Genomic DNA, 278,566 nt, shown 5'->3' on the forward strand with positions numbered 1-278,566 from the left:
GCACCCTAAAACAATTACGATAGTAACTTCAAAGTTCACAAATCACAGATCACTATAATGGATATAATAATAATGAAAATGTTTGAAATATTGAATTACTAAAATGTAACACAGAAACATGAAGTGAGCACACGCTGCTGGGAAAATGGCACCAATAGATTTGCTGGATGTAGGGTTGCCACAAACCTTCAGTTTGTAAGAATACGATATCTGCACAGCACAATAAAGTGAAGTGCATAAAACGAGGTGTGCCAGTATAAGCAGTAGAGACCTCAGTCTATGGGAAATATGTGGATTCACAAAATTTTATTTCCATGCCTGTGATGACAGCAGGAAATGCGTACCCGTGGCCATGCAGACACAGAATCCTGAAACTGAAAGTAAATGGAATTATAAGTTTGGAAATTGGTGCTAAGGACAGGGAAAATTGATTTGGGTAAATACTGATTCTAACAAGAATTGAATTTCTGAGAACCCTACATCCAACACAAGAAGATACTTTGGAATGTGATGGCCTTCCTGCAAAGACTCAGAACTTCTCCTTGCCAATGTAGGTAGAGAGTGTCATTTAATTATGTGACAGAGGTACTTGTCTAAGGCAGCTATACACCCTGGATTTGCTGGGGCAAACACAATGACAGATATTCTACCCAGGTGGCTCCATAGGACACTTTTTAGATCAGATTTGGATAGCACAAGACATTCATTGATAAAAAGAGCTGTGAGTCTAGCCCTAGAGTAAGGAAGCCCAGCAGCTGGGGCTAGCTGTCTTGCCACAGCATTGACACTACTTGTCAGCATGACCCTGAGCAAGTTACTCAGCCTGTCTGTGCCTTGGATTACTCATCAGTATATGAGGCATACTAACGGGATGTGCTTCAAAAGATCGTTTTAAAGATTAGATGAGATCGCATAGTGCTTCTCCATTCATCTGTGGTGAAAGAACATATTTCTAAAATTTTCAATCTGTTGTGGACGAATACTCATACAAATACAAAAAAAAAATACCAGTTACATAGCAGTGACAAATACAAGTTTCTAAATACATACTCTCAGTTTTTCTACTTATCATGTCTTAAATTGGTAACAAACTGTTGTCAGTCGGCACTAGTTCCTGGACCACACTTTGAGCAATACAGCAATCACATATTTAAAGGGCTTATCATGGTTTCTGGCATACAGTAAGAGCTCAGTAAATGTTGGCTTTTATAATTATTACTGCCTGGTGTGTCCATTTTATGGTAAAAGCTTTTATCGATGAGAACTGCGTTGTCAGGACCTGTCTCAGGCTGAGCTAACTGGAACTGAATTGCCAGAGCAGCAAGTTAAAAGCAATGCGCCAAAATGAAAGCAAGAGTGAAGCCTTTATCCATGTATTGCGATAATAAAAGCAAGAGGCTAAAACCAGAGAAAGCTGTCGTCTCTTCCATTTTCCATTTCCCCGTGGAACAGTGCACCTGTTGAGGATCAGATGGTCCCCTGGGGGCGGGGTGGGGACGGTGTCTCATTGAGTAAGAAGCCCGGAACAAAAGGCTTTTGCAGTTTTATGGACCTGGGACCCAGAGGAGAGGGGAGGGCTAGAAGTGGAAAAGTTACTGGACACTGAGTCAGTCAGAGTGGAGAAAATATCTTCAAGGTTTATGGATAAGGAGGCACCTTTTCCAGTGGAGGTGCCTGGCTAGGAAGTCACTGTGCATAAGAGCATGACCAGCCAGTGGGCAGGACTCCTTGTCTCTTGCAGTGAAGAGACTGCAGGTCTCCTCAAAGACCACAGTGCACTGGCTATGCACCAAGGCTGTGTGGGGAAGGCAGATTTCCCCAGAAGACTGCCAGGGAAAGCCTTTGTCGTTGCCTATGAAAAGGTCGGAACATTCACACATAGATTTTTTTTTTTCCCCAGGAACTGGTCTTCCAACATGTAGCCAAAGCAACTTCCTAAGAAAGGGCAAAATTCAAATGACAAACACTTGCCCTTCCCTGTGGCCTTTTTTAGAGAAATATTCTGACTCAATGAATGACCTCATTTGAGAAAATCTTTTGTAACTCAGGTGTTTGCAGATGAACAAATAGTACCATTTAGGAAATCCAACTCAAAAACAGATGCAAAGTCTACGAATAATTTGAACAAAATGAAGGATCTTTTTTTAAAATGTATAAGAAGACAAGTGACATAGCAAAACCCAACTTTTTCTTCCTTTCTAAGGAATATTGCTTAAAAACCATTCCATGAACCATAGACTTAGTTGTAACTTTTTCACATAATATTTCAAATTACTTGAGTAGGAAAATATATACACAGTCACAGAATTCTCATTAGCTCTGACTAGTAGATTTACTAGAGCTGATTATATCAATGCTCACTTCTTTTAGTCTCCTCTTATGATCAACACATTTTATTTTTTTCTTTTTCTTTTCTTTTTTTTTTTTTTTTTTGAGATATAGTCTTGCTCTGTCACCCAGATTATAGTGCAGTGGCGCAATCTCAGCTCACTGCAACCAACCTCCCCCACGACAAGCCTCGCCCCAGGTTTAAGTGATTCTCGTGACTCAGCCACCCAAGTAGTTGGGAATATAGGCATGTGCCACCATGCTCAGCTAATTTTTGTGTTTTTAGTAGACATGGGGTTTTGCCATGTTGGCCAGGCTGGTCTCGAACTCCTGGCCTCAAGTGATCTGCCTGCCTCAGCCTCCCAAAATGCTGGGATTACAGGCGTGAACTACCACTCCTGAGACATTACTTTTAAGGATTTTGCCACACTGGACAGGACTCAAAGGTATGTGATGAGGATAGTAAGGAACAAAACTTGGGAATCTTTTGTTGTGAAAAGAGACTCATAAGGGTGGGTAGGCAATAACATAATTGTCTTCAATATTCCCTAGATTAGACATAATCAGAGCTAAATTAACAGGAACCAATGAATAAAGCAACAAGAAAGTATATCTGATCTATACACATACACACATACACAGACGAATATTTTAACACAAAAACATTCAAGAAATTTTAACAATAGAGCATGTCTTAGTTCAAGCTGCTAATACCAAAAATACCATAGACTGGAGCGGTTTAAACAATAAACATTTATTTCTCACATTTATGGAGGTTTGGAAGTCTAAGAAAAACGTGCCAGCAGATTTGGTGAATGGTGAGGGCCCATTTTCCGGCTTGTAGACAGCCATCTCTTCTCACTGTAGCCTCACGTGGCCAAGATAGAAATCATTTCTCTCATATCCTTTCTTATGAGAGCACTAATGCCATTCATGAAAGTCTGCACCCTCATGTCCTAATAACCTATCAAAGGCCCCACCTCCAAACACTATCATACTGAAGATTAGGGCTTCAACACATGAATTTGGGGGAGATACAAAAATTCAATCCATAGCAGCCTACCTGATTAGAAAACCAAATATCCTGCCGGGCACGGTGGCTCACGCCTATAATCCCAGCACTTTGGGAGGCTGAGGCAGGTGGATCACGAAATCAGGAGATCAAGACCATCCTGGCTAACTCAGTGAAACCCCGTCTCTACTAAAAATACACACACACAAAAAAAAATAGCCAGGCGTGGTGGCGGGTGCCTGTAGTCCCAGCTACTCAGAAGGCTGAGGCAGGAGAATGGTGTGAACCCGGGAGGTGGAGCTTGCCGTGAGCCGAGATCGTGCCATTGCACTCCAGCCTGGGCAACAGAGAGAGTCCATCAAAGAAAAAAGAAAGAAGAGAGAAAGACAGAAAGAGAGAAAAGAAAGGAAGAGAGAGAGAGAAAGAAAAGAAAGAAAGAAAGAAAGAAAGAAAGAAAGAAAGAAAGAAAGAAAGAAAGAAGAAAGAAAGAAAGATAGAAAGAAAGAAAGAAAGCCAAATATCTGTAGTTCTATAGATTTTTTAATGCTAAAAATGGCAATGGATGGGTTAAAGCCTGAATACAAAAGCAACACACACAAAAAAAGTTTAATCAACTTTATTCATTCAGAGTGCATAATATTGATCAAGTCAATGAAACTAGTGGCAATAACAGGAATAAACTGGTCTCAAAAAGACTGAGATCTATTCAATAAGCATATGTTTACATTCTGACTCCAGATTTATTTCACAGACAGTAACTCTTAACATGTTTCTCAATTTGTATTTAATTTTTATTTCAACACCTTTCTGAAAAAGAAAATATTTTCAGAAAGTTAGGTAGAAGCAAAAGTTGCCTAAACTTTAGGCACATAAATTTCATAACATAAATTTCATAACAGTTCTGGAAGTAATATACTGAATTTTAACATGACACAGAATTCTGCATCACCTTGGAAGTCTTCATTATCCTTCAGCTCAATCAAGTCCCCTCAAAACTAAGCCAAACTAATAGGATATATTCTTGAGAGTTCATCACATCCTGAGGTTTGCACTTGAAAGGCTGCTGCAAAGGCATAATGTATAATTCACACTCCTCAAATATCTGTGAGTTTCTTCTGAAATTGTGTATTCATTTCTACAAAATTCATTTTTGGAATGCCACAAAACATGGGATACGATTGAGTTTAGGACAGTTCAGACATTTCAGGAACAGGAAACTGGACTCAAGCTGGCTCAGACATTGAAATAATTTACAGGCCCACATAATTTAAAGTTCAAAGCTAGCACAGAGTTTAGGCATGGTTTGTTCAGAACTCCAGCTCAATCTCTCTGCATTTCTCTTGACTTTATTTCTTTTTAATTTTATTTCAATAGTTTTTGGGGAGCAGCTGGTTTTGGTTACATGGATAAGTTCTTTAGTGGTGATTTCTGAAATTTTGGTGCACTCATCATGTGGTCAGTGTACACTGTACCCAATGCATAGTCCTTTAACCCTCATGCCCCACCCGCCCTTTCGCCTGAATCCTCAAAGTCCATTACATCATGTTTATGCCTTTGTGTCCTCATAGCTTAGTTCCCACTTATAAGTGAGAATACACAACATTCCATTCCTGAGTTACTTCACCTAGAATCATGGTCTCCGACTCCATGCAGGTTGCTGCAAATGTCATTATTTTGTTTCGATTTATGGCTGATTAGTTTTCCAAGGTGCATATACACCACATTTTCTTTATTCACTAATTGTTTGATGGGCATTTAGGCTGGTTCCACATTTTTGCAACTGCAAATTGTGCTGCTATAAACATGTGTGTGCCCGTGTCTTTTTCATATAATGACTTCCTTTCCGTTGTGTGAAGAATACCCAGTACTGGGATTACTGGATTGAATGGTGGTTCTACTTTTAGTTATTTAAGGAATCTCGACTGTTTTCCACAGTGGTTGTACTGGTTTACATTTCCACCAGCAGTGTAAAAATGTTCCTTTTTCACCACATCCATGCCAACATCTATTTTTTTTTAATTTTTAAATTATGGCCACTTTTGCAGGAGTAAGGTGGTATCACATGTGGTTTTTATTTGCATTGCCCTGATAATGAGTGATGCTGAGCATTTTTTTTATATACTTTAAGTTCTAGGGTACATGTGCACAACATGCAGGTTTGTTACATATGTATACATGTGCCATGTTGGTGTGCTGCACTCATTAACTCGTCATTTACATTTGGTGTGTCTCCTAATGCCATCCCTCCCCCCTCCCCCCACCCCACAACTGGCCCCTGTGTGTGATGTTCCGCTTCCTGTGTCCATGTGTTCTCATTGTTCAATTCCCACCTATGAGTGAAAACATGCGGTGTTTGGTTTTTTGTCCTTGCAATAGTTTGCTGAGAATGATGGTTTCCAGCTTTATCCATGTAATTTTTTTATTTGTTTTTTGGCCATTTGTTTATCTTCTTTTAAGAATTGTCTGTTCATGTCTTTTGCCCACTTTTCGATGGGATTATTTCTTTTTCCTTGCTGATTTGTTTGAGTTCCTGTATATTAGTCATTTGTTAAATGCATAGTTCACAAATATTTTCTCCCACTCTGTGGGTTGTCTGTTTACTCTGCTGATTATTTCTTTTGCTGTGCAGAAGCTTGCTAGTTTAATTAGTTCCCATTTATTTATTTTTGTTTTTGTTGCATTTGCTTTTGGGTTCTTGGTCATAAAGTCTTTGCACAAACTCATGTCTAGAGAGTATTTCTGATGTTTTCTTCTAGAATTTTTACAGTTTCAGTCTTAGATTTAAGTCTTTGTTCAATCTTGAATCAATGTTTGTATAAAGTGAGAGATGAGGATCCAGTTTTATTCTTCTAAATGTGGCTTGCCAATTATCCCAGCACCATTTGTTGAATAGGGTGATCTTTCCCTAATTTGTGTTTTGTTGTGTTGTGTTTGAGACGGAATTTCACTCTTGTCACCCAGGCTGGAGTGCAACAGCACAATCTGGGCTTGCTGCATCCTCAGCCTCCCAGGTTCAAGCATTCTCCTGCCTCAGCCTCCCAAGTAGCTGGGATTACAGACACCCGCCACCATGCCCAGCTAATTTTTGTATTTTTAGTAGAGATGAGGTTTCACCAGGTTGGCCAGGTTTGTCTCAAACTCCTGACCTCAGTGATCCGCCCACCTTGGCCTCCCAAAATGCTGGGATAATAGGCATGAGCCACAGCGCCCAGCCCGCAATTTATGTTTTTGTTTCTTTGTCGAAGATCAGTGAGCTGTAAGTATTTGGATTTATTTTTGGGTTCTCTATTCTGTTCCATTGGTCTACATGCCAATTTTCACACCAGCCCCATGCTGTTTTGGTAACTGTAGCCTTGTATTATAGCTTAAAGTCAGGTAATGTGATGCCTCCAAATTTGTTCTTTTTGCTTAGTCTTGCTTTGACTATGTGGGCTCCTTTTTGATTCCGTATGAACTGTAGAATTTTTTTTGTAGTTCTAGTGAAAAGTGATGATACTATTTTGATGGGAAGTATACTGAATCTGTAGATTTTGGCAGTATGGTCATTTTGACAATATTGATTCTACCCATCCATGAGCATGGGATGTGTTTCCACTTATTTGTGTCATCTATGATTTCCTTCAGCAGTGTTTTGTAGTTTTCCTTGTAGAAATCTTTAACCTCCTTGGTTAAGTACATTCCTAGGTTTTTGGGGGGTTTTTGTTTTTGTTTTTGTTTTTGTTTGCAGCTGCTGTAAAAGGGATTGAGTTATTTATTTGATTCTCAGTTTGGTTGTTGTTGGTGTATAGCCATATTACTGGTTTGTGTACATGAATTTTGTACCTGAAACTTTATTTAATTCATTTATCAGTTCTTTGAGTTTTATGGAAGAGTCTTCAGGGTTTTCTAGGTATATGATCATATCATCAGTGAACAGCAACAGTTTGACTTTCTCTTTACTGATTTGGATGCCCTTTACTTCTTTCTCTTGTCTGATTGCTCCGGCTAGGACTTCCAGTACTATGTTGGGTAGAAGTGGTGAAAGTTGGCATCCTTGTCTTGTTCCAGTTCTCAGGGGCAACGCTTTCAACTTTTCCCTGTTCAGTATTATGTTGCTCCTGACTTTAATTCTGTGTGAGTTGTTTCTTCAGGATAGCTTTTCTTTGTAACACAATGGCAGCAGCAAGTTCAGGCTGTAAATCCATATTCTTTGTCATCCAAAAAGAAAGAGATTTCCTGTGTCCCACAACTCCCAAAAAATTTTTCAAAGCATCACATTGATTAGACAACCTCTAAAGCAATCCCTTGAACTAAGGGAATGTCATGTACTGAATGGCTTAGTATTCGATTACCTGGAGCAGTAAACATGGACTCAGGGCAAGATGTGGATTTGCAGCATTTGCCAACTTCCATGGTGTAAATACTCCCACGATAGCCAATAAAGTGTGTGAGAGAGAGGAAAAATGGAAACACTATGAAAAATGCCAGAAATATTGTCAAGTGACAGGGAATGAAGAAATAACAGAACATATCTTAAGGCATTGAGGGAAAAATAATACCTTTTGCTGATTTAAGTCTACTTAATAAAATGTTTAGACACATAAATACTAGAATAATAGACACCAAACTATGAACAGTTATTATTTCTTGGTGGTAGCCATATGAGTAAACTTCCTTGTATTTTTAAATATATATATATATGAATAAACTACATATTTCTTTTACAAGAGGAAAAAATGGTATTTTCATAATACTATTTGCCAAAACACATCTAGAATAGATGTCAGAATTCAGCACTCCTAATGCAGGGTTCTCTACTTAATTATGTATAATCACTCAACAAACATTCTACTCATGCAAAGAAGTAGAATGAAATTGTTAGTAAAGGAAATGGCTGATTTTACACATTATAAACTCACTCCTTCTGCAGTGTCATTCAAATATTTATTGATCACCCTCTACCTACCATAATCATTTTCCATGAATTGTTCCCAAAACAATTTTATTGATATTCATCTTTATAATAATATTCCAAACTTTTAATTGCAATAAAAATCATCAAAATAAATGCATGTTTTACTGATTTATCATCTTATTTAGCTATTACTGTGGTGCTTACTTCATGCTACAAGACATGAAAAAATTGAAAAAATGATGAAGCTGATAGACCAGAAAAACTATCTATTAATTATGTGAGGAACTTAAATTATCAAAAACTAAGTGGTTTTCCTTGCTTTAAAGAAATTATAATGTCTGAGTGGCACATGAAATGAAATAAGACAGAAATTCATCTTTCTTCCTCTGCCCCCATTCATAAACCTTTTTGTTCATTTCAAAATGGAAAGCAAGAAGAATTAATGAGATTTTTGCCTGAAGCATATCCCTCTAAACCCACATCTATTTAAATTAAAAATTCACCAAAATAGTGTCTGCATTTTCAGTAATTCTTGAAAAATAATTGTATAGCCTCCAAATGACAATCTCAAAAGATAAAGAAATAATACAAATATATTTAAAAAACAACTGTCTGAATCTATATATTTTTCCTCTTGAGTCTTTTTTCAAATTGAAGTCTTCAGATGAAATGTTTTATAAGCCTATTCAAGCGTCTACACTTATTTCTATACCTAGCATAAGATCATATCATTTTATCGTGTTAGAAAAGCAGCACTTACAGGACAACTGCTCTGAAATTCATATGCCACAGCATATAACTGAAGGATTTTCAGTGGAGTGGTCTTGAGAGTAGATGATTTTTCTCCCCAGGGGTCTGCCTTCCATATTAGATTAGGAACTCCTCAAGGCAAGGGATTTTCTTTATGTCATAGGCACCTTTGCATATTGGTGGACATATAATTGGTTTCAGTGAATATTTATTAAATAAATGAATCAGTAATTGAATGAAGCTCTGCTTTGCCCAGTGGCTCAAATTCATGAATCCAGAAACAACCTTAAATTTAAATAAACAGAGATGTAAAATTGGATGTAGGACGTAGTAACATGGTGGCTTCTCAAGTCATCACAGTCCATCCGTTCTCAAAACCTCAAAAGCTCCTTGAGCCTTCTGACCACTTTCTAAGGCAAAGAAATTATGGCATCTCCATCTTATTCATTGAAAGGTGTTGCCCAATTTAGGTTTCAAGGGGTCCTTCTAGCAAGCTGTTAAAATAAGCACCCAGTGTGTGACTGGAACACTGAATCCTGAGTTATGGGTGCCCCTCTGTCACAGAATTCTCCCCTATCCAGGCTATACTCCTCCGTCTCAGGACTAACATTTTTAAGATCCACCTCTGATGTACTGCCTCATTTCCTCTGGGCACTTCTTACCCAGATTCTCCAACTCTTTTATAGGGACCACTTCACCCTAAAGAAGGGCTCTACTTCCCCATTCAGGCTGAGCTGAGACCTGAATCTGGTTATCGGCCTGAAGACAATGAGGGTGGTGGACTTGAGCTTGAGGAGAACCAGCAAGTCGACTGCCTTGCCCTCACCTGAGGCTTCTCAAAGTATTCAGACAATGGGAAGAAAGAGGGCATGTTTTCCTCTGGAAAGGGTGATGGAGCTGCTGCTGCCAATGAGGAGGATCCAGAGGAATTAGGACACTTACAGTTACCCTCCTGTGTCTCAAAGTCCCCATCTTTTCCTCTCAGGGTGCTAAATTTGTCAGAGGAACCTTGTTGAGATGGTGCACATAATATGTCTTGCATTTCTGCCACCCTTATAATTAAATCCAGAGCTGGATTTTCAGCACAGGCTTCATGGTAGCTGTGAGAAATGAGTCCTTTAAATCTGCCTTAGGAACACTCTGGCTGACAAAGCATGGCTTAAATGTGTCTGTGATTCTTTTTTTATAAAGCTACTAATTCCATCAAAAGAAGATACCTCATGCCACAATCCTTATAAATTTTGTTCCTCCCATAACAACCAGCTGCATCAGTCACGCATCTACCAATGCCTTGTCTTATAACTACACTTCTCAATAAACCACAAGTGAAAACTTCAGTAATTTTTATGAGTAATCAGCAGAAGAATTCTCCCTGCAGAGATATCTACTTTCCAGAAGCTGTGAATATGCCACTTTACATATAGACAAAAGGGACTTTGTGGATGTGATTGAGGTTAGGAAGTTTGAGATGGGGAGATTATCCTGGATTATCAAATGGGCTCAATCTAATCATTCGAGTTTTTAAAGACAGAGATACTTTCCTAACTGGGTAAGAAGTGACCATAGAATAAGGGTCAGGGAGATGCTACTGCATTGCTGGCCTTTGAAGACAGAAAAAGGGGCCACAAGCCAAGAAATGACCTCTAGAAGCTAGAGAAGACAAGGAGCCAGCTTCTCCTTCAGAGCCTCTGGAAAAGAACACAGCCCTACCGACACTTTGATTTTAGCCCAATGAGACCTCTATCAGACTTCCACCCTACAGATTTTGAGATAATAAATTAGGCCAGGCTCACATCTGTAATCTGAGCACTTTAAAAGACTGAGGTAGGTGCATCACTTGAGGTCAGTAGTTCAAGACCAGCTTGGCTAACATGGTGAAAATTCTTTCTCTACTAAAAATATAAAAGTTAGATGGGCATGGTCGCAGGTGCCTATAGCCCCAGCTACTTGGGAGGCTGAGGCAGGAGAATTGCTTGAACCCAGGAGGCAGAGGCTGCGGTGAGCCAAGATCACACCACTATACTCCAGCCTGGGCAACAGTGTGAGACTCCATCTCAAAAAAAATTTTTTTAATTTAATTTTTAAAAAAATAATGAATGCCTTGTGTTGTTTTAAGCCACTAAGATTATGGTAATTTGTCACGACAGCAATAGAAAGCTAATTCAGGATGCTGCTGTATGCCAGAATTGTTAACATTTCATTGTCCACAAGCAATAAAGTTCCTAATGCTTTCAGACAGATAGGCAACTCAACCCAAAATCCAGTCTTGAGGGTCTGCTTTCTAGACTCACTCCTCTACCTGTGTTTCCTAGGAAACAAAACCTGTGGCAGTTACCTATGTACTGAGGCTTTATAAAAAAGGACAATCCCAGGACAGCAAGAGTGTGGAGGGAAGTAGATCAAGTCAGCAAATATAAAGTCCACCTCATTTATCCACTTATCTAGCCACAGCTTATAAGACAACACAGCCAGTTGCTTGGCCATGTGGCCCATCTTCCAGACAGATCATGGAAAACCATTTCCCCTCAGAAGAGTCCATCAGGGGAAGAAAGGGAAATGAATGGAACCTTTGAGCATATCTCCTGTCTTCATTAGTCAGAATGTTCCCTCCACACTTTCAAGGTCTTCACCCAGTAGGGCGACCCACTAGGGAACCCAGGTCCCGCAGCCTGTAGCGCAGAAGTGGAGCAAAGGGCCAAGACTCCCCCCGATCCTTAGGTGATGGCTGAGTGCAAGGTTGATGCGGCTCCTGCCAAGACATGCACCACAGACACCATGGAGAGCCCAACCATCGCCAAGTGGGAGGGGGAGGACTGAGACCCAGAGGTAGAAGATAAGGGGCTTTCCATTGAACGGGCTGCTCAGGACCTGGGGGATAGGGTGAGCAATGAGAATCTGTGGAGGCACATGAACGAGGTCTCATACAGCAGCTTAGAAAATTCCATAATGCAAGACCTCTAAAATTAGAAACCTAAGACAAATAGCAGAGGCAAAAATTTCCACTTTTAAAAGTTTTGTGATCACAAAATTTCATCAGCACACACACATACACACATGCGCTCAATCACCTAATTCATAATAACTACATGTTGATATACAAATTTTTGAGTTGACCAGTCATGTTCAATGGACTTTTTGGACTGCCTTGGAAAAGTTCCACTTTTCTGAGTCTAATGTTTCTATACTAGATTAGCACTTCTTTTGTTGGTCAATGGGGAAATGGGACAAGACCAGACAATCTCACCTAGGTCTTATTGGAAGGGCTGGACCTACTATCTTTTGGTACCCTTTGATTCCAGGATGTCTTCTTAGCAGCTAATCATGCCACTGTCTTAGGTCAGGTCTGGTGTAGCTTTTTTTTCTCCCCCCCACACAGTGTCTCGTTCTGTCACTTAGGCTGGAGTGCAATAGAGCAGTTATGGTTCTTCCTGGGCTCAAACAATCCTCCCACCTCAGCCTCCTGAGTATCTGGGAACACAGGTACACACCAGCATGCCCAACTAATTTTTTCAATTTTTTGTAGAGACATGGTCTTGTCATATTGCCCAGGCTAGTCTCAAACTCCTATGCTCAAGTGAGTCTCCTGCCTTGCTCCCAAAGCCCTGGGATTACAGGTATAAGCCACCCTGCCAGCCCTGATGTAGCTGGGTTTTTTTGTTTGTTTTTTTGGTTTTTATTTTTTGAAACAGGGTCTAACTCTCACCCAGGCTGGAGTGCAGTGTGTAGTAATGGCTCACTGCAGCCTCAACCTCCCAGGCCCAGGTGATCCTCCCACTTCAGCCTCCCGAGTGTCTGGGACTACATGCGTGCGCCACCACGTCCAGCTAATTTTTTGTATTTTTCTGTAGAAACAAGGTCTTGCTATATTATCCAGGCTGGTCTCAAACCCATGGGCTTAAGTGATCCACCCACCTCAGGCTCCCAAAGTGCTGAGATTACAGGCATGAGCCACCGCGCAGGGCCTGGTGTAGTTTCGTTCATGGAGCAATGTTCCTCAGCAAATGTCTGTTGATATTCTTTTTCAATGCTTTCTACCTGCCTGGTTTCTTATACATATACCCCTTTCTTTATCGGCTTTTTAACTCTAAACTATTTTTGTATCACAGTTATAGCTATTACAGTTGACCTAGGATTCACAGTTATTAAAATCAAAATTAGTTACAATTAAATTCATAGCACACCACCCTAGGATTTTTTTCTCACTGGGTGTGAATTTCAAAAAAAGAAGCCTAGGGTAGACCAAAGAAATAACTTGCTGATTCAGAGGCTTCCAAATGCTGGTACTGGGCTGGGGAACGTTATAGATCACCCTTCCTGTAAATATCCAAACTGCTTAGAAATAGACTGTTCCCTACACAGTACAGTATGAGAGTCACTGCAAGTTCTCTAAATTTAAAAAAAAAATCATTGGATTAGCTGACCATATGTCCTTATAAATTTAGTATACTGGAGACAACTTATGGTCTCTTTGTGCTTCAAGTTTAAATCCATAAAGCAGTACAGCAGCAGTTTTCTTCATGAACAGCTTTTTATCAGCTCTCTGGGCAGTGTCCAGGTAATGAAGCCCAGGGACCTCAGAGAGCTGGCCCTGTGAAATTAATTCCATGGCTATGGGAACATTCATTAAAATAATGGGTGACCACAGAAGTATGTTTTTATAAGAGCTACAGTTGTAGTTGTTGTGAAATGTACTCAAGTATTCAAAGTAGTTTCAGTACTTGGCATTTTAAATAAAATACAGTTAGTGGATTGAAATGGTAATAGCCTGTCAGGATTCTTAAAATAAATGGGGCCTGGTAAGATAAATTACTTTATATGGAAATTACCTCCGAGTCTACTCTGATACATTACTGTTTTTGCACATGTTGAGCAAGATTTAATAAAGCTAACTCTAATAGAGTCTGATAGCCTATGTTTTCTTAGTGGTTCTTAAGGTTTAGTCAGCTTAAGAATCATCTGGCTACTTGTTAAGTATGCCTAGCTTAGTTCCTATCCCCAGAGACTTTTGAATCAATAGATCTGAGGTGGGACCCAGAAATCTACATTTTAAGGAGCATTTCCTCTCTTTAGGTGATTCTGACACAGGTAGTTTACAAAGCACTCTCTTAAGATAACCAGTGTGGGAGTCTATGGCTCGATCCGCTATCCCAAAACCTCAGTGGGCACACCAGCCAGGAATACCACAGAGAAGTTGGTAAGTCATAAGCACTGTGTGCAAGGATGGCTCCTACAGCACTCTTCAGATCCTCCCAGGCCTCACTTGTCACCAGTAACTTTGAACTAGCAGCTAATAGCCTGTTCTGCATGAACTATGACCAGATTGTGGGTCTGGGACATATGGTCAGTTAATCCATTGATTTTTTTTTTTTTTAATTTAGAGAACTTGCAGTGACTCTCATACTGTACTGTGTAGGGAACAGTCTATTTCTAAGAAGTTTGGATATTTACAGGAAGGGTGATCTATAACGTTCCCCAGCCCAGTACCAGCGTTTGGAAGCCTCTGAATCAGCAAGTTATTTCTTTGGTCTACCCTGGGCTTCTTTTTTTGGAAATTCACACCTAGTGAGAAAAAAATCCTAGGGTGGTGTGCAGTGAGATTAATCGTAACTACTTTTGATTTTAATAACTGTAAATACTAGGTCAACTGTAATAGCCATACCCGTGATACAAAAATAGTTTAGAGTTAAAAAGCAAATAAAGAAAGGGGTATATGTATAAGAAACCAGGCAGGTAGAAAGCATTGAAAAAGAATATCAACAGACAGTTGCTGAAGACGTTGTGACCAGGGATCACAATCCATCAGGATTTCATCTCATGCCTGTGCCTCCCATTCTCACTTCCTGCCCTATGGTTGCACTGTTGGCACAGAGGCATGAGACATCGTGGGTCTCAGTGGCACCCATATATATGCAACCTGGAAGTCCTTGGGGAATTAATGTCCCATGATGAAAATCTTGGATCCAGGGAAATGGAGACAGCAGATGATTTTTTAATAATCCTCCCTCAGTGGACGATCAAAAGAGGAAGTCCATTCTATGACCTCCCGAAACATGGTTCCACTGAGATCAAGCGATGATCACACTGGATACCTCAAATGGCTCTCTATCTCTGTCATTCCCTGTCTCACTCCTCTTGTTCCTCATGTGCTCTGGGGAATTGCACTCCTTGATAGCATAAGAGCACATAATCTTTGCCTTAGGCTCTGCTTTCTGGGGAACCCAAGCTAAGATACATTCTAGAATTTAGTTATTTAACTGTAGTGCAGCAAATAATTATAAATTCACAAGCTCCTCTGACTAGACCCATTCTTGCTTCACTGCACATGGCTGAGACCTCTGAATTTTGGACAGAACATTTCCACAAGGGACAAAGAAGATATTGAGAAGCCACATCCACCAATACCAGCATGTAGCCTTCATCTTGTGTGTATCTTTGCACTGCTAGCTAGCTAAAGAACCTTCGCCAAGTCTAATCTAAGTTGTCACTCTCACCATTCCCCAGACCTGGACTGACCAAGCTTTATAGTCTAGCATGGCTCAACTGGGTTACATCAACTTCAACTAGATTAAAAGATTTGTCTGTTCAGCTAGAATGTGATTTGAGTTAGAGATCCAGAACTATTATTCCAACAAAACTTAGTTCCATTTCTCGGCTGTATCCTTTTTATGACCTAGATTAGGACATCACTCCCACCACATTCTGTTAGTTAGAAGTGAGTCACCAAGTACAGCTTATGTTCACACTCACATGAAGGGAAATTAGACTTCACCTTTTGTACGTAGGATTATCAAGGAACAGAAAGCCACCATCTGGCTTCGTGCTGGACAGGCTTACCAACATATTCACATTTCAGAAGCCCTAGTTAAACTTCCACTTCTCGAGGACAGAATTGTGACCACTTTTCAGTACAAAGCTGTACATACAGTAGACCACAAATATTTGCTAAATAAATAATCAAAAAAGAAAAGGACTTTATCTTCATGGTCCCCTGCCCTTCCATTATTTCAATCATCACTAGAACTAGGCATTTATTCACATTATAGCTATCAGTTCACATCTTTCACATCTTAACTGACCTGCCAAGTAGAAAATTGAAGCAGTTAGCTAAATAACTCAGGCTAAAAGTGTTTTCACTTCAATTACATGCAAAGATGATGCAGGAATTTTTGCCCATAGTGAGATTTTTTTTTTTCCCACCAGAGGCAGCATACTTTCTCCTAAAGATTTTTCCTCCTTGAAGTCAACCTCAAATTTCTTCCAGATGGTTCTGAGAAACTCATAGCAGCAATTTGTCATCATTCCTTTCATTGAAGATGTAACACACTGCTGCGGTTTTAACTAGTCCGAGATCAGCAGTAACATATCAAGCACTAATGCCTTCATTGGCTTCTTATAGGCTATTGCTTCTGGAATTTCCAGGGACTGAGAACTACAGTGTTTCAACCAAAGAATCGCAACCCCTTTAGAATCTGCAAGGAGATGTGTGGTGTGCATCACGTATAAGAGGCCAAATGTATATGCTTTAAATCTATAGTACCTGAGGCCAAAAGCAGTTTTTAAAAATTATTCCATAGCTTTTTCAAGTACATTTATGATTTTATTGTTTAAGTTTAAATATTTTTAAAGTATTATATGAAATGCAGAAGCAGAAAAGATATTGTTGATATATTTAAACAAATGAAAGTATAACATTTCTGCAAGGCAAAAATCCTCCATAATTAAAATCAAAAGACAAATAACAAATAAGAAAAAAATCTACAACTCATTTAAGTGACTAAACATTGATTTTCTTAATATATGAAGAGCTTCTATAATTTAATAAAAAAAAACAAGCCAATGAAAAAGTGGACAAAAGATATGAACTGACAGCTTAATGTCAAGGAAGTGGAAGTGGCTCAAACATATAAACAGATGCCCAACCTTATACCTAATAAGAGAATGCAAGTTGAAAGAACACTAGGGCATCATTTTTACCTATTAAATTTGAAAATACGAAAAAAAAGTTTGATAACATTCTGTTAGGGAAGGCGTAGGAAACAGGCACTCTTATATAGCTTGATGGTGGGAGTAAAAACTCCATGGAGACCAATGTGCTCACACTGATCTCTATTACAAATGTATGTGCCTTTTGGCCTTCATGAACCACTTCTAGGACTATGTCCTAGAGTTACTCCCATGCGAGTATCAAATGACAGATATATGAGCCTTCATTACAGCATGGTATAGAATATTAAAACCACTTAAATGTCTACCAAGAGCAGATGGGTTAAACAAAATAGTGCAAATGTGTGCAATGGAACACAGCTACTAAAAAACGAAGTAGATCTTTATATACCAATATGGAGTAAGTTTCAAAACATATTGTTAAGAAAAAATTAAAAATAAAGTGCAGAACAATTTACATAGTATGTTATGTTTCTACCTTAAGAATATATATCAAAGCTATATTGAAACAGGGTTGCTGGGAGACAGAGATGGAAAGGAGATCTATTTTTTCATTTTGTTGCACTTAAACCTTTTATATTTTATATTATGAGAATGAATTACTAATTTAATTAATAAATAAAAATTTTAAAATCATGCACTGCCAGAATGTGGTTCTATAATGGGACAAAGCATAGACTTTTCAATTGACCCACCCCCCAATACGGCAAAAGCAGTGCTAAGAGGAAAGTTTATAGCATTACATGCCTACATCAGAAAAGTAGAAAGATTACAAATTAACAATCTAGCAACCCACCTCAAATAACTAAAAAAGCAAGAACAAACCAAACCCAAAATTAGCAGAAAAAAAAGAAATAACAAAGATTAGAGCAGAACTAAATGAAATAGGACCAAAAAACAATACAAAGGATTAATGAAACAAAAACTTGGTTCTTCTAAAAGATAAACAAAACTCATAAACCACTAGCTAGAAGAGAGAAGACCCAAATAAACAAAATCAGAAATGAAAAAGGAAACACTACAACTGATACCAGAAATACAAAAGATTATCAAAGACTATCATGAAGCATTGTACACTCACAAACGTGAAACCTAGAGGAAATGGATAAATTCCTGGAAACATAAATCCTCCCAAGATTGAGCCAAGAAGAAATAGAAAACCTGAACAGACAAATAACAAGCTGAGATTGAATCACTAATAAAAAATCTACCAACAACAACAAAAAGCCCAGGACCAGATGAAGTCACAGCTGAATTCTACCAAACATACACAGCAGAACTAATACCAATCCTCCTAAAACTGTTCTAAAACATTGAGGAGAATGGAATTCTCCCTAATTCATTTTATGAGACCAGTATCAGCAAAACAAGACAAAGGCACAACTAAAAAAGAAAGACACACCAATACTCCTGATGAACATAGAAACAAAAATCATCATCAAAATGCTAGCAAACAAAATCCAACAGGACATTAAAAACGTAATACACTATGATCAAATGGGCTTTATACCAGGGACATGAGGATGGTTTGACATATGCAAATCAATAAATGGGATTCATCACATAAACAGAATGAAGCACAAAAGCCATATAGTCATCTCAATAGACACAGGAAAAGCATGTGATAGAATTTAGCATTCCTTCATGATAAAAACCCCCAAAAAACTAGGCACAAAGGGAACATACCTCAAAATAATAAAAGCCATATATGAAAATCCACAGTCAACATCATAGTGAACAGGGAAAAATTGAAAGCCTTTCTCCTCTAAGAACTGGAACAAGATAAGTATATCCACTTTCACCACTGTTCTGGCTAGGACTTCCAGTACATTCAACATAGTGCTGGAAGTCCTAGCCAGAGCAATCAGGCAAGAGAAAGAAAGAAAGGGCATGCAAATTGAAAAACAAGTCATATTACTCTGTTTGCTAACAATCTTACATCTAGAAAAACCTAAAGACTCCACCAAAAAACTCTTAGATTTGATATATGAATTTAGTGAAGTTGCAGGTTACAAAATCAACATACAAAAATCAGAAATGCTTCTTACTTTTGTATGTTGATTTTGTATCCTGCAACTTTACTAAATAATAACAGTCCAATAATGATCCATTAATGCCTCAATAATGATCTAGCTAAAAAGGAAATCAAGAAGGCAATTCCCTTTATAATAGCTGCAAAAAATAAAATACCTAGGAATAAATTTAACCAGGGAGGTGAAAGATCTGTACAAGGAGAACTACAAAACACTGATGAAAGAAATCATAAATGACATAAACAAATGGGAAAATATCCAATGCTTGTGGATTAAAATAACTAATATTGTTAAAATGACCATACTGACCAAAGCAATATATGAACTCAGTGCAACCCGTATCAAAATACCAACATCGTTTTTCACATAATTAGAAAAAACAATCCTACAATTCAAATGGACCCCAAAAAGTATCTGATAGCCAAATCAATCCTAAGCAAAAAGAACAAAGCTTGAGTCACATTGCCTGACTTCAAATTATATGACAAGGCTTTAGTAGCCAAAACAGCATGGTACTAGTATAAAACACATAGCCCAATGGAACAGAAGAGAGAACCCAAAAATAAAACCACATATTTACAGCCAACTGATCTTTGACAAAGCTGAAAAGAATATACATTAGAGAAGTGACACTGTTTTCTTTTTTATTATTATTATACTTCATGTTCTGGGGTACGTGTACAGAATATGCAGGTTTGTTACATATGTATATACGTGCCATGGTGGTTTGCTGCACCCATCAACACGTCATCTACATTAGGTATTTCTCCTAATGCTATCCCTACCCTAGTCCCCCACCCCCTGACAGGCACCAGTGTGTGATGTTCGCCTCCCTGTGAGAAATGACACTGTTTTCAATAAATGGTGCTGTGAAAATTGGATTGCCATATGCATAAGAATGAAACTAGACCCCTGTCTCTCACTATACATAACAATCAACTCAGGATGAAATGTAAGACCCAAAACTATAAAATTACTAGAGGAAAATCTCAGGAAAACTCTTCTGAACATTGGCCAATGCAAAGAAGTTATGACTAAGACCTCAAAAGCACAGGCAACAAAAAAATAGACAAATGAGATTTAATTAAGCTAATACACTTCTGCACATAAAAAGAATCAGCAGAAGGACAGACAACTTGCAGAATGGAAAAATATTTGCAAACTATCCAACAGGGAACTAATATTCATAATCTACAAGGAACTCAAACAACCCAACAACAACCAAAAAAACGCTATTAAAACTTGGGCAAATGACATGAATAGACATTTTTTAAAAGATGACATGCAAATGGCCAAGAGGTGTATTTTTAAAAATGTTCAACCTCAGCCAGGCGCGGTGGCTCGCGCTTGTAATCCCAGCACTTTGGGAGGCTGAGGCAGGCGGATCACGATGTCAGGAGATCAAGACCATCCTGGCTAACATGATGAAACCCCGTCTCTACTAAAAATACAAAAAAAATTAGCCGGGCATGGTGGCGGGCACTTGTAGTCCCAGCTATTGGGGAGGCTGAGGCAGGAGAACGGCGTGAACCTGGGAGGCGGAGCTTGCAGTGAGCCGAGATGACGCCACTGCACTCCAGCCTGGGTGACAGAGCGAGACTCTGTCTCGGAAAAAGCAAACAAACAAACAAACAATCAAAAAAACAAAAAACAAAAAGCTCAACCTCACTATTCATCAGAGAAATGGAAATAAAAACCACAACAAGATATCATCTTACCCCAGTCATAATGGCTATTATTTAAAAGACAAAAAATAACAGATATTGGAGAGGATGTGGAGAAAAGGAAATGCTTATACACTGTTAGTGGGAATGTAAACTGTGGAAACTATGGAAAACAGTATGGAGATTTCTCAAAGAACTAAAAATAATGGCCGGTGGCTCACACCTGTAATCCCAGCACTTTGGGAGGCCAAGGTAGGTGGATCACCTGAGGTCAGGAGTTCCAGACCAGCCTGGCCAACATGGTGAAACCCCGTCTCTACTAAAAATACAAAAATTAGCCAGGTGTGGTGGCGTGTGCCTGTAATCGCAGCTACTCAAGAGACTGAGGCAGGATAATTACTTGAACCTGAGGAGGCGGAGGTTGCAGTGAGCCAAGATCACACCACTGCACTCCAGCCTGGGTGACAGAATGAGAGTCCATCTCAAAAAAAAAAAAAAAAAATTAAAAAAGAACTAAAAACAGAATTACCATTTTATCCAGCAAACCCTCTACTGGATATCTACCCAAAGGAAAAGAAGTCAATATATCAAAAACAGTACTTGTATGTTTATCACAGCACTATTTACAATAGCAAAGATATAGAATTAACCTAAGTGTGAATCAATGGATGATTCAATAAATAAAATGTAGTACATATACACAATGGAATATTATTCAGCCATAAAAAAGATTAAAATCAGCTGGACGTGGTGGCTCACGCCTGTAATCCCAGCACTTTGGGAGGCTGAGGCAGGTGGATCATGAGGTCAGGAGTTCAAGACCAGCCTGGCCAACATGGTGAAACCCCGTCTCTACTAATAATACAAAAATTAGCTGGGCATGGTGGCACATGCCTGTAATCCCAGCTACTTGGGAGGCTGAGGCAGGAGAATTGCTTGAACCTGGGAGGCAGAGGTTGCAGTGAGCCAAGATCGTGCCATTGCACTCCAGCCTGGGCAACAAGTGCGAAACTCCATCTCAAAAAAAAAAGAATAAAATCATATCTTTTGTGATGACATGAATAGAACTCGAAATTATTATTTTAAGTGAAACAAGCCAGACACAGACAAATATTGCATGTTCTCACTCATAAGTGGGTACTAAAATATGTATACACGTGGCCACAGAGAGTGGAATGATAGAAAACAGAGACTCAGAAAGGTGAGAGGGCAGGAGGCAATGGAGGATAAGAAATTGGTTAATGGGTACAATGTGCGTTATTCAGGTGATAGATACTCCAAAAGCCCCGACTTAACCACTATGCAATCTATGCATGTAACAAAATTGCAGTTGTACCCCATAAATTTATACAAATAAAATAAATAAATAACAAAAAAATTGGCCCACCCCCCATATGTACCTGGCTATACCCTGGGTCAGGCACTGGATGTCTTCATAGCCCCTTCCCCTTATTTTGCAGCTTGTTTCTGGTGATATCCTGGGGTCACTTACACTTACACTACACAGTACCATTGCATGTAATAGCTTCTACATTCAGAAGATGCTGCCTCTGACAGTGAGAGATACTAGGATCCAAAGAGAGTTTTTCTGGATAAAGGGGGCTTTTCTTTCTCCTAAGAACCTCTTCATGCAGCTAGATGGAATTGGTTTTGTGGTGATAGGAATAGAGAGCTGAACCTTATGACTCTTTCTGATAAATTTTTTTGTCAAGGTACCTGTTATTCATGCATTACAATTGGCTTTTTTGGCTTTGACCCTTCCTTCCCTCCCTCCCTCCCTCCCTCATTCCTTCCTTCTCTCCCTTTGTTCCTTCTTGTATAAATCCATCTAGAAGCAGGTCATAGTTGGAAGTTCTATTTGCCTGTGATTGCAAAATCACAGTCCCCTTTTGGCAACACAGGAATTACCTGAGAAAAGATTCTGCAGCTTCAAACTTTAACTGCATCGCCACTTTTTTTTTTTTTTTTTTTGCTAATTCCTTTTCTAAACAATAAAACTATGTTAATGATCACAAGAAAATCATCACATCAACTGAGTTAGAAATTAAGAGAGCAACTGGATGTCAATAAAATATTGACCACAGCTCTGAGAAAGCCAGTTTCATTTGGCAGGAGGTGTGATTCTCAGTGGAAGCATTTATCTGTGTGTCAGATCCTGGGGGCCAGAGGTGCCATGGTGGGAGTTTACAGGTGGTGGTAGAGGAGAGGAGGCATTGGCCAGATCTTAATTTTGAAGAGCTTATCTAGGGTAAATTTCTGCATTGAGGTCTTATGGCTGAAGGTGATACTCCTGACTGATTGGGCATCTTGGGTCAAGACAGGCTATCTCCCATCTACAGATGGTGACTGTTCAATAGACTTCCTAAGAACTCATGACTTTCTGACGGGCTTAGCTACATCCTAGTTTTGGCACTTACATAAGTCAGATTTTGCAAAACATGATGTAAATCTTTCTTATTTCATATAGTTGAAATATTATTTCCTTAACAATTTTAATAATTTCATGTGGGAATCTTGCCTATAGAATTGGATTAGAAATTGCAATCTCTCCTTTCTCTCTCTTTATTTACCTTCCTCTCCCTCCAGAAGTGGTTCTAAAGAAAAGTTCTGCTATAGTTGATAACTGACAAGCCAAAAGAACTATCTGATTTTTGCATAAGCTGAGAATTATACCAATACTCTTGCTTTCATAATTTGATTGAAACACAACATAGAAAAGCAGAAATAAACAAAATGTGCATAAAAATCAATTTGGCAATGAAAAGGCAACCTGAGATTGTCAAAGTGAAACTATCTGGATTGGAGAAAGTATTAGATCTTTTTTTTTTTTTTTTTTTGAGACGGAGTCTCACTCTGTTGCCCAGGCTGTGGTGCAGTGGTGCGATCTTGGCTCACTGCAAGGTCCACCTCCCAGGTTCACACCATTCTCCTGCCTCAGCCTTCCCAGTAGCCAGGACCACCACGCCCAGCTAATTTATTTGTATTTTTTTTAGTAAAGACAGGGTTTCACTGTGTTAGCCAGGATGGTCTCAATCTCCTGACCTCGTGATCTGCCCACCTTGGCCTCCCAAATTGCTGGGATTACAGGCGTGAACCACCGCACCAGGCTGAAAGTATTACATATTTAGCAATGCAAAATAAAAACTGAATTAGACCTTTTATTGAATGTATTATTAATATATTGCTGAACCTTTCTAGAATTCTAGACCTATGAAGTTCAAGAATTGAAGCTTTCAATACTATCTATATGTGTCCCTTCTGTCTTGAGCTTCATAATGGCCCACAGGGTGAAATGCAACTCCCATTGGACTTGGGGCACTGCCAGCTCATAGTTCTTTTTAGGGTTTTTTGTTTTTCTTTTTGTTTTTTATATTTGACTGGCTAGCACACGCCCTAGTAGACCATGGATCTTCTGTGCAATTTACTGCTCTGAGTATGCAATTATTAGGAAACAGTTAATCATTTAAATTGAAGTTGAATGTTATTGATGGTATGATGTTGAGCTTTTAAAGTTTGTATCAACCATATCAAACTGAAACATGGTGAAAAAATTACCAAACTGCTTCTCAACGTTTTTGCATTCAGCGACTATTTTTGAATATGTGCTATGTTTTTAGCTATATTCTTGAAAGAATTAAGATTTGAATATCCACTTGAAGGATGGATTTGGTGAAAAACAACTTTGTATGGTTATCACTGCATTCCTCTAGGTGCAAGCCCCTTTGTTCTACGGTGGCTCACCTGTGAAAAGCTGTGCTTTTCTGAGTGAGAACCACTGGATTTTTTACAAAAGGAAACTAGGCAAGGCTTATACTTGGAAGATGCTTGAGACCCTTTTGACTATTACCAGTGGACAATTCATGGAGCCTATTAGCAAGTGGATTTCTTTTTTATTACTTTATTTTATTTTTTGAGACAAGGTCTCACTCTGTCACCCAAGCCTGAGTGCAGTGAGACTGCATAGGAGCTGAGTCAAGCTGGAAGGCTCTTGCCTGAGAGATTCTCGATGGAAATGCTGTGAAGGGGAGCTGAGAGGTAAAAGATAAAGGGAAATTAAGAGTATGAATGGAGAGTAGGAAGCAACTGGATAATTGAGCATGTTGAGTAGAAGGAGTAAGGGCTCAAGTGCAGAGTGGATAAATATTAGAGCTTAGAGGTCTAATATTAAAATTATGAGCATCCTTTCTATGCAAGGCTTGTACATCATTGCTATATTGATGGTAAGCTAAAGAAGAACTAGCCTGGACAAATATTACCTTTCATATCCAAGTTCTCTGGAATGTCACAGAAGGTTTCCAGAGTTTACCTTTAGCTCTCTTGTCCAGACTCATCTCCCAACTTATTCTCCCTCTCTCTCCAAGACCCGTCACTGCCCACCAGGCACTGGCTATACTGTACTGCTTATTGATATGTGCTCTTATTGAAATTTTATTCATTTTCAGCCCATATTCTTCCTCCTCCTTTAAGCCATATTTAATCCTATTAATATTGCCTTCTTCCTCTATACTGATTTAGCATGTCAATTCCATGTCTAGGCTCATTCTGCCACCCAGGCATGATCTCAGCTCACTGCAACCTCCGCCCCCCAGGTTCAAATGATTCTCATGCCTCAGCCTCCCGAGTAGCTGGGACTACAGGTGTGCACCACCACAACTGGTAATTTTTGTACTTTTAGTAAAGACACGATTTCACCATGTTGCCCAGGCTGGTCTCAAACTCCCAGCCTCAAGTGATCCACTCACCTCAGCCTCCCAAAGTGCTGGGATTACAGGTATGAACCACCACACCCAGCCTCAATTCCATTTCTTAACATGTTTTATCACCAGTGCACAGGTCTATCTCTCCCAGGAGTTTAGGGTTCTATTAAGGTCAGGCTCCTGTCTTATAAATCTTTGGCTCTCCATGGTATGTTACAGTGTTATTATATGTAGTTGGAGCCCAACAAATGTTGCTTAAAATGATGTATAACAAAATAATGGTAAAACTTCATATTCATATACAGATACTATAACTTCAAAATACATTCATAGACTCCCTCTTCTGACCATAATGAAATAATAAGGGCTGGATTTTCTTCCTCGTCTCCCCACCACCATAAATAATCAGAAAACTGGAAAAATATAAGAGATCTCTTTTCAGACAACAAATGACACAGGGCTGTGATCCTTGAGAAAAGGGAAACAGGTGAGATGGGCCCTATGATCACTTCAGATTTCTGCCTGGCGGTACTCCATATCAAGGAGCTGAGTGATAGCATGTTGATCAGAAGCAGACAATGATTATTTTACTGAGTTTAAGAGACAGTGATCAGAGTTGAGAGAGGCTGAGGCAGCTAAAAGTTGTAGAGAATGATGCAGAATAATAACTGTATTGGTCCATTTTCACACTGCTGATAAAGACATAGCTGAGACTGGGTAAATTGTAAAGGAGAAAAAGGTTTAATGGACTTATAGTTCCATGTGGCTGGAGAGGCCTCACAATCATGGCAGAAGGCAAAAGGCATGTCTTACATGGCAGCAGGTGAGAGAGAGAATGAGAGCCAATCGAAAGCAGAAATCCCTTATAAAACCATCAGATCTCATAAGACTTTTTCACTACGATGAGAACAGTATGGGGGAAACTGCTGCCATGATTCAATTATCTCCTACTGGGTCCCTCCCACAACATGTGAGAATTTTGAGAGCTACAACTCAAGATAAAATTGGGGTGGGGACAGAGCCACACCATATCATTCCACCCCTGACCCATCCCAGATTTCAGGTCCTCACATTTCAAAACCAATCAGTTCCCCAAAGTCTTAACTCATTTCAGCATTAATTCAAAAGTCCACAGTCCAAAGTCTCATCCAAGACAAGTCCCTTCTGACTATAAGCCTGAAAAATCAAGTTAGTTACTTCCTAAATACAATGGGGGTACAAGCATTGGGTAAATATACCCATTCCAAATGGGGGAAATTGGCCAAAACAAATATACCCATTCCAAATGGGGGAAATTGCATGGGCTACAGGCCCATGCAAGTTTGAAATCCGGCAGGGAAGTCAAATCTTAAAGCTCCAAAATGATCTCCTTTGATTCCATGTCTCACATCCAGGTCATGCTGATGGAAGAGGTGGGTTCCCATGGTCTTGGGCAGCTCTGCCCCTGTGGTCTTGCATAGTACAGCCTCCCTCCCAGCTGCTTCCACAGGCTGGCATTGAGTGTCTGTGGCTTTTCCAGGTGCATGGTGCAAGCTGTCAGTGGATCTACCATTCTGGGGTCTGGAGGATAGTGGCCCACTTCTCACAGCTCCACTAGGCAGTGCCCCAGTAGGGACCCTGTGTGACGGCTCTGACCCCACATTTCCCTCCCACACTGCCCTAGCAAAGGTTTTTCATGACGCCCCCTCCCCTACAGCAAACTTCTGTCTGGGCATCCAGGTATTACCATATATCCTCTGAAATCTAGGCAGAGGTTCCCAAACCCCAGTTCTTGACTTCTGTGCACTCGCAGGCTTAACACCATGTGGAAGCCACCAAGGCTTAGGGCTTGCACCCTCTGAAGCCACAGCCTGAGCTCTACATTGGCCCCTTTCAGCCATGGCTGGAGCAGCTGGGACGCAGGACACCAAGTCCCTAGGCTGCACACAACACAGGGACCCTGTGCCCATCCCATGAAACCATGTTTTCCTCCTAAGCTTCCAGGCCTGTGATGGGAGGGGATGCTGTGATGACCTCTGACATGGCCTGGAGACATTTCCCCCATTGTCTTGGTGATTAACATTTGGCTCCTCGTTACTTATGCAAATTTCTGCAGCCAGCTTGACTTTCTCCTCAGAATATGGGATTTTCTTTTCTATCACATTGTCAGTCTGCAAATTTTTCAAACTTTTATGCTCTGTTTCCCTTATAAAACTGGATGCCTTTAACAGCACCCAAGTCACCTCTTGAATGCTTTTCTGCTTAAAAATTTCTTCCATCAGATGCCTTAAATCATCTCTATCAAGTTCAAAGTTCCACATATCTCTAGCACCAGGGAAAAATGCCACCAGCATCTTTGCTAAAACATAACAAGTGTCACCTTTGCTCCAGTTCCCAACAAGTTCCTAATCTCCATCTGAGACTACCTCAGCCTGGACTTTATTGTCCATATCACTATCAGCATTTTGGGCAAAGCTATTTTAACAAGTCTCCAGGAAGTTCCAAACTGTCCTACATTTTCCTGTCTTCTTCTGAGCCCTCCAAACTGTTCCAAACCCTGCTCATTACCCAATTTCAAAGTCACTTCAAAGTCACTTCCAAATTTTCAGGTATCTTTTCAGCAGCACCTCACTCCTGGTACCAATTTACTGTATTAGTCCATTTTCATGCTGCTGATAAAGACATACCTGAGACTGGGTAAGTTATAAGAAAAAAAAAAGTTTAATGGACTTACGGTTCCACGTGGCTGGGGAGACCTCACAATCATGATGAAAGGCACATCTTACATGGCAGCAGGCAAGACAGAGAATGAAAGCCAATTGGAAGCAGAAATCCCTTATGAAACCATCAGATGTCATGAGACTTATTCACTACCATGAGAACAGTATGGAGGAAACCACCTCCATCATTCAATTATCTCCCACTGGATCTCTCACACAACATGTGGGAATTGTGGGAGCTACAATTCAAGATGAGATTGGGGTGGGGACACAGCCAACCTCCAGAAATTTGCATAGGTCCCTTTGTGTCTTTACTGAATACATGAGGGTATAGCATGAAACTCCATGAAGCAGAGCACAGAAAGACAAGGGAGCAGTGATCCAAACAACTGCCTAACCTCACACAGGGCTTTTGAGACATTTGAGTTAACTAGCCAGTTTGAAGAATTATTGTGATCACTGGAGGCATTCAGTAGACTCCAGAAGAGCCATGCCTTAGTAGTGTGGTAAACTATCATTAAAGAGCAATCTCTGTTTACTGTAATACATCTTACAAACAAGTCTCTAAAAGGCCAAACTGTGCTGCAGTTAACTTAACTGACTGCTAGAACAAAGACCGATACTCTTTAAAGGAAGAGAACAGAGTATAGATTTTCAACAATGTAAAAATCACAATGTGTATTATTCAACAAAAAATTATTATACATATCAAGAAGCAAGAAAACATGGTACAAAACCAGAAGGAAACTCTATCAATAGAAATGGACCCAGAAAATTAACAGAATTAGCAGACAGAAGGAAAAAAGCTGTTATAACTATGATCAATTATATTTTCTAAAAACAAGAATATAGTGAAGAGAGACATCGAAGATAAAAAGGAGAGCCTTCTGGGGATACGAAATATAGCATCTAAGATGAAAAATTCACTGGTTGGGACTAACAACAGGTTAGATATTGTATTAGTCCATTCTCGTACTGCCATAAATGAATACTTGAAACTAAGTAATTTATAAGGAAAAAAGGTTTAATTGGCTCACATTTCTGTAGGCTGTACCAGACGCATGGCTGGGGAGGCCTTAAGAAACTTTAAGTCATAGCAAAAGGGAAAGCAGGCACATCTTACATGGCCAGAGCAGGAGGAAGAGAGTGAAGGGGGAGGTGCTACACACTTTTAAACAACCAGATCTCATGAGAACTCACTCACTATCATAAGAACAGCAAGAGGGAAATCCATCCCCATGATCCAGTCATCTCCCACCAGGCCCCTCCTCCAAAACTGGGGTTACAATTTGACAAGAGATTTGGATGGGGACACAAACCCAAACCATATCTGACACTATATAAAACAATATTAGTAAGTTTCGACACGGAGCAATCAAAAATATCCAAAGTGAAGCACAGAGAGAAAGACTAAAAAGGAAGGAAAAAAAAGAATAAACAGAGCTTCAGTGACTTAGAAAAAAGTCTACAGTTGTCTCACATTTATGAAACTGAAATCTCAGAAAGAGGGGTGGGGATGGGAGGGGGGCAAAAAAAGATTTGAAGAACTAACAAATGAAAAATCTCTACAAATTTTATGAAAACTATAAATTCATAGATCCAAGAAGTTTAAAATACCACATGCAAGATAAACAAAAAAGAAAAACACACCAAGGCACATTCAAATTGAATTCCTGAACCTGGTGATAATGCCTGGGTTTAAATCCCTGGGCTGTGTCCTCTTTTGCAGACTGCTTAATTGATGGGCCTGTCTCAGGAGACATGCAAGGTTAGCTTTGGTAATATCCTTGTGTTCCTGACTCTCCTGTGATGGGAATCTTATCTCAAGATTAAAATCCTTCCATGTTTCACATGCCCTAATTGTTGTAAGTTACAGAGGGAAGGCAAAAGTAGATTAAGTCTGTGTGATTTCTCATGAGGGTGGTGAGGCACATGGGATAGTCATTGTTTAGGCTGTTGTTTTTAACCCCTGAACTAGTGAAAGGGCCTTTGCTATCATGCAGGGTTTCAGATTTGCAAAGCAAGCACCTGGTCCACTTGTTGCTATCTTCCTATGCTTTCTCTCTACAAATCAAAGCAGAACTGTGTGGGATCAAGGATTTCTTCAGAGAGTGGTTAACTAAGCATAGGTTAGCTCCTGGATAACCAAACTAAAATTTTGTTATAAAAATAATGCCATGCATAGTCATGTACAGTCAATCCTCATTATTTGTGTATGCCATAATTTGTGAATTTGTCTACTTACAGGATTTGTTTGTAACCCCAAAATTAATGGTGCTTTCATGGTCATTAGTGGACATATGCAGAGTAGTGAAAAATTTGATTCACCCAATGTGCACAGTCATGGCTGAGGTCAAACAAGGTGACACTCTGCCTTCTTGTTCCAGCTCTCATACTGTAAACAAGAGTCCTTCTTGTGGTCTATTCGGTACCTTGCTTTTTGCATTATTATGCTTTCTGTGGATGATTTTGCTCTTTACAATGGCCTCCCCAAGCACAGAGCTGAAGGGCTGTCTAGTGTTCCTAAGTGCAAGGCAAGTGTTTGACAAGCTTCCTTCAAGCAGGAGTGATAGTGCCATTGGCCATGAGTTCAGTGTTAATGAATCAACAATACATATTAAATAAGATTGACGTAAGACCTTGCATAAAGATCCAGAAAATGTCCATGAGTCCAAGTCCCATCCCAACATCCCTTGTGATGCCTTGTGGGACCCACGGCATCTTGGTATTGGGAGGCAGGGCAACAGGAAGTATCCTCCGTCCTGGTACATAGCTGGTGTCAGTAAAAACCCCAATCTCACAGGGAACGGCAAAGAGCAAACCCATTACCAACTCTCTAAGTGCCAAAAGCAGACAAAACTCAAGAATCAGAGCCATCACTTTAGTACTCATAGCAGAGTAACCAGCAGGAACATTAGCAAAGTGGGACCAGTTCCACCACCCTTGTGGGGCATGATGGCTCGGGATGGGTGTTACATGTCATGGGTTACATCACAGTCGAGGAACCCAGGGCCAAAGTCCTCATACCTTTTACAGCAAGCAGTAAACACTGCAGCAAGAAACAAGCCAATCCCCCTCCTCAGGGAAACAAGCAGTTACATGGTGGTTATACTGTCACTGCCTTGGTCGTTCAGTATCAGGAAATGGACGAGCCTTGTGGCCTGGCACAGTTGGCAAGAACATGCAAGATGCTCGGGGCCCATGGTGGGTGGCATCTCCCAATGGGAAGTGTTTATAACTGTTTGTTGAATGAATAAAACGAGCAGAATAGTGGGCTCTGTTTAGAGTGAAAGGTCTTTGTCAGGTTTCATTTGGTGGTTTGGAATGAAAGACTTGTTTCTATCAGTGTATAGTTTTAACTATGCAGTTTTAGCTATAACTTGTTCTCACTATACTTGGGGCCTTGGGGAGTGCTAGAAAGAAATATGGGTGCGTAGGAGGGCAGGACATTGGCAGATGAAATGCAAATTTTGCTGGGAAAATAGAGAGGCATTTTGGGAAACAGGTTGATGAGACTTAGAATTATTTGCAAAACTGCTAGAAATTCCCACATAGTGCTGTGCTGTGATTGGCTATTAAGTTGCAGCTGCAACTTGAAACAAGTTGCTATCCAAGTTTTAAATAATTCTTTGAAATGTGCAATTCTCCATGGAATGGTAGATTAAAATTCATATTCTTTTTAATACTTCTTAAAATCTTCCTTTTAAAATCCACTTCTATTTGGACAGGGGAAAGCGAAAGATACCAAAGGGAGTTTGTAAAACAACCAAGGTAGCAATACCTGAAAGGAGCTAACTAGAGAGTGTTTTATCTGAGGTTAAGAATTAATAATGTCATCTTTTGAAGATTAAGGACTGCTTGAACTGTTTTAACTGAGAGATTAAATTAGATCAAGTATCAGAGCCCAGGATTAGACTGAATTATTCACTGATAAAATTATGGCTAGCGTATTTTGAATCTACTCTTAAGAACTATGATGCAGCAATTTGATTACCTTCAGCAATCAATGAATGAATGATGAAATGAAGCTTTCAGCCAGGTGCGATGGTTCATGCCTGTAATCCCAGCACTTTGGGAGGCCTAGCTGGGCAGATAACTTGAGGTCAGGAGTTTGAGACCAGCCTGGGCAACATGGTGAAACCCCATCTCTATTAAAAATACAAAAACTAGCCAGCGTGGTGGCACACATCTGTAATCCCAACTGCCCAGGAGGCTGAGGCATGAGAATCTCTGGAACCCAGGAGGTGGAGGTTGCAGTGAGCTAAGATTGTGCTACTGCACTACAGCCTGGGCAACAGAGCAAGACCCCATCTTGAAAAAAAGTAAAGAAAAGAAAAAGAAAAAATGAAGCCTTCAGGTCCCACGCGGACAGTGGCAGAGGATTCACTGGTGTGTGCACATACCAGCCCTTCTCTACTCTGGTGCCATTTTCTCCTCACTCTTTCTACTTCTCTTTCTCCCCTCACTCTTACTTATTTTCCAGGGTCTAACTTAGGTCCTGAGATGTCTTCACTGACCACTTCAGCCCCTAGAGCTCTCACCTTGGAGGTGCAAAACCTTATTTTCTATGTCACTGGTTCTCAAATTTTAGCATGCATCAGAATCACCCAGAGAGCTTGTAAAAACACAGATTCCTGGGTCCCACCCCCAGAGAATTCAGGAGATCTGGGATGGTGCGAGCAATTTTGCACTTCTTTAAGAAGTTCCCAGGAGCTGCCGATGCTCTTTCTAGTACCATACTTTGAGAACCACTGATCTATATTCCTGGTGTTTTTCACTTAGTTGTATATGTTTTGAGATAAGAGACTTTTCTTTCCATATTGCTATTGAAATTTTCATAAGAATATGCCTGGTCTGGAACATAGAAGGTACTCAACAAATGTTAGTTCTATTCACCATCCATACTTCCTTATTTAAATTATAAATTCTTTGAAGAAAGGGGTATTTAATATACGCAGCTATGTACTTAGGAAGTACTCAATATATATTTACTAAATAAATGGATAAATAGAAGGTTCCTGATTCCGGTGAAGATTTTTTCCTAAGACCTCTAGCTTATTTTGTTCTGTTATGAATACCTTCAGTTTTCCTCAAGACATAGTTCAGTAGTATAGAAATATATTTTATTAGTTGTGTGTTGTGGAAAGAACTGACAAATTAAAATGTCTCACTTCAATATAGTTCCCAGTTGGACAGGTAGTTTTCTCTTTCTTGGATCTTTCACACTGCTGAATTGAGTGACACGGTCGTGGGTCTTTCTGGCTGATGTCTCCATAGTCTCTTGACACAGGGCTGCCACCGGGGTTTGGTTCAACTGATGGAGATACAATTTTTCTTTGTCTGAAAGGCATTGTTTACCTTGACCTTGACAGGGTGGCAGCAGGACTGAGGCTGCCTGATACCTGTGATTTTGTTTCTCTGTTATCAATGGGACTTAACTCTTGCATCTATGTCCAATTTGGGAAGAGCGCTTGGGTGGAGAGATATTAAACTCTTACTTTTCGCATGCCATTGGCAAGTACAGGAGCTCCATTCCCACAGGGCAGGCATCCAGGAGCACAGAGGCAAGTTTCAAACACAACTCAGAACTTGAAAAAATCCCCTAAAGAGTCCAACAATTTGGGAAATAATAAAAATTACCCCTTAATTGATTTTTTAAATTATTTTCATGTCCAGTGTTATGGATTAGTCCATTTGCTATTTGACATCTAAGATAATGGGGTCTTATTAGCTGTAATTATTACAGTAACAATTTTTTCTGCCTACAACTATTCCTGTGAGTAAAGTGAAAAGAACACAGATTTGAAAAGTATCTGTTTCTGGCTTCCGGCTGAAGACTGTGCTTCCCAGCCTGTCAGAACAGCCACCCTGAAGGCTGTTAAATAAAAAATAAAATAACGTAATATAGATTTGAGGTCACATAGACTAGAGCTCAACTCTTAGCTTTGCCTCTGCATTAGTTCTGGTCTGTTAAGAAGCAGAGAGTAAGAAGGGATTAGACAGAACTTCAGATCACATGCAGGTCTGACACCTGGAGAAAGAGAGAGGGAAGGAGAATGGGGTGGGAGGTCTCAAACTGTAGTGCCGAAAGGACAGTTAGGCCAGGTTTCTGGGGACTCATCAAGTGAAAGGTGCCCATGAGAGGAATCCTGTGTCTCACTGGGATGACCCTGCACTAGTCCTCACTTAGTGACCCGACTGTGCTCAATCACTGACTGGGAGAAGCTGGGAGATGTGTGGCTCAGGAGGAAAGTATGGTGCATCCAGAGGGCAACAGCAGGGGCTGCCAGTCAACTCTGTCCTTGCAGCAGGAGATCTGAGGCTCATTCCCATGGCCACCATGGCCTCTAAGCACACACTCTGTTTTTACTGCCCCATGGAAACTGTCTCATGGGGATGTCAGTTAGGATGCTACACTTTTCCTTAACCGAACACATCTATGAATGATTTCTTCCTAGAAGTGGTATCTTGGGTGGAGGGACAAAGAAATTAGAAACAACAAAGCTGATTCATCTTAGCAACCACTGCCTTGGTTCATGAGTGAAATTTCTGAATCTGATTCCCAAACGTTCCTTTCATTTCTTAAATTATTCGCCATCTTCCTGCTCAAACGTCATTATTGTTGCTTGGAACCAAAGAACCCTGACTGATCTGATAACTCTGATTTTGGGGTTCACTCAATCTTTTAGCTCCACTTGTGAATCGTGGGAATCTGGGAGGATTAAATAAGATAGAATAGGTAATAAGATAGAATAGGTAAAACATTTGGTACATAGATCTTGCCCAACAATTTTTCCTCCTTCAACATTGATTTCAGCCAGGTGCAATTGCTCGTGCCTGTAATCCCAACACTTTGGGAGGCAAAGGTGGGAGCATCGCTTGAGACCATGGTTCAAGATTAGCCTGGGCAACAAAGTGAGACTGTCTCTCCAAAAAATTTTTTTTCATTGATTGCGTATTTTAACAACATCTATCTCTGATATTTGAATTTGAATTAGATTGCATGAGGTTGTAAATGTTCATTTTTTGCAAACATCACACCACCACTATTTATTGACTATTGCAGGGGCAGCAAAACTGTACCTCCATCTTCTTAAAGTCCTGGCTGGGCCTGAGAATTAAATTGACATAAGAGAGATTAACAGGAGAAAAGCAGCATACAAATTCATTTAATACAAGTTTTACGTGGCCTGGGGAGCCCTCATAAGGAAAATAAGACCCAAAAAACCAGTTACAGTCAGTTACTTACATACTGCATTGGACAAAAGAATACTAAGTTGTGAAGAAGCCACTAAATTATGTGGAGAGACTTCAAAATATGAGTTATCCTAACAAGGTCTGTAAAGAATTCTTTCAGCCTTGACTTCTTGTCCTTAAGGATACAGATGTTGCTTTTCCTTCTAGTATAGGAAGGGTGTCTTTCACATGGGAATTTCATCTTCTGCTTTTAAGAAACAGAAAAGAGCTCAGAATGATCTTCTTGCAACTTCTTTCAAATGCCTTTAATTCAAAACAGTCAATATGTGAAAGCGGTATGTTTTTAACCCCTTCAGTGTGAACTATGTATGAAGTAAAATTCCACAAAAGATACTCAAGACATGGTTCCCAGTCTTGGAAGGAAACAATCTCAACTCCCTATTGTCTAGAATAAATTTCAAAATACCTTTCTTATCATTTAAGGCCACTCAGCATCTGATCCTGTCTTTCCTCTCTAGCCTTATTTCCCAGTCTTGCCCATCACCTTCCCAGAGCACTCACCCAGATGCAACCCACCTTGCTCTTCTGGGCCTGGGGCTCTTCTTATGACACTCCCTCTGCCCCTTTGTCTGTGCCACTTGTCCTGCACTGTGTTCTGCTGTCAAATTCCACCTGTCCTCATGGCTGACCTCAAGTGTCCTCTACATGATCCCTTCCATGGTCTGGACAAGCCCCCATGCCTTCTTCCTGCTCTTGTGTCCTTCCTCACAGGTTTGGCCCTGCATGTGGCAGCCTCCATCTCACAGGGTGGTCATGGTGTCCATACTTGAACTCCCCACTGAGCTAAGAGTGAGGCTTGCATTGCACTGATCTTTATTTCCCTGAGAGTTCCTAGCATGGTGCTTCTGACACAAATGCTCCCCAAGCCATGATGAAAATCACAGGGGAGAAGGACAGATGGAAGGAATCAACGTGATGGTAGGAAGCAGGCAGGAAGTGGCTCAGTGCACTATGAGAGGCACAGATACAACCCAACTTAAATTTTACCTTGAAATTTCAAACTTAGAGAAATATTGTAGCTACAATTTAAAAAACTCCTGTACATCTTTTATCCTGATTTGCCAATTGCTAATATTTTGCCCCATATGCTTTATCATTTTCTCACTCTATGTTATTTTTCTGAACCATTTGAGAATAAGTTGCAGAAATCATGCCACTTGCTCCTAAACACTTCAGTGTGTATTTACTAAGAATAAGGATATTCTCTTACACAGCTGTATTACGCTTATCAAAATCAGGAAATTTAACATTGATATAGGATTAATCTACACCTTCATTAAATTTCTCCAATTGACTCAATATCTATTATATCTTTTTTTTTCTGGTTCAGGAGCCAACCTATGATCATATATTAAATCGTGTATTCATGACAGATAAAGTTTTAAGGACAAAAATGGCATTGTTTTGGGGTCCAGATCCTACTCAAATTCAAGATGCATGTTTCTGCTCATCCCAGCAAATTACGATAGCAAAGCCGGGAGTTGTGTGATCTTACACAGCAATGCTATGCTGCCCGTTGTTTTTGATTTGCAGACCCATCAGAGTTTCTGCGCAGATTGAGGCCTCGGGGTGCTCTCCCCAACTGGTGGTGAAAAAGGCTTCCAGGGAATGAGATGATGCCTGTCTGCTTGCAACTTCTCACATTTCCCAGAGATTGGCAAGGAAGTGGACTCCTGTTAGACTCAACATGGCAGGAAACAATCACTCTGAAGTGTTTTTTGTGAAGCAAAATTACTAATGTTAATTATTAATCATATTCGTTTCAAGATTCTAAATTAACACAATTATCCACGTCTTATGGATTACAGAAATATAAAATATTACACTTTTGACTTACGTATAAATACTAATTTTAGGCTTTCATGATTTGAAAGGCAAATCACCCCAAACATTACCAGCTGGAGATGCTAAGGGAGAAAAGAGGCCATCTCTTTTGTTCCTTTGGCATGATTCTGACACTTTTAGTATTTGAGAGTCCCAGGTTTTGCTGTTATTTTAAATCAGATCACTTTCAGAAAGGTAAGTGATCTTGCTTGACTCCCACTCCTTTGCAGAAAGACAGAAGATCTTCATTAGGGACTTTTTACCCTGAATGACTTGTCTATACCTTAATTAAATTTCTCCAATTCTCTGATTGTTCCAATATCTATTATATCATTTTTTTCTGGCTCAGGATCTAAGATCATATAGTAAAGCGTGCATTCATGACAGATAATGTTTTAAAGAAAAAAAATGGCAACATTTTGGGGCCCAATTTCTACTCAAATTCAAGATGTGTGTTTCTGTTCATACCAGAAAATTATGACAGCAAAGAAAAGAATTGTGTGATCTTACACAGGGATTCTATGTTTCCTGTTGCTTTTTATTTACAGATCCATCAGAGGTCCTGCATGCCAGCTCTTCTTCCTGGATTGTCCATTCAGGCCTCATTGGAATCTCTATTCCATAGTTAAGATCTAGTTCAGTGGCCACCTCCTCCATGAAGTCCATCAACCCTTCAACAGTTATTTGTCCTCCCTTCCACACATCTTCAGCATTTATTCATTGTTGTAGTAACATCCTGTGCTGTGCAATGATGTGATGGTCCTTGAGATTACAAATGAATTTCATCTTCATCTTCTCATACCCAACAAGTTTCCTGGAATATGGCCAGTGAGCAAGGAATGAATGAATCCCTGACAGTCTCATACTGACACTCTAAGACTCCCTGAATCCTCATCACTTTACTTTGGAAGCTGCTAGTTCTAATTCTTTGTGCTTTCCTTCTCTCCGATGCCCTCTGGTTACTTTACTTTGCACTTGGATGAAATCCATACAGCAGCTTTATTGCAGTTGGGAAGCCTTTTAGATTACAAAGCAGATGTGGTGGTTTGGGGTCGGGGGTAATTCCATGTGAAGGCTATTGGAAAGCAGAAACTTGGAGGGCTCTGCAAGTTCATCTTGTCATTTCTACTCCTCTTTGACTGATGGGTATTTTTCTCATTCTCAGTGACCTCTGGGGACAGCAATTTTGTATGGCCCCCATTGGAAACCTTTACAGCGGCAGCATGGTGAAGCAGGTGTGAGAGTTTAGATGCATAAAGATGGGTATTCTCAGATGCCCCGGCACAGAATACAGCTTCTCCAAGGCTGTCAGGGCTGGGTTGAAAAGAGGTCTGGCCACACCAAGAATGGTTATCAGTGTGAATTTACCTGATCTCACAGATATGTTCTCTAGTCCCACTGTCCTTTCCTTCCACCTTGCCAATTCAGCAGGTCTGGCCCAGCCCAGACCATTGGCCCTTCCCATCCTTGGCAGCTACTACTATTAAGTGCATATCTTATCTAATACCACCCTTGCTTCACTCTTGCTTTACCTCCCAGACCTTGAAATTCTATTCATATCTGATCTCAGCCTCCCAGCACCAGCACCTATATATTCTATTAGTGCTGTAATGGCTAGCATATAAAGTGTGGCTTAAAAGAGCCAGGGTATCCATTTGCCAGTAGAGCAAAATTTCGGCATCTTTTTTTTTTTTTTTTTTGAGACGGAGTCTCGCTCTGTCCCCCAGGGTGGAGTGCAGCGGCGCCATCTCGGCTCACTGCAATCTCCGCCTCCAGGGTTCATGACATTCTCCTGCCTCAGCCTCCCGAGTAGCTGGGACTACAGGTGCCCGCCAACACTCCCAGCTAATTTTTTGTATTTTTAGTTGAGATGGGGTTTCACCGTGTTAGCCAGGATGGTCTCAATCTGCTGACTTCGTGATCCGCCCGTCTCAGCCTCCCAAAGTGCTGGGATTACAGGCGTGAGCCACCGCGCCCGGCCTATTTTGGCATCTTATGTAATGATGCCTCTTATATTCAGCAAGTAAATTCCATAATGTGTCACCCACCCATTTTAAATGCTAATAAAAGAAATGAGTGCATCTCTCGTAACTATCACAGTAGTGGGAGTTGTAAGGGGAAAAAAAGGCCAGAGGCATTTTGCTTTCTTTCTTAGTTACCACTAACATCTTTGCTCTATATTTGTGTCTCAGTGATGTTCCCTTCTTGCTGCTAAGCCTGGTCTATTGTTGGCATGGCACATGTGGGCTGCATGGGTAATTTGTGTCCTGGGAGGTTTCAGTTTACAAAAATAGGCAAAGCTTGACTTTTCACAATCACTTCCTCTGTAATTAAAATGGCATATTTCTTAAGTTAGGAAAAGATGAGTTTATGGTAAGGGGAATAACAGTCTCTTCAAAGAGACTGAATTTATATTCTTGAACCATTGCCATATATAATAAAAGGCCTAGCAGTTACTTGAAAGTCAATTTAAACATTGGATATAACAAAATAGTGCAAACTGGATAAATTAAGCTTCAGGTTCTTTTCTATTGAAGGACATATTGACTTTTTTGTTTTATTTTTTTGTTTGATCCTGGGGAAGTGGAGTCAATGGAAGCATTTTGGCACACATTTCTTTTAAAAAAAATGTAGTTAGGAATATGCACATCTTCCTCTGTAAGGGTGGGGAGAATCTGTTTTGTTTTTCAATATTTGCTCCATCGTGAATTTATTTTTGGTGTAATGGTGCGTCCCAACACCATTTGTTGACTGATTCATCTTTTCTCCACTGATTAGAAACACAACATTTTCCTACTATAAAAAGAAATAATGTTTTGTTAATTTTATATTTCAGGACTAAAACAACTATATTTACATGTGTTAAGATATTTCCTTATTAAATTTAAACATGTAAGCCACACAAGTTTTAATATCCTGTCTTGGCATTTCTTCACTTTTAAAGATGTGCTAAGAAACAAACAGGAAACTGGCCAAGACTTCTGTTAACTGTTGAGAAGCTCCTAGAAATATGACCCGCTACCTCACGGCTCTTGCCTCTAGCAAGATTCCCCTAAGTCTTGGCCCTAGAGACTTTTAAACAAAGACCAAGACATTCAGGTCACAGGGGCGGTGGCTGCGATGATCTCAGAGCCAATGATGGCAAACTGCTCAGCTCTGGCTCAGCACAGGTGAGGGCTGCAATGGCATGGAGGAGATGGGGCACCAACCAGAGTCTAACCTGCTTGCTGCTGTGTCCACTGCTAAGAGTCCTCAGAAGTCACTGACAGCAGAACAGAGAGGAGAAGGTGCTGATGAGCAAAAGATAGCCCCAGACTCTCACTGGAAGGGGCCAAGTCAGAGTCCCACTGTATGCTCACTGCCTCGGAGAAGGGCACCAGGTGTGTGTGTGTGTGTGTGTGTGTGTGTGTGTGTGTAGCAGGGGAGGGAGCTGGTTGGGGAGGCCTCACAATCATGGTGGCAGGCAAAAGAGAAGCAAAGTCCCGTCTTGCATGGCAGAGGCAAGAAAGAGAGCACGAGCAGGGGAACTCCCCTTTATAAAACTATCAGATTTCATGAGACTTATTCACTGTCACAAGAACAGCATGGGAAAGACCTACCCTCATGATTCAGTTACCTCCCACCGGGTCCCTCCCATGACACGTGGGAATTATGGGAGCTACAATTTGAGATTTGGGTAGGGACACAGCAAAACCATATCAGTTGCTTATGATTTGGAGCAGATTTTTTGGTTTGGTATTGGTTTTTGCTCTTTGTCCCACAAAATGGCTTCTGAGCCTGAATGTCCTTCTTGTTGCCTGAGTTGTTTTGACTGGATCCCAAAAGGCTTTCCCCAGGGGATGTTTGGAGAAGGAGCTCAGAATAGTTCAAATGGATCTAGTCCTCCTGGCTACTAAGAGACATAGAAAAGAATCATATAAGCTTGCTTTGTTTTTGGTTCTTTGGCAGCTTTTTTTTTTTCTCTCTCTCTCTCTTGACTCGGAAACAAGTTTACTGAAGGAAATGGATGCAGATAAAAATATATTCAAGAGATTAGGACTTGGAATACTCTACAGAAAAGGTAGGCTATTTAATGTCAGAAAGCAAAACAAGAAGATTGGTTTTTTTATAATGAATGTTGAGCTGAATTATGTCCATCCCCTATGGGGTAGGGTTGGCAAAGGGGTAGTATGAACCCCACCCCAAGGGAAGTTATAGTCTAAGACTAGTAGGACAGAGGCAGGAAGCAGAAATGTCACTTTTCACAACACAACAACTACTGAGAACATTAGAAAGTACCCATATGAAGGCCCTCATTTTTATAGATAAGGAAACAGAAACCATTTCCAAATAGTTAAGGAGAATGATGAGGCTTCAGGTTGAGTGCTTTGTGCACTCGACACGAGCACTCATTTACTCTTCACCATGGCTACATGGGGTAGACAATGTAGTTACAGCCATTTTCAAAAAGTTTCATTCACTAGGTTCTCAATAAATAACTGATGAAGGAATGAATTAACAACCCTAATGCATTTATTCTTTTACGGGGGATGTTCTTTCTTCAGGCATCCTCTTGATAAGTTCCCCCACCAAGCCTGTTTCTCTTCCAAGATTCCCTGTCTCTATGAACTGCCCACCTTGCAACCATTTGCACAAGCCAGAAACCTGTCTCCTTCATACCTCCCTCTCTGACACACGCTTAGAGAATTCATCATCCAGTCCTGACGGCTTTGCCGCCTAGAATTCTCCTGAATCCATCCATAGATCTCTGCCTCCGCCACCACTACCCTCATCCAAATTGCCATCATCTCTCACCTGATGACTGTGGCCACCTCCTGACTGGGTCCACATATCAATTCTGAGCTCCCTCAAATCTGCTTCCCACACTGTAGCAAGAGTAGCCTTTTCAAAAGACAAATCCCCTCTTTCTATTTTTTCTTTTCCTTTCCTTCCTGAACAATTCAGACCCAAAGCCACTAGGTAGGACAAAGCAAGGCAGGCATTCCAGCCTGAGATGTAAGAAGTTGCCTTAAAAGAGCCCTCCAGGATACTACACACCCTAATGTAGGTACATAGGACCCAAATCAACCCTACTCTGGGATTGGGGGTCAAATATCAAGGATTCCAGGAATAACAGTATCTGGTGACAAGGCTGAAGTGGGAGAAGAGACCACAGAACACAGCAACAATGCAAAATCTATCCAGATAACAGTTTTCTCAGCCTCTTGACTCTGATGTACATGGAGATCCCATCTTGTTTTTTCACTCCTTTCCCCTTCCTATTGAGCTTTTTACACAGACCCTCGCCATTGCCTTTTAACTCATCAGGAAAAAGACAGAGCTTCACAGTGGCCGCAGCACCTGTTCCCTGCCCAGCCCCAAGCACAGATATTGGAAAATTATTCAATTATTAATTAACAATTGCAGCCCACAGTTTACATTCTCAAGTCTTAAGTGAGGGCTAGTGAATGAGGCAATCATATACTGTTTTACATTTTCAAAAATTAAAAAATACTACCACACACCTATTGGAATGGCCAAAATCCAGAATGCTGACCACGCAAATGCCAATAATAATGTGAATCAACAGGAGCTCTCATTTATTCCTCATGGGAATGCAAAATGGTACAGCTACTTTGGAAAAGAATTTGGCAGTTTCTCATAAAACTAAACATACTCTTACCATATGGCCCAGCAGTCACGATCCTTGGTAGTCAAAGGAGCTGAAAAGTTATGTCCACACAAAAATCTGCACATGTATACTTACACCAGCTCTATTCATAAATGCCAAAACTTAGAAGTGACTAAGATGTCCTTCAGTAGGTGAATGGATAAACTGTGGTATATCCATACAATGGAATATTAATTCAGTGCCAAAAAGAAATGAGCTATCAGCCGGGCACGGTGGATCACGCCTGTAATCCCAGCATTTTGGGAGGCTGGGGCAGGTGGATCACAAGGTCAGGAGTTCAAGACCAGCCTGGCCAATATGGTGAAACCTCATCTCTACTAAAAATACAAAAATTAGTTGGGCATGGTGGCGGGCACCTGTAGTCCCAGCTACTCAGGAGGCTGAGGCAGGAGAATCACTTGAACCCGGGAGGCGGAGGTTGCAGTGAGCTGAGATCGTGCCACTGCACTCCATCCTGGGCAACAGAGTGAGACTATATCCCAAAAAAGAAAAAAAGAAAGAAAAGAAATGAGCCATCAAACCACAAAAACATGGAGGAGGCCAGGTGCATTGGCTCAAGCCTATAATCCCAGCACTTTGGGAAGCCAAAGTGGGCTGATCACTTGAGGTTAGGAGTTCAAGACAGCCTGGCCAGCATGGTGAAACCCCATCCCTACTAAAAATACAAAAGTTAGCTGGAAATGATGACGCACGCCTGTAATCCCAGCTACTCGAGAGGCTGAGGCATGAGAATCGCTTGAACCCAGGAGGCAGAGGTTGCAGTAAGTGGAGACTGCACCACTGCACTCCAGCCTAGGTGACAGAGTGAGACTCCATCTCAAAACAAAAAAAAAGTGGTGATGATTATATTAATACAACCTTAATGCCATTGAATTATACATTTAAGGATGGTTAAAATGATAAATACTATGTTATGTATATTTTACGACAATACTAAGAAGAATTACCAATGCCCCCCCCACTCATTTTCCACTGTATACTCTTTGAATATTTATATCACGGGCTTGTATTACCTATTTAAAGCAGATGTTGGCCGGGCGCGGTGGCTCACACTTGTAATCCCAGCACTTTGGGAGGCCGAGGCGGGCGGATCATGAGGTCAAGAGATCGAGACCACGGTGAAACCCCGTCTCTACTAAAAATACAAAAAAAAAAAAATTAGCCCGGCGTGGTGGCGGGCGCCTGTAGTCCCAGCTACTTGGAGAGGCTGAGGCAGGAGAATGGCGTGAACCCGGGAGGCGGAGCTTGCAGTGAGCCGAGATTGCACCACTGCACTCCAGCCCGGGCGACAGAGCGAGACTCCGTCTCAAAAATAAATAAATAAATAAATAAAAATAAAAAATAAAATAAAGCAAATGTTTTTAACCAAAAGATTTAACTTTATACATTTATAGGATGTTCTTTCAACTGCATAAAAGTGTCTCTACTGTATCCTAGAAATGAAAAATTATGGAAAAAACTGCAAAGGGTTAAAACTGCATCTGAGGTAAGTAAATTCACCAATTGCTGCTGTCCCTCCACAGAAAGAATGTACAGCCTCCTCCTTTCTTCCTCTCCTCATAGCCCCACCCCAGCTTCCTGTCATGCACACTGAGAATTTCATCATTCTAGAAACCTCATATCCAAAAAAGGTCCCTGGCACAAGATTTAGCACTCCCCAAAATTATCATGAAAAATTATATATTTTTTTTATTTTTTTTGTGAGCCAAAGATTTATTTCTTCATTTCTTGCATTTGAAATACTCTTCGATGACAACCTTGACCTGAGACTCCTTGCCATAGTCCTTAACTACTACACAACTGCAACCAACCACTTTACGGGGTTTCCCCTCTCTGTCAGTTTTACAGAGGCCTGCCCATTCGCCTAGTTTCTTGTTGTCATCAACCTTAATTAGGTTGATTTGGTGTTCAGCACAAAGGGCCTCCACCAACTTGACATACACAGGCTCATCACAGTTGGATGCAAGCACACAAAGATGGACCTGGCGCTTTTCTAAGGTTTTGGCAGCTTCGCGAATTCCATGTGCTAGGCCACCGTGGATGAGGGCGGTCTTCAGCACCTCTTGTAAAGCAGTATTAACATCCATTACACCTCCAGCAGCAATGCCTTCCTGGGCCATGGCGGTGGGTTACGGGTGAAGCTGAATCTTGAACGCACCCAAGCCTCTGCCTCTGTGCGACTCAGCGGTAGCAGGGAAAGAAAATTATATTTTAATACCTGGCATATTAATGCAAGAATGTAAGCAATAATTGCAGGACTGTCATGAAAAGATTTTCAGTCTTTTTTTTTCTTTCTGGAATTGAGAACAGTGGTAGATATGGAAGCTGTGACTAGCCTGAAGAGTGCAGACAACCAAAATGAGTTGCCAGTAACATTAAGGCAAACCACAACAGAACAGGTAAGTCAGCCTTTATTTCTCAGGTGACACTTTGCACTGTGATACCACGGTGTTAACAAAAGGTATTAGAAGTATACAAGCCAAGTTAACCTATTTAAGAACTTTTCAGAGGCTACCGTATGCCCAGCACTGTAACTTCAAGTCTCTATTCTACCAAATCCATGTCAAGTGGAAAAGACAAATTTTCCCGCTCTGCAGTGTCCCAGGCAGAACTCTTTGAGAGGAGGGAACATGCTTTGTTCCTGTCTGCTGCGCAACACAGAGTAGGTGCTTACAAGATGCATGAAGTTCTAATGTTCCATAGCACTGCAGGATGACTACAGTAAACAATAATATATGGATTCAAATACCTAGAAGGAGGATAATGAATGTTCCCAACACAAAGAAATAATAAATGTTCAATTTGATGGATAAGCTAATTATCCTGATCTGACCACTATACATTATATATCGAAACATCACTCTGTAATCCATAAATATATACAATTACTATATGTCAATTTTACAAATAAAAGAAAAAAAGATGTTTGAAGTAATGAATGAGTAACAAAATGAAGTGGATGGCTACGCACAGTGGCTCACACCTATAATCCCAACACTTTGAGAGGCCGAGGTGAGAGGATTACTTGAGGTCAGGAGTTCGAGACAAGCCTGGCCAACATGGTGAAACCCTGTCTCTACTAAGAATACAAAAATTAGCCAGGCATGGTGGCACATGCCTGTAATCCCAGCTACTCAGGAGGCTGAGGCAGGAGAATCGCTTAAACCCAGGAGGCAGAGGTTGCAGTGAGCTGAGATCACGCCACCGCATTCCAGCCTGGGCAACAGAGCAAAAATGTCTCAAAAAAAAAAAAAAAAAATGAAGTGGAGATATGGAGCACCTACCCCATCAGCTTGCATGGCAATAATCAGTGACCTCTTCTTCAACACTCAGAGTGAACACAAGCTGTTAATCATCCCAAACCAAGCTGTGACCATGCTGAGTGGTGGCCAGGAAATTAGGAATAACATTCATTCCATAAGCATATATTGAATGTCTACTATGCTCCAAATAAATGCAGGGTGCAGAGGACAAGGGAATGCTGTCCCTGCTCTTTTGCTGCTGTATTAATCATAGCTTTTTGTTTTATATGTATATGATGCTCTGGCATCTGGGGCTTTGCTGACCTTGGAGAGACTGCCCTTCCCAGGGCTAGCCAATTCCTAGAGATAGTAAATAAACTGCCTGCAAGTGCACCTTCCGAGCAATCCAGAGCCCATGCCCCCACCACCTCCTCTATCAGACTCTGACAGGCAGAGCTTTTATTTCCCTGCCCTAATCAGCTCCAGGCAGGTACCAGACAACTCAGAACAATCCCTATGTCCCAAAACCCACTGAAATCATTTGAACTAGCCAATCCTAAGATGCTTACCCTTCCTCCCCAGCTCTTTCCCACAGAAACCATGATAAAGGCTCCTGCCCACATTTCCCTCTCCCTCCCCTGCCTCCTGACTGACCCTGGTGCCTCCGCAGGTGGCCCAGCATGGTGTGGCATGCCCCTCCTCTTGGGAACTGTGAGCAACAAACTATCTTTTCAGTGGCAATCATCTCTTAATCTGTTGGCCTCACCATACCTGGATAATAATAAAACCCACATTTAAAAAGAGTTGCTTACAGTCTAGGAGGGGAGACCAACATATCTCCCTACAATTACAGGGCTGGATGAGAAGTTCTACAAAGGAGACATGAGCAGAGGGCTGTGGGGGTGCGGGGGGGTGGGTAGTAGCTGATGTAGGCACTGCTGGAGATTCCAGCAAGAACCCTAAAACGAGCTGGGGTTGGTTCGTTTGTTGCTAAGGCAGAGAATGCAAACATGAGAAAAGGCTGAGGGTTGGAAAGGCTTCACCTGGAGCTGGGACAAGCCCTCTTTACAAAGAAAGGAGATGGGCACCACTGCCCTCCTGCCTCTGGGACACAGCTGCTAACCTGTGGAAGGTTCTGGCTGACTGTCTTCTGTACCCGCACAGAGGAGGGTAGGTAGTAACTTCAGCCTGGACCAGAGTTAAAAGACGTTGGCCTTGTGGTGGAAGAAAGTTGCGATTCTCTATTTTCTTTTAGCCCAGATATTAAAAATATGAACATTAAAGAGTTTCTGGCCAGGCGCAGTGGCTCACACCTGTAATCCCAGCACTTTGGGAAGCTGAGGCGGGTGGATCACCTGAGGTCAGGAGTTCAAGACTAGCCTGGCCAAATGACGGAACCCCGTCTCTACTAAAAATATAAAAATTAGCGGGGCGTGGTGGTGGGCACCTGTAATCCCAGCTACTTGGGAGGCTGAGGTATGGAGAATCGCTTGAACCTGGGAGGCGGAGGTTGCAGTGAGCCAAGATCATGCCATTGCACTCCAGCATGGGCAACAGAGCGAGACTCCATCTCAAAAAAAAAAAAAAAAAAAAAAAAAAAGAGTTTCCATTCTCTCTCTTAAATTCAGCTTCCTCATCTGTAAAGTGAGTGAGGAGGACCAGGCATCTGAAGTCCACTCCAGTCCTTGACTTGGTATCTATTCCAGGTACACAGAATAACACAGTGTTACAGGCCGAATCATGTCACTCTAAAATTAATTTGTTAAAGCCCTTGCCACCAGTACCTCAAGGCGTGATCTTATTTGGATATGAGCATTACCAGCATGAGGTCATGTGGGTGGGCTCTAATCCAGTTTGACCAGTATCCTTTTAAGAAGAAGAAATCTGTATACAAAAACAGAAACACCAGTGATGCGTGCACACAGAGGAAAGACCGTGTGAGGACACGTGAGGCAGCAGCCATCTGCAGTCCAAGGAGAGGGGCCTCAGGAGAAACAACTCTGCTCACACCTTGATCTTAAAGTTCCAGCCTCCAGAACTGGGAAAAAATTAATTTCTGTTTTTTAAGCTACCTAGTCTGTGACAGCAGCCCTAGCAGACTACATGGTAACAGATCAATTGTTAAAAACTTAAAGTGTCTAGGAAAAGGACTTCCTCAACAGGAAGCCACAAAATGCTCTTTGGTTATTTTGATGTTCAGCCAATTCACCTAAAGCTCTGTGCCATGACTAATAAGATGCAATTTAATATAACAAACATTGACCGTATGCCAGTCACAATGAGAGGCACTGGCAAACACATCTAATTCTCCAAGGTCATGAGGATTCAGACAGGGGGAAGAAAGAACAGATTCTTCAAAAATCTCACTTTAGCCAAATAAACAAAACTTCTCCCTCTTTTCCATGTGACCTGAGTCTCAAATAACTGATGGATTCACCCCCATCAGGACTGCCTCAGTCTCTCCCAGAGGTGAGACAATCAAGCGTGACAAGGAAGAAAAGTAAAATATAGAAATCCACATGTGTGGACTGGCCATTCTTACAGAGGAGAAGCTGTGGCTGTTCCCTGTGAGAAATTCTCCAACTCAAAAGGAGACAATTGAGAAAGGAACAAGAACCATAAAAACTTTCCAGAGTTTGTCATCAGAACAACCTCCTTCACCAGGGCCATAATCAGCAGAATGGAAAAGAACAGGTTGCACAACACTTAGATAATATTCTTGAATACGCCCAGAAAAGTAGGGAGATGGGAAAACTCAAACCTAAGCTCTGTCTTTGGATAAAAATATAACAAAACAAGGGGATAGGGAAAACAGGGAAATGGCTAAAAGGAAAGAAGGGTCTGGCAATTGGTATATTTTTATCATTAATACCCAGGGATGAACATCTTTAGAAGCCATTCCACTATCACGAATCTTTAAGACATCAACAATGTTAAAATAGAAAAGCAGAGACTAAATATTCTACCTTAACGCCTTAAGAATCAAAGTCCCACAAATCCACCCACTGGGAAGCTAAGCATTCCCAGACATCTCAGGAAGAAAACCTTCCATCAGGAGAGCCCAGAGTCCTTATTTTTCAAGTGGCAAAGATCTAAACTTGATTCTAGAGCATGGTCCTAGCAGGATAGCATACCACAAAGATTTTATTTTCTTAATATTCCTTTTGAAACTCTTTCTATATCCTTTCCCAGCAGAGAAAGCCAGTGAGTTTATCCTTCCAGGGCCCTCTCCTCTTCTTTCTCAAAAGAAAGCTAGCAGTTGCTTCCAGGAATGGGCTCTGCACCTCCCATAAGTCATTCTTGCCCCACAATCAGGGCCAGGACTGTGTTGAATCAGAGCAACCCAAGACCAAATTGCAGCCCGTCAGCTAAGGGTACAGCAGGTGGGTGTTGAGTCTCTAAGGACAATCCTCACAGAGAATCAGAGCCTGAGATTTGCATTAATGTGATGCTGGTGTTTGGACCTAAAAGAAACCCAATTCTGAAAGGAACCATGAGCAGGAAAACCTCCGGACAGAGTCCAAGATCTGGCTCTATCTTTGCTGTGTGACTTTAAGCAAGTCACATAACTCCTCTGGACCACTGTGTTTTTTCACTGGAAGAAAGCAAATATCAGGTGAATTGCTAAGGTTCTTTCCAGCTGTAAAAGTGTCATGGCTTCAGTTTCTTCAATTCATTCTGGTTAATATTCATATAAAATAATTTTTAGAAAATAATTAATAGAAAATAATTTTTAAATTATTTAAAATAATTTTAATAGTCACATAAGACTGTGAGTATTATCAACAATAAGCTGTTAAAGCATCACAGATTGGAAATACTATTTTCTGAATTTATACTTGATATTTCTCATTCTTTTTTACTTTTCTCTGCATTTAAAGAGTCTCTTGGGCACGTACGGTGCCCGTAATTCCAACACTTTCGGAGGCCAAGGTGGGTGGATCACATGAGGTCAGGTGTTTGAGACCAACCTGGCCATCTCTACTAAAAAATACAAAAATTAGCCAGGCGTGGTGGTGCTCACCTGTAATCCCAGCTACTCAGGAGGCTGAGGCAGGAGAATCACTTGAACCTGGGAGGCAACGGTTGCAGTGAGAGAAGATCGTGCCACTGCACTCCCGCCTGGGTGAAAGAGCGAGACTCATTCTCAAGAAAAAATAAAAACATTAAAAAAAAAAGTCTCCCACCCATAGGAGGTATTATGAGTTGAATTATGTCCCCTCAAAAATCATATATTAATGTCTAACTGCCCATATCTCAGAATGTGACCTGATCTGGAAATAGGGTGACTAATTAGTCAAGATAAGGTTGTAGTGGAGTAGGATGGGCCCCTAATCCCCTGGGACTGGTGTCCTTATAAAAAGGAAGTTGGAGACAATCATATCCACAGGGAGAATACATGAAGGCTGGCGTTGTGCTGCCTCAAGCCAGGGAACTACCAAAAACTGGAGAGAGGCCTGGCACAGATCCTTTTCCAGTTCCTTCAGAGGAAGCACAGCCCTGCCGACACATTGATCTTGGACTTGGACTTTCCAGACCCGTGAGGCAGGAAGTTCTGCTAGTTAAGCCACTCAGCGTGTGGTGCTTTGCTACAGCCTTAGCAAACTCATACAGAAGGTTAAACCTACCTCTCACTATAAAGCAAGAAAGGTAGCTCTTCACTTTCTTAGCATTCCCTGTGGTTGCAGCCAGGATACGTGGCCTGGGATCTGCCCATCAGACATACCTGCCACAGCTCTGAAGCAGAGAAGCAGAGACTTCTCTTCAGATGACATGCGGCAGAGCAGCAGCCACTCCATGCAGCGCCAGGAGGTGGCTGCAACAGAAGCCCCTGCAGCAGCAGCCAGCGTGACCCATCCACAGTGTGTGTAGTGCCAGCAGGACCTGCTCCTGATGGCAAGGGCGACTCATCTCCACAAGACTCGTTCTGCAGCCTCTGAGCCTGGTCCTTCTGGAGATTCCATAAGTTACTCCATACTTTCTCATCAATTTCCTTTCTGCTTTAACAGGGAAGGCTTCTATTGCTTGCCTAGAACAGTTCCTGACACAGTAGGTTCTTAGTATTTGTCAATGTCTAATAAACCCTAAACTGACATAAGTGGTATTATATAAATCACATAACTTTCTAAAATAATTTCAATTTAATACACATATATTTTTGTAAATATCAAAAAAAAAAAAAACAACAACAGTTACTTGTTACCTCACAACAGCACCTTGGGAAGACCTTTCTAGTATCCTGACTTTCACAGATGGGGAAATCCCTGTTTGGAGACTTGCCCAAGGTCCAGAGCTAGCAGATGGCAAATACAGGGTTTGAACCGAGGCATTCTGCCATAGTAAATGTGAACAGAGCTCTCTGGAATAGTACTGAAATTTTTTTTTTTTTTACATATTACTAGTCAAAGGTTCAAAGTCTCTGATTCTGAACTAGTTATACAACAAAATTTGAAATTTGCCGGGGCGTCAATTTGTCTGGAAAAAGTGACATGTGTCTTGACCTGAAGGAAGAGAACTAGAATAGAAACACTCTGTTTTTTGGGTGATGGTCCAAAGGAGAATGATGTCAATAGCTCTTGTAACTTGGGGCACAAATTATTCAGGCAGCAGCAAAGTTGGGGACTTAATTTGTCCGACAAATTGTGTTGTGTCAGCTTGACTTATAAAACCAAATTCATTTTTAAAAGTGTTAGCCATTACAAATTCTGAGATACTTTTTAAAGCTTCGGTTTGGCAAATGAGAACAGTTGGGAAAATAAACATGTGCAGTGAAAAGAGTTAAAATATCTTGTTCAAAAAAGAAATTATGATAACTGTGAAAACTAAGTATCAGAACAAATGTCCATTCTCAAGTTAGGCAGAGATGTCACCCTCAGAATCAAAGCATCATTTTTGGAAAAATGTTGGAAAGAAGCCCATGGTGTAGGTGACAGTAACAAATTTTCTGTTGCAGTTTCTAAGGTGAGGATGAATCAGGTCAGCTGGGACCTGCCTCCCCAGTCTCAGGTAGGAATCCTCCCTTGTAGAACTTACTGCTGAAAGCAGGTACTTACTTCCCTGCATGTGGATCCAGAATCATAGCAAGTTCTGTTGATTCATCGCTTCCCACGCTGAGCCTGGAAGGCAGCCATTCCACCTCTTTCCTGGCCTGTCCTAAATGGAATTCGTGGCTTCTCTGGGCTCTGGCTTTCTCACGAAGTGAAGGGGCCACCTGCCTTATCCTGTCTGACCTTTGATGCCTGATAGTGGAGGCTGGGGTTGCACCTGAAATTTCTGCAAGGTACTAGAGACCTTCCAGCTAAGCTGCCACTTAGCTCCCACATATCCTGTCCCCAATCTCTGGGCTCAGAAATACTGCATTATGAGGAAGCTGGGGGGCTCACCAAGGCAAAGGCTTCAAGTTCAAGGTTCAAATGAGGCTCAGGGAAACTATCTGATCAAATCTACTAAAACTAAATATGTGCCTACCCCATGACCCAGCAATTCTACTACAGAGCATATGCCCAAGAAACTGTGTATGCCTCTTTCAGAAGACATGTGCTCATCATAGACAAAAACTAGACACTATCCAAATGTACATCCACAGTACAATGGGCAAACAAACTGTGGCATGTTCATATTTTATTATATAACAACAAAAAGAATAAACCCCTTTTATATTCAACAATATGGATAGACATAACACTGAGTGAAAGAAGCTAGACACCAAAAGTACCTACTGTATAATTCCATTAAGTTCAAGAACCAGAAACACAAATCTGTGGTGAAAGAGGTCAGACTAGGGGTTATCTCTGGGGAAGAGGGTGAGTATTGACTGGGAAGGGACATAAAAGAACTTTCTGGGATGCTGGAAGTATCCTAGATATTTGTCCTAATGGTGATTACAGGGATATATACACAGGTAAAATTTTAAAAGATGTGTGTTCATTTACCTATGTAACAAACCTGCACATTAAGTTCCCGTACCCCGGAACTTAAAATAAAAGTTGGAAAAAAAAAAGATGGTGTTTTCCGCATGTTCTCACTCATAGGTGGGAATTGAACAATGAGAACTCATGGACACAGGAAGGGGAACATCACACTCCGGAGTCTGTTGTGGGGTGGGGGGAGTGGGGAGGGACAGCATTAGGAGATATACCTAATGCTAAATGACGAGTTAATGGGTGCAGCAAACCAACATGGCACATGGATACATATGTAACAAACCTGCACATTGTGCACATGTACCCTAAAATCTAAAGTATAATAATAAAATAAAAATAATAAAAAAATAAAAAATAAAAAAAGATGGTGTTTTTCTGCAGGTATATTACATTCTTTTAGGTTGTTGTTGTTGATATGGAGTCTCGCTCTGTTGCCCAGGCTGGAGTGCCGTGGTGCAATCCCAGCTCACTGCAAGCTCTGCCTCCCAGGTTCACGACATTCTCCTGCCTCAGCCTCCCAAGTAGCTGGGACTATAGGCGCCCGCCACCATGCCCAGCTAATTTTTTGTATTTTTAGTAGAGATGGTGTTTCACCATGTTAGCCAGGATGGTCTCAATTTCCTGACCTCGTGATCCGCCCGTCTCGGCCTCCCAAAGTGCTGGGATTACAGGCGTGAGCCACTGTGTCTGGCCTACATTCTTTTAAAAAATTTGAAAGCATGGGCTATGGGAGCTCAAGACGTCAGTGTTAAAATAGTGATGAGTAAGGGAGATTCCAATTAGGTTGCTCAGGTCAGAGCTATCAGGCTTCAGTTCTCAGTATCAAGATAGCTCAGAATTCAGAGCTCATAATCAAAATATCTGCAATGAAACAATAATAATTGCTACCATCTGTTAATCACTTTCTAGGTGCCAGGCTCTAGACAACGCATTTTACGATCAAGACCTCATTTTGTGCCTGCAACAACTTTATAAGGCAGGTGCTGGTAATATTTCCATTTTACAGAATAATGACATGTCTTGCTCAAGGTCATGCTGCTGGTAAGTGGCAGTCAGGAAGCTAAAGAGGATCTATCCAGGACAAAGGGATTGAATGGCATCAAGGGGTGTGGGGGAGCAAATTTTCCAGGTTCCTCTGCTCTGGACACTTTATTTCTTAGTAAGAGATTAATCAGCAAGACAAGGATGCCCTCTCTCACCACTTCTATTCAACATAGTGTTGGAAGTTCTGGCCAGGGCAATCAGACAAGAGAAAGAAATAAAGGATATTCAAATAGGAAGAGAGGAAGTCAAATTGTCTCTGTTTGCAGATGACATGATTGTATATTTAGAAAACTCCATCGTCTCAGCCCAAAATCTCCTTAAGCTGATGAGCAACTTCAGCAAAGTCTCAGGATACAAAACCAATGTGCAAAAATCACAAGCATTCCTACACACCAATAACAGAAAAACGGAGAGCCAAATCATGAGTGAACTCCCATTCACAATTGCTACAAAGAGAATAAAATACCTAGGAATACAACTTACAAGGGAAGTGAAAGACCTCTTCAAAGAGAATTACAAACCACTGCTCAAAGAAATAAGAGAAGATACAAACAAATGGAAAAACATTCCATGCTCATGGGTAGGAAGAATCAATATCATGAAAATTGGCCATACTGCCCAAAGTAATTTATAGATTCAATGCTATCCCCCATCAAGCTACCAATGACTGTCTTCACAAAATTGGAAAAAAACTACTTTAAAGTTCATATGGAACCAAAAAAGAGCCCACATAGCCAAAACAATCCTGGGCAAGAAGAACAAAGCTGAAGGCATCATGCTACCTGACTTGAAACTATACTACAAGGCTACAGTAACCAAAACAGAATGGTACTGGTACCAAAATAGATATATAGACCAATGGAACAGAACAGAGACCTCAGAAGTAACACCACACATCTACAACCATCTGATCTTTGACAAACCTGACAAAAACAAGCAGTGGGGAAAAGATTCCATATTTAATAAATGGTGTTGGGAAAACTGGCTAGCCACATGCGGAAAACTGAAACTGGACCCCTTCCTTAAACCTTATACAAAAATCAACTCAAGATGGATCAAAGACTTAAACATAAGACCCAGGACCATAAAAATCCTAGAAGAAAACCTGGGCAATACCACTCAGGGTGTAGGCATGGGCAAAGACTTCACATCTAAAACAACAAAAGCAATGGCAACAAAAGCCAAAATAGACAAATGGGATCTAATTAAACTAAAGAGCTTCTGCACAGCAAAAGAAACTATTATCAGAGTGAACAGGCAACCTACAGAATGGGAGAAAATTTTTGCAATCTACCCATCTGACAAAGGGCTAATATCCAGAATCTACAAAGAACTTAAACAAATTTACAAGAAAAAAACAAACAACCCCTTAAAAAGTGGGCAAAGGATATGAACAGACACTTCTCAAAAGAAGATATTTATGCAGCCAATAGACATATGAAAAAAAAAGCTCATCATTACTGGTCATTAGAGAAACGCGTATCAAAACCACAATGAGACACCATCTCATGCCAGTTAGAATGGCGATCATTAAAAAGTCAGGAAACAATAGATGCTGGAGAGGATGTGGAGAAATAGGAATGCTTTTACATTGTTGGTGGGAGTGTAAATTAGTTTAACCATTGTGGAAGACAGTGTGGCAATTCCTCAAGGATCTAGAACTAGAAATACCATTTGACCTAGCAATCTCATTACTGGGTATATACCCAAAGGATTATAAATCATTCAATTATAAAGAGACATGCACACGCATGTTTATTGCAGCACTATTCACAATAGCAAAGACTTGCAACCAACCCAAATGTCCACAATAATAGACTAAAGAAAATGTGGCACATTTACACCATGGAATACTATGCAGCCATAAAAAAGGATGAGTTCTTGTCCTTTGCAGGGACATGGATGAAGCTGGAAACCATCATTCTCAGCAAACATCACAAGGACAGAAAACCAAACACTGCATGTTCTCACTCATAAGTGGTAGCTGAATAACAAGAACACATGGACACAGGGAGGGAAACATCACACACCAGGGCCTGTTTGGGGGTGCAGGGCTAGGGGAGGAATAACATTAGGAGAAATACCTAATGTAGGTGATGGGTTGATGGGTGCAGCAAACCACCATGGCACATGTATACCTGTGTAACAAACCTGCACGTTCTGCACATGTACCCCAGAACTTAAAGTATAATAAAAAAAAAAAAAAGAGAGATTAATCAAAACTTCAGAAACAGAAATTCCTCTCTTTCCCTAGGCAACCAAGCCATCAATACACTGATGTGAGGGAAATCAGAAGGGAGCAAATCAGGTCCAGGAGTGAAATGGCTTCTGACTTTGTCAGCCAGTAGATTTTCTCCCTTGTAAAGAAATCACCACAGGAATGAACAGTGCCCCAGCAGAGGCTTATCATTCTCTTCCTTGAGAGTGTAAAGCTCCAGTGCTGACTCACATATGTGGAAGGGGCCAGAACCAAGTCAGGGCACAAGGGCCAGAAGCTCATGTAGCTCTGGCCTCCAGGCCACCTGCCCACAGCCTTTCCCACACTTGTGACACTTTTATTTCCCTTTTGTGAATTGCCCGCAGAGTCTTTTCAATAAATCCTGTGTTACTCATAGTTAGGGCTCTTGGTTACAGTGAAAACCTAATTTGAACCAGGTTAACTGAACAGAGGAATTCACTGGAAAGATCCAGGGTATCTCACAAACTTCAAAGACAGGGATGCAGCCAGCCTCAGGAATGGAACCATGGCTGGAGCCCTGTAGAGAACCTGGAGGCATCTCTCTGCAACACCCCATCTGTTTCTCCCTCTATGTCTGCTCTATTCTTCCCTGTTACTACAAACCAGCCTCCTCTGCTTCTCCATCTACGTGGTGGGACCTGGACACCACTGCTCCCAGGATTTCTGCACTCTCGGTCATGCACCCAACAAGAAGCCTATCTCCAGCTCTTATTCCCCAACCTAAAATCACAGGGAAGTGACTGATTGGCCCAAGTTGGATCAAATGCCCCAGACCAGACAAATGTGGCAGAAAGTCAAGGTCCTGTAGAAACACGGCAACTCCTACCACAATTGTGGGAATGGATGGGGGAAGAAGGAACCAGTAGGAAAGAGAGGGCAGACAACAATCTTATGGGCATCCATCACATGGCCTACCTTAACAAATCTTTTGACAGTGGGGAAAATATCAGCCTTGGAGAAACAAGGACTAGCTCTATCATTCATCAGTTGTGTGATCATGGGAAAGCTGCTTGACTTTCCCAAGCCTTTGTTCCCTCATCTGCAAAGTAAGGACAGCAACACCTACTTCTTGGTGTCACTGAGAAGATTAAGCAAGAAAGAATCTGTGCAGCACCTAGTACAGTGCATGACACACCTAAATGCTAAATAATCCTAACCTTATTTTGAACATCAAAACAGTCATGGGAGGACTGAGGGTGCTTTGAGTATAATGAATTGTTTTGCTGAAGAGGTTTTCTTATGCTATGAAGCCTGCCAACTTATGGCATTTCACCAGGGCATCACATGCTTTCAAAAACGTGTTTTTAAAAAAATGGATATAAATTATCTTTAGTGTTTGTCACAAGAAACGTGAGAGGCCAAGACTGTAACATACTGCAGGTAACCAAACTAAATCCTCCCTATGAAGCAGATAGCAGTAAACTTTGTCCTTGGGATGTTTGGATTTGTTGAATGATAAGCAGTAAGTGTGGACATTTATCAGAGATAAGTTATAAATAAGAAAGTTCTGAAGAGGCTGAAAAGCTTATCAGACTACATCGGGAGGAGAGTTCTAGTTGTCAAAAAGACAGGCGGAAGTTTTCCTTTTTCTCTCTTTTTATAGACTAAAGAGAACAATTTTTTATTTTAGGAAATCCTGGACTATCTCAGACACCTCTTTCTAGGTCTGATTTAACACCTTGAATAAGTTGGCTTCATGTCACCCATATCAAGATGGCATTTCAGAAAACAAAGACAACAGATACTGACTTTGAACACAGCATGTTGAAATGTTGAGAAAGTATCTTGTTAAGAGAAAGCGGCAGACTCTTGAAGTTTATCAGTTTGACATATCTTGGCTTAGGATTCCCAGAACTTCTCACTTACAACAGGATCTGTAATAACTTCCATTCTCTGAAGCTGAATGAAGAAGGCCAGAGAAATTGCTCCATCTACAGTGCTTGCTGGAAATTAGTGCATGTGTGTCTAATATTCAGAGTAGAGCAGCATTTTGTTTGTGAATATTTATAAGCGACAACCCACATATAATTAACATTTTATATTGAAAAACTGTTTCTCAAGTAGAAAAAATTCATCCGCAACCTAAAATTTTAGCGCACATTTTATGATGTGAAAAGACTCAAGGATTCTTTTTTTTTTTTTTTTTTTTTTTGAGACAGAGTCTCCCTCTGTCACCCAGGCTAGAGTGCAGTGGCATGATCTCTGCTCACTGCAAGCTCCACCTCCCAGGTTCCCGCCATTCTCCTGCCTCAGTCCCCCGAATAGCTGGGACTACAGGCGCCTGCCACCACACCTGGCTAATTTTTCGTATTTTTAGTAGAGACGGGGTTTCACCATGTTAGCCAGGATGGTCTCAATCTCCTGACCTTGTGATCCGCCCGCCTCGACCTCCCAAAGTCCTGGGATTACAGGCGTAAGCCACTGCGCCCGGCCCAGAATTCTTTAAATTAATCCATTTTAAATTAACAAAGCAAGTATTTCCTCTTTAGCGTCATGAAAAACAGAGCATGCTCATATGAGAATCATAGAAATCCACCCAGCACAGGAAATCCCTTTAAAATAGTCCTACAAATAATCGTTGACTTTCTTGCTTAATACTCTCAAATGATGGGGAGTGACTCACTAATTTATGAGGTGTCCTTGCCATCATTTGCTTTCACTTTCTACCGATCGGTACTTAGTATGTCTCGGAAGCAAAACAGAACAAGCCAGCCTTTAAATACCCTCTCAAAGATGTGACAATGGCCACAGGCATCCGTCTGTCCTATCTCCTTTATATCAAACTGAACTTTTGCTATACTCCTGCTACGTTGTTTCACCTAAAGCTGCCTCCTCGTGTATTTTAAGTTCAGCCTCAAGGTTTCTGGGTACATAGTGAACTGAAACCTGACTGGATGTGGAAACAGACCAGAATCTGCTCTTGGAACAAGTAGCTAAGTCTCAGCTAATCCCAGCAGCCAGACTTGGACCACTCACAGGCAGCCAACCTCTCAAACCGTGCTATGAAGGCAAACGTGAGCTGTAAGCAACCCAACAGTTTCCGTACCTCACTTCCGTCTTCTGTACCTCACATCCGTCTTCTGTACCTCACTTCCGTCTTCTGTACCTCACTTCCGTTTTTTGTACCTCACTTCGATTTTCTGTACATCATTTTCCTTTATCTGTCCATATATCCTTTTGAACTCCTGGCAGTGCCTGAGTAACTCCGAACCTATTCAGGTTGGGAGGTGGGGGGTAGCTACTCAATTCACAAATCGTTCTTTACTCAGTTAAAATCTGTTCAATTTAATTTGTCTAAAGTTTTTTTTTTTTTTAAACACTCCCAACAAGATATTTTTTCTAGGCCCTTTATCATCTTGAATACCTTCCTCTAATCCATGACAATCTCTCCTGAAACGCCGTATTGGGAACTGAACTGGATCCAGCCCACGTTGTGGAGGAGCTTTCTGGTGGTGGGATGTGGTTTGAGCTTTCTTTAGAAACCACTTCACACCATTGGCTACTACTTTAAAAATAGCAGAAAAACGAACTATATTCTCCAAGATGTTATCACATCTCAATATTACACATTATTTCCATTTTTCTTTGAAGTTACACTTATTTAAGTAGTTCTATTATAGGCCAGCACTGACCTTAAATGGGTTCCATTGTAAAGGAGCTGACTGCTGGTGCTGATCAGGAAATGATTCTTTTGTTTGCAAGCAGAAAGGTCATGAGAGGGTTTTCATAGAAGACTAAAGAAAATGTCTTCCAAATTGGACATTTCCTTTTAGATGAAGGGAGGATAAGAAATAATGTGAACATCAATTTCTTACATTGGAGGAAAATAATGAGCCATGAAAAGAGGTAAAGTCACATAAAATTACATTTGTTGTGTTAATTAGGTGACACACCATGCCAAAGACTGAATAAAATAAAAGGAAGGAAAAGCAACATACCATTTCTGATGCTAACTTCCTGATTCAAAGGCGAGGGACAGCTCAACCACCTGCTCACCCAGAAGATGGGCTTCAAAGAAAGATGCAGTTAGAGAGATTGGTTTTATAATTAATCTTTGGACAATGCGGTTGACATAACCTGCAAAAGACTTATAATGAGAAGCATGTTCCTGGGAGCTGGTCTGCTCTATATATATATAGAGAGAGAGAGCAGACCAGCTCCCAGGAACTATACACACACACACACACACACACACAATATATTTTAATTCAGGCCAGGTGCCATGGCTCATGCCTGTAATCCCAGCAATTTGGGAGGCCAAGGCAGGAGGATCACGTGAGGCCAGGAGTTAGAGACCAGCTTGGGCAAAATAGTGAGACCTCATCTTTACAAAAAAAAAATCTAGGCACAGTGGGGCATGCCTGCATTCCCATCTACTCGGGAGACTGAGGTGGGAGGATCATGAGCTCAAGAGATCAAGGTTACAGTGAACTATGACCATGCGACTTCACTCCAGCCTGGGTGAAAAAGTGACACACTGACCCCCCCCAAAAAAAAATTAAAACATTCTCATTCCTTCCTTCTAGTTATTGAATATATCTCAGCTACAACTGGTGAAACTGTAGGTAAAAGTACAAAAACTACTCTTCAAAGACAGATAACTGACAAAACACAAGTGTGCAGCATGAAAATTAGAATGATTATTGTATCAGTTCTCGGTCTTTCAGCTAAAACCAAGTGCAGAATGATTGCTGTTACTTGGTCAAATAGTGTGGACTTTCCATTGATGATAACCTAGTGTGCTGTGAAAATGTTCCAGAAGAGAACTGGAAGACACCACACCCACACCCCTCACAAACAAATAGTTTCTTCTATCCAGAGAGTAGCTCCTGGTTAATGTAACTTCAGTTGAATTCTCTTAAGTTACTATTTGAGGAAATATCCTTGCCCTCTCCCCGCATACATGCAAAACCACCTTTTAGCACTCCTGGGTATCTCTGAACTTTGACAAAAACATCTGCACCCTCAGTGATTTCAACTATAATTAATAGAGCACGCTTTTTGACATAGATAGTAACATGAAGTTTATGCTCTATGTCCACTCTGAGAATTCCTAGGCCATCCTGGTAGTCAGCATCTTCTCTTTCTCACAATTTTCCATTCCAAGTATCACCATTCTGTCACTTTCCACTAGCTCTCAGTCACCTTCACTCTCTTCTAGACTAGTATTTCTGGCTGTATGCGTGTACCACAACTCATTACATAAAATTTCCTGTGTCCTGGCAAACTTCATTAAAGTTAAACAAGGATTTTCCTGGTTACATCTCTGAAGCCACAAATTCTAATCCCAGCTGCACATTAGAATCACTTGGAGAGCTTTTTAAAAATGTCATTGCCAAGGCCTCACCCTCAGAGATTCTAATTTAATTCAGGGATGCCCAGCACTAATTCTCTTTTTTTCTTTTCTTTCTTTTTTTTTTTTAGAGACAGGGTTTTGCCATGTTGCCCAGGCTGGTCTTGAAGTCCTGGGCTCAAGCAATCCACCCACCTTGGGCCTCCCAAAGTGCTGGGATTACAGGCATGAGCCACCATGCCTGGCCAGCATTGATAAATCCTAAAAGCTTTTCAGGTGATTCTAATCTACAGCCAACGTTAAGATTTAGTGTGCTAATACCCAAAATACCTGAAATGTGTGATGTATGCCATTAGTAACTGGTTCTCGTCACTGCAACTGTTTTCATGAGGCAGAGACAGAAAGATTCCTATAGACAGACAGCTTCTAACACTGAGTCCCAGAACACCTGCAGGAATGAATACAATCAAGAATTAAATGTCAACGCTGGGCACAGTGGCTCACACCTGTAATCCCAACACTTTGGGAGGCTAAGGTGGGTGAATCTCCTGAGCTCAGGAATTCAAGACCAGCCTGGGAAACATGACGAAACCCTGTCTCTACCAAAAATACAAAAAAATAGCCAGGTGTTGTTGCATGCACCTGTGGTCCCAACTATTCAGGAGGCTGAGGAGGGAGTATCATTTGAGCCTGGGAAGCAGAGCCTGGGAAGCAGAGGTTGCAGTAAGCTGAGATTACACCACTGCACTCCAGCCTGGGTGATGGAGTGAGACTTTGTATCAAAAATAAATAAATAAATAAATAATAACAAGAAAAGAATTAAATATCATATAAGAGATAATGCTTAAGTTCACATGGAAAAATAAACACACTGGAGAGTTAAGAAAACACTGACAAGGAGCTGGGCACAGTGGCTCATGCTTGTAATCCCAGCACTTCAGGAGGTCAAGGCGGGTGGATTGCTTGAGGTCAGGAGTTCGAGAACAGCTTGGCCAATGTGGTGAAACCCCATCTCTACTAAAAATACAAAAATTAGCCAGGCATGGTGGCGTATGCCTGTAGTCCCAGCTACTTGGGAGGCTGAGGCAGGAAAATCACTTGAACCCAGGAGGTGGAGGTTGCAGTGAGCCAAGATTGTGCCATTGCACTCTAGCCTGGGTGACAGAGCAAGATTCCATCTCAAAAAAAAAGAAAACACTGATGACAAGGAAGGGCTCTGAAGAAAGCAAGTCCAATCAGATATTAAAAATACTACACTACACAGCTCTTGAGGCTTCCAAGATGGCTGAATAGGAACAGCTCCAGTCTGCAGCTCCCAGTGAGATCAATGCAGAAGACAGGTGATTTCTGCATTTCCAACTGAGGTACCTGGTTCATCTCATTGGTACTGGTTGGACAGTGGGTGCAGCTCACAGAGGGCAAGCCGAAGAAGGGCAGGGTGTCGCCTCACCCAGGAAGCACAAGGGGTCGAGAGATTCTCTTTCCCAGCCAAGGGAAGCTGAGACAGTCTGTACCTAGAGGAACAGTACACTCCCGCCAAAATACTGTTTTTTTCCCATAGTCTTCGCAACTGGCAGACCAGAAAATTCCCTCCTGTGCCTGACTCAGCAGGTCCCACACCCACAGAACCTTCCTCACTGCTAGCGCAGCAGTCTGAGATCGACCTGTGATGCTGCAGCTTGGCAGGGGGAGGGGAGTCCACCATTGCTCAGGCTTGAGTAGATAGTTTTGTGCTCACACTATAAACAAAGAGGCCAGGAAGCTTGAACTGGGTGGAGCCCACCGCAGCTCAGCAAGGTCTACTGCCTTACTATAGATTCCACCTCTGTGGGCAGAGCATATCAGAACAAAAGGCAGCAGACAGTTTCAGCAGAACTAAATGTCCCTATCAGACAGCTCTGAATAGAGCAGTGGTTCTCCCAGCATGGCGTTCAAACTCTGAGAACAGATAGACGGCCTCCTCAAATGGATCCCTGAACCCCGTGTAGCCTGATGGGAGACACCTCCCAGTAGGGTCCAACAGATACCTCATACAGGCAGATGCCCCTCTGGGATGAAGCTTCCAGAGGAAGGACCAGGCAGCAATATTTGCTGCTCTGCAGCCTCTGCTGGTGATACCCAGGCAAACAGCGTCTGCAGTGGACCTTTGGCAAACTCCAACAGACCTGCAGCTGAGGGTCCCAACTGTTAGAAGGAAAACTAACAGGAAGGAATATCATCAACGTCAACAAAAAGCACATCCACACCAAAACCCCATCTGTAGGTCAGCATCATCAAAGACCAAAGGTAGATAAAACCACAAAGATGGGGAGAAACCAGAGGAGAAAAGCTGAAAATTCTAAAAACCAGAGCGCCTATTCTCCTCCAAAAGATCGCAGCTCCTCACCAGCAAAGGAACAAAACTGGATGGAGAATGAGTTTGACGAGTTGACAGAAGTAGGCTTCAGAAGGTCGGTAATAACAAACTTCTCCAAGCTAAAGGAGGATGTTCGAACCCATCTCAAGGAAGCTATAAACCTTGAAAAAAGGTTAGATGAATGGCTAACTAGAATAAACAGTGTAGAGAAAACCTTAAATGACCTGATAGAGCAGAAAAACACAGCACGAGAACTTCATGATGCATGCACAAGCTTCAAGAGCCAGTTTGATCAAGTGGAAGAAAGGATATCAGTGATTGAAGACCAAATGAATGACATAAAGTGAGAAGACAAAATTAGAGAAAAAAGAGTGAAAATAAATGAACAAAGCCTCCAAGAAATATGGCAGTATGTGAAAAGACCAAATCTATGTGTGATAGGTGTTCCTGAACGTGATGGGGAGAATGGAACCAAGTTAGAAAACACTCCAGGATATTAACTAGGAGAACTTCCCCAACCTCGCAAGGCAGGCCAACATTCAAATTCAGAAAATGCAGAGAACACCACAAAGATACTCCTGGAGAAGAGCAACTCCAAGACACATAGTTGTCAGATTCTCCAAGGTTGAAATGAAGGAAAAAATGTTAAGGGCAGCCAGAGAGAAAGGTCAGGTCACCCACAAAGGGAAGCCCATTAGACTAACAGCAAATCTCTTGGCAGAAACCCTACAAGCCAGAAGAGAGTGGAGGCCAATATTCAACATTCGTAAAGAAAAGAATTTTCAACCCAGAATTTCATATCAAGCCAAACTAAGCTTCATACGCAAAGGAGAAATAAAATCCTTTACAGACAAGAAAATGCTGAGAGATTTTGTCACCACCAGGCCTGCCTTACAAGAGCTCCTGAAGGAAGCACTAAACATGGAAAGGAAAAACTGGGACCAGCCACTGCAAAAACATGCAAAATTGTAAAGACCGTCAATGCTAGGAAGAAACTGCATCAATTAACGGACAAAATAACCAGCTAACATCATAATGACAGGATCAAATTCACACATAACAATATTAACCTTAAATGTAAATGGGCTAAATGCCCCAATTAAAAGACACAGACTGGCAAATTGGATAAAGAGACAAAACTCCTCAGTGTGCTGTATTCAGGAGACCCATCTCATGTGCAAAGACACACATAGGCTCAAAATAAAGGGATGGAGGAAGATACACCAAGCAAATGGAAAGCAAAAAAAAAGCAGGGGTTGCAATCCTAGTCTCTGATAAAACAGACTTTAAACCAACAAAGATCAAAAAGGACAAAGAAGGGCATTACATATGGTAAAAGGATCAATTCAACAAGAAGAGCTAACTATCCTAAATATACATGCACCCAATACAGGAGCACCCAGATTCATAAGGCAAGTCCTTAGAGACCTACAAAGAGACTTAGACTCCCACACAATAATAACAGAAGATTTTAACACCCCACTGTCAATATTAGACAGATCAACGAGACAGAAGGTTAAAAAGGATATCCAGGACTTGAACTTAGTTCTGGACCAAGCAGACCTAATAGACATCTACAGAACTCTCCACCCCAAATCAGCAGAATATGCATTCTTCTCAGCACCATATTGCACTTATTCTAAAATTGACCACATAATTGGAAGTAAAACACTCCTCAGCAAATGCAAAAGAAGAGAAATCACAACAAACTGTCTCTCAGACCACAGTGCAATCAAACTAGAACTCAGGATTAAGAAACTCACTGAAAACCACATAACTACATGGTAACTGAATATCCTGGGCCTGAATGACTACTGGTTGAATAACAAAATGAAGGAAGAAATAAATATGTTCTTTGAAACCAATGAGAACAAAGACACAATGTACCAGAATCTCTGGGGCCCATTTAAAGCAGTGTATAGAGGGAAATTTATAGCACTAAATGCCCACAAGAGGAAGTAGGAAAGATCCAAAATTGACACCCTAACATCACAATAAACAAAACTAGAGAAGCAAGTGCAAACAAATTCAAAAGCTAGCAGAAGACAAGAAATAACTAAGATCAGAGTAGAACTGAAGGAGATAGAGACACGAAAAACCCTTCAAAAAATCAATGAATCCAGGAGCTGGTTTTTTGAAAAAATCAACAAATAGACCGCTAGCAAGACTAATAAAGAAGAAACAAGAGAAGAATCAAATAGATGCAATAAAAAATAATAAAGGGGATGTCACCACTGATCCCACAGAAATACAAACTACCATCAGAGAATACTCTAAACTCCTCTACAAAAATAAACTAGAAAATCTAGAAGAAACAGATAAATTCCTGGACATATACACCCTCCCAAGACTAAACCAGGAAGAAGTTGAATCTCTGAATAGACCAATAACAGGCTCTGAAATTGAGGCAATAATTAATAGCCTACCAACCAAAAAAAGGCTAGTACCAGATAGACTCACACCCGAATTCTAACAGAGGTACAAACAGGAGCTGGTACCATTCCTTCTGAAACTATTCCAATCAACAGAAAAAGAGGGAATCCTCCCTAACTCATTTTATGAGGCCAGCATCATCCTGATACCAAAGCCTGGCAGAGACACAACAAAAAAAAGAGAATTTTAGGCCAATATCCCTGATGAACATCGATGCAAAAATCCTCAATAAAATACTGGCAAATTGAATCCAGCAGCACATCAAAAAGCTTATCCACCACAATCAAGTCAGCTTCATCCCTGGGATGCAAGGCTCATTCAACATATGCAAATCAATAAACGTAATCCATCACATAAATAGAAACAATGACAAAAGCCACATGATTATCTCAATAGATGCAGAAAAGGCCTTTGACAATATTCAACAGCACCTCATGCTAAAAACTCTCAATAAATTAGGTATTGATGGAACATATCTCAAACTAATAAAGGCTATTTATGACAAACCCACAGCCAACATTATACTGAATGGGCAAAAACTGGAAGCATTCCCTTTGAAAACCAGCACAAGACAAGGATGCCCTCTCTCACCACTCCTATTCAACATAGTGTTGGAAGTTCTGGCCAGGGCAATCAGACAAGAGAAAGAAATAAAGAGCACTCAATTAAGAAAAGAGGAAGTCAAATTGTCTGTGTTTGCAGATGACATGATTGTATATTTAGAAAGCCCCATCGTCTCAGCCCAAAATCTCCTTAAGCTGATGAGCAACGTCAGCAGTCTCAGGATATAAAATCAACGTACAAAAATCACAAGCATTCCTATACACCAATAACAGACAAAGAGAGAGCAAATCATGAGTGAACCCCCATTCACAATTGCTTCACAGAGAATAAAATACCTAGGAATCCAACTTACGAGGGATGTGAAGGACCTCCTCAAGGAGAACTACAAACCACTGCTCAATGACATAAGAGAGGACACAAATAAATGGAAGAACATTCCATGCTCATGGATAGGAAGAATTGATATTGTGAAAATGGCCATACTGCCCAAGGTAATTTATAGATTCAATGCCATCCCCATCAAGCTACCATTGACTTTCTTCACAGAATTGGAAAAAACTACTTTAAAGTTAATATGGAACCAAAAAAGAGCCTGCATAGCCAAGGCAATCCTAAGCAAACCGAACAAAGCTGAAGGCATCACACTACCTGACTTCAAACTATACTACAAGGCTACAGTAACCAAAACAGCATGGAACTGGTACCAAAATAGATATATAGACCAATGGAACAGAACAGAGGCCTCAGAAATAACACCACACATCTACAGCCATCTGATCTTTGACAAATCTGACAAAAACTAGCAATAAGGAAAGGATTCCCTATTTAATAAATGGTGCTGGGAAAACTGGCTAGCCGTATGTAGAAAGCTGAAACTGGATCCCTTCCTTACACCTTATACAAAAATTAACTCAAGATGGATTAAAGACTTAAATGTAAGACCTAAAACCATAAAAACCCTAGAAGAAAACCTAGGCAATACCGTTCAGGACATAGGCATGGGCGAAGACTTCATGAATAAAACACCAAAAGCAATGGCAGCAAAAGCCAAAATAGACAAATGGGATCTAATTAAACTAAAGAGCTTCTGCACAGCAAAAGAAACTATCATCACAGTGAACAGGCAACCTACACAATGGGAGAAAATGTTTGCAATCTACCCATCTGACAAAGGGCTAATATCCAGAATCTACAAAGAACTCAAACAAATTTACAAGAAAAAAACAAACAACTCCATCAAAAAGTGGGCAAAAGATATGAACAGACACTTCTCAAAAGAAGACATTTATGCAGCCAACAGGCATATGAAAAAATGCTCATCATCACTGGTCATCAGAGAAATTCAAATCAAAACCACAATGAGATACCATCTCATACCAGTTAGAATGGTGATCATTAAAAAGTCAGGAAACAATAGATGCTGGAGAGCATGGGGAGAAATAGGAATGCTTTTACGCTGTTGGTAGGAGTGTAAATTAGTTCAACTACTGTGGAAGACAGTGTGGCGATTCCTCAAGGATCTAGAAGTAGTAATACCATTTGACCCAGCAATCCCATTGCTGGGTATATACCCAAAGGATTATAAATCATGCTATTATAAAGATACATGCACATGTATGTTTACTGCAGCACTATTCACAATAGCAAAGACTTGGAATCAACCCAAATGTCCATCAACAATAGACTGATTAAGAGAATGTTGCAAATAAATACTATGCGGCCATAAAAAGGGATGAGTTCATGTCCTTTGTGGGGACATGGATGAAGCTGGAAACCATCATTCTCAGCAAACTATCACAAGGACAGAAAACCAAATACTGCAGGTTCTTACTCATAAGTGGGAGTTGAACAATGAGAACACATGGACACAGGGAGGGGAATATCACACACCAGGATCTGCTGGGGGGCTGGGGGCTGGGGGAGGGATAGCATTAGGAGAAATACCTAATATAAATGGTGAGTTGACGGGTACAGCAAACCAACACGGCACATGTATACCTATGTAACAAACCTACACGTTGTGCACATGTACCCTAGAACTTAAAGTACAATAAAATAAATAAATAAAAATAAAAATACACTACACAGCCTCCATAATTAAAACAGTATAGTATGGTCATATGACTGGGCAAATAGATCAAAGAAATAGGAAGTTCAGAAACAGACTCAACTATTTATAAAGATCAAGCATATAATAAAGGTGATATATCAAAACACTGGAACAAATGTAGTCATGTGCAGTAAATGGTGTTGGTACAACTAGACAGCCATCTAGAAAAAATACAAAATTAGATTCATTCCTTAAAGCAGAGAAAAGAAAAAATCTCAAATGGATCAGAGGTCCAAATGCAGAAAAGGAAAATAAACAAGTACATGAGGAAAATATGAGTGTATTCTCCTTTAACTCTGGAGTAGAAAAAGTCTTTCTAATCATGGCTCAAAATTCAGAGGCAATAAAAGAAAAGACTGATAAATTTGAAAACATTTAAAAAGATTAAAACTTTTGGCTGGGCATTATGGCTCACTCTTGTAATCCCAGCATTTTGGGAGGCCAAGGCAAGAGGATCACTTGAGCCCAGAAGCTGAAGACCAGCCTGGACAACATAGTGAGACGCCATCTCTACAAAAACAAATGGAATTAGCCAGGTGTGGTGGTGCACGCATGTAGTCCAAGCTACTCAAGAGGCTGAGGTGGGAGGATAGCTTGATTCTGGGAAGTAGAGGCTGCAGTGAGCCAAGATCATACCACTGTATTCCAGCCTGAGCAACAGAATGAGACACTGTCTCAAACTTTTGCATGATTAAAAATACCATAAGCAAAGCTGAAAGACAAAAAACTGGGAATAAATATTTGCATCATGTATAATAGCTAATGGGCTAATATCCCAATTCACTTTTTAAACTTTAAAATTGAGGGAAAATGATCAAAAATCGTATGTTAAATAGGCAGTAGACATCAACAGATAATTCACAAAAAGGATAGAGTATACAAATGGATTTTAAGCAAATGAAAAGATGTTTAATTTCACTCATAATAAATGCAAATTAAAACTTTACTGAGCATTCATCACTTATCAGAAAAAATAACAAGTCAGATCAAAAAACTCAAAAAGTTTCAATACACTTCGTTGGCAACACTGTGGGCAAATGGGCACACTCATACATTGTTGGAAGGAACTGCAAAATGGAATAGCCCCTATGGAGGACAATTTGGCAATATCTAAAAAAACTACACGTACATTTACTCTTCAAATCAGTAAACCCACATCTAGGAATTCACCCTAAAAAAGATACATCTTCAATAACATCAAAATACATGACCACATACATTAAAGCATTAATTATAACTGAAAAATATTGGAAACCACCTGTATGTCCAAGCAAAGGGGATTGGTTGCATAAAATATGGAAAATACACACACAAGAGTACCACGCAGCTAAAAAGAATGAGGAAAATCTCTATGAACTAATAGTAGATTTCCAGGAGATACTGCCCAGTAAAAAAAAAAGAAAAAAGATAGCTTTTAGGTAAATTTATTAAAAATAAGAAAAAAAATCCTACTTTCTTATTATTCCAAAAAAAACCCCATAATAACAAACTGGTAAACAATGTAATTCATTACCTACAAAGGATGAGGAGGGAGGGAAAAATGGGAAAGTGATGCTTCTCTGAATATATCTTTTTGTATAGTTTTGACTTTTGAAAGCATATTTATATCTTACCTGTTCAAAATGATAAAGTTGAATCAATAAGATTAGAAAGTGGGGGATATAAACCCAAATTGAAAGCAATTTCAAACAAATGAGCCTAACTGTATTTCAAATAAATAACATAACCACACCAAAGGGAAAAACAATAAAAAGAAAAAACTAGTGCAAGTAACTTATGAATACAATATAGCAAAGTATTTGACCATATATCCTCAGTCTGGGGAGGGTAGAATATGGGACAAAGGAAAGAAGCAAAAACAAATCCTAAACCCTTCTTAATAGGCTTTGTTTTATACTGATATGGCAAAACGGTTCTGAAACTACTGTGGATGTATTATTGAACTGAGCAAAAGAGTCAATATGTTGATACTGTATATATATAGGATTTCATCATGGAATAAATATCAAATGGGAGACAGCAAGAAAAAACCCTGTTGATACAGACTGAAATTAGAGTATTAGTGTGAGTTCATGATTTCTAAAGTAAGTATACACACACACAGGGTGTATATACATCTGCATGTGCATACACGTGTGTGAATATTATACATGCATTAATTTACTAGTTCTGTCTGCTAAAGGGCCAAGAAGCAGTGACATCCCAGTAGAAATGAGTACACTTACAGCCCAGATCTTGGTCTGTAGTACTACTTTCCATTAAAGGAACCAGGAATCCTGGAAGAAACTTCTGATTCCATGGATAGGACAAAGTAAGCCTAAGAAGAAAGTGCTTTAAAAAAAAAAGATGAGGCATATCATGAAGACACAGAAGCCAGCTTGAAGGGGTTTCCATTGGCCAAATCTGGTGTAAATTAGCACCAAAATAGTTTAAAATAGTAAGGAGGTAGGGAAAAATGGTGGATAGGAGGCAGGACTAATTTGCAGCTCCCACTTGGATGAAAACAGCAGCATGTGGAGACTCACATTGTGAATTTTTACTGCAAGAAATACTGCAGAAATATACCAGGAAAACCAAGAGAATCCACAGACCCTTTGAAGGAAGTGGCTTGCTTCTGCAGGCTCTATGAGACAGCCAAAAAACTGTGAGTCCTCAGAGTGTGAAGGGAGAATGTCCACCCCTGAACACATATCCTCACTGGAGAACCTGAAAGTCCAGATCACGGGAGAAAGATTAGGCCTAACTTGGAGCACTGAAGCTCCCAAATTTATAAAAAGTTACTATGAGACCTAAGAAATGAGATAGATGGCAACACAATAATAGTGTGGGTCTTCAATACTTCACTAACAGCACTAGACATGTCATCAAGACAGAAAGTCAACAAAGAAACAATGAACTTAACTATACCCTAGAACAAATGGACTTAACAGATATTTACAGTACATTCTACCCAACAACAGCAGAATATACAGTCTATTCCTCAGCACACGGAACATTCTCCGAGATAGACCATATGATAGGCCACTTTTCAAGTCTCAACAAATTGAAGAAAATCAAAATTATATCAAGTACTCTCTCAGACCACAGTGGAATAAAATTGAAAACCAACTCCAAAAGGAACCCTCAAAACCATGCAAATCCATGGAAATTAAACAACCTGCTCCTGAATGATCATTGGGTTAACAATGAAATCAAGAAGGAAATTTAAAAATTCTTTGAACTGGACAATAATAGTGACACAACCTGTCAAAACCTCTGGGATACAGAAAAGCAGTGCTAAGAGGAAAGTTCATAGCATTAAATACCTACATAAAACAATCTGAAAGAGCACAAATAGATAATCAAAGGTCACACCTCAAGGAACTAGAGAAACGAGAAAAAACCAAACTCAAACCCAGCAGCAGAAAAGAAATAACAAAGATCAAAGCATAACTAAATTAAATGGAAACAAACAAACAAAAAATAATGCCAAAGATACATGAAACAAAAAGCTAGTTCTTTGAAAAGAAACTAGAAAACCTAAAGGAGATGGATAAATTCCTGGAAATATACAACCCTCTTCGATTAAACCATGAAACTCTGAACAGACCAAGAACAAGCAGCAAGATTGAAATGGTAATTTTAAAATTGCCAACAACTAAAGAACAAATCTGGAGGCAGACATCACATTGCCCAACTTCAAACTAGACTGTAAGGCTATAGTCACCAAAAGAGCGTGGTACTGGTATAAAAATAGGCACATAGACCAATAAAACAGAATAGAGTACCCAGAAATAAAGCCAAATACTTACAGACAACTCATCTTTGACAAAGCAAACAAAAACATAAAGTATTCAACAAATGGTGGTGGGATAATTGGCCAGCCACATATAGAAGAATAAAACTGGATCCCCATCTCTCACCTTATACAAAAATCAACTCAAGATAGATGAAAGGCTTAAATGTAAGGCCTGAAACCATAAAAATTCTAGAAGATAACATTGGAAAAATCCTTCTAGACATTGGCTTAGGCAAAGACTTCATGACCAAGAACCCAAAAGCAAATGCAACAAAAACAAGGATAAATAGGTGGGACTTAATTAAACTAAAAAGCTTCTGCACAACAATAGAAATAATCAACAGACTAAACAGACAACCCACAGAGTGGGAGAAAATATTCACAAAGTATGCATCCAACAAAGGACTAGACTGGCCAACGTGGCGAAACCTGGTCTCTACTAAAAATAAAAAAAATTAAAAAAATAAAAAATCAGCCAGGCATAGTGGTGCATGCCTGTAATCCCAGCTACTGGGGACACTGAAGCAGGAGAATCACCTGAACTCAGGAGGCGGAGGTTGCAGTGAGCCAAGATCGCACCACTGCACTCCAGCCTGGGTGACAGAGTGAGACTCAGAAAAACAAAGAATCATATCCAGAATCTACAAGGAACTCAAATCAGCAAGAAAAAAGAACAGTTCCATCAAAAACTGGGCTAAGGACATGAGCAGGCAATTCTCAACAGAGGATATACAAATGGCCAACAAACATATGAAAAAATGCTAACATCACTAATTATCAGGGAAATTCAAATCAAAACCACAATGTGATACCACCTTACTCCTGCAAGAAAGGCCTTAATTTAAAAATCCAAAAATAATAGATGGTGGGGTGGATCTGGTGAAAGGGGAATACTTTTACATTGTTGGTGGGAATGTAAACTAGTACAACCACTGTGGAAAACAGTTTGGAGATTCCTTAAAGAACTAAAAGTAGATCTACCATTTGATGCAGCAGTCCCACTCCCGGGTGCCTACCCAGAGGAAAAGAAATCGTTATATGAAAAAGATACTTGCACACACATGTTTGACACTCACAATTTGCACTTGCAAAAACACAGAACCAGCCCAAATGCCCATCAATCAATGAGTAGATAAAGAAAGTGTGGTACAAATATGCCATGGAACACTACTCAGCCATAAAGGAATGAAATAATGGCATTCGCAGCAACCTGGATGGAATTGGAGACTATTATTCTAAGTGAAGTAACTCAGGAATGGGAACCGAAACATCGTACGTTCTGACTCATATGTGGGAGCTAAGCTATGAGGACACAAAGACCTAAGAATGACACAATGGACTTTGGGGACTTGGCGGAAAGGTTGGGAGGGGAGCGAGGGATAGATCCAATGGACTTTGGGGACACGGAATGGTTGCGAGGCGAGTGAGGGATAAAGGACTACATATTGGCTACAGTGTACACTGCTTGGGTTATGGGTGCACCAAAATCTCAGAAATCACCACTAAAGAACTTACCCATGTAACCAAACACCACCTGTTCCCCCAACCAAAAAAAAAAAAACATTAAAATTAAAAAAAAAATTTTAAGACAGATGGGAAAAAACAAAAAAAGTAAAAAATAAAATAGTAGTGAATTGTAAACCACTGAAAAACAGGAATTCATGAGTCCAAGCAAGAGATGGCTCCTGCTTGTAGTATTAGATTGGTGCAAAACTAATTGCGGTTGGCCAGGCGTGGTGGCTCACGCCTGTAATCCCAGCACTCTGGGAGGCCGAGGCGGGCAGATCATGAGGTCAGGAGATTGAGATCATCCTGGCTAACATGGTGAAACCCTGTCTCTACTAAAAATACAAAAAATTAGCCGGGCATGGTGGTGTGTCCGGAATTGGTGGGTTCTTGGTCTCACTGACTTCAAGAATGAAGCCGCGGACCCTCACGGCGAGGTTACAGCTCTTAAGGTGGCACGTCTGGAGTTTGTTCCTTTTGATGTTCAGATGTGTTCAGAGTTTCTTCCTTCTGGTGGGCTCGTGGTCTCGCTGGCTTCAGGAGTGAAGCTGCCAACCTTCGCGGTGAGTGTTACAGCTCTTAAGGCAGTGCGTCTAGAGTTGTTCGTTCCTCCGGGTGGGCTCGTGGTCTCGCTGGCTTCAGGAGTGAAGCTGCAGACCTTCGCGGTGAGTGTTACAGCTCATAAAAGCAGTGTGGACCCAAAGAGTGAGCAGTAGCAAGATTTATTGCAAAGAGCAAAAGAACAAATCTTCCACACTGTGGAAGGGGATCCTAGTGGGTTGCCACTGCCGGCTCAGGGCAGCCTGCTTTTATTCTCTTATCTGGCCCCACCCACGTCCTGCTGATTGGTAGAGCCGAGTGGTCTGTTTTGACAGGGTACTGATTGGTGCGTTTACAATCCCTGAGCTAGACATAAAGGTTCTCCACGTCCCCATCAGATTAGTTAGATACAGAGTATGGACACAAAGGTTCTCCAAGGCCCCACCAGAGCAACTAAATACAGAGTGTCGATTGGCGCATTCACAAACCCTGAGCTAGACACAGGGTGCTGATTGGTGTGTTTACAAACCTTGAGCTAGATACAGAGTGCCGATTGGTGTATTTACAATCCCTGAGCTAGACAAAAAGGTTCTCCAAGGCCCCACCAGAGTAGCTAGATACAGAGTGCCCCTTGGTGCACTCACAAACCCTGAGCTAGACACACGGTGCTGATTGGTGTGTTTACAAACCTTGAGCTAGATACAGAGTGCCGATTGGTGTATTTACAATCCCTGAGCTAGACTTAAAGGCTCTCCACATCTCCACCAGACGCAGGAGCCCAGCTGGCTTCGCCCAGTGGATCCCGCACTGGCTGCAGGTGGAGCTACCTGCCAGTCCCACGCCATGCGCTGGCACTCCTCAGCCCTTGGGTGATCGATGGAACTGGGCGCCGTGGAGCAGGGGCCGGCACTCGTCGGGGAGGCTCGGGCTGCACAGGAGCCCACCGAGGCGGGGGAAGGCTCAGGCATGGCGGGCTGCAGTCCCGAGGCCTGCTACGCGGGAAGGCAGCTAAGGCCGGGCGAGAAATCAAGCACAGCGCCCGTGGGCTGGCACTGCTGGGGGACCCAGTACACCCTCTGCAGCCGCTGGCCCGGGTGCTAACTCCCTCAATGCCCGGGACCGACAGGGCCAGCCGGCTGCTCCAAGTGCGGGCCACCAAGCCCACGCCCACTCGGAACTCCAGCCGGCCCGCAAGCGCAGCACACAGCCCCGGTTCCTGCTCGCACCTCTCCCTCCACACCTCCCTGCAAGCTGAGGCAGTGGGCTCCGGCCTTGGCCAGCCCAGAAAGGGGCTCCCACAGTGCAGCGGTGGGCTGAAGGGCTCCTCAAGTGCCGCCAAAGTGGGAGCCCAGGCAGAGGAGGCGCCGAGAGCAAGCGAGGGCTGTGAGGACTGCCAGCACGCTGTCACCTCTCAGTGGCAGGCGCCTGTAGTCCCAGCTACGCAGGAGGCTGAGGCAGGAGAATGGTGTGAACCCGGGAGGTGGAGCCAGCAGTGAGCCCAGATTGTGCCACTGCACTCCAGCCTGGGCGATGGAGAGAGACTCCATCTCAAAAAAAAAAAAAAAAAAAAAATATATATATATATATATATATATAGTAATTGTGGTTTTTACCATTACTTTCAATGGCAATTACTTTTGCACCAACCTAATAGAATGCTGAGGGGTGACTAGTCAATGCAGAACAAATTGGAAAAAATCATCATTTGGGAGCTATCACTGTGATGTCTGGATAAAGCAAGAAACATCAATGGATGCAAAACCAAGGGGGAATTTTTAATGAAGAGCACAATATATGGCTGGTCTTAAAAGTGTCTCCCTGCAGAATGCATATTAATTACAAGGAAAAAAGAAGAGTGGTAATTGTAATGTGTAATTGTAAGTGTAAACGTATTACAGTAGAGAAACGGAGGAAAACTCTGACAAAGCAATTGAAATGATCACCAGTGAGGGCCAGACGGACACCATGCACTTGTCAATACACTGAGAGCACAAAATCAATGACACAGTGTTCCTTCAAGCCAAGAATGCAGAATCTGCATCTAATCATAAGAAAAAACTCATCAATACAAAATTTAAAACATTAAATTTTGTTAAAGGCTGTGGAAATGTTTCAGGTTAAAAAAAGGCTGAGACATGACAACTACATGCAATATCTAATCCTAGACTGAATCCTGCACTGGAGGGGGAAATGCCACAAAAGACATTATGAGGTCAACTGACAAAATTGGAATATAGATGGTAAAGAATTCTATCAATGTGTATGTATCACACCGACAACAGTACTAATGTTATATAAATGAATATTCTATTATTTGAGCAGCTTATAAATAGTTTGTTCTATTCACATTATGCAGAATTTCAGTATCATCCACAATGTGAGTACAGTAACTGAAACACAAAGGAGAAAGCAAGGCAGTGGGGTCAGGGTAAGCTTCAATGCGTGGCCTGACAAGGCCCAAGAGTTCTCTCCTTTAGTATGCGTCTCCTACAGGCAAATAATATCAGTTGTTCATTGTTTGAAGGAGAGTAGGCTATGCAGGATTCATTTATTGTTCAGGTGTCTTTTCCAAAGTATGATAAAACAGGAGTAAGTTCAATAATGAATATCTGCAATCCAAACCAGTTTAGCTATAATCAAGGATATCTTTCTTATCTATTATCCCAAACATCCCTGTTGCCTCCATCTGTCTTAAAAAAGTTTTTCAAAAGTAAAGACACAATTAATTATACCTTATAAATTTCCTCTAAAGCAAATAAAAAAATGTGTGTACCACTCAGCACACAAAAGTTACACATTAAACGTGCATATATATACATATATATCTCTTTCTTAATTGGCCCAGTCATGAAATTCACGTTATTTACATTTGGCCATCCTTACTTTTAACATGTACAGAATTCTTCATGTAAATGTAGGTGACCATACATTTAAAAAAAAAAATTACTTCCATACAGTACATGCTTCCTTCGTGAAATCCTAACCTCAGTTCTCAATATTGTAAACTTGGATAAACCCACAGTTTGTTGGACAGCTAACATACAAGCATCACAAATTTTACCAAAAATTTGGGCCAACTCATTGTACATTTGCCCCCTGAAATGAAAAATACACTAGAATTGAAGCAGTATATTGCCATAACTGACTATAAGGGTAAGGAGATTCTCCTATATTTACAGACTAAGACTGGAGACATGACTGGTAATCTCCAATACAAGTGCTTTTAAAGATAATCTAATTTTAAGCTTTGAGGTAGCATAGGACGAACCCTATAAAATTCATTTTTCTTTTCTCAAAATAATGGAAGAGCCTTTTAAAACCTAATATCTCATCAATATTACCACATTATAGAGCTAATGCAATCCTGATAGCTTGGTCAAAAAGACAAAATACAATAAAAAAATTAAGGTATTATATGAAGGAGAGAAGACATTGAAGATAATTTAATGCCTTGAGGTGAATTAATCAGTTTAATTTAAAGCTGAAGAATAAATCATAAATTATCCACCTGAAATGCAAGCACTATGCTTTTTCAGCTTCTGTTCTGTGGACAAAACAATAGAAGAGAATATTCTTATCCTTAAGAAATACTTAAAGCATTTAGGGAGAAAGAGCTATGATATATGTAGCTTACTCTCAATTGGTTCAAAAACATCACGAAGAAAGAAAGAGAAAGAGAGAGCAAAAGATTAAGCAAATGGAGTGAAATGTTAAGAATAGGCAAATTTGGGTAAAGGATACATGACTATTCCTTGTACTATTTTTATTTTAGCAACTTCTAGTAAGTTTGGAATTATTTCCAAATAAATTTTTAAGTCTTTTAATACTAATATTCCAGGCCGGATTAAACAAAAGGTTCAACCAATGAAATACTAACCAATAATTCCTTTGTGCTGTCAAATTGAAAATGTACAGTTTGTTGGGCCACTTGTGGTTTTCATAGGTCATTTCCCATGTATTTGGCAGCTAGTGGATTTATTTGCCACCATTAGATGTAGAAAATCTAAAGTACCTTTGAAAGACAAGGCTGAAGCTCAGAAGAAATGATTAAGACTCCAAGTCCCACAACAAATAGTTACAAAACAAATTTAAATTCACCTTACAGGTGTGAGGTGTAGAAGTAAATGTCCTTTCTCTATCATGCTGTCATTCAAGAATAACTACTCATAAAGATCCTTTGAGCCCTGGGCCCTACTGGCTGCCTGGAAGCTCAGAAATGAATGGAGGAACACCATTACCTTCATATTTCATCACCTAGTCCTCCTCCCTGCTTCTATCCTAATGTTCCATTTCTAGGCTAGTGTCCCTGGGCACGTGGTACCTGCTCACAAGCCACAGTATCTCACCACTCCACGTGTGCTCAGTCCCTCCAGCCTACCTGTCCCCACCTGGTAGATTCCTACTCCCGCTTCAAGATCTGGCTTTGAAAGCCTTCCCTCTCTCCACACCATCTCTTCTCCCTCAGCACCCTGAACATACCATTGTGAAAGCTACAGTCTAGTAAAAGGGCAGCATGTTTTTCCTGTATTTCCCTCGAAGCTCCTTAAAGGGCAGAGATCATGCCTCAGTCATCTTTGCACTCCCCATTTCCAACTAAGTGTCTACTTTGTTTAACCAAATGGAACTGCAAGTCTTTTGCTGTAGCCACCAAAAATCCTTTTGTTGAAAGAAGAATATAAATAAAACTGAAATATGAAATACAGTGAGTTACAGAGGAAAGCAGTAGCTCTACCTCTCAAGAAACGATCCCTCCTGCAAACGCCCTTTTGCTGGATCTTAGGTGTGTCACCATAGAAAATAAGGAAAGAATCTTTAACTCATAAAGAACTATTTGGTTTAAGTTGAGGAAAATAAATATCTGATGCTGTCTTTCAGGGTGATAGAGATTTCCGTATGAGAAAAAACAGCTAATTCCTGGGCACTTAATGATAGCACTATCATGTCTAAAAACGGCGAAAGCAGTATCCTGGGCAATGCTGACCCAAGGTGACAGCTTATAGTAAAATGAAAGCAAACTGTAAGCACAAATCTTACTCTGCATAAGTTATTTACTACGCAGATATGTATTCTTTGCTGATTAAAGGTACAGCATCAGTGAACTACTGGAGTTATTTTTAGCCAGAGACAGAAGAGATTTTTTAATCCTTGAAAATTAAGAGGCAAGATGTTCCTTACACTATGCTGCCTCTAGGAAGTTCATGTCTCATTCCTTCTCATAAGGTCTGGTATTCTTTCTACTCCCACGCAACATTAACAGCTTTTCTGGGATATGGTTATAACAGCACTATCTTAGTCCATTTGTGTCGCTATAAAGGAATACCTGAGACTGGGTGATTTATAAAGAAAAGAGGTTTATCTGGCTCATGGTTTTGCAGGCTATACAAGAAGCATGGAGCCAGCATCTGCTTTTGGTGAGGGCCTCAGGCTGCTTCCGCTCATGCTGGAAGGTGAATAGGGGCTGCATATGCAGAAAGCACATGGCAAGAATGAAGCCAAAAGAGAGAAGGGAGGTGCCAGACATTTTTTAACAACAAACTCTCAGGCTCTCACAGGAACTAATTGAGTGGGAACTCATTCATTACCTCAAGGATAGTACCAAGTCATTCATGAGAGATTCCTCCAAGACCCAAATACTTCCCACTAGGCCCCACCTCCAACCCTGAAGATCAAATTTCAACTTGAGGTTTAGAGGGTCAGATATCCAAGCTATAGCAGCACCATCCCATTATACATTTGGTATCTATGTCCTTAACCAAAGCTCCCTCTGGCTTTGCTGTAGTTTACTAAGTTGTATATTATACTTTATGTGGGATTTTCTCACTGCCCCCTAACATGGAGCATAGAATCTATTGCTGGAGCAATTTCCTCCAAATACTTTTCAGTTTGGTAGCTTAACGGCTATGCTTATTGCACCTCCTCTGCAGACTCAGAGGTACTTGGAGTCTGGCCACTGCTCACGCCAATGACAAAGAATGCTTTAGCTCTGAAGTCAGAGCTCAGACCATGAGAGTAAAACCTATGTATCAGCAGAAGAGAAAAGCAAAAAGAAAAACAAAGAACAGAAAAGAAAGGCAGGGAAATGAAGGGAAGCAGGGAAGAGAAATAAGTGAAACGAATCCCAGGAGTGGTAAGGCACAGTGGGCGCCACCAGGAACTGCCCTCTGATCTCGTTCTCCTAACATGCAGAAAAGGATCCTTTGTAGATTGAGTTCACTGTTCTTCCAGCGACAACTATCAGATGACAAAAATTCTAAAGCCTAACATCACTTCCACTTTAAGACCAGCAAGGTGTGGAGGAGGTGGGTAGTAATAGAGTGTGAAGAACATGAGGCTGGGCACTGTGGCTCACACCTGTAATCCCAACACTTTGGGATGCTGAGACAGGAGGATGGCTTGAACTCAGGAGTTCTAGACCAGCCTGGGCAATATAGCAAGATCCTATCTCTACAAAAAAATACAAAAAAAAAAAAAAGAAAGAAACAAAAAACATAAAATTTGAAGGCAGAAGGCCTGGTTCAGGTCATAGGCTATGACACACAGGGTAAGCCACTTCTTAACCTTTTCATCTCAGCGTCCTTATCTGTTAAATGGTGATAATAAGACCTGGCATACAGGATTGTTGTGAGCATCAAATGACTGCACATGAAAGCGTAAGTTTCTGTTTCAACCGTGATGGAGAGATGGTTAACATGCCTGCACTTCACAGATTCTGAGAACTAAAGGACAAATATACCCAACAAGCAAAATTTGAGGTGCAATTGCTTTATTAGATGATATCCAAGTACTCGTGTATCTACACATATTTCTCTATATCAGCTAACAAAATGGGGATCCTTAAAAGAAACACAAGTATTTTTTTCAATTATTTGAAGGGTTCCCAGAAAGAAGGATTAGCTATTTCCAAACAGGTTCAAATATAGAACCTTAGTCAGACTGGCAGGTAAATGCTACAGGGAAAAGGATTTGGGATCAGTATAATAAAGAGCTTTCCAATATTTCAAACTGTTTAAAAATGAGACAACTTCCCATAAGGAAATGAGCTCCCTGATAGTGAAGATGTTTAAATTGAAAGGAATGACCGACTGTCAGGATATGTTAAACGTTGGGTGAGGTGCAAGTTGCATGAGGGCGGGAGTGGTGTGTCTGTTTTGTTCACTGCTATCACCCTGTGCCTAGAACAGTGCCCAGCATGTGGAAGACACCCAGATATGATAAATAAATGAGCAAACTGGGCATGGTGGTGCATGCCTGTAGTCCCAGCTACTTAAGAGGCTGAGACAGGGGCATTGCTTGAGCCCAGAGGTTTGAGTCTAGCCTGGGCAACATGGGGAGACCCTGAGAAAGAAGAAAGCAAAGCAAAGCAAAAAAAAAAGGAAAGGAAAGAGAGAGAGAGAAAGAGAAAAGAGAGAAGGAAGGAAGAAAGGGAAGGAAGGAAGGAAGGAAGGAAGGAAGGAAGGAAGGAAGGAAGGAAGGAAGGAAGGAAGAGAGGGAGGGAGGGGAAGGGAAAGGAAGAAATGAGCATATCCTGTGATCACTTTGAATCTAAGACTATAATTTTATGATAGATTTTCAACAATTCTTAGTTCTGCTGAGTCTGTGTCAGCTCAGCAGCTCAGCTGGGCATCTCAAAGGCCAAACCATTTAAATATTTTCTCTGAGTCAAATTCACAAACACAAGAGTTGATTCTACATCTGCAGACAAACAGGTACCAGACAGCCCTACCTCACTGTTACACACTAAGATTGTGGAATGAACAGCAGGTGAAATAGCCAAACCTACACAAATCAACCAACAAAATCAAATGGGAGTTGAGGAGAGGGGTAGGTGTTACTCAGGTATAGTGCCAAGTGGATCTGAGGACAAGAATGTTCTCCTATGCATCTCTGTATCCCTAATACTGAGCACAGTGCTTGGCACAAAATAGATGCTCAAAAACCCTTTGCTAAATTCAATTGAACTGAAATTTATGTCTGACAATTATTAACTATTTGCCTTTTCATTTCGTATGAGGTTCACAATTCATTGTTACATATTTATTCATACATTGACTTGGATTTAATTGCTTATATCTCCCCCACTACATTACAAACACCATAAGGGACCATGTCTCCTATTGATCATTGTATACCATGTAGCCCTGGTACATTATGTGGCACATAGGAGGTGTGCACTTAATATTTGTTGAATGAAGTGAATAAATACTGGAAGCGGATCTCTAAAATAACTGTGTACTTGAAAGAATTCTAGAATCATAGAATCTTTCTAATCCTTTTAGTTATTATTTGTTTATTATCAAGTCTTCCCATTTAGACTGAACCATTTAAGAAATGAAGCAATTTAATCTAGATAAAGTAATGCTAATGCAATAGTAATATCAGAATATTTCTTCTAAATTGATGGTCAAAAATGCTCATGAGAGTCCCCAGAAAGACTCAGCTTCAAGTTTTTTTTTTTTTCTTTTTTTTTGAGACGGAGTCTCGCTCTGTTACCCAGGCTGGAGTGCAGTGGCGCGATCTGGGCTCACTGCAAGCTCCGCCTCCCGGGTTCACGCCATTCTCCTGCCTCAGCCTCCCGAGTAGCTGGAACTACAGGCGCCTGCCCCATGCCCGGCTAATTTTTTGTATTTTTAGTAGAGACAGGGTTTCACCGTGTTAGCCAGGATGGTCTCGATCTCCTGACCTCGTGATCCACCCGCTTCAGCCTCCCAAAGTGCTGGGATTACAGGCGTGAGCCACCGTGCCCGGCCTCAGCTTCAAGTTTTTTAGGGAAACATTTTACTGGCCAAAACCCCCATTTTCAAACAGACTTCATAGTCAGTCCAGAGGCTGCAGATAACTAACTTAATCCTCTTCTTTGGGCTATATAACTGGGTAGTGAACAGTTAGTATTTGGTGACTCCAGTGTTGTCTTTCTGGACCTTTTTCCACCCAGTCATGGAGATATCCCTCCACCCAAAGCTGCTCCATTCATACGTAAGGCTCAAATGTCTGTGAAGACAGTGTTTGTTACCAGTCTGCAATAAGATAACTTACATCAGAATATAAATGAAACTACTGAAGCTTCCTGCATTGGAAAAGTCTTGCTACCTTGCTACCAAGATAAAAATATATTTCAGATGAACTAAATAGTGTGCTTCATGACATAATCGACTTAAATCCTGGCAAAAGATCCTTACCTGGTTGCAAGTCAGGAACAAATAGCTTCAGAGACTGGTGCTTTGAGCAGCTTTGTGCTAAGCCATAAAAAGATATCTCCTCCTGGGTATCTGCATTTTAAAGGACAATAAGAAGCTTCAAACCGAAGGAATCATTCCCTAAGCACAGGTTCTCACAAACATAGGGATATTATGTCTCGAACAGGTGGACATGGTATTTGGGGTTTAGAAGGGAATCACTGAAATGAGGCATCCTGCCATAACCAGATCTAGTACATAACACATGCATAAAACGGTATCAATTCCTTTTCTCCTACATCCTGAGCCAATCCAATTTTTTTTTTTTCAAAGGAACACATGCATTAGAATCACCTAAGAAATTTATTAAACATGCCTGTTGCCAGGCCAGCTGAATTAGAATAGCTGGGTATGGGCCTAGGAATCTGTATGCTTAACAGGCATCCAAAAGATTTATGTACACTGAAATCTGGGAACCACTGGATTAGATCAGCTGAGGCTACAGAAAAGATCTTTGCAACTGTAAAGGAAACAAAACTAAAAGTCCAAAGCGAGCACCAAATAGGAACTTTTTTGTCCCTGCCACATATATTTCAGAAAGTACATGAATACAGCATAGCCAATCAACTGATGAAAGCACCCCCTACACCATAAATAGGCTTTGCCCTATAGCATTTGCCAGTTACTGTTTAAGCAAACCATTGTTTAACTACCATTAACCTCATAGGATTATTGACACTGGGTATCCATTTCTCAAAGAGATATCAGATAGTTGACTAGGTTAAATTGAGAAACACTGGATTCTTTGGCTTGGTTTGGCTTTGTTAATGGAACTTCCTCACCTCAGAAACAGCCTGTAAGCCAATTAGCCTTTTTCTAACTAAGCAAACAATGGACTTTATTCGCATGGTATTTCACTCACAAGTCCCCTAAATTACTGGCTTGCCAAACCTTGCTCAAGTAAGCAGGCTGAGTGACAATAACAAAAGCTAAATCATTTGGCATTTCAGTGACAATGTGTAACAGTGTATAAATTTTTTAAATCCCCTTACTGTTCTGCCTTCTCAGCAATGACACATCTACCAAATGGGCACTAGGCCAAGTACCCTACCACAAAACAAAATCGTTCGCTGCCTGTTGTGGTATTAATGCTCAGTGAAGCAACTGGTCTCAGTACACAGTCAAGTACACCAGAACAGGCATCAAAGGGTAGAACCTAACTGTTAACCCAAAGTATCTGAGACAGGTCTCAGTCAATTTAGAAAGTTTTTTTTTGTTTTTTTTTTTTTGCCAAAATTAAGGAGGCACCCATGACACAGCCTCAGGAGGCCCTGACAACATGTGCCCCAGGTGGCTGGGGTACAGCTTGGTTTATACATTTTAGGGAGACATGAGACATTAATCAACATGTGTAAGATGTACATTGGTTTGGTCTGATAAGGCGGGACAACTCAACGTGGGGGCTTCCAGGTTAGAAGTAGATAAAAGACATAAGGGTGCATTCTTTTGAGTCCTGATCAGCCTTCCACTCAACACACAACTTAGTCTGACTCAGTGAATCTGCATTTTTACATAAACAATAGGGCAAAGGAAGCAATCAGATATGCATTTGTCTCAGGTGAGTCTCAGAGGGAAGACTTTGAGTTCTGTCTGTCCTTTGTCCACGGGAATTTCCTTGTGGACGAGGATCTGTGGCAAATTGTGAGGGAGGGTATGTAGCTATGTTATTTAGGAATAAAATGGGAGTCAGGTTTGCCTGACATAGCTCCCAGTTCGACTTTTCCCTTGGCTTAGTGATTTATTTTCCTTTCACATAACCACAGAGAATGCCATGGAGAGGGGCAATAATAGGCACTGAACATCAGGAATGCTGGCAGTCGAGTCAGATGTGGCTCTAAGTCTGTTCAGTGGTCTCCACAAGGCTTCCACAAAGGCCAAAGGTTTCACACTGACTTATGATACCAAACACAAGAGAACCAACAGCCTGGGCAAATGAAGTCTATGGTTTTTTATGAGTTAGCCCATAATGAAAAGTCTCTCACAGACTGAAAAAATGGTCCATATCAATCGATTCACAATATTTAAGAAAGCCATGACCAATTTGCTTAAGACTACTCCTTCAGCTGCCCCTCTTCAGCATCCCTCCCAGAGGAAGAAAAAGCATTAGACAAAAAGAAGATTCAGATCAACACTGCCACCCTTCAAGAGAGTCATGGCACACCAGACACAAAGCAGTGAATCACCTGTCATTTGTTTCCAGTTCTTCCTCATCAGCCCACAGTCATACATCTGGCATCAAATAGTATAGCTTTTATTTTTTTCCTAGTAGAATCAGAGTCATTCAATTGGAAGTTGAAAGTTAGGAAAATGGAAAGTTCAATTTTTCTACAAATAAGCAAGGATAACTTTGACAGGTGAATGACTGAAGGAGAAGACAATGCTTTATCTGCAGCACTCTCTGTCATGGTTTCAACAGATCTCTTTCCTACCTCCTACTTTAAGTAAAAGTTAAATAAAGAGTCTCCCTGTATGTGCCAGTTTCATATACATGCAAGAACATACAGGAAGTTAGTATATGATAAAGATGACATTTTAAAATTGATGGAAAATAGATCAAATAGGGAAAAGTAAATCCTTTAAGGGATAAGTAAATGGTGTTTGGGAAACAGATTAGCCATTTGAGAGGGGAAATTTGCATTCATAACTCAAGTTCAGACTTTATAACAAAACAATTAAGCCTTCCAAAACATATCATGAAAACTGGAAACCACAAAGACTAATACATTTCATTATATTTAAAATGACATATGACATATATATAAAATACATAATAGGTAAAAATGGTTAATCTCAAATATACAAAAAGTTATTAATACTAGGAAGAATGAACACTCAATAGAAAAACAGTCAAAGAACATGAAAAGGGCTGGGCGTGGTGGCTCACACCTGTAATCCCAGCACTTTGGGAGGCTGAGGCGGGCGGATCACGAGGTCAGGAGATCGAGACCATCCTGGCTAACACGGTGAAACCCTGTCTCTACTAAAAATACAAACAAGTAGCCGGGCATGGTGGCGGGTGCCTGTAGTCCCAGCTACTCGGGAGGCTGAGGCAGGAGAATGGTGTGAACCCGGGAGGCGGAGCTTGCAGTGAGCCAAGATCACGCCACTGCACTCCAGCCTGGGTGACAGAGTGAGACTCCGTCTCAAAAAAAAAAAAAAAAAAAAAAAACCATGAAAAGGAAGTCACACGCTGACACACACAAACACACACACACATACACTTCCACAAATGCCCAGTCAACAGAAGAAAGCTCAATCAACATTAAACAGGACATGATTTTTGCCCATTGGAATTAGCAATACGGTGTTATCAAGTATGGAAATATTATTGTGCATTATGAATGGAAGAGTAACCAAAAGAGACTTTCTGGAAAGCGGTTCATGCTTTTACACAGCTATTCCACTTACAGGTTTTTACCCTAAGAAGAAATTACCCATGTGCTGAAAGACATATGCACCAGAGTGTTCACCTGTTATTTATAATGTTAAAGACATATAAACCAAATGTTAATAAATGCAAGACTAGGTTAAATAAGCCATGATATATATATTCTCTTGTATGTGCAGCTATTAAAAATTATGTAGTCCTATATTTGATGCCATGGAAAGATCCTTATTTGGCTGAAGAAATGCAGATTATAGAACATTATGTATATGATCCTATTTATATAAAAGTGTATTCGTATCTATCCACATACGCTTATATGTAGAGACGACCAGAAGATTGTTTACAAAACTGTTAACATTAGTTATTTCTGGGTTCTGGCACTGCAGGTGATTTTTACTTGTCTGCACTTTCTTGTATCATTTCCAGTTTTGAAGGGGTTTATTTTTTCAATGAGTATGTGTCATTTTTACTAAAACAAAGATCTTTTTTCTAAAACGATGCTAGTTTCATCAAACAAGGATATCAAAAACAAATAAAAAGATGCTTCTCTGCTTTAGGAACAAATCACAGGAATAATCATAAAGTAGTTGAGGCTTTTCTCCAGTTTCCTTCTTATTACATGCTCAGCTGGTCACTCTGGAATTGTCACTCTCAACTGATGAACTGCAGGGTCTCAACTGGTGGTCAATAAATTCCTATTGAAGACATTAATAGATGTTAGTGTTTTGTTGGTGATATGGTTTGACTGTGTTCCCACCCAAATCTCATCTTGAATTATAGTTCCCACAATTCCCATGTGTTGTGGGAGGAGCCTGGTGGGAGGTAATTGAATCAGAGGTGGGTCTTCCCTGTGCTGTTCTCGTGACAGTGAATAAGTCTTGTGAGAGCTGATGGTTTTTTGGTTTTTGGTTTTTAGGTTTTTTTTTTTTTTTTTTTTTTTGAGATGCAGTCTTGCTCTGTCACCAGGCTGGAGTGCAATGGCACAATCTCGGCTCAGTGCAACTTCCACCTCCTGGGTTCAAGCAATTCTCCTACCTCAGCTTCCTGAGTAGCTGGGATTACAGGCACACACCACCATGCCTGGCTAATTTTTGTTATTTTTTTTTTTTTCAGTAGAAACAGGGTTTCACCATGTTGGCCAGGCTGGTCTTGAGCTCCTGACATCAGGTGATCTGCCCACATCGGCCTCCCAAAGTGCTAGGATTACAGCTCGTGAGCCACTGGTTTTATAAGGGGGAGTTTCCCTGCACAAGCTCTCGCTTTGCTTGCTGCCATCCAGGTAAGACATGACTTGCTCCTTCTTGCCTTCCACCATGATTGTGAGGTCTCCCCAGCCATGTGGAACCATGAGTCCATTAAAACTCTTTCCTCTATAAATTACCCAGTCTCAGGTATGTCTTTATTAGCGGTGTGAAAATGGACTAATACAATTAGCAACAAATGAACCAGGAAGCTTAGGCCACTCCTGGCCCTTTCAATACCTCTCCCAACTTGCTAAACTTAGTGATTTCTGTGTTACTGTATTAGTGCTGACTAGACTTTAGGGCACCCAGCAGTCATGACTTCTTTAGTTAATGGCAATTGTTTTCACAGATTTACATAGCTATGAGTACCATAATGTTAACCACAACTACTCAATGCTGAGTCTCTTATCCCTAGACATTTGTTTATAGCCTACTTCCAATTTGTGTTTATATCTTCACAAATTGGATGTGATGGAGCTTTTTTCAGTCCTACTTAAAATATTATCTGTGGACTGATGCCAGTCCACAAACACAGATCACAAATCTGCAAGCGATAAACAGATATTTTAAAATATTTAGAAACTTTTATAGAAGTTTGAAAGAGCAATTTTATCCTGTAGAATCAAAAATAAATGAATAAAAGAATTGAGGCTTTTCTGTGCTTTTTGAATATTTCACTTTTCTAGTAATTGTTTTTTATAAAAGAATCAGTCCATTACAGAATTTTAATTTCCAATTTTAAAAAAATGGCCCTTATTTTTAAAAACTCATCTTTCAGTTTAAGAGCTGGCTTATTATAACTTATGCACAGAAGCATAAACATGATAGTATATTAAATTTCCTATCTCTGCCATCAAAAATTAGCAGCAATTTCACAGCCTAAAACACAAACGTATTATCTCATAGTTCTGTAGGTCAAGCATCTGGATGGGTTTGGCTGGTTTCTCTGCTTAATTTCACAAAACCAAAATCATGAAGTCAGTGAGCTGTGCTCTCATCAGGAGGCTGTGAGAAGAACCTACCTCAGAATGCATTCAGATGGCTAGCAAAATCCAGCTCCTTGCACTTGTAGGACTGAGACCCCCACATCCTTGCTCGCTGTCAGCTAACAGCCACACTGAGCTTAAAGGTCTCTCTCCAGTCCTTGCACACAAACCCTACATCTCAGAGGCAGCAATGGGGCATTGAATTGTTGCCTCCAGCTGTGGATTATTCTTTGCTTTTAAGGGTTCATGTGATTAGATTGGGCCTGCAGGGAAATCCAGGATAATCTCCCCTATTTTACGCCACCACGCCTGGGTTTTTGTATTTTTAGTAGAGATGGGGTTTCACCATGTTGGCCAGGCTGGTCTTGAACTCCTGACCTCAGGTGATCCACCTGCCTCAGCCTCCCAAAGTGCTGGGATTACAGGTGTGCTCCACTGCGCCCAGCCTACTTTTTTCCTCATTTTATACTGCAAACCTCTAAATCTTTTTTACCACTACACGTTAAATTATAGAAATCTAAAACCCACAGGACTTTCATCACATTTTGACAGGACAAAAGAGCATGACTAACTATAGACCTCTACCCTTGACCCACCATCCAACATTTACATCCACCATTTTGCAACTTCTTTATTTTTTTGAGACAGAGTCTTGCTCTGTCGCCCAGGCTGGAGTACAGTGGCACGATCTCGGCTCACTGCAACCTCCACCTTCTGGGTTCATGCCATCTCCTGCCTCAGCCTCACAAGTAGCTGGGACTACAGGTGCCCGCCACCATGCTTGGCTAATTTTTTGTATTTTTAGAAACCTAACACGGGTTTCACCGTGTTAGGCCAGGATGGTCTCGATCTCCTGACCTCATGATCTGCCCACCCCGGCTTCCCAAAATATTGGGATTACAAGCGTGAGCCACCGCGCCTGGCCTTGCAACCTCTTTAAATAGAATTCTTTGCCAGATGGAAACAACTCACCAAAATATTAACAGCTTCATTGCCCTCTGCTGGAGTTTTGAGAGTTGGTTTCTGTTTTTTGGTTTTTACCTGCTTATTTTCCCCCTTCATGGGCATCTGCTACCAAGTGCCAGAATCAAGCTGGCTTAGTCTAGGCTTTGCAACTGCAAGGTTAATAGTCAAAACTGGTTATACTCTTGCTACAAACCATAGTAGTCTAGTATCTACTCAACTATACCTTAAAGAACTCAAATGTTAAAATAGGCTTTTTTCATATGAAGCCGGTAAGGCCACAAGGAAGCAAGTATCAGCACTGCATAAAGAATACTCAAGGTTGTATGTGTTTTAGGAAATGAGGTGTGAAGGTGTATAAGTAGCTACCAGCTGGTTGTTTCAAGTCTCCATTCTCCACAATCATTCTCCATAATCATTCTTGTGAAGACTAGTTACAGTTTCAATTCCACTGGTTACTTTTTAGTCCTTACTATACTTGACTTCTGAGCTGCATTAGACACCATTGATGACTCTGTCCTTGAAATATTTTTCCCTTGCCTTCCCTAATACTTTGTTAGTTTTCCCCTTCAGCCACTTAAGAAACACTTTGAAGCCATGTACTCTTCTTTTTGCATTCCAAGCATCAGAAGTCTTCCAAACTCCTAGCAGATTCGAAGTACCACCTCTGTCCTAGCAGCTACTAAACTCTGAGTTAACTCAACATCCACTGTTTGTTCTTTCAGTCTCCAAGCATGAATTGTGATGGTTTTGAAAAATGTTAACAAAATCTTTGATGCTTCTCCCTTCAAAAAGTGGAGCTTAATTTCCCTCCCCTTTGCGGGCTGGATTTTCTAATAAACAGTGCAGCAGAAGTGACAATGAGACTAGAACACAAAGGCACTGTGGCTTGGGGGGCAGGCAGCAAAGAGCCAGCTGCCATGCCACAAGGACACAAGTAGCCCTGTGGATAGGTCCACATGGTAAGAAACTGAGGCCTCTGGCCAACAGCCATACAAGTTAAAGGTGGAAGTAGGTCGTCCAGGCTCAGAAACACCTTTGAATAACTGCAGCACCAGAACTAATCCCAGCTAAACTGATCCCAAACCCACAGATATGAGATATAAATGAGATAGTAAATGTTGTTTGAAACTCATTAAGTGTTTGGGGTAATCTGTTATGCAAGAATAGATAACTAAAACACTAGTATTACCAATAATCTGTATTATATCCTCTCTGATATACCAAGCATTGTTTTTAACTCCTAAATAGACCTTGAATAATACAAATAATGCCAATCTTAGTTAATCACTGGCTGGTATTCTTTGGAATGAATCTTTAAAAAGTAAAAACTAAACGACTGGGCTTTTAATTATCACAGTTTTTTGGGTTTTTTTTTAAGATGGAGTTTCGCTCTTTGTTGCCCAGGCTGGAGTGCAGTGGCATGATCTTGGCTCACTTCAACCTCCGCCTGCCTCCCAGGTTCAAGCGATTCTCTTCTCTCAGCCTCCCGAGTAGCTGGGATTACAGGCGCCCACCACCAGGTCTGGCTAATTTTTGTATTTTTAGTAGAGACGGGGTTTAACCATGTTGGCCAGGCTCGTCTCAACTCCTCTGACTTCAGGTGATCCACCCACCTCAGCCTCCCAAGGTGCCGGGATTACAGATGTGAGCCACCGTGCCCGGCTACAATTTTAAATGGTTTATGGCTCTGATACTCTGTCATATATATGTAACTACCAAATATATATTTGGCTAAAAATACATATTGTGTTTTCTACATATAAAGTCTCTCACATATTTCTGTTCTCTTCCCTTACTAAATAAACTTCACTGATAAGAAAAGAGCTAAGTAAACTGAGGGACACTACCATTAAAACTTATTCTAAGGCAGAAAGACTGCTTGATGCCAGCCTGGGCAATGTAGCAGGACCCCATCTCTATAAAAAATAAATTAGCTGGGCATGTTGGCAGGCACATGTAGTCCCAGCTACAAAAGGAGGCTGAGGCAGGACGATCACTTGAACCCAGGAGATTGAAGCTGCAGTGAGTCACGATTGTGCCACTGCACTCCGGCCTGGTTGACAGAGATCCTGTCTCAAAAAAACAAAAAACAAAAGAAGCCCTCATATAGCTAGTAAGTAGTGGATCCAGATTCAAAGCAGACAGTCTACTTTCAAAGTCTGTGCTCATCATCACTACGTTATGCTGCCTCTCATAGTACATACATCTGATCACATTTTAAGAACATCACGCTGTTTTGGTTACTGTAGCCTTGTAGTATAGTTTGAAGTCAGGTAGCGTGATGCCTCCAGCTTTGTTCTTTTGGCTTAGGATTGACTTGGTGATGCGGGCTCTTTTTTGGTTCCATATGAACTTTCAAGTAGTTTTTTCCAATTCTGTGAAGAAAGTCATTGGTAGCTTGAGGGGGATGGCATTGAATCTATAAATTACCTTGGGCAGTATGGCCATTTTCACGATATTGATTCTTCCAACCCATGAGCATGGACTGTTCTTCCATTTGTTTGTATCCTCTTTTATTTCATTGAGCAGTGGTTTGTAGTTCTCCTTGAAGAGGTCCTTCACATCCCTTGTAAGTTGGATTCCTAGGTATTTTATTCTCTGTGAAGCAATTGTGAATGGGAGTTCACTCATGATTTGGCTCTCTGTTTGTCTGTGATTGGTGTACAAGAATGCTTGTGATTTTTGTACATTGATTTTGTATCCTGAGACTTTGCCGAAGTTGCTAATCAGCTTAAGGAGATTTTGGGCTGAGATGATGGGGTTTTCTAGATATACAATCATGTCATCTGCAAACTGGTACCACAACAGAGACACAGATCAATGGAACAGAACAGAGCCCTCAGAAATGATGCCGCATATCTACAACTATCTGATCTTTGACAAACCTGACAAAAACAAGAAATGGGGAAAGGATTCCCTATCTAATAAATGGTGCTGGGAAAACTGGCTAGCCATATGTAGAAAGCTGAAACTGGATCCCTTCCTTACACCTTATACAAAAATTAATTCAAGATGGATTAAAGACTTAAATGTTAGACCTAAAACCATTAAAATCCTACAAGAAAACCTAGGCAATACCATTCAGGACATAGGCGTGGGCAAGGACTTCATGTCTAAAACACCAAAAGCAATGGCAACAAAAGCCAAAATTGACAAATGGGATCTCATTAAACTAAAGAGCTTCTGCACAGCAAAAGAAACTACCATCAGAGTGAACAGGCAACCTACAGAATGGGAGAAAATTTTTGCAACCTACTCATCTGACAAAGGGCTAATATCCAGAATCTACAATGAACTCAAACAAATTTACAAGAAAAAAACAAACAACCCCATCAAAAAGTGGGCGAAGGAGATGAACAGACACTTCTCAAAAGAAGACATTTATGCAGCCAAAAAACACATGAAGAAATGCTCATCATCACTGGCCATCAGAGAAATGAAAATCAAAACCACAGTGAGATACCATCTCACACCAGTTAGAATGGCCATCATTAAAAACTCAGGAAACAACAGGTGCTGGAGAGGATGTGGAGAAATAGGAACACTTCTACACTGTTGGTGGGACTGTAAACTAGTTCAACCATTGTGGAAGTCAGTGTGGCGATTCCTCAGGGATCTAGAACTAGAAATACCATTTGACCCAGCCATCCCATTACTGGGTATATACCCAAAGGACTATAAATCATGCTGCTATAAAGACGCATGCACACGTATGTTTATTGCGGCACTATTCACAATAGCAAAGACTTGGAACCAACCCAAATGTCCAACAACAATAGACTGGATTAAGAAAATGTGGCACATATACACCATGGAATACTATGCAGCCATAAAAAATGATGAGTTCGTGTCCTTTGTAGGGACATGGATGAAACTGGAAAACATCATTCTCAGTAAACTATCGCAAGGACAAAAAACCAAACACCGCATGTTCTCACTCATAGGTGGGAATTGAACAATGAGAACTCATGGACACAGGAAGGGGAACATCACACTCCGGGGACTGTTGTGGGGTGGGGAGAGGGGGGAGGGACAGCATTAGGAGATACACCTAATGCTAAATGACGAGTTAATGGGTGCAGGAAATCAACATGGCACATGGATACATATGTAACAAACCTGCACATTGTGCACATGTACCCTAAAACCTAAAGTATAATAAGAAAAAAAAAAAAAGAACATCACAATAGGTAGAAGTTCTCAAATCCATCAGTATGGTTAAATAGTCTACTGCTTGATCAATATTTCCTTCCACGGTTTTATGCAGTGAGCAAAAGGTCAATATGTATATATACACACACACACATATATATACATATATGGACAAAAAGAATAATGTGACTACAATCTGTCTAAAAATATCCACCTGTTACCATATAAAACATCATACAGACTTTGGGAGGCCAAGGCAGGCAGATCACGAGGTCAGGAGATCGAGACCATCCTGGCTAACTAGGTAAAACCCTGCCTCTACTAAAACTACAAAAAATGAGCCAGGCGTGGTGGCAGGCACCTGTAGTCCCAGCTACTCGGGAGGCTGAGGCAGGAGAATGGTGTGAACCCGGGAGGCGGAGCTTGCAGTAAGCTGAGATCATGCAATGGCACTCCAGCCTGGGCAACAGAGTGAGACTCTGTCTCAAAACAAAAACAAAAACATCATACAAATTTAGACATGTCCAAGACCAAAAAATAAATCAGCTTCTCTCTTCCCCAGTAAAATAGTTAAGAAAAGGCTTTGAAGTTAGGCATCTTGGATTCAATTCTCCCCTCTGTTTCCTTTAGAGAATATACTAGATGGCATACACATAAATAGCAGACTTCCAGTGAACTATCTATCTATAAGTAGCTGTATAATATGTATGGTTGGCTGGGTGCAGTAGTTCATACATGTAATCTCAACATTTTGGGAGGCAAAGGCAGGAGGACTGCTTGAGCCCAGGAATAAGAAACCAGCCTAAGCGACATAGTGATACCCTGTCTCTACCAAAAAAAAAAAAAACAAACAAACAAAACACATATGGTGGTGCGTGCCTGTAGTCCCTGCTACTTAGGAGGCTCAGGTGGGAGGATCACTTGAGCCCAAGAGGCAGAGGCTGCAGTAAGCATGATCATACCACTGCACTCCAGGTTGGGTGACAGAGTGAGACCCTGACTGAAAAACAAAAACAAACAAACCACTGTCATGGCAAGTATATGATCTACGAATTGGTGCTTAGACCTCTATAGTGCAATAATGAACACATCAACTTCTACTGTGTTTACTTCAAAACAAGCAAACAAAAGCCATGAACCCAAATCATATTGGGAGATTTTTATTAACTTAAATTGACATTCTTAATTTTGTCTACAAGTCCTTGGTAAATATGCCTTTATTTGAAACAAACCTACAGGTGCTTCTTAATATGACAGAATCATGAAGACTTGCAGTTAATCAGTGTTTCCTAATGATTAAAACAATGTTCAAATAATTACAAAGTTATTTCATCAAAATACTTAGAAGAATATTCTGAGGAGTGTTTGAAAGCTCTGTTTATAAATAGTGACTGATACATTTATTATGTATTTGGTGCTGAAGATAAACACTTTTTACATAAAACATTGTTTTAATATACTGCTCTACTAATGAGGATAGTTATTAGATATACTGTATTTTAACACTAAAGAATAAAGCTTTATCTTCATATTTATCTTATTTATAGGACTCTTATCAATGAAGAACCTTGTATCCAACAACAATAAACTGGCAAATTGCAAGTTACGTTTTGTAGGAGAAGCAAAAAAGACTGGCTGCAACAAAAGAAAGAAGATAACTGCATTATACATGCTTCGTACAAACAGTCCATTCTGAATGGTACAATTAAATGCAGACCAAATCCTTTTAAATGTTTGTGTGCCTAGATGGCAATTACAATCTCCACACACTAAAAAGAAAAAGAACAATAACACAGAACACAGTATTCTTAATGATTATAGCACATTTAACACCTTCAGCCATCCACTGGGTTTTCAGATCATATTGGCAACTGAAATTTCACATCCACATGTGCTTGCTTCGCTAAGGTCACTATTTCAGACAGCTTTACAACCTAAAAGAAAAGAACGAAGAATTTTCACAAAAAGGTAAATTCAGAACTACAGGTCAGTGCAAAATTAATGTACACTCAATTTTTTCCATTTAAAACATCTGGGCTATTCTGACATCGCTATAAATAACACTACGTTCTTATAAGCAAATGACACTCTCAAAGGATAATCAAGTCTGACACTCTTCATAGCCCAAACTTCAATTAAATACTTTCTGATTAAGATGTTGGTATACCACCTGCTAGGATTATACATATTATATAAGATTATATATGTGTGTATAAAATGTGTGTGTGTGTGTGTGTGTATATATATATATAATATTCTAAATTTTATCTTAAAGACAGAAACAGTGAGTGTCTTTGTTGGATACTCTGCAACTCAAAGCACATCTAAATAAAAATTTGTTTTGAAATAAGTATGCAATCTTGACTTAAAATATTGGGATAGAAGTTTGGGTCTAGTAGTTAGTATTTTACTTTTTTGTCAGTAAGTTAACAATTGCTAATCTGAGTTCCAATTCCCTCTACAATCCGTCTAAAAATATCCACCTGCTACCATACAAAACATCATACAAATTTAGACATGTCTAAGACCAAAAAAACAAACTCAGCTTCTCTCTTCCTCAGTAAATTAGTTAAGAAAAGGCTTTGAAGTTAGATATCTTGGATTCAAATCTCCCCTCTGATGCTTATGACATATGATCTTGAATAAGTTAACTTATCTAGCCTGTTTCTTCATCTATAAAAATGGAAATTTTATCACCAAACTCATATTAAATGAGATAATCCTTGAAGAAAACAGCCTAGCATTGCATGCACAGTAAATACTCAATAAACGGTAGTAACTGCTAATATCATCATCTCATTCAATATTATTATTGTTATGACTTCTATAATCTCCCAGTCAATAAAAACACTGTAGTCACAACTTAAATCAACTGTTCACTTTTACCTCTCATGATCTATGTGATCAAGGTCCTACTGGTTCTTCTCCTTCTTTTCATGTCCTCCAAGCTTTTCTTAATTCAAGCTTTCATTCCAAAAAAGTGCACTTTCAGAGACAAGTTATAAGCTATTTATTACCTTCACCTTTTCTCATATCTAAGTATTGCACTAGATGGACTCCTACTATCTCTCCTCTTTTCCCTTCAATATATCCCACATCTCAAAGTCAAAACAGGCTTTCTGAAATACTTTCTCCTACTATTCCCTTGCTCAAAATCTTTAATTTTAACTCAGGTTTAAGTTTAAATTCTTCTGTCTCTAAACTAGAGTTAAATTTTATTTATTAGTAAGTACTTTCCCAAAGAAGGACATAAGACTGTTATTATTTTTGTGAAATGACATCACATTAACTCAGCAAATTCAAGAGTCTGGCCAAGTGTGGGGGCTCATGCTTGTAATCCCAGCACTTTGGAAGGCCGAGGGCAGACCATATGAGGTCAGGAGTTCAAGACCAGCCTGGTCAACATGGCAAAACCCTATCTCTACTAAAAATACAAGGCCGGGTGCAGTGGCTCACACCTGAATCCCAGCACTTTGGGAGGCCAAGGCAGGTGGATCACAAAATCAGGAGTTCGAGACCAGCCTGACCAACATGGTGAAACCACATCTCTACTAAAAATACATAATTAGCCAGGCATGGTGGTACATGCCTGTAATCCCAGCTACTTGGGAGGCTGAGGCAGGAGAATCGCTTGAACCTGGGAGATAGAGGTTGCAGTGAGCCGAGATCACACCACTGCACTCCAGCCAGGGCAACAAGACCAAAACTCTGTCTAAAAAAAAAAAAAATTAGCTGGGCGTGGTGGTACACACCTGTAGTCTCAGCTACTCAGGAGGCTGAGACACAAGAACTGCTTAAACCCAGGAGGCAAAGGTTACAGTGAGCTGAGATCACGCCACTGTACTCCAGCCTAGGTGACAGAGCAACTCAGTCTCAAAAAAAAAAAAAAAAAAAAAATCAAGAGTCTACTATTGATTAAGCTATAGAGCCTAAAGAGTGTTCGAGTGTTCAATGAAATGTCTATAAACATAATGGAAGGGAAGACAAAAAATTCTCATCTCTCTGTATCTACTATGAAGTGTTCTCTGATACACATTATTGTTAAGTAAAAGAAACAAAGTATAGATTACCATTAATCTAAAGTGGGAAAAGGGAGACACACACACACACACACACACACACACACACACACACACACACACAGTCCCCTCCTTATCCAATTTCACTTTCTACAGTTTCAGTTACCTGCAGTCAACTGTGGTCCAAAAATTTTAAATGAGAAATTCCAGAAATAAAAAAGTCGTTAAGTTTTAAACTGTGTGTTGTTCTGAGAAGTGTGATGAAATCTTGCACCATCCTGCTCCAAGTGGAATGTGAACCATCTCTTTGCCCAGTGTATCCACACTGTATAAACTACTCTTCCATTAGTCATCAACATTATCTGCTCTTGACATCCAGCCATCAACATCATAGCTCAATGATCCAGGATGAACCAAAGCAGATGATTCTCCTTCTGTTACATCATTAGGTCAGTAGTAGCCTAACACTATGTCACAATGCCTTCATCATTCACCTCACTTCATCTCACCAAGTAAGCATTTTACCATCTCATTATCACCACCAAAAGTGAGTATAGAACAATAAGATATTTTGAGAGACCACATTCACATTTATCATGGTATATTGTTATAATTGTTCTACTTTATTATTAGATGTTGTTAATCTGTTACTATGTCTAATACATAAACTTTATCAAAGGTATATATGTATAGGAAGAAGCATAGTATATACAGGTTTGGAACTATCTGTGATTCAGGCACCCACTGGGGGTCTTACAACACATTCCCTGCAGATAAGGGGGGACTACTGTACACATACATATAGTTATATACATACAATTAGCTTATGTTTTTAAGAAGTGGAAAGATAAATCAAAACTTTCTTAAAAAACAAAAAAAAAGTAAAAAGGTTGCCTGTTGGGGAAGAAAGAAAGAGAGAAATATATAAAAGCCAGATTCCCTGATAATACCTTGTTCTATACTTTCCACTTTGGAATCATGTAAATATAAAATAAAAAACAAAAGGTTGCATTTTTTTTTTTTTTAAAAAAGCAATCCCTTTAAAAACAATGAAACTATATCAAGCTGAGACAAAACACACAGAGAATTATTTCACATGAATTTTAAAATCCACTAAGTTGTGGGACATACCCTAAAGGACAGAAAGAAATGCAGATATAATTGCTTTCAGTAATCAGACTGTTGGTATTCTTATTATAAAATTGTCTTATCTGTACTAAGGGACAAAGCAAATGAACAATTATGATAGTATGGCATGAACGAAGGCACAAACAGATGTCAGATAAGAAAAAAAATCTATACTCCTGGACTTGCATTGAAAATATCAGTATGAACTCAAGTATTACCTCTTTAAAAAATACATGTTTTCTCAGACTTGCCACTTAAAAAGCTCAGAAACAATAATCAACCCAGTATCTATGAATACTCATAAGGCCCAAATTGTGCTCTCTAAATACCATTTGGCCCATTCAAGTTCTGATTCAAGAAACGTAAAGATGAGCCTGAAACATTTTATCATACCAGATAGAGGGCTTCTCAGAAGGATGCAACAGTTAACCTGAAGAGAGGTTCCGAAAGACCAAAGGTTGGACAATTTCAATCACAACTTATATGAACTAAACTACATCAAATGTTTAAGTCATAAGTTCAAAACAGTATGCCAGTGGAACACACGTGTATACATGTGTATGCATACACACACACACACACACACCCCTGAAAACAAAAAGTAAACAAAATACAAAAAAAAAAAAAAGCCTAGGTCACCTTTATTGGACATAATAGAACAAACATTATTTTGAAAATTGGTCAATAAAGGCAAACAATCAGGTAATTATCCTACTTTTCCTATGCAAAATGTACTCCGTGGTAACAAATGGTTGACACGTGGAAGTTTTACTTTTTAGAAGCATTACATATAATAAGTGAAGAATGACAGAATTACAATAGCACCACTTTGCAACACAAACAAAATACTGGATCTAAGCTATGATGTCAATGGCTAGTAATACCACAAAAAGATTAACATTGTATATGTTTTGATGAAATTAAACAACACCTACTATGAAATATTCTTGTTCCCTGCTCCCCAAAATCAAATATGAACATGGTCAAGCCTATAGATTGAACTCCCAGTTTACAGGAAATATACAGGGCAGAGAACATAGAGACGGCAGAGAACACAGTAAATGAACGACACCCTAAAGATGCAACCATTAAAATCCAGACTATGAGAAACTTAACAGGACCATCAACCTGGATTTTTCAACAAATAAATCACAAAAAGTACTTTTCTTTTTAAAAGGGGAAACCAACAGATTAAGAAAATTAATAACATATTAACCAACTACAATGCAGAGACTTATTCTGATCCTAACAAAGAACTTAAACAAAAGATATGAGAGACTCAGAAATTTCAACAATGACTATATTATTTTTTATAAAACATAACCATAATACCATTACCCCACCTAAAACAAGTAACAGTAATTCTTTTATACCATTATCAATACCTTTCTCTTTTACAGATGCATGATGAAATGTATGAAATGATATAATGTCTGGGATTTGCTTGAAAATAATCACACTTGTGGGAGGAAGTAAGAATACAGATAAAACAAGAAACAAGATTGGGCAGGAGCTGACGGTTGTTTAAGATGATCACAGGTATAAGATGTTCTGACAAAGATTCTCTCCTTGACCAAACTCTCTTTTGTTTTTTCAATATATATTTATCGAATATATAGATAGATACACACACATACATATATATATATATGCGTGTGTGTGTGTGTGTGTGTGTGTGTGTGAAGATAGGGTCTCCCTATGTTGCCCAGGCTAGTCTCAAACTCCTGGACTGAAGCAATCCTCCTGCCTCAGCCTCCCAAAGGCTACTCTGAACTCTCTTCTCAACTTGGCTCTAACTTTTGGACTTCTGTATTTGTCCCTGCATAGTCCAATTTTAGCAAGAATCTTGCTTAAGTCAGTTTAGCCAGGATCCTCCCTTACCCATAATGTATCCTTTTAGTAATTTTTCATCCACTGCCCCCACCCTCTTCCTTGGTTATAAATTCCCACTTTTCCTTGCTGTATTTGGAGTTGGGCCCAATCTTTCTCCCCTACTGCAAAACTCCACTGCAGTAGTCTCTATGCTTATTCCAACAGTCCCTCTGAATAAAGTCTGCCTTAACATCTTTCAGCAAGAGTCATGAATAATCGTTTTCTCTAACCATTCATTACACTCATAATATTTAGCTGAAACACAAATTATTAGCTGTATTAATAATTAGGTTCATTTTAGGATCTGTGTTTATAAATCCTCCTTAGATTAACATGGCCAATTTACCATTCTAGCAGCTTCATCCAAGTCATCACAAGCAAGTATTTTAAGTCCACTGTCCGCTATCAGTGCCTTAGCATCATCGACTCGTGTACCTGTAAATGATTTATGCAAATATAAATGTTTTAAATACACACGCAAAAGCATTTTAAAATGTTTGCCAAAACACAGTACGAGAATGAAACTTCAACAGAGGAGACTTCCATTATTTAGTATAAACGCTTCTAAACCAAAGAAAACACTGTAAAAGCCCAGGTTATCTTACAAAATATTTTGCCTTAAATAATTCTGACTTGCTTAGTAATTCAGGCAAGTCAGAATTCAAGACAAATCACAACAAATAAAAAGTGTATCAAATTATACCAAGCAAAAGTATAAACATTTTGCCCCAATGTTAAAATTTTTTAAAAACTATAGTTTTAATTTCATATTGTATAATGCTTTCAAAGACACAGCTATTTAAAAACTGTTTTAATGAACTGAACTCCATGGAAATGTGAACTTTTAAAGAATTAAAAACAATTGCAAGATACCTTTTACACTCACCTTGTAACCGTACCACAACAGGTATTTTAATTTCCAAGTCTTTTACTGCCATGACTATACCTTGTGCAATAACATCACAGCGCATGATTCCTCCAAAAATGTTGACCAGAATAGCCAGTACCTATGAATAAAGTGTTCTGATAGATTAAAATTTAAAAGAAATTTAAGTTCTTTTCCCCAAAAAATACTAGTATATGTGCTTCATGATAAACATTAATTTGATAGAAGGATTTTCAGACCAAACCACCATACCCTCCTCTAGCTCTCTTTATTGAAGTCTATGTAGTCCACCGCCCACCAGAACTTACTTCCATCTCCTTGGGTAATTTCAACACCTAGTTCACATTTCCTTCTCTACTATATCCCATATGAACAAGACCATCTAATTCCATTTACTTTCTCCTGTTAAACTTGGCCATTCACCAACATGACTACCCCCAGATCATACCGTAATATAGTCTCATGTGCAAGATCTCCAATTTAGTGTTTGTCACCTATCATTTCCTCATCTATCCCTGTAGGAAAAGGGCATGTTGTGTGGCAAGAGTAACACCATCTTGAAGCAAAACTGTCATAATGACCAATGTTTGACTCCTGCAGAGCAAGGCCTTCTGCAGCAAGGTCAAGAAACACTGCCTGTAACATAGATAACCCTTATAAAGAAACAATGCCTGTAGCATAAATGACAACTCATAAAGATGTTTACCTAACTTCCTCAATGGTCACAAGTTTGACAAGAGGGTCTGAGACGTGACTAGCTGCACAAGTGTTACCAAGAAAAAAAGCTCACTATATAAAGGATAATTTCTGGAGGGCGAGTGTGGGGATCCACCATCCTGCAGCCACCCAAGCCATAGCTTCTGTTTGTAAGTCCCTATATAAATTTAGTTTCTTTCTGAGAACTGGATTTGCCAGCCTCTTTCTTTGGCCTCTCAGATCCCTTGGCCTCTGGGGGTACATGTGCATAGACCTGCTCACTGCAAAATAATCCCCATCACTGTAATCAACTTTTTACACAAACTAGGCCCTAAGAATCACCCAACTTCTCCTGTATGGCCCTCTCTTGGCTACATTTCACATCCAAATCTCAGAACCTGTTTGGGTCAGCATTCTTTCAGCATCACAATGATAGTTCTGAATCAGTGTTCTCCTATCCTTTCCAAATAATCACTCTTTTTTAAAAAAAAGAGGTTTAGTTCACTCAGCTACACCAGGGTTTCTCAAACAGTGAGATTAAAACGGGTTGTAGATACACCAATATATCGTTCCCCTCAATTCTTGGGGGAGCTAGGAATGTTCTGGGGCAGCAGGAGCCTCAGGGCCAGTGGACTCTGACTACAAGCAATCTTTTCCATCTACCTCCAAGGCCCCATTGAAATATCTTCTGTGAATGCCAGGACATGAAAAGAGGTGAGACACACTGAGCTATACTACACATTCTTTACCTTACCACTATTATTTCCAGACCTTTAAGAAATGAAGCTCTGGAATTAATAATAGACTAGAACTCATAGTAGCCTTTGGCATCTCTCATCTCTCTCCCTCTCACCTCATTCTGGATAGTTTCCATATTCACCACCAGGCACCATCTAACACTCCAGCCTTAAAGTCCTTGGATCTTTACTCTACCAAGCCACTTTCACCTGTAGTCAATTTAAACGAATTACTACCATGGATAAATCCTGGAATAGGCCAGAATGAGTGTCTCTACAATATGAAATGTATAAATCTCATTCTCTGCTCAACCTCCTTCCCCTTTCACTTTAACGCCTTTTTCCTCTAGCTCTACCAAACACAATATTTTCCTCTTAAAAGCCTCTAGTCCCCCTCTCACCCCCAAAAAAAGCCTCTAGTCCCTCAGTCCCTCTCTAATCTTCTACTCTATTAGCTCTCAATGGATCTGACTTTCTTCACTATAGAACGTGGGACATATGGCTAAGCAATTCAGTGTCACTGCCACCTGCATGCTCAATTCTGTCATACCTATTCCTCTGCCATCCTACTTCAAACAATGCATCTTTGGATGATTCCAGCCATAGCTTATTCAGGGAAAAGTAAAAAAGTAAAAACTGAAAACAAAACTGGAAACACTAGCATAACCTGAAGAGCAATTAGATAATGATTCATCAGCAATCCTCAACTTAGTAGTCTGCCTCATATCTTTAACTCTCTTCATAAGCCTTCTATCCCATGCAAGCTCTCTAACTTTTAGCATACAACCTTCCTTTCTCTAGTAGCACCTCAGGAAAGGAGTAACCACCTTTCCAAAGCTAACCTGGCGAGATAATTATCTCCATCTATTTACTATATTGTATTTCCTCCAGGTCTTCACCCCTTCTAGCTACATTCACTCTCTTTATTTTCAAATCTCTTCTCTTCCTCCAACTAGAAAGAGCTCATCTTCTTGATCTTCTAAACAAGCAAGAAAACATACACCACAAAACTCTCCTCAGTCCTACTGCCTTTGACTGAGAGCACTGCATCCCTTCCATGCCTTTGTTTAAAAAAAAAAAAAAAAAAAAAAAGTCCTGGAAGAGTAATCTCTCCTGGATATCTCTATTCCCTCAATTCCTCGTCAAATCAATCCATTACAATCTGGCCTATGCCCCCATCTCTTCTACTATTCTTACTAAGGTTCCCACTCACCTTTTTCAGTTCTTACTCTGAATAGTCCTACATTTGACATTGTTTCCTAATGCCTTACTTCTCAAAACTCTTCACCTTGGTCCTTCGACGTCACCACTCTCTCCCAATCTGTTCCTATCTCTGTCATTTGTTCTCTGTTTTTCATTTGGGTTTTCCTTCTCTATTCAACTCTTCAACAAAAATAGAGGGGCCAGGTTCCATTCTTGGTTCCTCATCTCACTTGTACGGATCACCTCACCAACTCCTAAGACTTCAACTTTTCTCCACTATAGGAAGTACAGTATCTTTTCAACCAACTGTCTACTAGATATAGTCACCACAATCCAAACTTGACACTCATTCTGAAATACGTATTCCTCGACTTTGCCTCTGACAGCATGAAAGGCATCACCACCCAATGATTCTCCCCAGCCCAAACTCCTAATGTTAACTTAACCAACCCTTCTACGAGGCTCCCAGAAAAGAAGAAAAAAAAATGAATTTAATGACCCTATCTCAGAAATGCCTCTAATTTATTCTTACTGATATTGCCTTTGTCAGGGATCTCTTCCATGACAAGAGAATTCATAATGAATGAATTCTCTTTGAAATTGATCTCTCCTGTCAGTCAGTGTCTCCCTACTCTTCATTTCACTCTCTACTAATCTTCTTTTAAAATTTTCTTTAAAATAAAAAACAAAAAGGCAGGGGATAGATATATGCATTTGTGTATGTGCTGGGGTAGGGAGTTAAAATCCAAACTCCTTAACTACAGGTAATAGGGATCTTCACAAATGTGGTCACAATTTGCCAACATTATCTCTTATCATTTATCCCAATAATGCCATATTCTTACACATAAGCATCTTACCACCCCATGAACATAATGGCCCTCTCTAGATTCTATGTCTTTGTACATTGTCTTCCTCTTCCCTCATTTAATCTTCAAGACAGCTCAAGGTATCATCCATTCAGTGAAGGCCACCCTGATTCTCCCAGTTTTTGCCTCTGTCTTCTGTTCTTCCACAGCACTACTTTCTGTCAATCACCCCAGTAAAACTGTAAGTAACTTAAGAGAAGGGCCCATGTATTTTCAAGTCCAAGCATAGTGACCATCACAAAATATATGGCCACTTCAATGCTATCCACATTGACACCCTGGGTTCCCGTTCTGTTTCCAACTCTGATGCCCATCATGTCAGTCCCCTACACTGTAACTCTTCATATACTTTTCTCCATTCTTGCACCTGGGCCCTAAAAGCCATGCTTAGAAAAATAAACAACTAGAATTCTAATTCTAGTTGTAAGTACTCAACTCAATTCTAGTAGTAAGTACTTGGCAGTTAGATAATCAGATTGTCTTTAATACCCTGCTTCTCGAGTTTAAGTCAAAAGAAGCTACAGAAATATAATTCCAATAAAATGTTTACTTGTTTTAGTAATTACTAAACAAGGGAAATAACCCACATTTTACATCTCATTTTAGTTTAATCCTCTTTGCAAAATTAATAAATATGGAAAATAAGGCTGTAGGCTCAAAGAAAAAGGCATTGAAATAAATTTATATTTTAAACAATTCTACAGTCGAACACCACAAATAAAAATATACATTGTCAGCAGCATCATCAATAATAAATATTGATTAATGAGCTACGTATGTACTGGGCATTATACCAGACACTAGGAGAAGCAACAATTAGTAAAATATGATCCCTATCAATGAAGAATTCTCAGTCTAAATCCAGTAAGAATAGTTCCACAGAGATTATTATCTTTTCTGTAAGCCTTACAAAATCTACATTGACCACATAATAGATACACTCCTTAACAAATACCTAGTGATTAATAATATATATGTCTTTTGAATTATGATACTTCACATCCCTTATACTTTGATAATCATTAATAAACACATAATTCTAAATTATGGCACATCTATCATGACAGATTACACAAACATTAAAATGAGTGTTTCAGAAGAGTCTCTTGGTGAATTGCAAAAATCTTCAAGATATGATAGCAAAAAAAGACTCAAAATATATATTAAAAGACACATAAATTCTAAAATATAAAAATATACATTTTTATATGTGTTTATTTTATATATTTACATGATATTAAAATGTATCAAGCCCTGCCCTTACCTTTTTATCTGAAGTGATAAGCTTAAACGCTTCTGTTACTTGATGGACTGTAGCACCACCACCAACATCAAGGAAGTTGGCTGGAGTCCCTCCATGAAGTTTTATTATATCCATTGTGGCCATAGCCAAACCAGCACCATTTACTACATAGGGGAAAATGATTTGTATAAGCAACAAACATAGAGAAAATAAATTAAACTTAGTAAATCCAAATTAAACTTAGTGAATCCAGTTCTAACATAAAAACACATGGTACCTAGGCAGCCTATATTTCCATCGAGGCCAATGTAGTTGAGATTTGCCTTAGCAGCATCTTTGTCCCTTTCATCTTCCTGGGTCCAGTCCTGTAGATCAAAGATTTTCTTTTGGCGATAGGCTGAATTAGAGTCAAAATTGATCTTTGCATCCATACACAATACTTTGAAGGGAAAAAGAGAAAAGTGACCTTAATTTCAAGACAGATACAATAAAGTATCAAATAATCAAATGGTCTTTCATTTAGGGAAAAGACACATTTTAATTTTGTTATTTAATGAAAATATTTCAATTTATGTTCACCATGAATTCAAACTGTTCTTTAAAACAGAGTATTTGGGAATTAAAACTGCCCCATCAAAGTTATTGGGTCTACATCCATGCTATGCACTACATAAAGAAAAAGAAAACCTCAAAAATATTTTAAATTATTTAAAAATTGTCAAAAATTAACTATCCTTGTTCCTAGCTAGCCCCATCACTTGGGCCCCATATCCCATCCCCTCTCATCTACTCAAAAATAATGTTCCAGCAATTCCGTCTCCCCTACATTATAAATCTGCCTCTCCTCCCCTTACCTTTCTATTGGCTAAATCTTGCCGACTTGCTAAAACAGTTTTATTTCCTCACCTTAATAAAGAGAAAAAAAAATCTTTTAACTCCTATTTCCCCCTTAGTCTTTACTACACAGCAACTCCTTGAAGATTTGTCTAATTAAAAGAGAGGTCTCAGAACAAGGGTTTCTGGGGAAAAAAAAGAAATAGAGGGGTGGGCAAACTATGGCCAGATTTGGCCTGTGCCTGTTTTTATTTTTATTTTTTTGAGACAGGGTCTTGTTCTCACACCCAGACTAAAGTGCAGTGGCGTGATCTCAGCTCACTTCAACCTCCACCTCCCAGGTTCAAGCAATTCTCATGCCTCAGTCTTCCGAGTAGCTGGGAATACAGGTATGCACCACAACACCCAGCTAATTTTTGTAGTTTTAGTCGAGATAGGGTTTTGCCATGTTGGCCAGGCTGGTCTTGAACTGCTGACCTCAAGTAATCCACCCGCCTCAGCTTCTCAAAATGCTGAGATTAAAAGTGTGAGCAACTGAGCCCAACCTGTGCCTGTTTTCAAATGGCCTGTAAGCTAAGAATGGATTTTACACTTTTAAAGGATTATGAAGACAAAAGGAGAAAAGAAAAAGAAGAAGCAAAACAGCAGCACCGAAAACTGTATGTGATCCATAAAGCCTAAAATACTTATTAACTGCCAACCCCTGTGCTTAAACTCCTTGTACCAAATTTTTTTCCTGCCATTCTCTCTTACACCCACTCTAATCAGGCTTTTACTTCCAGCACTCTACCAAAATGGCTCTTAACAAAGGTCACCTCTCTGACTTCACCTTTAAGTACTCTACCCCTTCCTCACTCCAATCTAACCATAACATTCTCCTTGCAGCTCCTGAAAAGATACAGGGTTGAAAGAAGTGAGCAATTTCAGCTGCTGCCCAACACAGGAGAAAAAGTTTGGAGCCCAGCTAAGTACCATTAATACCAAAAGTCAATATTCTTTCAGAGGAAGATAACAGAATTCAGTCTTTACACCATAGCTCCCAAAATGTATAGTATATGAGTCAAACTTACTAGATCCATAACGAAACAGGGAAATGTGACCACTAGTAAAGAGAAAAAACAGTCAACTGAAACCAAACCCACAGTAACCCAAATTTAGAATAATCAGAAGACTATTATAAACTTTTTAAAACATGTTTAAGGATTTAAGAGAAAATATGGCCATAATAAATGAACACACAGGTAATCTAAGCAGAGAATAAAACAAGAGAACAAAATGGAAAATCTAGAACTAAAAAGTATAATATCTGAAATAAAAAATTCACTGGATGAACTTAACAGCAGACTGGTGATGGGTCAGTGAACCTGAAGACAAAGAGAAACTATCCAATCTGCAGGAGAAAAAAAAAGAAAAAAGATTTTAATGGTTTTAGGTCTAACATATAAGTATTTAATCCATCTTGAATTAATTTTTGTATAAGGTGTAAGGAAGGGATCCAGTTGCAGCTTTCTACATATGGCTAGCCAGTTTTCCCAGACCTAAAACCATTAAAATCCTACAAGAAAACCTAGGCAATACCATTCAGGACATAGGCGTGGGCAAGGACTTCATGTCTAAAACACCAAAAGCAATGGCAACAAAAGCCAAAATCGACAAATGGGATCTCATTAAACTAAAGAGCTTCTGCACAGCAAAAGAAACTATCAGAGTGAACAGGCAACCTACACAATGGGAGAAAATTTTTGCAACCTACTCATCTGACAAAGGGCTAATATCCAGAATCTACAATGAACTCAAACAAATTTACAAGAAAAAAACAAACAACCCCATCAAAAAGTGGGCAGAGGACATGAACAGACACTTCTCAAAAGAAGACATTTATGCAGCCAAAAAACACATGAAGAAATGCTCATCATCACTGGCCATCAGAGAAATGCAAATCAAAACCACAGTGAGATACCATCTCACACCAGTTAGAATGGCCATCATTAAAAAATCAGGAAACAACAGGTGTTGGAGAGGATGTGGAGAAATAGGAACACTTTTACACTGTTGGTGGGACTGTAAACTAGTTCAACCATTGTGGAAGTCAGTGTGGCGATTCCTCAGGGATCTAGAACTAGAAATACCATTTGACCCAGCCATCCCATTACTGGGTATATACCCAAAGGACTATAAATCATGCTGCTATAAAGACACATGCACACGTATGTTTATTGCGGCACTATTCACAATAGCAAAGAGTTGGAACCAACCCAAATGTCCAACAACGATAGACTGGATTAAGAAAATGTGGCACATATACACCATGGAATACTATGCAGCCATAAAAAATGATGAGTTCGTGTCCTTTGTAGGGACATGGATGAAACTGGAAAACATCATTCTCAGTAAACTATCGCAAGGACAAAAAACCAAACATCGCATGTTCTCACTCATAGGTGGGAATTGAACAATGAGAACTCATGGACACAGGAAGGGGAACATCACGCTCCGGGGACTGTTGTGGGGTGGGGGGAAGGGGGAGGGACAGCATTAGGAGATACACCTAATGCTAAATGACGAGTTAATGGGTGCAGGAAATCAACATGGCACATGGATACATATGTAACAAACCTGCACATTGTGCACATGTACCCTAAAACCCTAAAGTATAATAAAAAAAAAAAGAAACTGCACCTCAGTGACCTCTTGGACAATATAAAGAAGTCTAATGTGAAACTGAAAGGAGAATGGGACAGGAAAAAAGTGATGAAAGAAAAATATATCAAGCCAAGATTCTATAACCAGTGAAAATATACTTCAAAAGAAGGACAGAATAAAGACATTTATAGAATAATGGCAACAATATTCATCACTAGCAGACCTGTGCTAAGAGAAATGCTACAGAAAGTTCTTCAGGCTCAAGGGATGTAACGTGGAAATCTGAATCTAAAGTAGTAAATGTCAAGAAGGGGCAGTTTTGTCCCACAGGGGACATCAGGAAATGTCTGGGGGCATTTTTGTTTGTCACAAATGGAGGCTGCTACTGGCACCTGAATGCTACTGGATAAACATCCTGTTAAACACCCGACCAAGCACAGGACAGCCTCCCATAACAACAACAAAAAAATCAACCTACCCTAAAATGTCAATAGTGCCAATGTTGGTAAATCTTCATCTATGGGTAGGAAAGAACAACAAAAATATATGAGCAAATTGAAACCAACCCAATAGTCCCACAGACTGTTCTTTTGGATAAACAGTGAAATTGATCTTTCTGGTCTTAAAGCTTGAAGCTTACATTTGTTTTATCTGAGTTCCTTCCTCAGGAAGGGACCTTCAGGGCTCTCAAAAAAATGTATCAAAGAACTGAAACTCACCAGATCACCACATCCAGACAATGAGACTAGACTCTGGACCCCTCATTCATCATGATTGCTTCCTTGACCCTCCCTAGTTCCTATTTTCTTACACATTGTTACATTTTTTTCCCTGCTATATAAACCCTAGTTTTAGCCAGTCAGGGAGATGGATTTGAGACTGAGCTCCTATCTCCTCAGCTGCAACACCCGATTAAAGCCTTCTTCCTTGGCAATACTTGTCTCAGTAATTGGCTTTCTGTGTGGCGAGCAGCAGGACCTAGAACAAACCCCTAGTGATTCTGTAACAGATTTTGGTTAGTTGACAGGGAACATGTTGCTTGTGACTCAGCTGATGTGGACGGGGAGTCTCAGAAGCCATCCTAAGCAGCTGCCCACCCAATTTTGGCTGAAGGTGAGTGTCAGTCTCTCTCTGGCCCCACCACGGCCAGCCCCAACCACATTCCTGATTGCCTCATTAGAACTGCCTTTGAAACTTGACATTGCATAGATATAGGTAAGTGTCCTTCATGGGCCTAGACATAAGGATTTGCTCCTCTCAATTTGGGAAATCTTTAAAAGAATTTTCATTTGTAGGTTGAACAAGCCCAAATGACTGAGAGAGAGAAGCACCCTAACTGTTTCAGTAAGAACATTCTTGGAGTTTTTTCTGTAATTGCGTGTTGTGTCCAGGCAGGTGAGTGTCCTTTGTGGGTACTGGACAGTTGGATCAGCTCCTCTCAATTTGGGTAATTCCTAAGGAATTTTTGTTTGCAGTTGACCAAGCCCAACTAATGGAGAGAGGAAGCACCTTAAGTGTTTCAGTTTGGACACTCTTGGGGCCTGTTTGTTGCTGTAGCAGTTGGATTGTGTTTGGGTGATTGTGTGTTTTATATAGTCATGAGAAATTAGAATTTGGTAAAATGATACACTTTTGCAATACTGTTTGGTCCCAGTGTTGTTTGGAATCTGGAGTTTGCTGCTGAATGAAAAAGTGGGATGGAGTTGTGTGTTACCCAGACTTTTGTGCTGCTATCCTAAGCAGGGTTGAGCCTGATTACTATGTGATGTTCTCCTTTGCTGATGTTTGGCCCCAGTGTTCTTTGGAGTCTGGGGAGGTTTGGCCTTTAAAAAATCAAACTGCCATGAAAACTGCTTTACCCAAAGTTTTGGTTCACAGCTTTCAGTGGATTACCTATTGGAGTAAACAAAGTGTAACCATGTAAAATCAGTGAGTTTGTATTGCTATCTCATGGCTAGAGTTCCAAGGTAAACATTACTGGATTTTCATTTGTGTGTGTGCACACTGTTAGGTAACAGGTGTACCTTAATGGCGCTGGTTCCGGGTTCTTCTTCCTCCTCGATACAGACCCGCCAAAGAAAAACCAATCAGAAAGAGGCGCCTTCCTGCCTTGGTCTGAGCCCAGCCCCCCAGCCAACCATTGACCTCCACGTAATGTCTCAGAATATAAAAAGCCGAAGCCCCGAAGCCCTCTCTCTCTGCTTCCTCTTCGGCTCCCTACCTGACACCTCCAATAAAGATCTCTTGACCGTAACTGGTGTAGCGTGGTCTTAGCCTGAGTCTGTAGAGTCACTCTTTCACATACATACATGTCTAGATGTGTTTATTTGTATGTACACTTGTTATATGTTGTGTCTACCAAACTGGCTTATAAGTAAAAGAGTACTCATAAATTAAGTCCAAGCAATTTTTAAGTTCATGTGAGTTAAGTAAATCTTTACTAAACAAGCTAGCTTTAAAATTGTTAGTAAAATGAAAATAGCGATGTCTTCAGAATTGTCAGCATACATTTTTGCCTGCATTTTATATTTGTCTCTGGTAGATATTTTGAGGTGTCAGGGTTTGGCATAGAAGGTTATAAAACTATAAACCCAGGCAAAACAAAATGATCTTTGTGCAAATTTTTTGATAAGACTAATTAAGTTATTGGTTTAATGAAAATAGTTATTGGTGAAAATGCCTATGTAGTTAACTTTAGAGTTCTTATTTCAGTGAATGACTGATATTCATAGATTATAAAATGGTTAATAAGGAAGTAACTTTAAATGATGGCATCTAATATATGTTTTCAGAAGTAATCTAGATAAACTTTAAAATGAAAGAACTGAATACATGTAATTGGGATAAATGTTTTAGGTGAACTTCTTGTGTAATTTAAAATTTTGAAATTATTTTTGATGCTCATTGGATATCTGGGTCATTTCCAGTCAAGAAAGGGTTGTGATACAGGAAATACGTTTCTAAAAATTGTGGAACTGTTCTCATCTATAAAATGCTAATATAGTTCAGGATTGCTTCCTAGGGTTTCACTAACATTTAAGGTTATTAAGGACAAGAAATAATATATAATTCTGTTTAAAAAATGTGCCCAAAAAATGTGTTCTAAGAAAAATAATAATTTTGTTTAATTCAGAAGTTATCTAAAAGTTAATTCAAATTATGGGCTTGAAAAAGTTTTTTATGAAACAAGGTAGTAAGGAAACAAGTGGGGGAGAAAGGTGTGAAAAAAATTATGTATATGAAGATCACGTATTTTTGGTAAGGAAGGTTATAAAGAAAAGATAATAATTTTGTATGTGAAAGGATCTTGTATGGTAAATTGCTGTCCTGGAGTAAAACAATGTTATTTAAAGAAAAAAGAAAGAAGAAGGGAGAGGGAGGAGGAGGAAGAGGGGGAAGAGGAGGAAGGGCGGAGGGGGGGGGGAGGAGGAGGAGGGAAATCTGGGACTGATCAGAAAGCCCAGGAGAAGGAGGAGGAGGAGGAGGAAGAGGAAAAAATTCTGGGACTGATTGGAAAGCCCAGGCATGTCATGGGTGGTCTGTGTAAGTCATATGCAGCTTTTCTGGTTTTCCGGTGTGTCTATCTTCATGCACATAAAGAGAAAACAGAACACAGAAGAGTTTAGATAATAGATTCTTTACAACCTGAGAATGAGAGAAACTTGGCTAATTAACATTTCATAGTTAAAGCTCTTAGTCTTGATGAAGGTAAAATAAGAAATATTGTAAAGAAATGCATTGGCAATTTAGCAATTCTTAATAGTTAAGCATGAAGCCAGATCTAGTATGGACCCATATTTCACATACATGCTTGCATTGCTTCACACTATGTTAGTTGTTTTGCATGGATACTGCTGGCACTGGAGTATGTACTGGTCATGTGCCTAGAGTGAGTTTCTTGATTGCACAAGATGTATGGTGATATTGGTGGACTTAAGGTTATTGAATTGTGTACCAGGAATAAAATATTCATCATGTGGTTTTTTGGGAGGTTCTGGGTAACACTGTAGTCTCCAGGGTAGACTGAATAGGGGAAAGATTGAGGGCTGGGTTTCCTGTTTGTTTTTGCTTCTGATTTTCATTTGTTTGCTGTTGTTCTCCTGTGGGTTTTGCTTGTGTATGCATATATATAAAACCATAAACTTTTTAAGTCTGTAATGGAAAGCTTTTATTTGGTTCTACAATTTGCCCTATTTATCTAAAGTTCCTAAGCTACTTTGGTCAAGCCTTTAAAAACTGATAGAGGACACCATCCATTTAAAATTTGGTGGGTTTTGCTTACCTCTAATGATCTAAAGAACTACAAGAGTTTTAAGGTTTCCGGCACACACACAAAAATAATAATAAAAGACAAATTCTGAACAGTACATTATATATTCTGTTATTTGGAAAAAGTAGGTGAGAATAAAAATGTTTAAATGTTTATATCCAAATAATTCAATTCAATCAATAATTTAATGAAGAAAAACTGTGATGTGGGTACAAAGTTTTAATGTTCAGAAAAGACTGGCCCTGTCATTAAGGAAATTATATTGATTAGGATTTCTCCTCAAACTAATTTAGTTGTGTTGACCATTATTAAAATTAAGTGACATTCATTTGAATTAAGTAGTTAAAAAAAAAAGAGAGACTTTCTAGTGACTTTTGATCCCAAGACGTTTATCAATGATGGGCTTTCGTGTGTACCTGTAAACAGAATATGTGCAGTTGTTGCACTGGTTTGAAGATTAACACTCATAATGAACTGCTTTTCTGAGACACAGGGCCAGAAGTTAAAACTATTCCATCCCTCTAGGCCCAGGGATCACAGCGGAAGAGGCAGCCATGTAAGATTGTAAAGGCTGATTTTGAGGGATAAGATCAGAGTTTTTCTATAAATTAAACATTAATACCAAAAGCACACTGATGCAAGGCCAGCATCTGGGTCTATGTGTTAGAAGAATATGGTTTTCTTAGAGCACTGATACACTCTTTAAAAAGAAAATTGGGACCAGTTATTAAAAGTTTATGGAAATCTTACCTTATGGTCAAATTGATTAAAATTGGATAGATTTGTTTATACAGTTTTATTAACTTTAACATTAATAATATATCATAAAGGAAAATTTTGGTTTTTGCTTTTGAACAAAATGTTTGTGTAATATTAAGAGATAAAAGATTTTGTTTACCTTCTGAGTAAGTTGCAGGGAGAAAATGGGGCGGGCAGACAAGTTTAGTTGGCATGCTATCTTTATTACATCTTATTGCTTAGGAAAATGAGTCTCCTCTCTATCAAAGAGTAAAAGCTTTTGTATAATTTTGGCTAAATGAATGACATTTTACCGTGACTTTGTGATTCTATTTTGTGATAACAAGTGTCTTAAAACTTTGACATTTGGCAAACTTTTTATAAGCAAAATTTCAAGATCTAAATTCAGTCTTTTTGACTTCAAACTATTTTTTTTGTGTATTAGGTTCCCTGACATCCAAAGGAGATATATTAGGCTTATTAGGCTTGTTATGTTAGAATTATACAGGAAGCATTATCAAATGTGAGGTAGTATTTAACTGTCTTTGGGTTATATTTATATAGATATGTTGTTAATATGCGTTCAAGGATTGTATGACATTCCTGAAATTCTGATGTGTCTTAATATATGTTGTCAGTAGTAATTAAGATTATGTTAAATTGTTGTATGCCACACAAGTAACCAAATTTCCTTATCAACTGTGTCTTTATGACTGTCTTATGACTTTTGACATCCACAATTGATATATTGCTTTGAATCTCCTCAAAAAGTGACTTATAATCACCTATGGTCCAAGGCTTGCTTCTTTGGAGGAGTTCATGAAAAGGACTCTTTAATGCAGGTTTCTAAAAACTTTGGAGTTTGTGCCCCTGGATTAGAGAGACCTTCCAGGACTCTAATTAAAGAGCTGATATGTTTATAAAGATTGCTAACCCAATATGAAGCAGAGCAGGAGTTCATTGCATGGACTGAAATAATGAAGACTGAAATATTTTTTATGGCTTTGTTTGAAATATTGATGATTCTTTTGTCTGTTTTTTGTTTTTCAGAGTCTGGAGAATATGTTCCTTTTGAGCTATATATAGACTTGATATATACTTTAAGTGTATTGAGTAGAGAATACTTTTGTAAGTAGAATTTGAGGCATATTTCTCTCTCTGCCTAATTTCTCCAGAATTTGGAAACTATCTGCGAATATTCTTAATTCATGGAAAATGTGTTTGTTTGCATACATTTAATAAGAACCTGTTTTCTTTTGTAATGGGACACAGCTGGAGGAACTGGCTATTTTCCTAGGACTTTGACTGAAATGACCTTGTGAGATGTTCCTGCAAAGCCAATTTGGAAGAATCTATGGGCAATGATTCTTGTCACACTGTGTGTGGGTAATCAGGCCAAGTATATGGGACTGAAGCTTATTTTGCAGGTAGACTGGTAGAAGCTTATTTTGCAGGTAGATCCTGCTGTGATTTGTCTTTGGTGGAAGTGGTACGCCAGAGAGAGGAATATTATGTGTCAGAAGAAACTCTCTATTAGATGAACCTTTGATTCCTGGGTGGCTACATGGTCACCTATGGTATGGAGCTGCCTATGACACCCTTCCTCAGCATGAAGCAGCCAGAAAGACCAATGACTGGATTCCTCATGATTGAGGAACTGATAAATAGAAAGGGAAGACTGAAACTGACACAACAGTCCCATAGACTGTTCTTCTGGATAAACACGGAAATTGACCTTTCTGGTCTTAAAGCTTAAAACTTACGAGTTTTTCCTCAGGAAGGGACCTTAGGACCTCTCAAAAAAATGTATCAGAGAACTGAAACTCATCAGATCACCACATCCAGACAATGAGACTCTTACCACTTATTCATGATGACTGCTTCCTTGCCCCTCCCTAGTTCTTGTTGTCTTACACATTGTTACATTTCTTCCCTGCTATATAAACTCCTGGTTTTAGTCAGTCAGGGAGATAGATTTGAGACTGAGATCCCATCTCCTCAGCTGCAGCACCCAATTAAACCCCTCTTCTTTGGCAATACTTCTCAGTGATTGGCTTTCTGTGCAGCAGGACCTAGACCAAACCCCTGGTGTTTTGGTAACAAAATGAATAACTATACTGAAGCTAATAAAAGCCATTTGTGTAAATGTTGAATAAGAAAATAATGAACCTTGAAGAACTCAAGTGGAATTAGTCATCAGAATAAATTTGGAGATTTTTTAAAATACAGATAGAAGGCTGGGCACGGTGGCTCTCACCTGTAATCCCAGCACTTCAGGAGGCTGAAGAGGGTGGATCACCTGAGGTCAGGAGTTTGAGACCAGCCTGGCTAACATGGAGAAACTCCATCTCTACTAAAAATACAAAAAAGTTGCCAGGCATGGTGGCACGTGCCTGTAATCCCAGCTACTCGGGGGGCTGAGACAAGAAAATCACCTGAACCCGGGAGGCGGAGGTTGCAGTGAGCTGAGATCACGCCACTGCACTCCAGCCTGGGCAACAGAACGAGACTCTGTCCCAAAACAATAAAACAAACAAAAAAAAACAGACATAAACATAGGTGTGTTTTTATGTATGTGTACAAACATATACATACACATACACACACACATACTTCTTGGCTCTGTCTGCTGAAAAGGCCTAGAAGCAATGACACAATATTAGCAATATGTATTAAGTAGTATGTCTATCTTGGTACCTATTAATAAATATCGTTTTCCACAAAAAGAAGCCAGGGTCCTTTGGAGAAAAGGTGGATTGCCGAACTGTGACAAGGAAAACAGAAGATAATCCTGGAATATCTTGTTCCACAAAATGTAAAGGCTTGCTCAAATAATAATATGGGCATATCAAAAGGACAAAGGGAGGACTTATAGTCACACAAACCTTGCAAATGTTTGTAGCAGCTTGTTGGTAATAGCAAACTACTGCAAATAACCCAAATATCCTTCAAAGTGTAAATGGCTGAATGAAATCAGGTACTTCTATACAGTGGAATGCTACTCAGCAATGAAAAAGAAACTATTGGTAGATGCAACAACCTGGACAGACCTCAAAGGCATTATGTATAGTAAAAAGGTCAACCTCAAAAGGTTATATATTATATGACTGCACTTATATAACATTTTCAAAATTAAAAAAAACTATACAGGATGAAGAATAGACTAGTGATTTCCAGGGCACAGGGACGGGGTAGTAAAGAACTGGTAGAGGATGTGAATGCAAAGAGGTCTCCTGTGCTGACGAACAGTCTGTATCTTGATTGTGGTAGTGGCTACTCAAATCTATGTATGGAATAAATTAAATAAAATTATACATATACACACAAACAACTGCAGGTTTAAAATGTTAAAAAAATGGTGAAAACTAAGTAAAATATTTAGTCTAGCTAACAGTAATGAACCAATGTCAACTAACTGTTTGGGTATATACAGCTAAATAAGATGTCATCATTGGGTGAAGGGCATGCAAGACTATTATTTTAACAACTTCCTGAAAGTCTGTATTTGTTTCAATATTGTAAGTTAAATTATAATTTTATTTATAATTTTTCATTTATTTAAAAAAAAAAAAAAAAGAGGCCACAGGAGCAAGCCTGAAAGTGGCCTCTGCTGGCCAAATCTGGGACAGTCTGCGTAACAAAATAAGGATTAAAATGGATAACTCATTGATTAAAGAATGGATGAGCCCATCCTGATACAAACGAATGGGGCAGAAGAGAAAGCTCTTCTGTATAATACAAAGCCAACTAGTAAATATAGAGCGAATGATGTAGTTAGAAAATCATCAGCAGAGGCCGGGCGCGGTGGCTCACGCTTGTAATCCCAGCACTTTGGGAGGCCGAGGCGGGCGGATCACGAGGTCAGGAGATCGAGACCACGGTGAAACCCCGTCTCTACTAAAAATACAAAAAAAAATTAGCCGGGCGTGATGGCGGGCGCCTGTAGTCCCAGCTACTTGGAGAGGCTGAGGCAGGAGAATGGCGTGAACCCGGGAGGCGGAGCTTGCAGTGAGCCGAGATTGCGCCACTGCACTCCAGCCTGGGTGACAGAGCGAGACTCTGTCTCAAAAAAAAAAAAAAAAGAAAATCATCAGCAGATGCCAAAACTAATGGGTAAAAGTTTGACAACAAATATAATATTTTCCCACAAATTTCATAGTAATTACAATGGGAAAAAAAAATGATTCTATAATGAAAAAACCTTCTGGAAACTATCTTAAACAAGTGAGCCAAGTTAACATTATCAATACTGGAAAAAAATCAACATAATGTACCTCCTGACATCGTGCACTATGAAGCAAAAAAACACCATGAGGGAACATCAAACAGAGAAACACAAACTGAAGGGCATTCTATGAAATAAATGACCCCTTCTTTAAAAAACAAACAAACAAAAAAACAGGAACAACAAAAAATAAGGTCAAGAAATAAATCGAACTTCCAGATCTGTTCCAGGTCAAATAGATGTGACAACTCAATTCAATGTGTGATCCTGGTCCTGGGGGAAAATAGTATAAAGGACATCACTAGGACAGCTGGCTACATTTGAATATGTATTATGAATTAGATAATATTTTCTCAGTATTAAATTTCTTGGTTTTAATAAATGTAGTCAGGTTATATAAGAGAATGTTCTTGGCTTGTGCCTGCAATCCCAGGACTTTCAGAGGCCAAGGCAGGCAGATCACGAAGTCAGGAGATCAAGACCATCCTGGCTAACATGGTGAAACCCCATCTCTACTAAAAATACAAACAATTAGCCGGACACGGTGGCAAGCACCTGTAGTCCCAGCTACTCGGGAGGCTGAGGCAGAAGAATGGTGAGAACCCAGGAGGCGGAGCTTGCAGTCAGGCGAGATTGCACCACTGCACTCCAGCCTGGGCGACAGAGCAAGACTCTGTTTCAAAAAAGAAAAGAATATTCTTGTTTTTAGACACTAGAAGAACAATGTCTCCAACTTACTCTTAATGGTTCCAAATATATTTATATTTTTATACACACAAATGCATGTGTACGCAGACAGCAGAAAGAGAATAAAACACAGGGTGAAATGTAAACAACTGGCAATGTTGAGTAAAGTGTATTTGGGAGTTCCTTATACTATTTATTTCTGTATCAAAATTTAAAAGTAAAAAGCACACACGGTACCATATTCACAGGAATGATTTAGTTCAGCAAAACATCACCCATTAAATTAAATTAATGCTGTTGAACAGGAAAAAAATTGGCAATTCTTATCATTTTACTTTCCATATAAATTGCATAAGGATCCACTCTTGGATGGTTCTTGGACAGTTTTTAGTTAATCCTTAGATAATTACATTTAAGTTATATAGGCTGGTGCAAAAGTAATTGCCATTTAAAAAAAAAAAAAAAAAAATGGCAAAAACTGCAATTACTTTTGCACCAACCTAAATATTAAGAAACTGACCCCTTTGATAATGAGTATTCCTCACAATTCCTACATTCCTTGCTGTTGCTCAGTTTGAAATATTTGAAGTATTTTCTTTAAATAAAAAAAAATAAGCTGGGTGTGATGGCTCACACCTTTAATCCCAGCACTTCAGGAGGCTGAGGTAAGAGGATGGCTCGAGAACACAAGTTGGATGAGCCTAGGCAACATATTGACGGCCCGTCTCTACAAAAAATTGTAAAAAGAATTAGCCAGGCATGGTGGTGGCATGGGCCTGTAGTCCCAGCTACTCAAGAGGCTGAAGAGGGAGGATCGCTTGAGCCCAGAAGTTTAAGGCTACAGTCAGCTGTGATTGTGTCAGTGTACTCCAGCCTGGGCAACAAAGCAAGACTGTGTCTCAAAAAATTTAAAAATATATTTTATATTAATTTCCAATGTTATTGCTTTGTGTTACAGATCATTATCTGTGTTATGAATTCTTGGATATCTGCTGAAAGTTTTTAATTTGTGACTCAGTATTAAGGTTTTTTAAATCAGTATTTGGATTAAAAAAGTGTTTTTCTAAATGTTGGGTAGCCCAGTAAATTAAAAAAAAGCAGGGGGCAGGGGGCATAAGGAACACCTAGTGAAGGCAATTTAATCTAACTTTAGCTTTACTAGAAAGCTGAAAAAAAGAAAATAAAGTTCTCACTGCAGAACCTTTAGCGTTACTAAAAGTAGAATAAGATACTCTAAAAAACTAAAACTAAAGCTAAAGTAAAATATTAATTGATTAAAGACTTAAAAGTAAAAAAATGAAACAATTTAAAAAATAGAACATCTCTGACTAACCTGACCCAAAAGAAAAAAAAGAACACACTGAGGATGAACATTTACTGATCTTAAGATGGAGAATAAAAAAATCTCTCAGCCTAAAAGTAATGGAACTCAGCTGGGCGCAGTGACTCATGCCTGTAATCCCAGCACTTTGGGAGGCAGAGGCAGGCAGATTACCTAAGGTCAGGAGGTCAAGATCAGTGTGGCCAACATGGTGAAACCTCATCTCTACTAAAAACACAAAAAAATTATCCAGGCGCGGTGGTGCATGCCTGTAGTCCAAGCTACTCGGGAGGCTGAGGCAGAAGAATTACTTGAACCCAAGAGGTGGAGATGGCTGTGAACCCAGATCACGCCCATTGTACTCCAGTGTGGGCGACAAAGCAAAGCAAGACTCAGTCTCAAAAAAAAAAAGAAAAAAGTAATGAGATTTGAGTACATGCAAAAACAAAAATATTTCCCCAAAAATCAAATAACATCAAACAATAAAGGACAATCTCAGAAAAAGATTCACGCCAAATGTCAGAAAAAAGATTGACATCCCTAATATATAAAGACCCCATATACATAGAGTTCCCCAGGATATGTTATTAAGTGAATAAAGAAAGATGCAAAATGTATATAGTATGCAATCTATATATCCAGATAGCTAATTCCATAAAATTACAGCTCAATCACCACCACACTGCATACACTATCCCAGCATTGCTCAATAAAACCTTCTGCAATGATGGGAATGTTCTGTGTGTGTGCTCTCTTAATATGGTAACCACATTTGGCTATTGAGTATTTGAACCATGACTAGTGCAACTAAGTAAATGAATTTTGAAATCTTATGTAACTTTAATTAATTTTAATAACTACGTGTGGCTGATAGTCACTGTACTGGACAGTGCAGTTCCTACCCCTCTGTGCACGTCTCTATAAGGTGTTTGTTTTATTTTTGTTTGTTTTAATGGGTTTAATAGCGTGTTTTGTTTTAATGGGTTTAATATTTGTTCATATTCACTCTGTTTGTTATTTTTTAAAAAAAGCTTCTACAGGGCCGGGCACAGTGGCTCACGCCTGTAATCCCAGCACTTTGGGAGGCCGAGGCAGGCGGATCACGAGGTCAGGAGATCGAGACCATCCTGGCTAACACGGTGAAACCCCGTCTCTATTTAAAAAAATACAAAAAATTAGCTGGGCGAGGTGGCGGGCGCCTGTAGTCCCAGCTACGCAGGAGGCTGAGGCAGGAGAATGGCGTGAGCCCCAGGGAGCGGAGCCTGCAGTGAGCCAAGATTGCACCACTGCACTCCAGCCTGGGTGAAAGGGCGAGACTCCATCTCAAAAAAAAAAAAAAAGCTTCTACATAGGTAGAAGTTTAACTTCTTAAACTTCTATAAGTTTAACTTCCTTAGGGAAGCATATTAGAGAAATAAATGCATAATCATGTTAGACAAAAGAAGATACTTTACCAGCTCCATCTGAATCTTCCACCATTGGATTTATTTCTATCATGGTTGCATCATATTTCAGAAAAAGGCTGTAAAGCTTGACCATGTTTTCTGCTGCTGATTCCACAATATTAGGTGGAAATCCCATCTTCTGTGCAAGCTGAAATCAATATGTCTTTTTATTATAGGTAGTTTGCATATGTCTAATCAACATTACTGTAAATAAAAAGCCTTGTAGTTTATCACTTAAATGATAAACATGAGTCATTTATAGTCAAACATTAATTACTGAAATAGCAGCTACCATTACTAAATGGTTAAACAAAACTTTATTCAAAATCTTCAAAAGGTAGATATTCTTCCCATTTTATAGATAAGAAAGAGGTTCAGAGAGATCAAGTAACTTGCCATTCATTGGCCTAGATTCCAGTTCCATAGTTTCCATACTGCCTAAGCTTTATTGCCAACCTAAGCTGAAAGAAGAGGTTTATATTTCATTAAAACTACATATAAAATGTGAACCAGGAACAGTGGCTCACGCCTGTAATGCCTGCAATTTGAAAGGCTGAGGGGACCGGAACACTTGATGCCAGGAGTTAGGGACTAGCCTGGCCACCACAGTGAAACCCCGTCTCTACTAAAAATATAAAATGTGGACTGACAACCCTTATGGTCCAAAGAAAAGCCAAAATATTAGAAGGCCCTATTTTACCTTTTGTGTAATTTATAAAGTGTCTACCAAGCAATAAGAATATACGTCATACAGTCAAATGAGTGTTATCCCATTCATTCAAAAATCTACCAAGCACCTAATACATTCCAGGCACTGTGCTAGGCCCAAAAGATAAAGATGTTTAACTTTATAATTTAATAAAAGAGTTTACAGTCTTGAGGGATTCCCAAATAGAGATACCCATAGAGCTTTTAAACAATACAATATCAAGGTCCCAACTCAGAAGTTCTGGTTGACAAGTTCTATACTGGATCAAACATCTATCATGTTTCAAGTTCCATGAGGAATTCTGAACCACTGGTACAGAGGATACATGTCTATATGTTTATTCTAACAGTGCTGCCACTGCTCAGGAACACTATAGAGAATTCTTTCCTCTTTTTCAGTTGCTATCTAAGGTTGTAACACATTGTTTTGATTTTCAATAACAAAAAATCTTAAATTCTTTGAAGATGAAGATATTTGCAAAGAGTCAACTGCCAATAAATAAAGTGAATGATCAAGCTAAACAATGTAGGCTGGGCGCAGTGGCTCATGTCTGTAATACCAGCACTTTGGGAAGACAAAGAGGACGGATCACTTGAAGCCAGGAGTTTGAGACCAGCCTGGGCAACATGGTGAAACACTGTCTCTACTAAACATACAAAAATTAGCCAGGTGTGGTGGCGCACGCCTGTAATCCCAGCTACTCGAGAGGCTGAGACACAAAAATTGCTTGAACTCAGGAGATGGAGGTTGCAATGAGCTGAGATCACACCACTGCACTCCTGCCTGGGTGACAGAGTGAAACTCTGTCTCCCAAAAAAAAAAAAAAAGCACTAAGGAATGTAATCTTTTGTTTTGACCTATTTCAAATAAAGAATAATATGAGGCCAGGCGCGGTGGCTCACGCCTGTAATCCCAGCACTTTGGGAGGCTGAGGTGTGTGGATCACCTGCGGTTAGGAGTTCGAGACCAGCTTGACCAACATGGTGAAACTCCATCTCTACTAAAAATACAAAAAATTAGCCAGGTGTGGTGGCTCATGTCTGTAATCCCAGCTACTCGGGAGGCTGAGACGGGAGAATTGCTTGAACCCAGGAGTCGAAGGTTGCAGTGAGCCAAGCTCGTGCCACTGCACTCCAGCCTGGGCAACAGGCAAGACTCTGTCTCAAAAATAATAATAATAATAACAATAATAATAATAATAATAATATGAAAGTATCATTTTATTATGAAAGTTTTTCACTATGTCACAACTCACCTAAAAAAACAAAAACTAAAACCAAATGTTTAGGCTTAAACATTTGAAAACTACAAAGTAATTCTGATCAATCCATTATGACATCAATTTTCTAATGCTAGGCTTTATTTCCACTCATCACCATCATGCAAAATGCTATAATCTTAGATTATTCCTCCATGTATTCTTGTAAATCAAGTATTTTCTTCTTCATCTAAATTTCACTCTCCAGTCATCATCTTCACGTAACTACCTAAGAAATCAAATCCGTGCCTTTTAAACATTTATATCATTCATTTGCCAAAATTAATTTGCTTTACTCTCCATCAGAAACATTTATCTATCTCCTTAAAACTTTGTGCCGGTCAAAATTCTTGCACTTGGCTGGGCACAGTGACTCACGCCTGTAATCCCAGCACTTTGGAAGGCCGAGGTGGGCGGATCATGAAGTTAGGAGTTCGAGATCAGCCTGGCCAACATGGTGAAAACCCATCTCTATTAAAAATACAAAAATTAGCTAGGCATGGTGGCAGGCGCCTGTAATCCCAGCTACCTGGGAAGCTGAGGCAGGGGAATTGCTTGAACCCAGGAGGCAGAGGTTTCAGTGAGCCAAGATCATGCCACTGCACTCCAGTCTGGGCAACAGAGCAAGACTCTGTCTCAAAAAAAAAATAATTCTTGCAGTTGCTGTACTTCAATACCATAAACTTATTCTGACATAGTTTTCTCATTAAGAAATGTTTAAGGAGAATGGTGTGAAACCGGGAGGCAGAGCTTGCAGTGAGCCAGGATCGCACCACTGCACTCCAGCCTGGGCGACAGAGCGAGACTCCATCTCAAAATAAATAAATAAATAAATAAATAAAAGTAAATAATAAAAAAAAGAAATGTTTAACTTCAAAGTCCAATATAGGAATTCTTCTTTTAAGATGAGTCATTAGGCCAGGCGCGGCGGCTCACACCTGTAATCCCAGCACTTTGGGAGGCCCAGGCAGGCAGATCACTTGAGGTCAGGAGTTCTGGAGCAGCCTGCCAATATGGTGAAACCCTGTCTCCACTAAAAATACAAAAAAAAGTTAGCTGGGCATGGTGGTGCATGCCTGTAATCCTAGCTACTCAGGAGACTGAGGTGGGAGGATTGCTTGAACCCAGGAGGCGGAGGTTGCAGTGAGCCGAGATTGCGCCACTGCACACTCCACCCTGGGCAACAGAGCAAGAATCTCATCTCAAAAACAAACAAACGAACGAAAAGATGAGTCACTTATTTTTATATCCAAAGCAAACAATTTAATTCAATAGCAGCATTACAAATATTACCAAGCAACTCTCACAGGCCTTAATACTAAACTCAATGGGGGCTTTTTTTTAGTGGGGGGAAGAATGGAGGGGAAGCAGCACACAAGGACAATAGAGAAAACCAGTAAAACTGTAGGCAAAATTTTATTGTGAACATATACAAATTGAAAGAAGGACCACAGCATTCATCGAATTCTTAAAATCATTCATAAACCACAGCTCTATTATGGAGATATATAAGACAGTGTCCCATCCATTCTATACAATTTATAGAAAATAAAGGGGACACAGGAATATTTTAAATGCTTAACCACTTAAACCATGGAGATATAAAATCCAGACTACGAAAAACAATGAATGATAATCACCTCAGTTTCTCCAACTAAACTGAAAGAAAAAAGATGACAGCAAAAAAGAGAAACCTGCAAGTTATAAAAGACCTGTGAGACTTATCAGTCAACAACAATGAAGGGACCGGACGCGGTGGCTCACACCTGTAATCCTAGCACTTTGAGAGGCCAGTGAGGGTGGATCACCTGATGTCAGGAGTTCAAGACCAGCATGGCCAACACAGCAAAACCCCATCTCTACTAAAACAAAATACAAAAATTAGCTGGGCATGGTGACGCACGCCTGCAGTCCCATCTAGTCGGTAAGCTGAGGCAGGAGAATAGCTTGAACCCAGAAGACAGAGGTTGTGGTGAGCCAAGGTGGCAACACTGCACTCCAGCCTAGGTAACAGAGCAAGACTCCATCTCAAAGAAAATGAATAAAATAACAATGAAGGACCTTATTTGGATCCTGAGTCAAACAAATTGTAGATGAAAAATTGATTTGAAACAACTAGAGAAATTTGGATGACTAAGTGATGATACTAAGAAATTATTGTTGGCTGGGCACGCTGGCTCATGCCTATAATCCTAGCACTTTGAGAGGCCAAGGCGGGTGGATAACCTGAGGTCAGGAGTTCGAGACCAACAAGACCAACAGGGTGAAACCCCATCTCTACTAAAAACAAAAAAATTAGCTGGGTGTGGTGGCAGGTGCCTGTAGTCCCAGCTACTTGGGAGGCTGAAACAGGAGAATTGCTTGATCCTGGGAGGTGGAGGTTGTGGTGAGCCAAGATGGCACCACTACACTCCAGCCTGGGCGGCAGAGCAAGACTCCATCTTAAAAAAAAAAAAAAGAGAGAAAAAAAGAAAAGAAAAGAAATTATTGTTAATTTTACTATATGGGGTAATGGTATAGTGACTCTTTTTTTTTTTTTTTTTTTTTTTTTTTGAGACAGAGTCTCACTCTGTTGCCCAGGCTGGAGTGCAGTGGCACAATCTCGGCTCACTGCAACCTCCGCCTCCTGGGTTCAAGTGATTCTCACCTCAGCCTCCCAAGTAGCTAGGACTACAGGCACGCACCACCATGCCCGGTTAATTTTTTTTGTATTTTTAGTAGAGATGGGGGTTTCACCATATTGGCCAGGCTGGTCTCAAACTCCTGACCTTGTGATCCGCCCACCTTGGCCTCCCAAAGTGCTGGGATTACAGGCGTGAGCCACCGTGCCCGGCCAGTGACTCTTTTAAAAGAATCCACATTGAAATATTTATAGAGATATGAAAAAATTGTAAATAATTCCAAAATGAGCTATTTCAAACAAGCTATTAACTTGCCTGACACTCAAAATGTTTAAATAAGTTTTGACAATTACTTCAGTTGTACAGTTATCTTTAAGTATCATAATTCTCTAATCATAAGCTAGAAATTTTTCAGGAATACAACATACCTGGAGAGCTTGTTCCTTTTTGATGCCTTCTTCAATATCAATAGGTTCTTTAATTATTGCTTCAGGAGTCTCAGCAGCAACATCTTCAATGTTGACACCACCATGTGAACTTCCTATTAATACAGGACCCTGGCAAGGGAAGGAAACAACCAAAACTCTAGATTTATTTTAGACTCATCAATGAAACTTTAAAACCTACCTGTGCATAATATCAGATGTAAGCATCTATTACTCTCTACCCACATTTTAAAATTTTCTTGAGAATTTATCCTCACATCTCCAGCATAGTGCCCTCTTATAAATATTCAATTAAAGCAATGGAAAAAAAAAGTTAAAAAAGAAGAAAATAATGGCTTGCCTGCAAGAAAAATATATTTAAAATATACACAAAAACTTACACCACAATAGCAACAACTTGGAACCAACCCAAATGCCCACCAATGATACACTGGATAAAGAAAATGTGGCACATATACCATGGAATACTATGCAGCCATAAAAAAAGAATGTGTTCATGTCCTTTGCAGGGACATGGATGAAGCTGGAAACTATCATTCTCAACAAACTAACACAGGAACAGAAAACCAAACACCACATGTTCTCACTCATAAGTGGGAACTGAACAATGAGAACACATGGACACAGGGAGGGGAACATCACATACCAGGGCCTGTCAGGGCGTTGGGGCAAGGGGAGGGATAGCATTAGGAGAAATACCTAATGTAGATGACAGGTTGATGGGTGCAGCAAACCACCATGGCACATGTACACCTATGTAACAAACCAGCACTTTCTGCACATGTATCCCAGAACTTAAAGTATAATTTAAAAAAAAAAAAAGATAAGAAAAAAAAACTTAACACCAAATATGTAAACATATGTATGTGAAATATAACCTACACATTTTTCATAAAAACTGAGGGGACATTAAAAGTATTGCTTAAAGCATAAACACTAGAAAATCCTGAAAACAGATATTTGAAAGAAAAAGCCTAAGAAAAGAGAAAGTCTAAGCTCTAGCCCTACTGCAAGACAATAAAAAAGAAAGCTGGCCAGGCACAGTGGTTCACACCTGTAATCACAGCACTTTGGGAGGCCAAGGCAGGAGGACTGCTTGAGTTCAGGAGTCAAGACCAGCCTGGGCAACATCGTAAGACTCCATTTCTACAAAAAATACAAAGAAATTAGCCAGGCATGGTGGCATGCCCCTTTAGTCCCAGCTACACAGCAGGCTGAAAGGGACGATGGCTTGAGACTGGGAGATCAAGGCTACAGTGAGCTGTGATCACACCATGACACTCCAGCATGGGGACAGAGCAAGACCGTGTCTCAAAAAAAAAGTAAAATAAAATAAATAAAAGAGAAAGCTAACTAGTTTGAAAGAATAGCTCTGGCTATTATCATGAACAATATGAGAAGGTAAGGTATCAATACTAATAATTATTAACCTTTAAGTCCTTGAACATCAATCAAGAAAAAATCATAAATTGTCTAATAGATCTATTAATTTATGCATTAAACTAGAAATAATGTTAACATGAAAAAAAGAGAAACAGTAAAACTGTATTTAAAGATTATTTACTGACAGGAAAATACTGATCTATAGTGGGTAATGTAGTGTATGTTTACATGTAGTGTTATGTATGAAAAAAATGATACAAAGCCCTAGGTCGTTTTCTCAATTGTATTTTTTTTTAACATAAAGTGCGTTTCAATGTGCTCCATATTGACAGAAACAATAAAAGAGTGGGAAATAAAACATTAAAAGACTTTTGCTATTTTAAATGCAACTATTTTCCAAATAAAATTTTTTTTTACAATGAACATACTACTCTTACATCCAGAAAACAAAACAGGCATGACAACTTTTTTTTTTTTTAATCAAAAGACTAATTCCACTTTTCTTTTTTTCTTTTTTTTTTTTTTTTTTATATGGAGTGTCTTTCTGTCACCCAGGCTAGAGTGAAATGGTGGGATCTCAGCTCACTGCAACCTCCACTCCCAAGGTTCAAGGGATTCTCCTGTCTCAGCCTCCCAAGTAGTTGGGATTACAGGCATGCACCACCATGCCCAGCTAATTTTTGTATTTTCAGTAGAGACAGGGTTTCACCATCTTGGCCAAGCTGGTCTGGAACTCCTGACCTCAGGTGATTCACCTCCCAAAGTGCTGGGATTATAGGCGTGACCCACTGCACCCAGCCTAATTCCAATTTTCTATCCTAGCATTTAGTGTTTTAGTAACATACTCATTTAAGGTATAAATTAAAGGAATAGTATTGCATTCATTACTGTTTAGAGAATGAAACAGTCCTTCAAATACTTAAAATAGGGCAATAACAAAAATTAAAAAGAAGAATCTATCACTTTTTTAAGAGTGTTAAACTTTTATTTAGGAAAAAATGATTTTGTACCATGTATTCGATTTCTGTATACATTTGTAACAAGGAATTTGGATGACTTTTGTCCCCAGGGTCTTGGAAGTAACTTCTAAACCCTCCAACCACATCCGATAGTTGATGCTACCAAGCAGCCTCATGGTGGACCCCTAGACAGTTTACACTAAGGAGATGACTCAGGTGGGCAATAGCCATGCCAGAAAGATTGATAATGTGATTAGAGGTTTGGGGCTTTCAGCCAAATTATATCAACCCACTCTGCATAGAAGAAATGGGCTAAGTCAACTGCACAGACAATGATTCAATCAATGATACCCAGGCTGGGTGTGATGGCTCACATCTGTAATCCTAGCACTTTGGGAAGCCAAGGCAGGAGGACTGCTTGAGTCCGGGGGTTCGAGACCAGCCTGGGCAACATAGTGAGAACTTGCCTCTACAAAAATTTAAAATTAAAAAAAAAATTTTGTTTAATGCCTACACCATAGAACCCCAATGAAAACTCTGGACACCAAGGTCAGCAAGATGACAAAATAGGAAGCCCAAGACCTTGCTCCCTGACAAAAACACTGACTTTAGCAACAATATATGATCCAAAAAGCTTTTATGACAATGACAATTAGGAAGTCATAGCACCCCAGGTAAGCTCAAAGCCAAGAACATCTGCATTGAAATTGGTAAGAAAAGCCATTTCCGGGCGCGGTGGCTCACGCTTGTAATCCCAGCACTTTGGGAGGCCGAGGCGGGCGGATCACGAGGTCAGGAGATCGAGACCACAGTGAAACCCCGTCTCTACTAAAAAATACAAAAAAAAATTAGCCAGGCGTGGTGGCAGGCGCCTGTAGTCCCAGCTACTCAGAGAGGCTGAGGCAGGAGAATGGCGTTAACCTGGGAGGCGGAGCTTGCAGTGAGCCGAGATTGCGCCACTGCACTCCAGCCTGGGCGAAAGAGCGAGACTCCGTCTCAAAAAAAAAAAAAAAAAAAAAAAGAAAAGCCATTTCATTTCATCCACATCAGCATCCTTCCCCCTACCACTCCAAATTAACATAGTTTGGGATTAAGAAGCTTCTCCATTGGGAGAGAAAGAGAAGCGTAGAACACATGTTCAACATTCCAGCTTCTTGGAGGGCTGTCCAAGGGACTGTTTCCAGTCTCAATTGACATGGGTGCTGATGGGTAACCAGCACACTATGGATGCCTGTGAGGCACCGAGAACAAAGGAGAGTGCACAGGCTCATGGCAGTACCAGAAAATGTGGAGTAACATCCCAGAGAGAAGTTGACACAGCTTGCCAGAACTGAGAAAACACACCCAGCTCCTGATTTTTTTTACAGGTTGAGTATTCCTCATCTGAAATGCTTAGGACCAGAAGATTTTGAATTTCTTTGAATTGTGAAATATTTGCATTATACTTACCATTTGCGCATCCCAAATCTAAAAATCTGAATTCCAAAATGCTCCAATGAGCATTTCCTTTAAGTGCCATGTCAGTGCTCAAAAAGCTTAGGATTTTATAGCATTTTGGATTTCAGAATTTCAGATTTGGGATGCTCAACCTATATTTATACCACAAGAAACTAGAAAAAGAATAAACTCAAAGTTGGCAAAAGGAAGAAAATCATAAAGATTAGAGCAGAAATAAAAGAAACAAGGAATAGAAAAAAAATCAACAAAACTGCAAATTGGCTCATTGAAAAAGTGAATAAAATTGACAACCCTTTAACCATAACAAAAAAAAGAAAAGACTGAAATAACAAAAATCAGAAGTGAAAGGAGACATTACAACTGTCACAGAAAGAGTCTGAGACTGCTATGAAAAATTATGTATCAACAAATTGAATAACCTAGAAGACACTGATAACTTGCTAGAAAAAATCTTCAAAATCATAAAGAAATAAAAAATATGAACAGCTCTATAACTAGTAATGATACTGAATCAGTAATCAAAAACTTCCAAGCAACAGGAAGCCCAGGACCAAATGGCTTCACTGGAAAATTCTACCAAACATTTAAAGAACTGAAACAATCTTTCCCAAGCTCTTTTTAAAAAATTGAAAAGGACAGAAAATTTCCATACTCACTCTATGAAGCCAGCATTACCATGATACCAAAATCAGAAGGTATTAAAAGAAAACTACAAGCTAATAGCTCTGATTAATAATGATGAAAAAAACTCAACAAAATACTAGCAAACTGAATTCAACAACACATTAAAGGGACTTTACATCATGATCAAGTGGGACTTAACTCCTAGAATACAAGGATGGTTCAACATACAGAAATTCAGTGTAATACATCCTATTAACAGAATGAAGGACAAAAACCACAATAATCTCAATTGATACATAAAAGGCATTTAACAAAATTGAATACCCTTTCACGATAAAAATATTCAACAAAGACTGAAGGCAACAACCTCAATATAATAAAGGCCATATTAGAAAACTCATAGCCAACATCATACACAATAATGAGAAACTGAAAATCGATGTGCAAAAATCACAAGCATTCCTATACACGAATAGACAAACAAGAGCCAAATCATGAGTGAACTCCCATTCACAATTGCTACAAAGAGGATAAAATACCTAGAAATACAACTTACAAGAGATGTGAAGGACCTCTTCAAAGAGAACTACAAACCACTGCTCAAGAAAATAAGAAAGGACACAAAGGGAAAAACATTCCATGCTCATAGATAGGAAGAATCAATATCATGAAAATGGCCATACTGCCCAAAGTAATTTATAGATTCAATGCTATCCCCATCAAGCTACCACTGACTTTCTTCACAGAATTAGAAAAACTACTTTAAATTTCATACTGTACCAAAAAAGGGCCCATAAAGCCAAGACACTCCTACGCAAACAGAACAAAGCTGGAGGCATCACACTACCTGACTTCAAACTATACTACAAGGCTACAGTAAACAAAACAGGATGGCACTGGTACCAAAACAGATATATAGACCAATGGAACAGAACAGAGGCCTCAGAAATAATGCCACACATCTACAACCATCTGATCTTTGACAAACCTGACAAAAACAAGCAATAAGAAATTCCCTATTTAATAAATGGTGTTGGGAAAACTGGCTAGCCATATGCAGAAAACTGAAACTGGATCCCTTCCTAACACTTTATACAAAAATTAACTCAAGATGGATTAAAGACTTAAATGTAAGACCTAAAACCATAAAAACCCTAGAAGAAAACCTAGGCAATACCATTCAGGACATAGGCATGGGCAAAGACTTCATGACTAAAACACCAAAAGCAATGGCAACAAAAGACAAAATTGACAAATGGGATCTAATTAAACTAAAGAGCTTCTGGACAGCAAAAGAAACTATCATCAGAGTGAACAGGCAACCTACAGAATGGGAGAAAATTTTGGCAATCTATACATCTGACAAAGGGCTAATATCCAGAATCTACAAGGAACTTAAACAAATTTACAAGAAAAAAACAAACAACCCCATCAAAAAGTGGGAGAAGAATATGAACAGACACTTTTCAAAAGAAGACATTTATGTAGCCAAAAAACATATGAAAAACAGACACTTTTCAAAAGAAGACATTTATGCGGCCAAAAAACATATGAAAAAAAGCTTATCATCACTGGTCATTAGAGAAATGCAAATCAAAACCACAGTGTGATAGCATCTCATGCCAGTTAGAATGGTGATCATTAAAAAGTCAGGAAACAACAGATGCTGGAGAGAATGTGGAGAAATAGGAATACTTTCACACTTTTGGTGGGAGTGTAAATTAGTTCCACCATTGTGGAGGACAGTGTGGTGATTCCTCAAGGATCTAGAACCAGAAATACCATTTGACCCAGCAATCCCATTACTGAGTATACACCCAAAGATTATAAATCATTCTACTATAAAGACACATGCACATGTATGTTTACTGTGGCATGATTCACAATAGCAAAGACTTGGAATCAACCCAAATGCCCATCAATGATAGACTGGATAAAGAAAATGTGGCACATACACACCATGGAATACTATGCAGCCATAAAAAGGATGAGTTCATGTCCTTTGCAGGGATATGGATGAAGCTGGAAACCATCATTCTCAGCAAGCTAACATAGGAACAGAAAACCAAACACCACATGTCCTCATCATTAAGTGGGAGTTGAACAATGAGAACACATGGACACAGGGAGGGGAACATCACACACTGGGGCCTGTCGGGGGGTGGGGGGCTAGGGCAGAGATAGCGTTAGGAGAAATACCTAATGTAGATGACAGGTTGATGGGTGCAGCAAACCACCATGGCACATGTATACCTATGTAACAAACCTGCACATTCTGCACATGTATCCCAGAACTTAGGAGTATAATAATAATAAGAATAAAAAAGAAAACTTACAGCCAACATCATACACAAAAATGAGAAGCTGAAAGCTTTTTTTTCCTCTAACATCAGAAAAAAAGCAAGGATGCCCACTCTGGCCACTTCTATTTAACATAGCACTAGATGTCCTAGACAGAGAAATCAGGTAAAAATAAAAAGCATCCAAAGAGAAAAGGAAAGGTAAAATTCTATGTTTGCAGATGAGATGTTGTCATATGTAGAAATCCCTAAAGATTCTGCACACACACACAGAAAAAAACATTTTAGAATAAATCAGTTCAGCAAAGTTGCAGAATACAAATCAACAAACAAAAATAAGTTGCATTTTAATACAATAACAGTGAACAATGTCAAAAGGAAATTATGGAAATAATTCCAGTTAAAATGAAAAAGAATAAAATACTTAAGGATAGCCTAATCGAGGAGGCATAAGACTTATGGACCAAAAACTACAAAACCTGCTGAAGGGAATTAAAGAAGACACAAACAGGCTGGGCACGGTGGCTCACGCCTGTAATCCCAGCACTTTGGGAGGCTGAGGCGGGCGGATCATGAGGGTCAGGAGATCAAGACTATCCTGGCTAACACAGTGAAGCCCCATCTCCACTAAAAATACAAAAATTAGCTGGGCGTGGTGGTGGGCGCCTGTAGTTCCAGCTACTCGGGAGTCTGAAGCAGGAGAATGGTGTGAACCCGGGAGGTGGAGGTTGCAGTGAGCTGAGATCATGCCACTGCACTCCAGCCTGGGCGACAGAGCGAGACTCCATCTCAAAAACAATAAAAAATAAATAAAAAAATAAAAAGACGCAAACAAATAGAAAGACATCTTGTGATCACAGATCGGAAGACTTAATATTGTTAAAATGTGCATACTACCCTAAGCAATCTACAGATTCAATGTAATCTCTATCAAAATCCCAATGGTTTCTTTTTATAAAAATAGAAAAATACACTAAAATGTATACTGAATCTCAAAGGACCCCGAACAGTCAAAACAATCTTGAGAAAAAAAAAAAGAAACTAGAGGCCTCACACTTCTTTTAAAATATATTACAAGGTTACAGTTATCAAAACAGCATGATAATGCATAAAAAAACAGACATATAGACCAATGGAATAGAACAGAAAACCCAGAAATAATCCCTCAAGTATATGATTAAATGATCTTCAACAATGGTGCGAAAGCTACACAAGAGGGCAAAGAGAACAGTCTCTTCAACAAACGGTGCTAGAAAAACTGGATATCCAAAAGAATGAAGTTAAACCCTTACCATATACTACTATATGCAAAAATTTACTCAAAATAGATTAAAGACCTAAACATAAAACCTGAAACTATAAAACTCATAGAAGAAAACAGAGAGAAAAAAGTTTATGACATTGGATTTAGCAATGATTTCTTAAATATGATACCAAAGGCACAGGCAGAAAAAAAGCAAAAATTGACAAATGGAACTATATCAAACTTAAAAACTTCACAGCAAAGGAAATAATCAACAAAGTAAAAAGGCAGTCTACAAAATGAGAGAAAATATTTGCAATCCATATATCTGGTTAACAGCTGAAATTCAGAATATGTAAGATCTGCTACAACTCAATAACCAAAAAAATAAAAAATAAAAAACCCAAACAAAAAAATTTAAAGATGGGCAAAGGACTTAAATAGACATTTCTCCAAAGCAGATCTGCAAATGGCCTATAAGCATGTGAAAAGATACTCAATATCACTAGTCACTGGGGAAATGCAAATAAAAACCACAGTGAAATATAATCTCACACCCTTTAGGATGGCCACTACCAAAAAAACAGAAAATGAATGTTGGCGAGGATGCAGAAAAATTGGAAGCTTTGTCTGCTATTAGTTGGAATATAAAATGGTACAGCTCAGCTAGGCGCAGTGGCTCATGCCTGTATTCCCAGCACTTTGGGAGGCCAAAGCAGGCAGAACACCTGAAGTCAGGAGTTCAAGACCAGCTGGCCAACATGGTGAAACCCTGTCTCTATTAAAAATACAAAAACTAGCCGGGCATGGTGGTGCACGCCTGTAGTCCCAGCTACTCGGAAGGCTGAGGCAGAAAAATCACTTGAACCCGGGCGGCGGAGGTTGTGGTGAGCCAAGATCACACCACTGCACTCCAGCCTGGGCAACAGAACAAGACTCTGTCTCAAAAAAATACAAAAATAAAAAAATTAGCAGGGTGTGGTGGTGGGTGCCTGTAATTCCAGCTACTCAGGAGGCTGAGGGAGGAGAATCACTTGATCCTGGGAGACTGGGGTTGCAGTGAGCTGAGACTGCACTACTGCACTCCAGCCTGGGAGACAGCAAGACTCTGTCTCAAAAAAATAAATTAATTAATTAAATAAAATGGTACAGCTGCTATGGAATACATTATAGAAGCTTCTCAAAAAAATTAAAAATAGAATTACCATATGATCCAGTAATCCCATTTCCAGGTATACATCCAAAAGAAATGAAAACAGGATCTCAAAGAAATATTTGAACATCCATGTTCACTGTAGCATTACTGACAATAGCCAAGAGATGAAAGCAATCTGAATGTCCATCAAAAGATGAATGGATAGGCCGGGCACAGTGGCTCACGCTTGTAATCCCAGCACTTGGGAGGCCGAGGCGGGCGGATCACGAGGTCGGGAGATCGAGATCACGGTGAAACCCCATCTCTACTAAAAATACAAAAAATTAGTCGGGCATGGTGGCAGGCGCCTGTAGTCCCAGCTACTCGGAGAGGCTGAGGCAGGAGAATGGCATGAACCCGGGAGGCGGAGCTTGTAGTGAGCCGAGATTGAGCCACTGCACTCCAGCCTGGGTGAAAAAGCGAGACTTCGTCTCAAAAAAAAAAAAAAAAAAGATGAATGGATAAAGAAAATGCAGTATATACATAAAATGGAATAGTACTCAGCCATAAATAAGGAAACTTTGTCGTACGCTACATCATGAATAAACCTTGAGGACATTATGCTGAGATAAACCAGTCACAAAAAGACAACTACTTCAGGTATCTAAAATACTCAAACTTTTAGAAACACAAAGTAGAATGGTGATTACCAGGGGCTGGAGGGAAGGGGGAGAAGGAAAAGGGAGTTGTTCAATGAATAGTTTTAATTTTGCAAGACAAAAAAGTTCTGGAAAAATTAAAGAAAAGAAAAAAGATTAGGAGATCTGTTCTGGAGAAGTTGCACAAAATGTGCACAAACTGTTTTACTCTGTTCCTTTTACCAAAAGGGAAATTAACATTCTCCTTCCTTCCTCCCTCCCTCCTTCCTTCTTTCTTTCTGAGAATGCACTATTATACTGCATACTCAAAATGGGTAAGGTAAATTTTTTGTTATATTTTTGACAATCAAAAAAAAAAAATCCTGAACACCAAAAGCTTGGGGAGCTTTGGGTTGGCAATACTCTGCATACTGCCACACATTAAGATACTAGCAAGACAAAACATTCCTGAGAACAGTGGAAACTTCGTGTTTGGGAACCCTCCCAGACCTTGTTGGCTGGTTATGATTTTTATATCCTTTGGCTATAATAAAACTGTAATCCTAAGTTTAACATTTTCCTGAGCTTTGTGAGTCTTCTAAGGAATTAACCCTCAAATTTGTAGCTAGCTAGTCAGAAATGAGGGTAACCTGGGGACCACCAAAATTGAGGCTGGTGTCTAAAGTAAGGGCAATCATGTGCAGGACTATGCTCTTAGCCTCTGAAGTTTGGCTAAACTATGGGCACTTAGTATTAGAATTCCTTTCAATATAAAAAAATTTTTTTTTAAATAAAAGAATTCAGAGCCTTCTGAGGCTAAAGAAGAGAACACTAGCAAGTCTAAGTAAAGAGAAATGTTTGAAATGATGGTCTAATTTTCACTTCCTCTATAAATTTCAAATGAAAGGGTATTCTTCGTTTTCTCTCTAGCAAGGCAGTTCATAATTATTAGCTTTTACAAAGACCTAAAGAGCAGGAAAAAATTCTGATTGAAGAAGAGGCGGTTCAGTTTTAGTCATGACACTGAAATAGAATATAGACAAATTAAATCTATAGATAACCATAAAATACAATTTTATTCAACAGGAGAGGTACAGACCAACAAATCTTTAAAATATTCTAACATTTTAGTTTAGTTTTCTTTTCCTTTTTTTTTTTTTTGAGACGGAGTCTCGCTCTGTCGCCCAGGCTGGAGTGCAGTGGTGCGATCTGGGCTCACTGCAAGCTCCGCCTCCTGGATTCACACCATTCTCCTGCCTCAGCCTCCGGAGGAGCTGGGACTACAGGCGCCTGCCGCCACACCCGGCTAATTTTTTGTATTTTTAGTAGAGACAGGGTTTCACCGTGTTGGCCAGGATGGTCTTGATCTCCTGACCTTGTGATCTGCCCGCCTCGGCCTCCCAAAGTGCTGGGATTACACGTGTGAGCAACCGCACCCAGCCTCTTTTCATTTTAGTTTTACTCTCTTTTTATACCAACTGGTAAAAGAAATGAAAAGCCACAGAGAAGGCAACACTAGTTGGGGAGAAAAGTTAGTATTAAATTCTCACTAAAGTAAAAATTAAGTCAACAATTGGTTATAAGTTAGAAAAAAAAAAGAAAATAATAATACATAGAAGAAAGTGGAGTCTCTGTCTTAATTCCACAACCAATTAGAAAGGAACCAACTTGAATGGGTAAACGTTAAACAATGACTATAGTTCCACATTTAGTCAACACTGCAGAATGAATAGCTATTTCACGTTCAAACGACTTGGCTTCACTTTTAAATCTTAGTAATAAACTTTCAAAACAATTTCATTTCAAGCAAGTAGCTGAAATTTCAAATATATTAATAATTCTACTTTTCACTTTCTTTTTTTTTTTTTTTATTTTGACAGAGTCTCACTCTGTCGCACAGGCTGGAGTGCAGTGGTGCAATCTCGGCTCACTGCAAGCTATGCCTCCTGAGTTCACGCCATTCTCCTGCCTCAGCCTCCCGAGTAGCTGGGACTACAGGCGCCCCCCCACCACGCCCGGCTAATTTTTTGTTTTTTTCTATTTTTAGTAGAGATGGTGTTTCACCGTGTTAGCCAGGATGGTCTCGATCTCCTGACATCGTGATCCGCCCGCCTCAGCCTCCCAAAGTGCTGGGATTACAGGCATCAGCCACTGTGCCCAGCCCTACTTTTCACTTTCTTAAGCTAAATTCTTCTTCTCTTGTTGGTATTTTTTAAAATTTGCCTTAAAATAGGCTTAAATGTAAAAGGCTTAAATGACAAAGCAGCCATATGATATAATAAAGATCCGTAGCGGGGCATCGTGGCGTGCACCTGTAATCCCAGCTACTCGGGAGGCTGAGGCAGGGGAATCACTTGAACTTGGGAGGCGGAGGTTGCAGTGAGCAGAGATGGTGCCACTGCACTCCAGCCTGGGCGACAGAGCAAGACTCTCAAAAAAATTAAAAATAAAGATGTGTATTTAAAAAAAAATCAAACAAAGTAAAATTAGAATTCTTAAGCACATTTTGTAACTATTTCAGGTAAAGTCAAAAATTGACACACGAAAATGTCCCACTCATTTGCAGCAGACTGCAGTTGTTTTACCAGAAAAATAAAGTAGTAAATGTGATTTATTAAATAGACCTGACTCAGACCAAAAGTACCCAACAGGCACTAGGCAAATGTTAGGAAATCTAATTTAACAAAGGTATCACACAGAGAGTACGTACTTGAATTCATTTTCTGGCACGCCAACCCCATAGAAGACACCTCCCGGAATCAGGATGTGAAAGGTACTAAAGACCAGTAGAACCTATGATACATCTCCTAAAAGCAAGTCAGTAATAAAAGTAATTGCTTTCTGTTTTGTTTTAGTTTTGCTTTGCTTATTCTTTTTTTTTTTTTCTTCAACTTTTAAGTTCAGGGGTACATGTCCAGGATGTGTAGGTTTGTTACACAGGTAAACATGTGCCGTGGTGGTATGCTGTACAGATCATCCCATCACCCAGGTATTAAGCCCAACATTCACTAGCTATTCTTTCTGATGCTCTCCCTCCCTCCACCCCCACTCCGACAGGCCCCAGTGTGTGTTGATCCCCACCTTGTGTCCATGTGTTCTCATCATTCAGTTCCCACTTATAAGTGAAAACACACAGTGTTTGGTTTTCTGCTCCTGCATTAGTTTGCTGAGGATAATGGCTTCCAACTCCATCCATATCCCTGCAAAGGACATAATCTCATTCCTTTTTTATGGCTGCAGAGTATTCCATGGTGTATATGTACCACATTTTCTGTATCCAGTCTATCATCAATGGATGTTTAGGTTGATTCCATGTCTTTGCTATTGTGAACGGTGCTGCAGTGAACATACTGATGCATGTATCTTTATAATAGAATGATTTATACTCTTTTGGGTATATACCCAATAGTGGGATTGCTGGGTCAAGTAGTATTTCTGCCTCTAGGTCTTTGAGGAATTGCCACACTGTCTTCCACAATGGTTGAACTAATTTACACTCCCGTCAACACTGTAAAGGTATTCCTTTTTCTGCAAAACCTCACCAGCATCTGTTTTTTGACTTTTTAATGATAGCCACCTGAGTGGCACGAGATGGTATCTCATTGTGGTTTTGATTTGCTTTTCTCTAAAGATCAGTGAAGAGCTTTTTAATCATATGCGTGTTGGCCATATGTATGGTTTTTTTTTTTTTTTTTGAAACAGATATTGCTCTGTCACCCAGACTGGAGTGCAGTAGCACAACCTCGGCTCACTGCAACCTCCACCTCCCAGATTCAAGCCATTCTCCTGCCTCAGCCTCCCAAGTAGCTGGGATTACAGGCACCCACCACCATGCCCAACTAATTTTTTTATTTTTAGTACAGACAGGGTTTCACCATGTTGGCCATGCTGGTCTCAAACTCCTCACCTCAGGTAATTCGTCCACTTTGGCCTCCCAAAGTGCTGGGATTACAGGCGTGAGCCACCATACCCAGCCTGTGTCTTCTTTTGAGAAGTGTCTGTTCATGTACTTTGCCCTCTTTTTAATGGGGTTGTTTGCTTTTTTTCTTGAAAATTTGTTTTAAGTTTCTCATAAACTTTGGATATTAGACCTTTGTCAGAAGGACAGATTGCAAAAATCTACTCCCATTCTGCAGGTTGTGTGTTCACTATGATGATAGTTTCCTTTGCTGTGCAGAAGCTCTTTAGCTTAATTAGATCCCATTTGTCAATTTTTGCTTTTGCTGCAATTGCTTTTGGCGTTTTCATCATGAAATCTTTGCCCGCACCTATGTCCTGAATGAATGGTATTACCTAGATTTCCTTCTAGAGTTTTTATAGTTTTGAGTTTTACATTTAAGTCTTTAATCCACCTTGAGTTAACTTTTGTATATGGTGTCAGGAAGGGGTTCAGTTTCAATTTTCTGCATGGCTAGCCTGTTCTCCCAACACTATTTATTAAATAGGAAATCCTTTCCCCATTTTAACAAAAGCAATTTCTAATGATTAGTTAATTCCCATGCATAGACATTAACTCAATCACAGGTGCTCTTTGTAGTTTAAATAGCTGACTAATTTTATCTGTCCACAGGGATTCCCAAAAACATGGCTATACCCCAAAAAGTAACACCAACCAACTCTACAATGGTCTAATATGATAATATCAAATAATTTATAATGTCTTCGGTCAAACAGTTTTACTGGTACTACAGTATTTTTAACCTGAATTATAACCATGTATTATTATTAGTCATGTATTAAAATAAAAACATTTTATCTTCAACAAGACTTAAATAGTTGTCAGGAAATTCAAGTTCTTAAGATGAACTCAAATTTGATCCTTTTCCCAAATGCCTTAATATATCTTTAATAATACATATTCAGTATCCTACCTTTACTACAATAAAGATGAATTACTATGGATAGAACTCCTATCTCAATTCGTCCAGATATTTATACCTTGTTTCTGGCTACTATAACAAAAAGTAAAAACATAACTAACAAAATGACAGATGCTGATATGTAATGTCAAGGAAAAGAAAAATAAAATGTAGTGAAAATAAGTGAATGTGTAAAAATATAATTTATGTAAATTTTGGGTAACACATGAGGTTACTGTCATGGGATTTTTAAAATAACTTACAAACTAAATTCTATCACATAGAATATCACTTAAGAATAAAACAATGCTTCTTAATTTTATATTCTGAGTGGATTTTTACTACCATCTAGTGTTATATCTTTAGAAATACTTCCTTATAAAAATTAAAAGTTGCAAAAGACATCTTATATCATTCAAACATTAATAAATTTACTTGTAAGTAAGAAAAATCACAATACAGAAAGTTGCTGTTTTTTAAAAAGTTGTTCTACATAAGAAAATTATTTTCATGACTCTTAAAATTTTTGTTACTCTAAATTCTACACAATTAATGTTCTACATCAAATCTATACTGGGGCTTTCAAATATACACAGTTGCTTCAAAAAACAAGCTAGTTAACACACGGATTCAGCTTGTAAAACCTAATACCCTCGAAAAACAGATAATTCTAGTATAAAATGATTATCAATGCTCTCTTCCAAGCACCAGGTCTATAAAGGCATTTTCTCTTCACCAGAAGCTTTATGTTCAACATTTTAGGTTCCATAAAGAGAGGAGAGCTGTGCTAATGTAATACTCCTTAAAACCATATTGTTTGCTATTTAATGTCATCCCTCAATTTACCAAATATTGAATCATATAGTGAAACAAACCAGAAACTATTAAAAAATCAAAATAAACCCAAGAAGTTGAGAAAACAGAAGATGAGGCAACGGATACACATTCTTCTAGTGGGTTCAGCAACTTTCTCTTTCATTAGAATATTTTACTATGCTAGATATTATTTTCTCAATCTGGAGATGATCCAGAGATGATTTAAGCTGCTTTTAGTGAATTAACAATTTGAGAATCCCATGAAATTTATTACAGCAGAATTTTTCCTATAATTTTAAGATCATGATATTATGTATCAAATTTTATGGCATTAACGAAGCTGTTTTTTAAATGACATAAATATCATGCTCATGACATACATAGTTTGCACTTTTAAAATCTTTCCCACATAAATAGAAACAATAATGAACTTTTGAAATTGAATGTCATAAATTTATCCTGTATGTATCATGTCTACAATTACTCACTTGAAATGACCTTTCCATTGCTATTGCAAAGTAGTATTCTCTCCTGGGATATTTTCGCTCACAGACCAATACTTGATTGCATATTCTGCCCTTTTCTCCCGTTTGCTTGGTAAACAATTTTTTCCCAATCATTTGTGAAGAAACAGCTTTTGCTTCTTCTGGACTAAAATAAGAAAAAGAACTCAAATTTTTCTTTCCTACAGTTGAGAAAAAGCAAATCCACATAATAGCCAAAATGTTATCTCATCTAATATTTAAATTTCAGTATTTTCATCAATTCAATAAGTAATCTTTAATCTTTAACAAGGATGATTTTTCCTTAAAAAATATGACTTACGAGAAAACTATCTTCACTCCTCCTTTGAGGCCACTTTCAAATGTTCCTTTTCCTCTACCACCAGCTAAAACCTGTGCCTTTATCACAACATCTTTTGAACCTAGAAGAAAAACACTTCTATTAAATATGAAGCATGGAGCAGCATGCCAGACACAGTATTTTGTTATTTAACATACATATTGACAGGTGTTATTAAATCAAGCCTAATTTATTCACAATGTCCAAAAATGAGGCACTCTATTTATGTAGATTTTCTAGATTAGAACACTAAAATAATCACTGTCTAAAAGACCCACAGTTTTCAAAATTAGTCACTTACATTAAGCCATTTTTTTTTTTTGAAACAGAGTCTCGCTCTGTTGCCCAGGCTGGAGTGCAGTGGCGCGATCTCGGCTCACTGTAAGCTCCGCCTCCCAGGTTCATGCCATTCTCCTGCCTCAGCCTCCCAAGTAGCTGGGACTACAGGCATCCGCCACCATGCCCAGCTAATTTTTTTGTATTTTTAGTAGAGACGGGGTTTCACCATGTTAGCTAAGATGTTCTCGATCTCCTGACCTCGTGATCTGCCTGCCTCGGCCTCCCAAAGTGCGAGGATTACAGGTGTGAGCAAGTGCTGGGATTACAGGTGTGAGCCACCGTGCCTGGCCACGTTAAACCATTTCTTAAAGTAAACTGAAAATAATTTAACCATTCCTTGACACTTTGGAAAGTGTCATCTAGAACTTTGGAAAATATCAAAAGTACAAAATTGAATTTCATGTCTTCCTAACCCTTCCCTCCCTCTCTATTCACATGTAAACTTGCTGTCCTGAGAACATTTGAGTTATATACGCTATAGCAGGAATATGTCATGATTTGGGGGATATCACCATTACCAGTATTGATACTGATTTATACTGTCCCACTAACAGAAAGTTCTATTAAAATACATTATTGAGCAGTACTGCATGAGTAGTACTATCAGGAGTTATTAAGGTATCTGTATCAAAAGATTTCAGAATTCTATGCTGGCAAAGCTTATGCATATTTTTAAATAAATGGACTGAATTTTTCTTCTTTATCAGGTAGACTGATTACTATTTATCCCTTTTCCTTTGCTTTCTAATTTGCTGTGGAAAACCAGCAAACTAGCTGTTTAGCCTAGATAGTACTCATCATTCATGATCAAGAGTAAATGGGCCGGGTGCGGTGACTCACTCCTGTAATCCCAGCACTTTGAGAGGCTGAAGCAGGCAGGTCACATGAGGCCAGGAGTTCGAGACCAGACTAGCCAACATGGTGAAATCTCATCTCTATTAAAAATACAAAAATTAGCCAGGCATGGTGGTACACATCTGTAAAACCAGCTGCTTGGGAGGCTGAGGCACAAGAATCACTTGAACCCGGGAGGCGGAGGTTGCAGTGGGCCAAGATTGTGCCATTGCACTCCAGCCTGGAGGACAGAGCAAGGCTGTCTCAAAAGAGTAAATGCTCTGGGTGATGGGTATCCTAAATGCCCTGAATTGATCATTACACACTCTATGCATGTAACAAAACATAACATGTACCTCAAAAATGTTATGTATCAGTTAAAAAATAAGAGTAATACCTCTTAGAAAGGCATTCTCTGTGTACCAGACAGGCAGAATTTCAGAGCCTCCTCATTTTGCCTCTCATAGCATTTTGCCCATACTGGCAGGGTGGCACCAACTATATATTATGGCAAAATAATTAACCTTTGAGATCAGGGCTAAAGGCACAAGGCAGTCTCTGGGATATAACAACTACTCCATAAACATGGATTTGAACAGACTGAAGTAGGGTCCTCTACAACTAGGATGTCACTCCACGATGCACTTATCAAGCAGAATGACAGGAAGCTCCCACCTAATCAGATGAACCAACCAAATCAATGAGGTAAGAAATGGAGTTTGAAACCAAACAAAAATAACCTAGAGTTTACACATTAACAATTATTTTAAAAGAACATTTAGAAAATTACTGATATAAGCCTTCATCAGAAATGCATGCTATTTAAACCAGATGATGACCCTATGCATAGTCAGCCAAGAGAGTGTTTAAAAAACTTGTCTTTCTCAAACCCCACTTCCATTCAGCCAGGAAATCATACTGGTTCCATCTTCAAATTTATCCAGAATCTTCACCATTCCTCATCACCTGCAGTTTAGACTCTGATCCCAACCATCACTAGCTCTTAACTATATGACCTTTGTCCCCCACAGAATATTCTCAAGGCAGCAGCCAAAGCAGGCACACCATTCCTCTACTTAAAACCTCGCACTGAATGCCAGTCTCAGTTAAATGCCAAAGTGCTTACAATGGCCTAGAAGACCCTATAATACCCTCTATACCCTATAACACTCTCTACCCTTTTCATCTCCTAGGCCCTCCTTGTTGCTCACTCTGTTCCAACTGCACTAATGCCCTCACTATTCCTGGGCATGTTCCTGCCGTCAGGACTTGGCTCTAATGCACCCTCTGCCTAGAATACTTCCAGGTATCCATGTGGGAAAAGCCCCCGATCCTTCAAGTTTCTCTTTAAATCTCATGTTGCCCATGAAGCTTACCCCACTAACCTGCCCACCTGTGACCAATCCCCCTTACCTACTACACTTCTTTCCGCCATAGAATTCATCATCTTCGTACATACGTAATTCTCTTACATATATCATTTGTTGTTTTGCTTCCCCACCAGAAAAGAGGCCCAGGAGGGCAGAGTATTTTTGTTGTATTCATAGATGTTAACAAACGTCTGGGAGAGTTCCTAGCACATAATATTTTGCTGAATGTTGAAAAAAAGGAACATTTAAAAATGTGAACAGAATTCTTACAAATCTAGACTTTTCACTGCTCTTACAAAAACTCTCAACGGGAAAAACTGGGTGCACAGTACTACAACTAGAGATGATTAGAAAAAGTATCTTGTTTAGATAAGACAAACCCTTTTCAATTAGCCTGTCTCTACTATTCACAAGTGTATCACAACTACTATTAGGTAACGAATAGAAACAACTTAGAAATTTCCTTAAAACCAACAATAACGTTCTTATTGAGAATACTACAGGTAGTCTCTGAACCGTGGCAAATTAGAGAGTTTGTGCCCAAACGGAAGGGAGCAGCCACTATTTATTCCACCTGTTTCTGTTTACCTGTCAATTCCTGGTTTTTTAGCACTTTAAATATTTGTTTATATCCAAAGAAAAAATATTTGTTTATATCCAAAGAAGAGAACTACAATGCAAACCGTGCAAATGTAATATAAAAAATGGTCATAGTTAGTACACTGTGCTTTACTGAGCTAAATTCAATCATTCCTATTCATTAAACTGGGAACTTAACACACTGACCTATTAAGTAAGAGTAATGAAGCTCTATTTTTTCAAAAACACTTTGCAAGACAGAAGGTTCTTCTCTTCCCCGCAAAGTGTCAATTTCCTTTCTTTAGGAATATAAAGTCTTTAAGAGCAAAAGATGATTCTTCAAAAGTTCCTTCTAAAAAAAAAAGCCCTTCACAACGAAAGCAAAAAAAAAAAAAAATTCATGAAATAAAGTCTCATCAACTATCAAGAACGGAAGAAGGATAAGAAGAGAAGTCTGAGGACAACTGGTCGAAACAAACATTTTATTCAATTCCATTAATTCACTCAACAGGTTCATCTACATACCAGACACTGTGCTAGCATTGTAGATACAACAGTGAGTGAGACCTCTCCTGCCCTCATAGAGCCTGCAGTCTTATTACATTTGGCACTTTGCTCTAGTCAGACAAGATCTTTTTTGGATCCCAAGACTGTCTCTCTAAAACACAATCACTATGCCACCTACCTTTAGTCACTCACAAATATTTTAAGCATTCCTTGTATACAGGTATCCAACTAATAAATATTTAAAAGAAAGAAAGAAGGTAAAGTCCTATTATATGCCATTAGAAATCTCCCTCCAGGCTGACATTCATTAATCAGCACCCTTTACATGTATCTATTCAACCAGATAGGGATTCCACCTTAAATATACTAGAAGCCAAACTATCTTTCTATAGTCAATAGGGAAATTATAAAAATTCTGCCAAATCTGTGCCCAGGCGCAGTGGCTCACGCCTGTAGTCCCAGCACTTTGGGAAGCCAAGGGTGGGTGGATGGCTTGAGCCCCAGAGTTTGAGACCTGCCTGGGCAACATGGTGAAACCCCATCTCAAGAAAAACTATAAAAATTAGCCAGGCATGGTGGAGCACACCTATAGTCCCAGCTACCCAGCAGGCTGAGATGGGAGAAGTCACTTGAGCCTAGGAGGTTGAAGCTGCAATGAGTCATGATCACACCACTGCACTCCAGCCTAGGTGACAGAACAAGACACTGTCTCAGAAACAAAACAACAAACATTCTGCCAAATCCTTACTAAAATCATATTTCCTTGAACTATGAACTGTTAGAGATAATTTGCTCTCAGAACTGACCCCAAATAATATCTACTACATTTATCTGTGCTAACAACCAATCATCCCTTTGATAATCTATTCCAGAAACTTCATGATCTTCAAGCTCACCAACCTTCATTTTGGGGACTCATATAGTCTTTTAAAATATTAGAATTAGATTTCTTTCTAACCATTCCTCCATTCCTAACCTCAATTATTCACAACAGGCAAAACTTGCCTCCAGGACAGTGCCTCACAACTTTTTTCACATCATCACACAAACAGAAAATGATGCACATGGTAGGAAATACTGGGTAAAGAGGCTCAGTGGTCCCAAACCCCATGCTAACTCAACTTCTCCTGCCACCACAGGACTGGGAAGAAACAATAGTTTGGCACACCTGTAAAGCATTTATGCTCTATTATATTACTTGTTGAGTAAAGCGCTGAGTTAACAGTCTTTATGAAGGCCGGGCGTGGTGGCTCACGCCTGTCATCCCAGCACTTTGGGAGGCTGAGGCAGGTGGATCACCTGAGGTCGGGAGTTCAAGACCAGCCTGACCAACATGGAGAAACCCTGTCTCTACTAAAAATACAAAATTAGCCGGGGTGGTGGCACATGCCTATAATCCAAGCTACTCGGGAGGCTGAGGCAGGAGAATCGCTTGAACCCAGGAGGCGGAGGTTACTTGAACTCAGGAGGCAGAGGTTGCGTTGAGCCAAGATGCGCCATTGCACTCCAGCCTGGGCAACAAGAGCGAAACTCCATCTCGAAAAAAAAAAGTTTTTATGAAATGAAAATTAGCATTTTATGAATTTTGCAGAAATTCAAAAAGCAAAAATCACCCTGAAGTAATGAAAAATCAGCACTGGGAATTGCTAGCTAGATGAACAAAACCAGGTGTATTTCTAAGGCCCCTCATTCTACACTTTGTGCAACTAGATCCCATAATCATTATCTTTTGTTATCAATGACTCACTAAAAACACAAAATTAGGCCGGGCGTGGTGGCTCACGCCTGTAATCCCAGCACTTTGGGAGGCCGAGGCGGGTGGATCACAAGGTCAGGGGTTCGAGACTAGCCTGACCAACATGGTGAAACCCCGTCTCTACTAAAAATACAAAAATTAGCTGGGCATGGTGGCGGGCACCTGTAATCCCAGCTACTCAGGAGGCTGAGGCAGGAGAATTGCTTGAACCCAGGAGAAGGAGGTTGCAGTGAGCTGAGATCGCGCCACTGCACTCCAGCCTGGGCGACAGAACAAGACTCCGTCTCAAAAAAAAAAAAACCACAAAATTGTCCTCCATATTTTCATAGAAGTTTCTAAATTTATCTTCTAAAAACTAGCATTTCTGCTCCTCTAGATTTAAATTTCCTTGTTAATTATTAGTCTCCCTCCCACACTATCATCATCATTTGCAATATTCTTTGATAAAAAACACACTTTCTAAATGAACAAGGTATCTGTTCCAAGGGGCTCAAAATCAGAGCTGCCTACCTGCTTCTTATTACTTGTGAGTTCTGGTCCCAGAGAACTTGCCAGAAATACTCATAGTTACAGTTTATCCTGCACATATTATTTCTTTCTTCTGTACCTAAGAACCATTAAGTTTTTATAAGACATAATCAAAACAGATTGGCATCTGAATTAATCCTATTCATTTTATGAAAAAGTTTCTGTGCAAATTATTTTTTCTGACAAAACAATGGAATTTCACTAATGAGAAAATATATGGAAAACTAGTTAAAGAAACCAATTATAATAATCAAAAATAGACAGACACAGTGGCATGTGCCTGTAGTTCCAGCTACTCAGAGGCCTAAGTAGGAGGATCACTTGAGCCCAGGAGTTTCAGACTAGCCTGGGCAACACAGTGACTCTATCTCTAAAAAAAATTTTTTTTTGGAATTTTGAAATCTGGAAACAAGGGGAAAACCAGTTTTACTGACGTAATTATATATAAATCAGGGCCATTAACATTAACCATGCAGAAGTTCCAATTATAGGTCACCATTAATTAACAAAAATTTCACCACAATTAGTATGAACTTACACAAAGCTTTTGCTTAATAAAAAGTTTGCCTGTAATATGATTTAAAATAATTTTTTCTGATTAACAACAATAAAAACAACAAAACTATAAATGAAAAAAAATGCTTCCAAGTCAAGGAAATCATGGCCATCTCATTCAAAAACATAGCTTATATGACAGTTTTCTGAACTTGTATATATCCTTAATTTTGAAAGAAAAATCCATTCTAGAGACAAGTAAGTACTACCCAAGATGAATACTTTTAAAATTTCAAACACTTCGAAAATGTTCCTTATCTTTCTTAAAAAATATAAAAGCAAAGTATTCACCAAATCATATTTAAAGCCATATTAATTAAATGTACATAGAAGAGAGATTATTTATGCTAATCTATGTAAAATTGGTGGGATTTAAAATACTGCCAAAAAGAAACTGCAGTGTATAGCTAGTACATCAGCTCATTATGTTTTCATGCTAAATCTTTAAAAATGTAAGCTTATTTTCTGAAATCAAAAATTATTTTTTGATTAAGAGATTAATTCAAATTGACAAAAGCTATTAAGGCTTCTGTTATCAATAAAGGAATCTGCTAATAAACATGGGTAACTATTAAATTCATTTAATATTTATTAATTTAGTATTTATTGATTACCTAAGTGTCAGGCATTCTTCTAAGATTTTGGGATATATCAGTGAACAAATAAGAAAAAGAAACTCGGACTGGGCGTGGTGGCTCACACCTGTAATCCCAGCACTTTGGGAGGCTGAGGTGGGCAGATCACAAGGTCAGGAGTTCGAGACCAGCCTGGCCAACATAGTGAAAACCCGTCTCTACTAAAAATTCAAAAAAATTAGCTGGACATGGTGGTGGGTGCCTGTAATACCAGGTACTCGGGAGGCTGAGGCAGGAGAATCCCTTGAACCCAGGAAGCGGAGGTTGCAGTGAGCCAGGATTGCATCATTGCACTCCAACCTGGGCGATAAGAATGAAACTCCTTCTCAAAAAAAAAAAAAAGAAAAGAAAAAGAAACTCTGCTCTCGTGGAGTTTACATTCTAGCAATCTACTTTTTGTTCCCCTTTGGTTCCATATTTTTCATGACAAAAAAATGGAGGGGGAAGCACGGACCTCTCCTTATAAGCACATAAACAGCTAAGATTTTCCTTCACCATTTCCCTGTAGAATCATCACAATTGCCATCCTTTAAGCTCCAGAGTAGTTACAGTAGTAGTAGTAGAATTCCCTTTCCCATAATTATATTCCAACTAAAAACAGGACTTCAGCCTCCTAATGCCAATGTAAGTGACTCCCACGTCACTGGCACTATGGGAGCTCATAATAATAATAATAATTTTAGAATTTCAATAATAATAAAGTTCTACCTTCTATTTTAAGAAAAGAAGATGTATTTAAAAAAAAAAAGCTAAAAGTTGTTATCAAACCAAAAATAAACTTCAAATCTTCTCAGAGCTCTCATGTCAAGGTTGCAAAAGTTTTTCTTAATTTAGTACCTAATTTTTTGGCAATTGCGTAAGCTTCATCTGGTGACTTTGCCACATATCCTTTGGGAACGGAGACACCAGCTTCTTGCAATAATTCCATACTCATGTATTCATGTAGTGAGAGATTCCTTTGCTGTTGCTGCTGTACTTGGAGTCCATGGTTATTAAACAATCCAGAACTTCCCAGAACCTAGAAAGATTGGGGACATATTTATATATGACAGTGATTTGGCAGTCAGTCTTGTTAACTACTTGGTTCTTCATAACTATAACAAAACTGTTATATTACATTAGCAAAGTACAATATTCAGAGTACCTGAATTACAGCATAAAACTAAAAGCTAGCCTATCAGCTAAATATCACTGTTACCACTGTCATTTTCATTATTTCCTCATCGTCTCTATTCCTTATTTTAGATTTCGGCTTTACTACCATATCTCCAATGATCTACAGGTCAGTTCTACCTCAATGCCAAATTCAGCGGATCTAAAACCAATCTCATCTTTTCTACCAAACCAAAAATCCTTCCCAATTTTCTTCTCTCTACCATTCCTCCAGCACCTAACAAGTCACCTGGCACTAGATATGTAATAATAAAATGATTTGATGCCATTACTCTTTCATACACTTGATACTCAAAACCATGGCTTCATCTGTAGTGGATGTTGTAGTATGCTGCCCAGATCCCCCCGGCACTCCCCATTCAGGGCCAAGGCCTGCTGGGAGTGCTGGTTGCTGACGGCTCTCAGCCAAGTCCTCTCACTGGAGCCTACTTGCCCAAAGTCACACCTCCTTCCCACTGGCAGCCTGTACCCAATGACTGGTCAATGGAATCATACATTTAAGTGTTATCCACACATTTCCATAATCTCAATACAGAACGCAGTATACTGAAACATGGTTCATATGAAACACACAATGTCATAAGAATTAAATTTAAAGAGGTCATATAAACAATCTGTTTCTTAAAGTAGATTCATGAGCTTTTGCCTCAAAATTAACTGGGTTGCTTGTAATCTGCAGATTCCTGAGACCCATTCTCAACTGCGAAATTAGAATCTCTGGACTGGGCCCAAGGAAATCTGCATTCATAACAAGTCACTCAGTTGATTCTTAAGAACCCTACAGTTACGAGAACTACTAGTCTTACAAATCAATCATATATAATAGCAACTTATTTCTGATCCATTTAGCAAGCTAAAATCCTTGGTAACATTTGATCTAGGTAGCTCAATTCCTTGATTTAGTGTCACTTCAATATTAAAAGTCAGCAACCAAGCTAGGCACAGTGGCTCACACCTATAATCCCAGCTACTCCTGAGACTGAGGCAGGAGGATCGCTTCAGCTCAGGAGTTTGAGACTGCAGTGAGCCGTGATTTCACCATTGTGCTCCAGCTTGGTCAACAGAGCAAGAGCCTGTCTAAAAAAACAAATAAGTTAAAAAAAAAAAAAAAAAAAAAGGAAGAAAAGAAAAAAGGCCAGCAACCTCTCAAACTACTGTTTAGTATACCTCCACCTTCTGACTCAGAAATCCCATTCCTGGGTATATATCAATAGAAATTAGTCCTTACATCTATCAAAAGGCACACATAAAAATGTCTAGAGTGTCTAGAGCAGGCTTATTTATAACAGACAGACAACAGAAATTAGCTGATTGCCCATCAACAGGAGAATGGATAAACTGTGGTATATGTATATAATAGTATACTACAGAGAAATAAAAAGAAAAAAAGTGCTATGGTTCACACATCAATGGATTAATCTCACAAACATAATGTAGAGGGAAAGAAGCCAGAAACAAGAATATATACTTACATGATTTATTTTTATAGCGTTCAAAACCAGTCAAAATTAGCCTATGGTGACAGAAGTCATAATTGGTTGTACCTTCTGTTAGGGAGTATTGATAAGAGAGAAGACAGGAGAGCCTTCTGAGAGCTGGAAACATTGTATATCTTGATGCAGACAATGGTTACACAGGTGAATACATACATAAAAATTAATCTAGCTATCCACTTAAGCTGTACATCTTACTGTACATAAATCGTACCTCAAAATAATAATAAAAATAAGTGGGTAGGGGAGTAACTAGCATTAGCCTGGCAAAAATAGTCATACACTCAAATATTCTTTTTGATGACTATGAACTAGACAGTGGGCTAGGGACGCTAAAAGAATAAAGACACCTGGGTCTCAGCCACAGAATTCACAGGCATGTAAATAAACAACTGCAATACATATAAGAGCACTAGATCACTAGCATATAAGTCATTAGGTGGCACCTAATTGGTTAGTTGGATCAGAGAAAATGTCATAAGGTCTGATCCCAGTTTAAATTTTTAAAAAATCTAATGTCTATAAAGAACACTTTGGGGACAACTAGAAAAATCTGAATCTAAACTATATATACTCATGTTACAGCAATGTTGAATTTCTAAGTATGATCATTGTTATTTGGAAGAATGTCCTTATTCTTAAAGACATATGCTGAAATATCTATTTTCAACGAAGATACACTAGGCTAAAGATACCAAGAAATTGGAGGAGGGTCAGAGAACTTAAAAAAATGTTTAAAACAGGCCGGGCGCAATGGCTTAAGCTTGTAATCCCAGCACTTTGGGAGGCCGAGGCGGGCGGATCACGAGGTCAGGAGATCGAGACTGTCCTAGCTAACACGGTGAAACCCCGTCTTTACTAAAAATACAAAAAATTAGCCGGACGTGGTGGCAGGCGCCTGTAGTCCCAGCTACTAGGGAGGCTGAGGCAGGAGAATGGCATGAACCCGGGAGGCGGAGCTTGCAGTGAGCCAAGATCACGCCACTGCACTCCAGCCTGGGCGACAGAGCAAGACTCTGTCTCAAGGCAAAAAAAAAAATGTGGAAAACAAATTCCTAAATTAAATGTGTGACCTTGAACAAGTTTCTTAAGACTCCGTACTTCTATGTCCTCATCTACAAAAGCAAAGGGTTAGACTAAGGTTCTTCCAAACTCTAGGGCTGCATTTCTTAATACCAGGGTAGAAGAGAGCAAATGTTATAAAGAAAATAATATTGGAAATTTCCATATGGAGAAATGAAAGCTTTTAAACGAACTTCCAAAAAGATAAAGATTTTGACTAGAATGAAAACGTATTTGTCACTAAATTCTCCATTTTCTAAAAACTAAACAGCACTCTTGTAAGATTCATAAGAAGGAAGTTCAAGGCCAAAAAGTCATTTCTTCTATTGGGAAGCAAACTCACAGAACTCACTACCCCTAGGCTGAAAGTATGACCAACTTCAATTAAAATGAGAAAAAAAAAAAAAAAGGTAGGGGCGGGAGGGCCCTAAATCAATTCATACTATGACATGTATGAAGAGTTACTTCAGATAAAAACCCAAAACTCTGGAATTGACTTAGGACACCAATAATGCCCTTCCACAGTTTTTTGTTGTCAAAGTTGGAAGGAAGATGTTTGTTTTCGAAGTTGTGGAGCCTACTCAAGGACACGGCTTTAGAACCAGACAGCTCTGGGATTAAATCTGAGCTTTGATCTTACCTCCTATATGACCTAGTCCAAATTACTTGTTCTCTTAACCATAATATGTTCAACAATGATGCAGGTATTGAATGACTTCCTCACGGTTGCTGAAAAACCTGAGAGACTACACGTGAAGCGCTTAGCACATTACCTGGCACACATCAAATATTCAAAACAAAGCCAGTAACTATCACGCTATAGCCTATCCAGAAATAAGGCTATACAAAAGATTATTTTCTTACCTCTCCAACTGGTTAGGTAGAAAACATAATCTTATTACTGCTATTAACAAGTAGAAGAGCATACAACTACTTGGAGAAGAGGGGAAACTTCCCTACCTTGCCCCACAAAAGGCAAGTCAGTAAGCACCGCTGGTCCTCTGACATTCCCACCTATGACAGCTCTCAAGAAACACAAAAGTATATTTGAAGGGCATTCCCCCCTGCCCAAAGAGGGGCCGCGCAAGTCTCAGCCCACCGTGCCAGACACCGGAATGGCAGCAGAAACTGTCCTGACCCCCTCACCTCCACTCAGAGCCCACCTGCTCCCGCCCATCCCTCAGAAACTGCAGGAGCAGCCACGGCCGGGCCGCCGGGGATCCTCGCGGACGAAGGGCTGAGGCAGAGCGGCGCAAACATGGGCTCGCTCGTAGTCCTGGCGAGCAGCACTCCCGGGCAAGTCGCCCGAGGGCCTTGCAGGGCACCCAGAAAATGTCACTGCCGGCGAAGTGACCCCGAGTCGGGCCACGGGACCCCTCACACCTCACCCTTTCTCCTGCCGACCCTCGAGATGACAGCGGGCTGGAAGGCATTACCTGAGCAGCGGCCCGCTGGGCCGTCCGAGGCCGGTGGTTCCGAAGGGTGGCGACGGCCACCAGCCGGCCGTAGAACATGGAGGCCGCCATTTCTGAGTCGGACCCCGTCCCCTGGGCGCCGCGCGCAGGCGCACAGGCGATAGGCGTCCCAAGGCGCAGCCTCTCTGCAGCGCTCACCTACGCCCCGCTTCGCCCCACCCGTTGGGGGCGGGGCCTCGGGTTAACACTGCAGCTGCTAGACCAGCTCCCTGGCGGGCGCGGAGCAAGCTTTGACCTTTGGAACTGGGCACCTTAGCCCCAATATCTGCCCTGCGGTCAGAAAGCAACCTGAACACTTCCTAGTGAATTGCAATGTAAAGGTGACCAGCGCCGCCACTTGTGTGATCTTAACTTCTCTCAGCCTCAGTTGCCTCGTCTGTAAAATGGGTTTCATTCAAGAAATGATTACCCAGTGTCTACTTCGTGCTAAACAGCCTTGAGCCCTTGGGCTACAGCAATGAATAAAACCACTTGTAATGCTCAAAGAGAAGATGGTCGGTGTCACGCGCTTGTGATGCTCAAAGAGATGATCGGTGTCACGCACATTCGTGTGAAGAGACCACCAAACAGGCTTTGTGTGAGCAATAAGGCCGTTAATTTTAACTGGGTGCAGGCGGGCTGAGTCTGAAAAGAGAGTCAGCAAAGGGAGATAGGGGTGGTGCTGTTTTATAGGATTTGGATGGGTAGTGGAAAATTACAGTCAAAGGGGGTTTTTCTCTTACGGGCAGGAGCGGGGGTCACAAGGTGCTCAGTAGGGGAGGTTCTGAGCCAGGAGAAGGAATTTCACAAGGTTAATCGCTCAGTTAAGGTGGGGCAGGAACAAATCACAGTGGTGGAATGTCATCAGTTAAGGCAGGAACTGGCCAATTTCACTTCTTTTGTGATTCTTCACTTGCTTCAGGCCATCTGTATGTACACGTTCAGGCTTGGGCTCAGAGGCCTGACAGTTGGCCACTAGTTACCAAAGCTGGCGGCAGGCTGGAGTCTCCAGGGAACCTATTGATTGACTGATTGACGGGGTCTTGGTCTGTCACCCAGGCTGGAGTGCAGTGACGCCATCACAGCTCAGTGCAGCCTCAACCTCCCATGCTCAAGGGAGCCTCCCACCTCAGCCTCTCAAGTAGTTTGGGACCACAGATGTGTGCCACCAGGCTTGGTTGATTTTTTTATTTTATTTCTTTAGGGACAGAATCTCTCTATGTTGCCCAGGCTGGTCTCCAACTCGTGGGTTCAAGCGATCCTCCTGCCTCAGCCTCCCAAAGTGCTGGGATGACAGGTGTGGGCGACCACACCCAACCAAGGATCTGGGTTTTGAAAAGATTAATAAATTTAACAAACCTGCAGCAAGACTGCAAAGAAAACAGAAAAAGAGAAGACACAAATTGCCAATGTGAGGAACGTACCAGGGGATATAATTACAGAACCTTCAGACACCAAAAAGGAATGCCATAAATAACACCACACAACATAAATTTGACAACTTTGACAAAATGAGCGAATTCCTCAGAAGGCACAAATTACTACAAATAACCTAATATGAAAAGGATAATTTAAATAGCCCTCTAACTAGAGAAAATAGTCCTCTAACTAGAGAAAATTGTAATTGTAATTTTTAAACTCAAAAAAAAAAAAAAACCTGAGATCTCCAGGCCCAAAAGCTTTCACTGATGAATTCTATCAAATGTTTACACAAGAATTAACACCAATTACGGCCGGGCGCGGTGGCTCAAGCCTGTAATCCCAGCACTTTGGGAGGCCGAGGCGGGCGGATCACGAGGTCAGGAGATCGAGACCATCCTGGCTAACACGGTGAAACCCTGTCTCTACTAAAAAAAATACAAAAAATTAGCCGGGCGTGTTGGCGGGCGCCTGTAGTCCCAGCTCCTCGGGAGGCTGAGGCAGGAGAATGGCCTGAACCCCGGAGGCGGAGCTTGCAGTGAGCCGAGATCGCGCCACTGCACTCCAGCCTGGGTGACACAGCAAAACTCCGTCTCAAAAAAAAAAAAAAAAAAAACACCAATTACATACAACCTCTTCTAGAAGAGGAAGGAACAGTTCCCAATGTATTGTATGAAGTTAGAATTACCCCACTACCAAAACCAGGAAAAGACCGTACAAAAAGAAAAATACTGACATTTCTCATGAATATTGATGGAAAAATCCATAGCAAAATATTAGCAAATATAATTCAGAAATATATAAAAAGAATTGTACAATGTGACCAAGTGGGATTTATTCCAGAGATGTAAGTTTGTTTTAATATTTGAAAATATGTGTAATGTACTATATTAACAGAATAAGTTAGAAAAATCACGATAATTTCAATTAAGACAAAAAAAGTAGCTGGGCACAATGGTTCACGCCTGTAATAGAAACACTTTGGGAGGCCAAGGTGGGAGGATTGCTTGAGCCCAGGAGTTCGAGACTAAACTGGTTGGGCCACATAGCAATGTGTCTAGAATTGGTGGGTTCTTGGTCTCACTGACTTCAAGAATGAAGCCGCGGACCCTCGCGGTGAGTGTTACAGCTCTTAAGGTGGCGTGTCTGGGGTTTGTTCCTTCTGATGTTCGGATGTGTTCGGCGTTTCTTCCTTCTGGTGGGCTCGTGGTCTCGCCGGCTCAGGGGTGAAGCTGCAGACCTTCACAGTGAGTGACCTTCACGGTGAGTGTTACAGCTCTTAAGGCGGCGTGTCTGGAGTTGTTCGTTCCTCCCGGTGGGCTCGTGGTCTTGCTGGCTTCAGGAGTGAAGCTGCAGACCTTCACGGTGAGTGTTACAGCTCATAAAAGCAGTGTGGACCCAAACAGTGAGCAGTAGCAAGATTAATTGCAAAGAGCGAAAGAACAAAGCTTCCACAGTGTGGAAGGGGACCTGAGCAGGTTGCCACTGCTGGCTCGGGCAGCCTGCTTTTATTCTCTTATCTGGCCCCACCCACATCCTACTGATTGGTAGAGCCGAGTGGTCTGTTTTGACAGGGTGCTGATTGGTGCGTTTACAATCCCTGAGCTAGACACAAAGGTTCTCCATGTCCCCACCAGAGCAGCTAGATACAGAGTGTCGATTGGTGCATTCACAAACCCTGAGCTAGACACAGGGTGCTGATTGGCATGTTTACAAACCTTGAGCTAGATACAGAGTGCCAATTGGTGTATTTATAATCCCTGAGCTAGACATAAAGGTTCTCCAAGGCCCCACCAGAGTAGCTAGATACAGAGTGTCGATTGGTGCAGTCACAAACCCTGAGCTAAACACAGGGTGCTGATTGGTGTGTTTACAAACCTTGAGCTAGATACAGAGTGCTGATTGGTGTATTTACAATCCCTGAGCTAGACATAAACGTTCTCCACGTCCCCACCAGACTCAGGAGCCCAGCCGGCTTCACCTAGTGGATCCCACACAGGGGCTGCAGGTGGAGCTGCCTGCCAGTCCAGCGCTATGCACCTGCACTCCTCAGCCCTTGGGTGGTCGATGGGACTGGGTGCCATGGAGCAGGGGGCGGCACTCATTGGTGAGGCTTAGTGGCACAGGAGCCCACGGAGGGGGTGGGAGGCTCAGGCATGGCGGGCTGCAGGTCCTGAGCCTTGCCCCGCGGGAAGGCAGCTAAGGCCTGGCGAGAAATTGAGTGCAGCGCAGGTGGGCTGGCACTGCTGGGGGACCCAGTACACCCTCCACAGCTGCTGGCCTGGGCGCTAAGCCCCTCATTGCCCGGGACCTGCAGGGCCAGCTGGCTGCTCTGAGTGCGGGGCCCGCCAAGCCCACGCCCACCCGGAACTCCAGCTGGCCCACAAGCACCATTTCCCGCTCGCGTTTCTCCCTCCACACCTCCCTGCAAGCTGAGGGAGCCGGCTCCGGTCTTGGCCAGCCCAGAAAGGGGCTCCCACAGTGCAGTGGTGGGCTGAAGGGCTCCTAAAGTGCCGCCAAAGTGGGAGCCCAGGCAGAGGAGGCACCAAGAGCAAGCGAGGGCTGTGAGGACTGCCAGCACGCTGTCACCTCTCAGCAAGACTTCATTTCTATAAATAATTTTAAAATTAGCCAGTCATGGTGGAGCACACCTGTGGTCCTAGCTACTCCAGAGACTAAGATGGGGGGGGAATCACTTGAGCCCAGGAGGTCAAGGCTGCAGTGAGCCATCATCGTGCCACAGCACTCCAGTCTGGGTGACATAATGAGACCCCATTACAAAAAAAAAAAAAACAAAAAAAAAACAGGCCAGGCGTGGTAGCTCACACCTGTAATCCCAGCACTTTGCAAGGCCGAGGCAGGCAGATCACCTGCGGTCAGAAGTTTGAGACTAGCCTGACCAACACAGAGAAACCCCGTCTCTACTAAAAATACACAATTAGCTGGACGTGGTGGCATGTGCCCATAATTCCAGCTATTCAGGAGGCTGAGGCAGGAGAATCCTTGAACCTGGGAGGCAGAGGTTGCAGTGAGCCGAGATGGTGCCATTGCACTCCGCCTGGGCAACAAGAGTGAAACTCCATCTCAAAAAAAAAAAAAAAACAGAAAAAGCATCTTACAAATTCCAACATTCATTCATGATTAAAAACTCTCAGATAAACAGGAATAGAGGGGAACTTCCTTATCTTGATAAACCAGATTACAAAAAACCTGTGGTGGATAAGAATATTATACTTAATGGTGTGAGAAGACTGAATGCTCTTCTCATAAGATTGGGAGCAAGGCAAGGGTGTTCGCTCTCACCACTTTTATTCAATATAGTGCTGGAAGTTCTTGTCAGTGCAATAGACAAGAAAAGCAATTACAAGCATATGGAGTGAAAAGAAAGAAAACTCTATTTACAGATAACATGATTGTTGCTATAGTTTGGATATTTGACCATCCAAACCTCATAGTGAAATCTGATTTTCCAGTGTTAAAGGTGAGGTCTGGTGGAAGGTGTTTGGGTCACGGAGGCCGATCCTTCATGAAGGGCTTGGTGCTGTCCTCTGGGTAATGAGAAAGTTCTCACTGTATTGGCTCCTGTGAGAGTTCTCCCAAGATCTCATTGTTAAAAACAGCCTAGCACCTTCCCTCTTTCTCTCTCACTTCTGCTCTCTTCCGGTGTGATCTCTGCACATGCCAGCTCCCATTCACCCTCTGCCATTTGGAGAAGTTTCCTGAGTCCCTCACCAGAAGCAGATGCTGCCTCTAGGCTTCTTGTTTAGCCTGCAGAACCATGAGCCAAATAAACCTTTTTTTCTTTATAAATTACCAACCCTCAGGTATTCCTTTACAGCAACACAAACAGAATTTTCATGCGCATCCGTGTGAAGAGACCACCAAACACACTTTGTGTGAGCAATAAAGCTTTTTAATCACCTGGGTGCAGACGGGCTGAGTCCAGAAAGAGAGTCAGCGAAGGGAGATGGGGGTGGGGCCATTTTATAGGATTTGGGTAGGTACAGGAAAATTAGTCAAAGGGGGTGTTCTCTGGTGGGCAGGGGCAGGGGTCACAAGGTGCTCAGTGGGGGAGGTTCTGAGCCAGGCGAAGGAATTTCACAAGGTTAATCATTCAGTTAAGGTGGGGCAGGAACAAATCACAATTGTGGAATGTCATCAGTTAAGGCAGGAACAGGCCATTTTCACTTATTTTGTGAATCTTCAGTTACTTCAGGCCATCTGGATGAATACCTGCAGGCTTGGGCTCAGAGGCCTGACAAGAATAATATGATTGTCTATGAATAAAATCCCAAACATTTTACCGAAAAAAAAAAAAAGTCTTTGAATTGATAAGTGAGCCCTGCAAGATCTCAGGAAACAAGAAAAATATACAAAAATCAATTGTATTTCTAGGTACAAGCAATGAACACATGGACCCAAATCGAAAATACAATACCACCTAAAATTCCTTTTAAAAATGAAATGCATGTAAATCTAATGAAACATGAACAGGACTTATCTGCTGAAAACTACACAATACTGATGACATAAATCAAAGAAGATAATTAGGTGGAGAGATGTACCATGTTAATGGATTGGAAGACCCAACACAGTAAATGTGTCAGTTCTTCCCCAAATTGACATATACGTTTAATGTATTTCTATCAAAATTCAAGCAAAACTTTTTATACATACAGATGTAGTATTATAAACTTTATGTGAAAAGACAAAGAAAAACTAGAATAGCTAAAACAATTTTGAAAAGAACAAACTGGGAAGAAACAGTCTGAGTTCAACATTTACTATAATAGCTACAATAATCAAGACTGTGTGGTATTGCTGGGGAGAGAGAGACACATAGATTGATGAAACTTAATAAGAAACCTAAAAATAGGCTCACACAAATATGCCCAACTGATTTTTGACAAAGGTGCAAAAGTAATTCAACAGAGGAAATATGGTCTTTTAAACAAATGGTGCTGGAGGAATTGGACATCCATAGGCAAGCAAACAATCAAAAAGAACCCTGACCAAAATCTCACATATTATACAAAACTTAACTCAAAATTACCTTAACTGTAAAACACAAAACTATAAAACATTTAGAAAAAAAAGGAGAGGCCGGGCGTGGTGGCTCACGCTTGTAATCCCAGCACTTTGGGAGGCCGAGGCGGGCAGATCACAAGGTCAGGAGATCGAGACCACGGTGAAACCCCGTCTCTACTAAAAATACAAAAAAAAATTAGCCGGGCGTGGTGGCGGGCGCCTGTAGTCCCAGCTACTCGGAGAGGCTGAGGCAGGAGAATGGCGTGAACCCGGGAGGCGGAGCTTGCAGTGAGCCGAGATTGCGCCACTGTACTCCAGCCTGGGCGACAGAGCGAGACTCCGTCTCAAAAAAAAAGAAAAAAAAGGAGAAAATTTCAAGATCTAAAACTAGGTAAAGAATTCTTAGACAGGCTGGGCGCGGTGGCTCACGCTTGTAATCCCAGCACTTTGGGAGGCCGAGGCGGGCGGATCACGAGGTCAAGGGATCGAGACCACGGTGAAACCCTGTCTCTACTAAAAATACAAAAAATTAGCCGGGCATGGTGGCGGGCGCCTGTAGTCCCAGCTACTCGGAGAGGCTGAGGCAGGAGAATGGCGTGAACCCAGGAGGCGGAGGTTGCAGTGAGCCGAGATTGTGCCACTGCACTCCAGCCTGGGGGACAGAGCGAGACTCCGTCTCAAAAAAAAAAAAAAAAAAAAAAAAAAAGAATTCTTAGACAACACCAAAAGCATAATCCATAAAACAAAAATTGATAAATTGTGCCCCATCAAAATAAAAGCTTTGGCTTTGCAAAAGGCCATGTTAAAGTAAAAAGTCAGTCAGGTACGGTGGTTCACACTTGTAATCCCAGCACTTTGGGAGGCTGAGGCAGGGGGGTGGATCACCTGAGGTCAGGAGTTCAAGACCAGCCTGGCCAGTGTGGCGAAACCTCATCTCTAATAAAAAAAATATAAAAATTAGCCAGGTGTGTTGGTGCAGACCTGTAGTCCCAGCTACTTGGGAGGCTGAGGGAGGAAATTGCTTGAACTTGGGAGGTAGAGGTTGCAGTGAGCCAAGAACGCGCCACTGCACTCCAGCCTGGGAGAGACTCCATCTCAGAGAAAAAAAAAAAAGGATAAAAAGTCAAGCTACACAGAGAGGAAAAATATTTGCAAACCACATCCAACAAAGCTAATACATAGAATATATGAATTACTTTCAAACACAACATATAAAAGCAAATAATCCAATTATAAAATAGGCAAAAAACATGAACATATATTTTCCCAAGGAGGACATATAAATAGAAAATAAGCACATGAAAAGATGTTCAACATCTTTAGACATTGGGGGAAATAAAAATTAAAACAGCAATGTGATATTACTACACACCTGTCAGATTAGCTAAAATAAAAAATAGTGCAATAAAAATGTTGACATGGGCATGAATCATTCATACATTGCTGGTGGGAATGTAAAATGGGAAACAGTTTGTCAGTTTCTTTAAAAAACTAAACACGCAACTACCATACAACCCAGGAAATGCACTCCTGGGCATTTATCCCAGTGAAAGGAAGACTTGTGTTCACACAAAAACCTGTACACTAATGTTTACAGCAGCATTATTATAGTAGCCAAAAATTAGAAACAATTCCTCTGATTAATGAATAGCTAAACAAATTGTGATAAATTCATACCATAGAATACTAAGAAATAAAAAGGAACAAACGATTAATACATTCAGAATTCTACTGAGTTTAAAAAGCCAATCCCAGCTGGGCATGGTGACTTTACGCCTGTAATCCCAGGACTTTGGGAGGCCAAGTCGGGCAGAGCATTTCAGGTCAGGAAGGAGTTCAAGACCAGCCTGGTCAACATGGTGAAACCACGTCTCCATAAAAATACAAAAATAAGCCAGGCATAGTGGCACATGTCTGTAGTCCCAGCTACTAGGGAGGCTGAGGTAGGAGAATTGCTTGAACTGTGGAGACAAAGGTTGCAGTGAGCCAAGATCCAGCCATTGCACTCCAGCCTGGGCGACAGTGAGATTTAGTCTCAGAAGAAAAAAACAAAAGCCAATCCCAAAAGGTTACACATTATATGATTCCTTTTTTTTTTTTTTTGTAGATGGAGTCTCCCTCTGTCGAGCAGGCTGCAATGCCATGGCGCGATCTCGGCTCACCGCAACCTCTGCCTCCCAGCTTCAAGCGATTCTCCTACCTCAGCCTCCTGAGTAGCTGAGATTACAAGCACACGCCACCATGCCTGGCTAATTTTTGTATTTTTAGTAGAGACTTGGTTTCACCATGTTGGTCAGACTGGTCTTGAACTCCTGACATCATGATCCACCCGCCTCGGCCTCCCAAAGTGCTGGGATTACAGATGTGAGCCACCACACCTGGCCTATATGATTCCATTTAAATAACATTCTCAAAATGACAAAATGGAGAACAAATTAGCAGGTGCCAGAGTGAGGGAGAGGTATGGGAGAGGAGTATGGCTATAAAAGGACAACAAGAGGGATCCTTATTAGTGGTGGAAATGCTCTGTATCTAGACTGTATCAATATCTTAGTTATGATGTTACTATTGTTGGAAACTAAGTAAAGGGTCCAAGGGATCACTCTGTATTATTTCCTACAACTGCATGTGAACCTATAATTATCTCGAAAGTTGAATGTAAACATTAAAAAAGAACGTATTATATTACAAGTCATTAATAAAATAAAAATTCATGGGCTGATAATTTAAAACTTAAATTTATTAAAATGGGGGGAAAGGCCGAGCATGGTGACTCATGCCTGTAATTCCAGCACTTTGGGAGGCTGAGGTGGGTGGATCATGAGGTCAGGAGTTCAAGACCAGCCTGATCAACATGGTAAAACCGCAACTCTACTAAAAATACAAATATTGGCTGGGCGTGGTGGCATGCACCTGTAATCCCAGCTACATTGGCAGGGCAGGAGGAAATGTGGTATTGTGGGGAAAATTCTGCAGCTAGAGTCACCAAGTCTGGTTTAGAAGGCCAGCTCCGTCACCTATCAGCTAAGACAATGAACAAGTTACTTCAGTTAGCCCAAAGGATGTTTCTTATATGTGTGAAAAATAATACCAGCTTTACCTACCATATCAAGAGTGTTATGAGCATCAAGTAAGATAATGCATGAGAAATTACGTTGTAAGTTGCTATATAAAAACACAATCCTTTATTTTTGGTTGTTACCAATAGTTATCTATGGCTTGACTAATTTCTTTGTCTCAGTAGTGTTTAGTGGTTCTCAAAGTGTTGTTAGCAAGGCAAAAACTATTTTTTGTAATTTTGTTTTGTTTTATCTTTACCCCATGTTGATATTTTCATTGATGATCAAAAGCAATGGTCACTCCTCTCACCGTGGCTCATGCCTGTAACCCTAGCACTTTGGGAGGCCAAGGCAGGAGGATTACTTGAGGCCAGGAGTTTCAGACCATTGCTTTTTTTTTTTTTTTTAGACAATGATGTCGTTTATTTAAAATGTTTACTCCAAGAAATATATATATATATATATAAAATAATAAGACAATTACAGCACTAAACCACGCACCTTTGGCCAAATCACAACCTCCTCTTTGATTCCCCTTCATGCTAAGCCTCTTTCAAATTCTTTTTCCTGAGCTGGAAGACCAGTCAGATGCCCGCAGGGTTGGGCCAAGCACGTTCCCAGCTGGACAACTATGTACCTTTCTCTAGGAGTACACGACACTCTTCCCCCCCAGCTCCTTGTTTTAAAGGATTTAACCCATTAGGAAGCCCATTTTTCAATCTAAGCCAGAAGGAGGGGCAGAACAAGGCAGTCTTCACTTTGAAGGTCCATTTCCTGCTCCAGTCCCTGGGCTAGGGTTCTAGAAGAGGCTGGCTGCCAGGTTTACATGAGGCCACCAAAGATCTAAGTCAAGCTCTGCCCAGGGCGGCTCCTGCAAAGCTTTGTCCCTTTCTCTACATGGCCTCCCTATGTGGCTAGCATTGGCTTCTTTAAAACATGGCAGTTGTATGGCAATCATACTTTTTACATGGTGCTGGTTTTCCTCTAGAGTGAGTAGTCAAAGAGCCTGAGAAAAAAACTGCAAGGATTCTTATGACCTAGCCTGACAAAACATATAGCATAATTTATGTCACATCCTGTTGGTCACCAGCCTGCTTGTACCATCTGGTCCTTCTGCTTTTCAAGAGGCACTATAAAAAATTAAAAAGCTTCCAATTATGTGGTCAATTTTAGAATAAGTGCGATGTGCTGAGAAGAATGTGTATGCTGTTGATTTGAGGTGAGGAGTGCTGTAGATGTCTACTAGGTCTCCTTGGTCCAGAGCTGAGTTCAAGTCCTAAATATCCTTGTTAATTTTTTGTCACATTGATCTGTCTAATATTGACAATGGGGTGTTAAAGTCTCCCACTATTATTGTGTGGGAGTTTAAGCAAATGCAAAAGAACGGAAATCATAACAAACAGTCTCTCAGATCACAGTGCAATCATATTAGAACTCAGGATTAAGAAACTCATTCAAGGCCGGGCACAGTGGCTCATGCCTGTAATCTCAGCACTTTGGGAGGCCGAGGCGGGAGGATCACCTAAGGCTGGGAGTTCAAGACCAGCCTCACCAACATGGAGAAACCCCATCTCTACTAAAAATACAAAACTAGCCAGGGTGGTGGTGCATGCCTGTAATCCAAGCTACTCAGGAGGCTGAGGCAGGAGAATCACTTGAACCTGGGAGGTGGAGATTGCAGTCAGCCAAGATGGTGCCATTGCACTCCAGCCTGGGCAAAAAGAGTGAAACTCCGTCTCAAAAAAAAGAAAAGAAACTCATTCAAAACTGCACTACTACATGGAAACTGAACAACCTGCTCCTGAATTACTACTGGGTAAATAACGAAATTAAGGCAGAAATAAAGATGTTCTTTGAAACCAATGAGAACAAAGATACAATGTACCAGAATCTCTGGGACACATTCAAAGCAGTGTGTAGAGGGAAATTTATAGCACTAAATGCCCACAAGAGAAAGCAGGAAAGATCTAAAATTGACACCCTAACATCACAATTAAAAGAACTAGAGAAACAAGAGCAAACAAATTCAAAAGCTAGCAGAAGACAAGAAATAACTAAGATCAGAGCAGAACTGAAGGACATAGAGACACGAAAAACCCTTCAAAAAATCAATGAATCCAGGAGCTGCTTTTTGAAAAGATCAACAAAATAGATAGACTGCTAGCCAGACTAATACAGAAGAAAAGAGAGAAGAATCAAATAGATGCAATAAAAAAAAAGGGGATATCGCCACCAATCCCACAGAAATACAAACTACCATCAGACTACTATAAACACCTCTACACATATAAACTATAAAATCTTGAAGAAATGGATAAATTCCTGCAAACACACACATTCCCAAGACTAAATGAGGAAGAAGTCAAATTCCTGAGTAGACCAATAACAAGTTCTGAAATAGAGGCAGTAATTAATAGCCTACCAAATAAAAACAGTCCAGGACCAGATGGATTCATAGCCAAATTCTACCATAGGTACAAACAGGAGCTGGTACCATTCCTTCTGAAACTACTCCAAACAATAGAAAAAGAAGGAATCCACCCTAACTCATTTTACGAGGCCAGCATCATCCTGATACCAAAACCTGGCAGAGACACAACAAAAAAAAGAAAATTTCAGGCCAATATCCCTGTTGAACATAGATGCAAAAGTTGGCAACAAAATACTTGCAAATGAAATCCAGAAGCACATCAAAAAGCTTATCCACCATGATCAAGTCGGCTTCATCCCTGGGATGCAAGGCTGGTTCAACATACACAAATCAATAAACCTAATCCATCCCATAAACACAACCAATGACAAAAACCACACAATTATCTCAATAGATGCAGAAAGGCCTTTGACAAAATTCAACAGCCCTTCATGCTAAAAATTCTCAATAAACTAGGTATTGATGAAACGTTATCTCAAAATAATAAGAACTATATATGACAAACCCACAGCCAATATTATACTGAATGGGCAAAAACTGGAAGCATTCCCTTTGAAAACCAGCACAAGACAAGGATGCCCTCTCTCACCACTCCTATTCAACATAGTATTGGAAGTTCTGGCCAGGGCAATCAGGCAAAAGAAAGAAATAAAGGGAATTCAATTAGAAAAGAGGAAGTCAAATTGTCTATGTTTGCAGATGACATGATTGTATGTTTAGAAAACCCCATCATCTCATCCCCAAATCTCCTTAAGCTGATGAGCAACTTCAGCAAAGTTTCAGGATACAAAATCAATGTGCAAAAATCACAAGCATTCCTATACACCAATAACAGACAAACCGAGAGCCAAATCATGAGTGAACTCCCATTCACAATTACTACAAAGAGAATAAAATACCTAGGAATCCAACTTACAAGGGATGTGAAGGACCTCTTCAAGGAGAACTACAAACCATTGCTCAAGGAAATGAGAGGACACAAACAAATGGAAAAACATTCCATGTTCATGGATAGGAAGAATCAATATCGTGAAAATGGCTATACTGCCCAAAGTATTTTATAGATTCAATGCTATCCCCATCAAGCTACCAATGCCTTTCTTCACAGAATTGGAAGAAACTACTTTAAATTTCATATGGAACCCAAAAAGAGCCCACATAGCCAAGACAATCCTAAGCAAATAGAACAAAGCTGGAGGCATCACGTTACCTGACTTCAAACTATACTACAAGGCTACAGTAACCAAAACAGCATGGTACTGGTACCAAAACAGATAAATAGACCAATGGAACAGAACAGAGGCCTCAGAAATAACACCGCACATCTACAACCATCTGATCTTTGACAAATCTGACAAAAAGAAGCAATAAGAAAGGATTCCCTATTTAATAAATGGTGTTGGGAAAACTGGTTAGCCATATGCAGAAAGCTGAAACTGGATCCCTTCCTTACACTTTATACAAAAAATAAACTTAAGATGGATTAAAGACTTAAACATAAGATCTAAAACTATAAAAACCCTAGAAGAAAACCTAGGTGATACCATTCAGGACATAGGCATGGGCAAAGACTTTGTGACTAAAACACCAAAAGCAACAGCAACAAAAGCCAACATAGACAAATGGGATCTAATGAAACTAAAGAGCTGCACAGCAAAAGAAACTATCATCAGAGTGAACAGGCAACCTACAGAATGGGAGAAAATTTTTGCAATCTATACATCTGACAAAGGGCTAATATCCAGAATCTACAAAGAACATAAACAAATGTACAAGAAAAAAAAAAACAACTCCATCAAAAAGTGGGCAAAAGATACGAATAGACACTTCTCAAAAGAAAACATTTACGCAGCCAACAAACATATGAAAAAAAGCTCATCATCACTGGTCATTAGAGAAATGCAAACCAAAATCACAATGAGATAGCATCTCATGCCAGTTAGAATGGCTAACATTAAAAAGGAAACAACAGATGCTGGAGAGAATGTGGAGAAATAGGAACACTTTTACACTGTTGGTGGGAATATAAATTAGTTCAACCATTGTGGAAGACAGTGTGGTAATTCCTCCAGGATCTAGAACTAGAAATGTCATTTGACCAGCAATTCCATTACTGGGTATATAACCAAAGGATTATAAATCATTCTACTATAAAGACACACACACATGTATGTTTATTGCAGCACTGTTTACAATATCAAAGACTTGGAACCAACTCAAATGCCCACCAATGATAGACTGGATAAAGAAAATGTGGCACATATACACAATGGAATACTATGCAGCCATAAAAAGGGATGAGTTCATGTTCTTTGCAGGGACATGGATGAAGCTGAAAACCCTCATTCTCAGCAAACTAACATAAGAACAGAAAACCAAACACCGCATGTTCTCACTCGTAAGTGGGAGTTGAACAATGAAAACACACGAACACAGGTGGGGGGGCATCCCACACCAGGGTCTGTCAGGGGCTGGGGGCTGGGGGAGGGATAGCATTTGGAGAAATACCTAATGTAGATGGTGGGTTGATGGGTGCAGCAAACCACCACAGCACATGTATAACTATGTAACAAACCTGCACGTTCTGCACTTGTACCCCAGAACTTAAAGTATAATTAAAAAAAAATAAACGGGTGCAGCACTGGGGAGAGGGAACCATTTACAGTGGTAGTAGAGAGCTTCTTAGGAAATCAAGCTAATATATTCAAACATCAAGTAAATCTGGGCCAATAGAAAAAATTTTCAGAAACCAGAGATCTGTGTGGTGCGGTTACATTTCCGTCAATCAAAAGGACAATACTACTTGTTTCAGAAGAACAGAGTTAAAAGGCTGATGGCTCGGTCTGGAAGATGCTTACCAAGTCCTGAAACTTAGAGAGCCAATGGTTGCCATCAAGCGTTACTTAATGAAAAACGATATGCTCCACCTTTTGGGATTCTGTACCTGGGATACAAATAAGGTTTAATATTAAGGTGTACTCTCCTTGTAGCAAACACTAGAGTAATGAATTATGAACTCTTACTTCCATGCTGTGATGATTAATATTAGGCATCAACTTGACTGGATTGAGGGATGCCTAGATGGCTGATGAAGCATTGTTTCTGGGTGGGTATGTGAGGGTGTTGCCAGAAGAGATGGATATTTGAGTCAGTAGACTAGGAGAGGAAGACCCACCCTCAGTGCAGGTGGGCACCATCCAATCAGCTGCCAGGGCAGCTAGAACAAAGCAGGTGGAAGAAGGGGGATAAGCAGCGTGCTTTCTGAGTCAGATTTCTCTCTCTCTCTCTTCCTGTGTGGTGCTGGAAGCTCAGCTTTTCCTCTTGTCCTCTTTGGACATCAAGCTCCCGGTTCTTCAGCCTTTGGACTCTGTGACTTGCACCAGCAGCCCCCCCATGGGCTCTTGGGCCTTTGGCCTCAGATTGAGAGCTACACTGCCAGCTTCCCTGGTTTTGAGGCTTTCAGACTTGGACTGAGATACTACTGGATTCTCTCTTTCCCCAGTTTGCAGGTGGCCTATGGTGAGACTTCGCCTTGTAATCATGTTACTTAATTATTCCAAATAAATTCATATATATATATAAAAGCAAACTGTGCACTGAGATAAAATATTTGCAAAACAAGTATTTGATAGGAGGATCGTAAGAAAGTCACTATTGGCAGCCCAGATCCAAAGGAAGGGAAAATAAACTCCACTTCTCAATGGAAGAAGTAGCAAATAATTTGGCTAATATTGTCTTTAATTTACCACAGGCTGACATAAGACTAATACATTTATTTTGCAGGGCCAAATAGTTAGTGTTTGTTGCAGAAGGAAGGCAAAGAGATAGACCAATGTAATATTCGATTTTTCTTTTTCTTTTTTTTTGTTGAGATGGAGTCTTGCTTTGTCCCCCAGGCTGGAGTGCAGTGGCGCAATCTCAGCTCACTGCAGCCTCCGCCTCCTGGGTTCAAGTGATTCTCGTGCCTCAGCCTCCCCAGTGGCTGGGATTACAGGCATGCACCACCACACCCAGCTAATTTTTGTAATTTAGTAGAGACGTGGTTTCACCACGTTGGCCAGGCTAGTCTCAAACTCCTGACTCAAGTGATTCGCCTGCCTTGGCCTTCCAAAGTGCTCGGATTACAGGCGTGAGCCACCGTGTCCAGCCTAAATATTCAATTTCTAACATTCAAAATAGGATTATGGAATAAGGCAATATGCCTGCAAGTCAGACCTATATCTCTCCCTTAAGAATATGAAAGATTAGGGTTAGTCCATAAATTATAGATTTTATAGAGTGAGGGTGGTAACCTTCCCCTTTCTGTCCCATAAGGATAGTGGTAAATAGAAATAAAGAGGAAAGACTTGAGTGAAACGTTAGTTTTTCATCTCTGTGATCTTTACTCTGGTGAAAGAAGGTGCATTAGATAAATGAGGATAGTGTTGAAGGCAGGAGGGGATTCTCCTGCTCTGCCCCAGCCTTGTCATGCTTCCCTTTTGAGGCCTCATCTGAGAGGAGGTCATCCCAAAGAGTCTCCTATACCAAAGCAAATTTGGTAACACGGTATGATCAGGTAGCCATAAAGACAGGGACCTCTTCAGCACTCTTTGTTCCTCTATTTGGACTCTTCCCATCTCTGGTCTGCCTAATCCAGGGACACCATACTGAGTCTACATGGATGCCAGGACTCTTCAACCTCCTACATCTGGGTTCTTTTTTTAGAGATGGTCTTGCTCTATCACCCAGGCTGGAGTGCAGTGACACCATCATAGCTGACTGTAGTCTCAAACTCCTGGGCTCAAGTGATCTTCCCACTCAGCATCCCCTAGTAGCTGGGACTACAGGTGTGAGCCACTGCACTCAGCTACAACAGGAACGTCTTAAGTAGGCTGGAAGCAGTGGCTCACACCTGTAATCCTAACACTTTGGGAGGCTAAGGCAGGCGGATCACCCGAGGTCAGGAGTTTGAGACCAGCCTGGCCAACATGGTGAAACCCCCGTCTCCACAAAAATTACAAAAGTTAGCCAGGCATGGTGGCAGGTGCCTGTAATTCCAGCTACTCAGGAGGCTGAGGCAGGAGAATTGCTTGAACCTAGGAGGCAGAGGTTGCAGTGAGCTGAGATCGTGCCACTGCACTACAGCCTGGATGATAGAGTGAGACCCTGTCTCAAAAAAAAAAAAAAAAAAAAGGCACAAGAAGAAGAAAGATGACTGAGAGGACAGCCCTTTAAACCAGGACAGAGTGAACGTGATTTAATGGGACCAAGTTGAACCACATTGAATATTTGATTCATTTTACACAGACCCACATCCCAACTAGTGACAAAGAGATTTGGGAAAAAATCAGACTCCCTATTAAAAAAAGAAAGAAACTCGTTTTCTTTACACATCTGAGTTGCAGCGTGAGTTAAAATTTGTGATTCAGTTACAATACATACCATATAATACTATATAAAACCATTAAGGTGGATTCTTGAGTTTTATATATGAAGCTTCAAATATCAAACATAGGGATAGACCAGAGGAAAGAGGGAAAAGAAACTGGATGAGTTTAAACAAGAGGCTCAGGTCTGGGGGTAGAATCAAGCACATCCAGGCCGGGCGCGGTGGCTCACGCCTGTAATTCCAGCACTTTGGGAGGCCAAAGTGGGCGGATCATGAGGTCAGGAGATCGAGACCATCCTGGCTAACACGGTGAAACCCTGTCTCTACTAAAAATACAAAAAAATTAGCCAGGCGTGGTGGCAGGCGCCTGTAGTCCCAGCTACTTGGGAGGCTGAGGCAGAATGGCGTGAACCTGGGAGGCGGAGCTTGCAGTGAGCCAAGATTGAGCCACTGCACTCCAGCCTGGGCGACAGAGCGAGACTCTGTCTCAAAATAAAATAAAATAAAATAAAATGAAATAATGAAATGAAATAAAATAATAAAATAAAATAAAAATCAAGCACATCCAGTCAGCACAGGGTTGCCCAGGGCAGGGGGCGGGTGACAGAATGGCTCCAGCTACAGTGGACTCTCTCTTCCAAATCAATGTCCTAAGAAAGAGTTACAGGTGAAGGAAGAGGAATTGGGCAGCATGACCTTGACTGCATTATTTCATCTTGTAACCTAATTGTATTCGTTACATGTTCTTCAGGTAAATTGAGGAGGGCCTGCTTCCTACTTCATTGCTGGGAATATTCTCAGCCTCAGTTCAAATTATCTTCTGGTAAAAAGCTGACTCAATAATAACAGATACATAAAAGAGGTATGAAAATAGAACAGGGAGGCTGCCATTAACATAGGATATACTGGAGCAGAACAAAATAGCCAGTATGAGGAGCATTCCAGCATCCCCCAGACTGAGGCTATTTCTGCGTAAATGGAGGGAAGAAAATGGTGCTTTCCTGGTAGAGTCCTGGAATTGGGCAGGAGAGGGGCCTCTTTGCCTGGATCACCTTTCCTTCATCTGGGAATCTGGAAAAATGTAGAAGAAAGTGTAGCAATAAGGAGCTCCATCAGGTTCTCATGCTGCAATAACTCCTGGTAGATCCTGTTCAACTGGTTGAGAATCCTGCAGAAGGGAATTCAATATGGGGGTTCTCTAATTAGAGTAATATTTATGTGGGTTGACACTTCTTTTATATGATTCATAAACATCAGCTTGGTGCTTTTTTTTTCATGACCATTTGTACTTTATGTGAATCATGCCACCTTTCTCCACACAGCCTAAAGTTTTCAGGAGAAGAAAAATGTTTTCTAGTTTAACTATTTTAAAGGACAGATGCTCCTCGACTTACAATGCAGTTACATCTAAATAGACCCATTGTAAGTTGAAAACAAGATTTTCAACTTGACTATATTTTCAACTTACAACGAGTTAATCTGGAAATAGCCCATCATAAGTCAAGGAGCCTACTGAATGTTATTGCTTTTGCACCACTGTAAAATAGAAAAATCATTAAATCAAACCATTTAATCTGGGGACATCTGTATTTTGTTACACTGGTATAAGGTAGAGCAGCTTTTACTCAAATACTCATTTATGGGGTACATACGTGTTAGTCACCATTTGGGTACTAGAGATACTGACATCAAAGGCATCCTCCTTGACCTTAATGCTTCTCTGGGCTGATGCTCCTTTCTTGTCATTCCTTTACGGGAGGGTAGACTTAGGCTATTCCAACTCTTCAAAGCTTAGTAAAGATCAGGCTATAACATACAACCAGGTTTTATTGAAGATTTTGGGATAATGAAATGCAACTACTATGCAATTAAAGAAAACTTTAAACTGGCTAGCAAATGTGACTTCTGAATGTCTAGGTTCTCCTCTTCACCTTCGCATCCCCTCTTAGCCCCAGACTTCCTACTTACTATGTTCTAGGAGCGGCCTACTCTCCTCAACACGAATGCCTGGGACGATGAATACCATCACCCCAGAGCCAGGCTCTCCAAGTCCTCTAAGGCCCAGTGAGAGGAGGAACCTGCTAAGGCTAGCCTCTGCAGATAAATAATCTTCATAAACTCAGCTCCACCCACAAGGATGACCACTTTTGATATTAAGTGGAGCAGTTCAGTTCAGCATTGTTTTGACCTTTTCTACTGCTGAATTGCATCTTGATTTTTTTTCTGCAAATCCACGTTACACTTTTCTTTTTTTGGCTTTTTAAAAAAGTTTGATTTTAGTTTTAATATACAGACAGTAAAATTCATCTTTTTTAGTGTGCAGTTCTGAGTTTTTAACAAATACATAATCATATTACCACCATGATAATCAAGATACAGAACCACTGCATCACCCCCAAAAAATCCCCCATGTCCTTTTGTCATCAACCCCTCTCCACATCCTCAGCCCCACACAAACACTGGCCTGTTTTCTATGTCCAGAATTTTGCCTGTTCCAAAATGGCATATAAATGAAATCATACAGCATGTAGCCATTTATATCTGATTCCTTTCATGTAGCACAATGCAGTTGAGATTCATCCATGTTGCTGAGTGTATCAGATGTTTGCTCCGTTATATTGCTGAGTGGGTTTCCATTGTATGAATTTACCGCAGTTGATTTATCCATTCACTAGTTGAAGAACATTTCTTTCCAGATTTTGATGATTATGAATAAAGCCACTGTAACTGTTACATACAGGTCTTGGTATGAACGTAAGTTTTCATGTCTTGTGAGTAAATATCTTGGAGTAAGGTTACTGGGTTCTATTATAAGTGTATGATTAACATTATATGAAATAGAAAATTGTTTTCCAAAGCAGTTGTGCAATTTTGCATTCTCACCAACAATGTATGAGAGTTCTAACAATTCTGTATCTTCACCTGCATTTGGTATTGCCAGTTTTCATGGGGATTTTTTCTTATTCATTCTAATAGATGTGCAGAGTTATCTCAGTTTGGTTTAGGCTTTTATTTTCCTAATGACCCATGATGCTTAGCATCTTTTCATGTGCTTATTTGCCATCATATCTGATATGGTTTGGCTGTGTCCCCACCCAAATCTCATCTTGAATTGTAGCTCCCATAATCCCCACAAGTTGTGGGAGGAACCCAGTGACAGAAATTGAATCATAAAGGCGGTTTCTCCCATACTGTTCTCATGGCAGTGAATAAGTCTCATGAGATTTGATGGTTTTACAAGGGGTATCCCTTTTCACTTGGCTCTCATTCTCTCTTGCCTGCTGCCATGTAAGATGTGACTTTCACCTTCCACCATGATTGTGCGGCCTCCCCAGCCACATGGAACTGTGAGTCCATTAAATCTATTTTTCTTTATAAATTACCCAGTCTTGTGTATGTCTTCATAAGCATTGTGAAAACGGACTAGTACAATATCTCTTCTTGGTGAAATATCTGTTCAATTCTTTTGTCCATATATTTATCAAGTTGTTTGCTTTATTATTGATTGATGAGGATTCTTTACATATTCTAGGTCCAAGTCCTTCATAAGATATGTTCTTTGCAAACATTTTCTCCCAGTCCACAGCTTGCCTTTTTGTTTTCTTAACTAGTGTCTTAGTGAACTGAGGCTACTATAACAAAATACCATAGACTGAGTGTCTTAAACAAGAGATATTTATTTCTCACAGTTCTGGAGGCTGGGAAGTCCAAGAAGATCAACGTGGCAGTAGGGTTTCTTCCTGGTCAGGGCCTTCTTCCAGGCTTGCAGATGGCTGCCTTCTCACTGTCTTCTCACAGGGCAGAGAGATTGTCTTAGTCTGTTTTGTGCCACTATAAGGGATGGTTTCTGTTTGGTAATTTATAAAGAACAGAGATTTATTTCTGACAGTTATGGAGGCTGGAAAGACCAAAGTCAAGAGACTGCATCTAATAAGGGCTTTCTTGCTGTATCATCCCATGGTGGAAGGGTAGACGGTTAAAAGAACATATATGCACACACGTGTGCATGAGAGAGAGAGAAAGAAGGGAAAAGTTGGAAGGGCCAACTCGTCTTTTTATCAGGAACCCACTCCCACAATAACTAACCTCCTCTCAAGATATTAGCATTAATGCATTCATGAGGGCTCTGCCATAATCACCGCTTAAAGCTCTCACCTCTCAACACTGTTGCATTGTGGATTAAGTTTTTAACACATGAACTTTGGGGTACACATTCAAACCATAGCAGAGAGAGAGTGACAACCAAAATGAGTGATTGAGGCATAAGTCTCAAATCATCCAGGTTTATTGAGCCAGCTTGAGGCTGTGCCTGGGAAAAACGTAAGTCACAGAAGCATCTGTGGCTATTTTTTCCAAAAAGGTTCTCAGGAGGTTTAGTATTTATACATTTTCCTTAAAAAACAGGTGACAGCAGTGAGATAAATGATTACCTACTTATGAGACTTTAGTTAAAGCCCAGTAAATCTATATTTTACATATGATAAGGTGAACATTTGAAGAAAAAGGGATTAGAGGAAGCAGCCATCTGGGGAAGAGGTAAAGGAACCATTAATCTCATCTTATCTCAGGGACTGGTGAAGGAACTATTAATTTCATCTTGTTTTTGTTCTACACCTGGGAAGATAAACTAGCAGTCTTTTGAAAGCAGTCTTCTGTTTGGCCTTTAGGGAAGTAAACCTAATGACTTTTTTTTTTTCTGAGACACTTTCACTTTGTCACCCAGGCTGGAGTGCAGTTGTGCAATCTTGGTTCACCACAATGTTGGGATGATCAGACCCAACACCAGGTCATGGAGGGTGATGAAGTCCAGCAGAGTCAAAGGAATGAGAAAAGACAGTTTGAGAGAGAAAGTGGGTCCAGGGAGCCAACGCAAGTATGGAGGCTGTGAAGGCCCTGAGCTCTGGAAGCCCATGCTATTTGTTGGCGATCAAACAAAGAAACAGGTGTTAAGGATGTGGAGGTTGAAAGGTAGAGATGCATCAAGCAAATAAGCTATAGCTGTGACGCTTTAGCATTTTGTTTGAAGCATATGGAACATCTTCTGCTACTTGAGATAATGGGAGTGCTAGAAGCAAGAAGCCAGCAAGTCTAGCCACATTCCAGAGGCCGTGAGAGGTTTTATGCCCTGAGCCGTGGGTTCCATCCAAGCCATGAGGGGTTTTATGCCCTGGGCTTAGATTACAGTGCAGCACGGCAGTCTTCCACCCTTTAGCACAGAGCTTGGTGTTCCAAAGGCCACGAGGGGTTTTAGACCCTGGACCCCAGACATGTTCCAAGACTCTTTCACATTATATCAGACATGCAAACCCTACCTCAGCTTCCCTCCCAACACTCAGCTTTTCTTCCAACACACAACTTCCACCTCCTGGGTTCAAGCAATTCTCCTGCCTCAGCCTCCCAAGTAGCTGGGACTACAGGCACCGGCCACCACACCCAGCTAATTTTTGTACTATTAGTAGAGACGGGGTTTCGCCATGTTGGCCAGGCTGGTCTCGAACTCCTAACCTCAGGTGATCTGCCTGCCTCAGCCTCCCAAAGTGCTGGGATTACAGGTGTGAGCCACAGAGCCTGGCTGAAAACCTAATGACTATTAACAAGAAAGGGGGTATAATGAGATGTGTCCAACCTTCTATCCTATCATAGATGTAAATTCAGCATCCAAGGTTTCTCTGGCATTCCCTTGGCCAAGCTGGGGGTGTGAGGGGTCCATTCAGTCAGTTGGAAGCTTAGAATTCTGTTTTCATTTCGCAAGAGCAAGCAAGCTCTGTGGTCTCTTCTTACAAGGCCACTAATCCTATCATGAAAACCCTAGCCTCATGATCTCATTTAACCTAATTACCTCCCAAAGACCGCATCTCCAAATACCATCATTTTGGGGATTAGGGCTTCAACACGTCAATTTCGTGGGAACACAGTTGAGTCCATAGCAGTGTCTCTCAAAAAGAAAAAGGTTTTAATTTTGGTGAAACCCAGATTATCATTTTTTAAGGGTCATTCTTTTCATAGCTATGAAATCTATACCTAACCAAAGATCACAAAGATTTTTACCTATATTTTCTTGTACAACTTGTATACTTTAGATGTTTTTATTTAGGTCTACAATCCACTTTGAGCTAATTTTTATATATGGTGCCAATTATAAATCGAGGCTTTTTGTTTACATTTATATGTCAAATTGTTCCAGCACCATTTGTTAAAAAGACTATCTTTTCTTTATTGAATTGTCTTTGCACATTTTTCAAAAATTAATTTTTATATATATGGATCTATTTATATATATATGGATCCATATATATATAGATCTATTTCTAGTCCATTTTGTTTCATTGATCTATATGTCTATGTTTTTACCAATACCATACTCTCTTGATTACTGTGGCTTAATCCTAAGTCTTGAAATCAAGTGGTGTGAACCCCTAAATGTTTTCTTTTTAAAGATTGTTTCTATTATTCTAGTTATTTGTGTTTCCATACCAATTTTAGAATCAACCTATCTATTTCTACTGGAAAGGGAAGCCTTCTGGTATTCTGATCAGGACTGCATTGAATCTATATAAATTAATTTGTAAAGAATTGATATTTTAACAATATTGAGTCTTCTGATCTGTGAATATAATATTTCTCTTCTTTTACTTAAGTATTTTATTTTCTTCAGCAACATTCTGTCAATGAAAAGAGTCAAACTCTGGCAAACTACACATCTGACAAAGGACTAGTATGCAGAATCTACAAGGAATGCAAACAAATTAGCAAGAAAAAAACAAACAATCCCATCAAAAAGTGGGCAAAGGACATGAATAAACATTTATCAAAAGAAAATATACAAACAGCCAACAAACATGAAAAAATGTTCAACATCACTAAGCATCAGGAAAACGCAAATTAAAACCACAGTGAGATACCACCTTACTCCTGTAAGAATGGCCATTACAAATAAGTAAAAAAACAATAGATGTTGGCCTGGATGTGAGGAAAAGGGAACACTTTTACACTGCTACTGGAAATGTAAACTAGTACAACCACTATGGAAAACAGTATAGAGATTCCTTAAGGAACTAAAAGTAGAACTACCATTCAATCCAGCAATCCCACTACTGAATATCCACCCAAAGGAAAATAAGTCATTACATAAAAAACACACATGCGGCCGGGCGCGGTGGCTCACGCCTATAATCCCAGCACTTTGGGAGGCCGAGGTGGGCGGATCACGAGGTCAGGAGATCGAGACCACGGTGAAACTCCGTCTCTACTAAAAATACAAAAAATTAGCTGGGCACGGTGGTGGGCGCCTGTAGTCCCAGCTACTCAGGAGACTGAGGCAGGAGAATGGCGTGAACCTGGGAGGCGGAGCTTGCAGTGAGCCGAGATCGTGCCACTGCACTCCAGCCTGGGTGACAGAGTAAGACTCTGTCTCAAAAAAAAAAAAAAAACCACACATGCACATATAGCAGCACAATTTGCAATTGCAAAGACATGGAACCAACCTGTGTCCATCAACCAACGAATGGATAAAGAAAATGTGGTATATGTACACCATAAAATACTACTCAGCCATAAAAAGGAACAAGATAATGTCTTTTGCAGCAACTTGGATGGAGCTGGAGGCCATTATTCTAAGTGAAGTAACTCAGGAATGGAAAAGCAAATATTGTATGTTCTCACAAGTGGGAGCTAAACTATGAGGATGCAAAGGCATAAGAGTGATACAATGGGCTTTGGGGACTCGGAGGGGAAAGTTGGGAGGCGGGTGAGGAATAAAAGACTACAGTGTACACTACTCAGGTGATGAGTGCACTAAAATTTCAGAAATCAAGGGTAAAGAACAAATCCACGTAACCAAAAACCACCTATACTCCAAAAACTTGAAATAAAAAAAAGGAAGAAAAACTCTGTAAAATAGTTGAAGGGATTTATTCTGAGCCAAATATGAGTGGCCATGGCCTGTGACACAGCCCTTAGGAGACCCTGAGAACATATGCCCAAGGTGGTTGGGGAGCAGCTTGGTTTTATACGTTTTAGGGAGACATGAGACTTCAATCAAATATACTTAAGATATAGATTGACCATTGGTTTGGTCCAGAAAGGCGAGACAACTTGAAGTGGGGCAGGGGTTCCAGGTTATAGGTAGATTTAAATTTTTTCTGATTGGCAATTGGTTGAAAGAGTTATTATCAATAGAAGGAACGTCTGGGTTAAGATACGACGTTGTGGAGACCAAAATTTTATCATGCAGCTGAAGCCTCCAGGTAGCAGGCTTCGGAGAGACTAGATTGTAAATGTTTCTTACCAGACTTAAGGTCTGTGTTAATGCTAAATGCTAGTTGGCTTTTCCTGAATTCCAAAAGAAAGGTGGCATAATGAGGCATATCTGACCCCTGCTCCGTCATGGCTTGAACCAGGTTAATTTGGAGTGCTCTGGCCAAGAGCAAGGAGTCCATTCAGATGGTTGGGGGTGGAGGTGCTTAGAATTTTATTTTTGGTTCACAGTTTTATAGTTTTCCGTATACAAGTGTTCCACATCTTTTGCTAAATATATTTCTAAGTATTTTATGTTTTTTATGGTACTATAAATGGTATTGTTTTAAAAATTTACTTTTCGATTGTTCTTTGCTTATAGAAATATAATCAATTGTGTAGATTGACCTTGAATCCTACGACCTTGCTAAACTTGTTTAAATGGCTTTTTAATTAATTCCTCAGGATTGTTTAAAAAAAGACGGTTACTTATTCCTTTCAATTTAACTACCTTTTATTGATTTTTAAATTTTATGAGTTGTGCTAACTAGAATCTCCAGCAACATGATGACTAAACGTGCTCAGAGTGGATACCCTAGCTCTTTGGTGAAAGTCTTGTCTTTCACCGAGACTAAGGCTAGGCTAGTGCTATGGCTGCCATAACAAAGTATCAAAGATTGTGTGGCTTAAATAACAGAAATTAATTTTCTCACAATTCTGGAGGCTAGAATTCTAAGATCAAGGTGTCAACAGACTTGGTTTCTTCTGAGGCTGCTGTCCTTGGCTTGCAGACGGCTGCCTTCTCCCTGTGTCATCACACAGTCTTCCAGTAGAACACAGTCTGGGTTCTAATCTCCACTTCTTGCGAGGACACCAGTCATAACCTTAGAATAGGGCCTACCCTAATGGCTTCATTTTAACTTGATCCTGTCTCCAAATGCTGAGGTACTGGGGGATAGGACTTCGACATAGGAATTTTGAGGGGACACAATTCAGCTCAAAACAGTCATTAAATATGATGTTAGCTGTAGGTCTTTGTAGATGCCGTATATCATGTTAAAGTTTCATTTTATTTCTAGTTTGCTCAGAGGTTTTGTGGGGCTTTTTAATCACAAATGAGTATCCGATTTTATTAATTTTTTTCTGCATCTATTGAGATGATTATATGTATTTCCTTTCTCCTTCTGTTAATATGCTGAATTACATTGGCTTTTCAAATATTAAGCCAACCTAGTATTTCTGGGATTAATCTCATTGTTTAACGTATTATCCTTTTTATATACTACCATTTTTTGAGAAGATATTGTAAGTACCTTTGTAATGAATGTGAATGTTGATAGTGAGGAGAGATGCTGTAAAAAGCTTAATACCCATTTACTATAACATGGAGAGTAAGCATATTACTTAGAAATACGTAGGCAAATATCAGAAATACAGTTCAAAGAGTTCAGATTGTTTCTGAAAGTAGGAGGGTCAGGTTGCTTTTGTTGCGGTTTTTGCACCATTTTACTTCTTAAAATTATAGCTATAGGTCAGGCGCAGTGGTTCACGCCTGTTATCCCAGCACTCTGGGAGGCCCAAGTGGGAGGACTGCTTGAGGACAGGAGTTGGAGATCAGCCTCGGCTAAAGAGCGACAGCCCACCTCCACACAAAAAAAAAAAAAAAAGAAAAAGGAAATTAGCTAGCTTGGTGAAAATTTAAAAAAAAGATAAAATAGAATTACTAGTATGTGCACATTACTTTGGTAGAAGTAAAAATAATGAGAGAGAGAGAGAGAAAATCCTCCCAGTGACTACTCATTTGTTTTTAATGATTCAGCTGGTTTGTGTTTTGCATGGTGCATGGTGTGCAAACATCTGAAAATGTCTGTTTTCCACTGTTTGTAACTAACTCTTCCCAGCATGACTTATCAATTAGCCTTTATTTCCTCCCATGACTTATGAATATACCTTAAGCATAGTTGTTTATAATGGAATGTTTCTAAACGACCTATCCTTATCCTAGTACCACGCTGATTTGAGCTATAGGGCAAATGGGTGCACCATGGTGGGCGAGGTCACTCAAGGAAAAAAAGAGGGGAGAGTGCAGTGGTGCCGAGGTTTGTAAGAGCAGGCGGCTTGTACATGTAAATGCATGGTTTGCAGGAATCTGGGAGTGGATACGCTGATGGGTGATAAATATTCAAAGCACAACTGTAAGCGACTTTAGTTACAGCGAAACTCTAAGGCACGCTGCCCTTGGGAAGGCAACAGGGCGTTCCCCAAGCTGATAGCCCTCCGCGACGCATTACGCACCGCGGACAGCTGGAGAGGCCGAGGCGCTCTCGCTTTGATTTCCGCGCCTCCGCCCGCGCGGGGAGAGATTGTCTGCGGCCGCGGGACGGGGTAGTGAGCGCGTCACTTCCTGCCGCTGCCAGGCGCGTCCTCCCGCGCGCTATGACGGCCAGCGCAGAGCCGCGCGGGGGGCGGCCCGGAGTCGGAGTCGGAGTCGTGGTAACCAGCTGCAAGCATCCGCGTTGCGTCCTCCTGGGGAAGAGGAAAGGCTCGGTTGGAGCTGGCAGTTTCCAACTCCCTGGAGGTCATCTGGAGTTCGGGTGAGCAGCCGCGGACGCGAAGAAAGCGCGCCGTGCGCAGACGGACGAACTCACGCAGTGCTTGCTTCCGTGTGCCGTGCGTGAGAACGTCCGCGCTGACGCTGCGTCCTTTCTTGCGCGTTCCCTCGGTTCCTCCCCTCGACCTCTGGGCGACGTAGGCTCGCGTCCAGGAGGGGGCGCTGTGCCGGGTCAGGCAAGGTCTTTGCTCTACTAGCTGCGTCTTTCCGGCTGCGCGCCCGCAGGGTGGTGGTTGGGAGTTCGTCTGTGAGATGTGTTTCTCACAGCTTACACACAAAAGGAGGAAAGCAAGTGTGTGTAAACCTCCAGCAGCCCGATGTTGTCAGCTAAGACATTGCACCGTTTCCATTGACTGATCGATCGACTGATTGATTGAGACTGTGTCTCGCTCTGTAGCCCAGGCCGGAGTGCAGTGGTGCTATCTCCAGTCACTGCAACCTCCGCCTCCCGGGTTCAAGCGATTTTTGTGTCTCAGCCTCCTGAGTAGCTGGGATTACAAGCGCCCGCTACCACGCCGTGCTAATTTTTGTATTTTTAGTAGAGACGGGGTTTCGCCATGTCGGCCAGGCTGGTCTCTAACTCCTGACCTCAGGTGATCCACCCGCCTCGGCCTCCCAAAGTGCTGGGATTACAGGCGTGAGCCACTGCGCCCGGCTGGTTTCCATGTGATTTGGACCAACACAGATCAGTTTAATACCTACTGGCCGCGTAACCAAGCCCATTTGCTTGGCAAGAGTGCAACTAAAGAATAATCATGAATGAGTATTGGATTTTGTCATTTTTTTTTCTGCATCTGTTGAGATGATTATATGTAAAATTTTAGTTGCACTCTAACCAAGCAAATGGACTAATGAAACGCTTTGGGCCTCAGTTTCTTCATCTTTAAAATGGGAGCGTTGGACTAAATCCCCTTGAAGCTTCCTTCTGCCTTGGCACTTCTGCGATTCGATTATAACTATCAAAGGAGTTGGACAACTAAGGAGACTCAGTTCTATACAAGAGTGAAAGCCCAGATAGTTTATCACCTTGACTGTATTATCATGGGTGTGCACACATGTCCAGACTCATCAAATTGTATATATATTTAACATGTGCATTTTTATGTACAAAAGTGTATACAAAACACTTTTGTAAAAAAAAGAATAAATGTTTTTCAAGTAAAAAAAAGAAAGCCTGGGATGGTGCTAAAAAGTGGATTCTGAAGTGAGAATAATGCTAATCAAGAACAGATAAACAGCATCAGACCCAGCACTTGTTTTTCCTTCAGGATAAATTTTCAAATGTACATAAAAGTGGAGAAAATAGTGAATCCTTTTGTACCCATCACAGAGCTTTTCTTGTTTCATCTTGACTGCCCTTCCCTCCCCCACCCAAAACACACACACACACCTGAATTGTGTGTGTGTGTGTGTGTTTTGGGGGCTTTTTTTTTTTTTTTAACTATTTTACAGGCAATCTCAGACATCCTATTATACCATCCCTAAATAGTTCAGTATGTACCTCTAATAGACTTTTTAAAAAAACATAACCACAACCATTTTCATACCTAACAAAATAATTCTTTAAGTATCATCTGATACCCAGTGTGTGTAGCATTTTCCTCAGTGATCTTAAAAATGTCCTTTTACTGTTTCATACCAATTGGGATCAAAGGAAGGGCATGTATTGCATTTGGTTAACATTTTTTTTTAAGTCTCTCAATCTAACAGTAACCCCCTCCCCATCTTTTTTCCCATGCCATTTATTTGTTGAAGAACATGGGTCATTTGTCCTGAAGAATTTTTCACATTGTGACCATGTTCTTCTAATCCACCTGTGTCTTATAAAGTGGTAGTTAAGAGTAAAGAATAGCCTTGATCTTAGTGCCTTTTAATCAGACTTTGTCCTTTACAAAATAGGAAATTCTTATGATCCTTATCACATGAAATTTTTAAAAAATGGTCTTTGGAATTTAAAAAAGCATCAATAAGCTTATAATTTTCAGTTAATTAAGAAAAACTATCAGTTAAGGAATAAAATTTCTAGATTAAGAACCAGATTGCCCAGGCAGCCACACATATTGTACTTTGTTGAATATTGGTGACCATTAACCAAACTCAGATCACAGGTTAAGCGCTAGTTAGAATGAACAGTCACCAGTGCAATGGCTAGAGATAGCTGTCTTATTACCAATAACACAAGGAAGTGTTGAAATCTTGACTCAGATGTCAATGACCATAGCCAACACTGATCTCTAATGGGCTTTTTGTTAAGGGCTGGATAATATGCCAAGCTCTTTGCATGTATGCTTTCATTTGATCTTTACGTAACTGGTATACTCAGTGGGCTAAATTTGATGGGAGAACAAACAGGAAATGGCTTTATTTTCTCCTTCCATTGCCTTCAAACATGATTTTTTCTTTCCCTCTTCAGTGACGTTCCCTGCAAATTCTATAGTTTTCCTGTCACTTGGTTATAAAAATAAATCACGTTTGGGTCAGTATGATTCACTTCCAAGCATTTAAAAGTCCAATCCAATTTAAACCTTCAGTGTCGCTTCCAGTTTCTAATCCCTCCCCTGCAGTGCATAAAGGAGGTGTGAGCCATTGTTTTGCTTTTCTCCTCCTCTTCTCACCCGGCTGTCTCTGAGTTTCCTTCTTTCTCCAGTGTGTTGGAGAAGGAGGAGAGAGAGCAAGCCATTCAGGTGACTGATGCTGCTCTGATCCATCCATTGGTGTCCTCCGGGCATGATATCCACGTGTGCTTTCTCAGGGTATGTTTGTCAGTTGTTGGGAAGTCCCACAAAGATTTTCCTGACATAGGTGATGGGCTTTCTGTGAGGCTGGCCCACCTCCTAGATCTTGCTTTTAGCACATCACCCCACATTTTCTTTCTACTGGGATCTCCTATTTGATTACCGAGCAGTCTCTTGTGGCATCTGCTTGGCCCAAAGGAAACACACAATGGAAATGATATTTTCACTACTGCCCTTTTTCCTTGCTCTACCTCTGTATTCATCTGCATCTGGAAACTCCGAGGGACACATTTCAGATTTACCCAAGAGCTGTCACCCTTGTAGCACACCTTCTCTGATGCACTGGTGTAGGCCTGTGAGTTTCTGCAGCTCAGGATGTCTTTAGCAGGGGAGTGACACACTGAGTATCTCCTTCTTGAGAGTCACTCCCAATCTTATGACTGATTCTCTTGGAATGTTCCTCACTTGGCTTGGGGGGCAGAGTTGGCCCCTTGTAGTCTGGAAGGGAAATGCTCCTACTAGGCTGAAAACTCCAAACTTTCCTCTCTCTCAAACATCTCCTGTCTTTCTTATGTAGCCTGGGTAGGGAGAAGTCGCAGGTCTAGTCTGGCCTTCCTTAGCAAACTCTTGAGCTCAGATGACATCTGTTTGCCCTTTTGCTTGAGAATTTAGAAGTGCTTTTCACCTATTGTCATCAGTTTTGAGGCTTAAATTGAAATTCTGAGACTGCTGGGAAAGACATAGTGGTACTTCTTGATACAATTACAGTGACCCCATGAGGAAGTAATATACTCTCTTTTTACTTGTCCAAGGTGGAAAGTAATGAACTTTGAGCTCAATCCCAGGTCTAGTTGACTCCAAAGTCTGCTCTTAATCCACTAAACTGCCTCCTGGTTACACACAGGTTCCAGGGCTGTAAATTAATGCTGAGATGGCTAAATGTTAATTTTTATTCAATATTAAGTCCTTTTCATCTTCAGATAACTAGATACAGGATATAATATCAAGGGCAAGGTTGCTATTTATTGTTTTTAAATTTTTTATTTTTTTAATTAATTATTATTATTTTTTGAGACAAAGTCTTGCTCTTTGTCCAGGCTGGAGTGCAATGGCACCATCATGGCTCACTGCAGCCTTGACTTCCCAGGCTCAAACTATCCTCTTGCCTCAGCCTCTTGAGTAGCTGGGACCACAGACCATAGGCATGCACCACCATGCCCAGCTATTTTTTTTTTTTTTTTGGAGAGATGAGGTCTCACTATGTTGGCCTCGGCTGATCTCAAGCTCCTGAACTCAAGCTATCCTCTTGCCTCGGCCTCCCAAAAGATTACAGACATGAGCCACATGCCCAGCTGATTTGTTGTTTTAAAGCAGGAACCAATTACAGTTCTTTTTGCTTTACACTAGAAATTTCTACTGAAGAATTTCATGGCAAAATATATATACACACACACACACGTATATACATATATATATACACACATATGTATGTCTATATATAAAAAAATAGAATTAATCTAATTTTTGTTTCTGTTTTCCAGTGAGACCTGGGAAGAATGTGCTCAAAGGGAAACCTGGGAAGAAGCAGCTCTTCACCTGAAAAATGTTCGCTTTGCCTCAGTTGTGAATTCTTTCATTGAGAAGGAGAATTACCATTATATTACTATATTAATGAAAGGAGAAGTGGATGTGACTCATGATTCAGAACCAAAGAATGTAGAGCCTGAAAAAAATGAAAGTAAGAGAATTATATATAATCATGCATTTTTCTTTCAGGAGAGCAAGTGGTCTGGAGGAGTATTACAGTATGTTGCCATATGAAGAGAATGCTATTGTCTGAATGCTTGTGTTCCCCCAAAATTCTATGTAGAAATCCTAACTCCCATGACGATGGTTTTAGGACGTGGGGCCCTTGGGAGGTGATTAGATCATAAGATAATGAATGGGATTCGTGCCCTTATAAAAGAGACCCCTGACCCCTTCCATGATGTAAAGATACAGAGAGAAGATGGTTGTCTGTGAACCTGGAAGTGGGCCCTCCGCAGATATGGAATCTGCCAGTGTCTTGATCTTGGACTTCCCAGTCTCTAGAACTGTTGAGAAATAAATTTCTGTTGCTCATAAGCCATGTAGTCTGAAGTATTCTGTTATAGCAGTCCAAATAGCCTAAGATATGTGAATGTAGAGATGTAATATAGAGATACAGATAGGTAAATAGATTTGGACCATGAGGAACTAGACTGTGTTTGTGTCCTGGTTCTTAGAGCTTTGTGACCTTGGGCAAATTATTTCGTGACTGGGCCTCTTTTCTTATCCGTGATAATAATAAGTACCTTGGATGGCTTCTTGTAAGGATTTACATATGAAGAACCTCGTGAACACAGTAAGTTTTATTGTTGGTGTTTAATTTTGTTTCAGGCAGTAATTTTAAGGAAAATATTTTATCTGTTTTACTCAGTTTTCTCACCTGTGCAGGAGAGTTAACACCATCCATTTACTGTAAATAATTACACTGATAAAACAGTTATTGTTTCAGAGCAGTTGGGTTCTTCTTGCCTGCTGCCCAGAAAAAGCCAGTACCCTGAGACAGTAGGAGTTGTCGCAGAGAAAGAGTTTAATAATCACAGGGCAGCTGCATGAGGAGGACAGGAGATAATTCTTAAATCCTACCCATAGAGAATTCAGAGGCTAGGGTTTTTCAAGGAGGGTTTGGCAAGCAAGGGGCTAGGGAATGAGAAATGCTGATTTGTTGGGTTGGGGATAAAACCATAGGGATGTCAAAACTGTCTTCTTGTGCTGAGTCAGTTCCTCTATGGGGGGTTCACAGGACCACTTGAGTCAGTTTCTTTGTGTGGCTTACCGATTTGGGTGGTACCAGTTGGTCCATTAGAATGCAAAGTCTGAAAAATATCTCAAACACTAGTCTTAGGTTTTACAATAGCAATGTCATCTGTAGGTGTAATTGGGAAAGTTACAAATCTTTTGACCACGGGCTACATGCTTCCTGAGCAGTAAGCAGTTACAAAAAGGCAAGTTATAAAATGATGCCTGGTTAGAGTTTAACTATGCCTACATCTTAATAGAGTTCTGGCCCTTATCATAATTCTAACCTTGTGGCCTTTTATTAGTTTTACAAAAGCAGCTTTGGTCCCTTAACAAGGAGGGGGTTAGTTTTGGGAAAGGACTATTACCATCCTTGCTTTAAAGTTAAACTGTGAACTAAATTCCTCCCATAGTTAGGTTGGCCTGCGTGTAGAAATGAGCACACAGTTTGTGAGGTTAGATGCAAGATGGAGTCAGCTTTGTTAGATTTCTCTCACTGTTATAATATTGCAAAGGTGGTTTCATTATCTGTTACCCTCTATGTTGAATTGAGTGCACTGAAAGTTTATTTACCGTGTACTAAGCATTGTTCTAAGAGTTTTCTGTTTACCGTCTCTCCTCAAATTCTCATAAAACAGTCAGAAAAGGAACTAAAGAGAAAAATATCAAACTTTTTGAATATATTCCTTGCCATATGATACTTTATCCAAGTGGTCTTATGTATTGAACCTCCCCTCTAAACATTTAATTTATTCTCTAATAGGGAAGAATCTTTTCATTCAACAGATACTTATTGAGTACAGTGTGCCAGACACTGTTCTAGGCACTAAAGAAACAATGGTGCGTAGAACAAAGTCCCTGCCCTCTTGGACTTTACATTTTAGTGGGCGGGGGAAATGACAGATTACAGATATTTTATGATAGTAGCAATAAGGACTAAAAAGAGCAATAAAGCTGTGTAAGAAAGGGATATATGAGTGCTGTATCAGATAGGGTGGTCAGGAAGGGTCTCTGACAACGGGATGTACACACATATACTGGGCAACGTAGTGAGACCCTGTCTCTACAAAACTAAAAATGTTAGCCAGAGTGGTGGCACATGCCTGTAATCCCAGCTACTCGGGAGGCTGAGATGGAAGGATCATGTGAGCCTGGGCGATCAAGGCTGCAGTGAGCTATGATTGCGCCACTGCTGTCCAGCCTGAGCAGCGACAGAGTGAGACCCTGTCTCAAAAAGAAGAAAAGAAGAAATGGACTAAACATTTTCTTATTTTTCTTTTTTCTATGGGCAAATAAAGCTGAGACTAGAAGAGACAAATATGATGAAATAGTTTTTTGTTTTTTTTTTAAATTCAGTATCCTTCACAGGAAGCAGATATAGAAAGCCTTCATTTTTAGAGAAGGTGCTATAGAGAAAACACCAAGGTCACTGACTGTCCCACAAGCTTTATTTGACCATTCTCACCAAGCCCCCTCTGGATGCTTCCTCATTCTTCAGTCCTCTTTTTGCCCTGTCTGGCCTCTGTAGGGATTTGAGTTGGGGAATCCTGATGCAAGTTATAATTTTGAATCTCACTCCTCTGAGCTGCCGGCCTGTGTTTCCAGTTGCTTTCTAAATATCTTCCCTTAATGTTCAGAAGGCATCTCAAATTCAACTCAACTTCAAATTATGCTCATTATTGTTTTACTGAACTTTGAATCTATAAAGAACAGTTCTTTTGGCTTATACATTTTGGACTCTTCCCTGCCAAACACAGTGTGTGGCTCATAATCACTATTCAAAATATGTTGAAGGAAGGAAGGACCCAGTGAATGAACATACAAGCCAACCTCTTTCTGTGAAGCTCTCACTTAGTACTAGACTGCCCTACTTTTCAATAACTTCTGTAAGATTACTATTCTACTTTAAGTACTAAATCATGAGCTTTTATAATCATGTAACTATACGTATTGTTTTATTCCTCTTAGGATATAGTAGTTAGGAGTAGTTTTACATGCTTTGTGGTTTTTAAAATTCATTTATATAACTTTTTTATTTGTTCACTTTCATTTTGTTAACTCCCTGACATGAACCTTGGTAGTAATCTCAAATAAAGCAGTATGATTTACAAGGTCCAAGATTACTAGCATCAAATCAGATTTGATCAAAAACATTTATTCCTCTATATCTGTTAGTAACAACACAGCAGGAATTATGTTCACTTTATTCCCAGTTGCAGCCTGATAACCAACTACACTGATAACCAGCTGCAGCCTAGCCAAGGTGCAAGGGCTTGGTGGATCGTTGTTTTATTTCTAGGATAAAGACACGTCCTGTGCTCCTTAGGCCTTGGATCTGGGTAGCCTGCTTCAGTTTCCTATTTAGTGTATCTTTCCTCCAACCATCTAATTATAGTTAGGAGGCTCATCCAGACACTTCATTTTCTAGGGGATGGGGTAAACTTCATGGACAGCTCTTTGGAGACCTGGTTAATTGAGCATCTTGCACCGCATTGTTGGGTACTCTGTCTGTGTTTGTCTGTCTGTCTGTCTCTCTTTCTGTCCCCTGCCCTCCCTCTCCCCCTACCCCTCCCACCTCATTAGTGTATGGTCACAGTTACTGATCATCTCTTCCTGTACTTGTTCCAGTTTCATGGATTTTTGGCCCCCGCATTCCCAAAGTGAAAATACGTATCCATATACTTGTATTTTATGGACAGAGAGATACTTAGTGCTTACACATAGTAAAAACAGGTGATCATAAAGAAACTAGAACATGGAGTGTATATCTTAATATAATATGTAGGTATTTGCCTATCATAAGCATCTGTGCTTCTATGTTATTTACATTTAAATCATGAAAGAAAACACCATTCTCTAGAAACTTTTTCTAGAATTTCAAGTACTTTATAACTGATAGACACTGTTAAGTCTTTCTTGTTTCAATGAATTTTTAAAAATCATCTCCTTCTGTATTTGTTTAAAATATACCAAGGTACAATATTTTATTTTCCTCTGCACAGCTTTCATACTTTTTTAAGAGATGGAAGATATTTTAGAAACTCTGTAATCTACTTTATTTTATAGGTGAAGGAAGTGGTTTATTTTAATGTAGTATAACCTATAGTATATAAAGTTATTTGCATTTTTTACCAAAATATTTAAATAAACTGACTAATACTAAATCTGGGTTTACCATGGCATAGCCTTTGTAAACTGGGCTTCACATTCAAATAACACAATGTTTTAAATGACCACCATTCTCTTCATAAGACCTTCATTCTACATGCAAATTATATTTGTATAGCCAAGCAAATGCAAAGCATCACTATTAGAGTTTATTAGTAGCAAGTTATTTTTAAATTCAATTAATTTTTTCTAAATATAGGTTAGCTTACCCAAATAAATACCCTTTGTTTTCTATTAGCTAAATAAATTGATTTAGCATCTTTCTTTTCCAGGTTGGGAGTGGGTTCCTTGGGAAGAATTACCTCCTCTGGACCAGCTTTTCTGGGGACTGCGTTGTTTAAAAGAACAAGGCTATGATCCATTTAAAGAAGATCTGAACCATCTGGTGGGATACAAAGGAAATCATCTCTAGGTGGCCGAGAAGATTTCTTGATTTTCTTTAAAAAGACAAGAATAAGGTCTGGTTAGGGAATGAAAAATGGCTACATTTCAGAACAACTCCATTTTATCTAAAAAAGTTCTTGTGATCGCCAGTTTATTTGCAGTCTCTTAATGTATCCACCACTCTTTCAGCCAGTACTTGAGAAAATTTTTCTGAAATATGTCATTGAATTGTATTCCAGACACAGAATATATGTAAATACTGATATTATGGGTAACCAGACACAGAATATATGATAAATACTGATATTATGGGTAATCTGCTTTCCATATTTACCTATGATATTTACTGTGCAGTTTGTCATTACTAGCTTGCGTGGAGTAGGATGCAGTCGAATTTGCCTTAGTGTTTCTGTTCAAATAGAGACCTGAATTCAAATATTGTAGTTTAGGTTCAAACAGAGTATGCCTGTTGCAAAATTTACCAAATTTGTTGATTACCTCTTTTATTAAAGAAATGTTGGGGAGAGGGTAATATATTGTGACAATTTTTGCAACTTACAGGGAATAGGACAGGTCATTAGGGTGTATTTCCCAGGTTTCCAATTGAGAACCTAAACCAAGAGAACTGAGACAAACCATCTAATATCTGTATCCTACTACTAACGGGCTGTGAGTAGTTGAGTTTCTCACTTACTCTTTCTGAGGTCCAGGGTCCTTATATGTAAAATGAAGAGATTCGTCTAGAGCAGTGGTTGTCAAAGTATGGTCTGGGGGGGCCTCAAGAGCCTTTCAAGGGTATTCTAGGTCAAAGCTGTTTTTATAACACCAAGACATCACTTCATCATTTATAGTTTTTCCTTTTTTTTTATTTGAGAAGGAGTCTTGCTCTGTTGTCCAGGCTGGAGTGCAGTGGCACAATCTCAGCTCATCGCAGCCTCCGCCTCCTGGGTTCAAGCAATTCTCCTACCTCAGCTTCCCGAGTAGCTGGGATTACAGGCACCCACCACCACACCTGGCTAATTTTTATATTTTTAGTGGAGACAGGGTTTCACCATGTTGGCCAGGCTGGTCTGGAACTCCTGTGCTCAAGTGATCTGCCCACCTCGGCCTCCCAAAGTGCTGGGATTACAGGTGCGAGCCACCACGCCCGGCCATCATTTATCTTTTTCACTCATTTTTTCATGAGTGTGCAGAGGAGTTTTCGAGAGGCTATCTATCTGGTGTGATATTGTAATAGGCTGAATGCAAAAGCAGATATGAGATCCAGCTTTCATCATCTGTCATCAGACATTGAAGAGATTTGGAGAAATGTAAAGCAGCAGTACTCTTCTCACTAATGATTTTTGTTGTTGTTGGTTAGAAAAATGGTTATTTTTAGTGGGTTTTAATATGTGAAAAAATAAAAATAGCTATTTGTCAAAAATGTTATGTGTTTATACATATTCAGTTTTTGTTACTTGTAAATGATTAATAAAAATTTTAAGAAATTTCTGTTTTCATTTCTATATGATAAATATTTCTAGATAAAACCATACAAAAACACAATCTCTTCGTGGTCTTTGGTAATTTTTAAGAGTACAAAGGGATCCAAATTTTTGCCAGATTAGGCCAAAAGCTCACGTTTTTAATTTTGAGCCCACTTCTATGAAATCCTGTGCTTCTCTTAGAGTTGATTACCTTTGAATTTTGCTCTTTCAAAAGACCCCAGTACTATCATAATACCTACTAAGGAATCTTTTTCCAGTATCATTTTTTAAGTTCTTTCTTGTTTGCTTTTACAAAATTATATATGTACATTGTATAATTTGTCATGTAGAAATCTCATTTTCTATTAATTGTATCTTTATCTATTTTTGTTTTTGTTTTTTTCTGAGACACGGTCTCACTCTGTCAACCAGGCTGGAGTGCAGTGGTGGAATCTCGGCTGACTGCAACCTCCAGCTCCCAGGCTCAAGGGATCCTCTTGCCTCGGCCTCTTGAGTACCTGGGATTACAGGTATGCACCACCACGCCCGGCTAATTTTTGTATTTTTAGTAGAGATGGTCTCACCATGTTGCCCAGGTTGGTCTCAAACTCTTGACCTCAAGTGATCTGCCCACCTTGGCCTCCCAAAGTGCTGGGATTACAGGCATGAACCACCATGCCCTGCCCATATTTTTGATGTTAGATGCCTGATTTTGGAATGTTTGAAGAGCTCAAATATAGTGTGTATGTATGCCTTGTTCTTTGGATATATGGATTAATTTCACACTAATTTTTCTACTCCTATTTGATTATTCCATGTCCTTCTGTTGGTTGCTTCCTCATTTTACTTAATTTCACTCCCTCAGTTGACTGAATCCCTGTCCCTGGCTTCTCCTAAGTGATAAGACGTGAGGCTTGATAAGAAAGCAGGCGAGCTTATGGATTAAATCCTTTCATAGGTTTATCTCAACTACAGTTCATTGGTAATTCATTAAGATATCTCTTTATGTTAGTACTTATCCATGCAGATATTTTATAGCTTCAAAAACTCATCACAAGGCCTGGCACAGTGACTCACACCTGTAAACCCAGCACTTTGTGAGGCTGAGGTGAGAGGATTGCTTGAGTTCAGGAGCTCAAGACCAGCCTGGGCAACACAGGGAGACCCTGTCTTTATGAATAATTTAAAAATTAGCCAGGCATGGTGGCACCTGCCTGTGGTCCCAGCTACTTGGGGGGCAATGACAAACTCATTGAAAGCTTGTGAGGTTGTTTTTTAACTCGATCAACTTGACATGAAATGTGTTTCAATGGAAAGAAAAAACTAATCAGGAGTTTTATTCATAGGAAAAGGTAAAAAGGTAAGAATTCCATATTAATTAGAAGGGGATTGTGTTTACATCAGCACTTAATGTGCTCAGGTGGCATTCAGTGACAACTCAGGAAATATTTCTCTAAATGAGTCCATGAATGAAGCAGGATTTAGAACTCTTAAGAAAGCAGTTAATGCCTGGATGGTTTGAGTATTGCCTTTAATAGAAAAAAAAAACTAAAGCTGACTAACAACATTCTCATAAAACTAAATGTCAGCTAGAGTTCCGGAAATGTACTTTACTGCCAGGTTGCTGGGAGGGAAATATCTTTTCGTCTATTTGCTGGACTGACCCTGAGGTGTCATCTGTCCCAGGATAGGCAAGTGCTCCTATACTGGCTCTGGCAACACCTTAGCAAAAGTCTTCCCAGTGGAGCCTGAGGTGAATTCGGCCTCTTTCCGATCCACTTGGAGGAGTCACTTCTTTGTTATCTTGACTGCCAGCTTCCCAAACAAGGCAAATACTTTTAGGTGAAATAGTCTCTTCTTTGTGGCACGAATGATCACAATAAATGGAGATTGCGGGAGAAAGCAAGCTCAGGGAATCATTCACAGAAGACATCCAAAGTCTTCTTTCAACATAAAATCACATATTGAAGCTGCCTCATCACCTGTAGAATAAAATCCCTAACCTGACCTATGAGCTTTCCTAACTTCCCTGGACTAATTTTCTCATTATACCACACCCTGCTGTCGCACCCTGCACTCTCAGCATCTTTCTTTGTGCTTTGTCCAGTGCAGCATGCTGGTTCCTACCTCCTTGCCAGTGCGCCTGCAACTCCTTCTGAATTGAATGCGACACCCACCCTCAATCTGCCTTAACAGATCCTTACTAGTTTTTCATACCTTAGTTCAAGGTTCCTTCCTCTGTGAAACCTTCTGGACTCACCCAATTGGACCTTGACATAACTCACCTTACACCATTTCTACTGTATGTTGACTTCAGAGGTAGCTTTTGATTTCATAAGGCTCTAGATTTAAATGAGACATGTCAGTTGTGTTCTTCCAAAGCCACCCGTTTGTCTTTTTGAATAGCTTGGTTTAAATTTCTAATGGGTTGAATTCACCTCTGATGCATCTGTGAAGCAATAAGTTAAATTCTGTAGATAAAATGCCCGCAAGTCAGCCTCCTCCTTCAAAATGGCTGAAGACAAGTATACATCAATATTGCAGTTTTCATAAACACTATTTATATGAATGAAGAGGAAATATGTTCACCTTTCAGGGATCACGTGTAACTCTGGAAGGGTATTTTCTGTGGCTGAGCACAGCTTTGATTATTTGAGGATTTAGGTTTGATGCATCTGATAAGGCTGCCAGTACTTGTATATTATGGAAGATGTCATGTTGATTTTTATTGATTGCTTGTTTCCCCAGTAGAAAGTAAGCTCCTTTAGACTAAAGACCGTGTCTTTCTATTATATACCTAGCAGCCAGAGTGGTAACTGCTAATGCTAAATGCCTAATATATACTAGCTGAATGAAAAAAATGACCTTTTAGTATTTCTTTTTCTTAACTTTTACTTTTTCTGGGTCAGAATGAAAACAAGTAGTATTGAGGATCTTCAGAATAGGAAATACAAATACCGCATTCCAATTATTGGCAGGGACATGAAGAATATCTGTTTCTATAGGTGTAAGGAGGAGTTAGGGCCCAAAATAGAAACAGAAGTGACACTCTGGCTAAAGATGTACACAAAGTTCACAACTGGGTAAGGAAGCTGAAATCCAAATGCCAATTTACTAATGTGAGGAAAAATGAGGGCAACTTACTATGTTGTAGGGGAAATTATTAAGTAACATGCATGTGAAATGTACTTTATAACAGGTTCTGTATTTTTAAAGGGATATAATTATGTGTTCATGCATATTTGAGAATTTTATTATGTTGTGTTTTATTAGTGGAAATAAATCAGTAGAATTAGATAAACCTGACTCACACAATAAGCTGTTCCAATCAACAAGATACTTGGGATGCAGAGAAAGTGACTATTTAGGTAAGATATTCTTGCAACCCCAAGAGAGGTAAACCAGACCACAGGTGGAAGTCTGGCAAGTAGGAGCCATGAACTGCCTTGAGGAAGCAGCTTTAAGACAGTATGAAGAAGGGCTCAACTTGTCCACAAAATGTTTTAGGTCTACCAGTTTGAGAGCTGCAGGACACACACCTGCATTTTGCTCCTCCCTCTGTTGTTGCCACTGGTGAAAATAAACCAAGTGCTCTCGACCACACATTGCTTCACCCGTCTTTCTTATCAGCAGTGCTACATAGAAGCAATCCATGCACGGTGGCTCACGCTTGTAATTCCAGCACTTTGGGAGGCCGAGGCGGGTGGATCACGAGGTCAGGAGATCGAGACCACGGTGAAACCCCATCGCTACTAAAAATACAAAAAAAAAAAAATTAGCCGGGCGTGGTGGCAGGCACCTGTAGTCCCAGCTACTCGGAGAAGCTGAGGCAGGAGAATGGCATGAACCCAGGAGGCGGAGCTTGCAGTGAGCCGAGATCGCGCCACTGCACTCCAACCTGGGTGACAGAGTGAGACTCCGTCTCAAAAAAAAAAAAAAAAAAGAAAAAAAAGAAGCAATCCATGGCCAGGAGAGTTTTCGTTTTCTTAATGGCTTTTGCGTACACTGGGTTTACAAATACTTATGGCAGTTCACTAACTTAACCAACGTCCCTGCTCATGCCACTACCAAAGAGTTGAATTCAAATGGAAGGAGAAAGAAGAGGTGGTCAACAGGTTCAATAATGAAAGATGCCATGTTGGGCAAGAACCATAGTAAGACTAAAGGGCTGGGGGATGAAATGAGGAGTTTAGAATCAGGGAAATAGATCAGCAGGTCAGAACAGGGGAGTGCAGTGAGGTCCCGAGAGGCCACCATCCCACCCCAGCTACCATGCATGGATTTTTCTCCATGAGCCATCACAGGTGAACTGTTTGGGTGTCTAGCTGACTGACCCAAAGGGCTAGAAGTGAAGTGGCCAGGAGCAATAGTTGCAAGAACCAATGGTTAGAACGGTGGTAGAAACACCAGCTCAGTAGCTAGTTCTATCCTCTAAGAGTTTGTTTTATGTAGGATCTAACAAAACAGTCAAGCAATATAACCAAGAAGTATTTATTAAGCAATCTTCTGTGCTAAGTAAAGAAGGCTCTTGCCAGGCGCGGTGGCTCACACCTGTAATCCCAGCACTTTGGGAGGCCGAGGTGGGTGGATCACTTGAGGTCAGCAGTTCGGAACCAGTCTGGCCAACATGGTGAAACTCCATCTCTACCAAAAAAATACAAAAATTAGTTGGGCGTGGTGGCACACACCTGTAGTGGCAGTTATTCAAGAGGCTGAGGTGGAAGGATCACTTGAGCCCAGGAGGACGAGGCTGCAGTGAGCCAAGATTGTGCCACTGCACTCTAGCCTGGGTGACAGAGTGAGCCCGTCTCAATAAATAAATAAATAAGGCTCTTTGGGTATCCTCAATGCCTAGTGTAGTCCCTGGCATTTTAGTAGGGCTCCATAAATATTTGAATCTATTTGAAAGATTCAAATGGATTATGGAAACAAGATGATAGCAAATTAAAGTGGCAATATTTTCCTTTAACTTTTAAATTCAGGTATAGCATGCATATAGGCTTTCAATGAACTTTTACAAAATGAACACATCTATATAACCACCACCTAGATCAAGAACTGTTTTACCATCACCCAAAAGTGTCACCTCGCGAAGATAACCACTATTACCACCATCTCATAGTTTGTTTTTAATTTGGTCTAAGTGGAATCATACATTATGCATTTTTGTGTCTGGTATCTTTCAGTCAGCATTGTTTTTGAGATATTTATCTGTGTATGGCTGTAATTCATCGTATTCCATTGTTTATAACAAACTTTACCTAATGTTGATGTTCACTTGCGTTGTTTCTAATTCAGGACTATTACAAATAAAGCTTCTATAATGTGCACATGTGTTTAACATGTGCGTGTGTGCTTATTTCTGTTGGAAGAATATAAACCTAGGAGTGAAAAGGCTGGGTCATGGAGTATATATGTTTTTGCCAAATAAATTTTCATATGCTTGTTTGACTTATAAGGTGCTGCTTCTGGCTTTAATTGGGACATATAACACATGGTATATAAATCCTATTAACCTTCCAAAATGCAAAAAAAGAATTTCAAATTCTGAAATACATTTAGACCCAAAGGTTTTGGATGAGGGGTTATGGAGCTATATATATAAATACACATGAACATGTGCATAGCAATTTGATTTCTTAGAGGCACAAGTGAAATTCCCATTTCTTTTTTTAAATTCACTCCCCATTAATGCTTCTTAAAAGTAATCTATGTATTCTTAGTTCTACCTGTTTTTCTGTTTGGGTTTCTTTGTTGTTATCTTTGTCTATGTTGGCTTATAAATAAAAACGCCTAGGGGAAAAAGGTGCTAATATTCTCAGATAGTGAATGGCAATGACTAAGACAGGTCCTTAAAGGCTTCAGGGCTCCAGTGCTCAAATATGCATAGGATCTCACACAAAGCTTCCCATTCAGATGGTAAGAAACAGGTTCTTGAATCACTCTTGTAACAAACACCCAGGTGATTCTGATATGCATGGTTCATGGTTACACTTTGAGAAATACCACTTTGAAATTTAACAAATGGCCGGGCGTGGTGACTCACGCCTGTAATCCCAGCATTTTGGGAGGCCAAAGCGGGTGGATCACCTGACGTCAGGAGTTCGAGATCAGCCTGACCAACATGGCAAAACCCCATCTCTACTAAAAATACAAAAATACACTGGGCGTGGTGGCGGGCGCCTGTAATCCCAGCTACTTGGGAGGCTGAGGCAGGAGAATCGCTTGAACCCGGGAGGCGGAGGTTGCAGTGGTCAGATCATGCCATTGCACTCCAGCCTGGGCGACAAGAGCAAAACTCTGTCTCAAAAAAACAGAAAAAAATAACAAATATGGCCATTGTGCCTTGCACAAGTCTAACGTCATTAGTATGGGGTATGCTTTTCCTAAAGGTAATTGTAGGTTACCAAAGCACATTATTTCAAACCTTGGACACTTTAAATAGAACACTGTTAAAATAAATTTAACCAAATATCAACATTACATTTCATCAGAATGAGACTGTCAGGGCTCTGAGCCCAAGCTAAGCCATCATATCCCGTGACCTGCACGTATACATCCAGATGGCCTGAAGTAACTGAAGAATGACAAAAGAAGTGCAAATGGCCTGTTCCTGCCTTAACTGATGACATTACCTTGTGAAATTCCTTCTCCTGGCTCATCCTGGCTCAAAAGCTACCCTGCTAAGCATCTTGTGACCCCCACGCCTGCCTGCCAGAGAACAACCCCCCTTTGACTGTAATTTTCCTTTACCTACCCAAATCTTATAAAACGGCCCCACCCCTATCTCCCTTCGCTGACTCTCTTTTCAGACTCAGCCTGCCTGCATCCAGGTGAAATAAACAGCCTTGTTGCTCACACAAAGCCTGTTTGGTGGTCTCTTCACACGGACATGAATGAAAGAGACCCTACTGTTACACAGGAGGAGGACACAGTACTCTCTCTGTACAGAAAACTTACCCAGGTTAGAAGACGAGTGAGTACAGGACATTTTGAAAAAGCCCTTATAGTACTTGTGATGCCTGAGGATATTTCATACCAACCTGCAGAAAGGGTGTTTTTGATGACAGAAATGAGTAATGTTGGGCCGCTGACTAGGGATGATTTTGTTGTGAGAAAATAAAGGTATTTTGTGAACTATAATTTGGACACTTCCCCTTGCTTCAGATAGAACATTTTAGTGTGAGAAATACAGTGTTCCCAAAGTGTGACATTTCTTGCTTTTGTTTTAAATTGTATGCAAACTTTGGATTGTACTTCATAAGAGACCCACGTTTATACAATTTTTTTGTCATATCCTTAATCATAATATCTTTAACACTCAAATATTTACTTATTTGTCTTTGAATACCTTTCTGATCTCTGCCACTGCCCTCGGGAGGAATTTTTTACCTCCTTTTGAGAAACAAGGGTGTTGTAATAATTGTTGAATTAGGAACTCTTCATTCCTTATATTTTCATTTCTTTATTATTGTCAGGCCTCTGAGCCCAAGCTAAGCCATCATATCCCCTGTGACCTGCACATACACATCCAGATGGCCAGTTCCTGCCTTAATTGATGACATTCCACCACAAAAGAAATGAAAATGGCCTGTTCCTGCCTTAACTGATGACATTATCTTGTGAAATTCCTTCTCCTGGCTCATCCTGGCTCAAAAGCTCCCCTGCTGAGCACCTTGTGACCCCCACTCCTGCCCACCAGAGAACAACCCCCCTTTGACTGTAATTTTCCTTTACCTACCCAAATCTTATAAAACGGCCCCGCCCCATCTCCCTTTGCTGACTCTCTTTTTGGACTCAGCCCGCCTGCGCCCAGGTGATTAAAAGCTTTATTGCTCACACAAAGCCTGTTTGGTGGTCTCTTCACACAGACACGCATGAAATTTGGTGCCATGACTCGGATCGGGGGACCTCCCTTGGGAGATCAATCCCGTCCTCCTGCTCTCTGCTCTGTGAAAAAGATCCACCTACGACCTCGGGTCCTCAGACCCACCAGCCCAAGGAACATCTCACCAATTTTAAATCGGGTAAGCAGCCTCTTCTTACTCTCTTCTCCAACCTCTCTCACTATCCCTCAACCACTTTCTCCTTTCAATCTTGGTGGCACCCTTCAATCTCTCCCTTCTCTTAATTTCAATTCCTTTCATTTTCTGGTAGAGGAAAAAGGAGACACATTTTATCTGTGGACCCAAAACTCTGGCGCCGGTCACGGACTCAGGAAGGCAGCCTTCCCTTGGTGTTTAATCATTGCAGGGACACCTCTCTGATTATTCACCCACGTTTCAGAGGTGTCTGACCACATAGGGACGCCTGCCTTGGTCCTTCACTCTTAGTGGCAAGTCCTGCTTTTCTGGGGGAGGGGCAAGAACCCCGACCCCTTCTCTCCCTGTCTCTAACTCTTCTCTGCTTTTCTGGGGGGCAAGAACCCCCTGATCCCTTATTTCCATGCCCTGACCCCTTATCTCTGTGCCCCGATCCCTTATTTCCACACCCCGACTCCTTATCTCTGCACCCCGATCCCTTATTTCTGCACCCTGACCTCTTATCTCTGCACCTGTTCCCTTATTTCCGTACCCCGACCTCTTATCTCTGCACCCCAACCCCTTATTTCCACACCCCAACCTCTTATCTCTGTACTCCAACCCCTTATTTCCACACCCTGACCCCTTCTCTGCTTTTCTGGGGGACAAGAACCCCCCGACCCCTTCTCTCTGTGTCTCTACCCCTTCACCGCTTTTCTGGGGGGCAAGAACCCCCCACCCCTTCTCTCCGTGTCTTTACTCTCTCTTTTCTCTGTGCTTGCCTCCTTCACTATGGGCAAGCTTCCGCCCTCCATTCCCCCTTCTTCTCCCTTAGCCTGTGTTCTTAAAAACCTAAAACCTCTTCAACTCACACCTGACCTAAAACCTAAAAGCCTTATTTTCTTCTGCAATGCCCTTGACCCCAATACAAACTCGACAGTGGTTCCAAATAGCCAGAAAATGGCACTTTCAATTTTTCCATCCTACAAGATCTAAATAATTCTTGTTATAAAATGGGCAAACGGTCTGAGGTGCCTGACGTCCAGGCATTCTTTTACACATCGGTCCCTCCCTGGTCTCTGTTCCTAATGCAACTCTTCCCAAATCTTCCTTCTTTCCCTCCTGCCTGTCCCCTCAGTCCCAACCCCAAGCATCACTGAGTCTTTCTAATCTTCCTTTTCTACAGACCCATCTGACCTCTCCCCTCCTCGCCAGGCAGAGCTAGGTCCCAATTCTTCCTCAGCCTCCGCTCCTCCACCCTATAATCCTTTTTATCACCTTCCCTCCTCACACCTGGTCCGGCTTACAGTTTCGTTCTGTGACTAGCCCTCCCCAACCTGCCCAGCAATTTCCTCTTAAAAAGGTGGCTGGAGCTAAAAGCATAGTCAAGGTTAATGCTCTTTTCTTTATTCCAAATCAGATAGCATTTAGGCTCCTTTTCATCAAATATAAAAACCCAGCCCAGTTCATGGCTTGTTTGGCAGCAACCCTGAGATGCTTTACAGCCCTAGACCCTAAAAAGGCTGTCTTATTCTCAATATGCATTTTATCACCCAATGCACTCCTGACATTAGGAAAAAACTTCAAAAATTAGAATCTGGCCCTCAAACCCCACAACAGGAATTAATCAACCTCGCCTTCAAGGTGTACAATAATAGAGAGGAAGCAGCCAGACGGCAACGTGTTTCTGAGTTACAATTACTTGCCTCTGCTTTGAGACAAAATCCAGCCACACCTCCAGCATACAAGAACTTCAAAATGCCTAAGCCGCACACGCCTAAGCCGCAGCAGTCAAGCATTCCTACAAGACCTCCTCCCCCAGGAGCTTGCTACAAGTGCCGGAAATCTGGCCACTAGGCCAAGGGATGCCCACAGCCCGGGATTCCTCCTAAGCCGCGTCCCATCTGTGCAGGACCCCACTGAAAATCAGACTGTTCAACTCACCTGGCAGCCACTCCCAGAGCCCCTGGAACTCTGGCCCAAGGCTCTCTGACTGACTCCTTCCCAGATCTTCTTGGCTTAGCAGCTGAAGACTGATACTGCCCGATCGCCTCAGAAGCCTACAGGACCATCACAGACACTCTAGCTAACTCTTACAGTGGAAGGTAAGTCCATCCCCTTCTTAATCAATACGGAGGCTACCCACTCCACATTACCTTCTTTTCAAGGGCCTGTTTCCCTTACCTCCGTAACTGTTGTAGGTATTGACAGCCAGGCTTCTAAACCTCTTAAAACTCCCCAACTGTGGTGCCAACTAACACAATACTCCTTTAAGTACTCCTTCTTAGTTATCCCCACCTGCCCAGTTCCCTTATTAGGCCGAGAAACTTTAACTAAATTATCTGCTTCCCTGACTGTTCCTGGACTACAGCCACATCTCATTGCTGCCCTTCTTCCCAATCCAAAGCCTCCTTTGCGTCCTCCTCTTGTATCCCCCCACCTTAACCCACAAGTATAGGATACCTCTACTCCCTCCTTGGCAACCGATCATGCACTCCTTACCATCTCATTAAAACCTAATCACCCTTACCCTGCTCAATGCCAATATCCCATCCCACAGCACTCTTTAAAAGGATTAAAGCCTGTTATCACTCGCCTGTTACAGCATGGCCTTTTAAAGCCTATAAACTCTCCTTACAATTCCCCCATTTTACCTGTCCTAGAACCAGACAAGCTTTACAGGTTAGTTCAGGATCTGCGCCTTATCAACCAAATTGTTTTGCCTATCCACCCTGTGGTGCCAAACCCATATACTCTCCTATCCTCAATACCTCCCTCAACAACCCATTATTCTGTTTTGGATCTCAAACATGCTTTACTATTCCTTTGCACCCTTCATCCCAGCCTCTCTTCGCTTTCACTTGGACTGACCCTGACACCCATCAGGCTCAGCAAATTACCTGGGCTGTACTTCTGCAAGGCTTCACCGACAGCCCCCATTACTTCAGTCAAGCCCAAATTTCTTCCTCATCTATTACCTGTCTGGGCATAATTTTCATAAAAACACACGTGCTCTCCCTGCCGATCGTGTCTGACTGATCTCTCAAACCCCAACACCTTCTACTTCCTAGGCATGGTTGGATACTTTCAACTTTAGATACCTGGTTTTGCCATCCTAACAAAACCATTATATAAACTCACAAAAAGAAACCTAGCTGACCCCATAGATCCTAAATCCTTTCCCCACTCCTTTTTCCGTTTCTTGAAGACAGCTTTAGAGACTGCCCCCACCCTAGCACTCCCTGACTCATCCCAACCCTTTTCATTACTCACAGCCAAAGTGCAGGGCTGTGCAGTCGGAATTCTTACACAAGAACCGGGACACTGCCCTGTAGCCTTTTTATCCAAACAACTTGACCTTACTGTTTTGCCTAGCCTTCAAGTCTGTGTGAGGCGGCCGCCGCCACCCTAATACTTTTAGAGGCCCTTAAAATCACAAACTATGCTCAACTCACTCTCTACAGTTCTCATAGCTTACACAATCTATTTTCTTCCTCACACCTGACACATATACTTTCTGCTCCCCGGCTCCTTCAGCTGTACTCACTCTTTGTTGAGTCCAATTACCATTGCTCCTGGCCCAGACTTCAATCCGGCCTCCCACATTATTCCTGATACCACACCTGATCCCCATGACTGTATCTTTCTGATCCACCTGACATTCACCCCATTTCCCCATATTTCCTTCTTTCCTGTTCCTCACCCTGATCATGCTTGATTTATTGATGGCAGTTCCACCAGGCCTAATCACCACACACCAGCAAAGGCAGGCTATGCTATAGTACAAGCCACTAGCCCACCTCTTAGAACCTCTCATTTCCTTTCCATCGTAGAACTCTATCCTCAAGGAAATAACTTCTCAGTGTTCCATCTGCTATTCTACTATTCCTCAGGGATTATTCAGGCCCCCTCCTTTCCCTACAGATCAAGCTCGGGGATTTGCCCCTGCCCAGGACTGGCAAATTGGCTTTGCTCAACATGCCCCAAGTCAGAAAACTAAAATACCTCTTAGTCTTGGTAGACGCTTTCACTGGATGGGTAGAGGCCTTTCCCACAGGGTTTGAGGTCACCGTGGTCATTTCTTCCCTTCTGTCAGATATAATTCCTCGGTTTGGCCTTCCCACCTCTATACAGTCCCATAGCAGACCAGCTTTTGTTAGTCAAATCAGCCAAGCAGTTTTTCAGGCTCTTAGTATCCACTGAAACCTTTATATCCCTTACAGTCCTGTCTTCAGGAAAAGTAGAACGGACTAAAGGTCTTTTAAAAACACACCTCACCAAGCTCAGCCACCAAACTTAAAAAGGACTGGACAATACTTTTACCACTTTCCCTTCTCAGAATTCAGGCCTGTCCTCGGAATGCTACAGGGTACAGCCCATTTAAGCTCCTGTATAGAGACACTCCTTTTTATTAGGCCCCAGTCTCATTCCAGACACCAGACCAACTTAGACTTTGCCCCAAAAAACTTGTCATCCCTACTATCTTCTCTCTAGTCATACTCCTATTCACCATTCTCAACTACTCATACATGCCCTGCTCTTGATTACACTGCCGGTTTACACTATTTCTCCAAGCCATCACAGCTGGTATCTCCTGGTGCTATCCCCAAACTGCCACTCTTAACACTTAAAGTAAATAAATAATCTTTGCTGGCAAGGCTATGCTGAACCTCCTCAGGCACTCTGTAATTAGATGTCCTAGGTCCTCCCAATTCTTAGACCTTTAATACCTGTTTTCCTCCTTCTTTTATTCCGTTTAGTTTTTCAATTCATACAAAACCGTATCCAGGCCATCACCAATAATTCTACACGACAAATGTTTCTTCTAACAACCCCATAATATCACCCCTTACCATAAAATCTTCCTTCAGCTTAATGTTTCCCACTCTAGGTTCCCACACCGCCCCTAATCCCGCTTGAAGCAGCCCTGAGAAACATCGCCCATTATCTCTCCATACCACCCTCAAAAATTTTTGCCGTCCCAACATTTTACCACTATTTCATTTTATTTTTCTTATTAATATAAGAAGACAGGAATGTCAGGCCTCTGAGCCCAAGCTAAGCCATCATATCCCCTGTGACCTGCACATACACATCCAGATGGCCGGTTCCTGCCTTAATTGATGACATTCCACCACAAAAGAAATGAAAATGGCCTGTTCCTGCCTTAACTGATGACATTATCTTGTGAAATTCCTTCTACTGGCTCATCCTGGCTCAAAAGCTCCCCTACTGAGCACCTTGTGACTCCCACTCCTGCCCGCCAGAGAACAACCACCCTTTGACTATAATTTTCCTTTACCTACCCAAATCTTATAAAACGGCCCCACCCCTATCTCCCTTTGCTGACTCTCTTTTTGGACTCAGCCCGCCTGCACCCAAGTGATTAAAAGCTTTATTGCTCACACAAAGCCTGTTTGGTGGTCTCTTCACATGGACGCACATGAAAATTATACTTAGTACTATCTGACTTATTCTATTTATTGATGTGCTTATTATCTGTCTCCCCGCCCCCGGCCCTGCGCCACCCTGCTCCTCTGCCTCATAAATTCCGGTAAGGCAGGCTCACTCTGTCTTATTCATTGCCATATCCTCAGCACCTAGAGAAGTGCCTGGCACACAGAGGTTCTCAAACATATGGTGAATGATGAATGACAGTTATGAGGACACTTGGCTGCAATGGGTATGGTACATACTGTTTCTCACTGATTGAGCCCAGATTCAGCCTAGGAAGCCTTTTCAACACAGCGACCAGCATCACTGGATGGGTAATGGTGCACAACTGAAACCTATTCCATATCCCTAAATTGCATGCCCTCAAAGGTCTCTAATGCTAATATTCTTTGATTCTATGTATTGGAAGTTAAAATAGCCAAGACATTTAAAAGAGAGGTTTAAGCAAAAGATTCAGAAGAGAATATGCCTTATTTAGGAGTTTAAAAAGTACTTACTCTGTAGCAACCAAACTTTCCTTTAAAATGCCATGAAGTCTGTTGTTACAAAGAAAACCATTTTCCCATTCAAATATTATAATTAGGGAGATAACATCACTGATCAAAGGCTTAGTCTTATAAAAACTGCTGGAAAGAACTATGTATTGAGCTGGACCAGGTGGCTCATGCCTATAATCCCAGCACTTTGGGAGGCCAAGGCAGGCAGATCACTTGAGCCCAGGGGTACAAGACCAGCCTGGGCGACATGGCGAAACCCTATCTCTACTAAAAATATGAAAAATTAGCTGGGCATGGTGGCGCTTCTAATCCCAGCCACCCGGGAGGCTGAAGTGGGAGGTTCACCCAAGTCCAGGAGTTTGAGGCTGCAGTAAGCCGTGATCATGCCACTGCACTCCAGCCTGGATGATGGAGTGAGACACTGTCTCAAAAAATAATTACGTATTAATTCAATATTTCATTAATAAAGTTTATACCAGCTCTTGGGTGATGTTATGCTCTCAACTGTGTCCCACCAAAATTCGTGTGCTGAAGCCCTAACCCTCAGTACTTCAGAATGTGACTGTATTTGGAGATAGGGCCTTTAAAGAGGCAGTTTAAGTTAAAATGAGGTAATTAGGGTGGGCCTTCATCCATTCTGACTGGTGTCCTTATAAGAAGAGAAAATCTGGACACACATGTGACACTAGGGATGCATGAGCAGAGAAAAGGCCACAGGAAGATTCAGCGAGCAGGTGGCCATAGGCAAGCCAAAATCACTGCATCGTTATGGCAGCCCTAGCAAACTAATCCAGATGGCCTAAATCTCACAGCTGTGTTCAAAATACTGCGATAGAGTCAATAAATATTCACTACAGTGAGGTCCCACACACTCCTTCCACATCTATCACCCTTGAATTGGAATTCTGGCAGCATCAAGGACATCTTCAGAGAGTGCCCAAACTTTTCCACTCCCTGGCATTTTAAAACAGGGTATTGGGAATTTTTTTTACATGAAAAATTTAAAACATACCAGAAATAGAAAATAGGGCAATGAACTCCCACACACCTATCACCATTCAACGAATACCACGATTTCACCTTATTTGCTTCCTTGTCTGCATGTCCCCTATTCTCCTTAGCTGTAGTATGTTTTTTTATTCATCACCATTTTATTTATTTTTAGACAAAGTCTCGCACTGTTGCCAGGCTGGAGTGCAGGGGAGCAGTCTTGGCTCACTGCAACTTCCAACTCCTGGGTTCAAGCAATTCTCCTGCCTCAGCCTCCCAAGTAGCTGGGACTACAGGCGCACGCCACCATACCCAGCTAATTTCTGTATTTTTAGTAGAGATGGGTTTTCACTATGTGGGCCAGGCTGGTCTCGAACTCCCGACTTCGGGTGATCCACCTGCCTCGGCCACCCAAAGTGCTGGGATTATAAGCGTGAGCCACCATGCTTGGCCCATCAATATTTTATTTTCTTCAATGCACTATGGGATGACTTAATTTATGTATATTGGTATACATACAAAGGTAAAGAAACTGAACTAAACTCAGATAAAATATTTCCACTGTCAGAATTCCAAACTATAATACTGACTCTATGCCCTATATTATTTCAAGTTACCAATCTAAAAAACAATTTTGTCTCTGGGAAATTGCAGAAGTTGAAAGACAAATTTTTTAAGTTGTTTCCCTACATTGACATATTTCAAATTCATATTATACTTTTTCATTGAGATATAATTCACACACCATAAAATTTACCCTTTTAAAGTGTGCAATTCAGTGGTTTTTAGTACATTCAGAGTTATTCAAGAACCACCATCTAATTTCAGAACATTTTCACTACACTGAAAAAGAAACCCAGCACCTATTAGTTGCTCCCCATTGCTCCCTCCCCCATCCCTTTGGAAACCACTCATCTACTTTCTGTCTCTGAAGATTTGTCTATTCTGGATATTTCATATAGGTGGAATCACACCATATGTGGCTTTGTGTCTGGCTTCTTTCACTTAGTATCTACTTTCTTCAAGGTTCATTCATGTTGTAGCATATATCAGTACTTTATTCCTTTTTATAGCTGAAGTATATTCCATTATATGGACATATCACATTTTATTAACCCACTCATTAGTTGGACACTTTGGTTGTTTCTGCTATTGACTATTATGAATAATGCTTCTAAAAATACTTGTGTACAAGTTTTTGCACAGATGTGTTTTCAAGTCTCTTGAGTATATAACTAAGAAGTGGAATTGCTGGGTCATAAAGTTTAACTGTTTTTAGCTTTTTTATATATATTTTTGAGACAGAGTCTTGCTCTGTTACCCAGGCTGGAGTGCAGTGGCATGATCTTGGCTCACTGCAACCTCCACCTCCTGAGTTCAAGCAATTCTCGTGCCTCAGCCACCTGAGTAGCTGGGATCACACACGTGCATTGCCACATCCGGCTAATTTTATTTCTGTATTTTTCTTAGAGACAAGGTTTTGCCATGTTGGCCAGGCTGGTCTCGAACTCCTGGCCTCAAGTGGTCCACCTGTTTTGGCTTCTTAAAGTGCTGGGATTACAGGCATGAGCCACCAAACCCACCCTTGTGTTTAGCTTTTGAGGGATCATTAAAAAGTTTATCAAAGTGGTTGTCACATTTTATACCAGCAATATATGAGAGTTCCAATTTCTCCATCTCCCCCACTGCCGCTGGCAAAAACCGTTCTACTTTCTGTCACTATGAGTTTGGCTACTCTAGGTACCTCATATAAGTGGAATCATACAGTATTTGTCCCTTTGTGACTGGCTTATTTCACTTAGCAACATGTCCTCAAAGTTCATCTGTATCGTAACAAGTGTCAGAATTTCTTACCATTTTAAGGCGGAATGATACTCCATTGTATCTATATACCACATTTTAAAAATTGATTCATCTATCAAAGGACATGGGTTGCTTCTAGCTTTTGGCTGTTATAAATGATGCTGTTATGAGCATGAGTGTACAAATACCTGTTCAAGTCCTTGCCTTCAATTCTTTTGGGCATATCAATGATGTTTTAGAGTTTATAATGTAAGTCTTGCACTTCTTTTGTTCAATGTATTCCTTAGTGTGTTGCTCTTTTTTATGCTATGGTAAATTGAGTTATTTTATTAATTTTCAGATTATTCATTGCTATTGTATAGAAATGCAGTGTTGCATGTTGATCTTCTATTCTGTAACCTCACTGATTTTACTTATTGATTCTAAGTTTTTTAGATTTCTTATGACTTTCTACGTGCAAGATCATGTCATATGCAATATATTGTGTATGATCCTTGAAGTTTTACTGTTAGTTTAGTGGTTAGCTTATGATTAGACAGAGGTTTCCGTAATTGCCTCAAACAAGTAAGTCTCCCTGCCTTTGTCAAGTGAGCTATACGTGCATGGTGGAGCACACTTTCAATGCTTTTGCAGGCAGTTTACAACTCTACCGTGCCTTCACTCCCTGCATGCACAAAGCCTCAAGGTCAGACAGAGTTGACAGATTAGGGCCATCTTAGGTATTACCTGGGCATACATACAACCCTGAGCATGCATGTTGCCTTCTAGATTTCCAGGAATATGTCAGAGCTTTTCAAAGCCCAATGTGGATATCTTATTTTCCAAACTTTCAAGTTTTTAGTCAGCTGTTTATTTGCTTCAGTTGTTATTGCAGCCTCAGGCAGCTGTGATATTAAACTCTTGTCACTGATTGTTTTTGACAAATGCATCCAGAGAAAAGACTGTTCACAATGAGAGAGCGCTCAGTCAGGTCAAATAAAGACAAACCTTATTGAGACAGCCAAATGCCTAGGCAGATAAAAAGGGGTCCCCAGTGAATCTCCAACCTGCCCCACAAGCGTTTACATCAGATACTTTTGCGCAGAGGAGGGAACCTGCCCAGGGCTTGTCTGGGCATGCCCATAGCTGACTGGAGCCTGATATGCACATGGGGGGAAGTGGGTAGAGCCACAGGGAATTTGCCCCTTATGCAAGGGAGGAGCCTGCCCTCTTCAGCTTGTGGTGACCTGGGAATCAATCTGTGAGGTGGGGGGGGCCTGTTAGCAGGACTACATTTTGCTTTGATGAGTTTTATTCTTTTTTTCCCTTTCACCTGATAAAATCCTGCTCTACTCACCCTTCAGTGTGTCCACTTGCCTAAATTTTCCTGGTCGTGTGACAAGATTCTGGTTTTAGCTGAACTAAGGAGCAAAATTCTGCTACATTTTGGCACTCAGATGTAGGACTTCAGGAAGAGTAAGATGCAAACCAAAAAATCTTTTTTCCATTTGCTTCTAAGCCTTTTTGTCCTCGAACTTCTGAAGGTAGAAAAAATTATGCCTCCCTCCTCTCCCAACTGCTGTTGCTCCCAGGGGTTGGGAATGTCAGCCTTTTCCTTCTTTTTCTGGATGGACAGGCAAACTGGCAGCTCCCCTGCTCCCCTCTTAAGTTTCTCTCCCTGTTAGAAGAACCCATTTGCCTAAGAGTAAGAGGTTCTTCCTCCAGGTGTCTTTCCAATCCTGCACTTTAAACTTTTTCCTTTTCTCTACCCTGTCAGCAGTTAACTTTTAAGTAAGAGTTTTTTTTTTTTCTTTTTAGAAGACATTTTACTAGGCCAGAAATGATAAGGATCACTGTTTATATTCTCTGCAAAGTTTTAATTATGAAAAAGGATTTGTGAGGTTGGTCTTAAGCTGTAGCCCATCTGGTGTGCTTTGCATGACTTTCTGTATAGTCAGCAGCAAACTTTGCTGCAGGCCTCCATCTTGTTTTACATCCTTGGGAGCATGACCTGTAACCACGTGGCAGTGTTTTGTTTAGCCCCACCATTTTACAATGGCAGCTGGGTTCAATCCTGGCTTAGGGAATGAATCCTTTCTGGTCTGATGTCTGTGCAACCGTTGCTATTTGTTGATTCTCTTCCCCTCATGAACCACTTTGGATTTTCCTTTCTCTGAGCCTCTAGTAAAGTTTGAAAGCAAATAATATGGCTGCTTGGTAAAACGGCTAAAGTCAGATAACAAATGATTTAAAAGGATTTTAGTAAAGAGCACTCAGCTTAATTAAAAGTGGATATCTAAGTTATAAGTATATTTAAAAGGCCTTTATGTTTTTCTTTTCTTGGATCTTGTTTTGCTGGAAAAAGCATTTTTCCTCAGTTGACCAAATTATTTTTCTTCATTTTGCCTTGTCACTCTCAATGCATGCATGACAAGCCCCAAGATAACTCCTGGGGGACTGGGATTCCTTGGGAACAACAGAGAAGGCACCACTGACTCCATTTTGGGAAGAAACCTGTTTTCCTCATGGAACCCCAGGAATTAAAAGTGGTTAAATCCCTCTCAAAATCTGTTTCTGCCCGACCTATGCCTGTTTATTAGGCCTTAGAAGCTGCATATTTTTCTAGCCCAGTCTCTTAAAGGGCTCCACCTAGAGGCCAATAATCCAATTAGGAGATTGGCAAATGAAAAATCTTAGGGCTGCTAAAAATCCTTCTGCCTGTCTGTGTAGTTACATGTGTTGTGTGTATGTGACATCTATAAAAAAGAGCTCTAATTTACTTAAAGAAGGATAAGTGCTTGAATCAAATATTTTGTAAAAGGGAGGATAAAAGGTGCGGTACCTTTCAGTTTACATGACTTTAATCTTTGAGAAATAAAAACGTCTTAAAGATTATTGGTAAAATGCAGATGTGATCAAAATGTAAATAGGTGGACTAAATTATGCAGGTCAGATACTAAGTTTGCTAAATATTTTAAGGTAATAAACTGCTTTTTTGGTCTTTGAGAACTGTTTGACTTGCCTGTTTCACAATTGGTAAGGCCTGGGGACATATGGAATTAACCAGAACCTTAATTATGCTGGAAGGAGTCAACACTTGGCTGCACCTAGCACATAATTAAAACAACTTACCAGGTTTTACATTAAAGTTACAAATTGCTAGGAGTTACCATTATAACACGTAATTGAAACTACTGGAAATAGATTTACATGAGAGGTGTGTAAGAACAGTAAGGTAAGTCTTTAGAAAAAGATTATAAGAAGGTGTGGAAATGTAAATTCTTGCCTAAGTTGAAGGATTGCCTTGAATTAGATAAGCTAAAAGTTCAAACAAGTTGTGGAAGGATTGTAAAAATTAATCTTGCAAAAGAAATTCCATGTGGAAACATATGGACTAAATTCAAAAAGGCATTATATGTTTTTTCTATAAATGAGCATCGAAATAAAAGCACAACAAAGTACTCTTAAGATACTAATCTCTTTTTTTTTTTTTTTGAGACAGAGTCTTGCTCTGTCACCCAGGCTAGAGTGCAGTGGCACGATCTTGGCTCACTGTAGGCTCCACCTCCCAGGTTCATGCCATTCTCCTGCCTCAGCCTCCCGAGCAGCTGGGACTACAGGTGCCTGCCACCACGCTTGGCTAGTTTTTTGTATTTTTAGTAGAGATGGGGTTTCACCATGTTAGCCAGGATGGTCTTGATCTCCTGCCCTTGTGATCCGCCCGCCTTGGCCTCCCAAAGTGCTGGGATTACAGGCTTGAGCCACTGCGCCCAGCCTTAATCTCTTTAGCAAAATTTGTAAAGGGTTATAAAAAGTTTTTGCTTTTTAAAAATTTCTGAGTCATCATTTTGGCAAAATAAATAACTTACGGTAATCGGGAATTCTGTTTCATAACATCAAGTGTTTTAAACCTCTAACGTATTTAACAGGCTTCCCAAAATAATCAAACTTCAGTTTCAAAATAGTCTTTCCTGATGCTTGGATTTTGGATGCTACAAAGAGCCCCTGGAGTATCCAAAAGAGAGGTAAACAGGATTATTTGATATGTTTAAGTACATGGGATTGTCAAAATGATATTCAATCTTCTTTAGGTTATATTTTAGTGAATAATACTAATATATGTTCCAAAATTACATGGGATTTCTAACATTCTAATGTCTGAAGTATATGCTATCAATCATAATTAAGGGGGTTATGTCTTTGTCAATTATGTATCTAGCTGTAACTACCCTGGACATTTTGTTATCATAGACAATTGTTGTCTTGTTTGGATTCTCTCCAAAAGATGGTTTATAATCAGCTCTATATCTTTGACAGGTGCTCTCAAATACAGGTTTCTAATAACTTTGGAGACTGTGACACTGGGATAAAGGAAAAATGTACAGGAGTCATGAAGAGCCGAAATGTTCATGAATATCAAGCAAAACAAGAGTTAACTGAATGGAGTGAACTAGTAGAAAACTGAAGTAATCTTTTTGACTTTTGCTTGGAATACTGCTGATCCTTGTTGTTTGTTTTTCAGAGTCAAGGAAACTTATTTTAAGCTATTTACAGCCTTTAATAATTGAAGTAAGGTATACTCCTGTGAACAAAATTTGGAGCATATTTGCCTCTCTCTGTCTCTCTGCCTGGCTTCTCCAGAATTTGGGAACTACTTGTGAGTATTCTTAACTTATGGCAATATAGTTGTTTGCACTGGTGCAACAAAAATCCATTTTCTTTTGCAACAGGAGAAACTGGTTGTTTTACCAAGACTTTGACTGGAAGGGTATGCTTCCCTTTAAGGAGTCAAGCTCGACTTGCAGAGCCAATAAAAGCCCCTTGGGAAAACTGGCTTCACACCCTTGTCTACACAGTCCCTGTAGACTACAGCTTCCTGACCTGTAGTCAGTAAAGAACGTCACTTTCTAAAAGGCCCAGGAGCTCCAAGTTTATCTTGGGACCTTAAGAGGAGAGGATCACCCAACTCACAGGTATCCGAGGATACAAACCCATGACTGGGCTCAACTTTAAAAGATCTTATCTGAGATTTCTTGTGGAACAGAGTTCCACCAAAGCCAATTTAAAAGGCCTGTGTAAAAATAGTTATTCTTACTGCACTTTATGCAATAATCAGGCTAAGTACAAGACTAAAGTCTATTTTGCAAACAACTCAGTCTCATCATGACTGTTTTTTTTTTTTTTTTTTTTAACAAAAATGAGGACTGGAGAGAGAAATTGTTTCAAAACTTATACATTTGTCATTAAATTCTAAACTCATTAGTTGTTTTTAAGTTTTTGCCTACATTTTAGACGAACCATGCTTGTTCCTGTGAACCAACCAGAAATTTCTGGCTGCAGCTCAGAAGGAACAAAAGGGAATGGGTGATATAAAAATCTGGATCAATAGTCTAGTTTTGAGCAATTATCCTGCAAATCCTGCCAGGTGATGGGAATAAATAGGGTGCTCATAATGTGGGGGTTTCCTTTTTTGGAAAGTAAGACCAAGGGAGCTAACCAAAGCCAAGCCCCATGCACCCAAATCTTAGCAAGCATAACTATAGCCACCAGTTATCCGGGTGTGTAATAGGACATTCTTTTCTCTCCCTTGTTGGAGGAAGACTAAACCCCACAGCTTCACCTTGGCATTTGGCTTATGATAAGGAGTCCACGCAACCCCTCAAGACACAATTTTATCCCAAACTCAATTCTAAGCTTCAGGTTGAAGCCCTTGGAAAGAACACTGGGTCTGAGGGATCCAGAGGCAGATATAGAGGTTAAAAGGCACAGCATAGGTGAGCATGACTAATTCCTGGAAATAAAGCCAAGCTTCCCATTTCATGGATAAAGGTCATGCTAGTATCCATAGCATAAACAAGGTCTAGGGAATTCAAAGACTACTGAAAGCAGGGGAGGTACGGTGTACATGGGTAAGAGTGGATACTCCCACCCCCTAGGTCCCCCTGTTAACATGAATGAAAGCCGCTTTGACACCCATGGGCGGCACCATGTCACAGTTGCTGGGACATGGGGATATAAGGACAGAAGAGAGAAAGAGTGATGCCTCGCTTTCCCCCGCTCACATACCCTGGGTATTTGCTAGGAAGAGAAGGGAACCTGGAATGCCTCATTCCCCTCGTTCTAGAGGAGTGGCCATTCATCTTCAGTCTGTACCCCTTTCTTTTTTTAGGACGGAGTCTTGCTTTGTTGCCCAGGCTGGAGTGCAGTGGCACTATCTCAGATCACTGCAACCTCCACCTCTGAGGTTCAAGAGATTCTCATGCCTCAGCCTCCCAAGTAGCTAGGACTACAGGTGTGTATCACACCTGGCTAATTTTTGTATTTTTAGTAGAGATGGGGTTTCACCATGTTGTTTAGGCTGGTCTCAAACTCCTAACCTCAGATGATCCACCTGCCTCAGCCTCCCAAACAGCTGGGATTACAACCATGAGCCACTGCACCCAGCCAGTCTGTACCACTTTCAAATGCACCTTGAACATCTGGGACTCCTCTGGAAAAAACATCTTTTTTCCTTTTTCCTCCTGTCCTCTCTTCACTAATAGGCAATTATGTCTCCATACTATGGGACACTCCCCTTAGTTGCATCCTCCAAACTGGGAAGAATTAATTTCCCGAACCTTACTGTTTGGCTTAGGATTGGGCTTAGGGGAAGGGAACCCAGAAGCCTGATATGCTGGCAAAAGGGTAAAAGGTCTTTTACCAGTGGGGCTTTTGGCCTTTCTCCCTGTGCAAACCGGTAAAAGGCCTTGGGATTTCTGAGCTGTCCTTACCCCCACCTTGCTTTGTTTTGATATGTTTTCCAATAACCCAGTTTGTCTCTTCTAGCCTTTGGATCATCAAATTCCAAATGGTCATGCAAAGCAGCCTTGGAGGATGGCCCCTTTTGCCAGGGACCCTTAGGTAGGCCTGAGGGAAATCTGACTGCTATTTTCCCAAAACAACACTGCCTGTTAGCAGGAAGCAGTTAAGCTCGATCTTCATCCTTATCCGTATCCTTATTCTAAAAGCAGTTAGATGTACTTCTTTTTTTTTTGAGACAGAGTCTCGCTCTTTCACCCAGGCTGGAGTGCAGTGGCGCAATCTCGGCTCACTGCAGGCTCCGCCCCCCGGGGTTCACGCCATTCTCCTGCCTCAGCCTCCCGTGTAGCTGGGACTACAGGCGCCTGCCACCTTGCCCGGCTAATTTTTTGTATTTTTAGTAGAGACGGGGTTTCACCGTGTTAGCCAGGATGGTCTCGATCTCCTGACCTCGTGATCTGCCCACCTCGGCCTCCCAAAGTGCTGGGATTACAGGCGTGAGCCACCGTGCCCGGCCAGATGGACTTCTTTAGAGGGGGGAATAAGACAGCCAAATGCCTAGGCAGATAAAAAAGGGTCCCTTGAGAATGTTCACCTTGCCCCATTAAGTGTTTATATCACATGCATTTTTGCACATGAGGGAATCTGTCCAGGGCTTGTCTGGTATGCCCACAAAGGACTGGAGCCCGACATGCGCACTGGGGGAAGTGGGTGGAGCCCCGGGGAATATCTGTCTTACAGGGGAGGAGCCTGCTCTCTTCAGCTTGTGTGGTGACTGATCTAAGAATCAATCTGTGGGGTGGGGGGCCTATTAACAGCACTCCATCTTGCTTTGCTGGTTTCTTTTTTCCTTTTTTCTCAATAAAATCCTGCCCTACTCACACTTCAATGTGTCTGCATGCCCAAATTTTCCTGGTTGTGTGACAAGATCCCAATTTTAGCTGAAGGAGCAAAATTCTGCAACATTGTGAAGGGAGACTTCCAGAAAAATGCCACACAGAACTGTCAGGTCAAATAACAATTCTCAGCAGATGGTGTTTTGAGGGAGCTTCAGAGCCTTTCTACACCCTCCAGTGGCTGCTGGTTTTCCCTCGGATTGTGGCACTGTTGGTTGTCAAGGCTAACACAAAGTTTGGGAGAAGGAGATGAAATTAGGGTAAGTGGAAATGCTACAAAGCAGCTTGTTCTTGCTGAGATTCAGGTGGTTTTCTTGAGTAAAACTTCCCACATTGCCTTTGGTTAATTTCCTGAATTCTGGAGTTCATTTTGATATATTTGTTGTTCTCATTGTTCTTAAAGAGTGGTTTTTATAGGTTCTTTCTCTACCATTCCCACTGGTATCTTAAAGACAATCCTTGGCGTCACCCCATTTCACTCTTACGGTTCAGCTCAATATGCAGACATAGCTCTACAGAACCACACTGCCATTGTTTAACTGCTCACAAAACTTCGTTATCATCTAATACTCAGTTTATAATTAAATAACATCTATTGCCTCAGAAATGCCTCTTTATATAATTTGTTATTCTCTCTTCTTTCAGTGAGCTATGGGAGGTTAATTCTTTGTATTGGCTATATAGTTAGGGGAGATGCAGGTAGGGCACCCTGCAAGGGTCTAGTGTTAAGTGGATTCTGGCTTTAAACAAGAGGTGTAAAGGGGGCCCTTAGAGTTTTCTTTAACATCTTCAAGCCAGTCCTCCAGGGACATAAATTGAAATTTATTCTTTTTTTGAGAGAGAGTCTTGCTCTGTCACCCACGCTAGAATGCAGTGGCATGATCACAGCTCCCACACTCAAGTGATCCTCCCACCTCAGTCTCCCCTAGTAGCTGGCACTATAGGCATGTGCCACCATGCCTGGCTAATTTTTGCATTTCTTGTAGAGATGGGATTTCACCATGTTGCCCAGGCTGGACCCAAACACCTGGACTCAAGCAATCTGCCCACCTTGGCATCCCAAAGTGCTGGGATTATAGGTGTGAGCCACTGCACTGAGCTGAGATTCATTCTTGCAATAATTATTTATTGGGTGCCTACAAAGTGGCAGGCACTATGCTTATGCTAGAAAACAGAAACCTACTCAGAACACCCATGAATTTCACATGTCACAAGTATGGCAGAAGTTTAGGAGGATAAGATTAGTGGAAGAGAGACCCTTAAACAGTTACAAGTCTTTCTAGCACCAAGACCATTTCAAAAAAGCTGAATAACATCCCCAGAGTTAAAGGTTATACTTATCAGTAGGAAAGAAAAAACAGCCTACAGATTTCCTTAAAGGGGACACTGGAGAATCAAATACAAGACAGTAACTTCCTATGAACAAATTCAGAAATCTGCCTACAGAAGTGTGGCTTTGCAAATGTTTTTCTTCCTCTACCCTTTGTTTTTAGCCCCAAGGTGTTTCCCTTTACCACTTAAAAATAACTGCTGATGCAGCTGAGGGATGGATTTGTCCACTCGCAACCTCAGAATACATAATTCTTAGACAGATCTCACTCTAGCTTCCCAAAGTGACAACTGCACAAAGTTATACCAAGATCAAAAACTGGTACTTGTGAGCCCAGCATGGTGGCCTGTAATCCCAGAACTTTGAGAGGCTGAGACAGGAGTATTGCCTGAGGCCATGAGTTCATGAACAGCCTGGGCAACAAAGTAAGACCTCATCTCTGGAAAAATAAACAAACAAACAAACAAAACGGGCACTTTTGGGCTAGATTTGTCCCACAGTTTATATAATCTAATTTTAAATGCCTGGGCATACACTCTAGTTTTGGCCAAAATTTCTACCACTCCCTGTTAAGTAATATCTAGCCACTCCTTACATTTGTGTTAGTGGCCTTGTCTCTGAAGATAAATTTGAGTTTATGACCTTTTATAGACAAATCATTTCCAGAGGCAGTTATTTTAAGGGCATCTACTGGGACACACACAAAAACCTTTAAAAAAAATTTTCAGGCCGGGCACGGTGGCTCACACCTGTAATCCCAATACTTTGGGAGGCCGAGGAGGGTGGATCACGAGGTTAGGAGATCGAGACCATCCTGGCTAACATGGTGAAACCGTCTCTACTAAAAATACAAAAAAATTAGCCAGGCGTGGTGGTGGGCACCTGTAGTCCCAGCTACTCGGGAGGCTAAGGCAGGAGAATGGCATGAACCCGGGAGGTGGAGCTTGCAGTGAGCCGAGATAGAGCCACTGCACTCCAGGCTGGGCGACAGAGCAAGACTCCATCTCAAAAAAAAAAAAAAAAATTCAGAAATATATAGACTTATGATATTGACTTAGTACTTTATATAGTTAAGTCTCATTCTTTCTGTAAAACTGATAGAATGTATATTTGTGTAATTTTCAGGGGAAAAGTTTGGATTATTTCTGATAGGCTGGATAATGACCCCCTTTCCCCAAAGATGTCTAAATCCCAATCTACAGAACCTATGAATGTTGTTTTGTTACATGGCAAGAAGAATTAAGGTTGCAAATAGAATAAAGGTTGCTAATCATCTCACTTTAAATAAGAAGATTATCCTGGGTTATCCAGTGGGCTCAGAATGATCACAGGATCCTTTAAATATGGGAGAGGTAGGCAGAAGAGCATCACAGTAATGCAGAATGAGAAACACTCACCAACCAGGGGCCTGGAGCAGGAGCAAGGGGGGCCTCCAAAACCCGGAAGTTGCAGAGAACAGATTCTCCCCTATGGCCTAAAGGAAGGAATGCAGCCCTGCTCACACCTTGATTTTAGGTGAGACCCACTTCGCATTTGTGATGTACAAAACTAAGATAAATTTGTGTTGTTTTGAGCCAAGTTTATGGTAATTTGTTATGGCAGCAACTGAAAACTAATACAGTATTAAAGAATTTGAAAAACCCAATCCTTTTGAATCTATCCTAAAGATTTGGTGATAAAAACAGGCGGTTACATTATGGCACATACCACAGTAAAATTTTAGCCATTAAAGTAAATCTTTCAAGAATGTATCCACATGGATCAATATTCCTAGTATATGGACAAGGCAAGGTTAAAATTAGATATTGTGTTAGTCCATTCATAAAAATAGCCCTGGAGGGAAAGACATTCAAACATTGTATGTCCTTAATTCTAGATGGTGAAAATATAAGATTAATCTCCTATTTTCCAATTTTTCTAGAGATCAAAAATAATCAAAAGGAAAAAATGATGGAAAAATGGAATTCTCAGTTCATTTGAAGAATATAGATTAGCAATTAAAAAATACAGCAGTATCTCAGGAAATAAACATTATTCTCATTTTACAAAAAAGAGTGTATGTGAACTTTAAAAAAATCTACACTACAATATGAATTGATATTATCTCTGGGTAGAATGCTAATAATTTTATTTTCTTCTTTGTGCTTTACTGTATTCGCTAAATGTTTCACATTAAATGTTGTATTACCTTTGAAATCAGAAGATACATTGTCTAAAACTGATACCAAGAAATAGTTGTATAAGCATATTACCTAAACACAGAGGTTACCACCAGAAATTAAAAGTGGTTAAAAATGACTCCTGGGGAACTGTAAGAAAAGGAAGGTGAAGGGAAGAAATGGTTGCTTTCCATTCTTAATCTTTTCACACAATCTGTTCTTAAAATCAACAAGGCTGTGGCAAATTTTTTCAATTATTAAAAATATTATTTCTTCTAATAGGAATGTGAGCCTTTGAGAAACCTATTAGTTGTAATAGGTTTCAATTCAATTAGTCACTCAACTATTATAAAATGCAACTGGATTTACAGAAATAATTTCCTATCTACACTGACAGTATATTTAAACTAAAAAAAGCATACAATGTACAAACAAATTTATTTACAAAAATTACAATAATTACAAACTGTACAAATTGAGACAATTTCCCAATCCTCCAACAGAAGCCAAGAGCCTTTACTGTTAAATGGGAGTTTTTGTTACTTTTAAATGACACACAAAAAGAAATATGATGCCTATTCAGTCATCCACTGCCAGTTTAAAAATGCTTTTCTAAATAATTCCAAGAAGGCTATTAGTGATATGTACGTGGATAATTTCCCTCAACTCTATTTCTAGAAGAGCTATGTACAAATCCAGCACAACTGGAACAGAACAGGGTAAGACAGCACATAGCAACTGCTTTTTCAACAGTAAATTTTGACTGTTCCCCTAAATATCTACCTAGTGGCTTAAAACTAAAAACTATAATCTTTGGCTTTAAAAAGAAAGTTCATTTTGACTTTTAATGACTGCACAATTCTACCAAAGCCAGTGTTTACCCGGTTATTCTTTGTCACCTGTAGTTTACATTTCCCTGCTACTGTTAAAGAAACAGAATTCTACAGTATTCAATTCTGTATATTGTCTTTAACGGTTTTTCAATCAGACTCACTACTACTGCTTGAGGAGTCCGTTGACATAATCTCTACATCATCTTCATTTTCTTTATTATGCCCAGGAGGTTCCAACAAAAAGTCACTACTATGATTTGGTGGTAACATATTCATCGACATGTCATTTGACTGCCATGGATACTGTGGAGCAAGGACATCTGGAGAAAAAAAGAAGCATAGATAAGAACAGCTCTATTTGTAATTAATCTAGTTCTTATTTTCCCCTTTATGCAACAATTTGAAGTTTTTTTTTTTAATTTTAGTTTTTTCTCTTCTTTTATTGAGACAGGGTCTCATTCTGTCACCCAGGCTTGAGTGTAGTGGCATGAACACATCACTGCAGCCGTGACCTAGGCTCAAGCAATCCTCCTGCCTCAGCCTCCTGAGTAACTGGGTTACAGGTATGCACCACCACGCTTGAGTACTTTTTGAAGTTTTTGTAGAGATGAGGTCTCACTATGTTAACCAGGCTGGTCTCCAACTCCTGGGCTCAAGCTATCCTCCTACCTCAGCCTCCCAAAGTGTTAGGATTACAGGCATAAGCTATTGTGCCAATTTTTTTAAGACTAGGAAAAAAATACACATTTGTCCAAATTAATAAAAATCAAATTTATCAAGGAAAAGTATGGTATTTTAGCAACTGGGGACTTTTTTTTAAAAAATCATACTACTCTGTAAGAAACTATTTAGTCAGCTGACATAATTCTTCTTTGGTAAGACATTTATAATTACAAATTTTTCCTGTATCTATGTATCTATTATATGCATATATAATACATACTTATGTATACTAGGTTATGTAGATTATTCTACATATTATAAACAAGTAATAGGTACTTTAGTATTATAATAGATTTGAATGATTTCTTGATAGAGGAACTGCTATTGTAAATGACTCTCATCAAAGAGGGTTTGATTAGCAATGTATGCATATGAAATACCTTACAAAAAAGTGCCCAAGTCACATTTAAAGTCTGTATTTCCGAAGCAAAGGGACAGAGCACATAAACAGGTATAGTTCAAGACTCAAAGAAAGAAGGCAGATTTTTAAAGGGTTAAAAGAAAGAGTTATGGTATTAACTAGAAAGGTATGCCAGTTAGCTTCAAATTTACCCTTCTCTCTGGCCCCTGAAACCATTTCTCCTTTGCCAGCTGCCACAATTAAGTTTTGTCAGTAGAGGGCACAGGTGGGACTCCACTGGCAAACAAGTTTCACTTCCTGGATCGGGTGGTTTTGTTTCCTTTACTGCTGTGATGCCTGGTTGGTGTGCAGGACATTGAGTGGTGTTCACCACAGCAACTTTCAGTGGCGTCTCTAAAGGTGGTTTCCTAGCAGGTTTCACCAGAATCCCAAAGGACAGCTTCCCAGCAAGCTGGAACCCCAGTGGGTAATTTCCTGCTTGCCAGCTCTGGCCTCTGACGCCTCATCTAACTTCTCTGCCATCGAGTGGGCCACAATTACACTACACCCTCTCCAATGACAGCACCATGATATGAGAGTATCGGCCTTGGGATGGGGCTGGGGAAGACTGTTTCTAGGTCTGTCCCTTCCTTGGTCCAAAATGTGGCAGTTACTCACTCCCCATATCTGTTTTTCCTGTACTTTTAAAACACGAGGAATATGAGGTGATATCCAAGGATATCACAGTTGAGTTCCCCCGATTGTACCTTAGGTAGCTAACAAAAATGATGCATACAAAGCATTATTAATGACACATGGACAGCCTTATGATGTAACATTCAGCAAAAGATATACAGGGGAAAAAAGGAAACAGGCTCAAATATTTAAAGTGACTGCCTCAGAAAAGGTATTTTTTTTTCCTTTTTTAAATGCCTTTTTCTACTTCCCAAATGTTCTACCACATCAAAAGTCACCTACAAACTATAAAAGATGAGAAATAATATAAAATAAATATATATAAAAACAGCACAAACCCATGAAAAACTTGAGGAAAACTGAAGCTCAGAATGAACTGGGTCTCACAGAAATACTATTTTATAAAGTTATAAAAATTTATAAAAAGCTATTGTTGTTCATTTTGTTAACTTGGGGGTTGTTCAGGAGTTCGTTCACTTTATTCCGTAAACTATCGTACTCTATTTACATAGCATGTTTCACAATTATAAAAAAGCTATGTTTAGAGCAATAATTTAAAAAGAGAGGCCAAATGCCTGAGGAAGACAGTGTAATATTTACAAATAAGAGAAAGGTAGCTTGTTCTGATTTCATACCTCCCTCAAGGAGAATCTTTAGAGAGCAGAATAAACCAGCAAAGAATCCAGCTATTACAATGAACTGGGTCTGAGAGCCAGGCATACTGGCTTACACCTGTAATTCCAGTACTTTGGGAGGCTGAGGCAGGCAACTGCTTGGGGTCAGGAGTTCAAGACCAGCCTGGCCAACAGGCGAAACCCCATATCCACTAAAAATACAACAATTAGCCAGGCCTGGTGGGACACGCCTGTAATCCCAGCTACTCGGGAGGCTGAGGCACAAGAATCACTTGAAACCGGGAGCCGAGATTGCGCCAACGCACTCCAGCCTGGGCGATACAACAAGACTGTCTCAAATTTACAAAAAAAAAAAATTGTGTCGGGAATCTCAAACTTGCTTTACCACCAGATACTCCAACCTTGTCATCTCTGGAAAACCTTGATCTGTTTGAAAACACTCTTCGGCTTAACATTACCTGGCAATCTTCCTGCTGCGAGTGCATCTCCTGGTAAATGGCCATTCACGCCATTAGTGGAAGGATTGTTCATCTGACCCAGTAACCCACTTCTCATCTCTAAATCAGTTGGGTAGGGTCTCCGGGGGTCCCCTAAAACAATAAAGACTGCATTTAATTCAATCATATTTTAAAAAATAAATTTTAATATGTTCTTTGACATACTCATTTTCCTTGGTTTACGCTGAAAAGTTCAGGCTACATTTTCAATTTTGAAATATAAAAGTCATCTGGCCGGGTGCGGTGGCTCACGCCTGTAATCCCAACACTTTGTGAGGCCGAGGTGGGCAGATCACCTGAAGTCAGGAGTTCAAGACCAGCCTGGCCAACATGATGAAACCCTGTCTCTACTAAAAATAAGAAAATTAGTCAGGCGTGGTGGCACGCACCTATAATCCCAGCTACTCGGGAGGCTGAGGCAGAAGAATCGCTTGAACCCGGGAGGTGGAGATTGCAGTGAGCTGAGATTGCGCCACTGCACTCTAGCCTGGGCCGCAGAGCAAGACCCTGTCTCAAAAAAAAAAAAAAAAAAAAAAAAAGAAAGAAAAAAAAGAAAAGAAAGAAATATAAAAGTCACCTTATAAATTGTTATTAATAGCATATTACTTTTTAAAATACACGCATTTTAATTTCTTTTCTGAATCTTCCCAAGAATATACTATTTTCTATACTTTAAAAAAATGAGATGTCATTTTTTAGTAAACATTCCAGATGACAACTTAAGAGAATTATAATAATCTCAATTATTCAAACTTAACCGTATTTTCTAGCAAGAAAATGACAATGATTATGCTGCAAGGGAGAAAAAAATCATGACACTTATAAGACAGAAAGGACTGGAATGTTTAACAGAAGGACTGTCTCAATTTAAAATCTTTTTTTTTTAATTTTTCATCTTTTTGTTTTACTTTTTTTTTTCCTCATGCCACCTTGTCTAAGATAAAACCTTTTTCTAACCAACCTCTTTGATCTTGTAATTCAGAAACTAATTCCTGTAAGTGGCGAAATAGCAGGAGCAGGTAATGTCCATCCCAAACATGAAAGCACAGTAAATAGCAGTATGTGGTTGACAAAAAGACCAGATTTGGATTGACCTTTTGGGCACATCTCACCAACTGCAGATTACTTATCCCCAAAATTACAATCACCCTTAGTGCTTTCAGCATGGTAACATAGCACCTTCAGAAGTTACTGAACTGGAGATAACTATTAATATTTCCCCTTCCTCCAATAAGGCTGCTACCTTACGTCTCCTGTTTTATGTTTCATCCACTGTCAATATAGTTGCAGCTTGATCCTCTCTTTTGCTGTCTAATTATCCCAGCTCTTTCCAAGCCTGTGTGTTCACTGTTGGGTGCACAGTACTTTGTCTTTAGCATCTAAGAGAACTGGAATTGTCTTTCTCAGGCTGGAACCTTTGTGGAAATCCTAATGGCCCTAAGGAGTTTGCTTCTGGCCAGCCCTGATATAATGGTATATAAATCCAAAGCTTTAGAAACATCAATTATTATCTTGTACTTTAAAAAATTATCAATTTATTATTTCAAAAGAGGAAAGAAACAAAGTCCCTAGCAACAATGGCTTCGTAGAAAACCGAATTTATAAAAACCATGGCCTATATCATTACCTATAAACCATTAAAGATGTGAAAATATGTGGCAGAGGTTTCTAAGGATAAATACATTTTAAATTAAATCAATGTCTGTACATAGTCACCTAAGAATCTTCAAAACCACATATATCTAGTATAAAAGACGAGTATGTTTACCTGGAACCCAGGTCAGTGGAGCACATACAGCATTACTGGCACTGATCCTATGTGCATACTTAATTATTTCTTCAGAGGAGATAGCACCTGAAAGAGTTAAGAGGACAGTATAACCTGTAGTCTAACAAACATTCAAGTTTAGAAATGTATCTATAAGTTACACGTCGTATTTAATTTTAAATTATTTGAAAATAAAATAATCTCAGTCACCCGCCTTCCTTAACAATACCTACATATGTAGTATAAACTTAAATCTCCAAAAACAGGACACTAATCCAGAAAAATTAGTTGACATAAACAAATTTCGGAGATCAGCACGACAGCACTCAATAATCTCAATTATTAACTACCGTTAAATACCATTACTCTTCTGAAAGCAATAGTGAGCACAAATAGAGAAAACAGTGTTTCATTTCTCAAAGACATTCAAGCTATGAAATCAGAGCAGACAGTTCACACCACTCTGTTTGATCAATATGCCCTAAGGCTCTTAAGTAGACCTAAATAGAAAGATGTCTACTATGTATTCATTAGGTAAAAAAAAAACTAAACTGCTGAATAATATGTATGGTATGACCCGATTGTTCAAAATATATGTACATATGTGTATTTGTATTTTTATTATATACATACTCACAGAGCTAGAAAAAAAAATCTAGGACATATACCAAACATTAATAGTTACCTCTGAGAAGTGAGAACCACACACTTCATTTTACAAACTTTAGATACCGTTTCAACGTAACAAAGTGTATGTGTGTACAATTTTTGAAGATTAAAAACAGAATCAAACAACGGTCTAGAAGTCAATAGCCAGCCTCAGTCATTGCTCCTAGAGATTTGTTTCTTGCTACAGAAGCCTAACCTAACTCTCCAAAGAATATTGGCTATTTGGCTGGGCGCGGTGGCTCATGCCTGTAATCCCAGCACTTTGGGAGGCCGAGGTGGGCAGATCACAAGGTCAGGAGATAGAGACCATCCTGGCAAACACAGTGAAACCCCGTCTCTACTAAAAATACAAAAAATTAGCCGGGCGTGGTGGCAGGTGCCTATAGTCCCAGCTACTCGGGAGGCTGAGGCAGGAGAATGGCATGAACTCGGGAGGCGGAGCTTGCAGTGCGCCGAGATCACACCACTGCACTCCAGCCTGGGCAACAGAGCAAGACTCCCATCTCAAAAAAAAAAAAAAAAAAAAAAAAAAAGAATATTAGCTATTTAACAGAAGCCTCTGAAAAAGGGACAGCAGGGCAGGAAGGCACGTGGGCCTCTGCACCACCAAATGTGCTTATATGCCAAGGCTATAACTGGCTCTGACTTCATGTACGTCTGGCTCTGACTTGATGATGTTTCAGTCCCAGCTCAGTTGTCCAATGGATGTCTTTTCACTCTCTCTGTCCTAGCCTTCAAGATTTGGTACAAATCCCACTTCTAACCCATACTTCTCTTTCCCTCTCCCACCAATTTTATAAACTCAACTGTTTTTACTGTACATTTGGGCACACAGCCATAAACTGCCTTGTAGTAATTGCTTTTTATAATCTGAAAAAGGATGTGATACTTCTACCTCCCTCACAACACCTAGCACAATGCTAGAACATAACACACTTTACGATAAAAATTTATTGAATCTTTTCAACAGCAGCAAATGATTATCAGTAATATCCTCTTGTACTGGTTTCTTGAAACCAGAATCTTAACTTTTCAGGTCATTCGGTCTTCCCATGATACTAACCTTTTCTTGCTTTTTCTATTGACTTGAGTTTCTCCTTTGCTTGGTAAACAGCTGTTGCCTAATTTAAACAACATTAAAAAAATGTGGTTTATTCTTCAACTATATCAAACTTAGTTTTTGGCTTAATTCACAAGATCCTCTATCCTACAATAACAATCTTTGAAACTTGGAAATCCCAACAATTTATCTGTAATGTTCTGAAATACCACTTGACATTATTTATTTCAGTCATATTTAATGAAAGAAATATTATATTTATGAACTAATCTCCCATTCACAAATTAGTTGTAGAAACAAAACATAAATTGGATTGTCTTTTTCTTCAAGTCTTCTATCATAAACACACAGAAGACATCCAGACTATGCATGACCCCAAAAACATCCTATTCTTGCAACTAGTTCAAGAATAAAATACCTTTTTCCCCCTAGTTTGGAAGATACAACCTTGAATTCATATTCTTATTTGTTTATATATCACCTCAATGTTTAATGACTTTATCACAAAAACACTCCCTCCAAGCCCCCAGGTACACTAAAGGACAAAATGAAGTTAACCTAGTATTCGCATATCTTCGACTATGACGCAGTGGTTAAGAGTATGGAGTCAGGCCAGGCACACTGGCTCACACCTGTAACCCCAGTATTTTGGGAGGCCGAGGCAGTCAGATCATTTGAGATCAGGAGTCTGAGACCAGCCTGACCAACATGGTAAAAACCCATCTCTACTAAAAATACAAAAAATTTATATGGGCGTGGTGACACACGCCTATAATCTCAGCTACTTGGGAGGCTGAGGCAGGAGAATCGCTTGAACCTAGGAGGCAGAGGTTGCAGTGAGCCAAGATTGAGCCACTGCACTCTGGCCTGGGCAATAGAGCAAGACTCTGTCTCAAAAAAAAAAAAAAAAAAAAAAGAGTATGGAGTCAGAGAGATCAAGGTTTAAATTCAATCTACTTTTTAGCCTCCATGGGCAAGTTAGTTATTAAAGTATTGGTTTCTTCCTCTAAATGATGACACTGACTTTATATAAACTGTTATGAAGATGGAAGTAATGCATATAAAATGCAAGGCACAGGGCCTGGTGCCTAAGTGCTCAATCAATGTTAGTTACTACTATTTAAGTCATGAAATTCAGTTTTATGGTCCTGTGTTCACTGTCTTTAATTATTTATAACACAAAGTGGGAAAATCAAACAAAGTGGATACAATTATATGAAAAATGCTTAAGTTTCAATAAACAGTAATTGAAAGTCTGTTAGTATCCTGCTAACTACAATAAGCTAAAAAACGAATACACCTGAGACTCAAAGGAAATAGACCAAACTATGATTAGTGGCATTCTTTCCACAGCTGAACTAAAGGCAGTTTTTTCCCTCTTCTTTCCATTTTTCTGTATTTTCTGAATTTTGTTTGATAAGCAAGTATTACATACATAAGGATTTTTTTTATATCTATATTTACAGATTTTAATATATATAATATATATAAACATATAAATAATATATTTTGAGACAGAGTCTCCCTCTGTCGCCCAGGCTGGAGTGCAGTGGCGCGATCCCAGTTCACTGCAACCTCTGCCTCCCGGGTTCAAGAGATTCTCCTGCCTCAGCCTCCCAAGTACCTGAGATTACAGGCATGAACCACCATGCCCAGCTAAGTTTTTTTGGATTTTTAGTAGAGATGGATTTCACCATGTTGACTAGGCTAATCTTGAACTCCTGACCTCAGGTGATCTGCCCACTTTGGCCTCCCAAAGTGCTGGGATTACAAGTGTGAGCCACCATGCCCGGCTAATTTTTTTTTTTTTTTTTTTTGAGAGTCTTGTACTGTTGCCTGGGCTGGAATGCAATGGCGCGATCTCAGCTCACTGCAACCTATGCCTCCCAGGTTCACGCAATTCTCCTGTCTCAGTCTCCTGAGTAGCTGGGATTACAGGCACACACCACCACATCTGGCTAACTTTTTGTATTTGTAATAGAGACAGGGTTTCACTATGTTGGCCAGACTGGTCTCGAACTGAGACTGGTCTCAATCACAGACTGACCTCGTGATTCGCCTGCCTTGGCCTCCCAAAGTGCTGGGATTACAGGCATGAGCCACCACACCCGGCCTGATTTTAATATATTTTTAAAAACTATTTACTAGTGAGTTGTTTCCTTAGTAGGGGTATTAATTTACCCTGAACTGCCCAGGCTTCTAGTTACTGGAGCTCATTTCAACACATTTGTTAAGAGATTCATCAGTGGTAAGGATGCCAGCAATGTCTGGTCGACATGAGAATCAAGCTCAGCTATTTCTGCAATACTATCATGTTATATTAGTTAGTATTTAGTGAAGTAACTGGGCAAATAATAGCAAATAAATTGCCTCTTTGAAATAGTAGCCAAGAACAGCAGAGGGAAAACTAGGATCCTTGATATATGTCCAAATCCTACCTAGATGCGGATGAATGACTAAATTAATGTAAATTTTAATCAATTTATAAAATGTGTATATATTTTTACTGATTTCAAAAGATATAAAAAATGAAAAATTTCCCTGATTTTTATCCTAAGGATCAGAGACCAAAAAAAAAAGAGATTTAGACTACTGATAATTAAAATTTACATCAGACCAGGATAAAAGTAAAACTTTCCATTTCTATAATTCAATACTGTAAAATCTTTAAGCAAATGAAAATGTGGCTCACAAGTAATGTAGACTATCTGAAAACAGTAAGTAAAAAAGAGAATGACAATAGCTTTTCATTTAATCACTGGCAATGGTTAGTGACAAGATATCACCTTTAGACTTGGAAAGTCTAGTTTTCTGCTCTTCAAAATCTTGATAACAGATTTTTCAGAAACAGATTAAACAACATCCTTTTTTAACCTTAAGAACCAACCTCTGTCAACTTACCAGTATTTGTTCTGCTTCCTTTAGCTGTTTTTGTAATTGCTGAATATCACTGTCTCTCTTCTCTACTTCTTTTTCTAAAACTTGCATTTCATGATGAATTTTTCCCTGATTAACTGCCAATTTCATTAGTTCTTGAAATTCCCCATCTCGGTGAATTAACAACTCCAGGACCTGTCAGATAACAGTCAATTAAATCAGACAACAGACTACTGAAAGGCTGCATTCCAATGAAACGAAGAATCCATAACTGAATTGGCTAGGCTATAAATTTCAACACCTTCAAAATGTTATTCCTAATTCTTGTTAAGAATAAAAATAGCCTACCTATGATTATTTTGGGAAACATTAATATCAAACTTTTCTACTTTTTCAGCTATTCTTTCATACAAAACAAAATAAAAACTAGTCTTTCAGAACTAGCAATATGGCAACATGAGCAAGTTTAGTGATTTCCTAGGGAAGACACAATTTTAAAGTTTATCCTTATGGCTGGGCACAGTGACTCATGCCTGTAATCCCAGAACTTTGGGAGGCTGAGGCAGGCAGATCACTTGAGGTCAGGAGGTCGAGACTGGCCTGGCCAACATGGTGAAACCCCATCTCTACTAAAAATACAATAATTAGTTGGGTGTGGTGGCGCCTAAAATCCCAGTTACTCAGCAGGCTGAGGCAGGAGAATCGTGTGAACCTGGGAGGTGGAGGTTGCAGTGAGCCAAGATCACGCCACTGCACTCCAGCCTGGGTGATAGAGTAAGACTCTGTCTCAAAAAAAAAAAAAAAAAAAAAAAAGTTTATCCTTAAAAATACAATATAGGCCAGGCACGGTGGCTCACGCCTGTAATCCTAGCACTTTGGGAGGCCGAGGCATGCGAATCACCAGAGGTCAAAAGTTCGAGACCAGCCTGACCAACATGGAGAAACCCCATCTCTACTAAAAATATAAAATTAGCTGGGTGTGGTGGTGCATGCCTACAATCCCAGGTACTCGGGAGGCTGAGGCAGGAGAATTGCTTGAACCCGGAGGCAGAGGCTGCAGTGAGCTGAGATCGCGCCATTGCACTCCAGACTGGGCAACAAGAGTGAAACTCCATCTCAAATATATATATGTATATATATAATGAAAGTTCTCCCAAAATTTGGTATTTGAGATGATTTTAGGTGGCACCAAGAACTTAAAAAAACTTTTACACTTACACATTTGTGCTAATATATATTAGAAAAAACTGAGACACTGAAACTCTGAGTTTATGCACAGTATTGTTTACGATGAAGATGATCTTAAAAATACAGTGATTTCAGCCAGGCGCAGTGGCTCATGTCTGTAATCCCAGCACTTTGGGAGGCCGAGGTAGGCGGATCATGAGGTCAGGAGTTTGAGACCAGCCTGACCAACATGGTGAAACCTCATCTCTACTAAAAATATAAAAATTAGCCGGGGGTGGTGGCACACGCCTGTAATCCCAGCTACTCAGGAGGCTGAGGCAGAAGAATCGCTTGAACCCAGGAGGCAGAGGTTGCTGTGAACCCAGATCACGCCACTGCACTCCAGCCTGGGTGACAGAGCGAGACTTCGTCTCAGAAAAAAAAAATACAGTGATTTCATAAAACAGTAAACAAACAAGTGGTATGCAGATATGGCAAAAACCATGAAGTATAAAACACACAAAATAGAAAGTCTGGGGGTTCATATCTCTAGTCCTCCATCTGCTAGCTGTGTGACACAGGGAAAGTTACCAGCCTCTCTGAGCCTGTGTTCTTAATAGGAAAAGGAATATAATATTAATAATAGCCATTACATGAAGCTATTGTGAGGATTCATGATATAATGCACTTCAAGTACATACAGGAAGAGTTCAGCAAAGGCTAGTTATTACGATCACCACCCGAGTACAGAATTAAGATGCAAGTCTAGTCTAAATATCCTTACTTTACTGTGCTAAGTAGAGAATACTACTTCAGAAAGAAAATAGCTATCAAAATTCAGAATCAATTTTAAAACTATTTTTAAAAATTTGTTGAAGACTAAAAAGTACAGGTATGCCTCTTCAAGTTCCTTTTGACATGAAGTTCCTCTCATTTTATAGGAATTCTAATAAAATAGACAAAAGACTGAGCTACAAACTGCCAAATATTAAGAGTATTTTAAATAACAATAGAAAGCTTTTTTCTGTAAAAAGTAAAGTATATTCTATGTATTTAATAGACTTCTAATCCTCATTCCTCCCACATCGTAGGAGAAAGCTAGGTTTCCATTTCTATAAAAGCTGTATTATGAAAGCTAGTACACAGTAGTTCCCTGACAACTTTCAAGAAGTTTACACAGGTTGAATTAATTTGTACACTACCCATGAGTAAAAAATATTCTCTTCAGATCTTATTGTTCAGTAGAAAAAAATTATTCAGCTAAAGTCAGAAGACCTAGGTTCTGGTTCCACTCACCATTAACCTCTAGCTCATCCGTCCACCCTGGAGCTCAGTCTCACAGGAGGTTGAACTGAACATCGTTAAGATCCTTTCTAATTCTAAAATGCTATATAAAATTATAAATATCCAAATAAAATGGTGGCTAGAAAATTTTCCAATGGGCACATCCCTCTCTAATATTAACAGTTTCAATGAAAATTACATAGGATTCCACAGTACTAAGTACAAGATACAATTCACAAAATTGCTACTCTTTAAAAAGTACAAGAAAGGTCAGTGCTGATTATAGGTCTTAATTATCGCCTTCTGAATAATCTGTGTGCCTGGCTCATAGCAAGCATTTAATAAGTGTCTATCAAATAAAGTCAAGCCTTGCATTTTACTTCTTGCACATTTTGTATAAACTCCTATTTAATCCCACGGGTATTAACAGAGTACCTGAGAGACTAGTAGTCTTCTACTAACATATTTATCTCTAGCCTCTTTCTTTTTTGAAAAAAACAAAACAAAAACCTTACTACCCCTAAGGTTAGCTGTTTTTCCTAGCTTGTGGCCTCATCTGGATCCCCTCCTCCCCTACTGAGGCTCACTGACACTTTTCTATTCAGTCTGTCAGATTTCCCTGCCCTCAAAACATAAAATAGAACTAAGATAATGACGCAGACAAAAGATGTATTACTGTCTCCTCTTCTCCTTTACATCTTCTTTAGAAAGGTTAATCCTCTCCATTCATTTTCTCTTAAACATTTTTTTTTGGCCAGCTATGGTGGCTCATGCCTGTAGTCCTAGCACTTTGGTAGGCCAAGGTGGGGAGGATCCCTTGAGGGCAGGAGTTCAAGACAGTTCAAGACTGGCCTGGGCAACACAGTGAGACCATGTCTCTACCAAAAAAAAAATTTCTTTTAAATTAGCAAGGCATTATAGTGCATGCCTATAGTCCCAGATACCGGTGAGGATAAGTGGGAGATCGCTTGAGTCCAGTAGGTTGAGGCTGCAGTGAGCAGTCATCATGCCACTGCACTCTAGCCTGGGCTACAGAGCGAGAATCTGTCTCAAAAAAGAAAAAATTAATTGTGCCAAAAACATAATACAAAATTTATCCTCTTACCTCTAAAAAATTTCTGAATCAGGAAAAAAAGTCTGTTCACCCACCATGGAAAATTAGAAAGCACAGAAAAGTGAGCAAATAAAAACTGCCCATACTTTCACACCTATAAGGCAATGTCTAATAAGAGTTGTATGCTCTTTTACTTCCCCTCATGTTCAAGTTGCATTAGGGAACTATACATACAATACAGGGTTAAGTTTTTGAGCATTAACTTTTGATTCTAAATATTGTTGTAATCTCCATACAACAAGCCTTTCTTGGTTAATTCAAAGGACAAAAATAAATAAACATGTAAGTGTAACTAGAATTATAAGAAAAAATAATAAAATACTGCTAAACCCTTAGGCAACTATTCTTCTTAAGCACACTGTTATCTTAAGTAAATGATACAAAGAAAATACCAATTTTAAAGTTTCAATTAATAACTTAAAAGGATCCAATATTCCTGTTCCCACACAAAGTAAATATAAATAGGAAACTTGCAGAAATCAAGTTTTTTTCTTTTAATTAAAAAACAAAGAGAAATTAATTAATTTAAAAAGAAGCCACTTACCTGGTTTTCCTCTCCAGCCTGTAACAACTTTTGGTTTCTTGAAATTGCCAGCATTTCTATAAGTTCCCTAAAAAAAAAAACCAACAACAACAAAAACCCTTTCACAGCATGCTGAACATCTAGGGCTACTCCCTACAGTCCACTATGACTGTGAACTGCAACTCACCAAGACTCGCTTGTGCTGGTTACCAAACTTATTTATAAAAGTTCTACTCAATACTATCATTATATAAATAGCTATTACCTAAATGCCAATGAAATACGATTGTGAATAGAAAGAGTTCTTTCTATAAAAACCTAAGCCTAATGCTTGGAAAGACTCCACAGAGGCTTGCAAAGGACAGCTATAAAGAAAGGACCAGGGAAAAGTCATAAAAACTAAGGGTCTGCCCTAAGACTGCTTGATAACAGGATAAGTTCTCATTTTGATTTGATCTAGATGAGACAATGCATTATGAGCGATTTATGCAAGAAAAACTCATACATTAGGGGTGTACAGGCCAAATCCAGCACATCTGCAGTTTTTGTAAATAACATTTTCCTAAGACAGTCTGCCCATTAATATACAAATTGTCTATGGCAGTGTTCCCAATACAGAAGCAGAGTTGAGCTGTTACAGCAGAGACTATATGGCCCATAAACCCGAAAGTATTTATTATCTGGCCTTCGCAGAAAAAGTTTTCTGACTCCTGCCTTACATAACATGATTAGTGAATGTACATATGTTTATATATTTTAAGGTAAAATAAAACAAGGGATGCACGGACCATTTTTTAATGATTCTCCACTTTATTTGAATTTTTTAAATTAAACATCTATCAACTAAGAGTGATCCTTACACATAATAAAATGATATCCTTTTAGAATGCTCATTTAATAAATATGACAATTTCCCTATATGAAAATTAGTATCTGATGAGGAAAATAAGATTGGGAAAAATGTACAGCAGGTAATGTTTATATATTAGTTTCAAACTTGTTAATAGATGGGACTTTTGAGAAATTATGCAGAAGGGGCAGCTTCACAACTAGCTACCTGACACTGCTCTGATCAGACTGAGTGCTTGTACTTTCTCACTGGCTACCAGGCTATTTTTACCTTCAAATTTCCACCTTCCTTCCAACTAGCCTCATATCATTTTTCTGGATCATGTCAACTAGACCCAACCCTTCCTACTACTACTTCCCCATACCATTATTTATGAATTAATCAATGAATGAAAAAAGTAGATATAAGAATGCAAAGTCTTCATTTATTCACTAATTTGTCAAATATTTATTGAGTGCCTATTATGTGCCAGGCACTTTCTAGATACTTGGGGTATCAAAGTCAACAATGGCACTTAAATTATAATACAAGAGACAAGAAGAACTAAGAGAAGAAATAAAACTAGAGTGATAAGGGTTGAGAAGGAAATAAAGCAATGTTTTATTAGAGACTATTGGGGGAGTGGGTTGGCTACTTCAATAGGGTGGTCAGAGAAGGTCTTCCTAAGGGCACAGCTTTGACATAAGACACGGTTTAAATGAGAGAAGTCAGCCAAGATGTCTTGAAGGAAAGAGCGCAGTAGAAGACACAGATAGTTCAGTGCCCCAAAGATGGATCTGAGGAGGTGTAGCCAGGGCCTGGTACAATGGGGAGAGGAAAGCAAAGTGAGGATGTAGCAGCCAGGTGGCTAGGGGTGAGATTACGTAGGGCCTTATAGTTACGGTAAAGATTAGTGTTTCATTCTTTTTTTATTTTTTATTTTTTCAGATGGAGTTTTGCTCTTGTTGCCCATGCTGGAGTGCAATGGCGCGATCTCGGCTCACTGCAACCTCCACCTCCCGGGTTCAAGCGATTCTCCTGCCTCAGCCTCCCTAGCAGCTGGGATTACAGGTATGTGCCACCACGCCTGGCTAATTTTGTATTTTTTTTTAGTACAGATGGGGTTTCTCCGTGTTGGTCAGGCTGGTCTCGAACTCCCGACCTCAGGTGATCTGCCGGCCTCGGCCTCCCAAAGTGCTGGGATTACAGGCATGAGCCACTGCGCCCGGCCTAGTGTTTCATTCTAAATGCAATGAGAAGGCACTGGATTATTTTAAACAGGGAAATGGCATGACCTGATTTATACTTTTAAAAACTGCTGAGCGATTTGGTAAATAGACTGTAAGAGGGCCAGAACAGGAAGTAAGTTAGGTGGTTTTTGTAGTGTTCCAGGCAAAAAATGACACTGGTTTTGACTAGGTCATAGCCTCCAGGACTTAGTAATGGTGATGGGAGAAACGTGGACAGATTTCAGATCTCTTTTGGAGGTAGAGCTAACAGAACTTGCTGATGGATCAACAGTGTATGAAAACAGCACGGTAAGTAAACTTTTTAGTGTACACCACAAGTGAGACATAGACGGTTGAGAACCTCCGGTCTAAGTAAAAGCTGGTTTCAGGTGGGGCAGGGGTGGTGCTGACTGGAGTGGGGCTATGGTAGGAGATGTGGGATAAGCCTTCCTCTGTTCTTGCAAACCTGGGAGTGTGAGTCCACAGAAGGCTTTACAAGGCTTGCCTTAGGCACAGGAGCAGAGGTGAGGTAGAAGTCTCTAAGACTTAGTCATGTTCTGTAACAGCCCAGGACAAAATAGAAACCTCTGTCCTCCCCAGTTGTGAAAAAGAGGCCAAAGGAAGCCCCACACTCAAGAGCCCTGTCCTGCTAAAAAGAAGGTGCATTCCCGGCATACTGCATTAGAATCCAGACACAATTCCCCATAGAAATAAAATTTCCATAGGGGTTGGAGCCTACATTATTAGTGGTAATACACTTTTCAGGTAAACAGAATTAACAGGCTGGTGTGGAAAACTCAAGACTCCTATCAACATGGTTCTGTGGAACAATGAGTTTTGAGTTACAAACGGGTTAAGAAAAATGTTTAGCCTACAACCTGTGTTTCAACTTTTTAAGACTATCTCCTTGCATTACATTTTACAAAGTAATAAATATCCTGAAAGGCTATATAATCAGGTTAATAGAAAAAAAAAAGATCCTAAGTTATAAATCCACTATTTTTAAAGTCAAGAGGCTAAACCTAAAAATATGTAAGGTACATTCGTGAATTTTCTTCTCATTTTCATAAATGCAAGCCAAACACAAATTACATTCAGAGACTGACAAACTTCACAGATCACAGAATCAGTACACGTAAATATCTCTGACTGAACACATGAGACTTTTCTGGAAGCCAGTCACACCACCAGAGCAGCTTCATTCTGTGAAGAAGTTCCAATGATCCGCCCGCCTTGGCCTCCCAAAGTGCTGGGATTACAGGCGTAAGCCACCGCACCCGGCCCTAATACAGTTTATTTTAAACAGTGGATCAAACACATAAGCCATTTAATTTCTGGTGTCTACGTGTTTTCGGGTTTTCTTCCATCATTAAATATTGTGCTGACCTGGTAACTTGGTAGCAATACTATGGCAAGGACTAAATTTACACCAAAGATAAAGTGCTGATTATATCAGGTATATTTTAAAATACAACATATAAGATTTATTCTAAAGCTGTCAAAGAATGTTGGCTACAGAAAAAGTGACATTTGAGCTGGATTCTGAAGGATATATGAATCATTCACCAAATCGGGGGTAGACTGGGAATGGCACTGAAGACGTGGAAGTCTGACTAAAGAATTTGAACTTTGCCTCACTGGACAACGCAAACCTACCAATGAGGTAGGTTTTATATAATTTTTCTGCAGAAAAGTGATATAACATGCCTTTTTTTTTTTTTTTTTGAGACGGAGTCTCGCTCTGTCGTCCAGGCTGGAGTGCAGTGGCGCAGTCTTGGCTCACTGCAAGCTCCGCCTCCTGGGTTCACGCCATTCTCCCGCCTCAGCCTCTCCGAGTAGCTGGGACTACAGGCGCCCGCCACCACGCCCGGCTAATTTTTTTGTATTTTTTTTTTAGTAGAGACGGGGTTTCACCGTGGTCTCGATCTCCTGACCTCGTGATCCGCCCGCCTCGGCCTCCCAAAGTGCTGGGATTACAAGCGTGAGCCACCGCGCCCGGCCTATAACATGCCTTTTAAAACTGGTATCGGCCAATATAAAGGGATAAAGTACAGAAGCATGAGGCAATTAAAACTGTTTGGGAGGCTACATTTAAGAAGTAGTTATGAACAGCGGGGCGGGTAGGAACGAGAGGGCAAATTTGAGCAACATTTTAGGAGGTAGAACCAAGATAATTTACCATCCAAGTCAATGGAAGGGAGTCAACGAAGGCTTCAACTTGAAAGACTTATCATGAAAGGTGACAGAAGATGAAGAATGACATCTAATTTCATCTGCTATCTCTGACACACAACCATTCTAAACAACTTGCAACTCCACCAAGCCAAGCTTTTTGGACTTGCTGTTCCATCTACCTGTGCTGCCTAGTGAGTTCGGCGAGCTCATGCTTCCCAAGCAGCCCTTTCTTCAGAGAGCCTGCCCTGACTACAACCAGGAAAGGTGCCTAGCTCCTGTGCTTCAGTACCCCGCAGCGCAGCCCTCTAATAAAAACAGGCCCCAAGCCAGTTTACACATCTGTCTCTCTCTCGACAGCTGGCATCCAGCCTACCCTTCACTACCGTCTCCCCAATGCTTAGCACCTAAGGGGCGTTCCATAAATGTTAAGTGGCTGGCTGCGGACGAAGGGGCTCAGACAGCGCGAGTTCTTATCATTACTAAAATTCCCTCTAACGGGAAAAACCGCTGCCCAGAGTGCCAGAGGGCTGCGGACCCCACGTCCGTGACCCTCATGCACCCGAAACTCCCCAGCTGGCCCTCCCCGCCGAACCCCGAGAACGAGCACAAACGCAGGGCCGGCCGGCTCCGGGTTCAGTCCCCCGGCCCAGCTCCAGCCCGGCTCTCAGGCTCGCCGCATTACCTAGACAAGACCTCCAAATCCTCAAGCGCAGACAGCAGCCGCTCTCGTGTGCTGTTACCACTCGCCACTACCAAACCGCCTCCCAGCCGCTCCTTCTCCTTCTCACCACTCGAAGACGCAGCCATTCTCCCCACAGCCCTGCCGCCGGCGCACGCGCAGAGCGCGCTGACGCAGGTGCGTGGCGAGAAGGCGGGCTCGGAAGGCGGAAGAGTCACCCAGGAGAGGAACAAGAGGCCTGTCGAGAGCGCCCTCTTTGCGCCTGGAGGTGCACTGCGGGCACCGGCGCCATCTGCTGGGCCGGCGAGGGCTTTCTGGTCCAAACCCTGGGAGCGATAGCTGAACTGAGAACAAGGGGGGCAACGCAGTCTGATTCTCCCGGGCCTAATGTCTTTTCTTTTCTTTTCTTTTCTTTTCTTTTCTTTTCTTTTCTTTTCTTTTCTTTTCTTTTCTTTTCTTTCTTTCTTTCTTTCTTTCTTTCCTTTCTTTTCTTTCTTTTCTTTCTTCTCCCCCTCCCCTCCCCTCCCCTCCCCTCCCCTCCCCTCCCCTCCCCTCCCCTCCCCTCCCCTCCCCTCCCTTCTTTTCTTCTTTCTTTCTTCAAGTCTCGCTCTGTTGCCCAGACTGGAGTGCATCGTCGCGGATGTCTTGGCTCACTGCAAGCTCCGCCTCCTGGGTTCACGCCATTTTCCTGCCTCAGCCTCCCGCGTAGCTGGGACTACAGGCGCCTGCCACCACGCCCGGCTAATTTTTTGTATTTTTAGCAGACACGGGGTCTCACCATGTTAGCCAAGATGGTCTTGATCTCCTGACCTCGTGATCCGCCCGCCTCAGGCTCCCAAAGTGGTGGAATTACAGGCGTGAGCCACCGTGCCTGGCCCACCTTAACCATTTTTAAGTGGATAGTTCAGTGGCATTAAATACATTCATACTGTTGAGCAACTATCCTTCTCCAAAACCTTTTATCTTGCAAAACAAACTCTGTACTCACTAAATGCTAATTCCCTATCCCTCCTTTCTCCAGGCCCTGGCAACCACCATTCTACTTTCCATCTCTGTAAGTTTGGCTACTCTAGGTACCTCATATAAGCAGAATCATACAGTATTTGTCTTTTTTGTGTCTGGCTTATGTCACTCAGCATTATGTCCTCCAGGTTCATCTATGATGTAGCATGTGCTGGAATATCTTTCCTTTTTAAGACTAATATTCCATTGTATGCATATGGCACCTTTTGATTATCCATTCATCTGACGATGGATAGTTAGGTTGCTTCCACATTTCTATAATCCATCTTTATAGCCATACATCTTCCAACAAATGTTTTGCTCATTTCTCAGGTTAATTATTGAACTGAAGGAATCAATACAGTACATAAGTAGTAGTTAATTAACATAGTTCAAGTCATTGATGTAGCACACATTCCAAACCAGAACTGGTTGTCAAAGGCAAAAATACGTCTTAGCCTACTTTTCCTAGGGGTAACAATGTAGTAGGGATCACTCTCTACCAGAAAAAACCAAAGTTACAAGCCTATTGGGAATGAGGATTCCATGTTGCTATTATAAAAGACAGTCTGGGACTGCCTCACTCCCATGAGGTAGTAGTACCTGTAGTCCTTTCATTTCAGGGTCTCATCCTCTACTCTGTCTTTTTGGAGGTGCTAAACCTGACTCCTGGGCACCCAGAGTTGACAAGTCTTTCAGAAATTCATGTTAAATAAATTCACTCATAGCAACTGCTGCGTAATCTAGAATGCTGATTTACTCACTTACGATGAAAAGTAATAGTGCCAAACATACCTTTTTCCCATAGACAAAACTATACGACAAGCCATATTATCACAGGATGTTGCTTGTTAAACTTGGAGCAGAACAAACAAGGATAGATTAAAAATTAATGACACAATCATGAGGTTTTGTATCTCCGCAGTGTAGGGATATTTGTGTTCAAGAGACTGGGTTATTTGTGTTCATAGGTCAGTACCCTTTCCCTTAGACAGCGCAAGAGATCCTTGTCACCTTTTGTTTTTTGACCGTTCCCTGCATCTGCTGTTGGCTAACCCTTTTTTGTTAATGCAGTCAATTCTCAGGCAATGGGTTAAAGTAGATTGAAGCTTTGTTCATTACACTTGTATTCTAAATATGCCTCTCAGTACTCTAGTCAATCATTTCTTATGTTAGGTTTCCAAGGTGCCAAACTTCTGCCGTATGTGTTAGTTTTGTTTACTCAACTCTCACGGGTCATATTGAGCCATGACTCTGGTAGGAGGAGAGAGAACATTATATTAGTGTAAACATAAAAATTCTAGAAGGATTCTAATTAGTTAAAAATAACCAATTATAGTCCTACTTTGCAGACATTGAGGATCAGTGTGTGGAGCGTATAATGTATATTGTGAACTCCTGACCTCCTCAGATTTATTGCAAATTCATATGCATATTAAATAGTTTCTATAGACTGATAAGTAATAGCATCTTTCACAGATATACTGTCTTGCAAATTGTGCAAATCCAGGCGTGATAAACAAATATGAATTATTTTGTATAGTTTTACTAAATTCATGGTAATTTGGAGTTAGGTACATATTTTCTCAATATGTAGATTCAAAAATGACACTACTTTCTCATGAAATTTTATTTATTTAACATGCTGGGTACTGTTCTAAGCACTTAAAAAATATTAACTTGTTTAATTTTCCTAACACTCCTATGAGGTAAGTACTGCTACTATCCCTGTGTTACAGATAATGAAACTGAGGGGCAGAGATGTTAAGACACATGCTGGGGTCATATAGTAAATGGCAAAGCTGGAATCTGAACCCGGAGTCTGGCTCCAGGGTCTGTGCTCTTTACCACTGGTTATCCCAACTCTCTGTAAAGAAAGAAGGATCTTCATGTATTAAAAGGACTGGGAACCTCTGACCTAAAATATGAGAGGACTTCAAAAAGTTCATGGAAAATGGAATTAAAAGATAATAATTTAAAATATAAACTTTATTTCTCAATATAACCTCCATCTAGTTCAAGACACTTTTGTAAATGATGATACCAGCCATTTAGTTCATCCCTAAAGAACTGAGGGTCCTCGGAATTTAACCAGGTCAATACTGTCTTTTTTACTTTTTTTTTTTTGGCCACAGGGTCTCACTCTGTGTCACTCAGGCTGGAGGGCAGTGGTGCAACCATAGCTCACTGCAACCTTGACCTCCCAGGCTCAAGCAATCCTCCCAATACATTATTAACTGAAGAAAAATGAGTGCCCTTTACAGATTTTATTTATTTATTTATTTTTGAGACAGAGTCTTGCTCTGTTGTCTTGCTCAAGCTGGAGTGTGGTGGCATGATCTTGGCTCACTGCAACCTCCACCTCCTGGGTTCAAGTGATTCTCCTGTCTCCGCTGGGATTACAGGCATGTGCCACCATGCCTGGCTAATTTTTGTCCTTTTTTTTTTTTTTTGAGACGGAGTCTCGCTCTGTCACCCAGGCTGGAGTGCAGTGGCGCGATCTTGGCTCACTGCAAGCTCTGCCTCCCGGGTTCACGCCATTCTCCTGCCTCAGCCTCTCCGAGTAGCTGGGACTACAGGCGCCCGCCACCACGCCCGGCTAATTTTTTGTATTTTTAGTAGAGACGAGGTTTCACTGTGGTCTCGATCTCCTGACCTCGTGATCCGCCTGCCTCGGCCTCCCAAAGTGCTGGGATTACAAGCGTGAGCCACCGTGCCCGGCCTAATTTTTGTATTTTTAGTAGAGATGGGGTTTTGCCATGATGGCCAGGCTGGTCTCAAACTCCTGACCTCAAGTGAACCACCTGCCTCAGCCTCCCAAAGTGCTGGGACTACAGGCATGAGACACTGAGCCTGGCCCAGATTTTTTTAAGATTAGGAAACAAAAAGAAGTCAGATCAGGACTGTAAGGTGGATGTTCAATGATTTCCCATTGAAACACTTCCAAAATTGTCCTTGTTTGATGAGAGGAATGAGCAGGAGTATTGTTGTGGTGGAGAAGGCCTCTCTGGTGAAGCTTTCTGGGGTGTTTTTCTGCTAAAGCTTTTGCTAACTTTCTCAAAACACTCTCATAATAAGCCATTGTTATCATTCTTTGGCTCTCCAGAAAGTCACCAAACAAAATGCCTTGAGCATCCCAAAAACTGTTGCCATGCTGTTTGATCTTGACTGGTCTGCTTTTGCTTTGACTGGACCACTTCCACCTCTTGGTAGCCATTGCTTTGATTTTGCTTTATCTTCAGGATTGTGCTGGTAAAGCCATTTTTCATCTCCTGTTACAGCTCTTCAAAGAAGTGCCTCAGGATCTTGATCTCACTTGTTTAAAATTTCCATTGAATGCCCTGCTCTTGTCTGCAGGCGATTTGGGCATAACAGTTTTGGCACCCATCAATTGGAAAGTTTGCTCAACTTTAGTTTTTCAGTCAGAATTGTATAGGCTGAACAAATTGACATGTCTATAGTGTTGTCTATTAGTTGCTGGTCCTCTGCAATTCGGGCACAAACAAGATAAATATTTTCCTTGCAAATTGATGTGGATGGTCTGTTGCTGCAGGCTTTATCTTCAACATCATCTCATTCCATTCTTCAAATGAGTTTTCTATTTGTAAAACTGCTGATTTCTTTAGGGCATTGTCCTCATAAACTTTTCATAAAGCATCAAGATTTCACCATTCTTCCACACAAGCTTCACCATCAATTTGATATTCTTGCTTCAATTTTAGTAGAATTCATATTGTTCTGATAGGGGCTCTTGTCAAACTGATGTCTTATCCTTCTTGTGCCTCAAACTAGATCCTGTTCATACATGTTATAACAGGTTAGTATGACTTTATTTTGGTGGAAAAATATTTTGAAATGCATGAATAGTTTTTCTATAATACAGACTTTTCATGAACTTTTTGAAGAACCCCTCATACAAACACTATCAAATAAATGCACAGCCTGAAATTCTGAGCAAAAAGCAGCTGCAAGCAGTTGGTGTGGAGGTTTGGAGGTGCAGCAAGAAACTCAACCAAGGCTGTCCCTAAGGGTCAGCAGAATAGATAGCTGAATACACTATGTATCTTAACAAAAATTTTTTTTATTTTATTATTATATTTTTGAGACAGAGTCTTGCTCTGTCGCCTAGGCTGGAGTGCAGTGGCACGATCTCAGCTCATTGCAACATCCACCTCCCAGGTTCAAACAATTCTCCCACCTCAGCCTCCCAAATAGCTGGGATTACAGGCATGTGCTACCATGCCTGGCTAATTTTTATATTTTTAGTAGAAATGGGGTTTCGTCATGTTGGCCAGGCTGGTCTCGAACTCCTGACCTCAGGTGATCTGCCCGCCTCAGCCTCTCAAAATGCTGGGATTATAGGCATGAGCCACTATGCTTGGCCTATTTTATTTTTTTAAGGCAGAGCCTTGCTATGTGAGCCACTTCACCCGGCCTATTTTTTATTTTCATCAAACAACATATATACATAGTCTAAAATCAAATGGTACTCAAAAGCTTCTAATGAAAACAAAAAAGTTCTAAGTTACCACCTCCTGAGCCCCACTTCCTAGCATATCCTTCTCACTAAAGGTGGGCACTCTCAGCATTTTTAACCATTACTTCTATTCTTTGCTCACATATTTTAAAATAATATGCATATATTCTATATCTCTATTCAACTGTTTTTGAAATTTATTTCCTATTATGATAAATGAGGATTTTTATCTCTCTTACATGTGTCATTTATCTTCCCATTAGTTAGAACACAGTTCTGGCCAGGCGTGGTGGCTTATGCCTATAATCCCAGTACTTTGAGAGGCCAAGGCATTCGAGACCAGCCTGACCAACATGGTGAAACCCCATCTCTACTAAAAAAGTACAAAAAATTGGCTAGGCGTGGTGGCACATGCCTGTAATCCTAGCTACTTAGAGGCTGAGGCAGGAGAATTGCTGGAACACCCGGGAGGTAGAGGTTGCAGTGAATCGAGATCACGTCATTGCACTCCAGTCTGGGCAACAGGAGTGAAACTGGGTCTCAAAAAAAAACAAAAAACACAATTCTTTGTTACGTCAATAGTTAGTGTTTACATTACTACACTATATCTACACATAACTATGTAATTATTATTTGTTTGACATGCCTAACATATCCCTGTAGAGATTTTTTTAAATAGAAAAGAAAATATCTAAAATATCAAAGTGCATTGTGCATCTTGTGGAAACTTTTTTCACTTATATATCTAGGTATGTGTGTACTGGGTCAAATGTAAAATGTATTTTTTACTTTGTACTGAAAAAGTGTGAATGCTTTGGAGATGGGGTCTTTAAAGAGGTGATCAAGTTAAAATGAGGCCATTAGGGTAGACCCTAATTCAATCTGACTGGTGTCTTTATAAGAAGAGGAAAAGATGCCAGGGATGAGTGTGCACAGAGAAAAGACCATGTGAGAATATGGCAAGAAGGCAGACACGGGCTAGCCAAGGAGAGAGGCCTTGGAAGAAACCAGTCCTGTTGACACCTTGATCTTGGACTTTTGGCTTCCAGAATTGTGAGAAAATAAATTCTTGTTGCTTAAACCACTCAGTCTGTGGCATTTCGTTACGATAGCCCTAGCAGACTAATAAAGAGGGGTTGCATGTCAATGGGCATCTGGAGATGTCTAATCATTGCCTTGCACATACCTTTGACTTTCTTGCCCCCATCTTGATTTGTCTTATTCCCTTGGCAAGGCCATGCGCTGAGCTAAATGCAGCTGTGCCTACTACATGCCTATACCAATGCGGCTGAATATGGATGGAGAAAAACACACAAGCCAGTCAGTTTGTTGTAACTGAAATTCATGACTTTAACCCCCAAATCTCCAGTGGGTCCTTGGTGCTTCTGGGTAATGAGACTATGCATCCCTATTCTGACCCCTCTCCACTGTCCTTCATACAGTTTCACACCATTGCCTCTCTCCACCCCTCAACATCTCCTTTCCCTTCCCCTTTCTCAATTTAGGATCTTGCCTCACTTGATTCACTGAGGAAAAAAAAAACAAAAAACAAAAAAACATATTCAAGGTCAAGGTTGAGATGGAAAGCCAGACTCAGGTATTTCGTTCCTGGCAGGCAGGCAGTGAGAGAAGGAAAACAGACCAACTGCATTCATTAACTCTTCTCCAAGAAACAAAAAGAGTTGAAACTCTACCTCAAGACATGAACCTCAGAGCCTTTAATCCCAAGTAAAAATAACACTCAATTCAGGATCAAGCTCCAATATCAAGAACCACCATTTATGGTTTCTGAAGACATAAATCACCTCTCAAAAAGCTACTGGGAGAAAGGGATGAATTCCCAGCAAGTTGCTGGCGTATGGGGCAGCAAATCTAATTTTTAAATAAATTACAAAGCCTCAAAATGTGCCATTTTAACTGCTTTTAATTAGCCAAGTTATCTCACTTAGAACCAACTAGGGCTGCTCCACCTCAAGAGAAGATTCACCCCTTACTCCTTCACCCCCACATCCTAGTTACATTTTGAGGCTTTCCTCAAAAGAACCTCATCCTCCACTTTCAAAAACAATATGACAAAAAACTCCCACTCTTCAAAATTACTCAGTTAATTAAAGTCATTAGCCCTCTAGTAACTGTGGCATTTGACTTTAACTCCCTACATTCTTGTGCCTTGAGAATAAAAAACAGATTAGGTTAAGCCTCTCATTATCTTTATTTATTTATTTTTATTTATGTACTTATTTTGAGACCGAATGTCACTCTGTCACCCAGGCTGGAGTGCAGTGGCACAATCTTGGCTCACTGCAACCTCTGCCTCCAACATTCAAGCGATTCTCCTGCCTCGGCCTCCTGAGTACCTGGAATTTCAGGCATGTGCCACCACACCCAGCTAATTTTTGAATTCTTAGTAGAGACAGAGAGTTTCGCCATGTTGGCCAGGCTGGTCTTAAACTCCTGACCTCAGGTGATCCTCCCACCTTGGCCTCCCAAAGTGCTGGGGTTACAGGCGTGAGCCACTGTGCCCAGCCTCATTCCCCTTAAATATTTGCAGTGTGGTATCAGTGGAAAAATCTCCTGGAATTTATCAGACTCTCAAATAAGAGAAATGTCATCCTCTCCCTGAAATTCTCCAGGCATCATTAAAAACTTATGACCTCTGAGTAACTCAGAAGAAGGGTGGGCATCATCTTTGACCTCCTTTGGTAGATTCATTGATTCTTTCAACAAATATTTATTAAGTTCTGTGTATATGCCACACTAAATGCTAGGCCTATAGAGGTGAGCAAGACAACAGTGGTCAGGAAAGACCTCCTGGATGAGGTGAAGGGAGAGACTCTTAAGATAGAAGTTGGCTGGAATAAGTATCAGAGATGGGCAGGAAGATTGGCAGGTCTAGAGGAAGAAGGACTAGAGCAAAGAATCAGTATCAGAAAGCAAATTGTCAAAATGTCTCACAAACTTCTTAATTGTGGATTGAATGGTGGCCTTCCCAAAATATATGTCCACCTCCCAGAACTTGTAAATGTGATTTTATTTGGAAAGGTTTTTGGAGTTGTAATTAAGGATCTCAAGATGAGATGATCCTGGATTATCCAAGTTGCCCCTAAATCCAATATCAAGGTGTCATTATAAGAGATACACAGAGGAGAGACACAGAAGGAAGAGGAGAAGTTCATGTGAAGACAGAGGCAGAGACTGCAGTTATGCAGCCACAAGCCAAGGAATGCCTGCAGCCTCCTGAAGCTGGGAGAGGCAAGGAAGGACTCTTCCCTAGAGCCTCTGAGGGAGCACAGCTCTGTTGACACCTTGATTTTGGGACTTCTCGCCTCTGCAACTGTGAGAGGAAAATTTTCTGTTGTTTCTAGCCACGCAGGTTGTGGTAATTTATTATAGCAGCCCTAGGAAACCAATACAAGATGAAAAAAAGTCTAGTTTGAATGAGTAAAAATTCTCAGATTATTCTAAGAAAATACAGGTCCATTTTATCCTAATACATAAAACAAATCTCTAAGTGTTCTTGGGTGCTTGGAGAGATGAATAAACTAAATGTATTTATATTAACAGCATCAATTTGTACATCGTGAGCTAAAACAATTAAAAACATTTTGTGTTCTTAAGTAGAAGCCCAGGTTATGGAATAAAAGCTAAAGAGATCTCAGAAGTCATCCAGTCTAGCCTGATGCCAGCCTGTGATCAAACCCTTTCTGGTAGAGGGGAGGTGGCTACATCACATCAGCTAATTTTATGTATAATGAGCCCAAATATGCCTCAAGATAATTTTCACATATTGAGCACAAACTCTGTCTTCTGAAGTCATATATAAAACATTTAATCTGTCTTTCACACAACAGCCTAGTAAGTTTTTTAAAACCACAATTTATTAAGATATTTTTTCTTATAAAAGTTTCATATATACGTGCATATTTTTCTTTTTAAAATTTTCTATATTTTCTAGGATGCATTTTATATTTTCTAGATTTTCTGATGCATATGTATGCTTATATATATACATCATAGAAAATATATATTATGATTATGATTTTTATTTTTATTTATTTATTTATTTTGAGATGGAGTCTCGCTCTGTCGCACAGGAGTGCAATGGAGTGCAATTGGAGTGCAATGGAGTGCAATTGGAGTGCAATGGATTGCAATTGGAGTGCAATGGAGTGCAATTGGAGTGCAATGGCGCAATCTCAGCTCACTGCAACTTCCGCCTCTTGGTTTCAAGCTATTCTTGTGCCTCAGCCTCTCGAGTAGCTAGGATTACAGGTGCTTGCCACCATGTCCAACTAATTTTTGTATTTTAGTAGAGACGGGTTTCACCATGTTGGCCAGGTTAGTCTTAAACTCCTGACCTCAGGTGATCCACCCACCTCGGCCTCCCAAAGTGCTGGGATTAAAGGTGTGAGCCACTGCACCAGGCCAATTTTTATTTTTTTATACTTCTAGATTTACTATGATGCATGTATATGTGCATATATACGATGCATCTTAGAAAATCTAGAAATATATGAAAAAATAAATATCACCTGTTAGCCCACCATTGAGAGACACGTGTTGTTAACATTTTGGTTTATTTCATCTGTGATATTTTATTTTTTCACCCACGTAATCATCCCTAGTTCCTTCAGTCAAACCTCATTTAAAAGGGTTTACAGACCTTTCACCAACTTGATCATCTGTTTCATACATTCTAGTTTGTCCTTCATAAAATGTGACAACCCAGAGTAAAGATGATATTGCAGGTCCAGTATGTCTAGGGCTGCATGAAAGGAAACTTCTCTTTTGGTCTGGGGAATCACTGTAATGAAGTTGAATGATCAGAGCCTTCGTAAAATGATTAACCTCAATTCAAGTCCTGGTTCTAATGATTTATGGTCTCTGCATTTCAGGTTCTCAGTCTATAAAACGGGGAAATGAAGCTTTCCCTATTTTTGCTGGAAGGCATAGAGGGATGTATGTAATGTGCTTGCTGCATGGTATGTGCAAATAAAAACAAATTACAGAAGTGGGTAATGTCTACTGGACTGGGTGTTGTTTCATACTGTATAGGTACAATTGCTATCCCTGTTTACAATCAAAGACACTGAGGCACAGAGAAGTTAGATCATCCATCTAAGATCACATACTGGGAGGTGGCAGCACCCAAGCAGTCTAAAGTCAGAGCCAGTATTCTTCGCCACCATACCGCAATGTCCAGCAGCTATCATCATAACTATCATACTTCAGCGTATCCCAATGCATTCAGTAAGTTTTTTGGAAGTCATATTACTTTGCGGATACATGAAAGTTTGCAACATGTTAAAAAATTCTAACTGAAAGTAACCAGAATGTTGTTCAATGGGTTGGATAAGTAATGGAATTACATAACAAACATTAGTACATCTGTATAATGAAATACTGTACAGTAACAAGAAGGAATGAGCTATCAAAGCCACCCTAAGACATGGAAGAATCTTAAATGTGTATTGCTAAGTGAAACAGAAAAAGTTGCAGAGAAGGGGAGAAGGCTAGAATGATCCATGTCGTACTGGATTAGATCAGTATGAACTCTTATATAGCTTAACATAGATACACAGGGTCACAAATAGAAATATGTATGGATATGTGTCTATACGCTGATTGGTATACATACATGTATCTCTTTGCTTTTAATTACCCAGGTTCAGGAATCCTTTATAGTTTATTTGCATTGCTATAAAGGATTCCTTGAACCTGGGTAATTAAAAGAGAAGTCATTTATTTGGCTCACAGTTCTGCAGACTGTACAAAAAAAATGGCAAGAACTCTTTTTTTTGTTTTAAAAATATTTAAATAGTAGAGATAGGGTCTTGCTATATTGCCCACTGGTCTCGATCCCCCTGCCTCCACCTTTCAAAGTGCTGGGATTATAGGCATGAACCACTGTACTCAGCCAAGCATCTGCTTCTGGTAAGGGCTTCAGGGAGCTTCCAATCCTGGCAAAAGGAGAAAGGGGAGCAAGTGTGCCACACAGTGAGGGAGGAGGAGGCAAGAGAGAGAGGAGGAGGTGCCAGGCCGTTTTTTACAATCACATCTTGAGGTACCTAATAGACCTGGAACTCACTCATTACCAGGAGGATGCCACCAAGAAGTTCATGAGGGATCCGCCACATGATCCAAACACCTTCTCCGAGGCTCCGCCTCCAACACTGAGGACCAAGTTTCTACAAGAGATTTAGAGGGGACGAATATCTTAACTATATCAGAGGCCGGGCGCAATGGCTCACACCTGTAATCACAGCACTTTGGGTGGCCGAGGCAGGTGGATCACCTGAGGTCAGGAGTTCGAGGCCAGTCTGGCTAACATGGCAAAACCCCGTCTCTACTAAAAATACAAAAATTAGCTGGGCGTGGTGGTGGGCACCTGTAATCCCAGCTACTCGGAGGCTGAGGCAGGAGAACCGCTTGAACCTGGGAGGCGGAGGTTGCAGTGAGCCGAGATTGTGCCATTGCACTCCAGCCTGGGTGACCCAGCAAGACTCCGTCTCAAAAAATAAATAAATAAATAAATAAATAAATAAATAAAATTAAAAACTGTATCAGAGATCGGGGGTGAGGGAGTAACTTACAGAGGAGGAGCCTGACAAACACTACTTCAGCCACATGATCAAGGGCAACGGCGAGAAGTCAGTTGATAGTAAGTACTTGTTACAGGCTGAATTGTGTCCCCCTCCTGCCCAAATTCACATGTTGAAGCCCTAATTCCCAGGATCAAAGAATGGGACTATATCTGGAGACAGGACCTTTCAGTAGGTAATAAGTTAAAGTGAGGCCGTTACAGTCCCTATTCAAGCTGTCTGGTGTTCTTAAAAGAAGAGATTAGGACACAGGGAGAAAGGCCCCAGGAAGGTGGATGCATGGAGAAAGAGCCATGTGAGAACACAATGAGAAGGCAGCCATCTGCGCGACAAGGAGCGAGGCCTCAGAATAAACCAATGCTGCGGATTTTCTATTTCCAGGCTTCACAACAAATTTCTGGTGTTTAAAACACACAGTCTGTGGTATTTTGCAGTGGCAGCCCTAACTGACTAACACCAGCACACTTGACAGGATGTGATGGAAATGGCACTTTACCTCTGGGGTTTTCCTCCAAACTCTAACTCCACCAGATAAATCCCAAGTGAAGGGCTTTCTACAAAACACCTAACCCATACTCTTCAAAATATTCAAGGCCATTAAAAACAAGGACGCTCTGAGAAACTCACAGCCAAGAAGAGCCCAAGGAGACACTCTGACTAACGGTGATGTGGTGTCCTGAATGAGATCCTGAAACAGAAAAGCAACATTAAGAAAGAACTAAAAAATTCTGAAAAAAAGTATTGACTTTAGTTAATAATAATGTATCAGTATTGGTTTCTTTTCTTTTTCTTTTTCTTTTTTTCTTTTTCTTTTTTTTTTGAGACAGTCTCACTCTGTTGCTCAGGCTGGAGTGCAGTGGCATGATGTTGGCTCACTGCAACCTCCCAGGTTCAAGCAATTCTCCTGCCTCAGCCTCCCAAATCTGGGATTACAGATGCCCACCACCACACCCAGCTAATTTTTGTATTTTATTAGAGACAAGGTTTCGCCATGTTGGCCAGGCTGGTCTTGAACTCCTGACCTCAGGTGATCTACCCACCTCGGTCTCCCAAAGTGCTGGAATTACAGGTGTGAGCCACACCGTGCCTGGCCCAGTATTGGTTTCTTTTTTTTTTTTTTTTTTTTTTGAGACAGAGTCTTGCTGTCGCCCAGGGTGGAGTGCAATGGCGCGATCTCGGCTCACAGCAGGCTCCGCCCCCCGGGGTTCACGCCATTCTCTTGCCTCAGCCTCCCGAGTAGCTGGGACTACAGGCGCCCGCCACCTCGCCCTGCTAATTTTTTGTATTTTTAGTAGAGACAGGGTTTCACTGTGTCAGCCAGGATGGTCTCGATCTCCTGACCTCGTGATCCGCCCGCCTCGGCCTCCCAAAGTGCTGGGATTACAGGCGTGAGCCACCGCGCCCGGCCAGTATTGGTTTCTTAATTGTAACAGATGTACTTAATTATTGTAAGGAGTTAATAATAGGGAAAACTAGCCGGGCGCAGTGGCTCACGCTTGTAATCCCAGCACTTTGGGAGGCCGAGGCGGGCGGATCACGAGGTCAGGAGATCGAGACCACGGTGAAACCCCGTCTCTACCAAAAATACAAAAAATTAGCCGGGCGTGGTGGCGGGCGCCTGTAGTCCCAGCTACTCGGAGAGGCTGAGGCAGGAGAATGGCGTGAACCCGGGAGGCGGAGCCTGCAGTGAGCCGAGATCGCGCCACTGCACTCCAGCCTGGGCGACAGAGCAAGACTCCGTCTCAAAAAAAAAAAAAAAAAAAAAAAAAATAATAATAGGGAAAACTAGTATGAGATAGATGGAAACTGTTTACTATCTTCACAATTTTTTCCCAGGACGGAGTGCAGAATTTCTTCTCAGCTCACTGCAGCCTCGACTTCCCTGGCTCAAGTGATCCTCCCACCTCAGCCTCCCCAGGTAGGTAGGACTACAGTCACACGCCACCATACCCAGCTAATTTTTTTGTATTTTTTGTAGAGCCAGGGTTTCACCATGTTGCCCAGGCTGGTAAAACTATTCTAAAATAAAAAATTTGTTTGAAAAAATCTTTGTGTTTTTCAGATCCATTACCACTAAATTCTATTTAGATATTCAACAATGTTTTCAGTATAGTAACTATGTAATTGCTGCTCAGGGCAGAGCCAAGTAGGGTATTATGGTGATAATTTCCTTCCTATACAGCTTTTAGTTCTTCCAGTAGTTTCTATTTCTTTTTCTTCTTGTAACCTCTTACAATAATTTTTCATTTGTCTTCCAAAAGTTCCATCATATCCAGAATTTTATTTGTCTCACCTTCTTTTGGGGGAAACCTTGCCTCTCAGAGCCTCTGAGGCCAGCAAAGGCCATTTGGTGAGAGGCTAATTTAATGTGGTTCAGGCATACGGTCTTCTGGTGGCCTAATCTGATTTAAGGATAGAATTTAGGGTAGCTAGAGAAGTGAGTAAATGACATATACAGTAAATGTCCTTTCCCACTTTACTCATCTAGCACTTGGTGGTGAAGTTGATATAATTCCAATTCACAGCAAAGATATTTGATATTTCAGTTAGTCCCAATAGCATTGATACTTTTAAGAACCTCCTGGGATTCAAGGACTCAAGGTGGAGGCTGACTACTCTCAGCAGCCAGTAATTAAAAAAATCAGTGGTGCTGAGGTACAGCCAATTAACCAAAACAAAATCACCTAATGATATCATCACCCAGTCCACATTTCTTCATTTGATGGACAAAGAGTCTCTGGTAGATTTTGCCAAAGTCATAAACTTCAGATAACAATAACTCTTAACATTCTTATCCTTCTAACATTCCTAAATAACAATAACAAAGAAGTTTTGAGGACAAAGGAAATTTTTTGGCACAGAATAGTACCTGTTTTGCACAGAATAATATATGTTTAAATGTCTTCATAAATGACACCATATCTTTTCAACTTCCTATAAGCAGTACCTACCACAGAGTAAGTGTTCGGTATTTAATTGAAGTTCTTTGACTTATCTAGCATCTGAATGTGAAGCTCAGTTTTACATTCACTTAAACTTTTGTTTTCTCCCAGATCAAAATATTTGTTTTGGCTCTGTAAAGAGAGATTTCCCAGAAAAAACTTTCCTTTCTGGCTGTTAGTAAGTTAGTTCACTTCCTGTCTCTGAGTCTGTGGAAACAATTCAGAAAAGATCAACTATAATTCCCGTTTTCCAGCTTGTTTTTCATTTCCTTGCATTTCAAATCCTGTTTGTTTTTGTGTGTTAGCCTCTCACATAAGTACCTGCTTGATAAATACTTACTGATTTGATTTAATTTAGAAAAATACTTTATGATCTACACAATATAGTTTAATTGGCAAAATTTGCCTCTGATGGTCGTACCCTGTCTCTGAATGTTTATCACAATTCAGAAAGTACTACATGACCCTGTGTGCAAATGAGTCACTGTATCTCCCCCACAATGGCACAGAGATTAACAACGAAGTGGCAGGAAATGAAGAATCGAATCCACCTCGAAACCACCAAATTCCCAGCTCGTTTAGCCTTCTTGGTAACTACAGTATCATTATTTTCCATTTTTCCATTTACTTTCAAATACATCCAAACTCATGTTATCTGATTCTGACCCTGGCTAGAATATATGTATATATATGTGTGTGTGTGTGTGTGTGTGTGTATATTACCATTAAAAGCCATAAGGATGAGTTTACCATTAAATATTTGAGTAAAATCAAAGAGGTTAAAGGAGGTTTCTTGGCACTTGTCAGGGCAGAACAATGGATTCTTTGTCCTTTCAGATTCTCTGTGGCTTGACCTTTGCCTCTTCTTGGATAACACGTTTCTCTTCGACATGCTGGGCTTCGGCCAGGTCTGGTCCTCAATCCTCCCCATAAGTTATCCCTTTCAGCCAGCCCCAGTCCAGTGGTGAACACAGTGACTCCCTGTCTCAGCAGTTAGCTTTCCAGAAAGTTGCCTGCCCACTTTGTGAATCTAACACCTGATATAAAATTTCTAATTACAAACACCAAATTCTTTCTCCTAGGAGATCTGAAACTGCATGCTCTGCTCTTTGTTTGGACCTTTTATTTTCATTGGAAAGCCCATGCCAAACATTGGGCACATTTCACTCCATCTGATACAAGCTTTTATCTCTTCTCAACTAGAAAAATGCATAATGCTTCATTTTCAGGATAACTAGGCAATCCATTTCCAAGATCTGCTGTATACAATGCTGCTGCCTGGCGAGTATGCTGTGCAAAGTGCCTCAAAGGTATTTCTCAGATTCTGGCAGGACCACTTTGTTGACATTCCTCAACAAAGGCCTTACGATTTCAAAGGCAGTTTAGATAATTTGATTTTAGAAGTGTCAGTGGTTCTTCTTTAAGTCCTTAGACACCAAACCCACAGAGCCCTTAATGTTGGATTTAGATGTGAAGTGGTGGAATTATGGAACACAAACATCACGTGGCAAGTGACCATCTGACAGATGCATATTTAAATCTGTTTGCAAAAATGTCCCCTGTTGGCTTGTTGGCATCCTAAGGTGTTGGTTAATAGACTTTACATCCCCAACACAAGTGAAGAGCCTGGCCCACGTCTATTACCAAGGAAAACGAGGTAGGGAGACGTCCAGGGATCCCAAAACTCTAATAAATCCTCTTTCTTATTCCACATAATCCTTAGTATACTCACAGTTTCTATTTGGTTTACACCCCTGCAGAAACCTGGGTAAGTCCAGGGTGGCCCCAGGAAACAGGGAGAAAGGAAGACTGCAGGGACTGGCTGTCACTCAATGTCAATGTCAGAGGTTGAAGGAAGGGGGAGGGAGAATCAGGGATCCTGGAGGAGTCTGCAGGGCAGAACAGACTATGCAGCAGCCTCTATCAGGACAGTTGGTGTACAGTTGGAACTGTCTCCTTCTTGCATTTTTCTTAGGAAACTGAATATAATGGCAGAAAACTGAAAAGAGTTCAGATAGAAATCCTGTGTTCAACTCTGAGCACAAGACTTTCTGTTCATTTATTCATTCATTCATTCTGTGTATTTATCGAGCAACTATGTTTCTAAGAACTGTTTTAAATTCTGGTGATACAAGAGGACCAGTCAAACAATTCCCTGCCCTCCTAAAGCTTACTTTCTATTGGAGGTGGGGCAGAGTGTTAACAAGTAAATTTACCAGATAATTTTTGTTTATGATAAGTGTTATGAAGAGGTGGGAACCACATTACATAGGGGGGCCAGAGAAGGCCTCTTCGAGGAGGGTGATGCTATGGCTAAGAACCAAAAGATGGGGCTGGGCGCAATGGCTCACGCCTATAATCCCAGCGTTTTCGGAGGCCGAGATGGGTGGGTCACCTGAGGTCAGGAGTTCAAGACCAGCCTGGCCAACATGGTGAACCCCATCTCTACTAAAAATACAAAAAAATTAGCTGGGCATGGTGGTGTGTGCCCATAGTCCCAGCTACTCGGGAGGCTGAGGTAGGAGAATCGCTTGAACCCAGGAGGTGGAGGTTGCAGTGAGCCGAGATAGCACCACTGCACTCCAGCCTGTGCAACAGAGTGATGACTCCATCTCAAAAGAAAAAAAAAAAGAGCTAAGAGATGAAAAGGAGAACATAACTGTGTGACCACTGAGGGAAGAGGTCCAGGTAGAGCGAACAGCAAGTACAAAGGCCCCGAGCCAGGGAGGCTTGCGGGAGGTGTTTGAGGAAATGAGTCTGAATTAGGTTTCTGTCTGCTAATGCAGGAACCCAAGCCTTTAAAACCACCTTAGTCTACTGTCCTCATACTTATTTATTAATATACTGTGGTAAGTGAGAAGACAGGTGAGCACAGGTTCTATGGGTTTACAAAGAGCATTTAGATCAACCTGGAGGTTCAAAATATGACATCTAAGCTCAGATATAAAGGATGAGTCATAGTTATGCCAGGGATTTCAGTAAGTGCAAAATTTTAGGTGTACAGTAGGCCCCCTTCATCTATGAGGGATATGTTCCAAGACCCCTAGTAGATGTCTGATAGTACCAAACCCTCTATAGACTATGTTTTTTTGATCTGATAACAGAGATGTCTACCAAGTGAGTGACTCATGGGTGGGTAGTGTTTACAGCATGGATCCCCTGGACAAAGGGAAGATTCACATCCCAGGCAGGATGGAGTGGGAAGGTGCAAGATTTCATTATGATACTCAGAATGACATGCAATTCAAGTTTACATATTGTTTATTTCTGGAATTTTCTGTTTAATGTTTTCGGACCTCAACTGACTGCTGGTAACTGAAACTGTGGAAAGTGAAACTATCTAAAAGAGGACTACTGTATTTGGGAGGAGTTGGAATACCAGAAAAAGTGAGATTTAGGAAATAGCAGAATGAAAGGCTGGAATGTTAAAAAGAAGCCATGAGGCTGGGCATGGTGGCTCATGCCTATAGTTCCAGCACTTTGGGAAGCTGAAGCAGGAGGATTGCTTGAGGCCAGGGATTTGAGACCAGCCTGGGCAACATAGCAAGACCTCATCTCTACAAGAAACTAAAAATAAATAAATAAATAAATAAATAAATAATAAAGAGAAGCCAGGTCATGAATGGCAGTTTTTATCTCCAAGATCAAAACCCTAGACTTGGTTTTATAAGTCACTGAAAGATTTTTAAGCAAGGGAGTGACAGAATCACATGGTGACTAGGTTAAAGGGGAATGAGGAAAGACAAGAGGAAGGAAATCAGCGGATATGTTACAACAATCCAAGAAAGTAATAACGTGGGTCTGGCTCAAACAGTGGGGAATAAAAAGGAATAGACAATTTGAGAAATATTTAGTAGATAAAATAAGAATTGGCTGATTGAATTGGGAGGACAGGGAGTGTGTCTGAGGCGGTGGGGGAAGAGTTAAATGGTTAGATTAGATCATGGAGACTGGAGGCAGTGTCACTAGTTTAGGTGAATAATATAAAAGAAAGAATAGGTTTTGAGGGAAATGGAGAATTCAGCTTTGGGCTCACGGCACTTGAAGAACATAGCCTGTAGTCCAGTTTATAGAGAGAAAGAAAACTGCAAATTGCTATTACCAGCACGACTCTCCTTTTTTTGCAGAAGAAATTCATAGGTAAGGCCATGAAAGGTGAGAGTGTCAGGGTTCCTTTTATTTGGTGCCTGATAGAGACCAGGTGCTCCTGGTGGGAGCAGCCAATCGAAAGTACTTAATAGGGAATCTATCGAGGTCAGGAGTTCAAGACCAGCCTAGGCAACATAGTAAAATCCAGTATCTACAAAAAAAAAAAAAAAAATTTGTTTTAATTAGCAAGGGGTGGTGGAACATGCCTGTAGTCCTAGCTACTCGGGAGGCTGAAGCAGGAGAATTGCTCGAGCCCAGGAGTTCGAAGCTGCCATGAGCTATGATTGCACCACTGCACTTTAGCCTGGGTGACAGAGTGAGACTCTGTCTCTTATTTTATTTTATTTTATTTTTTTGAGACGGAGTCTCGCTGTTGTTGCCCAGGCTGGAGTACAGAGGCATGATCTCGGCTCACTGCAACCTCCGCCTCCCGGGTTCAACGAAAGAGTACTTAATAGGACTTTACACTACCCACCTCTTATACCCAGGATTTGCCTGGGAATAATTAAGAAACATGTTTCTTAACATATACACATGTTTAGGTGTATGCTTATGATGAGGGCAACAAATGTCCAATCAAGGTAGGAAGATAAAGCTAAGGTCTATATAACAAATGTCCACTAATGCAATAGTTAATTCCAGACAAGGAGATAGGACTGTGGGTGGCACAAGAAGAGGAGCTTTGATTTAAAAGGTCAAATCATTGGGAAGCATAGCCATCTTTCAGATGCTGGGAAAGTTTCCAAACAATGGCTTACAGCCAAGAATAAGCTTCATGTGTTGGGGGCAGGGGGTGTGAATCAGGACCCAGGGGCACACTGGGTGGGTGGAGGGATGGGAGTGGGACGCAGGGTGGGGCTGCAACCTAGAAAGGAGTTCAAACTCAGCAAGGCAGACAAAGGGTGATGTGGCAAAGATTGTGTCAGTAAGATAGTTACTTCCTGAGCTCTTATATAAATTAAAGTCATTAAAATAAATTTTACTCTGTGATTTTTTTACACTCCTAATGAAAAAGATGATACCTGGCAAATTTTCCCAAGAGTGTCTCTATACTTCTTTGGATAATTGATATCCAAGGCAGATGAGATTCAGGAGAGACTTTTATCCAACATAGACAAAAACAGCCTTGCCTTTTGCTTTCACATTTGAGGATTAAAGGACTTCGATTATTTGAGGGGGCTTAGTAAGTGTTGATTGCAATGACTTAGAAAATCCTTTCAGTGTTAAATGATGATGCAGCATAAGCTTTCTTGAAGAGTGAATTTAACTTTTACTGCTCTAAAGGCAGATAATACAGAGGACATGAACAAAGAAACAGACCTGCTTTGGCCACTGAGGAGTCTCAAGTAAATGGCATGACCTCTTTCACCTGCAGTTTTCTAGTCTGTAAAATGGGGATTGTAATTTTTTCATTGATTCAACAAATATTTTATGAGCATCTCCTGGCACATCTCCTATGTGACAGGTACTGTTCTACCCAGTTCATAAAGTTATTTTGAGAATTACATGAAATAGCATAAGTGAAAATGCTTAGCATAGTTTCTAGACTCCATCAGATGCTGATTGTATTCGTTTTCTATCCAAGAAGCTTTTCAACTGGAAAAAGATGGATGTTGAATGTTGGAGCCATTATTGGGTCAGGCCAACAATGGCGAAGACACTAAGAGTGTTTGTTGTAAATATCAGGGTGTCTTGCACAGGGGAAGAAATGACTAAATTGGGGATCCAAGAATGAAAAGACTTTTAATTTAATGATTTTCTTTTTTTTTTTTTTGAGACAGAGTTTCACTCTTGTCTTCCAGGCTGGAGTGCAATGGCACAATCTCTGCTCACTGCAACCTCTGCCTCCTGGGTTCAAGCGATTCTCCTGCCTCAGCCCCCCACGTAGCCGGGATCACAGGTGCCTGCCACCATGCCAGGCTAATTTTTTGTATTTTTAGTAGAGACGGGCTTTCACCACGTTGGCCAGGCTGGTCTCAAACTTTTGACCTCAGGTGATCTGCCTGCCTCGGCCTACCAAAGTGCTGGGGTTACAGGCATAAGCCACTGTGCCTGGCCCAATGACATGTTTTTGAAATAGTAGGATGAAGGGCAAAATGTTGACCTGGGGAAAGTAGAGCAAGTGTCAGTTAAAATTATTCTGGGAAGTCTGCAGATGTTGCCATGAAGAAGCAGGGGTGATCCAAGTTAAGACTCATCAGAAACATGAATGTCCCACTGAGTCTAGAATATCAAGAAAGAACTCCAAGATAGTTTGCTTCATCAACATGTTCAGAGTCAAGGTACGTGACAAAGTAATTGTTTTTCTGAAGCACTTTAACTGTGAACACTGCAACATACCCACTGAACCCTGGAAAGTTAATTTGTAGTTCGAAGAATTGACCAGATAAGGACCCTGATACTTCGGATATTAACATTTGCCAGTGCTCTAAGTAGTTCGTTTTAAAAAGGAAAGGAAGAAAAGCTGACTTAAGCTACAAAACATGTTTTCTCCCAGTATCGCTGATGTATTACCTTTGCTTCTGAAGTGGGTTGGTTCATTAGCAAAGGGTGCAGCATTTTCCACTTCCCTTTCACAAATTGAACTTTAGCCCAGACTCTGAAGAGTCTATGGAGGTTGGTCAGTAGTTACAATGGAATAGGATATGCCTTACTCTCAAAGAGAGACGTGGAAGGTCAAGGTCATTTGCAGGTGCCTCCCTCAGTGCTCGGAAATGGTATACATTTCTTATAACAATATGTGATACTGTAGTTACCTATTTATTTTTCAATCTTTTCCAATAGACTATAAGCTCTTCAAGTGCAGAGACTGTGTATTATTAATCACTGTAAGTCCAAATGCTTAAAAAGCCACTAACAGGAAGGGCTCAGTAAATGCTTTATACAAAGTGAATGGATCAATGTACAGAGGGATTGATGGATGAATGGATGGATGGTTGGATGGATGGATGATTGAATGAATGGATGAATGGATAAATGGTTGGTTGGTTGGATGGAAGGATGAATCCTGGATTCCTGCCATTAAAGAAAACCCGTCACAACAATAAAGAAAATGGTGCTCAAGTGAAGGGTGGACAAGATAGATAAGATTGACTTGGGCCCAGAAGAGTCACTAAGGGGGCATATAATCCTAGAATCATTGGGAAGAAGGAAACTTGGATCAATTTTTGCCACTGTTTCTTCTAATCCATCCTCCCAAGAGTCTGGTCTGTACCTCCAGTAGAGAAAACTGCTACTGGGTAAACAAGGTTATCTTTGTGGGACTGAAGAACAAATAAGAGCTCCAAGACTTACTGAGAAGGACAGAAGGCCTGTCTACCTTATTCCTGTCCATGGAGTAGAAACCCTGAGAGGCAAGGGCTCCATCTGCCTGAGGGAGACAGAGTTATATGTTTCTCGGGCCACTGAACAGTCATCATGACAACAGTCCCGGAATAACCACTTCCCATAAGGGATGGACTACGGGGGAGTGAGGAGTGAAGGAGCTTTGGGAGTGCAGTCAGCAAAAGCTTGTTTGCAGACCTCAGTGAGCTCCAGGGGACTGCATTTGGTAGCTAGAGATTTGGTAGGGTCACCAGCAATAAGGCACCAGCAGTATAAACTCTTTTGCTCCCAGGAAATCTCAAGCTAGAGACTGATATGATTGAATAATAAGAGAACAGCAATCCATCAACCTCTCTGAGACGCAGAGAAACTGCCCCTAGTGAAGGTTTCTGCAAACCTGTAGGCAACGAGGTGAGGGCAACCTCCAGGGATAGCTCATTGGTCTCCCAAGCAGCCAGGAGCTGAAAAAACTGGCGAGGGGTGGGTGGTGCCGGGGGAGAGTTGAGGGACCGCAGTTCCCCTCCCTGAGCTATGCTGACCCAAGGGCCTTTGGGAGGAGGTTGTGCCACAGGACCGGCCATCAGAGAAGGAAGTCATTGCCATTCTACTAGCAAGTGAAGCTTGGGAATATAAGCAGACTCTCAACTAGCTGCATGGAAAACAGCCCCAGGGTTCACCTGCAGGGTGCCCCCCTGCCCAGTACATGATTAACATGGACACCTAAAAATCCAAGCTTATAATTTATACATTTGTCAAGGTGGGGTATGTTGGAGAAGAGGAGCCAAGCTTACTGTATAAAAGGAATGCTTCATTTCGCAGAATGGTATTTCACTGCAGTTGCCTCTCACAGGTAGCAGAGCATGGTGTTTAAAAGCATGGGTTTTGGAGCCAAATGCCAGGGTTACAATCATGGCTAAATTCCTTCTGTTCTGAGACCTTGAGCAAGTTTCCTCACCTCTCTAAGTCTCTGCCTCCTCATCTGTGAAAGGGGATAATTAGAGCACCCACCTCACAGAATTGTTAAGAGGACTAATTCAATTAATCCAATTAAGTGCTGGTATATAAAAACTCAATAAATATAGCATACATATAAAATAAGATTTGAGTTATTAAATTTGAATCATATACATTTGGCCAAGCATTCACAAATTTTCTATGTAATCGCAAGTGGAGTAGTAGTTTGTCACGAGGTGGTGATTGGTGCAGAGGAACTGGGACACCAACCAAAAATATACACTGTGATACATTTTTTTCCCTTAAGATACTCAAAGATTTCTTGTTTTTTCTTTTTTCTTTTTTTGTTTTTTGGAATAGAGTCTTGCTCTTGTCACCCAGGCTGGAGTGCAATGGCACGATCTCAGCTCACTGCCACCTCCACCTTCTGGGTTCAAGCAATTCTACTGCCTCAGCCTCCTGAGTAGCTGGGATTATAGAAGCCCGCCACCACGCCTGGCTAATTTTTGTATTTTTACTAGTGACGGGGTTTCGCCATGTTGTCCAGGCTGGTCTTGAACTGCTGACCTCGTGATCTGCCTGCCTCAGCCTCCCAAAGTGCTGAGATCACAGATGTGAACCACCACACCCAGTCTGCTTTTGGTTTTTGTTTTGAGACAGAGTCACTGTCACCCAGACTGAAGAGCAGTGGTGCGATCTCAGCTTACTGCAACCTCTGCCTCCGAGGTTCAAGCAATTCTCCTGCCTCAGCCTCCCAAGTAGCTGGGATTACAGGCGCATGCCACCATGTCCAGCTAAGTTTTGTATTTTTAATAGAGACAGGGGTTTGCCATGTTGGCCAGGCTGGTCTCGAACTCCTGACCTCAAGTGATCTGCCCGCCTTGGCCTCCCAAAGTGCTGAGATTACAGGTGTGAGCCACCGTGCCTGGCCGGATACTCAAAGATTTCTTGTCAACCCCCTGAAGTTTTTATGGAACATAGTTTGGAAACCATTCCATTACTGGGCCAAAAAACAAAGCTATATATCCTATGGTGATTATAGTGAGGTTAAGTCCTTTACATCTGGCCTACTCATGCTAAAATAACCACTGGCAACTTATAAAGCTGGCTCCACTGAGAGAATTCCTTCTAACATTTTGGTGACTAGGCAAACAGATATGATCCTGATCTTTTTTGAAGGGTGTGTGATTGACACTGCCAAGGAAAACAGTTAACAGGAGACACTAACTTCGAAGAAATAAAACCTGTTATTTTGGGGGGTACTATGAGTAGACAAAGGAGCTTTAAAACATATAATGTTGGTGAGGTAATGAATAAAAATTTATTTATAAAATATAACATTTCTTCATATAAAAATGTAACTAATGGGGCTTTAATAAAGAACATTTAAAAAGACAGAGTAATGAGCTAGTCAGAAAACAAAGACTAAGAGGTCAACAACCACCTCAAGCTTTCCCTGAGCTATAAGAAAAACTGCCTGGTGTTTCTGATGAATCGAGTTATTTAAGACATTTAAAACGGTGATATGAGCTATGATCTCTATTTCTGTTAAAAAATAAAGAAATAAAAAGTCTTTAAAAGGTAGATTGTCATTCATGGATGACTGGAAGTTACATCTGAGAATTGCTGCCTTTTAAGCCTTGTAGTTTTAAAATATTACCTCTGGGTGGTACAGTTTAGGAACAGGCCCTGGGAGAAAGTAATCTCAGGCCTTTGAATTCTTTCTATCCTATCTACCCTCCCACATAGCTCACTTAGGGTTGAGAGTTGAGTTTCATGTATTTAATTACATGCACCTGGAGGCAGGACACAATGACCCACGCTATGATCAAATGGTAATACTACAAGAGTCACTCATTAAAAAGGCTAAGCATATGTGAGTTTAGCTTTTTTCAAATAAAGACTAATAAAGTGAATATTTTATATATTTAATCATACTCTATTATGACACCGATAGGCAAAGAGACATAATTGGTAAGCAATCACATATGTAGCTGGTGTTACTTTCATACATGAAAATTATACTTTTACAGCTCCGATCTTCTCACTTTTGGTCCACACGACAGGATCATAAAAAAGCAAGGTTGCAGTGAGGACAACCTAGGTCAAAAGTTGCCAGGAGGGCAGAGCATTCATGAAAATAGACCCCATGCTTCTGTTGATTGGAGGGAGGTCTTGGTTGAGAGTCAGAGGAAAAAAGACCAGATACTAAGAATGAGTAAAAGGAACGTTGTTCCTGTTGAGCCAGGAAGGAACAGGATAGGGATGGAGAAGGGGAATTTAAAAAAGGCAGGGGGTGGGCAGTTCTGGTCAGGTAGGTAGACCTGTACTTTTGCAGAAGAGGAACCTTAAGCAGGTTTCTTTCGACTATCTTCAAGGGTAACTGAATTTTTTGTTGTTTTTGTCTCCCACTTTTCCTCATCCCCTCAAAACATTTGTGGTACCCGAAATTCCTTAATCAGGGAGTAAAGTTTTTCATTACGCAATTAGAGACAAAGATTGACCACAAGCAAATCAGCTGGCAGAGGTGACATGAAACTTTGCTCACTAAATGTTAATGGCTGATAGTGGATCATTGGCTATTTTGATAGGAAGAGGAAGTAAGAGAATGGGAGGCCCTGGGATGAGGTGGTTTTCCACAGAAGGAAAGGAAGCATATTAAATGATAACAAAAGAAACAGCTCACAGTTATTGAGTATTTATGTGCCAGGCTCTGTTCCAAGTGCTTTACGTGAATTAACTCGTTCAATTTCGCAGCACCCTGCCTGAGGTAGGTACTATTACTAATCCCATTTCACAGATAAGGAAACAAAGTCATGGAGAGGTTTGGTAACTTGCCCAAGGACAGAGCAGAATGGCCAAGAATTGAATTCTGGCATTTCTAGCCCAAGAGTCCACACTTTTGGCCACAGAGTGAAACAAAATTGTCTCAGAGAAAAGATGACCCAGGAGACAAACTTCTCTACATAGACAATGTTGCTGAAAGTCAGCCTGTTCACTTCTGAGTATCAGGGATAAGGAGGAGAGGTGTTTTATGGTGTGCAGCATTGAGTATCTGCTACTTAAAGGAACATTGGTGCTGGAATGGTTACTATGCTCAGTCTTATGGACCCTTTTGATACATTCTTGGTCTTACATGTGCACCGCTCAACTGCCTGAATTAGTGATCGTGTGGCAGTTGTTTAAACCCTCCGTGCCTCTGAGTCCACATTTGGAAACTGGGTTATTTCCACTTGTCAGCTCCCTGACTCAGAGGAATGCAGGGAGGGCTAATGGGCTGATCTATGCTAAGTGCTCTGGGCCATAAACCAGGACTAACTGAACTTTCAGAGAACACTATGACTTGACAGTGCTATTTAAATTGACAGAAGTGGTAGAATATTCTCCTAGCAGCTTCTTTACATGTCTTGCTTCAGCTGCCTGATTGCCCTTTAGGACAACAGCAGTCGGTCCACTGCGGCTGAATTCCTTGCTAGACTTACAATGTGTTGCTCCAACAGAGGACGACTGTCTGGTAGACTTGGGAGATGCCCATATTGTCTGGGACTGTTCAAATTATTCAGAGATAAGAATTCCTAATTCAAAATAAAGAGCTTCAAGCCAGGACTTTGAAAGTAACTGCTTATCAAAAAAAGATGAAAAGAACTGGTCCCACTCCAAGGAAACTTTTAACCTAATAGCAAATATACCTTAGCATTTAATTCAAATGATAGTGTCCTAATTGACACCATCAAGAGCAGAACCAATTGCAAAGTTTCTTTAAAAAGTAATGATTTGGCCGGGCCCGGTGGCTCACGCCTGTAACCCAGCACATTGGGAGGTCGAGGCAGGAGGATCACGAGGTCAGGAGTTCGAGACCAGCCTGACCAACATGGTGAAACCCCGTCTCTACTAAAAATACAAAAATTAGTCGGGCATGGTGGCGTGCGCCTGTAATCGCAGCTATTCAGCAGACTGAGGCAGGAGAATCGCTTGAACCCGGGAGGCAGAGGTTGCAGTGAGCCAAAATTGTGCCACTGAACTCCAGCCTGGGAAAAAAAATAAAAATAAAAAAAAGTAATGATTTACAAAGAGACGTGGAAGAAAGGATGCCTGAGACAAAGGGAAGAGGGAGAGAAGCAGTCTCAGCTGTAGCTGTGATTAAGGACCAGTGGACACGTAAGGATAAAGCCACTTTTTTAAAAAGGAAAAATGTGTCTAATTAGTCCACACTCTCACTGTCTAATGGATTTTCCCTCCCATGTGTTTAAGCATAAGAATACGCCACCTATGACTTCAAAAAAAACAAACACACTAAAAGCAGAAGGGTGATCACACTATTTTGAACAGATGCAATTATTCAACTCAATAATTTATCCTTGAATTCATGTCTTCTCCAGCACAGAATCCTATCCTATCCTATCCTATCTTCAGGCTTCCTCAGACCTGAGAAAGGAAGCAATCTTTGTGAGCTAATAAATAAACACAGCCAGTAGGAACCAAGGTGGATGTTCAGGATTAGAAATAGGGCAGATGAAAATAGTTTATAAAAAAAGAGTTTGACAGAGGGGGAGGGAAACTGAATAACTAACCAAAAGCAGTAGGTGGTCAACACCATACAGTATGAAGGAACCACGAATCCAAAACAAGGAAAACAAAAGACAGATTTTCAGAGTGCTGCCGTGACTCACACAATTTCAAATAAAAGCTATGGTGAGTTTTAGCAAAATTTGGATATAAGAGATTTGGTTTTCAGATCCTAAGTCTCCTTTTTTGGCAGTGTTTTCTCCTATCTGCGGTCTCTTCTCTTTAAGCACCAGAGACCTCATCTATTCCTCACCAAAGAGAAAATACTGATGTAGACTCTTGGTGTGTAAGGCAAGACATAATCTTCCAAGAGTGTCTGAAAGCTTCATCTTTATGTGGAAGGAATTTTCATGTAAAAAGCTGGTGTGGAATTATACGAACCTTCCTGGTGTCCCTTCTCTCAAACCTCCCTAGAGGCACTTTCTACTTTTGCTCCCTCTTCCTTGGTCCCATTTATAACAGTGGTTATCTGGTTTACAGGCACATCTTCACCCTGTCTTTGACTGGCTTGAAAGAGGTTCCTTTCTCTAAAAAACAGCAGAATTCATGTAAGGAAGAGGCTATTTAGGTGAAATCGTGCTATGATATTTTGCTATGTCCAATCTATGATAAGGTCTTTGAAGGCCTATTATTGAGATGTGAAGTGTAAGGAAGACCAGCAGTCATTGAAAATTGCATTTCACGTAGAAATGTGCATCGCATTTGCTGAGAACATGAGCGCCAGGGCTGGTGCTCTGAGCATGCCGACGCTTGTTTACATGGAGCTGAAGGATGGCTTCCTCACTCGAACTCCAAGGGCTGCCCCACCCTGCACTGGACTCAATGGAAGGAAGGGCGGGGTTGGCACGCAAAGTTTTGACAACGCTCCAGTTCTTTGCACCCCAAATATTTACTGAAACAGTTGGGTAATTCTTTAGGGAGACCAGGCCTAACACTATAAAAGGTGGCAAAGAGCCAGGAGGAGAAAAAAATGCTCCCATTTGGTAAGGTTGTGTTTATTTTTGCCTGTAATAAATGCAGAAACAACAATACAGAAATACAGAAATTGTGCTACACACACCCTTTTCAAACTGATCACACATTTGAAAATTTAGCTTCAGGGAAACCAGCCACTGCAGCTTCCATTCAGGCATTCCTGGTCCTGCATGCAGCTGTTTCCTCTGCCTGGAATAGTGTCTCTTCTCACTGAAGCCTACCTTTCTTCTGATTCCTCTGCAGCCTTCTCCACATCTCACTGCCTGTATTAAGCCTCTCCCAGTTGTCCCAGCCCACAGTAATGTCTCTGTTCTTGGGCCTCCTACAGCACTCACTTGGCAAGTGTGGTGGCATTTATCTGCTTGTCCACTCAGCTCCTCTCCCCACCACTGGACCTTACATGGAATAGTCAACCTTCACTACATAGGCCTACAAACAATGGCAAGTTATTATAGCATAGTGGTTTAGGTGCGCCATTGTCAAGTTCACGTTTGTGTGATTTGTAAACTCAAATGAAGAAGTTGGACCAGGCATGAATGCTCAGGCCTGTAATCCCAGCACTTTGGGAGGCTGAGGTGGGTGGATCACATGAGATCAGGAGGTCGAGACCAGCCTGGCCAACATGATGAAACCCCGTCTCTACCAAAAATACAAAAAATTATCCAGGCATGGTGGTGGGCACCTGTAATCCCAGCTACTCGGGAGGCTGAGACAGGAGAATCACTTGAACCTGAGAGGCAGAGGTTGCAGTGAGCCAAGATCACACCACTTTACTCCAGCCTGGGCGACAGAGTGAGACTCCATCACTCACAAACACACACACACACCCCCACAAAAAAAAGAAAAAAGTTTTCCTTTGTTACTTTTGAAATGTAGTAAATCCTTAATGTGTAATCATTTTCAAACATCATGGATTTTGTTAGGAGGCATAAGAAACAGCACGTGGGCCAGGCACTGTGGCTCACGCCTGTAATCCCAGCGACTTGGGAGGCCGAGGCAGGTGGATCACGAGGTCAGGAGTTCGAGACCAGCCTGGCCAACGCAGTGAAACCCTGTCTCTACTAAAAATACAAAAAATTAGTTGGGCGTGGTACCAGGTGCCTGTAATCCCAGTTACACAGGAGGCTGAGGCAGGAGAATTGTTTGAACCTGGGAGGCAGATGTTGCAGTGAGCTGAGTGAGACTCCATCTCAAAAAAAATAAAAATAAAAATAAACAGCACCTGGCAGATATGGGTAGCGAGATGAAGAACTAACTGAAGAGAATGAGAAGAGCAAAGAACTGGTTCACACAGTGTGAGCCCCATTGGTATGCTTTACCTGGTCTGCTTCACTTGGGATTTTCTTGTTTTTTTGTTTGCTTGTTTGTTTTTGTAGAGACAAGGTGTTGCTATGTTTTGCCCAGGCTGGTCTTGAACACCTAGCCTTGAGCAATCCTCCCAAGGCCTTCTATCTTGGATTTAACACTGAAAGTCCTAGGCAACCCCTCAGGCAAACCAGAAAGGTGGGTCACCCTACCAGGTGGCCAGTAAGCATCTTGACAAGAAGCAAATCACGTTTTAAGTCATGAACAGAGCCTTTTTTATTTTCTTTCACTTCAAATTCCAGTGCCTCGGCCTCTCCAAGGACATTCCACTCTCCTATAACAAGCCGAGGAGCAGGCAAAAATGCCCAGGGACTAAGCAGGAGTCCTGGGTTTATTACACTCTCTCCACTTCAGAAACAATGCCGGGCCCATTAGGACAACTGGTGAAGGGAAAAAGCTTAAACATAGTTCTCACAAACAGAAACGAAAGGGAATATTCTGAACTGGAAACAGTGACCTTTATGGCATTATTCCCAAAAGGAAAGTCAAAGGCAGAGCCTCAGGAAGGCAAATGTCCAGGATCCACAGGAACTCTGAATTACGCAGAACATTCCACACCAGGCCTGCTAATTACAGCGCTGGAGCATCTGTTTTGATAATGTTCTTTGAAATCAACTCAACCCCGAGAATGTGTGCAAATAGACGAAAAAGAAGACTGGACTGTATGACTCTGAATACATTTTGGATATTGTAGCATGTAGCAGAATGAAGTAGTACATTAGGAGCATCAAAAATATACATTTTTTTTTTTTTTTTTTTTTTTTGAGACTGAATCTTGCTCTTGTCACCCAGGCTGGAGTGCAATGGCATGATGTCAGCTCACTGCAACCTCCGTCTCCTGGGTTCAAGCTATTCTCCTGCCTCAGCCTCCTGAGTAGCTGGAATTACAGGCTCCCGCCACCATGCCCGGCTAATTTTTGTATTTTTAGTAGAGATGGGGCTTCGCCATGTTGGCCAGGCTGGTCTCGAACTCCTGACCTCATGATTCACCTGCCTCGACCTCCCAATGTGCTGGGATTACAGGCGTGAGCCACCGCACCCAGCCACATATTTTATATTGTGTGCATTTCACAGAACAGACACATTTGAAAAAATGAAATGGGCCTGAAATAAGTATAACAATTACAACATCATTAATAATGTCATGCACAAAACTAATTAGGGCTATAGAGTTTGTGTAGTAATGGGGATTTTTTTCCATAATAAAATGATAAAGCTAAGGATTTTAATCTGTGTAATGTATAACAGTAATTCTGAACAAAAAAGCATAATAGGAATATTGGAAATTCTAATGCTTGTTTCTCTGTATGTCATGCAGGAATAAAACTTAGTTTCTTTATAAAGACTTCTGTGGCCTCCTTCCCTCCTTCCCTCCTTCCCTCCCTCCTTCCTTCCTTCCTTCCTTCCTTTTCCCTCTGTGGCCCAGGCTGGAATCTAGTCGGCTCACTGCAGACCCCCTGCCTCCCGCTCCCGTTATTCTCCTGCCCCCGCCTGCGGGCTGCCTGGGATTGCCGGCGCGCGCCACCACCGCTGCCCGCTTTTTCTCCTTTGGCTGGAGGCACGGTTTCGCCATGTTGGCCAGGCTGGTCTGCAGCTCCTGACCCCGACTGCTCTGCCCGCCTCGGCCTCCCGAGGTGCTGGGACTGCAGACGGAGTCTCGCTCACTCAGTGCTGGGTGTTGCCAGGGCTGGAGTGCAGTGGCGTGGTCTTGGCTCGCTGCAGCCTCCGCCTCCCAGCCTCCTGCCTTGGCCTCCCAGGGTGCTGGGATTGCAGCCCCTGCCCGGCCGCCGCCCCGTCTGGGAGGTGGGGAGCGTCTCTGCCCGGCCGCCCCGTCTGGGAAGTGAGAAGCGCCTCTGCCCGGCCACCCATCGTCTGGGAAGTGAGGAGCGCCTCCACCCGGCCACCCATCCTCTGGGAAGTGAGGAGCGCCTCTGCCCGGCCGCCCCGTCTGGGAAGTGAGGAGCGCCTCTGCCCGGCCGCCCCGTCTGGGAAGTGAGGAGCGCCCCTGCCCGGCCACCCATCGTCTGGGAAGTGAGGAGCGCCCCTGCCCGGCCGCCCCGTCTGGGAAGAAGTGAGGAGCGCCTCTGCCCGGCCGCCCCGTCTGGGAAGAAGTGAGGAGCGCCTCTGCCCGGCCGCCCCGTCTGGGAAGAAGTGAGGAGTGCCTCTGCCCGGCCGCCCCGTCTGGGAAGAAGTGAGGAGCGCCTCTGCCCGGCCGCCCCGTCTGGGATGTGGGGAGCGCCTCTGCCCGACCGCCCCGTCTGGGAGGTCTACCACGGAGGCCAGAAGCAATGTGAGGGCTGGAGGTGGTGGCTCACGCCTGTAGTCCCGGCGCTCTGGGAGGCCGAGGCAGGTTGATCACTTCAGGCTAGGAGTTCGAGACCAGCCTGGCCAACATGGCGAAACATATGAAAAATACAACAGACAAACCAACCAACCAACCCAGCAACAACAAAACAAGTCTACCCTGGAGTCATACTCTAATTTTTTCTATTTTCCTCCCTTTCTGATCCTTTATCCCACTTTCTTTTTCTTCCTCTTCCTTCTCCTTCTTCTTTGTCAAATAGAGGACTGAGTTATTATCATTGATCCATACAAAGTCCCTCTCTCATTCATTTTCTTTAATTCCCACTCCCCATTTCTATTCCCCGTCTTCCCATGTGCAACCTTCTTAATATGTTTGATACGCATCTTTTTGTTTGTATGTATTTTTAGAAAATGTTTATTGTTTTGTGTGCAAAAAAAATTAATAAAAAAAATAAAATAAAATAAAATAAAGACTTCTGTGACTAGGAATGCTCCTGTGTACCCCGGTACAAGTATAAGTAGGTAACTTGGCTGGGAGTTGAAATTTAGGGGATGTGGTGCAGAGATATAATTTTACCACCAGGGGGTGTTCTTTCCTCTTCCGGAATGTTGATGAGTTTATGTAACCACAAACTAACCCTAAACCAGCCCCACTAAAAATGGGCCAGGCCAGATCCCAGGAAATGGGATTAACTTACACCATTCACAGAAATTCCCTCTTGCCCTTCCATTTTAGAGACTGTTGAGTTTTCCTTCAGTTGAGAGAATCATGCTGGCAGCAAGCCAACCTACATGAACTGTTGAAAACAGATTACACCCCTCCTGCTGATCAAAACAGGAGAATGATGACTTAAGAAGTTAGTGCAGGTAGCTATTTCTGATTATCCCCAGGGAGCAGGAGTTTCAAGTAAGCAAGAACTCAGCAGTTAGAAAGCAAACATCGAAAGGATCTGAGGGGTAGCAAAGTCTCCTGCTTGAATTTTGATCTAAGCTGATTTACAACTGAAAAAGGTTGATGCCTCATTAAAGACCAGAAAAGCCTAGGAAAATTACCAGAGAGATTTTGACAGCTTCCAGAGTCAGCCAGGGAATCTGTCCCAGCCCATTAGTATAACCAAGTTTAGAAAGCAAGGCCTTGGAGAGGTGCCCCAGGGAGATCCCCAAGGGAGTCCGTCTGAACCCAGCCAAATGCTTACTCTTGAAAAAGGAAGACTTTGTCCCCTCTGTCAGCTTTGTGCCAGAAGCTCTGTCAGGGAGAAAGGCCGTGAAGCTGAGAAATACGGGATATTAGGTCAACTAATATCAACTGCTCAACTGAAGCAAGTTCAACAAATTCAAACTTTGAGTCAATACATTATTTCCTCTTTCAATACCCAAAAGTAATACTTGCTCATTGCTGAAACCAAACAATACAGAGACTAAAGTAAAAATCAAAGGACTGTCCTCTCATGGCCAGCCCACTCTCCTCAGCCCCACTTACCAGAAATACTCACGGCTGAGAATTTGCTTATATTTTTCAGGGCTTCCTTTTTCCCGTGAATTATTTTTAAAAAATGGATCAGTCTATCTGTCTGGCTCTCCATTTATTCATTCTATGCATCTATTAATCACCCATTTGGTTTGGCTTGGTTTTTGCCAAAAAGATATATATAATATATATCTTTATATATTATACATATTATAATATATATCTTTATATATAATATATATCTTTATATATAATATATATCTTTATATATTATATATATTATAATATATATAATATATATCTTTATATATTATATATATTATAATATATATAATATATATCTTTATATATTATATATTATAATATACAATATATATAATATATATCATATAACATGTTATATGATTTATAATATATATAATATATATCATATAACATGTTATATGATATATATTATATATATTATAATATATATAATATATATCATATAACATGTTATATGATATATATTATATATTCTTTTAAGTTTTTCATTTAATTGAAATGAAACTTCATTTCAATTTAATGAAGCCGACTTTTCCAAGTCAGATCCATTCTTTCTTATAGTGACACAATATTCCATTGTATGGATTGTCCATAACTTTATTAAGCCAGTGCCCTACTGATGAACATTGGTGCTAGTCCCAGTTTCTTTTTCTATTACAAGAATGCTATAATAAAATTCTTAATTAAAAGATGTGGTTATTAATGGGTGTGTTGTGTTAAGGATCAGACATTATGCTAAGCCCTCTACAGGATATTAGGATGAATAAAATATATTCCCTGCCATCTTGGAGTTTACTCTTTTGTGTGAGAGAACTATAAAAAAAATGACATGGCAGGGCGCGGTGGCTAATGCCTGTAATCCCAGCACTTTGGGAGGCCAAGGCAGGCAGATCACTTGATCAGGAGTTTGACACCAGCCTGGCCAACATGACAAAACCCTGTCTCTACTAAAAATAGAAAAATTAGCTGGGCATTGTGACACATGCCTGTAATCCCAGCTACTTGGGAGGCTGAGGCAGGAGAATCACTTGAACCCAGGAGACAGAGGTTGCAGTGAGCCAAGATTGAGCCACTGCACTCCAGCCTGGGCAACAGAGCGAGACCAGTCTCAAATATATATATATGATGTAAGAAAAACGATTTACATACTAAATAGTTGGATTAATTATAACATATCTGTCCAGGGAGTAGAAAGGAAGGTGCTACCAATTCTGACAGTTGGGATTAGGGAAGATTTCTCTGAACTGACTTCATCTCTGTAGGGATTTGCTTTAGTCTGTTTGGCGTGGGGCAGTTGAGGTGGAAGCTTGTACTCTTAACAAAGTCATCCTGTTCACCATGCACTGAGGCAAGGAGCTCTACAATTTTTGCTATTGAATTTCCTCTAAAAAAAATTTCATAAAGATCTGGGAATGATTTGTCCTTCTTTTTTCTTTTTTTTGAGATGGAGGTCTCACTATGTTGCCCAGGCTAGTCTC

General features: G+C 40.6%; 4 protein-coding genes across 13 annotated transcripts; 1 reads left to right on the forward strand and 3 right to left on the reverse strand.

The window, feature by feature from the left end:
* Positions 1 to 44,449: 44,449 nt before the first annotated feature.
* LOC129463440 (small ribosomal subunit protein eS12-like) lies at positions 44,450 to 44,960 on the reverse strand. Its single transcript, XM_055244001.2, has one exon. The coding sequence runs from the start codon at positions 44,891 to 44,893 to the stop codon at positions 44,495 to 44,497; it is 399 nt and encodes a 132-aa protein (XP_055099976.1). The 5' UTR covers positions 44,894 to 44,960; the 3' UTR covers positions 44,450 to 44,494.
* A 50,954-nt stretch (positions 44,961 to 95,914) lies between these two features.
* On the reverse strand, positions 95,915 to 157,395 carry SUCLA2 (succinate-CoA ligase ADP-forming subunit beta). The gene is made up of 11 exons (XM_055243999.2): positions 157,146 to 157,395; positions 152,819 to 152,999; positions 144,861 to 144,960; positions 144,524 to 144,686; positions 128,603 to 128,731; positions 123,596 to 123,734; positions 107,701 to 107,862; positions 107,445 to 107,587; positions 102,676 to 102,796; positions 102,136 to 102,224; positions 95,915 to 96,704 (listed from the first exon to the last, which is right to left on the reverse strand). The coding sequence occupies exons 1-11, from the start codon at positions 157,233 to 157,235 to the stop codon at positions 96,630 to 96,632; spliced, it is 1,392 nt and encodes a 463-aa protein (XP_055099974.1). The 5' UTR covers positions 157,236 to 157,395; the 3' UTR covers positions 95,915 to 96,629.
* A 5,101-nt stretch (positions 157,396 to 162,496) lies between these two features.
* Positions 162,497 to 243,126, reverse strand: MED4 (mediator complex subunit 4). 9 transcript variants are annotated; one of them, XM_063619156.1, is made up of 9 exons: positions 242,919 to 243,126; positions 238,025 to 238,091; positions 233,940 to 234,110; positions 231,042 to 231,099; positions 229,310 to 229,396; positions 227,503 to 227,634; positions 224,812 to 224,970; positions 223,056 to 223,132; positions 162,497 to 162,837 (listed from the first exon to the last, which is right to left on the reverse strand). In XM_063619156.1, exons 1-9 carry the CDS (start codon positions 243,041 to 243,043, stop codon positions 162,790 to 162,792), a joined length of 924 nt encoding a protein of 307 aa, XP_063475226.1. In that variant the 5' UTR covers positions 243,044 to 243,126; the 3' UTR covers positions 162,497 to 162,789. The 9 variants fall into 9 exon arrangements, 7 of the variants coding, with proteins under 7 accessions (XP_063475226.1, XP_063475225.1, XP_063475224.1 ...); XM_063619155.1 differs by lacking the exon at positions 162,497 to 162,837 and adding an exon at positions 174,310 to 175,636; XM_063619154.1 differs by lacking the exon at positions 162,497 to 162,837 and adding an exon at positions 176,597 to 178,315.
* On the forward strand, positions 184,861 to 195,911 carry NUDT15 (nudix hydrolase 15). 2 transcript variants are annotated; one of them, XM_063619159.1, is made up of 3 exons: positions 184,861 to 185,297; positions 189,591 to 189,787; positions 190,045 to 194,101. In XM_063619159.1, the coding sequence occupies exons 1-3, from the start codon at positions 185,140 to 185,142 to the stop codon at positions 190,116 to 190,118; spliced, it is 429 nt and encodes a 142-aa protein (XP_063475229.1). In that variant the 5' UTR covers positions 184,861 to 185,139; the 3' UTR covers positions 190,119 to 194,101. The 2 variants fall into 2 exon arrangements, with proteins under 2 accessions (XP_063475229.1, XP_055099975.1); XM_055244000.2 differs by lacking the exon at positions 190,045 to 194,101 and adding an exon at positions 194,313 to 195,911 and having other exon boundaries at positions 184,870 to 185,297.
* Positions 243,127 to 278,566: the final 35,440 nt, after the last annotated feature.

This window comes from Symphalangus syndactylus, chromosome 15 (genome assembly GCF_028878055.3).
Source record: "Symphalangus syndactylus isolate Jambi chromosome 15, NHGRI_mSymSyn1-v2.1_pri, whole genome shotgun sequence".
In the NCBI taxonomy this organism is placed as follows: Eukaryota; Metazoa; Chordata; class Mammalia; order Primates; family Hylobatidae; genus Symphalangus; species Symphalangus syndactylus.

Excerpts from the sequence above, each read along its gene's own strand:
- LOC129463440 (XM_055244001.2), bottom strand. The coding sequence starts at position 44,893 with ATGGCCCAGGAAGGCATTGCTGCTGGAGGTGTAATGGATGTTAATACT.
- SUCLA2 (XM_055243999.2), bottom strand. The coding sequence starts at position 157,235 with ATGGCGGCCTCCATGTTCTACGGCCGGCTGGTGGCCGTCGCCACCCTT. Across the intron at positions 144,687-144,860 it reads GGAGTGAAGATAGTTTTCTC|TCCAGAAGAAGCAAAAGCTG; the intron begins GTAAGTCATATT and ends TTCTTATTTTAG. Across the intron at positions 102,797-107,444 it reads TTATCACTTCAGATAAAAAG|GTACTGGCTATTCTGGTCAA; the intron begins GTAAGGGCAGGG and ends CTTTATTCATAG.
- NUDT15 (XM_055244000.2), top strand. The coding sequence starts at position 185,140 with ATGACGGCCAGCGCAGAGCCGCGCGGGGGGCGGCCCGGAGTCGGAGTC. Across the intron at positions 185,298-189,590 it reads GGAGGTCATCTGGAGTTCGG|TGAGACCTGGGAAGAATGTG; the intron begins GTGAGCAGCCGC and ends TCTGTTTTCCAG. Across the intron at positions 189,788-194,312 it reads AGAGCCTGAAAAAAATGAAA|GTTGGGAGTGGGTTCCTTGG; the intron begins GTAAGAGAATTA and ends TTTCTTTTCCAG.
- MED4 (XM_063619152.1), bottom strand. The coding sequence starts at position 243,043 with ATGGCTGCGTCTTCGAGTGGTGAGAAGGAGAAGGAGCGGCTGGGAGGC. Across the intron at positions 234,111-238,024 it reads AGGCTGGAGAGGAAAACCAG|GTCCTGGAGTTGTTAATTCA; the intron begins GTAAGTGGCTTC and ends GTTATCTGACAG. Across the intron at positions 231,100-233,939 it reads AGGAAGCAGAACAAATACTG|GCAACAGCTGTTTACCAAGC; the intron begins GTAAGTTGACAG and ends TGTTTAAATTAG.